The following is a 288,358-nucleotide window of genomic DNA, read 5'->3' on the forward strand; positions in this document are numbered from 1 at the left end:
CAATAAACACTATTGTTACTAGACAACTGTTTGCTTAAATTAATTGGTATGAAGTATGTGGAGAACCAAAAAGGAGTATGTTTCTATCAGAAATCGAACACAGCTATCCTCTGTCCCGCACAGTAAGAGTGTGCACCAAAAGGTAAAGGAACATTATTGGTGGCATGGATCAGGTAGAATAATTATAATTGCTTATTTATAATGCACGCTTAATCCTGGGGATTGAACCTGTGTACGTCATCTTGTTTCCAAGGCAAGCGCGTTGCCCCTGAGTTATCCTCCCAAGACAAATGTATATGACGGTTACTGGAACTGGAAGGGTATTTGTAGCATAAAACTATTCCTATACTCGCCAAGCAGTTGTATTGTATTACCATTTTCTCTGCAGCATAGTTCAGGACCACAAATTGACTTTTGCAATAGTCTTGTAAATGTATGTTTTATTGATACCCATCTATGTGGAGGAGGTGGAAAAGCAGGCGAGAAGGGATAAGGCAAGGACCCCACTTAAAATGTTGGGTGAGAAATGGGGACACTGGCAGAGATAAGGCAAGAGTCTTTTAAAAATACACAACCAAAAAAGTGTGTATTTAAAGCCATAATTATTAAAACTATTATACTTTTTTTTTAACAACTTTATTTATTTCGGTTACAGCATCAAACGCATATTAACCACACTGGAAAGACTCCCAGTACAATCGATATATGTGAAGCATGATCAGTCCCCCCTCTCAGCGGTTCCCCCCTATGTCCACCCCCAAGTCTGTGGTGCTCTGATGGGCTGGGGATCTGTCTGGGCTTCGCAGCCCTAGAAAGCTCGACACCAGGCGGGGTTGTAAAGTTAACGCTGGAAATCGGCTATGGTAGTCCAGCACTGGAGCCCAGCAGTCAGTGAAGCGGTGGAGAGCCCCCTCCATAGCTGCCGTGACTTTCTCCGCCACCAGAATCTCCCAAACCTTTATCCACCAGAGGGCCAATAGAGGGCCCTCCTGCGATTTCCACTTCCGTGCCACTGTGATCTTGGCTACTAGCAGCAGATGTGTAAGCAGTTTAGCAGAGCGTCCTTTTTAGGATAGCAGTCTAGCTTGTCACCCCCAGGAGGATTATCTCTGGGTCCATCAGCAGTTTGCGCTGGGTAATGTCCTCAATAATCCGTATGATCTCCCTCCAGAAGGACTGCACTGTCGGGCATCCCCACCACATGTGGAAAAAGGACCCCCTTTCGCCGCAGCACCTCCAGCAGCTCGGGTCTATAGATGTGTTGCAATGGTGCAGGCGAACTGGGGAATAGTACCAGCGGTGGAGGAGCTTTAGGGCGCACTCCTTGTTCGTAACGCATCTGGAGGTCCAGTTGATCCTAGTCCATATCTCCACCCATGGCTGGTCCTCGATGGGGTGTCCCAGGTCCGCTTCCCATCCGGACATATATGGGGGTCTGACTTTTAACATATCCTCCTGGTGGAGGCGATACAGTTTGGTGATCCGTCCCGGCATGTGCCTTCCCCCAGCGCATGTTCAAGGGGGTGGAGGTCCCGAGTGGCCCCTAGGCGGACCGCCGGCTGCGAGATCCAGTGGCGCAGTTGGGCGTATGTAAACCTCTCCATTTCCGTCAACTGAAAGCGATCTTTGCATTCCTCGAAGCTGAGTGGAGTGTTGCCCTCATAGAGTTGAGAGAGGGATCGGAGCCCCCTGCAGTCCATAGGCTTTTGCGTGCTGCCTCCATTCCTGGTGAGAAGTCAGGGATCCAAATGACCGAAGAGAGCGGACACAAGCCTTTGGGCAACTTCATCCTCCGCCGGGCCCATGACCACGCGTCTAGGGTTGCTTTGGTTGTCGATAGCATCTGTAGTCCATGGCTTCGGCGGGCCCCTGGGATATGTGGTAGGGAGTGTAGCTGTGGCCCACATCTAGTTTGCTCGATATGGGTCCATTTCGGGGGGGCTTCCAGGTCTACCCAGGCAGCTGCGCTCATCAGTTGGGCCGCCAATAAATAGTTCATAAGGTTGGGTAGCCCGAAGCCACCCCATTTTGCTGCCCCTGTCATGACTTTCATGGGTATTCTGCCCCTGCACCCCCAACAGACAAATTTTGCAAGCTTCCTGTGTAGTTGCTCCAAGGCCTGTTTCGGGGGATTGGGGGGGACGGGAGAGCAGAGCATAGGTATAGCAGTCAAGGAAGGAAGTGCGCCGAGTGTTCCAGGACTTGGTCTTCTCTGTCCCCGACCCTATGTTCCACCGCCTCAACGCGGTTGTCCAGGCCCTCTATCTTGGTCGTGACCTCTGCCATGCAATTGCGGAACTCTACTTTGATGTCAGCTAGGAGGGCCTGGATATCTTCTTTTGTAGCCCATTGTCCCTGGACCCTTGTGGGTGAGGAGGTTTGGGCCGAGGGGAGGACCGGCTGTTTGGATTTCTCCCTCAGCTGCAGTAGATTGGCTATGTCTGCTGATTTTGGACCCTTGTGCTTAGACATCTTGGTGTCTGGGTCGCCGTCTGCTCGGATGGGTGTTATCCGCGGGTTGTTGTTGGAGAGGGACCAATGTGGAGTGGGGGCAGGTGCCAGGTGGGCCTCCCACTTCGCCTTAGCTGGGTGCGCAGGTCTCCGTGAGGTATCCTGGTAGGCAACCCTACCTTGTCAATGGGGGCTGTCTGGTCACCGCTGGTGGAGAACGCAGTGTCCCCTGAGGCTGTCTGATGTGTGGGTCAGGCCCCCGCCGGCCAGATTGCTGTGTGGGCAGCGGGGTCTGGATTGTCTTCAGGGCCAGGCTGGCCGAGGCTGGAGCAGTGGGTTAGGCCCGGGGCTGCGCCACTGCAGGCTTCTGATGGTGTGTGCCGGGGAGAGGGACTCCCGAGGTGTCCTGCTGGGTCCGCGGGGACCGAGGTGAAGGGGGCCCTGAAGGGCGGTCACTGCGGGCAGAGGGATTCCAAGGTTGGGCTGCCTCAGGCTTCCCCGGCAGGTGCTGGGGCCTGCGGGCTCGCCGCAGGCAGAGAGGTGGGGTGCAGGCCAGAGGGAGGGCTGGCTCCGGCTGATGTTGGGCCAGCGGTGGAGGGCAGGCGGGCCGAGGACCCCCTGCGGCTCCTTGAGGCTCCAGAGACCACAGGCTGGAGCGGAGGGCCGGGGCCACGCCACTGCAGGCTTTGGTGGTGTGTGGCGGGGGAGGGGACTCCCAATGTGCCCTGTTTGGTCCGCGGGGACCGTGGTGAAGGGGGCCAGAGGGGCTGTCACTGCGGGTGTAGGGATTCCTCAGTCGGGCCATCTCGGGCCACCCCCGGCCAGGGTTGGGGCCGGCCGGCCCGCTGCTGGCAGAGAGGTGGTACGTGGGCAGGCCATAAGGAGGACAGGCTCCGTGTGATGTTGGGCCTGCGGTGGATGGCGGGTGGGCCGGGTGCCCCCCTCGGCACCCCGAGGTTCACAGGGCGAAGGAGCAGCATGAGGTCCCACACTGCTGGGCACCAGATCTGCGGGGGAGCCACAGCCCTCCGGCGCTTCTCCTCTTCAGGAGCGCCTCTCCCCACTGTCACCAGCTGTAGGATGATGGGCCGGGGTTAAGCACGGCGGCCCCTCCACTGATGTTGCCGCAGCTATCAGGGGCTCACCGCACCGCTGCTGTAGTCCGCGCTGGCAGGCTGAGTGGGAGGCTTAGCGTAGATTTGCTTGCGCCGCTGTGGCAATTCCGTCTCCCTGGGTCAGCGGCCCCCTGCGGCCACCATCTTGGGCAGTGTGTCCAGGTCCCGGGCCGGGTCTCCTCAACCAGCCAAGTGGGGGCTTCCGCGCTCCGATTCCCGCTCAGGGTCATACTGCAGCCTCCTGGGGTGTTCCGTTGCTTGCCAGACTTTCTCCACGCTGAGATTTAAGCTATCTGACGGGCATTTAGTGGCAGGAAAACCGGGCGTTCCATGGAGCTCTCAGTGAGGCGCCCGCATCGGCGCAGCCTCAAGCCACGCCCCCTATTATACATGTTTTATTTAAAAAACATATATTTTATTTTGCGTTTTTACTGCAATATGTTTTGATTTGCAGCAGCCATTTCATGCTTAAACTGATGGCGAGAGTCTGAGACCACAATCCATAAGGTGAACATTGGTTACTGATACAGTATTGGCTTAGTATTAATTTTACAATTTCAGGTGAACATTCGAAACAAATCAAATCTATTGTTTGCTTAAGCCAAGATTGTTAGCAAAACCCTGGGCCTCCAAACCTTACTGTTTGCTGAGTGACAGTAAATACTATGTTTCCTTCGCTTTCATAGACTACTTTAAATTAAGAGTCACTCGGAAATATATGTTTTGGGCTTTTGGTGTTCATATGCTTTTGAAAGCTGGGAGAGAGGAGTGGTGGGTCACGAGCCTGCTGGGTGCCTATGTTTTTCTTTGCATGCCCTGGGGCCGTACACATGGGTGCTGCTGGCGGACAAATGAAAGGACTGGAGATGCCAGGAGACGGGAGTGAGCTGCATCGCACCCTGCTGCGGGCTGCCTGGGCTGATGATCCCATCCATTTGGCAAAATGGAGGGCATAATCATCCCATGGCCGGCCAGGCAGCGTTTGGACAGGTACTGCAATTTGCATCATTTTGCAAAAGCGCCCAGGGCCCCCAGACCCAGACTATCTGGCGCTGAAACAAGGGCGGGAAGGCGGGGCTCAGGGGACATTTGCTACAGTAGCAAATGATCCATCTGCGCGCGCAGCCCAGAAACAAACCACTGCCTGCACGAGCCCATTGAGGATCACTCTGGCACCATGTCGGCCTGCCAATGTCCGTGCTGTGGTGATCCACGGTGTCCTGCCCGGCCTATGATGGAGTCCCGCCCGCATAGCAGGTGAGCCGGTGTCCCACAGGGCTGGGTGTTTGTTGCTCCTGGAGGACCTCTTTCTAGGTCTGTCCTGTGACCGCTTAACATGACAAGCCGCATGGAGCATAAGGTTCACAGGCCCTTAAGCTGGGGTAGTGAACCTGGACAGACTGTGGGTGGGGGACTGGCAGGGAAGCAGCCCACAGTAAGGTGCGCCACCCCCAAACAAAATCGCTTCACCTGCGGCGCCCTGCACCCTAACATGAAGGACCTCCAATGAACTTCCCCGGCCCGTGCTAAATTTAATTAGCAGCAGGGGACCAGGGGTCACTATCCGACTCGGCGCCACAGCGGCTGAGGCGATGAAACAACAACAAGCCGTCATGTTAGGAGTTAACTGCCCGTGGACCATGGTCGCAGGCCATGGAGTTCAGAGGACCAAGGCGATTATTAATGGAAGGCGCGTTTTGCAACTTCGTTTTCCTACCAGGTCTGAGGGAAGGTTCGGGAACACAGTCGGGGTAAGAGCCGAATGTGGCATGTGACACGTGCCAGTGACACGTGGCACTTCTACTACTAACACGTGCTACTGGCAGGTGTTACATGCCAGGCCAAAACATTTCATAAATGAGAAAAAAAACTCAGATGTGCATGTCGCTACATGCCAAACAATGCCATAAAAGAAAAAACAACCATCGATCTATCGTTTGAAAATAGATATGAAAATCCATTGCGGAGACTTGAGTTCCCAGACTCCTGCCTATTTCCGTAACCACTAAGCTACCACGTTGCTGTAGCAAAAGATCCGTCAGTTTCCTTAAAACCCACCTTCTTTGTGCATTGTCATGTGCTTCAACGCTATTCTTTTTTTCAGTTTTTAGGCACATCCTGTTCTATAATGATACAATTGGACATTTTAAGGATTTGACAGCAACAGATTTTGTATGAAACGGTTCTTTAAATGTAGAGTTTACATGTTTACCAAAAAAGTATGGTAACACTATTGTGTGTGTTTGTGTAGATTAATTCATACTTTCACACTTGACTATGAAGTGTGATACAGTACAACTACATCTGACTGATAAAATGTATTACTTATACGTTTTCATTTACAAATGTTGCTAAATGTTCAGATTTATGTAAAACAGCACTTACATATGATATTTATTGTTTGCTTCTTAGGCGCTTACACAGTCACCCTTCGCCCCCCAGATCCATCATTCACAGCTTGGAGGCTGCACCGGTGAAGAGGGCCGCCAACATGTACCCAAGCACCCCAGACACCGACAAAGCTCAGCTGAGCATGGGGCGTTCGGATTCGGCAACCGTATATGGTCAAGGTAAGCTGGCATTTTCTAGCTACGTAGTCGGCTCCACCATGCATATGGTCCTTAAAACTATCCACCTGTCCTGCTGGGATACTATCCCGATACCCCCTCCCACACTGTTCCTGCCGCAATGCATACCGGTGAGCACCCTCACTCACCTCCCTTTAAACATGCCGCAAGAACACCCCTTCCCCCAAAGGAATCTTATACACCATACAAACACTGCCTTAAAAGCTCCCGTTGATACCAGCACTTCAACCCCCTTCGTGGCTCTCCAGCTGAAACCTCACCCAATCCAACCCAGCAGACACCATACGGCCCCCCACTATCTCATTGGAATATGACTGCAACAAAAAACCCAACGTTCCTATGCCGTCAAACTATCCAACCTTAGAGACCCAACACCCCCATTGCCTCCAAACATGCAGGGCAGGTCAACTTTAAGCCTCCCTCAACGGCACTACAGATTAGCATCCAGAACGACCCACCCTCAGCCAGCATCCCGCCTCACACCTTTATGTCTAGAAACTGCCGCTTGGGGCAACAATCCCACCATGCCAAGCAAGTCCATCCTACACCGAACAATGCCCAATCCAAAGTCAGCCCCCCAGCTACCACACAGCCCTCGCAGAGTATCCCAACCCCAGGATAAGCCCACAGGCAGATACATGCCCTTGCAAACAGCCCATATACCTAACACCTCCAAAAGACCCACCCCCAACACTCCAGAAGTGCCCTCACTGTCCCTCAACCTGAACCCACAGCGCCAGCCCAACAAGGCCAACGACCCCACCACTCCACTAATGGGAGCCCTCATCAATGTCAGTCTATCACTGCTCATGCTCTCGACATTAACAACCTCATCTGCACGCACCCTCAACCTACACTTTCTTGCCATCTCTGAGACATGGCTACACCCAGCCTCTGGCCCTGCGCTCTTCCTGGCCATACCCACTGGCTATGTAATCTACCGAACAGACAGACTTGCCTCTAGACGAGGAGTAGCTCTAATCGCCAAAGAATCTATCCCTATCACCCGTACTACCATACCTATGACTGGAAACTGTGACCTACTCGCAGCCAGGATAACCCCCTCTCACACAGTCACCATGACCATATGTTTGGCTTACAGACCCCTGACCCCATACTCACATTTGAAGAGGATCTGTTGCAAGCAGTGGGCAACAACATCAAACCCTCTTCCAGAATAATCCTCCTTGGAGATCTGAACCCTGGCCTCAATGACCCGTCTGACGCCCATGCATCCGATATAGCCCATGCTCTCAATTCCTTAGGCTTCCAGCATTGCGTCCATAACCCCACTCATATCAACGGTCACACCCTAAATTGGATAGCTGTCCTCAACTGCCAGACAACCATCTTTAGCAAAACCTTTTGCCTCTGGTCAGATCACCACATACTATCTTTCGCCACCACGCCCACTGAACACACCACCTTCCCCTGGCCAGCACTACCCCCCGCTTGGACACGTAGCACTCGCAAACTCACCAAAGAGAGCATATCCCGCTCCTGCAAGCCCTTCAAGCCCAAAACCTACACACTAGTGATCCCTCCACTTTGGCTGACCTCTACAATAGCACCCTCTCAGCAGCAGTAGATGCAGTAGCGCCACTAGCCCCCAGAAAACCCCAAACACTCCAACTCCTGGTTCATCCCTGAACTCCTGGAACTACACAAATTAAAACGCCTAGCTGAAGCAAATTGGAGAAAAACACTCACAGACTCCAAAAACTCCAATTTACTGAGGCCGCCAAACAATATAGACTAGCGATCATAGCTGCCAAAACCACCACCTACAACCATAGAATTGATAAATCTTACAGGAACTAGAATCACTGCCAACCCCCCCTCCTAACCTATTGCATTAACTTTTGCATTCCCTTCCTCTCACCTCTCCCCCCTCAAATCCATCTATCACTCTCATCCGCTCCCTCTGCCTTCTCTCACCACACATCTCCATCTCCTTTTCTCTCAACTCACTAGGCTGTCTCTCATTTCATTCACAGCTCAAATTTAATTTCCTCTGTCTAGTCTTTAAATCCCTCTATGGCCTTGCCCCTCCCTACCTATCCTCCCTCCTCACTTTTTATACTCCTTCTCATTCACTCCGTTCTGCAGATCTTTTCCTTCTCTCCTCCTCCTCCACCCTGTGCCCCTTCCCGCTTCCGCTCCTTCCAACTTCTCGCTCCCTTCCATTGGAACCGCCTCCCAGTCTGCTCTATTACCTCCTACCCCTCATTCTGCACTTCTCTAAAATCCTATCTCTTCCACTAACCCCCTTAGCATTCTTTTACTTCCTCTCTCACTGCTGACTATCTCTACCTACTCCTCCTACCCTCTCTCTCACTTAGTCCCTCTCCATCAGCACCTTTCCTCATCAATAATGTAAATTGTCCCTTGTACTGTTTTCTGTTTCAGATTAATTTGTCATGTATTGCTTGTTGTATTATGCTTGTTCCTCTTGTAAAGCGCTTTGGATTAAAGCGCTATATAAATGAAAATAAATACAAATACAAAATACAAATTTTACAGACACTCATCAAGGGCTCGCCAAGTCTTTACGCCCATTCAAACAGTCAAGTAGATTTTATGAAATGCAAGAAGCGTTAGCAAGAGATGTTTGAAACATTTATCTAACATTTACTTTGCAGTAAATATCAAATACAAGTTTCAATGTGCAAGGCTGGCCCCTGGGAGGAAGGAGTGTGCCAAACATAAAGCGGGTTTGTAGTGACATGCACCATTTTACAGAAATCTCATTTTAAATGTGTTGTCCTCCGTTGCTATGGATCGAGTGCATTTCTCTTAGGTTGAGTAGGTAAACTAAGTTACCCAACCTGTAGGTCTAGCTGAATTTTAAAGTATTTGCAAGGCCTGACTAAGCTTACTAATGTCTTATTTCAGTGGTTCGCAAAACTGCTGTATTGTTGCTCATTTCATGTCTTGGGTACAAATAACTTCTGGTGACATTAACAATATTAGTACAAAATTGATAATCAAATGGGTCTGTTTGCTAATCAAATTTGTTTAAATTAGCAATCTCTGCTAATCAATTTTTGAAAACTAATTTGTGCCTTGCACAGGGGACGAAGAGGTCTCTGAAAAAGAGAAGCAGACTGAAGAGGATGGCTTACAAATGGAGGCACGTGAACGCGACAAAGGTAGACCTCCTCGAACCATCCGGAAGCCTCGGAGATGGATCGAGGAGATGGGGTAAGACAATGTTATTCTGGGGGGAGGTGTAACATTTGGCACCAGTCCCGGCACGGGTCAGGTGACTGGCATGCGGGACGCCAAGTGGGCACATCACCATTGTTAATGTATACGTGCAGGAGACACAAATAAATCAGTTCCCACTTTACTGCTGTCCTGTGTGGGTGTGTTCATTTGCACGCTGCTGCTCTGCGTCCCCACTGTGAGGGACATGACACATGGGTTTGGGGTTTGGAGTTTTAAGTGCAGGGTCTGAATTCTTAATTTAAAAAAAAAAATCATTTCTAATATCCCACAATGATTGGGAGGGTATTTTTCACTTGTTTAATGTCTTTGAAGTCATTTAAACAGTAATTTTTCAATCAGCCAGTCCAGAGATTGATGACATGCTGTGTCTTGTGAGCAAACACTCTGCGAGACATTCTCTCAGGCGCTGCCTTTACAGCTGATGAATAAGCAAAGGTGTCCCTGCCGCTGCATACAGCAGGACGAACGAGGCAAGGACAACTTTTGGAGGGGTTGAGCTGGCTTGACCCGCTGGCCTCCCAGTAGGAGCTGCTCAGGCTGGTACGGCGCCATACATACTCAGCGCTCATCGCTATGGTCAGAGCACGTCCGAGCCCACGCTCACTCCACAAACAGCCTCTTTTCGTTCGCTGCTTGTCGGCGAACAAAGCACACCGGCAATACCGGCCGCGAACAACAAAATATTAAACACTCGACTGAGGCGGCCATTCAGGGGTAGCAAGAAGAGGTGAGGACATAGAGCGCTTGCACAGTCTTGGGGTGGACAGAGACAGCAGAGCTGGCTGAGCACTCGCTGAGATAAGCTGCGTATGATCAGCAAGTCAGGTTCGAACTGCGGCAAAAGCCTACTCATCACCAAGTAGCGGCAGCAAGAGTGGAGTCTGAGCAGTGTACCGTGGCTGTTTCGTTTCTTCCACTATCACGCCAGCGATACAGCTGGGCCCTGATGAGCACCAGGAGAATAATAATGTTAAAGCGCGCAGGGCTGCTGGGAGCATACAACGCTCGCAAGGAGCAAGAGAACCAGAAGTAGGAGCAAAAGAGCATCCGTGTACAGCAGGCCAGGGGCCTTAAGCACAAGGAGCAGTGGGTGGCAGAAGTATCGGCAGCACCAGGGGTGTTGGAAACAGCTGATCGTGAGATAAAGGAAGAGCAGCGGTTCGCTGTGGAAAAGGAAGGCAAGTATCTGCATGGGTGAGTCATGGATTTGGGAGGTACAAAGCAGGGCAATTTAGACAGGCCAATAGCTGGCCGGTGAACGGGTGAGGTCTTTTTAGAACCAAAAAACATGTTAATGCACCTTGAGTAAGGAAGGATTTACGGGGGCATAGGTAGTTAAAAAAAATGACTTTATAATAAATTATGGTCATCTGGTAAAATCATCACACTCACTTTGCAATGCAGGCTTCATAGCGCAGCAAAGTTTGTGCACGTTTGACTTAGATTTATAAATCTTTGCAGGTGTAACAGAAGGGAGGATATGGGGGAATAACATCACCTATTGAGCAAGCAATGCATCGCACTTACACATACATGGCGTATGGTGCAGTTCCATGCCGCACACTGAGCACCTAGTTTATGAAGTGCACGGCGCAAGGGAGAACGGGTTGTTTCAGTACGCATATTTTAGAGTACATGGCATCATGGACGGAGTGGTCAGCAGTGAAAGGGGATCCCAACAGCTCAACAGCTGGAGCATGGCATGTGAAAGTGATGTGGAAGAGTGCGATATGAGGGAAATGTTAGAGTGAGGTACAAGTTAAATTTTACAGTTACCTGCCAAACAATGGAAACAAATTTTAATCCCATGACAGGATTCCATTGTAATATTCTCCTGTAAGCGTGGCCCCGTGGAGTAGGGCAGGGACACAGTTGCATTGACCTCTGCGTAGTGCAGACATATAGGAAAGGATAGAACCCTTATGTGTTGCATTTCGAGATTTGTACAACATTGGTATGTAGAAGTAAAGACACCCGAAAATGAGAATGCAGCACTTTTGCCATTATTCCCGATCCCTTATGTTTTAAACATCGCACAAGGGTGTCACAATTTTGATATATATAAGACACTGGAAGAGGAAATCTTAGCATATTGCCATTATTTATGAGCCATTATGCTCTGAATGTCAGATAAATGTGCCATAAGTGCAAGGTAGGGACTGGCATTAAAGGAGGGAGTAAATTTGCATAGCGGTGTTTTATCACTGCATCAATCCACCTGTGGGAGCAGAGGGAGCAGATAGTAGCACCGGCAGCGCCAGGGTCGAGCTAATATGTTTTGAGGTCGCAAGGAGGAGCTAAATTGGGAGCACCTCTAAGAAATCTCAAAGTTATACACATAGGGGACACATAGGGGATGCCAGGTGAAATAGAGAGGCGAAGGGAGACATAGGGACGGATAAGGTATGGGAAAAGAGAACTAGGTAGGGGCAAGCAGGGGCAGTCCACCAGATGGGCAGGTATATATACCTGCTGCTAGCAAGAAAAAGGCTGAAAGTGATCAGATGAAGGGAATAAAATAGGTAGGGAAGGATGGTAGGGGTTAGTGATAGGACTGCCTGGTGTAGGCACCGTCGTGATTGGGGGGTGCGCCTCCCGCCCATGGTTTGTCATCGGCTTTGAATGGCTTTGTCCCAGGCGCTAGATGGTTCAAGAAATATAAACTTCACAAGAGACTGGTTGAATGTGCTCCTGTGGGGGCAGTTGCAGCGTAGTTTAAGGGAAGGAATTCCTAGAGGAAAGAGGACGCAGCTACAGATCACTGCAGCACGCAAACTCATCCATTAACATCCAATTACATTAACCTCTCCCCCTGGTTGTTCAACCAATACCTGGCACTTCTTACCCACCGCATTGCCGCACTCTGCCCAAACTTTCAGTGATATGCGGACGACACTCAACTCATTTTCTGGCTCCCTTCCGCCACCTCTTCTCTTTCTCTCATCTCTGACTGTCCACCATCCAGGAGTGGTGTGCCGCCAATGATCTCTGCCTTAATACCAGTAAGACTGAGATTCTCCTCATCAGCACACCTGCACCCTCCTTTCCTTTCATTCTGTGGCTGGCCTCTCTTGGCCCTCTTCCTGCTTCCTGAGGCTAAAAACCTTGGGTCATCTTCGACTCCACACTTTCCTTCTCTCCTCACATCTCTGACGTTTCTAAGAAATCACACTACCAGCTGCACCTCCTCAGAGCTATTCTTCCTTTCCTCTCCTTCCCCCAGAAACTCACTGTCTCCAGAGCTCTGGTTCTCTCTACACTGGACTACTGCAACAGCCTCTTTCTAAATCTGCCTGCCTCTACTCTACGTCCTCTGCAACTCATCCAAAACAGGATTGCGAGGCTTGTCCATGGCCTGAAGCCCAGAGATCGTATCTCTCCAGGACTGAAATCTGGAAATCGATGGCGGCGAGGATTACGTTCAAAACCCTCTGCATTGTTCACAAGGCCTCCTGGAGCCGCGGACCTCAATACCTTCAACTCTCTCTTCCTAAATATCTTCCTTCTCGAGCTCTTCGCTCATCCGCCTCCAACTCCCTCAAGGTCAGTCGCTTCTCCAAGCAGCAAGTTGGTGGTAGATCTCTTTCTTCGGCTGGGGCCTCCCTCTTGAACCTCTCTAAAACGTGAGGAGAACCAACTCTGGTTCCGGAAGCACCTCAAGACCTTCCTCTTTGCTTCTGCTTTCTCTCCCCCTCTCTGCTGATCTCCTGGCTGAATCTGAAACTGCACTGGTTACCTGGCTACCCTCTGATCTCGGGCCCAGGTCCTCTCCCCGCCAGTTGCAAACCTGCACTGCCTCCCGGGGAACCCTTGCACTCAGGGACTGCTTCTGTATCCCTACAGCCCCTACTAGCACTTGACCCATGAGGTCTGCACTTACCCTTGCGCTTGCCACCAGATGGCTGCACTTCTATTGATAGTCTTTATTTATTTTATTGTTATCCTATGTACTGCACTGCCCCCTCCCCTGCACTTTCGTGATCTCAATGTCACCTGGCCTAGTAGGATCTTTGTCTGTCTTCCCTGTTTCCCCGCCTTTACCTTGTCGCGCCTTGAAACACTTGTGTATAGGCATGTTATAAATGCCATATCATATCATATTTCCGTAATGGATCAAGCTTGCAAGGAGGCAGCTGGTCCTGGATTGACGTTAATAGTGGTAAGGGAGCTTGGAAAAGGTGCAACATGCAAACTCATCCATAACGGATCAAGCTTGCAATAAAAGGGGGCAGTCCTGTATTAACGTTAAAAGGAGTAATGGAGCTTGGAGAAGGCGCAACACGCAAGCACATCCATCACAGATCAAGCTTGCAATAAAGGGGTGGTCCTGGAATAACATTAAAAGGGGTAATGATACTTGGAATGGGCGCATCAAGCAAACCCACGCATGACAAATCAAGCTTGCAATGAGGCAGCCGATCTTGAATTAATGTTATGAGGGGTAATACAGCTTGGAGAAGATGGCAGCATGGGTTATGGTCCTGCAATGGTTAAATATTGCTCGATAGAACGGATTATGGGAGCTGAAGAATGCACTCCATTGGGGGAATTATGGTGTTGCAATAGAAGAATTTTGTTGTGAGAATGAATAGCACACCAGACGGGTTGGCAGAGAAAGTGTGTTTTTATAAGGGAATAATTAAAAGAAAAATGAGAAACAAGGAGCTTTAGGATAGAGGAACAGAACACACCATTATCTCTGCTGGGTAAAAAAACAGGTACAGTCTTAATTGAAGGTTAGAAGCTTAGCACAGAGCTTCCGGCTGCACGTCCTGGGGGAGGTTTCGCCGGGCAATGGCAGGGATAAAAGATGCATTCCAGATGCCAAGTTTTAGCAAAACGAAAGGTTCAAAGTTACTTTTGGGGGGATCCTGGGTGGTCATAGCCCCACTCGGTGTGGCGGGACGGGTCAGAACAAGAGAAGACCCACAAGCAAGTATAGTGTGTCATTCAGAAAGAAAAAGATAGGGAAAGACTTTGGGGGCCAGGTCCCGCTTGTAAATGCAAAAGAAGATCGGCCGAAAGACTCGAAACCCTGGATAAATCAGAACAGAGCTCTGGGAAATGATGGACATTGGCTGGCTATAAGTGGGGCCACTCTTACCAACCCGCGGGGCCCAAAAACACCATGAGTGTTGTTTGGTTATGTAACTCTGATAAAGCCTACGGCCAAAAGGTTTTCCACCAACTTTATGCTTTCTTGGTTTTATTTCACAAGCCGCATTATGTCTTATTCCCTGTGGTTTATCTGCGGCGCAGAGCACCGCTGCAAGGTTTCATTTCTAATGAAACTTAGCAGCAGGGCCCGATGCCGCAGCAAGGTCCGATCCCCCTTGCATTTGCACATGCTTTAGGCTCATACCACAGCAGACACTACTTCAGTTGCTACTGCCGGAACTGTCTAGGATGATTACGTATATATTCCATGCTTTTCTTAATTACTATCCATGTGTCTGGTCATACATTTTGTATGCTTTGCTAAGGAAACTCACACTACAATGTCCACTCCCTATTATATGGCCCTTCTGTTATATCGTGTAATGGTAAAGTGTGCATGTTTTTATACAAATGCATGCATATTCACGGTGTACAAGTTCAGGTCATTTCGTTTGTGGTTTTGGGGGGCAAGGGCCAGCACTTTCATAACAAGTGTGCGCAAATAAACAATGAGATACAAATAACAACATGCCATGCTAATGTTTTACATGTGAAGAATTTAAAAATACTTTTTTTACAGAACGTGCAAATTACACATTTCTATGAAATAAAGGAACCGGAATAAAAGTTATTATACTTTATGTGTCTCGCACAAAAGTACTGATCAACTGTGGAATGATTATGGCATACCCCGGGCTCTCAAGCTTCCTGTAGTCATGAAGTTCTGGTATTGCTTGGAATTCTGGAACTTTTAGTTTCCTATATTAAAAAACGCAAAAGAAAAACTAAATTTCCCATAATCCAAACGAAAAAAATAAACACAGACCTGGATGGCTTTATCACGCATGGCCATGTGTAACGTGAGATTTTTACATACCTAAGCCCCCATGAAGGCTGTCCAAACGTTGAAAACAAACTGTCCTTCAAAAGATTTGCACAGCATGGTATTAAAGACCTAATTCCTCCTGCATGTTACGAACTCTATTCTGCTTGCACCTTTCCACTATGTCACGGTTTCCTCTGCCCCGGTACATCTCTACTTTCTATACTGTCTCCACTCAAGCTCCACCTTCTGTCTATTTGCCCATTCTACTTCTGTTCATTGGGTTCATAGTTTCCCCATTCATTGCTCACCTCCACTGGTTATTAAACCTAGCGACATGTTATGTAGTCATTCCGATACTGACCTGCAAAGTTTCATTTCGAATTAAACTTAGCAGCAGGGGTTGGCGCCACACCGCCAGTGAAGTCAAGTAAAGAAGCCAACAATGAGCCACGCAGAAGTTATCTCACTGCTGCAGCGCCAACCCCTGCTGCTAAATATATATAAGTGCTATATAAATCTAATGTACATTAAAAAAAATACTGCATGCATATTCTTTTGCACACAGCACACTGGGTCAACTGCTGTATTTTCTGGACACTGGAGTTTTTCTTGTGAGATGGTGTGATGCTGGAAATGCATTGGAGGGACAGGGCCTCCCTGTCCTTATCCTCTAGTCCCTTATCATCAGTGTTCTGTGTTATTTTCTGCACAGGAGTCCAGTTGGGACACCTGGCAGTGCAGCCCTTCCTCTTTTTGTTTGTGCTGAACAGATACCATTGGGATACCCTTATGGCTCCCGGTCTTATGATTCTCCTTTCGAAGGCTTTGCAGGGCTGAGTTGAAAAAGGCATGGGCTACTCCCTCCTCGTCGTGCTTTCAGGTCTCACCGCCTTTCTCCTTCGCTTGAACTGCCGGTCCAGAATAGCTGCTCTCTTGTTAGTTTGGCCTTGCTCAAAGTGTGCTTTCGTGCTTCGCTTTTTATACCTGTGGGGAAGAGAAAGGGCCGTCAGGTATGTGTAGTTGTCAATTGCCTGACTTTGCCTGACCCTTGTGTTCAGACATGTCAGGTAAACGGCTATGGTGTTAGTTCGTTGTTTGTCACAGTGTAGGAAAGTGTTCATGTTGGAAAAGGGGGGTGGTTAGAGTTTCTAGATAACCTGCGAGGTAGGATGGGAAAGAGGTGTTACAAAGGAGGGGGGTACCGCGTCTCGCCCGTCAGCGCCACTTCCTCAGCCTGAGGACCTCTCATTCAGGTGATCCTCCCCCACTGGTCCACCCGCAGGAACTGTATCCAATAGCGATGACCGCGTCCTGACCACCTGGATTACAGATCCCCGGGGACTAGCAAATGAGACACCTTTAGGTTTCTCACACCTGTCATATTGGCTGTAGAGTGACAGAACTTCTTTGGTTGGATAGCCATTTAGCCTAAATCTCATACTGACCTGCTTCATATCAATTAAGGCTAGATATATGTTTGTATGTTCTTTATATCCTTTCCACTTTAATAGGTTCAAGAGGAATAGAATCAGGTGGGTTCCTACACCCTTAATGAATCCTGATTGACGCTGATCTGTTCTGCTGACTAACTTCATCAATTTCTGGAGATTGAGCAGAATGACTGAGGCGTACAGTTTGCCCAACACATCCAGAAGGGCGACAGTTCGAAGGATCAGCCCTATTACCCCTCTTAAAAATGGATACTATTATAGCTGATTTCCAAGAAGCCGGAATCTCATATAGGTCGTTTACCTGAGTGAATAAAGCTGACACGAATGGTATCCACACCTCTTGGGCCCGCTCAATCATTGCAAAAGTGAGACCGTCAGGGCCGGGGGCTCCTGATGCCTTAGCCTTTTTAATAACGCCTTCCAAATCGTGAATGTCAAACGGGATCACCCACGGCCGTTGCGGTGTCAGTGGGGAGATGGACCCTTCTAGGGCGAAAAGCTCTCCATAGAATTTCACCCATTCTAATTCTGGTACCCCATTGATTAGTAGGGAGGATTGAGAGGAGATTTAAGCGTTAATCAGGCGCAAGATTTGTCTTGAGTCCTTGTTCTTAATTTCTTTTAACATATCTTCTGAATCGGTTTTATAGATTTGCACCCTATACTGAAGCAACCACATCTTGTATTTCTGTTTCCAATATTTGGAAAGATCAGATTTCTGCTCATTGCTGCACCGATTAATCGATCGAATGTCCCTCCTCAGCTTTTGTTTTTCTCGTGCTATATTTAGGTCGAATATGTACTTTGGGGTAAAATTCAGTATGGCCCTTTACGCATCTTTAACCTTAAAGTCCAATAGAAGGGGGGTATAGTCGATGGCTAAATGATCTTGTTGCAGCCTTTGAGCATGAATCGAGGGGCAGCTAGTCCGCTTTACACAGGGCTTTAAGCAGACGATTTCTGCCTGATGATAGTTCGGGCCTGAACTTCCAATTCTCTTGGTGAGTCCTCTGTCAAGCTGTGGATTAGCCTCCCGAACCTCCTCCTCACCTTGACCTTACGAGGAACTGTCCTTGGGGTCTATTGGCTTCTTCCTTCTTATCTTTCTTGTGTCTGGGTCTTTCTTATTTGGTTTCTTATTCTTCTTTTCGTGTAAATAGGTTCTGGCTCCCTCAGAGACCACCTTTTTTTTTTAAAACAATTTTTATTCTTTTTATTAACAACACTCCAAACATTACAAACATTGAGGACATTCGCATATGAGCTTCACATCGTTATATTCACATGTAGTGCATCACCGTCCTCCCCCCTCCCGCCCCCTTAACTCGAGCCCCTGCTTCAATGCCACCAGCTTACGTAGCTCCGGGCTTGTCTTCCTCATTAATCCCCCTCATATCGTCTTCACCAAGTTCGGCCTGGGAGGGTCCCACCATTGTGGCCACCAATTGTCTACACGCTATCAAGGGTACTGCTTCCTCCTCCCCTCACCTACTGATTGCTTCATACCAAGCTGTCGTTTCTGCATCTGCCCACTTCAGGAGGTCAGCCCACCACGTCTCTATTCTGGGTTGTTGGGCTGCCTTCCAGCCCATTGTAATTCTCCATTTGGCCAGGATGTAGGGCAGGTGTTTCATCTTACTGATGTGCTTCAGGTTGCGTGGTCTGGCAAAACCCCCCAGCATGCATGCCCAAACTGACTCCACCTCCAGTGTGATCCCTTTTTCGGCCAGGCGTAGCTTAACCTCTGTCCAGAATCTACCCACCTCCGGGCAAGCCCAAAACATGTGTATCATCCCAGCTTCCACCTCCCCGCACCTTGGGCATTTCTGTGTCACTGAACTTCCAAACCTGGAAATTTTGCTAGGGGTCATATATGCCCTATGGGTGACTTATAATTGGATCTGCTGTAGCCTCGTGTTTCAGGACACCTTCTTGTGGTACATTTGTGCCCTATCCCATTGTCCATCCAGCATAGGTTCTCCCACCTCCTCCTCCCAGTCCCGCCTCAGTTGGAGTAACTCTTTGCCCACCCTAGTCATCAATAGTTCATATAAGCGGCATATTTCATGCCCACCCTCCGAGATATCATACATCGTCTCAATGACCGTGTCAGGTTGCTCCGCTAGCACTGCCTCAGGCCACCTTTCTCGCACCCGTGTGATAATTCTTGTGCAGGTAATATATTGGCCTTTCTGCACTCCGGTGTCCTCCATTAATCTCTGGAAATCTGGTACCTCCCCCTCTTGCCATATGTCTCCGAGGGTCGCAAGGCCCATCGGTTCCCAGTATCTACGGATCCCTTTTATCATTTGCGAGTCCTCCCCACATAGCGCCACTAGCAACACCTGCAGGGAGCATGGGGTTGGGTTTCCCACTATTTGCCATACTTTGCTCCATATCTTCCAGCCCAGTTCCAGCAGTGCCGCCCTTCCTTGCAACTTTGATTTGGGCAGCCACACCTCTTCTCTTAGAAAAAGGGGGCGGTGTCCTTACACAACAGCCTGGCTTCAGCCGTCTCTTCTTCGGACAACCACCTGGCCACATACTGGAGCTGTCCCGCCAGGTAGTATATCTCAAAGTTCGGAAGGTTTATGCCCCCCCTGTCACACGAGTTTTGCAACTTCCACAGGGCCACCCTGTTCCTAGAGTTATGCCATATGAAGCCCCTGCATAAGCCGTGGAGTTTCACGAAAAAGTGTTTGGGGAGCATGTGCGGGATGTTCGTAAAAAAGTGTAGCAATCTCGGCAGGGCCACCATCTTAATCAAAGCCGCCCTACCCACCATGGCCAGGGGTAGCTTGGACCAGAACCCCATGCTATTCTTAATGCCTTCCACCTCCCTTTCCGTGTTGTATTTGTGTTCCTCCGCAGCCGTGTGGTATATATCAATTCCCAAGTATTGGAATGTCCTGGTCTGCCAGGGTATCGGCAAGACCGGTAGGTTCCTATGCGGGACCCACCTGTATCTACCCAAAGGGAACATGCTTGATTTCTTGGGGTTTACCGCTATGCCCGATAGGGTGGCGTAGCGTACCATCACCTCCAGGACATATTGTAGGTTTTCTTCTAGGAAGCGCAAGTATAGCAGTATGTCATCGGCGTACAATGATATCAGGTGCGATCCTCCCTTCGTGAGGATCCCTATCTCCCCATACTGTTGTCTGAGGCAGATTGCCAATGGTTCTAGAGCGAGGATGTACAGCATAGGCGACCAGGGGCAGCCCTGTCTAGTGCCCCTACTAAATTGCCATTTGTCTGAGATTATTGCGCCAGTTTTGACCCTGGCGATTGGGGAGCTATATACCATTTTGACCCACCTCAGGTACCCGGGCCCCATTCCATATTCTTTCGAAGCCACTAACAACCATGGCCACCTCACGGAGTCAAAGGCCTTAATGGCATCCAACGAAACAATTACCATTTCGCCGGGGTCCTTATCTGTCTGTTCAATAATGTGGTGGAGTCTCCTATTATTGTCTGTTATATTCCTACCTGGAACGTAGCCTGTTTGATCGGGGTGCATACGTTTGCCAGTAACTCGTTTGAGCCTGTTTGCCAGTGCTGCTGTGAGGATCTTGCTGTCTTGGTTGAGCATAGATAGGGGTCTGTATGACCTACCAACTCCGAGGCAACAAACATATAATCCAATCTCGTGTGCAGATTGTGTGGGGACGCGTAGTGTGAGTACTGCCTGTCTTCCGGGAGCAGCAGTCTGCAGATATCCTCTAGTCCAAAATCTCTCAGCAGGCCCTGAAATGCTTTTGCAGCTGGGGTGGGTCTATCTCGTTTACTATCTGACCTATCCATTTTGAGGTGTAACGTACAGTTAAAATCCCCTCCCTATAAAATCGCACCGCCCAGCAGGGGGCTAATTTTACCGTATAGGGCCCTAAAGTAGGCCGCTGTGTCTTGGTTGGGGGCGTATGAGTTTATAATGCTCAATTCTGTTTTCCAGCATCCCACGCACCACTATCATTCTATTATCTGGGTCTACTGTGGACTGAAGCAACTGAAATGGTACATGGGGCGCCACCCACGTGACCACCCCCCTTGCATAAGCAGAATATGTTGCTCCCGTGGTGGTCCCCCTCCACCTTTTCTTAACCACTTCTAGTTTCTCCTTGGTAAGGGGGGTTTCCTGCAGTAATGCTAAGTCCACTTTTAGCCTTCTCAGGTACATCATTACTTTATTCCTCTTCAGGTAACTGTTGAGGCCTCTCACGTTCCAGGTTAAAATTCTAAGGCTTCCCATTGCCATGCGTGGTTTGTCCCTCCTCGCCCCCTCCCGGGTTTCCTCTCCAGTCTAGTTTGGCATGAATTTGGGCTTGTATTCCTCCCTCTTTCAACATAAACTCCCCAACTAACCCCCTCCCCTCCTTTCCCAACTATTATACACAGCACACAAACCCTTCCCTCCCCCCTCCCTGCCTGTCCCCAACTGGAGCCCAGCTCCATCCCTGGATCTCAGGCTCCCCCGCATTTGGTCCTGCCTTGGGATGCCGAGATCAGGAACCCAGTAGGGTGTCACCGATCTACCGGTAACCTCACTAATTTACGGGGGTGTGAGAGCAGGTTCCTTTAGGCTCCTATACTTAGCACTATGTTCCCGTGCCCCAAGGATCATATTCATATGGCCTTTATTGCGCCTATCTCAGCAACACTAGCCCTATCTTATATTCAAGTCCCAATGTCTGAGTCTGCCGCACCATCGGCGCCGCAGACTTCCATCTACTTATCTGCGCCATCTCCCTTCTGGATTCCCGATTCCGGCGGACAGCCCTGTGTATCTAGCTACTCCGACGTTTCCTCCAGGGTGTCGAAGAACAGTGCCCTGTTTCTGTGGTACACCATCAATTTTATTGTATTGTATATCAACATGTATTTATAGCCTGCTTCCCGCAGTCTTCTTTTCACCGAGCCATAGTTCATGCGTCTTCTTTGTACCAGCAGTGTGTAATCCGGGTATGCCGTTATGTTTGCCAATGCCCTCTGTATCGTTCCTCCCTTCCGGAAGTGCTCTAGGATTTTCTCCCGGTCTCGTTAGTTCAGTATCTTGGCTATTATTGGCCTCGGGGGGGCTCCTGGTGGTGGCCTCCTTGTCAGGGCCCTATGCGCCCGTTCCACAGCGAATCCTTGGGTCAGCACCCCCCCCCCCCCAGTTATTTCCTGCATCAGCATTGTTTTGATGTATTCCGTGGGGTTTGTTCCCTCTGCTCCTTCTGGCAGTCCCATGATGTGGACATTATTCCTCCGGGCCCGTTTCTCCGCTTCCTCCACTCTGTTTTCCAAGTTGCTCACACACTGTTCAAGGATGTGGATCTCTGCTTTGTGGGACGCACTTACGGCTGTGTTTGGGGCTACTTCCTTTTCCAATTCACCTGTACGTTCTGCTAACGTCCTGACATCTTGTCTGAGGAGGTTCACCTCCTCCTGCACCGCACCTACTTTAAGTTCTAGTGCCACCTTCAATTCGACCATGGCCGATTCCCGTTTGGTCTCCCACGCCAGTTTCAGGTCCACTATTGCTGCCAGGATTTGCTGATCTGTGCTCGTAGCGTCAGGACCCGTGGTGGGGGACCTCTCCTTACTCCTTGCTCCTTCCGCTGTGACCGGCGTTCTGGCATACTCGTCCAGTGTGGGTTGTTTGCCCTTTGTTTTAACCTCTTTAGTGACCATCTTGATGTTGTTGTGCGTTCCTCCGCGGGCACACTGGTCTATGGCCCTCAACTCCTCAGGGTCACCCCGTAGTCAGCAGTGGCCCCCAGAGGAGGCCGCAGTATGGGTCCCCACGTCCTGTTAGTCCGCGTCTGGAGTGGGTTGTGTCCTCCCACGTGCATAGGCGCTATCACTTCTCGTTGTGCTTGTGCCCCGACCGCCAATCTTTCAGGTCACTGTCTGTGCCCCCGGGGGCCGGGGTCCTATTTGGGAGTTCATGCAACCCTGGCTGCCCTCAGCAGGAGGTTTCACCTGCACCGTTATGCTCCAGCGGGTCCCCCGCTTCGAGTTGTGCTCCGGGTTTTGCTCTCAGCGCCTCTTATGTGCGCGGGGTGGCTCTGCTGGTGTGCCAGCTTCCTATAGTGCAGTGTATAGGGGTTCCAGCTCCGTGTGATGGACTTCCACGTGCCCCTCTGCTAGATGTTGAGCCAATGGCCTGGTTCTGGTGTCAGGTGTCCTGGCGCTACTTTGCCCACATCAATGGGCTGTGGCCATTTCATGTCGCCAGCGCTTGTCTCCCATCACAGCATGCCATGTTACTGATCTATCTTGCATTGCTGTATATGACGATTCACTAGGAGTTTTGAATCGAGTATGGCAGTTTGCAACTGATTCTAATATTCAAGCTGTCTCAGGGCTTGGGTCAAATCTCCTCCATCTGGACCGTCAGTAATGAACAGCACACAGTGATTGCAGGGATATATCAGGGCTATTGCTTCCCAATAGAAAGGGCAATCTCCCTCACGTTTGCCAAAACAAAGAACTGATATCAGTCTCTGTGGGACTCCTTTTTAGTGCATTGTTTATATAGAATGCTCCCCCCTCCGCACACATTGGCAGGGAAGCGTTTATTTTCTTGTTTCTCACTCTGGGGTGCAGCTCCCCAGGCCTCTGATTCACAGCGTATATACCGCAAACAATATCCGGGCACCAGCGTGAGATCTCGAGTGAGGGAGTATTAATCAGCTCCCAGTCCGGGTCCGGGAGCAATGGGGTGAGAGTTCTGTAGGCAGCCAAAGTCTGCTACGCGGCAGGTTCTTCGCTCTTCCCACTCGCTTCCCCTATGCTACGTGGCACTGACCTGCCGTTCACTCGCGCTCCCGTCTGGGGCGGGCCAAGGCCACCGACACCAGAGCGGCGCAGCAGCTGCGTGTGCCGTCCCTCACTAGGGTCACTCCGTGCCAAAGGAAGTTCTCTGTCTGCGCAGTTTGCGCCGCAGGTGCTCGTTCCGGTAGGGCCGTCTCGCCATGTGCGAGGCAGTGCAAGCACAGGCTCCTCCAACTGCAGGCCGCAGGAGCCGCGGTCCCTCCTGAACCTTTCACCCACACTGCACGGAAGTCAGATATGGATTTGGGCTGTGCCCCACACTGGGCAATCCTCTGCCCACTCTTCTCTGGAGACCTGTTACGTCTCTCTCTGTTCAGCTCCTTTGTTGCCGGCCATCCGCCATTTTGTTTTATTTGTTCCCGGCCACCGCAGTCTTCGGGAAGCGCAGAGCCATGAAACCGCTGCGTTCTGCTGCACAAAACCTTTCCCAGTCCAGCTCAGTCGGATCCGCCGAAGCTCTCCCAGGAACACGTCTGCTCACATGGCCATTGTCGCCACGCCCCCCCCCCCCAGAGACCACCTTGACTGGATTAGGTACCAAATCTCAAGAGAACTCCGAGGAGCCAAACCCCCTAACCAGGGAAAAAGCCAATTGGCAACAAAAAACCCTGGTGGATGCAGTGGTAGTTCAAATCAGGGGATTTCAGATGTTGGCTGGGCAAGCAGATGGAATTATATCTCCAGGAAGCAACTTCTGTGATAGGGTACATGGAATCCAAACCATGTTATGCTGGGAGTTGAAGTCCTTCCTTCACAAGGAGAAAGTCAGCACAGAGTACCCAAGTTCCAAGAGAGTCCAAATGCTTCTCGGAAGAAAAGAAAGTGGCAACCGTAACCGCAATTGGGAAAAGGGTCAAGCTAACAGGAAGATACAACGGAAGTAATAGAAGCAGAATCAGATGGAACCGCTGACTCACAGAGCGAGGCAGAATGCTTGCGGCGATCAAAGAATGGCAGAGCCAGCACAAGTTCAGAAGGGCAGTGTGACTGCGAGGACGCGGAAAAAACAGTGACAGGTAAGCAAGACAAAGAACAGCAGAAGCTACGGTAATAATCCGAGCGAAGGGAAAGAAAAAGAAAAGGGTTAGCAGATCAATCAGAGTGGAATAATAAGAAGATAGAGAATACAGCGTACACAGGTACGCGAAAAGGGCTACAGAAGAGAGAACAAGGAAGCAGAATAATCCTTGTGGAGTGGAGCGGAAAGGCAAAAACCAAGTCCAAAGGCAATCCATAGAGAGCAGGAAATGAGGACTGTGAACACACAGCAGCGCTTTCCTAGAAGGAAGACTGATACAACGCACTGTTCCGGGGGAAGCAGTACGAAGATATACAGCTGGCAGCCATGTAGGGTGAGGACTAGACCGCGTCTCCTACTTCATGAGGAAAGGGACAAGTCTCTCCATCTCTGCCACAGCTTCCAAGGGTGAAGCCTGACATCCTCGTGCCCAGAATACACTCCAGCTTTAGAAGGGCATGATCACTACTACCCTTCTGCAATACTTCCATTCTTTGAACATTTTCTATCAGGTTGTATGATGCAAAAGAATAGTCCTCTAACCTCGATTGCACACCATTCGACCACGTTGAGGAGCTGGGTATATCCCAGGCAATTTGCCCATTCAGCATATGGAGGTCTCTAACTCGCTTGGCCTCGTGCCACAGGCGTGCCCTATGAAGGCCTTTGGAAAAGATCCTTACCTGGCATTTTGACCCATCAGTGATGTCCACACACAGTGAATTCAGGTCGCTGCATAGCAATATCAGATCATCACTGAACTGGACACGGTCTCCATCAATTGACTCTGTTACAGAGTCTATAAATTCTGCTGACATTGATTCCAGTACAGGTTCAAGATGAGAATCCTGGTCCTTACGTTGTTAATATCCGCTTCCGATTGTAATGGAAGGGTCTGCACAAAAGGGTTCGGGTTTCCTACTTCTACAACTTCCCACCCGTTCCGATCTTTCACCAACGTGAGTAAACCATAAGCTGGTCTTCCCCTAGGAACCTGATATGCCCCATTTAAAAACACACTGGGCCTCATTAGGAGTGCAGCGGTAAGGGGTTAACGGTGCCGGTAAGGATGCTGGTGCCGTTAACCCCTTACCGCCGCATTCCGAGGTCCCTTAGCGGGTCCTACTAAGGCCGGCTGGTAAAACCAGCTGTCCTTAGCGGGAGCCGCTAAGGGACCATGGAGCTAATAACGGGCCCGCTATTTATGGGCCTGTTATTAGCTCCCCCCATTCCCATTGAGCCCTCTGGGGGCTCGAATGGGGAAGGGTATTTTGAATGGGGACTTACTGGGTCCTCCAAGGTTGGAATGACCCGTTAAATCCCCATTCAGAGAACCCGGACAAGACTTTAGAGGCAGCCATGGTGGTAATAGCACCATGGCTACCTCCAAACTCGTAATGGCCCCAACTGTGTCCATCTGCTGATGGAGTTGCTTGTAGGCAGGTTTCCTGAAAGCAGAGGCCATTGAATTGCATCTGCTTCTATTGCTCATTTGCAAAAAGATGACAGAAGCTCTGAGTATTTCAGGAGCAGATGGACCAAAAGTCTTCCTTGCCACAGTCTAGTTGTTACTTATATTTATTTAGACAAATCTTTGATGCTGTTGAAGGATATGTCTGTTGAACCTCTCTGATCATTTGTGGTTGATCGTTGTCTTGGTAAAAAAGTCACCTTTAATGGGCAAAAATGCTTGCAGGGGTTGGCTGTCCGATTTCCCTCTGTTTCCCTTCTCTGCTGCTTCAAATGGTTAGGGCCGCGAAGAAGTGCCTCGTATTGAGGTTCGTCAGGGTTATTACCTGTATTTGGTCCAGTCAGGGTGTGGCATGTCATCACATCCCTCTTGCTGTTCAAGGAAGGATCGCTCAGTTCAGAACCCAGTGGCAACAATAAATGTGCCACTTCCAATAAAGATGACATAATTGTGATCGAATCCAAATGAAGGCACACTTTGTCCGATTGAGATTCCTTCAGACATTCTGTGATTTTTATATCGTTCGTACTAATGAATCTTAGGAGTGGACTATGGTGGAATAATCCCAATACATTAGTCTGGTTCAAAATCAACCCATCGTCAGCCACTAGTAGACGCTGCAAAAGCAGAAAAGAAGGACCTGCTTTTGTATTGTCTTACTACAAAATCCCTGTGGGGCAAAAAAGACAAGTTCTTGGACTCTTCCCCTGCCCACAGAGACAAATTGATAGAGGAATAACTCAATGGTAAAGAGACAATTTGATTCGTGGTTTAAGGAGCATTCGCATGAAATTTCGAATCTGCCAGTAATCTCTTATCTTCCAATGTTCTAAATACTATAGTCGGGGCATTTGGAGCATATTTTCTTATTTTAAATTCTGCCTTGAACAATCCGCTTATTGGGAAGCTGCACCTTTCTTCGGATGAACTCCACGTACTATTATCCAAATCTACTGGTCGAAGCACGTTCATCAGAGAGGTAAGTGTCAGATTTTAAGTCTGATGCCCTTGGCAGGCTTGGTGCTTTTTATAGCCGGCGCCGTGCTTTGTTTTTTCGATGGTGGAGAATCTTCCTCGTCATCATATTCTGACATATATGTAGAGCATGTAGAGCACTCCAGAACTCATCCCTCTCTTCAACGGGGGGAGACTGGGCTTTAGTCGACATGTTCGACTACCTCCTCTGGAATACCAAAGTCCATTTTACTACTCTCAGTACAAGTGGTAAAAGCTGATGGAGAGGATAAATTGCGGAAGAAGTTTTTGGCTTTGTTCGTTTTCCTATATTTCGATTGCAGTATATTTTTTGTTTTTTGTCAGAAATAATGAGGTCTTTGTTGCCCTATTGCCCAGCTTCCTTTTTTTAGTCCTCTGGAACATCGGGAATAGAATGTCTCAACCCATAGTCAGAAGCCCCATCAGGTCCTCGCTTGAGTTTTCCGAGGGCAACGCTTCATCACTCTTCCTCACTGTTTCATTTGCCATTATTTTTGTTCCATCTAACGGGTTCTCTATTATTTGTTTTCCATTAGCTTCAGTCACAGCTAGTGAGTTTCTTTTTTTTAACTCGGAGCGAATAGAGTGGCCAGTCAAATCAATAAAATCCATAGGCATCTCTGAAATTGCTTTCAAGCTGGAACAGACCATCTCAATGCCTGGCTCCATATTCAGTCTTTCCAAATTGATTACAATCCACAAAAATGGGATCTTTTGTCCGCAAGCTCTTTCTTTCCAGCAAGATCTTTAAAAGGGAGCCTAATAAGTTGGTTTTATCTGCTCGCTCTTCTTCAAGTGTATCTTGCATTTTCTTCTGGACATAGGAGTAGGTCGCTGCTTCGTTGTCCACTCTGGACTATGTAGGGAAGGCATGGTATCACACGTATTGACAATGACACAATGGATACAATTTGTAAAACCTTTATTGAAAATGTTGGGGTTGGAGAAACTACTATTATGCCATATTACTAAGATAAGAGTCTTGACTATCAAATGATAAACAAACCAGTCCTGGTGGAGTCTGTCAAATCAAAATGGCCAATGCTAATAAAAACCTAATGCCTGCCCTATCTCTAGTACAAAAAGTGTAAAAAGGAGAAAATGTATGCAAAAGGAAAAATCAGTGTTCAAATGATAATGTGGCTGAACCAGCTCTCTTCTCCATTGTTAGGCTTCACAGGGTAAGGCGATCCTTGTAGGCAGGTTGACATAGTCTGGCTTGGCTTCCAACACAGTTCAAAACCGTCGATCGAGGCCCGCCTGGCCTTCCAAAAAAGTTCCTTTCTTTGACTTTCAAAATAACGCTTCAACTAAAACGTTCACAAAGGTCACCCTCTGCCGGACTCAGACCTTTCACCACACAGTTCTTGTAGGTCCCCCCCTGCCGGGTTCAGACCTCTCACGATACAGTTCACACAAAGTTGCAAGGGTGCTCCCTTCCCCAAGCTAGTTATACTTCGGTTCTCCCTCAATCAGACTCGGACCGCTTTCGAACGTCGAAGTCTTTCGAATGTGTGTGGCTTTCGTTATACGCCACCGTAGGACCACTTTGACTCAACGTTCTCATTACTTTCACTGTTGCTGTTTATTCGCTCTTTAGCTTTAAACAATGCACCTTTCACAGGGACTTTCGAATGGGTTACTTCCTTTCACTGGACCACTCTGTTACTTAATATCGCTGATCTTGCAGCTCTATTTTACTTTAAAGTTCATTCACAGGTCTGCCTTTGATCGCATCTCATCCACATGCGTGTAGCCTTCACTTGTGATATGATGTTGCTACTTCATTCACTTTAACACACACCCGTCTCTCAGGTCGCTTGCCAAGTCACCGGCTTTGTGCGTTTCTTTCATGTTTTGTTTTTTGTGATTTTCGAGTCAAGGTTAGCACCACAGGCTTGACCTCGCCTCCCCAACTCTGCCGTTCATCCAAGAGGGTCGCTGGCATCCTTGAAACACAATGCAATCTACACTTGTGGGATCTGGCCTTCTCCATGTGTCTTGCCGTCTGACGGAAGCAGCGACCTCCAGTAGGCAAGCCTTGGGGTTTTCGGCCTGCTGCTCTCATCCCTTGGTCCGTTGCTCTGCTCTAGTAGGCGTGCTTTCTTCCCAGAAGTTCTGCTCATTCTTGTGTTTCTCCTTGCTCATAGTGTGTCTTTAAGTGTTGCCTTTTATTCGTGTGAGGAGAGCTAATTGGTATCAGGTATATGCACTTAGGGTAAAATTCCTGACTTTGCCTGACCTGAAAAACGGGACATGTCCAGTACGATGTGAGAGAGTTAGTCTGGTTACTCTCAGTCAGCCTCCTCCATAGGATGGGGTAGATGAACATAAAATGGGGGAATGCCGCGTCTCACCATCGGCTATCTCGCCCCCATTCCCGAACACCCCTCACTCAGGTGATCCTCCCACACTGGTCCACCACCAGGAACTGGATAGAAAAGCGATGACCATGTTGTGATGACCTGGAGACAAGTCCCCGAGGACTAGCTGGTGAGATACCCTTTGGTTTCTCACAACAGTTGTGATGAAATAAATGATTCCAAATAAATAATTTTAGTGTGAATCATAGCAAGGAGGGTCGCTTGATCCTTGAAAGATTCATTCATATACTTGTACAGTTTAACAAATGCTGTTAGAGCCATTGTCACTGCTGACATGACGGTGGCTTGAGAGTGCACTCCCACAAAGCGTGAATGGTGTGCCGGCCCTTGAAGTCATCCTCCAAGGACGATACCAATGAAGAGGCAGAGGAATTTTTATCTTTTATATGTACTGGAGGCGGGTCCAGTGAAAAGGAGATAAAACACTGCTGTGGATGATAGCTGAACTCAGCTGACTCCTCTTGCCCCAAGTGGGTAGATTTTCCCTATTCCTTGTGAATACTGTGGCCCTCATGAACGAGATTAAAAAGGCTAAATATTTAATTTATCCAGGCTTGATTGATACCATTGGCTTTTTGATCCAGATTCTTTTTAATCCCAACCATGTCTCTGGCCAAACGTGCCACCAGCACTGAAGGGGTAACCATTTTATCAGGCCATTCTCATTCCAAAAAGTTTGCTTTAGGAGAAGGCAAAAAAGAGATTACCCTGTTATCTGCTGAAGGAGTCGAAAGTTGAAGTGACTCTAGGCTACTGTGGCATGCCTGTTGAGAGGCTCTTGTTACAGCATTACCGCTCTTGCAGACAGGATTGGTATCATGTGGTTTGGTACATCCACCTTCTTCCTGACGAATCGCACATCCTTGGCCCCACGTTGGATAAAGATCTGTCTCTAAAATGTCTGCATCTGTTAAATCAGTAAGATTTTTCCTGGGAGATGTAGAGTCAATAACCAACAGGGAAGGCTTAACTGTCTTATCTGATTTCATAGATGTAGGTAAATTCATTATTCCAGCTTCTGGAGAAGCTCACACATAAATTGTGTTGAATTTCTTGGCTTTCATCAAAGTACTTAAGCCAACACATTCGATGCCCGTGTTTGGCATCTTTAGAGCCTATTTCCGACACGACCTGGCTAGTCGAAGAATGTGGTTTAGTTTGTTAAATTAGTTCTGGGGATTTGGCAGCTGCCCGACGTTCAGGCTTCCTGTTCAAAGCCAACCTTCCCTGTTTCAGAGAACAGGATTGTTGTCTCGTTCTAGGGGTGGGGGGGGTGCTTGACTGAATGCTTCGTCATGGTTCAGCGAGTCCCGGGCCCTCTCACGCCCTATGGCACAACCAAAATTACAGGAACAATTGAGAATTTTCCAAGACAAGATTTCAAAACGATATGAGGCGATTACTTACCGCTGAAGAAATGTGGGGGTTCCTAGGGCCCTGCCCTCGCCCCCCGAGAGTCCCTGAGAACATGGGAGAGAATCCCGGTACTTCATAGCAGCAAGGGCTCAGAGACAGTTTTTAAAGAGTTTAGCTCTGCCCAACAGAAAAAGCTGATCCAGCCACAATAAAGGGAGGAGGAAATGTTTAGGATATAAAGCACGTGGAGGGGAACCACTCACCAATGTACTGAAGTTGACAATGTGCTTCAAAAGACAGCCGGCTAGAACGCAAACGCCAAAACTCCAAACACACTGCTCACACCACGCGCGCTCTGCGCTTGATGTGGGTATTTTTACTGTTGGCACCTCCTTCTGGGACTGGAAAGCAAGGTCAGACTCTAAGCCAAACGATCTGGCCGACACTGCTGCTCCCAACACACTGCACACAAAGCATTGTTAATACAGAAGAATTGTGAAAGTGTTTTGTGTCTCAAGAAGTCGTTGTGTTGAACTATTTGCTATAAGTGGAGAGATAAAGACTTGTCGTATGGTTGAACTGTTGGTTAAAGTCCAAGTGAAAGACATTTGGAGCAAGAAGAACTTTATGATCAGAACTCGGCTACAAAAAGGAACTTGCTTATTTGACCTTTTTAGTGAAAATCCTGCTTAGAATCTTTGCAAGGGGAGCCAACTCCGGTTACAAGGATAGACAGTCATTAGGTTTATGCTGAACGTAACTGTTATTTCGGTTACATTTGAATTGTTATATATTCCCTTTATGAGTTTGAGTTTGATGTATGTGCAAGTGTAAGGGACAGATTCCTTTTGTTAGTGTTTTCCTTTAGTTTATTTGAATAGGCAGGGAAAATCCTTTTTAGGTTAGGGATAGTGAGGCGTTTTATCAAACCCTTGTGAGTTAAATAAAATGGCTTCTTGTGAAAAACATTTACCAAGTTGTCCGCCTCACGTTTCTGACCCCTCACAATACCCATAATGGATGTCGCTGGGTTTACGGACATGCAGCAAAACGTCTGCATCCAGTGAATTTGCATGCATCTGAACCGGGATCCAGACATGGCTTTCACCAAATTTCTTTTCTCATTTTTCGTCCCAGAGGCTCCATCATTGGTGCTTAAAAGTAAAGGTGACTGGTGGCAGCCCGGTCTTGTAACTCCTACTCATCTGACATCTAGAGAAAGAAACAGTTTGGGCCTCATTAGGAGGCTGGCGGCCGCAGAATGAACGGTGCTGGTACGGGACCGGCACTGTTCATTCCGGGCCGCCAGATTACGAGCTGTGCAGTGCAGCGGGTCCCGCTTTTCATGCCTGGTCAGACCAGACGTGAAAAGCGGGACCCACTAGCAGGCCAGGATGCTAACAACGGGCCCGTCATTAACAGGCCAGTTGTTAGCATCCTCCCCATTCCCATTTAGCCCTATTGGGGCTCAATGGGAATGGGGATGTACCGGGTCCCGCGAAAGGGATTTACCGGGCCCTCCAAGGTCAGAATGGCCCGGTAAGTCCCCTTTTGCCGGACCCGAGTTTGGAGGCAGCCATGCCTCCAAACTAGTAATGAGCCTCTTTGTCTTGAGTCTTGTCAGGGTCTCTGTGTATAGCGAAACCACCCATTTTCTTTTATTTTGTTTTGTAGCGAAGGCTAATTCATACGCTTTATAGAACGTTGAACATGTACTCCCAGTCTACCACTGAATGCTTTGTACGCATCCAATCTTAATGTTGCCCACCTCTGCTGATCAAATTGCATCTGCTCCATCTGTAATAACCTATGTATATTAGACATAGTGCTCCTCTTGGGCAGAAATCCCGATTGATCCCTATTCATATTTCTTTTTCCAAACAACTTTAAGTTAACATGTTGTGAGTACAGAAACAAGCTTAACTTCCAATACAGTATGATATGACCGATTTCGGGGAACGGCCCCTGGATACACAGGCTCACTAGACCACAATGCAATACAGGCACAAATTAAATACACTCAAGTCCAGCTATCCCCCCGCCCTCGCCTCCTCCATCCTTTCCCTCACACCTACGGAGGGCGGGCAGGATCACAGAGGAGAAAATTGTTGCAACATTGAGAGTTTAGCAACCATAGCAGGGTATTTCTCAGCAAAGTCAATAAATGGGGCCCACACTGAGACATACCTTGTGTAACGCCCCTCGCACAGTGCCATGATTTTGTCTGTCACCAATATGTCCCAGACCCTAACCCACCACATCTGAGCCACCAGGCCCTCGGTTGTCTTCCAAGTACGTGCAATGACCTGCTTTGCTGCCAGTAGGCGATGTCCGATTAAGGTAGCCAGTGGGCTGTAAGGGGGCACGCCCCACCACCCGTATCCCCCAAGATCACTATGGAAGGGCCAACCCTGTAATCTCCTTTATTCTCGCCAGCAGCTCCTTCCAGTAAAGACCCACCTTGGGACATACCCCCACCATGTGGAACAGGGAGCCGACTTCTTCGCAGCCCCGCCAGCAAGCGGTAGTGTATGATGTGATATTTTATTTGTATCACGCTCATACACAAGTTTTTCAGAGCGCGACGAGGCAAGGAAGGGGAACAAGGGAGGACAAAACAACGATCTTACTGGGCCCAGTGACAGTGAGAACGTGCAACTGCAGAGGAGAGGCAAGGGGGAAAGTGCAATGGTGAGGGGAGAAGTGGAAAGTGCTGAGCAAGGGATAAAAACAACAACAACTGGTAGTGCAGCCAGCAAGGTGGCAAGTGCAAGGTTAAAAGCGCAGACAAGTTGTGTCTGATAAGTGCAGGTAAGGGGACTGTAAGGTTACAGATACAGAGCCAAGTGCAAGGGTTGCCAGGGGGAAGTGTGGGTGTGTGGATGGGTGGGCAGGGACCTGGGCCCGAAATCAGAGTGTAATCAGGTGCACAGTGCCGAAGCAGACAGATTAGCAGGGGAGAGGAAGAGCGAAGGCAGAACTAAAGAGGAAGGTCTTGAGGTGATTCCAGGACCAGAGATGGTTCTCCTCAAGTTTCAGAGTGGCAGGGAGGCTGTTCCAGAGAGAAGCTCCAGCCGAGGAAAGAGATCTACCCCCAACTTGTTGCTTGGAGAAGCGACTGACCCTAAGGAAGTTGGAGGTGGAGGAGCAAAGAGCTCGAGTGGAAAGGTATTTACGGAGGGAGAGTTGAAGGTTTTTTGGACCCAGGCCCCAGAAAACCTTGTGGACAATGCAAAGGGTCTTGAATTTAATCCTTGCAGCCACTGGGAGCCAATGAAGAGATTTCAGGGCTGGAGAGATATGATCCCAGGCCTTGAGGCGAAGGACAATTCTCCCCATGTAATAGAGTGTACATTTAGTTGTCGCAAGCAAGGAGAAGCCCCACTCCTGCCCCAGGTGTTTCCCTTCTATATAAGGTAACCGAGGTAGGTCGACCAACGACTGGGCCTGTTCGATGAGTTTCCACTTTGGCGGTGAGGTGTGTCCTCCCCATGTGAAAGCGTGCGAGAGCTGAGCTGCGAGATAATAACGAAACACGTCTGGGACACCCAATCTTCCTACCCTCGCTGGCTCAAGCAAGACCCTCCTGGATATCCATAGCTTGTTTGTTCCCCCAAATGAAGCCGAGAATCCTCCCCTGTAGAGTACGAAGGTCTGAGTCTGGCATCCTCACTGCCAGTGCCGAACTCAGATAAAGCAAGCGTGGGATCAAATTCATTTTGACTGCTGCAATGTGGCCAAACCAGGAAATCTCTTGATGTCCCCACCTCCCAAGATCCCTGGTCAATTCTGCAAACAGCGGGGGGAAAGTTGGTTCGATATACCTCTGATACCTTACTCGGGATCTGAACCCCCAGGTACGGATAGAGTCCCGGGTCCACTGCATGGAGGCAAGCGCTCCTATAGACGCTCTGTCCCTGGGCCTGAGGGACACACCCCGGCCATGTGACTTGCCATAGTTCACCCTAAAACCTGAGGCCCGTCCAATCTCGTCCAGCTCACTCAGCACTGCTGCCAGGGAGGAGGCGGGATTGCTCAGCGGAAGCAGGATATTGTCTGTAAAGAGGGACATCTTATAATCTATGGCCCTCACCCTCACACCCTCAATTGCCCCTACAGATCTAATTTGACTGGCAAGTGGCTCCATGCATAAAGCAAAAATTAGCAGGGAAAGCGGCCAACCCTGCCTTGTGCCTCTAATGATGGTTAGGTTGGAAGATGTTCTCCCATTCACGCAGAGGTGTGTGGATTGATGTTGGTAGATCGCCATGACCCATCTAATGAAACCAGGCCTGAACCCGAAGCTTTCCAGGACCCTCCTCAGTAATCCCCAGTCTACTCTGTCAAAGGCTTTGTGGACATCCAGAGCTATTATCCCCAAATCCAGGCCCAACCTCACTCCCACCTCCAACAACCCCATTGTATGTCTCACGTTATCCTGTGCTCCCTGACCTGAGATGAATACCGTCTGGTCCCCATCTATGAGCCCGGGTAAGACCTCCATCATTCGACGTGCCAATATTTTGGAAAAAAGCTTTGAGACCACATTAGTAAGTGTAATAGGCCGATACGAGTCACACACGGTCGGGTCCTTCCCCGGTTTAGGGAGCAGAATGGTCGCTGAGGCGCCCATACACGGGGTGACCCTGACAGAGGTCATAAAGGAGTTCCTTACCAACGGGGAGACCAGAATACTGCTAAACTTCTCATAAAAGAGGGCTGTAAAGCCATCGGGCCCGGGCCCGTATTTTTCAGTGATTTTATAGCCCACTCCACTTCCCCAGGTGCTACTGGTGCCTCAAGGACCTCTCGATGTTCCCGCGCTAGACAAGGCAGATGTTCTTCCCTCAAGTAGCAGGCTTGGGCCTCCTCCAGCGGGAGCTCCCCCTTAAATACACCAGAGAAATGTGACTCAAGGATACCCATTTTGGCAGGCTCCTCCCGCTGCAGCACCCATTGTTCATCCCGTAGGGCCTGAATTGAGTTCTGAGCCTAGAGCGTGCGCAGCTTGGCCATTAGCAGCCGATTAGCCTGGTTCCCTTTCGCATAGTAAAATTACCTAGTTTTTATTATTGCTTGGGCTGTTCTATCTGCCAGGTGCGCTTCGAGCTACTTCCACGCCACTCTCAGCGCTCGCATTGTTCTACGTGACCCCGACATTTTGTGCTCCTGCTCAGCTTGGGTAACCTCCTTCTCTAGCCTCTCACGGATTAAGAGTCCACCAGCTTGTTCCGCAAGGGTCCACTGCATGGACCCTTGGGTCCACCAGCTTGTTCCCCAGGTGGGCTGTGTTGTGCGCACCCAGACGCCAAGAAGCCCCAGCCAGTGAGGGTGGCCCGTCCCCGAGAGAAAACACAGGGGCCACTGGGGTGCGGTGCTGTGGGCTAACCTTTAGATCACTTGTGGCCCCTGTAGACCGGGTCCCCTGTGTTACCCCGTAGCCTCTGAACACCTTGCACCTCTCACCACCATCAGGCTCCCTTAGCTCCACTGGTCAGGTGCAGTTATGCCGGTGGACTCATTGGCTGTGAGAGCATTCGATGCTTAGCTGATTAGATAAAGTGCCGTAGCTCAGGGAGGCTTCTGCTATTCAATTAGGGTTGCACATTCTCCGCGTGTTTCTCCCTCACAGGTCACCATCACATCACCCACAGCCTTCTTTGCGTGCCGTAATGTTCCCAGCGTGCAGTGCAGCTCTCCCGATGTGCCTGCCCCTCCAGCCTTCGACAAGGGCCAGCCGAGCAGAGCCCCGCCGCCAAGGCAGTCCGTCCGGAGGGGGCGGAGGGAGGAGGTGCGCCTCTCTCCCCACCCCACAAATGTACTTGCCGGTACCGGAGATGTTCTCGCCGGCACCTGCTCTTCGCTTCCGAGGGGGAACACCCCTCCACTGCTCACTCTCTCCTCGGTTCCCCTGCACCAGCACAGGTTGCCAGACTCCTTCCTCCCGCAGGTAGGAGACACTCGCCGGGTGCTGCGCCGATCCAGCGGCCCCTACGGGCCGTAGCAAGGCTCGCCCTGGTGCGGGGTGCAGTGCTCCACCTAACGCCTGGCAGGCACCACTCGACTGAGTCGCAGGTAGGGTGGCCAACTGTCCCGGATTTTGCGGGATTGTCCCGCAATTAGGGAGTCCATCCCGCCATTTGCCGAGTGGCTGTGCGGGACGCAGGTTGTTCCGACTTTCGTCAGGACAACCTGCATCCATCACAGCCACTCTGCGAATTGAAGTGTGCAGTTAAACAGCACGGTGCTGCCGCCTGCTGCTTTCTTTCTGCTCCGGCTCTGCAGCTCCGGCTCCTTTAGAGCCTGCAGGTCGAGCTGTAACGCTCGACACCTGGCTTCATTCAAATGCTAATGGTTGGCTCCTGGGTCATGATGGTCATGTTTGCAGTAAAAAAACATGACCATCACCTCCCAAGGCCAAACCATTTGCATTTCAATTAACCCTGGCGTCAGAGCGTTACAGCTCGACCTGCAGGCTCTAAAGAAGCCATTAACAAAATGCAAATTAAAAAGGGGCGGGCCAAACGGGAATGGCGTTGTGACGTCATCGCCGCCTTGTGGGCAAGTGTCCCCCGAAATACTTTCAAAGAGTTGGCCAGGTTGTATTGGGAGCTATTGGTGAAAAAAGAGGAGGAGGGCAGGTGAGAGAGAGAGGTGTTACGCGGATGGCGGATGCGTTTGGAAGTGGCGGGTAGTTGGCGGTGCTGGGGACGGGGTGTGAGTTGGTGGGGGGCGTTTGTTTGCGGTAGGGTAGCTGTTGGTGTGGATTGGTGGGGTGTGGTTGTTTGCGGTTGGGTGGCTGGTGGCGTGAATTGGGGGTGGTGGTTGTTTGTGGTTGGGTGGCTGGAGGTTCGTGTGGAAGTGTGGGTGTCGCTTGGGTTGGTCGCGGTGGGTGGGCGGCAGCGCGCGGTGCCTCGCCTGAAGCGCATGTGTAGGCGTACGGGCTGGGGTCTCGCAGGTCTGCGCGCCGGTCTCCGGGCTCGCTGGGTGGTGTGAGTTTGGGGTGTTGTGACTGTTGATGTGGATTGGTGGGGTGTGGTTGTTTGCGGTAGGGTGGTGTTGAATTGGGGTAGTGGTTGTTTGTGGTTTGGTGGCTGGAGGTTCGTGTGGAAGTGTGGGTGTCGCTTAGGTTGGTCGCGGTGGGTGGGTGGCGGCGCGCAGTGCCTCGCCTGAAGCGCATGTGTAGGCGTACGGGCCGGGGTCTTGCGGGTCTGCGCGCCGGTCTACGGGGCTCGCTGGGTGGTGTTTTGAGTGGTGGAGGGTGTGTGTTTGCGGTGGGGTGGCTGGTGGTGTTGGATTGGGGGGTGTGGTTGTTTGTGGTTGGGTAGCTGGTGGTTTGTGTGGAAGTGTGGCCTGTGTGTTGATTGGTGGGGTTGATGCACATCATCCTTTAGGATGGGGAAGCGCCTGCGTGGGTCCGCCCACGCATTCGATAATTAAGAAGAAGAAGAAGAGTTGGCCACCCTAGTCGCAGGGCGGCCCCAGCTTTTTCCTCACACTGCCGACCGGCATGAGGCTGCCATTTTCAGCCCGCCACACGTCTCCTCTGGGAAAGCCTGTAACTAGCGAATGCCGGCACCCTCAGAGCCAGGAACCTCAGCAGGGTGCATCGGCTAGTGTCTGGTGGCCCATTCCGCCATCCACTTCAGGGAACGGTTGCCACAACAGGCTGTTTTTCTCTTCCTCCGCCCTCTTGATGCCGGAGTCTCTCAGGTGGCCATCTTCTCGATGGCTTGCCAAGCCACGCCACACAACCTTCCCTATTAATTTGTTTATGACAAGTGATAACCTCCTGCCATAATCTTGCTCAGAATGTTTATCCACATTTATCATGCAAAGAGGTCGATATGCTCTGCAGCGGAGTGTGTCTTTACCTGGCTTGGGTAGCACCACTATGGTACGTATCATGGCAAGAGTCTGGACTTCATTTTATAGTTTCAGCAGTTTAGTTACTGTTAAATTCAATTGGAAGGATCCCCTCCCCCCAATCTGGTCGATGGCCCACTTGATTTCAGCTAGTTGTAATGGTGAGTTCAGTGTTTCCATCTCAAGCAGTCAAGGTATGGTAGACCAGAGCAGACACAGGATTTGTTTGAGGAAGCTTGAATAATTTATTGAGTAGGACCAAGCCTGATAGGCATACTGTCTTTCCCCTTTCTGTAATGGGTTGTCAGGTGAAGAACGATAGCCTGGAGGGTTGCCCAGAGCGATGCCAAAGGTTAAGAATAATTCTAAACCTTTCAGCTATCACCTCATTTTGTTTGCTTTAGTCAACCCGAGTGAGATGGGCATGCCCAGGCATGGGTCCCATACCTGCTGGGCCTAGAGAGCCAAGCTACTCCTCAGTGAGTCCGAAAGATGTCTAGGGATGCTTGTGGTCTCATGCAGCAGGGATGTGACCTAGCAGTTCAGACTGGACTGCCCCCTTTGGGGTGGGACCAAGCCTGATTTGTATGTGGTCTTTCACCTTTCTGTAATGGCTTGGCAGGCTAAGAACGATGGTCTGGAGGGTTGCTCAGCATGAGGTCAGAGATTAAGAATACTTCTAAACCCTATTTTGTTTTGCTAGTTTGAGTGTACAGACCTTCATAAAATGTTAAAAGTATGATTTATGCCCTCTTGGCTACCTAGCGCACTCCCTTCATCTTTAATTTCAGTTATTGTCCTGCACCCCTAATCCTTTTTAACCAGCCAGGCCAAAGTACTCTTGGCTGAATCTCACTCAATGTATTGTCTCAAGCTTACCAAACCGCTTATGAATGTCATATAGTTATTTCCCTCACTAGAACAATCTCCCTAAGCAAATCGGGAGCACATATTGCCCTTGTCAAAAATGTTCTTAGGTCCTTCTCCACCCCTTTGGCTTCATCACTAGTGTCTTCCTCACCCTGCAATTGGTTGCAATACATTTTCCTCTTATCGTGACCATCCCAAAGCTCTCCACTGACCAGTCACAAACTTCTTGCAAGGAAGCATAATTAAGCATTGCTGGTGAAATGTATCTATGACTTCTGTATGAATGTAATACTGATTCTACTGTAGTATTTATGTGTATCAGAGTGGAAAACAAACCCTCTAACTTGGGATGCAGATATCGCCATAATTCAACTAACCCACAATCCTGCATGGTACACAGGGAAGCATTTGAAGCAAAACCCAGCTTCCTCTTAGGGACTTTAGCAGTTTGTAAGTCCCTGCACCAAATGCTATTAAAGTCCTCTGCCCACACAATGCGATAGACCAAGAACTTAGCTATTTCAGTGAATAACACTGCATCATCAATATTAGGTTCATATGCACAAAGCAAAATCATGGGTTATGATATGATATGGCATTTATAATGCGCCTATACACAAGTGTTTCAAGGCGTGACGAGGCAAGGGAGGGGAACAGAGGGAAGACGGAGACAACGATCTTATTCGGTTAGGTGAAATTGAGATCGCGCAAGTGCAGGGGAGGTGGCAAAGGGGAAAAGTGCGACGGGGTGGGGGGTTGTCCTCTGCCGTGCCGTCGCCTCACCCACCTGCCATTCCGATCCTGTAACGCTTTCTCATTCTATAAAGGAATGCCATCTTTAATCCATATAAAGAATCCCATCCCCTCTATGATGATGACGTGAATGTGAAATATGTTTGTGCCGCTCTTTTTCTGCTAGACTTGCTATGTTCCCCTCGGTCACATGAGTCTCTTGTAAGAATATAACATCAGACCGCCTTCCACAAATATTGTAGCATATTCAGGCTCTTTTAATCACCCCACTCATCCCTTCCTCATTCCATGTGAGTTTAGTTATTTTAGTACTCCCAATCCTCCATTCCCTGTTCCTGAGTGTGCACCCAGTCGTAAGTATAAGGATGTACAATGCAATATATCACTTCGATCGTATCAATGTTATGTCTCTTCTAGTTCTGTGTTCTACATGCAATGATGGCATTCTCTTTCCCTTTGCCTGTGCACCTATCAGACAAACTTAGTAGTGTTTACCTGCATACATGACCATCCAGTCCAAGCTTAAACCAACAACAAAAACGATTCTCTCCCGAACCCCTGCAAGCATTATCACAGATTGTGTAAGTACCCAGGTTACCACAATAAAAATGTACTTCAAGAAGCCTAAGCATCTGCTTGTGGATCCGCTGCAACCACCCTGGGCACTTGACTCCTGTATCCGAAGGGAGAGGCCTAAGAGAAGAACTGCAACTCGCACCTTATGAGGGACCTTGAGCACTACAACCTAACCCACCTTGGGTACTCACATTCCTTAACAAATATTCTGCTGCAACGTAGCAGTATACCCATCTTAAGTTTGGTCATGTGTGTCTGCATATAAGTATTAAAATCACTCCTAATTTTAAACACAACCTGACCTAGTCCTCATCCTCCTCCTTCAAGACATAATTTCAGTATAATTTAGCACTGCCTTGGGATCCTATAATCATTTCCTCTTGCCATTGTGCTCGATTCTCAGTCTAGCTGTGGGACAACAAAGCATACATTATTCCTTGAGTGTGTAGCTGTTTCTTAAGTTCTTCAAAAGAGTTACTGAGTTTCCGTACCAAAATCGGGGTATAGCATACATTTATTTTCCCGCTGCGTTCCTTGTTTGCATGCCTCTGCCAACGGTTCACCCTATCCATAAACTGTAGTAGCCACAACAATTTGCCATAATGAGCTGGGTGTGTGTCTTTGGGTATGATATGATAGGTTATTTATAAGACGCTTAATACCCAGAAGTTTCTAAGTGCAGACCCGGGGATGGGGATCGAACCTGTGTTGTTCTGTGTTGTCTTGCTTCCAAGGCGGGCACGCTGCCCCTGAGCTACCCTCCGGGTAAGTGTTATTTGAGCACTGTACACTTGCATGTCTTGTAAATTCTCATTCTAGAACAGTGTAGATATATATTTTTTATTTTGTTGAGAACAACATCTAATAAAACGTGTGAACTCACATTAAACCAATGTGCAGCTAAAGTCTGCAGTTAACCAATTACTAACTTCTTTTTTTTTAAACAACTTTATTTATTGAATGTATTTTTTGAGACCGGGGAGACAGCACCATTAAGCATACACAGACAATGACGGATAACAAAGCAATGATGAGCGAAGCGAAGGCACAGTAATGGCGGGCTTGTAGGCACAGGATTATTATTCCAGAATAGTCCAACTGACGGCACATTGGCTCATTCCCACCCCTCAAAGCAGTGCTAAGTATTTGTAAAAATCGGGCTTTTAAGCCCCTTGGTAAGCTCCCCTGCGCTAGTCAATAAAGAGAAGCCAGGTGGCCACATAGGAGGCATATCGTCCTTCAGCCAAAGCTGTTATTTTCTCTGAGGACAGCATCTTGTTAGGAAAGATTTCCAATTTCATGTGTAATTGTCCATCGCGTTGTGTACCCCCAACATTTTGCTGCTGTTATACACCATAGTCTGACTTTGCCAGAACAGCACAGCCTTCTGCTGCACTCCCCTGGGCTTTTCGCTCACTTTATTATGGGGAAACTGTTTCCCTTAGTCCTTGTCAGTCTGTAAGAGCATGTCAAAGTCTCCCAGTACTGACTATGTTGCAACTTTTCTGCAACATGTTGCAAGGGCACAATGTACCTTCCAGTAACTATACCGAAGGTACATTACTAGCACTTGGGTCTTCCTGTCGTTTCTAAAGGCTCTACATATTGTTGATTTTTTTAGGAGAAGTGCAGGTGTGCCTTGGACAGGGCTGGTGGCAGCTTATCTTTTAATGTATTTTTAACCCTTTCCTGGCAGGTAAACTGTGTTGACTGCGTTTGGCACAAATAGGTGGCCTGGCTCCAAAATGGCCATGCCACGAGGTTCTTTGTCCTGTCCTTTGGCCATCTTGCCCCTTCAGCTTCCCCAGGTCAAGCCGACCCGGGTCAGTCCTTATTTGGGCTTGCATTCTACCGCAAAACACCAAGCTTTCGCGGGCTTCTGCATGCCTTGTGTGTGTGCTTCCAGGATGTGGGCTGAACTGTCTGTTTCCAATACACATCCTGGGTGCCAGAGAGTATGGTGTGCTGTGAATGCCTGGGACCACCGTGGTCCATGATTGGTCCACGTATGGTGTACCTGTATGTGAGCAGATCTCCCATTGGGTCCTCTTCGTTTTGGCGCGAAGGAGATTCTGGATAAGAGAGGGCTCCACACAACCATACCATGTTGATCTCTTGAGTTCTCACTGAGCGAAGGATAGGATCCAAGCATCCTGAAACTAAGAAGCTGAGTCGAGGAACCGCTGGTGACGCCCTGAAAGGTTTGGCACCCTGAGCCCGCTGTTGTCCCGCTGGACTCCTCTGCAAACTTTCTAGTTCGATCAGATGCAAAGACGCTTCAACCCATTGGAATAGTGGAACTAACTATTCTCTGCAGCTTCATCAAACCCTGCAAGTAAGCCTTCTCGGAAGTGTCCCTGGGCCAACCAGTGGGCTGACCAGCTTGTGCAGGATATTTGCTCTATCACCGCCGCCGTTTCGAGGAGGCCCTTGAAACTTGGTGCATCGCAAGCTCAGTGTTCACGGCACTCTCACATCGAATTTCGTACATTTGGCTTTCCCAGGTCTGAAGTAAAGAGAGAGCGCCTGAACCGGAGTATACCCGGTTACCGTGTCGCCCAGCCGTGGTGATGAACTTTGCACGTGCATTGCAGCTGTGACCCTCTGTGCCCTGAAGCCTGCTACAGTGAAACTGGCCTGATCCATCCACCAGGAGCGTAGAAATCGCCACTGTCTCGTTTGGGAATCAACGCTGCAACTTCACCGCTGAAAGCCGCAGAGCCACGAGAGTGCTCAGAGCCACGAGAGTGCCGCATTTGAACCTTCAACCCAATTGGACTCGACTGCCGAAGTTTGGTCTGGAGTGCGCCAGGGGTCAGTGAGTAATTGAAACCCTTACCGTGGTCCCTAGCGCATCCAACCCTTACGCATTAGTGGCGCCCCTGAGGAACCCTCTCCTTTCCACAGATAGCCTGAGCTATCAAACTATTCTCAGCTCCTGGAACCTATTCTGCCCTCACGGGGAGACCCTCCACGAATAGTGGGAACCTATTCTGCATCACCTTACCCACCTTCCTGAGCTGCTACAGACCCCGTTATCGCCCATCGGCACTACCGCGTGTGCCAGCATTGCAAGTACATTTGAGCAATAGGCTCCCCTCGTTTTAGGGACTGGACTGCCTTTCAGTTAGGACTGTGATTACTGCAGAACTGCCTAAAGACTCTTTGTACTACCTGCTTCCTACCCTTTTCTAGGTTGTGGACCCATTTCGTGAATTAACCCTTTAGGTCCTGTACAGGGGGTAGACCCCACCCCCTTAAGTGACTGTATAGGAGATAGACCCCACCCCTCAAACCGAATGCAGATAACTTGTCGGGTTGATGAATGACTAATACTGCGAAAATCAGAAATGTAGTGCCTTTCAGAAAAGCGGTTTAAAGGCTATCTAGTGAGTAGGGACTAAGCTATAACAAACATAGGTTGGTCAGGCATTTTGTAATTTGGTCAGCCATTTTTGTTAAGACAAGTCAGGCAACTCTAAAAATTGATGTTTTGGCATACAACATGGTCGATTTGTGTAAACTCATGTCAGTGGATAATTTGTCATAAAAGTTCATGAAGAGTCCACTGTTGTAGAATAAGCCAGATGAGACCTGTTCAAACTAGTTCTGAGTGGCATGTAGGCCAACTAATCAACAGCAGGAAAATGGGTAGTCTTCAAGTACCAAGGTCAATCAGGATGTTTTATATTGATCATTGCACAAAGCTGAGGGGATTTGGGAGTTGCAGATTTGTCTTCAATATGCTGTATTCTGTGTCCTGGTCTGTTGAAAAGAATAAACGGATGTCTTTTGAAATCCAGCCTGAGTGTCCTGATGTGTTTCAGCATGCCTTTCCTGATCCGGGGGTGCCAAGGCCCAGTGAGAGGGTGATGGGACCTTCTCTTCAGCCCCTTGGTTTTGCATATATGTATTTTAGTAGGATTGTGTTGGTATAAAAGTGTTACTGTTAATAACTATTGTGTTGAAACTCAAAGGCCTTGAATAAATGTATTTGTATTTTTAATATATATATACACCTGACTGGGAGTGATTTGTAAGTTTCCTTTACTCTGCGTGCTCATTGAGGTCTTATCAGTCACCCTCACCCCCTCCCGAGACCTAGTCTTGACCTCCGCCAATGCTACCTATATTGGTCTGGTTTGTCCAGAAGGTTACCCTTTTCCAAGAAACTAGGCTGGCCTTCAGAACCTCTGCCCACCAGGTCAGAGTTCAGAAATCCATCTTAACACATCTCCAGAGTTTCCCCCACCACATGCCCAACACTGGCCCTTCTGCAGCATTCCATTTGTGGGCTAGGGAGATCTTGGCTGTGTGGAGAAGGTGAGTGAGAAGCCTAGCTTTGCGGCCTGTGAGAAGACAGAGACCCTCCCCGCAATCCCCCAGCAAGATGATCAAGTAGTCGAAAGACAGATCGATTCCCAGCATGGGACTAATGTGTAAAAGGACCTCCTTCCAGTACGTTTGGGCCTCAGGGCATAGCCGCCACATGTAGTCTTTTCCTGCCAGCCTCTCCAACAGACCTCAGGATACGAGGGGGCCATGCAGTGAAGTCTGTCTGGGACATAACATCATTGATAAGGAGGGCCAACTTAAACTCTGTTATCAGTGGGGCATTGGGAGGCCTTGTGAGAGCATTCCCAGATGTGTTGCCATGAGTCCTTCCCTATGTCCACCACCAGGTCCCTCTCCCAGCCCAACATGTATGGCAAATGTTCCTGGGGATCAAAGCAGTCTAATAAATTGTAGAGACCTGAGATTCTACCCTTAGCTCTTCCCGCCAGGTAGGTAAGCTCCAAAGCACTAAGGACTCTGATGCCTCTCTGCTGGACCACAAGGACCCCCAGTGGCATAGGTGGAGGTAATGAAACCTTTCCCCTTCCTGTAGTGAGAATAGCTGCTTGCACTCTTCGAAGGTAAGAGGGGACTCATCCTTAAAAAGTTGTCGGAGTTCGCTTAGGCTCCCTGAGGTCCAAGCCGCGAATGTGGCTGTGTGTCTGCTTGGGGTGTACTGTGGGCTGCCGACCACAGGTGACATTTGGCCCAAGCCCGTGGGGGTACCCCATCTTTTGCCAGCTTCCAGCATGCAAGTGTGTGGAGAGTCGAGGAGAAAAGTGTAGACCTGACGGTGCAGCTGCTCAGTTTGATGAACGGCAGCCATTTCAGGGAGAATCAGGGACGCCGCTTGTTCTATCTGTAGCCATTGTGGGGTCTCCCCGGACTGTCCCCGTGTGAAAGTATGCAAGGGGTGAGAGGCCAGGTAGTATTGATAAGTGTCAGGGACTTACAGTCCACCCAGGTTATCCTTGTGTAGGAGGACTCTCTTGGCTACCCTAGGCTTGCAATATTTCCAAACGTAGGCCAGGATTTTCCCCTGTAGCCTGTGTAGCTTTTGAATTGGGATCACGGCGGGGAGGGCAGAAAAGTGGTAGAGGAGCCTTGGGATAATGGACATTTTGACTGCCATTACTCGTCCAAGCCACGAGGTTGTTTGCTTGTGCCACCATTTTAGGTCTGTCTCCACCTCTGCAAACAGCAAGGAGAAGTTGGCCGAGTCCAGCGATTTAGTGTAACTGGGATTGTTAACGCCCAAGTACTCTAAATTGTCTTTCCTCCATTTGATCATACGAGCTTCAGCAAGCCTTTCAAACTCCCTGGAGGGTAATTCGAGGGCTAGTCTTAGGGATTCACTATAATTGACAGCAAACCCGGATGTCTTACTGAATGCTTTGAGTTCTCCCATCAGGGCCAGGATTGACTGATGCAGCTCAGTCCGGGAGAGCAGAATGTCGTCCGTGCAGAGTGATATTCTATGCTCCTGACCACAATATGGGATACACCGAATGTCTCGACGGGAGCAAACACAGGCTGCCAGGGGTTCCGTAGAGAGTACGAGAAGGAGAGGGAACAAGGGTGTAACGCTCACCTGATATCCATGGGGACGCCACCCAGTCTGGCTGGACTGCTTCCGACTTTGGACCCACTCCCTTGGACTCTTGTTCGGCTGAGGACCAGGTCTGAAAACACAGGAGTTTGGGTTTAGCTTTATTGTCTGTTCTAGCCCGGAGCCCACCTCCCTTGTAGACCCAACGACCCCCTTAGTTCTCTCCTCACCTTGCTTTTTGGTATGGTGCGCTGTCCGTCCTGCTGTTCTGTGCAGGGGCGCATTGTGGATGGGTGCGTCGCAGCCTAGTTGCTTCACTGGTGCGGGCCCCTCAGAGTCCAGGCCTGCTGCGACTCTGTTCGTCAGGTAAATCTGCTGTTTTGAAACAGTTTGTCCTTTGTTTTGCAATTGCCCCTATTAATGTCTTTCCTTCTTTCTTAGGTGCAAAAGGAGTTCTGGTGATGCCGTGCTCCCTGGGGCTGTGCACGAGATGGTAAGCGAAAGCGCTATGTGCGGCGCTATGTGCCTTTCTTGTGCTGACCTGTTTGTTTTCCCTTTCTTGCAGGCCGCCGCGATGTCCCGGAATGTATGCTGCAGAGAAGATGGAGAGCGGTGAGTAAAGCATTGCACGTGCCGCCTTCTAGAACTTCTGTGTGTTAATCGGCCTTTTCTTTCTTCTTGAAGGTCGTTTAATGGCCCGGGATGGACGTTGGTTAAGGGCAAGTCAAATCTAGGTAAGCATGCGCCCTTTTGATCGTTTTTCAATGCTGAAGAATAAATGCTTACTAATGCTGCTTTTCCGTTCTATTTCTTCCCAGGTTGCGGCTTTCAAGATAGAGAGAGCATTTGCCGAGATGCTGGATGTTCGTGATTCAGGAGCGGAGGACAAAAGCAGGGCTCACTCGCAGGTAAGTGAATACTAACGGTGTTCTTGTTCTTGCAGGTAATCGGGTCAGGAATGCAGATGAGGATTCCAACAGACCATGGTGAGCGTCACGCTGCAACCAGCAGAGTAACGCGAAGCGTGTTCCCCAGCTTGGGCGTGGCTTATATAGCCTGCAGGTATCCCAGGTGCCCCCAGGCCTGACCACACCTAAAATGCTAGACCTCATAGCTCAGTTCTGGAACTGAGCTATGCAGGGACATCCATGTTGTGTAAAGGCTATTGTAAGTCCCAATTCTTTGACTTCCCATATGAGCCAAAGGCGTCAGGACTGACTCCAAGAGAGTCTTGGGGGACATGATGGGGCCCTTGGGCAGGGGTCATGACAAAGGGATACCTTATTAGTGGGGTGGACCTACCGTTTAGTAAGACCTGTGTTATTGGAGTAGAGTAGCAAGCCAGAATTGACTGTTCAAATCTCGGTCCAAAGTCCGACTTAGAGCAGACCGCTGTGAAGTAAGCCCAATCCAGCCGGTCAAAATCTTTGTGAGCATTGAGTGCTAGGAGTACAGCTTTAAACTTTGTTCTGTTCACTACCTGAGCTAGGTTAAGTGCTATTCTGATGTTGTCTTGTGTACATCGACCAGTGATAAAGTCAATCTGGTCCACGAGCACCAGGGTAGGCAGGACTGCCATCAGTCGTGTGTCGAGGACCTTGGAATACAATATAGCGTCTATGTTAATAAGGTATGGTAATGTTTATTTCTGATGCTTGTTAATCTCCTTAGAATCACATGCTGTACATATAGTCCAACATCCAGTGGTAACCGCAGAGTATTGCCTCTTGTCTTTCGGGGACCGAAAGGGGACGTCGGCATAGGCGTGTCTGTAACACTATCCCTAACGTGTCGTGTAGTGTACCTAAAATCCCTCAGACGCCGAGGTCCCTCAGATTGTTTTTTTCTGCCCAGATAACTGGTCGCCCTGTGTTAGGGAGAATTCTCATTCAATGGCTAATTTCCCTTACCTATTGAGTCCCCCAGCAGCTTTGCTGGATCTCTGAAGTTTATTTTTTCCACTTGGTAAGAGTGTACCCCTTTTTCCCACTCTTACATGTATTTTGCCATGTGTATTTCAGCTGTTTTGTGATTGTGGACTCTGGAGTACACCACTTCAGTAGCCCCCTTCTTTTGTGTGTTACACAGCACCTTCAGTGCAGTGACACAGGGTTGGCTTTTAGACTTCCCACCGACTCCATTTCTGAGGCTGACTACTGTCCCCCAGAAAAGGGTAAAGTTGCCATTAACTTTACTTAGTAATTTAACCACAGATCCAGTACACCCCATCTTACATGGAGTACTGGAAAGGGTTAATCCTTAGACCTTTTTATCTGTACCTCCCTGAGCATTGTTTCGCTCTTTTAACATTTAGACTTGGCTGGTGGCAGTGGTATCTACCCTAACTTTTCTATAGCGATTATACTATATAAACGTGGTATTGTTTTAGGCTATTATATTAGTCCCGAACTTAAACAGACTTGACCAAATACTTTTTCTTTTGGCTCCGGTCGGGTTTATTCGCCATTTCTTTTTGTTAAAGTCCTTCTTGTGTTTTACTTTGCGCGGCAAACCAGGTTTGCCTTCTTTGTTCACTGTCTTTTGGCGGGCTTCTGCCAAGAAGCCCTCCTCTAGGCGTCTGGGTGTCTAGGTGGGCTGAATGTGAGGGAGGGGTGTAGTCACCCCCTGCACAGGGTATCCTAGGAAACCCAAGTCGCACTTTGCCATGATTGGCTGAGGTGGTTGTCTGGGCCGGACAACCCCCCTGCTGTGTGATTGACAGCCAGGCTGTGTGAATGGGGGATTTTCGCATAAAAGGGAGGACTCTTGGGTTGGAAGTCAGAGTCACCACTGGAACTACAAGGAACCGAAGAGAAGCGGAGAAGAAGTCAACTGCTGCAACTATCCCGTCCCGGTGAAGCCCTGCTGCAGTCCTGAGCTATCTACCCTTCGACGACCAGAGAAGATCCAGTCCGGAGTCTTCTTCCCTTGAGCTCGGTGGGGATATCCAGCTCATCTTCTACAGCCAGAGGATCCTCTTCGTGGTAGAAATCGATGCACACTGCTGTAGTGGTCCGGATAGCCATCTGAAGAGCCTCTCCTGTTTTTAAGGCGCGCACCTTTTATTCACCGTCGCTGCTGCCGGCTTCATCCCTGTGTGGTGCAGACCCCTCCAGACGTCCTCCTTCGGTTCGAAGCTCCAGGAACCGAGAGTCTGCAGGAAACTACCAGGAACCACTGCCATGGCACCAGCTTCTTCCTTGAATAAGGTACTGTGTTCTGCTCGAGGAATTTGGGTGAATCCCTTTTCTTCGCCTCTAAGGCTTGCCCTTGTCTTCCCTCCTTCTTATAACTTTTGATTCCTCTGTTGACAATATCTAAGTACTCCTGGCTACGCTGAATAGTGAACTATCTGATTGTGTGATCCTCGACAACAGGAACCCGGTTCCACTTGACAATGGCTCCGGCCTATTGACTTTTGAATTTCTGTCTAAGAGTGTTCTCTGATCCTGTCTGCCTTGACAAAAGAATTGCCTATGATTTTTGCCCCCAACTCTCTCTGGGTGTCTCAGGTGCGAAGTGTGTTTTTACCCCGGTAACATTTCTTGCTGCGGATACGGGTTTCTTTAGTAAGACCAAACTGTCATTACTGTCAAAAAGTGATCGCAAGTGTATTCCCGGTAACGTCTTTTGTTTCATAACACCGGTCTGCTAAAACACAGGGTACTTACCTTAAAGTATACCGTACAAAGTGAATTGGTTAGTTGTAGTATATTTTAAGTGTAGTTTTTGAATTAATAGAAGTGTTGTGTTTATAACAAATGGTTTAAAAATAAATGTACTTATATTTTTTACCTGAAACCTTGAGTCAGTGTTTGCTTGAGTCACAGTAATTGTGGTCCCTTTGTGTAATCTCTGCTACTGCTCATATACTCTTGAGATAAGCCTGGCTGCTCCACTACTGCTACCACTTTAACATAGTAGTACAGGCTTGTACCAAAGGTAAAACTTGTATTGGCACCTGTAGTCTTAATTGTGTTTAGTGGTCCCTAAGGGTACTGCACAGGATTCTGCCTAACACCCTATAGCGGAGCTCTTTCAGAAGAGACATTGTTTATTTTATACCGACTTGTCCGTTATTCCCTGTTAAGTCACAAGAACATCTTCTATGAAGATTGCGGGGGATTTGTCTACGGCGGTGGATTTCGACGCCTAAGATCCGGCGGCCGGACTTTCCACGTGGTCGGGCCCTCTGGCTGACCTTTACAGTAGGGAGAGTGGGGTCGGGGTGGCCCTATTTTCGGTATGTCTTTCCTCCTTTCCCCTCTTTGCCCTTTTGGTCTGGTCCTCTTCCCCTTTGGCTATGGAAAGGACTACTTTTAGGTTGTGCCCTAAGTGTAGGGTCAGATATCCTTGGAAGGACAAACAAAGGACGTGCAACGCCTGTCTCCCCTTAGAGCATGACGAAAAGCGGTGTGCGGCCTGAAAACTCCTTCGGCCTAAGACCCTTAAGGAGCGCCGTGTAAAGTGGTGGGCCGCGTACGGTATGTCGCGGGTGGATCCCCCACCGCTAAAACCCGCTGAGAGTGACAGGGACACCTCACATGACCAAACATCCATTGCGGATGTAATAGACCTCGAGGCGGACACTTCTAGATCTGCCACTCCCATCCCCTACCCTTTAAGGCCTGGCTCTGGTCTCGCTGCAACACCCGGCGACAGGGGCGTACAAACGCATCACACTAAGCATACAACCCATAAACCGGTTTAGACGTCCTCTGATCGAAAAAGTTGAGAGCGCCAACAGGACCTCCAAAAATTTCGACAGTTTCCAAAGCCTTCCCCGCATCCGCAACAGCGTCTTGCGTCTGGGCAGTCTAAATCAAGTAAAGGCGCTACTCCAAAAACTTCACACGTCGAAGCGTGGAAATCCGACACTGCAACGGTCCCGAAGGCCGCGCTAGGCCCGAAAGCTACGACTAGGCCTCTAATCGAAAAACTGACTGCTAGGCCCTCTAACGCTGCAGAAGGTAAATTACCTACCGATAGACCATCGGAGCAATTATCTCACGCCAATTTGGCGGTTATCGAAGACAGCATCGAGAGGATTACGTCGGCGGTGGGATTTATCCCGGTTACGCCTAAAATCATGGGGCAAGCCGCGGAAAAATCTTCGGATGCGGTTTGGGGCCCCGATTCTCACGATACTTATGAAGATAGCCAAGAGCCTCTTTCCGATACCCTAAGAGACTCTTTTCGATGCCGTACGGGGAAGACAACGTTTTTCCTCCCGTAGGCCCGTCTGGGTCCTCCAAATGGACTAGAGAGAAATTCGAAGGGTGTTTGGACCGGCTGGAGAGAATTATCAGTTTTTCTGATCATCCATCCCCGAAAAGGTCTCGTGGAGAGCCTAACCTTCAATTTTCTTCTCACTATCAAGAAGATCAGCCTTCTGTCCCAGTCCAACATGAAGACATTGTCCACTTGGACACCTATAGGAACATTTACAATGAAGAGGAAGAAGCTTAATTTCTACAAAATTATGAGAAGGAACAGCAGGGTACCACAGACAATTGGGAAGAAACCCAGCAGGAGGGAACGGACCCATGGACACTGCTGCATCAAGTTTAGGACACTGATGTATTGTGTTTGGACTCCACTCCGGCTCGTCAGGCCTCGCCTGTAGATGACCAAATGGCCTTCAACTCTATGTTGAAAAAGGCAGCTGAACATTTTCAGATCTCTGCTCAAGAGGCGGTGCCTGAGCAGGATTTTGTAGAGGATATCCTTAAGAAAAAACCTCCATCTAGCCAAGCCATTCCCCTCCTTAATTCCATCAAGAGAAGGTTGCCCCCATCCTTGGTATCACCAGCTCAAATTCGGGCAGTGAACCCAAGAGTCAAAAAATAGTTTCGGCCGTCTCCTTCCGATCCTCTATACATTAAAGGGCACGCCATCCCCGACTCTCTGGTAGTAACTACCACCCGAAAAAGGGCAGGGGTAGCCCTTGCCACGGGGCAGGCACCTGTGGACAAGGAATCCAAGAGGCTGTATGCTCTAGGCAAACGAGTCACCTTGGGTGCCGCATACACTATGCAGATAGCAAATAATAGCACGCTATTGGCAAGCTATGCTGACGCTCAGTGGAACCTGCTCCAGGAAGGCCTCCAAGAGGTTCCAGAACCCGTCAAATCCAAGCTTCTTGCTATTATGGTCGAGGGAAGACAAGTGAACCAGAATGTGTTTAAAAACACCCTGGACACGGCTGAAACAGCAGGCAGGTCTCTGGCCCAAGGGACCCTTCTAAAGAGACACGCTTGGCTGTGTACTTCAAGGTTTAAACCCGAAATGCAGGCTTCTCTCATCAATAAGCCTATTGAAGAAGCTAACCTCTTCGGGAAAGCGGTTGATGAGGCCTTGGAAACAGCCAAGAAGGAGCATGAGACTCTTAAGTCTCTGCAACAAATCACACAAAAACCTTCCCCCCAGAGAGGTAATAACTCTCGGCGCGGTCCTTTCCAGGGGAATCCCGTGCAGGTCAAAGCAACTATGGCACGGGAAATTTCAACACAGGACAAACTTCAGGAAGCCCCGCATACTATCCTTCAAGGGTCAGCGACGTGGCAGAGGTAGAGGCCCCAATCCTAGAGGAGCCGCAGCCTCTGGGCAAAAATGACCACCAGATCCAGGTACTGTCAGGAATGGCACTCGGTCAAGAGTGGCACAGGGTACCCAGGTAGGGTTTGGGTGGCTGTGCTGAAGTAAGGTAGCAGATAAGCACACACAGCAGGAAGTTCAACAAGAAAGAAGAGTAGTAAACAGTAGCTGTGAGCCAAAAAGGGCAAAAGATACAAAGGTACAAACAAACTGGATTCCCTCTTGGGGTGTATGCTGAAATGGGAAAGAGTGTTCCACGAACCTTAGGAAACTCCAGCCTTCTGCACAGATTGCTATAACAGAGGCCCACGCTGTATGCTCATGGCTGGGAACAACAGCAGTGGGTGTCTGTAACACTGAAAACGCGACAAGGGAAGGGGCAGAGGTTGCCTGCCGGAAACCAACAGGCAACGTCTGTACAAAAGGATTACATAAGACACATGAGAAGACAAGAACAGAAATATCCAGCAAAAAGGAAGTCAATGAGCAATCTAGCAGAAGGAAATGAAGGAAAGGCAGTTAGACTGAAATATATAACCTAAGGTGGAGTACAGAGGACTCAAGGAAGAGAACAAGGGAGCAGCAGTCAGGAAAACAGAAGGGCTGCAAAGTAGGAAGCAGGTCTGCAGTCAAGAGTGGCACTAGATCCAGGCAAACTGTATTGGACTGCGGAGGACTGTAGTAGGCTGCAAGGCAGGGAGTCCAGAAGAACAGGACAGAGAGAGATTAGTAGTAGGCGACAGACAGAGAGCCCAAAAGAATAGGGCCGCGAGGTAGGGAGCCCAGAGGAGCAGGGCTGTAGGCAGCTAAGTGTAAAACAGGCTGTAAGGCATAGGAATATAGCAAGCCACAAGGCAGGGAGCCCAGAGGACAAGGGCTGTAGGCAGCGGAGGGAGACAGGCTGCAAGGAAGGAGCCCAGAGGACACGGGCTGGAGGCAGCGGAGGGAGCAGGCTGCAAGGAAGGAGCCCAGAGCACAAGGGCTGTAGGCAGCGAAGAGGTGCAGGCTGCAAGGTAGGGAGCCCAGGAAACAAGGGCTTGGAGACAGCAGAGGGCTGCAAGCTGCAAGGTAGGGAGCCCAGAGGACAATGGCTGTAGGCAGCCGGAGTGAGGCAGGCTGCAGGGCAAGGAGACCAGAGGAGCAGGGCAGCAAGGAGTGAGCCCAGAGGAGCAGGGCCGCTGACTGTAGAGGGCTGCAGAGGACTGTAATAGGCTGCAAGGCAGGAAGCCCAGAGGATAAGGGCTGTTGGTAGAAGGCAGCGGAGCGTGATCGGCTGCAAGGCAGGGAGCCCGGAAAGGGCACTGGAACAAAACAGGATAATGCAGCAACAGGAACAGCTTACAAAGTAAAGGGTCAAGGCAAACAGGAGCGGAGAGAACTCAAGATGCAAGACACTGTGCTCCTGCAGGCAGCTGCTTATATACAGCCCTGCCCTGCCCTGCCCTGAGGCAGGCTAATTGACAGCACCTGGAGCAGCACACCTGAAGACAATCTGCCTCCTCCCTCCCTGGTCCTGAGCAGGTGGAAGCAGCACTGGCCGCTAGGGCTTCTGGGGATTGTGGTCCCAATAGCGATGAATGAGAATAGCCAGAAATTGAGGACTGTAGCCAGGTGCATTATGGTAAATGTAGTTAATTGAATAAAATAAGAAAGAACCAAAGTTGAGCAAATGGAAATAAAAGACCAAGGCGTGAAAAGGAGTTGTTCAAGGAGTATTAGGAGGATAAATGAGTACCAAGTAGTCCATGATGGTTGCCAATGCGTGCGCCAGCGGCGTGGGCATGACAGTATGCCCCTCTCCATGCCCCTCTCCAGACCCCCTGAAGACTGACCAACAAGAAGAGCACGTCCAAGGCCTGTCACACCGCGAGAGAGTCTTATACCAAAAAGGCACATCATGAAGCACCAAAAACTGTTTAATGCTGCAAGGTGAGAGTCTTGAAGGGAGGAGACATTACCAATGTTTCGAACCTTTGAGGTAGAATTCAGAAAAGACAACCTCTTAGGGACCAAAATCCCAACAGTGCGTTCATGAACTGAGGAACTGTGGAGATGTGCTGCAGGCTCCATGGCATATATTGCTTTGAAAGAAGTGGTCTTCCTTAGGACTGGCAACGATACAGTGCTGAAAGGTGGAACCAGAGATTCAGCTGAATTGGTTGCTCTAGGACGGTCGTCCAAATAGTCAGAAGCAGCAATGGCAACATGAAGATTTGCGACAGACTTCAGGAGTAACAAATGTTGCAGGAACTCCATGAGTTGCAGGAAGATCAGGAATGGCAGTAGGAAGTTCAGATGCTGTAACAGCTGGAAGTATAGGTGTCACAGGAGCACCAGCCGACAGGGACGCAACTGAGACTGATGGCGTCGTGACTGGTAGTTTAGGTGCTGCAGAGGCACCAACAGGATCTACCGGAGCTGTAGCCTTAATAGGAGAACTTTTAACTGGCTTTGCAACAGGTACTGTCCTTGCAGGCAGAGAGGAAGGGGGTGCTTCGACTGCAGTAGGAGTGATTTGAGATGAGGCATCAGTAGCAGATTCAGGAGTACTAGCAGGGGGAGCAGCAGAGATTGGGCTTGCAGATATTGTAACAAGTAGCATGGTGGATGTAGGACCAGGAAAGGGTAAGCCTTCCGAAGGCTGGCCTGCAAAGTCTTGTGTGCCCAAGTTGATACATGGATCTGGGGTATTGACAGTAGGCAAAGTTGGATTCCAGACAGGTACTGGGTATGTTTTAGGATCTGACTCATGGTCAGGAGTGCCAATGTTCATAGAAGCAGAGTACATCTCAGATCTGGTCACTTCAGTAGAGGCTGTAAGTGGGAGTAAAGGACCGACATCAAGGGCAAGAACGGAACAATCCTTTGACTCAGCGGAATCTCCAGTCAGATGATTACACCTGATTTTTGGCGTAATGGCCGTGTGAGCGATCTGGCCCACTGGAGGAGTCAATTCTTCACCATCTGAACGACAGCCTGAGTTACTCTGGCTAGTAAGTGAATGAGCGGTGTCAAGCTTTAACTGGTATGTATATGCCAAGTTCAGGTCTTCCATCTGCTCTGTATAAGTCTGTATCCTCTTCTGTGTTACCAGTACAGGCCTTAATCTGTTAAATTCTAAAGACAGAATGTCGGGTGTTGGACATAGTGTCAGATCGTCTGGTAAATTGTGTCCCTTTGCTAGATTCTTATAATGCAGATGGACAAATTCATCATAGAGGTCTTGGGTTTGTCTTTTAAGGCGCAAGAGCTGTTCTTGAAACTGGTATGTTCCATTAGCCAGTTCTACAACTTCGGAATCTGGTGTAGCAGAAAAGCCAGGTGTTACCATCTGAAGACTGACCTTAGAGTTATCGTGGTTAGTAGTTACAGGGGAAGCATTAGGACAACCGATGGTCAGTATTGGTCTTTTGTACCCAGGACTAGCAGCTCTAACTTCAGGGTACTGAATGTCTTGTCCTGTTAAATGAGTGGTATCGGTAGTCTCGGGAGGTTGTGTAACTTGCCAAGCTGATCTTGAGGATGTCACTTTGGCAATAACGTACTCTGGTTGAGAGTTTGCCACAATGAGTGCAACATCTTTGGTTGAAGCAGTGTCAAAAGAAATGCCAGAAAGCGCATGAGTGTCTTCCACTGGTTGGGCTAACAAAATCTGCAAGAGTTCGTTATCTAGCTGTAGGTCTTCTACAGATAGAGACTGTGGATCATAGTTGCAAATGTCATAGTAGTTATACATAGAAGTGTCAGAGAGCCAGTGAGTGTAGTACTGTGCTTGTAAACCTTTGTTTACTAGGACGACTCTGCCTTTTAAACTATGGTTTTTGTTTGCTGTCCTTAGGAAAACTTTAGATCTTTGTAGAGGTTTCTTGAACCGAAAAGAAGGCATCTTTGGTCTGTGTGTGCTTTTCCTGCCTATGGAACAAGAATCTTTTGGGTCTTGCATTCTGTCAGAAATGGCACTCTGTCAAGAGTGGCACAAGGTACCCAGGTAGGGTTTGGGTGGCTGTGCTGAAGTAAGGTAGCAGATAAGCGCACACAGCAGGTAGTTCAACAAGAAAGAAGAGTAGGAAACAGTAGCTGTGAGCCAAAAAGGGCAAAAGATACAAAGGTACAAACATACTGGATTCCCTCTTGGGGTGTATGCTGAAATGGGAAAGAGTGTTCCACGAACCTTAGGAAACTCCAGCATTCTGCACAGATTGCTATAACAGAGGCCCACGCTGTATGCTCATGGCTGGGAACAACAGCAGTGGGTGTCTGTAACACTGAAAACGCGACAAGGGAAGGGGCAGAGGTTGCCTGCCGGAAACCAACAGGCAAGCTCTGTACAAAGGGATTACATAAGACACATGAGAAGACAAGAACAGAAATATCCAGCGAAAAGGAAGTCAATGAGCAATCTAGCAGAAGGAAATGAAGGAAAGGCAGTTAGACTGAAATAGATAACCTAAGGTGGAGTACAGAGGACTCAAGGAAGAGAACAAGGGAGCAGCAGTCAGGAAAACAGAAGGGCTGCAAAGTAGGAAGCAGGTCTGCAGTCAAGAGTGGCACTAGGTGAAGGCAAACTGTATTGGACTGCGGAGGACTGTAGTAGGCTGCAAGGCAGGGAGTCTAGAAGAACAGGACAGAGAGAGATTAGTAGTAGGCGACAGACAGAGAGCCCAAAAGAATAGGGCTGCGAGGTAGGGAGCCCAGAGGAGCAGGGCTGTAGGCAGCGGAGTGTGACAGGCTGCAAGGAAGGAGCCCAGAGGACACGGGCTGGAGGCAGCGGAGGGAGCAGGCTGCAAGGAAGGAGCCCAGAGGACAAGGTCTGTAGGCAGCAAAGAGGTGCAGGCTGCAAGGTAGGGAGCCCAGGAAACAAGGGCTTGGAGACAGCAGAGGGTTGCAAGCTGCAAGGTAGGGAGCCCAGAGGACAAGGGCTGTAGGCAGCCGGAGTGAGGCAGGCTGCAGGGCAGGGAGCCCAGAGGACAAGGACTGTAGGCAGTCGGAGTGAGGCAGGTTGCAGGGCAGGGAGCCCAGAAGACAAGGACTGTAGGCAGCCGGAGTGAGGCAGGCTGCAGGGCAAGGAGACCAGAGGAGCAGGGCAGCAAGGAGTGAGCCCAGAGGAGCAGGGCCGCTGACTGTAGAGGGCTGCAGAGGACTGTAATAGGCTGCAAGGCAGGAAGCCCAGAGGATAAGGGCTGTAGGTAGAAGGCAGCGGAGCGTGATCGGCTGCAAGGCAGGGAGCCCGGAAAGGGCACTGGAACAAAACAGGATAATGCAGCAACAGGAACAGCATACAAAGTAAAGGGTCAAGGCAAACAGGAGCGGTGAGAACTCAAGATGCAAGACACTGTGCTCCTGCAGGCAGCTGCTTATATACAGCCCTGCCCTGTTCTGAGGCAGGCTAATTGACAGCACCTGGAGCAGCACACCGGAAGACAATCTGCCTCCTCCCTCTCTGGTCCTGAGCAGGTGGAAGCAGCACTGGCCGCTAGGGCTTCTGGGGATTGTGGTCCCAATAACGATGAATGAGAATAGCCAGGAATTGAGGACTGTAGCCAGGTGCATTATGGTAAATGTAGTTAATTGAATAAAATAAGAAAGAACCAAAGTTGAGCAAATGGAAATAAAAGACCAAGGCGTGAAAAGGAGTTGTTCAAGGAGTATTAGGAGGATAAATGAGTACCAAGTAGTTCATGATGGTTGCCAATGCGTGCGCCAGCAGCGTGGGCATGACAGGTACCCTCCCATGTCATTCCGGTCGGGGGGTGATTAACATCGTTCCTCATGGCATGGGAGGGGATAACTTCAGACCAGTGGGTCAGTCGCCCACGGGTACTGCGTGGAATTCACCCGACCTCCACAATTCAGACTGCCACGCTCACGGCGCCTTTCACCGGACCATCGGGAGATCCTGAATCAAGAGGTGGAAGCGCTGCTGGGAAAGGACGCCATAGAAGCCGTCCCTATTCTTCATTCAGTGTACTTCCTTGTACCCAAAAAGGACCTCACCATGCGCCATGTTCTAGACCTGCGCCCAGCGAACTTGTCCATAAAACCCCAGAAATTTTGCATGGTAACACTACAGGAAGTGATCCCAATGCTGAAACAGGGGGACTACATGGCAACATTGGACATGAAAGATGCATACTTTCATATTTCAATGTTGCCAGCGCACAGGAAATATCTAAGGTTCATGATAGAGGACAGGCATTACCAATTCAAGGTACTCCTCTTCTGCATCGCCTCGGCGCCAAGGGTGTTTACCAAAGTCCTGGCAGTGGCTGCAGCACACCTGCGCAGACTATCCATCCCAGTTTACCCTTACCTCGACGACTGGCTCATCACAGGGGACTCTTACAGCACATGTCTTTCGAACACCCAAAAAACAGTAGATCTTCTTTTCAGTCTGGGTTTCTCAATCAACGAAAAGAAATCCAGTCTAGTCCCCAGTCAAACAAAATCATTTCTGGGAGCTCTAATTCGGACGGAAGGCGGTCTCGTCTTTCCCTCCAACGAGAGGGTTGAGAACATGCTTTTTCAGATTCCTCAATATGTAGCCAGTCGGGAGGTGACGGTGCGCAAGGCCATGCGCTTGCTATGAATGATGGCGTCATGCATATACTTGGTTCCCCACGCGCGGCTGCGCATGCGTCCCATGCAAGAGTGGCTCAACAGCCAGTGGTGTCAGGCCAGCGGACAATGGGAAGATCTGGTAGTTGTCTCGCCAGCCCTTGTTCTCTCTCTGCAGTGGTGGTCAAGAGAAAAACCTCTTGAAGGGGAAAACCTTCACCACCCCTGCAGTGGAAGCCACTCTCACAACAGACACATCTCTCACGGGGTGGGGGCTTACCTGCTTCAGCAGACAGCACATGGAGTGTGGTCCCCTCAATTAGCATCCAACCACATAAATTTACTGGAGCTATTGGCGGTGTTCAAAGCACTAAAGGCCTTTCAGATACAGCTGCAAGGGAAGACAGTGCTGATTCTAACAGACAGCACTACAGCCATGTATTACCTGAACAAACAGGGGGGCACCCACTCACCAGGGCTATCCAAGCTGTCCCAAAACATTTGGATATGGGCTCTCAGACACAAGATGTTTCTGTTGTCCCAACATGTTCCAGGGGAACTCAATCTTTTGGCAGACGTGCTCCGCAGAGATTTTCCTCTTCCCGAAGAATACGAATGGCGTCTGCACGAAGACATTGTGTCCAACGTCTTCGCAGAATGGGGCTTCCCAGAGATCGACCTGTTCGCAACTCAGGAGAACGCCCAATGCCAACACTACGCCTCCAGTTACCCCTAGAACCACTCCAAGTGGAACGGTCTCTGGATAACATGGTCAGGGAAATTTGTCTAAGCTTTTCCCTCGACACCTCTTCTCAATAAGATAGTGCACAAGATGCACCAAGAACCGGTTACCATGATACTGGTGGCCCCCATGTGGGCCCGCCAACCCTGGTTCGCACATCTGATGGAAATGCCCCTCTCCCCACCAGTGTAACTATCCTGCCCGTAGAACATGTTATCTCAGGACAGGGGGGAGACCCTACACCCATGCCCACAAACTCTGAGTTTAGCAGCTTGGCTCCTGAGGTCATAGAGTTTGGACACCTACAGCTCCCTCAGAGGTGCATGGACATACTCAGGGAAGCTAGGAAACTAACACTCGTTATTGCTATGCCAGCAAATGGAAACGTTTTGTCATCTGGTGTAATTCCAAGGGTGTCAATCCCATCTATTGCTCACCCACACACATTGTGATGTACCTAACACATCTGTTGGACACTGGGTTGGTCTTCAATTCCCTAAAGGTTCATCTGGCTGCACTGTCGGCCTACACCACAACACAACAAAAGGTGTTGTGGTGGAAGATACCGGTGATTAAGGCCTTTATGGAAAGGGTTAAGAGGATTTATCCTCCCATTTCTCACCCAGCTCCTGGGTGGGATCTAAATGTGGTTTTGACCAGGCTCATGGGAGCTTCCTTTGAGCCTATGCATAAAGCAAGTCCAAAGGACCTGACTTAATAAAAGGCCTTCCTGGTGGCTATCACTTCTATCAGAAGGGTTAGCAAACTACAGGCACTTTCTGTTCTAGACCCTTTTGTCACAGTCCACAGGTATAAGGTAATTCTGCGCACACCCCCCAGATTTGAGCCTAAATTCATATCGAAGTTTCATGTGAACCAGTCGATTGAACTGCCTACTTTTTTCTAGAATCCCACTAGCATGGCCGAAAGAAGCCTACACACACTAGATGTGCGCAGGGCAGTCATGTTCTACCTGGAGAGAACTAAACCACTGAGGAAAACAAAACAATTTTTCGCTTCAGTGACAGCTGGTAGGGAAGGAGATCCAGTCTCTAAATCAGCTATCTCAAGGTGGATTGTCAAATGCATCACACTGTGTTACACTCTTGCTAAGAGAGAACTGCCCTTCAAGCCTAGAGCACATTCTACTCGTGGCACTGGGGCACCCATGGCATTCATTGCAAATGTTCCCCTCGAGTCCAATTGCAAAGCGACAACCCGGAGTTCTGTACACATCTTTACAAAACACTATTGCCTAGACACTCATTCTAGGTCTGATTCTCAGGTGGGACAAGCAGTACTAAGACATCTTTTCTCTACTGTTCCTTCTCACAACCCACCTCCAACTCCGGGTACTGCTCGCTAGTCTATGCACAGCATGTGATTCTAAGCAGATTAACAAGCATCAGAAGACATGCATTACTTACTGTAATAGCATTTCTGATGATTGTATCTGCTTAGATTCACATGCGCCCTCCCTACCTCCCCGCTCGGGGTGGAAGGAACATAGACCTCTTACTACTTTCTCTCTTTATGTACTCACTCACTATAGCCTTGGGCTCCCTCGTGGCAGGAAAAAATACAATCGGATGGACCTCGGCGCATGAGGGATTTTGGGTACACTACACGTCACGTTAGGGATAGTGTTACAGACACGCCTATGTCGACGTCCTCTTTCGGTCCCCGAAAGAGAAGATGCAATACTCTGCGGTTACCACTGGATGTCGGACTATATGCACAGCATGTGAATCTAAGCAGATACAATCATCAGAAATGCTATTAGGGTAAGTAATGCATGTCTTATAAAGGGCCTATACACAAGGCAAGTGTTTCAAAGAGCTCAAGGATGGAGGGAGCAAGTGGAAAAAACAAGTCATTCAGAGCCCTTGAATTTCTGAACGATACAAGTCTGCACCACAAGATGGTTGGACGATCTTCAAAGGCATGGTACGTTCAGATCATGCCAACTGCACAGATGGTACAGGAAAGGGAGGGAAAACGTGCAGGGGGTGTCGAAGTACACCAGGTCAGTCAGAAACTGGGGTAAGTGCTGAGAGATGGCACTATCATGGGTCATTGACCAAGTGCAGTAGTGATGAGGCATGTGCAGGCCCGGAGGCAAGTGCAAGAGGACTAGCGAGGGTGCCAGGGAACTGTATGACTCTGAGGTACACAAAGAGTGGTTAGCAGGGTAGAGGGAGCGATAAGGAAGAGGAGAAAGGGAATGTCTTAAGGAGTTTCCGGAACTTAAGGAGATCAGGCTCAAGCCGGAGGGCGGCAGGAAGGCTATTCCAGAGGGAGGCCCCCGCTGAAGATAAAGATCTCCCTCCAAATCTCTGCTTGGAGAACCGGCTCACTCGCAGAAGGTTGGAGGTAGATGAGCTCGTGAAGGAGAGTATTTAGGTAAGCATCATTGTAGATGGGTAGCTCCCAGGTCCCAGAATGCCTTGTGGACAATGTAGAGGACCTTGAACTTAATCCTTGCAGCCAGGGGGAGCCAGTGGAGGGATTTCAGCACCAGAGAGATGCGGTCCCTGTGCTTGAGACCAAGGATGAGTCTTGCGATTCTGTTCTGAATGAGTTGCAGAGGGCGAAAAGCAGAGGCAGGGAGGTTGAGAAAGAGGCTGTTGCAGTAGTCCAGCCTTGAGAGAACTAGGGCTCTGGAGACAGAGAGCCGCTGGGGGAAGGTGAGAAAAGTAAGAGTACCTCTGAGGAGGTGCAGATGGTAGTTGGACTTTTTAGAAATGTCCGAAATGTGAGTGGAGAAGGAGAGAGTGGAGTCGAAGATGACCCCAAGGTTTTTTGCCTTGCAGGTGGGTGCAGGCGCCGGGCCAAGGGAGACCGGGCAGAGTGAGAGTGGGAAAGCTGGAGCAGGAGACCCAATGCGAACAATCTCAGTCTTTCTGTTGTTGAGGCAGAGGTCGTTTGCAGCACACCATGACTGAATTGCAGACAGACAGTCAGATATGATCGAGGTAGAGGAGGTGGCTGAGGGTAGCCTGAAGGAGAGTTGCGTGTCATCAGCATAACACTGGAAGTTGGGGGAGAGACTGAGATCAGAAGATTTTTCAGGTCAGTGAGGCTCAAGATCTTTTTTTCGGACAAAGATAATTCACTAGATGAAAGCGAAACAGGTCTGCATCCCCCTTCCACATTCACTCCGGAAGATAATACTATGCCTAATGAACTTCTCACATTTGAGAAATGTGTTTTAAGAGACCGTAAAAAATTACAAAAACAGCATAGGTCCACTCGCTATAATTTGTCACAATCAGAAAGACAAGCTTTGAAATCTCTTAGCAACAATCCGCATATTGTCATCAAACCTGCGGATAAGGGCGGGGGCATAGTAGTACTGAACCAGGCACAATACCACACTATGGTTTCAGACCTCCTTAATGTACTGGGCAGCTACCGCCCCCTCCGTAAAGACCATACTAAGGACATCCAGAAGTCCATTCTGGAAATTACAGAATATGCCCTGCAGCGCTCCTGGATTACCCCAAAAGAAGCGCAATTTCTCAATAAACCAAACTGCTCTATCCCTACATTTTACGCAATCCTAAAAATTCATAAAGATGCGGTTAAACCACCAGGTAGACCTATACTAGCAGGCTGCGGAACTATTCTTGAACCAGTGTGCCAATTTATTAACAAATATATTCAGCCCATCAGTCAACCAACAGTGTCATACCTTAGGGACAGCACCTCGGTTATTTCATTGTTCGAAGGCAAGTTCTTTGATCCTTCCACTAGCCTATTGGTTACGCTTGATATCATAGCGCTTTATACTAACATTCCGCATGATGAGGCTATGGAATCTTTGCGAGATAACCTTACTTGCTCCTCATTAAGCTACAAAGCTCCCGTTGAATTTATCATGGAACTGGTAGCCTTGGCACTTACCAAGAACTATTTTAAATATCAGGACCAGTTCTATGAACAAACCCAAGGAAGGCTATGGGGCAGCCTTTGCCCCTAGTTTGGCAATTATCTTTATGGCTGACTTTGAAACCTAATTCATCTTTTCAGATCCTAACCCTTTTCACCAACATATTGAGAATTGGAGGCGATATATAGATGATATCATTTTCATCTGGCATGGCACCACTGATGAACTCTACTCTTTTCTGTTATGGTTGAATGAATGCCACCATACTATTAAATTTACTCTTACCAAGAGTAATATGCAAATCCCTTTTCTTGATTTACTCATTAAGCATCATGCCAACCAACTAGTCTGCTCTCTCTTCACCAAGCCTACAGATCGAAATACTTTATTGCACTTTGACAGCTACCACCCACCGTTAAGATGGATTTCTGAACTCGTCCTGGAGGGGCAGAGGTTCAGAAGGCCAGCCTAGTTTATTGGAACAGGGTAACCTCTGGACAAGCCAAACCAATCAGGGTAGCGATGGCGGCGGTCAAGACTAGGTCTCAAGAGGGGTGAGGGTGACTGAAAGCCCGCAATGAGCACACAAAGCAAGGACGCTTACAAATTACTCCAAGCAGGTGTTATATTAAAAATATAGACACATTTATTACAGGGCCTTTGTAACATTGACCATAGTAAAGAATCACGGTAAAACTCAAGTAAACCAACACATCACAATCAGATACAATACATATAAAATTACCGAAGGCTCTAAAGAGTTAGAAGCACAAAATATGCAGACCACCTAGATGGGGAGGAAAACAGGCAGTGCAAGTAATCGTTAGACCCAGTTCGCCTTCAGAGGCCACTTAACTAGAAGGAAGTCCGAGCCCTACGAAGAGCGGAGCCTTGTGGTGAAAAGTACCTGCACACGCTCGTGCCAATGGGCCAAGGGGAGTCTCTTCAAGGAAATCAGGCAGTTCAGAGCGGTGAACAAAGGAGGGCGAACAGATCTCCACTACTCAAGCACGGCCTCCACTTGTGGGCAGAAGCAGAGCGCGAGTGCGAAAAAGGCGTGCCGTTTAACACAGCGAGGAAAAGCTACAGGCTACTGCAGGAGGGCGACCGGTTCCAAGTGTTTCTACTCACCGGTCCCCGATGCAGGCAGACCCAGGCTTCTCCGTGTCAGTTTCAGTGCTGGCAGGTTCAGATATGAGCAGGGGACGTCTCGGCGTCGTGTAGATTCCGCGGCAGCAGAAGTTAGTGTTGAGGATGTCCCAAACGCAGTGAACCCGCACAGATTGTTACCATAGCAGGGCAATGAAGCGGCTGTGTGTATTTTAGCCCAATGTACACTTCTCACTTCAGACCTGGGAATGCCAAGTGTACGAATCATGTGAGAGTGTCAAGGACTCGGAATACAGCAGCAACCTGACGGTGGTGACAGAGCAAGACTCCTAGGTAGGCTGGTCAGTCCACTTGATGGCCCAGAGAAGCTTCCGAAGGCTTACGTGCAGGAGATGATGAAGATGCCGAGAATAGTTCCCACTATTCCAAAGGGTCGAAGTAGCAGTACAGGCCTTCTCGTTCGATTAGAGGCAGAATGGTCTCACAGGGCGACAGCAGTGCAGAGGAGCAGTCCATCAGCGGGTCACCAGCGATTCCTCGGTTCAGCCTCTTAGTAGCAGGATACTTGGCTCGTGTATCCGTTGTTCGTGAGAACTCAGGAGATCGATATGGTAGTGGTGTTTCCAGCCTCCTCTTATCCAGGGTTCCCTTCGCGCCAAAACGGAGAGGACCCAATGGGAGATCTGCTCACAAAACACTCATTCCATACGTGGACCTATCACGGACCACGGTGGTCCCAGGCATTCAAGACACACTAGACTCTCTGGCACCCAGGATGTGTATTGGGACCAGACATCCCAGTCCACATCCTGGAGGCACACACAAGGCATGCAGAAGCCCGCAAAAGCATCTGTGTTTTGCGGGAAAGTACATGCCCGAATAAGGATGGCCCCGGGTCGGCTCGACCTGGGGAAGGTGAAGGGGCAAGGCGGTCAACGGACAGGACAAAGAACCTCGTGGCATGGCCATTTTGGAAGCCAGGCCACCCATTTTGGCCAAACGCGAGAAGCGCGGTTAACAGGGCAAAAGGGAGTTCAAAACACAAAGAAACGATCGCTGCCACCAGTCCCGTCCGTCACATACTTGCACAGTTCGTTATAAATCCATCGAGAGTTTCTAGGGCCTGTAGAATGACTAGAGACCCAAGAGCGCGGTAATGTAAGTTACGGTGCACTCTTGTGCCATGTTGCGCGAAAGCTGCAACATGAGAAAAGAACTACGGAAAGCAACATTTCCGGTACTGACTGTCTTAAGGGCATATCGGTTTCCCCGTAAGAATGGAGCGAAAGCCCAGAGGAGTGCGGCGGAAGGCTGCGCTTCTCTGGCAAAGTCTAGATCAGGGTGTAAAACAACAGCAAAAAGTTTGGGTGTTGCCACATGGAAGGAAAAATTACCTACAATATGAAATCTTTCCTAACACTCGCCCCTCCCAGACTAAGGACAGGGGGAACTAATTCACCCCTGGATGAGTATCTTGTTCAGGTCGGTTAAACATTCTGGACAACCCATCAGCATTGCTATGTTGGACACCTGGCCTATGCTCAATAGTGAAGTCAAAGCCTTGTAGACTTATGGACCACTGTTACACTTCAGGCTTCCCCGCGGGCCTCCTTGCAGAATACGACTTCTTTGCAGGCTCCTCTATGGTCCAGGTACAGGCTACCATGGCGTCTGTACAAACGTCGACGCACTTCGGGTCACCTGACACGTCTTGTACATGGAAGACGTACAGCAAGCCACGCCCCTCTTACGACTATAAAACCACCGTCTTCCAAGGGGCTCGTTGCAGCTAATTAGTGTTACAAGCTACACGCGGTTTCGTCCGTTTCCTCTTCGTGTCTCCTTACACGATTCCTCATCTGAACTCCTGGTTTTGACCTTTGCCTGACTTTTGGATTGCCTCGTCTCCTCCTTTGTTCCTGTCGTGCTCGTCTGGTTGTTGGACTCGGAACGCTACTGGATCCGGCTCTCTTCTGTCTCTTGCGGTACATTCCTGGTTGCCGCTCTGCACTTAGAACCAAATTGCTGTCTACTATCCGGATCATCTCTACAGCTACTCAGCTATACTCGTGTACTCAGGTACATATTTGATTGACTATCCCCATCTCTGCTATTGGTTACCTCCACAACTTGTTTGGATATTGGTCTTCTGTTGGATTCTGGGACATTGAGTGACTTTCCTGTGAAATTGCTCTTATCTGCATATAAACACTTTCCTGAACTGCACCAACCCGGCACTAGTGCGTCCCTCGTGCCGTTCGGGGCTACCTTCCTGTACTAACATCCCTGTTTGTTATTTTCTCCTGTCGTTGCCTTCAGAATCCTGGACTCCTTTTCCTCCATATATCCTTACACAGGTCAGTTGTTATCAATTCTATATCTATAGTTGGAACCGATATTGATTTAGACCATTTCCACTCATTTGTGTTATTCCTTGTAGATCACCCCGGGGAAGCTCTACTCCAATATCTATCTAGGTAGTTGCCCAATTAATTCAACTGTTCTAATCACTTGCAATAATCTCAACACTGTCTAATATCTTTGTATTCCTTTGCAGCATTGGTATTGGCGGTGTGTGTTCTCCCCGCTCTTTTATTCAATTGACACCTCTGTCTGTCCCAACTGAAACAGCAGGGAGGTACATTGTGGAAAAGAGCCCCTCTTTGAGGAAGCCTGAGTCTTGTACTCCGGGGAGCTGGGATGGAAGGCTGAATATCGATTCTTATACCACCAACATCTCCAAGGTCACTTCTCTGCATCTTCGGCCTATTTCGGAGTGGTGAGTAACAGAATTAGCTGCCGGAAAAAATGTCCACGGAGGCCAGTGATGCTTTGAATCAAATCGTGCAAATGGTCACGGATCTACGTACCGACTTGACCAATGCACAAGAAGCACTGCGCCAACCCATGGATGCCATTCAGGCTTTGGTTACCACACCAGCGACACAGATGGCTGGTGCTGGTGCTACAGCATCAGGTTCAGGGTTTCCACCTACACAGCAGGAATCAAACCCGATCATGCTTACAACCCAGTTCCCTCTAGCTCCTCCTGAACGCTTCCTAGGCGACCCTAAACAATATCGAACCTTCATTAACCAATGCAAATTACATTTTCTGTGTCGCCCCACTTCATTTCCCACCTCGACAACTATCCATTGTTGGAATCCAATAGTCATGTTCTCTACAATTGTGATGCCCTTCTTGCTATGATGAGTAAAGTATTTGATACACGTTATACTACTCAAGCTACTGACCTGGAACTCTTAAAGCATTGACAAGGGAACAATTCCTTATCGGTTTATTTGGCCCGGTTCAATCAGTTGGCAGCAGAAACTGACTGGCCTGAAGAAAAGAAGACAGCCATCTTCTATCAAGGCCTCTCAGATGAACTAATGGACATCCTCTCCACTGTTCCTGTAGTTCCCACGGCATTCGGGGAACTGCTAGACTTAGTCCTTCAGATTGATGCTCGTAAATCCGAAAGACGTGGTGAAAAGAAAACAGCATTGTTCAGCACGGTTTCAGCAGAAGCCTCGTCTTCACTTCCTGCGCCTGAACCTATGCAGATTGGTGTGGTTAGGGGACCACTTACCCCTGCTCAACGAGAATATCGTAGATCACACAATCTCTGCATGTACTGTGGGGCTTCTGATCACTTATTGCCTTAGTGTTCCAAAAAACCTAAAAGAGAGGTGGGAAACGCCAAATCCCGACAGTAGACAGAGTCCCTATGTCGGGAAACTCACCTTTGGACTCTACATTACAGAATCCAAGTCATTTAGTCCGCCTACCTGTTACATTTTCCTTAGATCACGGTGTTTCATTCCAGACAACAGCCGTGATTGATTCAGGTGCAACAGGTAATTATGTTGATCAATGCTTTGCCTCCATGTCAAGAATACCACTGGTTCGCAAAACTATACCTGAAACAGTGAATGCAGTGGACGGTTCAATTCTTGTCTCAGGAATGGTAACTCACCAAACAGTTCCACTGCATATGAGTACTGATGAAGGCCATACTGAAGACATATCATTCGATATCATTAAAGCACCAGCTTACAAAGTCATTCTGGGCATTCCATGGTTGAAACTTCATAATCCTGCCATCGACTGGTCGACATCTCAGATTCAGTTCCCTTCCAATATATGCAATACTCGATGTACTACATTACTCGGTATTACCCAGGATAGTCCAGTCAGGGCGCTAGTTTCTCCTATGCATATTGGAGCTGTCTCTAAAAATGTTCCCTTTGTGATACCTTCTCAATATGCAGATTACACAGATGTTTTTGACAAAGGGATGGCGGAGACTCTACCCCCACATAGAGCCTATGATTGCCCAATAGACCTAATACCGGGAGTAAAGATACCATCCAACAGGGTGTACTCCCTCACTCTCAAAGAAGATGAAGTCCTTAAAGATTACATAGATAAGGCTTTGACCATGGGATTCATTCGTCCTTCCAAATCACCAATTTCATCACCACTTTTCTTTGTTCCTAAGAAGGAAGGGGATCTACGTCCTTGTATTGATTATCGTGCTTTGAATGCAGCAACCATAAAAAAGAGTACCCTCTCCCTCTGATTTCTGTCCTCCTTGATCAATTGGGTTCTTCCAAAATATTCACTAAATATGCATTGTTCATACCTTGCTCTGGTTTGCCTGCAGCTCCAGAATTGGCGAGACTGTTTTTGACTAATGTGTTTCGTTTCTTTGGTTTACCCTCGGTTATTGTTTCCGATCGTGGCACACAATTTACGTCACGATTCTGGAAGGCTCTTACAGCTTCTCTGGGTATTGAGGACTGGTATTCCTCGGCTTACCATCCGCAAACGGATGGGCAGACTGAGAGAACTAATGCTACCATCGAACAGTACCTACGCTGTTTATGCCTTCAGTACCAACAGTCTTGGTTTACTGCTCTGCCTTATGCAGAATTTGCATACAACAACTGTATGCACACATCAACTGGAGTTTCTCCCTTTTTTGCCCTGTATGGTGGTCATCCTAGGGCACTCCCACTTGGTCCGGTATTACCGGCCATTAATCCTGCAGCAAAAGATTGCATGAGAGATCTCGATAAGATTAATCGGGATGTATGCTGTCATTTACTCCGAGCTCAAGATCGTGCCAAGAAGTATGCTGATGTGCATCGATCACCTGCTCCAGTCTATCGCAGTGGCATGAAGGTGTGGTTGTCGTCCCGCAATTTACGAATTGCAGGCAAAGGCTCGCTTCTGCCCAAATATGTGGGACCCTATGTCATTACTGATGTTATCAATCCTGCGGCAGTTAAGCTTTCTCTGCCGCGATCATGGCGCATACATCCAGTCTTTCACGTGTCCTTGATCAAGCCTTTCATCCACGGGACCCGTCTGCCTACTCGTCCTTTGCCGATCTTGGTGGATGGTGAGGAGGAATATGAGGTCTCGCGTATCCTGGACTGCAGGGTGTCTAGGGGTACGTTGTTTTACCTCGTGGATTGGAAGGGGTATGGGCCTGAGGACCGTACTTGGGAGCCTCTCTCCAATTTGCATTGTCCGGTTCTTCTGAGGAGCTTCCATTCCGCCAAGGGGTTGCCGGAGTCTTTGGGGGAGGATTCTGTTACACTTCAGGCTTCCCCGCGGGCCTCCTTGCAGAATATGACTTCTTTGCAGGCTCCTCTATGGTCCAGGTACAGGCTACCATGGCGTCTGTACAAACGTCGACGCACTCCGGGTCATCTGACACGTCTTGTACGTGGAAGACATACAGCAAGCCACGCCCCTCTTATGACTATAAAACCACTGTCTTCCAAGGGGCTCGTTGCTGCTAATAAGCGTTACAAGCTGCACGCGGTTTCATCCCTTTCCTCTTCGTGTCTCCCTACACGATTCCTCATCTGAACTCCTGGTTTTGACCTTTGCCTGACTTTTGGATTGCCTCGTCTCATCCTTTGTTCCTGTCGTGCTCGTCTGGTTGTTGGACTCGGAACGCTACTGGATCCGGCTCTCTTCTGTCTCTTGCGGTACTTTCCTGGTTGCCGCTCTGCACTTAGAACCAAATTGCTGTCTACTATCCGGATCATCTCTACAGCTACTCAGCTATACTCGTGTACTCAGGTACATATTTGATTGACTATCCCCATCTCTGCTATTGGTTACCTCCACAACTTGTTTGGATATTGGTCTTCTGTTGGATTCTGGGACATTGAGTGACTTTCCTGTGAAATTGGTCTTAACTGCATATAAACACTTTCCTGAACTGCACCAACCCGGCACTAGTGCGTCCCTCGTGCCGTTCGGGGCTACTTTCCTATACTAACAACCCTGTTTGTTATTTTCTCCTGTTGTTGCCTTCAGAATCCTCGACTCCTTTTCCTCCATATATCCTTACACAGGTCAGTTGTTATCAATTCTATATCTATAGTTGGAACCGATATTGATTTAGACCATTTCCACTCATTTGTGTTATTCCTTGTAGATCACCCCGGGGAAGCTCCACTCCAATATCTATCTAGGTAGTTGCCCAATTAATTCAACTGTTCTAATCACTTGCAATAATCTCAACACTGTCTAATATCTTTGTATTCCTTTGCAGCATTGGTATTGGCGGTGTGTGTTCTCCCCGCTCTTTTATTCAATTGACACCTCTGTCTGTCCCAACTGAAACAGCAGAGAGGTACATTGTGGAAAATAGCCCTTCTTTGAGGAAGCCTGAGTCTTGTACTCAGGGGAGCTGGGATGGAAGGCTGAATATCGATTCTTATACCACCAACATCTTCAAGGTCACTTCTCTGCATCTTCGGCCTATTTCGGAGTGGTGAGTAACAGAATTAGCAGCCGGAAAAATTGTCCACGGAGGCCAGTGATGCTTTGAATCAAATTGTGCAAATGGTCACGGATCTACGTACCGACTTGACCAATGCACAAGAAGCACTGCGCCAACGCATGAACGCCATTCAGGCTTTGGTTACCACACCAGCGTCACAGATGGCTGGTGCTGGTTCTACAGCATCAGGTTCAGGGTTTCCACCTACACAGCAGGAATCAAACCCGATCATGCTTACAACCCATTTCCCTCTAGCTCCTCCTGAACGCTTCCTAGGCGACCCTAAACAATATCGAACCTTCATTAACCAATGCAAATTACATTTTCTGTGTCGCCCCACTTCATTTCCCACCTCGACAACTAAAGCGTCTTTTGTTTTGTCTCATTTGGGAGGCACTGCAGCTGCATGGGCTAATCCATTGTTGGAATCTAATAGTCATGTTCCCTACAATTGTGATGCCCTTCTTGCTATGATGAGTAAAGTATTTGATACACATTATACTACTCAAGCTACTGACCTGGAACTCTTAAAGCATCGACAAGGGAACAATTCCTTATCGGTTTATTTGGCCCGGTTCAATCAGTTGGCAGCAGAAACTGACAGGCCTGAAGAAAAGAAGACAGCCGTCTTCTGTCAAGGCCTCTCCGATGAACTAATGGACATCCTCTCCACTGTTCCTGTAGTGACCACGGCATTCGGGGAACTGCTAGACTTAGATTAGTCCTTCAGATTGATGCTCGTAAATCCGAAAGACGTGGCGAAAAGAAAACAGCATTGTTCAGCACGGTTTCAGCAGAAGCCTCGTCTTCTTCACTTCCTGCACCTGAACCTATGCAGATTGGTGTGGTTAGGGGACCACTTACCCCTGCTCAACGAGAATATCGTAGATCATACAATCTCTGCATGTACTGTGGGGCTTCTGATCACTTATTGCCTGAGTGTTAAAAAAAAACCTAAAAGAAAGGCGGGAAACGCCAATTCTCCAGCATGGGGTTTGGCATGGATTCACATGCTCATGAATATTCCCCGTCTTCAGGCTGGGAATCCTCGGTAAAGAAAAAATCAGTATCAGTTTCGTTTCTGATCTGTCTTTCGTAGTAGTAACCAATCACTGATCTCTGCGTCATACTGACCACAGCCAATGACTGCCCTCTACCTAAGCCCCGCCTCTGGCAGCCATCTTCAGATTTTTACCGCACGTTCAAGTGTTGGGATCCTCGTGCTATTGCTCTCGAGCGTTAGTGCTATTTTTCACGTTTTTTCTCCAAAAAATTCCTTTTTTTCGGTCAAAGAGCCTCAAGCTCCACCGTTTCTTCATCCGATCAATGGGGACCCGTGTCGGATTCGTCTACGCCCCTCAAGGGTGAAGATTTCGTCGAGCCACGCTTTTGGAGGACTCCAGAAGTTTCTCAGGCCCATCTCGGACATGGCCCAGGAGAAGGGAAGCTCGACGCCCGGAAAGCTGTTCAGGGTCTGCCCTGGATGCCAGCTTCAGAATGTCTTTAAGGAGGACGAACACTCCCTTTGTCTTTACTGCCTACATGAGGACAAGACGCACGTGGAGAAGAACTGCGCGTTTTGCGGCAATATGTTGGAGCGGAGCATGAAGGACCGCCATCAACGTCTCGCCAAATGGCTGGAAGGAAAGAGCCCGTCAGGCGAGAAGAAGAAGAAGAAGTCCGAGCGGTCTTCTAAGACCTTTGAGGGCACCCCGGCGACGGGGGTCCAACAGAAGACCAAGCACCGCGAGTCCGCTGGCACCGGGAGCGCCGAACGGTCGGGCTCTACGGGCGCCAGGCAGGGCGCATCCTCCCCAGCGCCATCAACCACGAGCCAACGCTCTGGCTCGGGTAAGAGGAAGGCCGAGCACCCGGCGAAGCTCCTGGAGAGACCCCGGTCGAGCTCGAAGGCCCCATCGGAGGGGGAGCAAGGCGGTGACCCTCCCCCCAAGGAGAAGGCGGTGAGTGCACCTAAGGTGGTGAAAGCCTTAATCCATCCGGCCAAGGCCTCTATCGAGACAGTCGCGGCGGCCCTGGCTCAGCCTGTGAAGGCTACACCAGTGGTGGCGACCTCGGGGCCCTGAGTCTCCCTGCCACCGCGGAGGGAGTCCTCTTTCATGCCCATCGACAGGACCCCCGTGAAACCTCCGACGGAGAAGAAAAAGGGGGGCAGGAGGTCGTCGTGGATTCGGCCTCAACCTCTGAGGAAGAGCTGATCAAAGTCTTAAGCCACGGCGTTGGCGTGGAAGAAGACCAGCCCGTCGGGAAGGACCCCGATGTAGGAGACGACGAGAACGTCGAGGGTGCCGACGGAGCTGCTGACCGCCCGTCGGACTCCCCTCAACCAGTGCCGCAAGACAACTCGGCGGCCATTTTGCTGGCTATACAGTCCTTATGCTCGGAGATAAGGACGAGACTGCCATTACCACCAACGGAGGAACCGCTCCCGACGGGGGACCCGGAGCCAGGCCCTTCTGGGAGCCCTCCCCCTAAGAGAAGAAGGATTCATCCTCCACCACCTTTTCAGCCATCGCGCCCTGTTCAGCCCTCCTCCCCGTCCACGACACGTGGGGATGATGCAGGGACTGACACGGCCGCGACGGGTACAGACGACGAGGTTTACGACGAGGATCTCCCATCGTCACCTCCCACCCGGGCTTCCCCGCCCGACGAGATTGGATCGTTTCACTCCATGATCGCCAGGGCATCCAAGCTTTTCCAGCTCTGCCTGGAAGAGAAGAAGAAGGAAGGTTTCCTTTATCAACGGCGCGAGGCCAAGAGGAAGACGGTCCTCGCTGTACCTCTACTGGACGATATTTGGGATGAGGGCCTCGCCCTCCTCAAGAACCCATCCACGACGCCGGCTAGAAGGGATCGGTACGAGAAGAAGTACCGGGTCCCTGACGTGGCCCCCTTGTGCCTTCGGGAACAGCCGACCCCGGACTCGGTCGTCTCCGCGGTCGCCAGGAAGAAAGCGGGGGGGGCGCGGCCTCTACGTCTACCTCCCCGCCGGACGGCGAGGGAAAGAAATTAGACACGATGGGACGCAGAGTCATCTCGTCGGCAGCGACGACGTTTAAGGCGGCCAACGCCTTGGCTATCGTAGCCCGCTACGACAGGGAGTTGTGGTACAAACTGGCCCTCCTGCTGGACTTCCTACCAGACGACAAGAGGGCGGAAGCCCTAGAGATCTTGCAGGAAGGAGAGGTGGCGTCGGACCACGCCATTACGGTTGCGACGGACATCGCTGACACTGGATTTCGCCAGTTGGGCAACGGCGTGTGCCTTAGGCGGCGTGGATGGCTCAAGGCTACTGACTTCCTTCAGGACGTGCAGACCAGAGTCTTGGACATGCCGTTCGACGGAAACAACCTGCTTGGGAAAACAGTGGACGATTCCCTGCAACCCATCAAGGCGGAAACGGAGACGGCCCGGGCTCTTGGGGTTCTCCAGCAACGGCAGCCGCCCTTTCGGAGCGGCGGAGGCAAACAGGGTGCCTCCAAAGGTTCCAGCGGCGGATTTTCCACTTACCGTCAAGCGGCCCGTTCGTCGTCACAGGAAGCTTACAGGGGACGAGGCAAGTCAGGCGGACCCCGCCGTCGTCGCCAAGGAGGACAAGGCGGCAAAGCCTCGTCGAAGCAGGACTGAACCGGCCGTGGGGTCGGGCCCCCACCGAAGCACCCCGGTGGGAGGCCGGCTGGCGAGCTTCGTCAGCGTGTGGGAGTCCATCTCCACCGACCGTTGGGTGTGGGACGCCCTAGCTCAGGGTCACGCGCTCGAGTTTCTAAAGAGGTGCCCGTGTGTCCCCCCTGTGGCCAGGAAAGAACATCACGTCCCTCAACTTCTCTTGGAGGTAAAGGTGATGCTCAAGAAGGGCCCCATCGAGCTCGTCCCAAAGAGGCTTCGGGGCTCCGGAGTTTACTCAAGATACTTCCTCGTGAAGAAGAAGACGGGAGGATGGCGTCCCATCCTGGACCTACGACGACTGAACAAATTCATCAAGGCACAGAAGTTCCGGATGGTCACCCTCCAACACGTCCTGGGTCAACTGGAGGAGGGCGATTTCCTGTCGTCGTTGGATTTGGAGGATGCCTACTTCCATATTCCCATCCTAAAGGGACACCGAAAGTTTCTCAGGTTCGTGGTCCAAGGGCGTCACTACCAGTTCAGAGCCCTTCCCTTCGGATTGAGGTCGGCACCCAGGGTGTTCACCAAGTGCCTTGCACCGGTAGCGGCGCAGCTGCGCCGAGAGGGGATCCACGTCTACCCTTACCTGGACGACTGGCTCATCCGAGCAAAGACGAAGGAGCTCGCCGTGGAGCACACGGCAAGGACCGTCCAACTACTCAGGGACCTGGGATTCTCCATAAACTACGCCAAGTCCCACCTGGTGCCCGCGCAAGACGCACTGTTTCTGGGGGCTAAGCTCGACACAGTGTCGCTCCTGGCCTCTCCGTCGGAGGAAAGGACGAGGGCCATCTTGGGCAAGGTGCAGCGATGCTGGTTGCGGACGCGGCCAAGGTGAGGTCCATCAAGTCCCTCCTCGGAATGATGTCTTCTTGCATTTATCTCATCCGCCTTTGCAGGCTCCGGATGCGCCCGTTGCAGGAGTTCCTGGACGCGCGCTGGACCCAGACGACGGGCAGCTTCGAGGAGAGGATCACACTCGACGAGAGTTTCCGACGAGCGATCCGGTGGTGGGGCACCCGCGCGCATCTGACGGCGGGCATGGACCTCCAGACCCCCGGCCACCAGGAGACAGTGACCACGGATGCCTCCCTGGAAGGGTGGGGAGCGCACACCGAAAATCTGCCTGCGAGAGGCCTTTGGCTTCCGACGGAGAAGTCCCTCCATATAAACGTCCTGGAGCTCCGTGCAGTGTTTTGGGCCCTCAGGTCCTTTCTTCCGTTCCTCAAGGGCAAGGTGGTGAGGATCTTCACCGACAACACCACCACCATGTTCTACATCAGGAAGCAGGGCGGAACCAGGTCCCCAGCCCTGTCCAAGGAGGCGCAGGATTTGTGGCATTGGGCCGTCGCCCAAGGGATGTTTCTGGTGCCGTTTCATCTGGCAGGGATAAAAAACACCATCGCCGACTCGCTCAGCAGAGAGCTGCGCTCGTGCCACGAGTGGGAACTACGACAGGATCTAGTGGACCGCCTCTTCCGACGGTGGGGCACACCCCAGATCGATCTGTTCGCGACGGCGACGAACTCCAAGTGCCGGAGGTTCGCCAGCAGGTTTCCCCAGCCGAGGAGCATGGGCGATGCTTTCTCGTTCCCCTGGGAGGGCCTGTTTCTATACGCGTTCCCTCCATTGCCATTGCTGATCCGGCTCATCAACCAGCTCAAGAGGTCACGATGCAGGATGATCCTCGTCGCACCTGCGTGGCCGAGGCAGATATGGTTCCCGGACCTTCTGGACTTGTCAGCGTCCCCGTCAATCAAGCTGCCAGTGGATGCGGATCTTCTCTCCAGGGAAGGAGGCGCCATCCTCCATCACGACCCGAAGTCGCTGAACTTGCAGGCCTGGCTCCTGCAGCGTTAGAGTTTGGAGGATACGACATACCGGCCGACTGCAGAGAGGTTCTTGCAAAGGCCAGGGCGTCCTCAACTCTTAAATGCTATGGACACAAATGGAAGAGGTTCTCTGTCTGGTGCCACGCAGAGAAGATCAACCCTCTACGGATTACGGCTCCCCAGGTACTGCCGTACCTTCTGAAGCTGGCCAAGGCTGGACTGGCGCACGCGTCCATCAAGATTCATCTTGCTGCGATCTCCCGATACACCAGAACCACGGGGCGGACGTCTTTGTGGTCTCATCGTCTGGTGAAAGAATTCATGAAGGGACTGTTCACATCGTTCCCGCCGGTGAAGGCTCCGGCCCCGACGTGGGAGCTCAACGTGGTGCTGACCAAGCTCATGGGACCTCCGTTCGAGCCTCTGCACTCGGCTCCGTTGAAGTTCTTGTCGTGGAAAACAGCGTTTCTTGTGGCCATCACCTCCGCACGAAGGGTGGGAGAGATCCAGGCCCTTTCCTGCAAGCCCCCGTACTTGACTTTTCACGACACGAGGTTAGTGCTCAGGACGCATCCCTCCTTCATGCCCAAGGTGCCGTCGGACTTCCACCTCAACGAACCCTTGGTGTTGCCTGTTTTCTTCCCGTCGCCTTCGTCGCCGGCCGAAAGGACTTTGCACTCGCTGGATGTGGCTAGAGCGCTGAAGTTTTACGTGGACCGCACAAAGTGTTTTCGGAAGACGTCACAACTTTTTGTGAACTTTGGACCTGTCAATCAGGGGAAGTCTCTCTCAAAGGCCTCCATTTCCAGATGGCTCTCCGGCTGTATCATGTACTGTCATCGGTTGGCAAACCGACCGCTGCCTGGCCGTCCGAGAGCCCATTCCAGCAGAGCGATCGCAGCTACCACGGCGTTCCTATCTGGTGTGCCCTTGCTGGACATCTGCAGGGCTGCTACGTGGAGGTCGACGCACACCTTCACGAAATTCTACTGCGTCGGTCGGGATTCCAGGGAGGAGTCCAGGGTCGGCCAAGCAGTGCTGCGCAATCTGTTCGCCTAAGGTGAGCCTGGTGAGGAGGTAAGAATTGCTTAATGTTGAGTTTGATGTAATGCTTAATGTTGAGCCTTTGCCACCTCCCGTGGTTGTGCATGTGTGTACTGCTATGTATTCTTTATTCATGAGCATGTGAATCCATGCCAGACCCCATGCTGGAGAAGGAACAAGTTACTTACCTGTAACTGTTGTTCTCCAGCATGGGTCTGGCATGGATTCACATGCGAACCCTCCCGCCTACCCCTCTGCGGCTCTTCACTTGGTCATACTGCCACTTCACGTGCTACCAAATCTGAAGATGGCTGCTAGAGGCAGGGCTTAGGTAGAGGGCAGTCATTGGCTGTGGTCAGTATGATGCAGAGATCAGTGATTGGTTACTACTACGAAAGACAGATCAGAAACGAAACCAATACTGATTTTTTCTTTACCGAGGATTCCCAGCCTGACGACGGGGAATATTCATGAGCATGTGAATCCATGCCAGACCCATGCTGGAGAACAACAGTTACAGGTAAGTAACTTATTCCATCCCGACAGTAGACAGAGTCCCTATGTCGGGAAACTCACCTTTGGACTCTACATTACAGAATCCAAGTCATTTAGTCTGCCTACCTGTTACATTTTCCTTAGATCACAGTGTTTCATTCCAGACAACAGCCGTGATTGATTCAGGTGCAACAGGTAATTGTGTTGATCAATGCTTTGCCTCCATGTCAAGAATACCACTGGTTCGCAAAACTATACCTGAAACAGTGAATGCAGTGGACGGTTCAATTTTTGTCTCAGGAATGGTAACTCACCAAACAGTTCCACTGCATATGAGTACTGATGAAGGCCATACTGAAGACATATCATTCGATATCATTAAAGCACCAGTTTACAAAGTCATTCTGTGCATTCCATGGTTGAAACTTCATAATCCTGCCATCGACTGGTCGATATCGCAGATTCAGTTCCCTTCCAATATATGCAATACTCGATGTACTACATTACTCGGTATTACCCAGGATAGTCCAGTCAAGGTGCTAGTTTCTCCTACTATGCATATTGAAGCTGTCTCTAAAAATGTTCCCTTTGTGATACCTTTTTAATATGCAGATTACACAGATGTTTTTGACAAAGGGATGGCAGAGACTCTACCCCCACATAGAGCCTATGATTGCCCAATAGACCTAATACCGGGAGTAAAGATACCATCCGGCAGAGTGTACTCCCTCACTCTCAAAGAAGATGAAGTCCTTAAAGATTACATAGACAAGGCTTTGACCATGGGATTCATTCGTCCTTCCAAATCACCAATTTCATCACCACTTTTCTTTGTTCCTAAGAAGGAAGGGGATCTACGTCCTTGTATTGATTATCATGCTTTGAATGCAGCAACCATAAAAAAGAGTACCCTCTCCCTCTGATTTCTGTCCTCCTTGATCAATTGGGTTCTTCCAAAATATTCACTAAATATGCATTGTTCATACCTTGCTCTGGTTTGCCTGCAGCTCCAGAACTGGCGAGACTGTTCTTGACGAATGTGTTTCGTTTCTTTGGTTTACCCTCAGTTATTGTTTCTGATCGTGGCACACAATTTACGTCACGATTCTGTTAGGCTCTTACAGCTTCTCTGGGTATTGAGGACAGGTATTCCTCGGCTTACCATCCTCAAACGGATGGGCAGACTGAGAGAACTAATGCTACCATCGAACAGTACCTACGCTGTTTATGCCTTCAGTACCAACAGTCTTGGTTTACTTCTCTGCCTTATGCAGAATTTGCATACAACAACTCTATGCACACATCAACTGGAGTTTCTCCCCTTTTTGCCCTGTATGGTGGTCATCCTAGGGCACTCCCACTTGGTCCGGTATTACCGGCCATTAATCCTGCAGCAAAAGATTGCATGAGAGATCTCGATAAGATTAATCGGGATGTACGCTGTCATTTACTCCGAGCTCAAGATCGTGCCAAGAAGTATGCTGATGTGCATCGATCACCTGCTCCAGTCTATCGCAGTGGCATGAAGGTGTGGTTGTCGTCCCGCAATTTACGAATTGCAGGCAAACGCTCGCTTCTGCCCAAATATGTGGGACCCTATGTCATTACTGATGTTATCAATCCTGTGGCAGTTAAGCTTTCTCTGCCGCGATCATGGCGCATACATCCAGTCTTTCACGTGTCCTTGATCAAGCCTTTCATCCACGGGACCCGTCTGCCTACTCGTCCTTCGCCGATCTTGGTGGATGGTGAGGAGGAATATGAGGTCTCGCGTATCCTGGACTGCAGGGTGTCTAGGGGTACGTTGTTTTACCTCGTGGATTGGAAGGGGTATGGGCCTGAGGACCGTACTTGGGAGCCTCTCTCCAATTTGCATTGTCCGGTTCTTCTGAGGAGCTTCCATTCCGCCAAGGGGTTGCCGGAGTCTTTGAGGGAGGATGCTGTTACACTTCAGGCTTCCCCGCGGGCCTCCTTGCAGAATACGACTTCTTTGCAGGCTCCTCTATGGTCCAGGTACAGGCTACCATGGCGTCTGTACAAACGTCGATGCACTCCGGGTCACCTGACACATCTTGTACGTGGAAAACGTACAGCAAGCCACGCCCCTCTTACGACTATAAAACCACTGTCTTCCAAGGGGCTCGTTGCTGCTAATTAGCGTTACAAGCTGCACGTGGTTTCATCCGTTTCCTCTTCGTGTCTCCCTACACGATTCCTCATCTGAACTCCTGGTTTTGACCTTTGCCTGACTTTTGGATTGCCTCGTCTCCTCCTTTGTTCCTGTCGTGCTCGTCTGGTTGTTGGACTCGGAACGCTACGGAACTCTCTTCTGTCTCTTGCGGTACTTTCCTGGTTGCCGCTCTGCACTTAGAACCAAACTGCTGTCTACTATCCAGATCATCTCTACAGCTACTCAGCTATACTCGTGTACTCAGGTACATATTTGATTGACTATCCCCATCTCTGCTATTGGTTACCTCCACAACTTGTTTGGATATTGGTCTTCTGTTGGATTCTGGGACATTGAGTGACTTTCCTGTGAAATTGCTCTTAAGTGCATATAAACACTTTCCTGAACTGCACCAACCCGGCACTAGTGCATCCCTCGTACTGTTCGGGGCTACTTCCCTATACTAACATCCCTCTTTGTTATTTTCTCCTGTCGTTGCCTTCAGAATCCTGGACTCCTTTTCCTCCATATATCCTTACTCAGGTCAGTTGTTATCAATTATATATCTATACTTGGAGCCGATATTCATTTAGACCATTTCCACTCATTTGTGTTATTCCTTGTAGATCACCCCGGGGAAGCTCCACTCCAATATCTATCTAGGTAGTTGCCCAATTATTTCAACTGTTCTAATCACTTGCAATAATCTCAACACTGTCTAATATCTTTGTATTCCTTTGCAGCATTGGTATTGGAGGTGTGTGTTCTCCCCGCTCTTTTATTCAATTGACACCTCTGTCTGTCCCAACTGAAAAAGCAGAGAGGTACATTGTGGAAAAGAGCCCCTCTTTGAGGAAGCCTGAGTCTTGTACTCAGGGGAGCTGGGATGGAAGGCTGAATATCGATTCTTATACCACCAACATCTCCAAGGTCACTTCTCTGCATCTTCGGCCTATTTCGGAGTGGTGAGTAACAACCACCTAAGCAACTTTGGATTCTCTCCCTTCATGTTCATCAGCCACTTTAAGGGCTTATGGTCAGTTTGCACAGTGAAGTGGGTCCCATAGAGGTAGGGCCTCAGCTTCCGTAGGGCCCACACAACAGAGAAGCATTCTTTCTCTACTGTGGACCATCTGAGCTCTCTGTCCTTAAGCTGGCGACTAATGAAACCAATAGGGTGTTCCTTACCCTTCTCATCTACATGTGATAGTACAGCTCCTATCCCAGTTTCAGAGGCGTCTGTCTGCACAATAAAAGGTCTTTGATAATCAGGGGCCCTAAGGACGGGCCTGGCACAAGGAGTCTTTTAAGCCGTTGAAGGCCTTCTCACACTCGTCGGTCCAAGTTACCTTCTTGGGTTTCTTCGGAGTGGTGAGGGCAGTCAGAGGGGCAGCTATGGTGCCATAGTCTGCCATGAAGTTGCGGTAATACCCCGTGAGTCCTAAGAAGGCTCTCACTTGGGTCTGTGTAGTGGGGGTAGGCCAGTCTTGTACTGTGTGTACTTTACTAGGAAGAGGCTGTATCCTCCCTCCACCTACTTCATGTCCAAGGTAAGCCATTGCGCCTTGTCCAATCTGGCATTTACTAGCCTTTATGGTCAAGTGTGCTTTCTGAAGAGCCTGTAGCACAATCCCGAGGTGTTTCACATGGTCTTCCCAGGTGGCGCTGAAAATTGCTGTATCATCCAGATATGCAAGACAGAATTCGTCCAACCCATTCAACACATGATTCACAAGCCTCTGGAATGTGGCAGGTGCATTCTTGAACCCGAACGGCATTACCCTGAATTGGTAAAGACCGTCTGGAGTGGAAAACGCTGTCTTCTCCTTGGCATGTTCTGCTAAGGCTATTTGCCAATAGCCCGCAGTGAGGTCAAACATGCTGAGGTACTTGGAGGCATCCAAGGTATCCACCAGCTCATCTGTTCGAGGCAAGGGGTATGCATCTGTTTTGGTGACAGCATTCAGAGCCCTGTAATCCACGCAGAACCTCAATTCAGAAGTGCCTGCTTTTGGAACCAAAACCACAGGGCTGGACCAAGGACTACTAGAGGGTTCAATCACCCCAAGATCTAACATTTTGTTGACCTGTCTTAATGTAAGACTGTATTTTGTCTGACATCCTGTATCCTCTACTTTTGGTAGGAACGCTGTCTCCTGTGTCTATGTTATGTTTGCACCAAGGTGTCAAACCCGGGGACTGCGAAAACGGGAGACAATTGTCTAAGCAAACTTTTCACCTCAGCCTGCTGATCAGAAGTCAGGTGAGGGGCCACTCGGACACCCTCAAAGGAGCAATCTGAAGGACCGCTTTGGAACAGGTCGGGGAGAGATTCAGACTCCTCTTCCTCAACATCTGAAGCCAGTAGCAGTGCTGCGATTTCGACCCTTCAGCCTATTTACGTGGAACACTTTTGGAGCGTGTCCAGGCCTTCCAAGGTCCACTAAATCGTTAACCTCACCCAGGGGCTGCACCACTGAGTAAGGGCCTGACCATTTGTCCTGTAAAGCTCTAGGCCTTATGGGATTCATGATCAGGACTTGGTGACCAGGTGTAGAGTTGATGAGGGAAGGTTTCTGGTCGTACCAATGTTTCACCAGCGCTTGTCCTGCCTTCAACTTGTCACTAGCCAGACCCATCAGAAGTACCATCCGTTTTCTGAGCCCTAACACATAGTCGACTACGTTGGTAGTAATAGGGGGAGTGGGCATCTCCCATCCCTCCTTGATTATGGCTAAGGGTCCCCGCACAGGGTGACCAAGCAGAAGTTCGAAGGGGCAGAAGCCAACACCCTCCTGTGGTACCTCTCGGTAGGCAAACAGTAAGCATGGTAAAAGAAGATCCCATTTTCTTCTTTGAGGTTCTTCCAGAGCCCCAATCATACTCTTTAACGTTCTGTTGAACCATTCCACCAGGGGGTGGTATGCAGAAGAGAACTTGTAGGTGACCCCACATTCTTTCCACATAGCCTGCATATACTTGACAATAAAGTTGCTGCCTCAGTCAGACACAACTTCTTTAGGGAAGCCAACCCTAGTAAAGATGCCAAGTAACGCTTTTGCAACTGACTTGGCAGTTACAGTTTTCAATGGGATGGCCTCAGGATATCTGGTAGCATGGTCGACTAGCACCAGGATAAACCTATTGCCTGAGGATGTTTGCAGGTCAAGGGGACCAACAATGTCGATCCCTAACCTTTCGAATGGTATTCCCACAACTGGGAGTGGTACCAATGGAGCTTGGATTGTTGAGCCACTCTTACCAGATAGCTGGCAGGGGGCACAACTCCTGCAGTGACCTTCTACTTGCACCCCCATCTTGGGCCAGTAGAAGTGCATGGATAACCTTTGCTTGGTCCCCTTTGTCAGGGAGAATTCTCTGTTTAGGCTCAATTTCCTAACCTAGTGAGTCCCCCAGCAGCTTTGCTGGATTTCTTGGGTTTATTTCTTTTCTCCTGCCAAGAGTAAGACTCTTTTACCCTCACTCTTGGACATGATTTGAGTGTGTTTCCTTGACTCTAGATGTGTTTAATGGGCTATGGGGTCTTTTACTCCATAGGGCTTCATATGTTTTTGTGATATGTGTTACACAGCACCCTCAGTGCCGTAACACAGGGGTGTCCTAGAGACCCCCAAACATAGACTCCATACCCTGGGACTGACTACTGTCTCCCAGGGCATGTAAAGTCACCATTGACTTTACTAGTCTTAAATTCTCAACAGAACCAGTACAAACCATCTTATTGGGGACGTACTGGTCGGGGCAATTCGATTGCCCCGGGGTCTGTTGTTCGAGGGGGCACGTCTCCATCCCCCCTGATCGAGTTTTGGCTGGTGGCAGTGGATACTACTTGTTATATTCGACCGCGAATATTTCTCTATGGGATTTTCCCATTGTTCGAGGCTAATACTTTTTACCATAGCCTCGGACATACCGCCGGTTTATTTAATTAATATTAATTCTCCGGTTGGTAGTTTTTGCCGAAACTCGGTTCTAAAATGGCGTATGTGTTCGCTTCTGTGACTCTAACCCAAAGTTGAGCCCTTTGTTCCATTTTTGGCGGGCTCCTACACAGAAGCCCTCCAAAGTGGTGCCATTCCGTCTGGGTACCACAGGGGGGTCTGGGAGGGGGTTTTAGGCACCCTGGACTGAGTTGCCTTGCCAACTCATGTCGCACTCTGGTGTGATTGGCCCAAGTGGTGAGCCGCCCCGCTCACCACTTAGCATGTTTGAGTGACAGCTAGGCTGAATGAATGGGGGTTTGCTGCATAAAAGCAGGGTCTTTGGGACTGGTTCTTCAGAAGTCGCCACAGGACCTAAGAATCCGACGAGGGAGCTGCTGAGCCGACCTGCAACGACGACACCACCGGTGGAGCCCTGCTGAACCGACTCTCTTTGGGTTACCCACAGTTATCATCTCAGATAGGGGTCCCCAGTTCACTTCCCATTTCTGGCAAGCACTCACGGTCCTTCTAGGTATCGATTCCAGTTTCTCTTCCGCATATCATCTGGAGACGGACGGCCAGACTGAGAGGGTGAACCAAGCCATGGAGCAGTATTTGCGTTGTTTAGTGTTGCAACACCAGCAGTCCTGGCTGGGTTTGCTACACCTCGCTGAGTTCTCCTACAACAACGCCACGCATTCCTCCACTGGCTCTTCCCCCTTTTATGTTTTGTATGGTCAACACCCTCGCACCTTGCCTATCCCAGACCTTGCACCTTCTGATAATCCTGCTGCTGCTGCCTGTGCCCGCGACTTATCGGACGTTCAGGCTCGAACCCTTACTCACCTTCGGGAGGCCCAGGAGTCTACGAAAGCTGCAGCGGATCGGAGGAGGACAGTGGCATCTTCCTATGTTGTGGGAGACAGGGTTTGGCTCTCTTCTCGCCATCTCAGGCTTCCTGGTTGTCGCAAATTACTCCCTCGCTTTGTGGGCCCTTATAGGATTTCCGCTGTAATCAACCCTGTGGCCTATCGCCTCTCGGTCCCTGGCTCCTGGTGCATACACCCTGTTTTCCACACCTCTTTGTTGAAACCTTGCCTGGCCCCTACCCGTCTCCGGTCTACGCCTGGTCCTGTTTCAGTGGGTGACTCGATGGAATATGAGGTCTCGGGTATATTGGGTTCCCGTATGGTTCGGGGTGGTCTCCAGTACCTTGTGGATTGGGTGGGTTTTGGCCCCGAGGAGCGTTGTTGGGTCCCCGCGTGTGATGTCCATGCCCCAAGGCTTGTTTCACGTTTTCACCGGGATCATCCTTTCCTGCCCACGTGGTCGTGGACCATTGAGGGGGGGCTCTGTCATGCACAACAAATCAGTTACACAACCACGCACCATATTGCTTGACACCCCGACACACACTGCTAGACTCCCCGGGTCACAGTCTGCCTCCCAAGTCATCACTTCACCCATGGTGCGAGGGAGTCGTCATCACCGGCGAATTTGGGCCGTGCGCAGAGGCCGGCCCTTTTTGTTGCATCGTTTTCATTGGCAACTCCCATGGAGACTGCGTTCGGGCTTGAGCACCCGATCACGGTTACTTCCTGGTTTCGCGACGGTTTCCCGATCACGTGTTCAAATTTCCACTCACGTGACTGGGAGCCGACGCACGTAAAAGCCGGGAAGTTCGAGTTGCTCACCGCTTCACAGCTGTTTCACAACTCTGTTTGGCGCTTTCAGGATTTACGTTGTTTGCTTCATCGGATTTTGGACTCAGGCTCACGAACCACGGATTGGCTTTCTTGCTCCACGGATACTGTCACTCGGAACTCTGTACGGATTTTGATACTCTGGACTCGTTTGCTACGCTCAACGGATTGCTTTTGGATTTTCCCCTTCTGGCTTTTGATCTTCCGACCATAGACTTCGTGATCAGTTTCAAGTTCCCTTCGGCTACGGAAGGGCTACAGGCATCAGCCGGTACCTACCACCTGGGACACGGCTGTCCGGATCTTTGACGCTCCCTCGCATTTGACCCTAGGCACCCTAGCTCCATCCCGCTAGATTTAGGTAAGAAAGTTTTGCACAGTCTTTCATATCAAAGTACTGTGTTTGCCTGTGCTAACCCTAACTTTTTTTATTAACAGCCTCTGGGATCCTCGGCGTCATCAGATCCAGCGAATCATCAAACCACCTGTGGCCTCAAAGCTTGCACAGGGAGTTCCTTTACTCTCTCCCTGTGGGTGATTTGTGGACAGAGGCCCCTTTACTCTTCACTACACGGCAAGTCACGACAGACTGTGAAGCCGTTGCGTTGTGATGAATATGGAGCCTGCAGCTGAGGATCCCGTGGCTGCCTTGGTACAGGCACTCACATTGCTAAGGGCGGATATGGGTGCAGCCACTGCTGCGATACACCAGAGGCTAGATTTGATCCAAAGTACACAACACCCTATGCCTGCAGATGCTGAGTTCGGAGAGGCCGCTGCCGCGGCACAAACACCACCTGTTCAGCCTATTGTTCCTCAGCCTCCTATTGCCCCTACAACACCTCAGTTGCCAGTACTCATGCCCACGTCATTTCCCTTGGCCGCCCCAGAGAGGTTCCACGGTGACCCTAGAAAGTTTTGTACCTTTGTAAACCAGTGCAAACTACACTTCCTTTGCAGACCTCAGGCTTTCCCCGACGCCACCACCAAAGCGGCGTTCACTTTGTCTCATTTGGCCGGCACCGCGGCAGCATGGGCTAACCCTTTGTCGGAAAATGATAACCCTGTTCTATACGACTTTGAGCTGCTGATCACAGAAATGTCTCGTGTGTTCGATACACGCCACAAGCCCCAGTCCTTGGACCTCGAGCTGTTAGATCTGACTCAAGGAAAGGGATCCCTCATAGAATACATTGCTCGTTTCAATCAGCTAACCGCTGAAACGTCATGGCCTGAACAAAAAAAGGCAGTTGTCTTCTATAGAGGGCTCAACAACACCATGAAAGACGCTATGGCTGTCGTCCCTTCCTTGCCCACGACCCACACCGATTTAGTGGACCTCGCGTTACAAATCGACGCAAGGCGTTCCGAACGTCGGTTTGAAACAGGAGTCCCCAATACCAATTTGCCTTCCTTCTCCTCTGATACAGGCGTCGAGCCCATGCAGATAGGTGGTATTCGCAGCCCTATCACACAAGTAGAGAGAGACCGCAGAAGAACAGATCATGCTTGTTTCTATTGCGGCCTGAATGGCCATTTTGTAAAGTCATGTCCTAGATGCCCTAAGCTCAAAAATCCGGTTTTTCGGAATGCTCGACCCTAGATCCGGGGGCCGGCTCGAGCAATACTTCCATTTCCCCGGACAGGTACCCCAACTTTGGCAGGATTAGGCCAGTGTTAGTGCAGGCCACGATAAAACCAACACCCGATATTGTTCACACTGTCTCGATTTACTTAGACTCAGGCGCCACGGGCAACTATATTGACATTAAACTGGCTGGGTCCTTAAATTTACCTCTGATTACCAAGGAACGTCCAGAGCCGGTACAGGCGATGGATGGCACAGAACTGATTTCAGGCCCAATCAAACAACAGACTGCCCCGGTCACCCTAACTATCCAGAACACGCATCAGGAAGTTATCTCATTCGACCTGATTACAATGCCACAGTTTGGGATCATATTGGGTCTCCCTTGTTTGCATCAACACAACCCTTTGATTGATTGGAAGTCTGGGCAGGTTCATTTCGAATCCGAAACGTGTCAGAACTTTTGTCTCACCGCACCTGACGACACTGAATCACCCCCACGAGCCCTAGGGGCCATAGCGCAACTCACATTACACGAAAACACTCCTATGGCCATGGAGCCTCATGTGGTGGGGGCTGTTGCCACTGGTTTTCCTACAGAATACGGGGATTTTCATGAGGTCTTTGATAAGGGTTCCTCGGAGGTACTCCCGCCACATCGTTCCTACGACTGCCCCATCGATTTGATTCCTGACTCTGTGATTCCCTCAGGTCGCATCTATTCCTTGTCTCCCTCGGAAGAACAAGCATTAAAGGAGTACAAACAGGTAGCCTTGAAAGTCGGTCATATACGTCCCTCCACCTCACCGGCGGCTAGCCCCATCTTCTTTGTCCCCAAAAAAGTGGGCGATCTGCGTCCTTGTGTGGACTACCGCAGACTAAATTCTATTACCATCAAGAATAGATACCCGATTCCTTTGATTACCCCATTATTGGACAGGTTAAGCCATGCCACCATCTTCACAAAACTTGACCTCTGCGGGGCCTATAACCTGGTCAGAATCCGTTCCGGAGACGACTGGAAAACGGCCTTCTGCACTCGCTACGGATTGTTTGAATATGTGGTCATGCCCTTCGGGCTTTGTAACGCCCCTGCTACCTTTCAACGTTTCATGAATGAGATCTTTCACGACTTGTTGGATGTGTGTGTAGCAGTATACCTGGATGACATCTTGATATACTCACAGAACATGAAGGGCCACATATCACATGTCCGCGAAGTACTGTCCCGTCTCCGCCAACACTCACTCTATGTCAAACCTGAGAAATGTCAGTTCCACACTCAAAGTGTGGAATTTCTGGGTTTCCATATCACCCCTGGGGGTCTGGCAATGAACCAGTCCAAGGTCCGTGCGGCTTTGGACTGGCCGAAGCCCTGTAACATTAAGACCCTGCAATCATTCCTTGGGTTCTCGAATTTCTACAGGCGCTTCATCCAGGATTTCTCGTCCCTTGTAGCCCCTCTTACTGTCCTGACCAGTCCCAAGTACCTTTTGTCTGGCTGGATAAACACCAAGCTGCTTTTGACGCCCTGAAATTAGCGTTTACCACGGCCCCCGTCCTGAAGCACCCGGACCCAGAACTCCCGTTCATCGTGGAGGCTGTTGCTTCCTCCTTCGCCCTTGGTGCGGTCTTGTCCCAACGCTGTCCTTCTTCGGGTCAGTTACACCCGGTGGCGTTTCATTCTCGGAAGTTCTCTGCTACGGAGTTGCACTACACCGTCACGGAGAAGGAGCTGTTGGCCATCAAGGATGCCTTCCAGGTTTGGCGGCATCATCTGTTGGGGGCAAGGCACGCTGTCACTGTGTTCACCGACCACCGTAACCTCCAGGATTTGGCTTCACTAAAGTGTATTAACAGTCGGCAGGTGTGGTGGCGCTTGTTCTTCGCGGCCTTTGACATTCAGATCAAACATAGGTCCGGTTTGTCCCATGGGAAGGCGGACGCGTTGTCTCGCTCTCCGGGTGGGGTATCCTTGCCTGTTTTCCCGGAAAAACTGTTAGATCAGCATGTCATTTGTATTCGCACTCCTCCTCTGCCTTTGTTGGATTCCATTCGCAAATGGTTTTCACTAGATCCTGATCAGGTTACCGAGTGGGATCCGGTGTTTCATGACGGGCTACCGTATATCCAAAACAGATTGTGGTTACCAACGACCGACGCTCGCAATCTTGCTTTGGAATGGTCCCATGATAGCGCCATCAATGGCCATCCCGGACAAAAACGCACGTTGGACCTCCTCAGACGTTGGTGTTGGTGGCCCTCCATGAAACACGACGTAGAAGGATACGTTAACACCTGTGCAATATGCGCCCATTGTAAGCACCGCAGAGGGCGTCCGGTGGGGCTCTTGCTTCCTTTACCCATACCCCCCAGGCCCTGGCACACGGTATCCATGGATTTCGTAACAGACCTACCCAGAACCAAGGGATTCGATACCATTTGGGTGGTAGTCGACTCCTTTCCCAAAATGGCTCGTTTCATTCCCTGTTCCGGCATCCCTTCAGCCACGGCCTTGGCCGATCTTTTCTTCAAATCGGTCTTTTGTCTCTTTGGGTTACCCACAGTTATCATCTCAGATAGGGGTCCCCAGTTCACTTCCCGTTTCTGGCAAGCATTCACGGTCCTTCTAGGTATCGATTCCAGTTTCTCTTCTGCATATCATCTGGAGACGGATGGCCAGACTGAGAGGGTGAACCAAGCCATGGAGCAGTATTTGCGTTGTTTAGTGTTGCAACACCAGCAGTCCTGGCTGGGTTTGCTACACCTCGCTGAGTTCTCCTACAACAACGCCACGCATTCCTCCACTGGCTCTTCTCCCTTTTATGTTTTGTATGGTCAACACCCTTGCACCTTGCCTATCCCAGATCTTGCACCTTCTGATAATCCTGCTGCTGTTGCCTGTGCCCGCGACTTATCGGACGTTCAGGCTCGAACCCTTACTCACCTTCGGGAGGCCCAGGAGTCTACGAAAGCTGCAGCGGATCGGAGGAGGACAGTTGCATCTTCCTATGTTGTGGGAGACAGGGTTTGGCTCTCTTCTCGCCATCTCAGGCTTCCTGGTTGTCGCAAATTACTCCCTCGCTTTGTGGGTCCTTATAGGATTTCCGCTGTAATCAACCCTGTGGCCTATCGCCTCTCGGTCCCTGCCTCCTGGCGCATACACCCTGTTTTCCACACCTCTTTGTTGAAACCTTGCCTGGCCCCTACCCGTCTCCGGTCTACGCCTGGTCCTGTTTCAGTGGGTGACTCGATGGAATATGAGGTCTCGGGTATATTGGGTTCCCGTATGGTTCGGGGTGGTCTCCAGTACCTTGTGGATTGGGCGGGTTTTGGCCCCGAGGAGCGTTGTTGGGTCCCCGTGTGTGATGTCCATGCCCCATGGCTTGTTTCACGTTTTCACCGGGATCATCCTTTCCTGCCCACGTGGTCGTGGGCCATTGAGGGGGGGCTCTGTCATGCACAACAAATCAGTTACACAACCACGCACCATATTGCTTGACACCCCGACACACACTGCTAGACGCCCCGGGTCACAGTCTGCCTCCCAAGTCATCACTTCACCTATGGTGCGAGGGAGTCGTCATCACTGGCGAATTCGGGCCATGTGCAGAGGCCGGCCCGGTTTGTTGCATCGTTTTCATTGGCAACTCCTGTGGAGACTGCATTCGGGCTTAAGCACCCGATCACGGTTACTTCCTGGTTTCGCGACGGTTTCCCGATCACGTGTTCAAATTTCCACTCACGTGACTGGGAGCCGACGCACGTAAAAGCCAGGAAGTTTGAGTTGCTCAACGCTTCACAGCTGTTTCACAACTCTGTTTGGCGCTTTCAGGATTTACGTTGTTTGCTTCATCGGATTTTGGACTCAGGCTCACGAACCACGGATTGGCTTTCTTGCTCCACGGATACTGTCACTCGGAATTCTGTACGGATTTTGATACTCTGGACTCTTTTGCTACGCTCAACGGATTGCTTTTGGATTTTCCCCTTCTGGCTTTTGATCTTCCGACCATAGACTTCGTGATCAGTTTCAAGTTCCCTTCGGCTACGGAAGGGCTACAGGCATCAGCCGGTACCTACCATCTGGGACACGGCTGTCCGGATCTTTGACGCTCCCTCGCATCTGACCATAGGCATCCTAGCTCCATCTCGCTAGATTTAGGTAAGAAAGTTTTGCACACTCTTTCATATCAAAGTACTGTGTTTGCCTGTGCTAACCCTAACTTCCTTTTAATAGCCTCTGGGATCCTCGGCGTCATCAGATCCAGCGAATCATCAAACCACCTGTGGCCTCAAAGCTCGCGCAGGGAGTTCCTTTACTCTCTCCCTGTGGGTGATTTGTGGACAGAGGCCCCTTTACTCTTCACTACGCGGCAAGTCACGACATCACCTCTGTCTGGAAATAAGTGGTGTTAACTAAGACTTGTCTGATAGTACATGGTAATAGTAACAGTGTTTTTGAAGTGGTTTACAATATTAGTGCTGGAGTGTTTCTATAAGTGTGTCTTTTTAAATAAATAATTATATACCTTTTGATACCAAAGCTCTTGTCCGTGTTTGCTTGTGCTATTGTATCTGAGTGCCTATTGTGTATACTTTACATACTGCCTAACTCTTCTTGAGGGAAGTCTGACTGCTCAGCCACAGCTACCAACAGTGAATCTGTGTGGTGCAGACTGCTACCAAGTGGGTTTACTGCCAACACCTGTAGTCCTAAATCTTTTGCAGTGTTCCCAAAGGGAACTGCACAGGTTTCTGCCTAACACTCTTAATACCAAGGTGACCAGCCAGGGGCACTTCATGCGTCAGCTGCAGGAGGAAGGGTCTTAGAGCAAGGGGAACCACCAACCTCCTATGGTCTACTTTTGTAGACTCTGTGGGCTCACTATACAGGAGTCCACCTTCCAAATAAATCCGAAGCTTCCCAGGAGGTTCACCCTCAAGCTGGGAGCAGGCCTGTCTCCTTAGGCCTTCCAGAGATGGATACTCACGTTGGCCTCTACTGAATTCTTCCCTGTCAGGACCACCTTCTACTAACAAGTCTTTTAGTTCAGGATGGTCATTGGGGTCAAATACTTCAGGTATCCCCGCCTCCTCGTCAGGTCCGGGCGATTGACCAACTTCCTCCACGCAGTGGTAGGTGAGTTCGGGGAATATTTTCTTTCCCTCGTTTTGGTTTCTTTACTCCTTTTGCCTTGGGTTTCCCCTTTGGCTGGGGCAGTGCATTGGTCTTGGCTAATGCTGCCCGTGTTTGAGACCGTGTGCAGGGTCTGTCAGCAGTGTCTCCTACGAGCCCTAAAGCTCTGAGATTGTCGCCCAACAAGACCTTTCCTGGGACGTTTCTCTGAATGCTCACTGAAATCTTGACTGCTGTACCATTTAAAGTAAGATTTACAGGTATTACTGGAAACATGCTAGGTGGGCCATCAGCCAACTTAGTGGGCATCAGAGTAGCTCTGGCAACTTCCTCTGAGTCTACCAAGGTAGAATCCACTACAGTTCGACTGCACCCACTATCCCTAAGAGTTGGAGTATCGACTCCATTGATCAGCACACTTTCTTTAAAGTAGTGCTTGGTATTATCTGGAATCCTAGCATAAGCCTCTGCGACTTTAGGCTCCCAGGAACCCAGGGAAACTAAAACTACCTCATCTTCTATCCCACTGGGGAAGGAGTCTGAGGAGAAGGATGCTCCTGTAATCTCTTCTTCCTCGTAGGAGGAGAAGGCCAGATTAGCAGAGTGGACCCCCAAGGTTTTGACCTTACATCTGGGATCCCCCTTCACGTGGTAAGTTGCTCCACAAGCAAAACAAGATCTATTGGGTCTGTTTACATAGGGAGGCTTATTATAACCAGAGTTCTGTTTCGGAGGCTGACCTCCACTACCCTGTGAGTTCTCTTGTGTCTTACCCTTATTTGTCTTTTTGTGGTCCTTTTGAGAAGAAGATTTATCAGATTCTCCACCCTCCTTATCTTTGGACTGTTTCCCTTCCTCCTGCTTACCAGGATGAGTTTTGTCCTTATGGGACACTCGATGTGACAACCATAAATCTGCTGCAATGGCAAGCTTCTTAGGATCTGTCTCATTTGAATCTGCCAAATGCTGCTTAAGCTCAGGGGAAGAAGATGCAAAAATATGTTCCAGCATGACAAGACTTATCATGCCTTCAAAGGTAGAAACCTTATAACCTTCGACCCAGCCAGTCAAGTTTTTTAAGGATTCGGTTACATAAGATACCCAAGTACCACCTTCTTTTTTCTTATACTCTAGGAATCGTTTTAAATATTGGGCAGGAGTCTTTCCAAACTTTAAAATGAGAGTTTGATTCAACATTGCAAAATCTGCTCGCTCAGCCTTCGACATTTCCATAATGGCACTGCAGCCAGAATGGGTCAGTCTGCTGAGTAACCAGGCAATTTTATCAGCATTGTCAACTTGTTGAACTTCACATGCATACTCAAACGTATTCAGCCAATCCATAATGTCATTCTTTTCCTCATACACACTGAGCAGACCTTTTGGAAACCTTGGATCAGAGGAGGCCCCAGACCCATGTCCAGGACCCTTGGATCCATTTGCAACCTGAAGCTTGGCCAGTTCCAACTGGTGATCCCTGTCTTTCTGTTTTTCTGCCTGTTTGATTTTTAGTTTGGCCATACTGAAATCAAGCTCCTTCTGCCTAAACAGCAGCTCTTGCTTCTTGAATTCAAGCATGGCCTCCCCATCGACACTGGCAGAGGAAACATTAGACATCTCATCCTCCCTGTCCTCATGGTCGCGGTGGACCAGTGCAGCGGCAGAACTGTCAGTTCTACCAGTGAGAGCAGCCCCACCTCCTTCTGCTCTGTCCTCAGAAGCTATAGTGTCAAGCTGAACTTCTTGCCACGCCACGATTCTTTGGATCATATCCAATTTGGTGCCTTGAGAGGAGACACCTCTCTCAGCACACATCTTTTTCAATGTTTCGGATTTAGAAGCATTTAAAGTTAACAAGGTATTTGTTTACATACTGTTAGATAGGACTATGGCCTTTTAAAAGTTATACTACGACAATTCACTACGTGTCCTGGTAGACATAACTTGAAATGCCTTTGCTTGTGCGCAACACTGGATACCTTCAGTCGTATCCCACCGATGTACACCAATTTGTTAAGATGGATTACTGAATTCTGTCCTGGAGGGGCAGAGGTTCAGAAGGCCAGCCTAGAGACCCAAGAGCGCGGTAATGTAAGTTACGGTGCACTCTTGTGCCATGTTGCACGAAAGCTGCAAAATAAGAAAAGAACTACGGAAAACAACGTTTCCCTGTACTGACGTAAGGGCATGGAAGGCTGTGCTTCTCTGGCAAAGTCTAGATCAGGGTGTAAAACAACAGCAAAAAGTTTGGGGGTTGCCACATGGAAGGAAAAATTACCTACAATATGAAATCTTTCCTAACACCCACGCACACAAAAAGAAAATCTACCCTACTCTCAATTTTTGAGACTAAGAAGAAACTGCACCTTCATAGCAGATTATGACCACCATGCAGCAATTTTGACCACGGAATTTCGGCAACGTGGGTATCCCAAAAAGCTGATTACTAACTCTTACAAATGAGCAAGATTCACTCCCCGTGACACCCTACTACTACCTAAGGACGTTGTGCCACACGATAAACTAGTATGCGCTCTCACTTATAGTCCACATACTTTCCTTATCAAAAAATCGGTGTCTTTTGAGTCCCATGCAAGAGGGTAAGGGAAGACGAGAGAGGAGAGGCAAGGGGATAGTGTTAAGTATAACTGCATGACACCCATATAGGTAATAGGTGAATCCCAGCATCCCTAAGGGGATAAAACAAATTCATACCTAGAATGGTATTGAGGAAGCCTGCTGAACAGGAATGTCACGGTCAATGTGCTGCGACTAGATAGCCCAAATGAATGCTCGTCTTCCCTTACCCTCTTGCATGGGACTCAAGACACATTTTTTGCTACCTTTCTACTTTAACCTTTTTCTAGTGGCACTCATTATCACTTCCTCACGGTGATCCTGGGGTATTAATAGTACTCTTATGATACATAGGTATTAGCTGGTGGGGGCACCGTTTGCCAGCTTTAAAGGAGTGGCGGCCTGATGTTCTTTACCATGCATGGGTACCACCTTTCTTTCACCTTTCATATCAGAACCTCTCTTTGCATCTCAAAATGTTCTCTGAGACTACCACTTATGAAGGTATTACATTTGATTGCTTCTGTAGGGGGCTGAATTTTAAGATCAAATTACCTGAGGAAGGGGGTCTTCATCTATCCACACACCACCGAAACGCCAACTTTTTCCACGCCTTGACTGCAGGCGCATATGCACCTGCATCCAGTCGACGTGGCAACACACACTCATTAGCGGAAGGCATATTACATCATTTCAGCCTATGACATAACCTTCCAGGTTTTTGTCGAACTAAAAGCAATTGTGTGTATCATTTATATTCATCTGCGCAAATTCATTTGTGTTTTGTTGTTTATGATCTCTATTTTTTCTGCCTAAATTAGGCTCAATGTACAGTATTTTTTGCCTGGTGCATGGCTTTTTCATTTAAGCTGTTTTTTTTCAAAAAGACTACTTGTGATGTGTTGTCTTGGTTATAATTAAATCTACAAATTATACCCTCAAGATAGTAAGGGCTAGTCAGTTATAGTCTACCTTTTCGGCTAAACTGTTCTCTTGTTTTCAGTTTTTTTTGTTTTTTTGACAAACTACTGCATGGATTAACTAATTCCATTGTTTCTCGTGCAACTTGTATGGATAAACACCCTCAATAGAACAAATGTTTTTTTGCTTAACGCTTTATTTTTTGTTGCAATATTTCTCCCTTTCCTCTTTCATTTGTGTATGATTTTGTCCCCCTCTATTGTACAATTGAAAGAACTTTGTTCCTATTTGTAGTTTGGTTTATATATGTTTACTTATCTGTGTAATTACTGTTCATGTCTGTAGCCACCAATTGGCTAAATTGGTTGCTTTTATTACAAATAATAAAACACATTTTTTTTTCTTCATGTTTTTGTATATATTTTCTGAATGATGTTTTAGGTTCATCTGATTGGTGAGGTAAAAACACATGAATAATTGTATGATCTGTTCTGTTTAAGCTATTAGTTGAATATGTACTGACAACTATTTAAATAATATCACAACTTTAGTCTGTTCGGGAACACCCTTGTGTTATAGGAGAAAGTGGCAATGACATGTTCCAGGGCAGCCATGTAGAGATTGAAGGGTGATCGTTGGTATGAATCAAGGAGTTGGGGGGGTCTTTGTTAGGTTTCCGAATCAGAATTGTGGAGGTTTTGAGCATGGTAGGCATTATTGTACCGGCCTCCAGGAATGAGTTATTAAGGTGGGTCAGGTGGGGGGGAGATAATCTCACAGTAAGCTTTATAGAATTCAGAGGTGAAACCGTCCCGCCCCAGGGCTGTATTTTTCTGGGATTTAATGGCCGTCATGACCTCCGCCACTGAGATCAGTTGTTCGAGTTGTGTGATCTTGGTGGGAGCCAGTGCTGGGAAGGTGACCAATGCCAGGTAAACCTGCAAGGTATGTGTCCGTCCGGTGGAAGCCGCTGCCGCCCTCGTGTGGTATGCATGAACCCATTCCAATGTATCCTCTTCCGTAAAATGGAGTATCCCATCGTCATCAAGTAAGGCCTGAACATTATTACGGACTCTGTCTGGAAGCTGGCCAAAAACAAAGATATTAATAGCTTTGTCTCCTTGTGTAGTAGTGCTGTTTGGATTTAAGGAGGGTCTGAGATGTGTGTAATGCCAAGTGGGAGTTAAGGTTGGAACAAGCTACGTTTAGGAGGCGCCTCGCCATGAGACAAACCTGAGAGCTTGTGTGCGGTCTCCTGCTGCCGATCTTATGAGGCTCATGACCATGACCACTCATGACTACCACTCACCGTTTTCATTGCGCTTTCATTGCCTCCCACAATGTTGCTTGGGATATGTCATCCGTGAGTTAGTTTGTGAAATAGGGATTCGGTTGTTCGCAGAGAAATTGGAACATGTATCAACACGTGAGTATCGGATTGTAAAGGTTCCACAGCCTTCGGGTTGGGGGCGGAAAGGCCTGAGACCGAGCAGGAAAAGGAAACTGGAGCCTGGCCCGACAAGCAGACCACATGGATGGATCCCTTAGGGATGGAGGGGGCCAGGGAGGAGGATGCCAGCAACATGTCAATGCGGGTCAATCACTGGTCTCATAGGATTGTTCGCATAGGGCGGTTTCAACTTCCACCACTCTGTGTTGTGTGTCCCCCACGCGTTTGTCCATTGCTGCCACATTCCCCGACACATCATCCAGGCTGCTTTGAATGTCTTTCTGGATCTCAGTCAGCCACTGCAGCAGATCGTCCTTTGTGGTTAGTTGGGGGGGTTGGGTGTCCTTGCTGTGTCGCTACCCTGGACCTGGGCCACGGTCATGCACTCCTTCCTACCACAGTCCTGGATCTGGAGCAGGGATGCAATGTTCGTTGACTTAGAGGCTTTCCTTGATTTCGCCATTACAGGTAAATAACCCCCGCAGGCCTCGAGCTTGGGTTAAGCAACGAGGTAGGTCGGGCCCAGGATCAGCCCCCCGCTAAGACTCTTCATTGCGTTGTGTATCCGGTGGGCTGCCAAGCCCCTACTGAACAAGAGCCCAACCGGTGGAGGGTGGCAGGAGGGTGCGTCAGAGGCGATCAACAGCACCCGGTTAGGAGGCCAAGACCCCAGCGGGACCTCAGCACTGGCCTTTAGGTTGTGCAGGCTGGCTGGTGGGGGAAGCTCCTAGTAATAAAGGTAATTGTTTTCCTGGGATTTCAGCCTGTGTTTTTGGGGTTGTTGAAAGAGTTAAAAAACTCGAGCCATTCAGACTCTTTTAGGGGACTTGACCTCTGTAAGGCTTCTGTGATTTTTTTCCATAAGATAAATGTCTTTGGCTACTGCTACCCATTCTTTCCTGGTGGGGAGGGATGCCCTTTTCCAAGATCTGGCTCGGCAGGCTCTGGCTGCCAGGAGTAGGAAATGCGTCAATTGTTGGAGCTTGACCAACTGCTCTTCCCTTATTTCGAGACCAGATAGTACTAATAGTGGATCCAGTAGGGTGTGGGTTCCCCCTCACTCTTTGATCCAGCTCAGCACCTCTGTCCAGTATGCGCAAACCTTATGGCATGTCCACCACATATGCCAATAATTGGCTTTTTCTCCAGCATGGGGTCTGGCATGGATTCACATGCTCATGCTCATGCTCATGAATATTCCCCGTCGTCAGGCTGGGAATCCTCGGTAAAGAAAAAACCAGTATCAGTTTCGTTTCTGATCTGTCTTTCGTAGTAATAACCAATCACTGGTCTCTGCGTCATACTGACCACAGCCAATGACTGCCCTCTACCTAAGCACCGCCTCTGGCAGCCATCTTCAGATTTTTACCGCACGTTCATGTGTTGGGATCCTCGTGCTATTGCTCTCGAGCGTTAGTGCTATTTTTTCGCGCTTTTTCACAAAAACTTCGATTCTTTCGGTCAAAAGAGCCTCAAGCTCCACCGATCCTACATCCGATCAACGGGGACCCGTGTCGGATTCATCTGTGCCCCTCAAGGGTGAAGATTTCGTCGAGCTACACTTCGGAGGACTCCAGAAGCTTCTCAGGCCCGGACTCGGAGATGGCCCAGGAGAAGGGAAGCTCGACGCCCGGAAAGCTGTTCAGGGCCTGCCCTGGATGCCAGCTGCAGAACGTCTTCAAGGAGGACGAACACTCTTTCTGCCTTTACTGCCTTCATGGGGACAAGACGCACGTGGAGAAGGACTGTGCGTTTTGCGGCAACATGTCGGAACGGACCATGAAGGACCGCCATCAACGTCTCGCCAGCTGGCTGGAGGGTAAGAGCCCGTCTGGCGAGAAGAAGAAGAAATCTGAGCGGTCTTCTAAGACCTTTGAGGGCGCCCCGGCGACGGGGGCCCAACATAAGGCCAAGCACCGCGAGTCCGCTGGCACCGGGAGCGCCGAACGGTCGGGCTCTACGGGCGCCAGGCAGGGCGCACCCTCCCCGGCACCATCAACCACGAGCCAACGCTCTGGGTCGGGTAAGAGGAAGGCCGAGCACCCGGCGAAGCTCCTGGAGAGACCCCGGTCGAGCTCTAAGGCAGAGGAGGAGCGTGGCAGTGCCCCCTCCCTCAAGGATAAGGCGGTGAGCGCACCTAAGGTGGTGAAGGCCTTGATCCATTCGACCAAGCCCTCTATCGAAACGGTCGCGGCGGCCCTGGCCCAGCCTGTGGAGGCTGCACCAGTGGTGGCGGCCTCGGGGCCCAGAATCTCCCTGCCTCCTCGGAGGGAGTCTTCTTTCGTGCCCATCGATAGGACCCCCGTGAAACCCTCCGTGGGGAAGAAGGGGGGGCAGGGCGTCGTCGTAGATTCGGCCTCAACCTCAGAAGAGGAACTGATCGAGGTCTTAAGCCACGGCCTAGGCGTGGAACAAGACCAGCCCGTCGGAATGGGCCCCGACGCAGGTGACGACGACGACATCGTCGAGGATACCGACGGGGCCCCTGCTCGCCCGTCGGATTCCCCTCTGCCAGCGCCGCAAGACAACTCAGCGGCCATTTTGTTGGCTATACAGTCCTTATGCTCCGAGATAAGGACGAGACTACCGTTACCGACGGAGGAACCTCTCCCGTCGGGGGATCCAGAACCGGGACCTTCTGGTGTTCCCCCTACCAAGAAAAGAAGGATCCATCCACCGCCTCCTTTTCAACCGTCGCGCCCCGTCCAGCCCTCCTCCCCGTCCACCCGAGGGGATGATACGGGGACTGACACGGCAGCGACGGGTACGGACGACGAGGCATACGACGAGGATTTTCCGTCGTCGCCTCCCACCAGGGCTTCTCCGCCCGACGAGATTGGATCGTTCCACTCAATGATCGCCAGGGCATCCGAGCTTTTCCAACTCTGCCCTGAGGAGAAGAAAAAGGAAGGCTTCCTTTACCAACGGCGCGAGACCAAGAGGAAGACGGTCCTCGCAGTGCCTCTGTTGGACGACATTTGGGATGAGGGCCTTTCCCTCCTCAAGAACCCTTCCACGACGCCAGCGAAAAGAGACCGGTACGAGAAAAAGTACCGGGTCCCGGACTCGGCCCCCCTATGCCTCCGGGCGCAGCCTACCCCGGACTCCGTCGTCTCCGCGGCAGCCAGGAAGAAAGCGGGGGGGGTGCGGCCTCCACGTCGACTTCCCCGCCGGACGGCGAGGGAAAGAAATTGGATGCCATGGGACGCAGAGTCATCTCGTCGGCGGCGACGACGATTAAAGCGGCCAACGCCTTGGCTATCGTGGCCCGCTACGACAGGGAACTCTGGTACAAGATAGCTCCCCTGCTGGATTTTCTGCCGGACGACAAGAGGGCGGAGGCCCTTGAGATCCTGCAGGAAGGTGAGGTGGCCTCGGACCACGCCATCACCGTGGCGACGGACATCGCCGACACTGGGTTCCGCCAGATGGGCAACGGCGTTTGCCTTCGACGTCGCGGATGGCTCAAGGCTACGGACTTTCGGCAGGACGTCCAGACCAGGGTCCTGGACATGCCCTTCGACGGGAACAACCTGTTTGGGAAGACAGTGGACGATTCCCTTCAGGCCATCAAGGCGGATACTGAGACGGCCCGGGCCCTTGGAGTACTGCAGCAACGGCGGACGCCCTTTCGGAGCGGCGGAGGCAAGGGCGCCTCCAAAGGTTCCGGCGGCGGTTTCGCTTCCTACCGTCAAGCGGCCCGCTCGTCGTCGCAAGAGGCCTACAGAGGACGAGGCAAGTCTGGCGGCCCCCGCCGTCGTCGCCAAGGAGGCCAAGGCGGCAAGGCCGCGTCCAAGCAGGATTGAACCGGCCGTGGGGTCGGGCCCCCACCGAAGCACCCCGGTGGGAGGCCGGCTGGCGGGCTTCGTCAGCGTGTGGGAGTCCATCTCCACTGACCGTTGGGTGCTGGACGCCCTGGCCCGGGGCCACGCGCTCGAGTTTCAAAGAAGGTGCCCGCGCGTCCCCCCCGTGGCCAGGAAAGAACTTCACGCCCCTCAACTTCTCCTGGAGGTAAAGGCGATGCTCAGAAAGGGCGCCATCGAACTCGTCCCGAAGAGGCTTCGGGGCTCCGGAGTCTACTCGCGTTACTTCCTCGTGAAGAAGAAGACGGGAGGATGGCGCCCCATCCTGGACCTGCGACGCCTGAACAAGTTCATCAAGGCGCAGAAGTTCCGGATGGTCACCCTCCAGCACGTCCTGGGTCAGCTGGAGGAAGGAGACTTCCTATCGTCGTTGGATTTGGAGGATGCCTACTTCCACATTCCCATCCTAAAGGGGCACCGAAAATTCCTCAGATTCGTGGTCCAAGGGCGTCATTACCAGTTCAAAGCCCTTCCCTTCGGACTGCGGTCGGCTCCCAGGGTTTTCACCAAGTGCCTCGCACCGGTGGCGGCGCAGCTGCGCCGCGAGGGGATTCACGTCTACCCCTACCTGGACGACTGGCTCATCCGCGCCAAGACGAGGGAGCTCGCCGTGGTCCACACGGCAAGGACCGTCCAACTCCTCACGGACCTGGGATTCTCCGTGAACTACGCCAAATCCCACCTGGTGCCCGCGCAAGTCGCACTGTTTCTGGGAGCGAGGCTCGACACAGTGTCCCTTCTGGCCTCCCCGTCGGAGGAGAGGACCAGGACCATCTTGGGCAAGGTGCAACGGATGTTGGTGGCCGACGCGGCCAAGGTGAGGTCCATCAAGTCCCTCCTCGGGATGATGTCTTCCTGCATCTACCTCATTCCCATGTGCAGGCTCCGGATGCGCCCGTTGCAAGAGTTCCTGGAGGCGCGCTGGATCCAGACGACGGGCAGCTTCGAGGAAAGGATCAAGCTCGACGAGAGTTTCCGACGAGCGATACGGTGGTGGGGCACCCGCGCGCATCTGACGGCGGGCATGGACTTCCAGACCCCAGCCCACCAGGTGACGGTGACCACGGATGCCTCCCTAGAAGGGTGGGGAGCGCACACCGAAAATCTGCACGCAAGGGGACTCTGGCTCCCGAGGGAGAAGTCCCTGCATATCAACGTCCTGGAGCTCCGTGCAGTGTTTTGGGCCCTCAGGTCCTTCCTTCCGTCCCTCAAGGGCAAGGTGGGGAGGATCTTCACCGACAACACCACCACCATGTTTTACATCAGGAAACAGGGCGGAACCAGGTCCCCAGCGCTGTCCAAGGAGGCGCAGGACCTGTGGCATTGGGCCGTCGCCCAAGGGATTCTTCTGGTGCCGTTTCATCTGGCAGGGATAAAAAACACCATCGCCGACTCACTCAGCAGGGAGCTGCGCTCGTGCCACGAGTGGGAACTACGGCAGGATCTGGTGGATCGCCTCTTCCGACGGTGGGGCACACCCCAGATCGACCTGTTCGCGACGGCGACGAACACCAAGTGCCGGAGGTTCGCCAGCAGGTTTCCCCAGACGAGGAGCATGGGCGATGCTTTCTCGTTCCCCTGGGAGGGCCTGTTCCTCTACGCGTTCCCTCCCTTGCCTCTGCTAATCCGGCTCGTCAGCCAGCTCAAGAGGTCACGGTGCAGGATGATCCTCGTCGCACCTGCGTGGCCGAGGCAGATATGGTTCCCGGACCTTCTGGACTTGTCGGCGTCCCCGCCAATCAAGCTGCCGGCGGACGCGGATCTACTCTCCAGGGAAGGAGGCGCCATCCTCCACCACGACCCGAAGTCGCTGAACTTGCAGGCCTGGCTCCTGCAGCGCTAGAGTTTGGAGGATACGACATACCGGCCGATTGCAGAGAGGTTCTTGCAAAGGCCAGGGCGTCCTCGACTCTTAAATGCTACGGACACAAATGGAAGAGGTTCTCTGTCTGGTGCTACGCACAGAAGATTAACCCTCTACGGATTACGGCTCCCCAAGTGCTGCCGTACCTGCTGACGCTGGCCAAAGCTGGTCTGGCACACGCGTCCATCAAGATTCATCTTGCTGCGATCTCCCGATACACCAGAACCACGGGCCGGACGTCCTTGTGGTCTCATCGTCTGGTGAAAGAGTTCATGAAGGGACTGTTCAGATCGTTCCCGCCGGTGAAGGCTCCGGCCCCGGCGTGGGAGCTCAACGTGGTGCTGACCAAACTCATGGGACCTCCGTTCGAGCCTCTGCACTCGGCCCCGTTGAAGTTTCTATCGTGGAAAACAGCTTTTCTCGTGGCCATCACCTCCGCACGACGAGTGGGAGAGATCCAGGCCCTTTCCTGCAAGGCCCCGTACTTGACTTTCCACGACACGAGGGTAGTGCTCAGGACGCACCCCTCCTTCATGCCCAAGGTACCGTCGGACTTTCATCTCAACGAACCCTTGGTGTTACCTGTGTTCTTCCCGTCGCCTTCGTCGCCGGCTGAGAGGACTTTGCACTCGCTGGATGTAGCTAGAGCGCTGAAGTTCTACGTGGACCGCACGAAAGGTTTTCGGAAGACGTCACAACTCTTTGTGAACTTTGGACCTGTCAATCAGGGGAAGGCTCTCTCGAAGGCTTCCATCTCCAGATGGCTCTCCGGCTGTATCATGTACTGTCACCGGTTGGCAAACCGACCGCTGCCTGGCCGTCCGAGAGCCCATTCCACCAGAGCGATCGCAGCTACCACGGCGTTCCTATCTGGTGTGCCCCTGCTGGACATATGCAGGGCTGCTACGTGGAGGTCGACGCACACCTTCACGAAATTCTACTGCGTCGACCGGGATTCCAGGGAGGAGTCCAGGGTCGGCCAAGCAGTGCTGCGCAACCTGTTCGCCTGAGGTGAGCCTGGTGAGGAGGTAAGATGCTTAATGTTGAGTTGATGTGATGCTTAATGTTGAGCCTTTGCCACCTCCCGTGGTTGTGCATGTGTGTACTGCTATGTATTCTTTATTCATGAGCATGTGAATCCATGCCAGACCCCATGCTGGAGAAGGAACAAGTTACTTACCTGTAACTGTTGTTCTCCAGCATGGGTCTGGCATGGATTCACATGCGAACCCTCCCGCCTACCCCTCTGCGGCTCTTCACTTGGTCATACTGCCACTTCACGTGCTTCCAAATCTGAAGATGGCTGCCAGAGGCGGTGCTTAGGTAGAGGGCAGTCATTGGCTGTGGTCAGTATGACGCAGAGACCAGTGATTGGTTATTACTACGAAAGACAGATCAGAAACGAAACTGATACTGGTTTTTTCTTTACCGAGGATTCCCAGCCTGACGACGGGGAATATTCATGAGCATGAGCATGAGCATGTGAATCCATGCCAGACCCATGCTGGAGAACAACAGTTACAGGTAAGTAACTTGTTCCTTCCCCACATCCGTGCCAGCAGTGAAGGATCACCGCAGGAAAAATCATGGAGAGTACCGCCGGGTCATATTGCCACCTGTGAAGCAGTTTTATGGCGTGCATCTTATATTGACATGAAATCGAGGTCTTAAATGCCCTTCTACAGAGTCGCACCCATAAACTGTCCCCGATTTCACAGCCCAGATCCCGCTCCCATCTTGTTCTAAGAAACCAGGTTGCTCCTTCTCGGGGAGACAAAAGCACCCTATACAGGAGGAAGTTAAGGTCTTTCATATCTACTTGTGCATCCAAGATCTTCTCTACTGGGGTGAGTGGCCTCTGTAAATGCTGCTTCCATTTCTCTGCCATGAGTACCCCCTTAAGTCTCAGGTAGAGGAGTGGGGATAACCTGCCAATGCCCAACGCTTCCTCCAATTCCTGGATGCTGAGGAATGTATTTTCCTTTACCAACTGACCCACCCTGCAGAGCCCCGCATCGAACCAGGATTTATAATGTTCGTGGCCGGTACTTGCTTCCCTCACAGATGGGATGAAATGTGGCATAGCGGTGAGGGCCATGTAGTTACTTTGTCCTTCTTTCCTTTCCCCGCTAATGCTTTCCACATGGTCCCAAGGAATGGGTTCTCCCTGATCCGTCTTGGTAGTATACCCCATGGGACCCACAGCCACTCTCCCACCATTACTGGGAGCAGGTAGAAATTTTCAAGGTAGACCCATTGTTTGTTCGGGTCCTCTCTAAGGTGTGGGGCCAGAGCTCTTAATTGTGCCGCTCTATGATAAGTCGGCAGGTCTGGGAGCCCTACTCCACCTTTCTCTTTGGGGAGGGTGAGGGTTTCGCATCTCACTCTAGGTTTTTGGCCCAGCCAAAGGAATTTTGTTATGCGTTTCCTTGCCTCCTTCAAATAGTCTTCGGGGGCCTCCTGGGGGAGCATCTGGAAGATATATAGCATCTTGGGAGATTCATCTTGATGGCATTTACCCTCCCCATCCACGAAATCTGCCCCTTGCTCCACCCTTCCATTTCTTTGAATATCGTATTGAACAGGGGGGATAGTTTGCTCTGTTCAGGTCTTCATCAGGTCTAACAATGTTTATCCCCCGGTATTTCACCCCCTCTAGCTGGATCTGGAGGCCCAGGGGAGCCAGCTCTGAAATATTCCTGTCCGGGTCAGGGGCAAAGGGGAAGATTACTGACTTGCCCACATTCACCTTGAATCCTGAGAAACGTCCAAACTCCTCTATCACTCTCAGGGCCGCCGGGACCGATTGGGCTGGCTGCCTCAGATGAAGCATTATGTCATCTGCATAGAGGCCGAGTTTGAAAGTTCTGCCTCCCACCTCGAAACCCTTTACTTCGGGGGACCCTCTAAGATATTCTGCCAAAATCTCCATGGTCATTGCAAACACTAAGGGGGAGAGGGGGCAGCCCTGTCTGGTCCCTCGCTGCAGATTGAATTTATGCGATAGTCGCCCATTTACTGTGACTCTGGCTGACAGGTCCACGTACGTACAGAGCCTTAATCGCTCGTCAGAGCCCCTCACCCAAACCCAGTTTTTCCAGTACCCCATGTAGAAACCTCCAGTCCACTTGGTCAAAGGCCTTTTCGGCATCTATGGCCACCAAGACCGGGTTGCCCCCCCTGGGCGCTGCTTCCCTCATGAGGTGTAGGGTTTTCCTTAGGGTGTCGGCTCCTTTCCTCCCCTGTATGAAGCCCACCTGATCAGAATGGATGAGCCTCGATAGAAGTCCCTCCAGTATCAGTGCAATTATTCTAGTGAACAGCTTTGCGTCCACGTTCAGGAGGGAGATTGGTCTGTAAGATCGGCAGTCTGCTGGGTCTTTCCCTTCCTTGGGTGCTTCTCTCATGAGGTGAAGGGTTTTCCTGAGGATGTCAGCTCCTTTCCTCCCCTGTATGAAGCCCACCTGATCAGAATGGATGAGCCTCGGTAGAAGTCCCTCCAGTCTCATTGCAATTATTCTAGTGAACAGCTTTGCGTCCACGTTCAGGAGGGAGATTGGTCTATAAGATCGTCAGTCTCCTGGGTCTTTCCCTTCCTTGAGGGCTTCCATCATGAAGTGCAGGGTTTTCCTGAGGGTGTCAGCTCCTTTCTTCCCCTGGCTGAAGCCCACCTGATCAGAATGGATGAGCCTCGGTAGAAGTCCCTCCAGTCTCATTGCAATTATTCTAGTGAACAGCTTTGCGTCCACGTTCAGGAAGGCGATTGGTCTATAAGATCGGCAATCTGCTGGGTCTTTCCCTTCCTTGGGGGCTTCCCTCATGTGGTGTAGGGTTTTCCTGAGGGTTTCAGCTCCTTTCTTCCCCTGTTTGAAGCCCACCTGATCAGAATGGATGAGCCTTGGTCGAAGTCCCTCCAGTATCATGGCAATTATTCTAGTGAACAGCTTTGCGTCCACGTTCAGGAGGGAGATTGGTCTACAAGATCGTCAGTCTCCTGGGTCTTTCCCTTCCTTGGGGATAACCGTGATTAATGCCGTCCCAAAGGACGGGGCGCCCTCCCGGAGGACATGATGTTCGAAAACAGACCCGCCAGGAATCCCACTAGTTGGCCTGCAAATGCCTTGTAGAAGCCCGCCGTGAACCCGTCTTCCCCCGGGGCCTTCCCCAGCTTCAGACCAGATATCGCCCTGAGGACTTCTTCCGTTGTCGGAGCTTCTAGGATGGCGACTTCTCCGGGTCTTAGGGTCAGGAGAGTCACTCCCTGTAAATAGGAGTCCAGTGCCACCTCCCTATGTCTCCTTCCTTCCCGTATAGCCTCTCGTAGAAGCTGGCGAATTCTCCTGCTACTGCCTCTGGGTAGGTTCTTCCCCCCCCCCCCCTTCTCGCTCTTGATCTTTACCAGCTTTGCTACCAGCATGGCTCCCGCCTTATCATCTTTTTCATAAATTTTTTGTCTTAGGTGTTGGAGGCCTTCTACAATTTTACCCATCTCCATTTCTCTCAGTTCCTGCCGCTTGCTTCTGGCAATCCCCAGGTCCCTCTCCTTCTCTTCCTCCCCCATCCCTTCGACCCTCTCCAATAGGCGTATCTCAGATCTCAGTTTGTGGGCTACGAGGGTCTTAGTTCTCTTCTTGGCGGCCCCTTCACTAATCAGTCTACCCCGCCACGTAGCTTTAGCTGCCTCCGATACTGTCTCCAGTCGTACCTCCCCTGTGTTGTTTAACTCAAAATATTCTCTAATGGCTGCCACCATCTCTTCTCGAAAGACCGTATCCCTCAATAGGAGATTGTTGCATCCCCACAGTGATTCTTTTGATTTTAATTCTGACATAGAAAAGTCCGCCCAAGCCAGGTCATGGTCTGACCAGCTCACCGGACGGTCTGTGTGTCTGTGCTGCTCATATGCCGGTGTTCCAGGAATATGTAATCAATCTTGGTCCTGGAGCCATGGACCGCGGAATAGAATGTATAGCCCTTTGTGGCTGGGTGGGTCTCCCTCCAGAGATCCACCAACCCATAGTTCCACATTAAATCCGAAAACCCTTTATATGGCTGTGCCCCTCTGCTACCTGTGGGGATGAACTTCCCGCTATAGTCCAATCTCCGATCCGCCCACATGTTAAAGCCCCCACCCCCAAGAAGAGAAGTCCCTCTACCCTGTCCAGTACCTCGCCCAGCACTTCCTTAATGAATTGCATCTGGTTCACATTTGGGCTATATATGGCTGCTACAGTGATTCTAGAATTGTCCAGGTTTCCCGAGACCACAATCGCCCTCCCATCTGCTCTGCCCCAAACTGTCGGCTTGGTTAGCCTAAGGTTTCTATGGAATAAAATCCCCACGCCTCCCTTCTTGGTGGGGCCTGATGCCCAGTATGTCTGACCCATGTGGGACCCGGGGATGCGCATTTCTTCTCCTTTCACTGTTCTAGTTTCTTGCACTAAGAGTACGTCCAGCCCTGCATTCTTCATTTCCCTCCCCAGTAGTGAGCGCTTTGTTGGGGAGTTAAGGCCCTTTACATTAAGTGATCCTAGCCTAAGAGTTTCGAGTCGGCCCCTTTTCTCATTGTCTGTCATCAAATGACATTTTTGAGTTCACCCCGGCCATGTGGCGGCTGCTCCGCTCTTCTCTTGTGTCCGATCTGTGTTGTGCCTGATTCCCTGCATTCCCCACCCTTTCCCCTCTCCCCTCCTCTTTCCCCTCATTGTCCGAGACGCTTGCCATTGGGCAAACCACTTGGGGAAGATGTCTTTCCATCCCCCGCCGTTCTCCTCATCTCGTCACACCCGGCTGGGGTCCTTGAATTCTATTTTTTGTATTTCTGTCCTTCGGGTGTGGACCGGCTCTTCTAGTCCTCTTCTACGTTGTGTGTCGGAGTGTTTGGTTTTTAAAATGTTCTCTTTCCCTTCAACTTCTTCTTTATGTCCCATGGGCCCCTTCCGGTTCCCATCCGTGCTCCCGGGTTGTCAGCGTCTCCTCCTTCCTTTCCTCCGGGGGGATTCTCCTTTAAGTACCTGTAGAACCTGTATCGCCTCCTTGCTCCCCGTGACACGATAGTCCACTCCACCCCGTTCGAAGGAGAGGGCAAATGGGTACGACCACCTATACCGTATATCCTGTCCAGTGAGCTATTGTGTGAGGGGACGGCACTCCCTTCTGCAGGCAAGAGTGAGGGCAGAGAGGTCTTGAAAAATCCTAATTGTGTCTCCCTCAAAGGAGAAGCTCCCCAGTCTCTTTGCCTTTTCTAGTACCTCCATCTTTTCCCTGTAGTGGAGGAAGCGCACCACGATGGATCTTGGGCCTCTTCCTCCACCTCCCCTGTGAGCTCTCTCCAGCTGGACTTCCTTGCCCCCTTCCAGGGTGAAGAGTTGATTTATTAAGCCTTGGACTATCCTTCCAATGTCTGCTGCTGTCTCTCCCTTCTGTTGGGTCACCCCTAAAATATGCAAGTTATTTCGACGTTCCCTATTTTCTAGGTCGTCCATCTTTAGAAGCATGTCTTCTCTCATTCCAGGTCTGTCAGCCTCGCTTCATATTTCATATCAAACAGGTCCGTCTGGAGATGATTGTTCTTCATTCCTTCCATTTTTAATTCGAGAGTGTCAACTCTCCCTTTAAGGTCGACTATTGAGGTCTGTATGTCTGTCCTTATGGCCTTAATTTCCTGCCGAATGTCCTTCAGGTCATCCTTCATTAGTGGTGCTAGAGGGGGGGTGCTTCCTGCCGCCATAGTGTTGTGCGTATCGCCTAGTTCTATTCCCGGTGTTGATTGTGGCCTACGGAAATGCTGGAGGGATGCAATTGCGTAGGTGGGCGCTCGTTGCTCAGTGGTGTCTGCCCGTGGTTGCTCCAGGTTTTCAGTTCCCTGAATCCCTATAGCCTAGTCGGAACTTCTGGGGTATCCTGTCTGTCTCCCTCGGCACCTCGCCACAGGCTCTTTTGTTTAATCCTGTGTGCCTGAGGTCCGGATCTGGTTTAGCCCTGGCAGAGCCGCCCTGCCAACTCGGGGTCCTGTGGGGATTCCTCTGAGGGTGTCTGAGTCTGGTATCTTGGCGGGGCCCCTCATGTTGAGCCCTATTCCTCTGCACCTCTCTCCCTTCTCCACGTGGCCCACTCTCTTTGAATATGGCACTGGGCCCTCTCCGTGTTCTCCGCCCCCCCCTGGATGTGGAGGGGCGAGGTTGTGCGGTCCGGGGCTCCTAGGGGGACCGGGATGGCAGCGTTCCTACCACTTATTCGTTTAGCGTGATTGCTTTGGTGTCTGTTGTCTCCCGGAGAGGGGCGCCCGGGTCTCACGTAGGCGCGGGTCGGAGTCTCGTCTGCGTTCACCCAGGGGTTGCTACTGTTTCACTCGAGGCCTGCTCTTTTATCCCCCTCTTCTTCTCTGGGGTTCACTGGGCAGCCTTCCCTTCCAAGGTTGGGGCCCACGCTTTTATGGGAGGGGTCCAGCGCTCCAAGCCTGATGGACCGGGGGCGTGCTCACGGGTCCCGCTCCCACCAATCCGTCTTGGGACTTGTGTGTGGGAGGGGGGGGGGTGCGGATCGCACTCGGACACCCTCAGGGCCTCCCCGCTCCCCCGTGTCCTCACCTCTTTTCCTGGCGCCTTCCTGTGAGGAGTTGGGCCTTGCGCTGCGATCCTAGACGATGTGCAGGTTCCGCGCCTTTTTTTCGGCCCTGCGACTCCGGTAGGGCCTCGGGGAGGGCCTCTCTCTCCCTTCCAGTTATGGAGGGCGCCTCCGCTCAGAGGGTGCGCTCTCCCAGCCGCGATCGGGTCTCTCCATCGGGGCCCGCTTCTTCTTTAGCACTGGTGTGTGTACACCTCCAGGGATCTCCAGGCGACCACCTGGCCACAGCAGGACCCACTCGGGTCTTCTCACCTCCCAGTCTCAGCGTGTTTCGTCCCATGGGGCTCTCCATCTAGGCTGTGCTCCGCCCGCTCCTAGGCTCCGTCCCCTGTTCGCATGGGCATGGATTCACTAATCGGAAGATTATGCCTGCTTCTCAGGCGCAGCACAAGTCTGCCATCCATTGCTGTGTGGGCGAGGTGCACGGTCCCATGCGCAGGCCGGTGCGCTCTGATGTCTGTCCCGCTTCTTGCTCCAACGGCTCTGATCCTCTCATCTGGGGTGCCGTTCAGGTTGTCCGTCGGTTCCTTTCTCCCGGGGGGTTGTCACCGGCTCAAGTTCGGGGCTTCACTGCCCCTTCCGCTCTACTAACACCCCGCCGGGGTTGATGGTAGCTCTGTAGGCCTCTTGGTGTGGACGGAGAGCAGGCCTCACAAATCCGCCATGCCACGTGTCCCCTAGCGGCCTCCCCTCCTCTTTCTTTAAACAGGAGTTCTACACCGATTGAAGAGGAGCAAAGATGATAATCAGGGAGACAAAGAAGGGCAGAATAATAGAGGATACGAGATATAGTGAAAAGTTCCGTGACATGGAATGATGGGTAAGGCCGAGCATGACGCATACTGAGGATAGACGGATGCGCAGTGTACTAGAAATGTGCAAAGAAAAAGATAGTGAAGGTTTGAAGACCTCCTTGAGGTTACTAGCCAAGGAGGAAAATAGTACGAAAGGGTGAAAGCAATTGGCAGGTGAGGGGTAAATGAGTATGGAGAGTGGTGACACGGATGAAAAGGACCTCCGTTTTTGTAGGATTAAGATAGACGTATTAAGAGAGAATACAATGTTATATTGCTGAAAAGCAGCTAGAAATTGTAGCTTGAACAGTCAGTGAAAGAAGAAAAAGATTAAAAGATTTCAGTATCATCAGCATAATAATGACAGGAAAAGTTAAAGGATGCTATTATGGCCGAAAGAGGGGTAGTGCTGAGTGAGAATAGCGGAGAACCAAGCACCGAGCATGGGGAAACACCATAAAGATGACATGGTGAAGAGATATGTCCAGCCCAGGAAACAGAATACATGCTATCAGAAAGATGGGAACCAACCCTTTCAGGACAGAACATAAAGCAAGTGAGGAGACAAGAATAGTTTTTAACCGTGTCAAACTGCCGACAGATCAAAGAGAATGACAGTAAAATGAAGTTTAGCATGGCGGGAAGAAAGGAGAGCATTAGATATGTTGCTTTCAAGCTAACCAGGCTCCCCTTTGTTATAACCATGAGCTAAATAGCTCCCAGGTCCTGGCAATTTCGAACCTCGGAAATGTTGAGAAAAGTTAGTGAAGAGAGGCTGTGGATATATTTATGGGAGTAGGTTTTGAGTTGGCCCTACAGATAAGGGGCGTCTAAGCAAATACTCTCAAAAAATAAAAACAGGAAGTAAAAATACACCAACATAAATATAAGAAACACACATAGAACCTCGTGCTCCTCCTTTCACCCACAAAGCTCCATATGTTGGGACAAATAGTGCATGTAGTAGCACAGAAAGAAAGTACTATTATACCTGCCTGATAGGAATAAGTAAAAATGTATCTTTTAATGTGTATGAATAAATAGGTGCAAATAAATCATTATTACAAAAACATTTCCGTTTTCAAGTAAAAACATATTTTTACTCACTTATAAAACTGGCCTTAAATTTTTACTCCCTAAAAAATCATTTTACTCCTAATTCTAAAAAATAGGGAGTAAAATACTCTCACTTCCAAATCTTATCTGGAGCACCGGGTAGCGTGTCAAGAGGAGAGGTCGTATAATGAGGTCGAGTTAGGAGGGAGGAAGTATTAGAATTAGTAAAAAGACGAGACAGGAGGAGGCCACCAGGGGGCACACAGGCAATGGAAGCCTGAGTGCAGGGCTCCCTATCCACTGGGCATTATAGGACCATAGCCCCCCCCCAAGGGACCTCCCGTGAAGAAAGGGTCGACTCTCGAGCTTTTGGGCCCCCCGTAAAGTGTATATAGGGGTATGGTGGAAGTGCAGACTGGAAAGTAGGAGCCTCCTCCCGAGTTGTCTGGTGTACGCAGTGCCGAAAAGGGCCAGGCCGAGGCGGCGGTTGGCGTGAGGGGCACTGAGCCCTCTCACATCGGAGGACGCTGCAGTGGGCTCCCACAGTACTCCCCCTCCTCGTGAAGGCACTGAAGGGGGAAGAGGCAGAGGCAGGAAGACAGCATCCCGGGGAGGGACGTAACAGAAGAGCGGCAGCGTCCAGATGAGGGACAGAATAGAGGAAGGAACCTGGAATGGTGGAGGAGCGCTGCTGGACCGCCTGAGGTTGGTGACGGCCTCCTCCCCCTTTTGCGGCCCGCATCCACCTCCTGCGCCACCAACGACTTCAAGCCTGCGAATTGCGCGGGTGGGGGGGAGCAGTGTGTTAGCGGGCCGTGTGGTCTGGGAAAACATGTTTGCTGGGGGCGGTACGGTACGCCCCCCCAGAGCATCAGTGAACATGGCATGTAGAGAGGCCCGCGAGGGGAGGCAGAACTGCATATGATTAAGTAGACCGGATACGGTTTAGAATACACACACCTAGCCTTTCCTGCTACTGCCTGATGAGAAAACTCAGTGCTGCACATCTCCTCACCCAGGGCGCCCACGCTGTACCGTGAGGGACCTACATTAACAAACTGGACTGCAAGTGATTACTTGATTTCCAGTCCCTTGTCTAGCCATAGATACAGGGTCACCAAGTTTTGTGCGTGTAAAGTTTACTCCCTTCTTTTTGACCCAATAGGAGATGTCCAGCTTGTAGACAGGAGCCATCGGGGTTTGACAGCTGAATCCAGTGGGAAGTGAGTGCCCCCTCATCAGGGGCGTGTGTTCGCCTCCTTAGGCAGTCTGAGAGGGCCGGGAGATTGAGAGAGCTGTTCCAGTCTTGGCAGCCAAGCACACTGTGTCAAGCCCATCAGTAATTGGGGATCTGGAAGCATAAAGAATTGTGGGCATCTCTGCCAGACCCCCTCCTTCTCGAGGTGGGTGGGGTGAGCAGGGTGAGCTCCATAACACGTCCGTGCCCCTGTGCCCACACCTACACCCCGCCTACGTTGGGGGGATACTCAGCGGCCCTCGAGAAGAACCTTGGAACTGGACTACCCCCGGTAGTGGTCGCGAGCTATCTGAGAGGGGCGAGGGACCCCCTCGTCCTCCTGAAGGGGGAGAGGAATTACTGGGCCAGTCCCAGGTGGTGAGGGCCCCCGAACCCAGGACGTGTGCTTGCCTCCCAGACCACGGGCGGAGGGGACATCCCCTGAATAAGGAGAAAAGCCAACCAGATTAGCCGAGGAGTGGCAGTGGCGGCAGGTAGGGCTGGAGAGCTCGGGGAGGGACCCCGCCGGACGTAGGGGAAGTCCCCACAACTGATCCATGGACAAATGCAAACTGGGTGGGCTAGGCCTACCCCAGGCCACGATCTATCGCGGACCCGTGAGAAAACCAAGTGGCCACTGTATCTAATGGGGCCGGCTAGTGTGGGCAGTCCCCATATGGAGGTTGAGAGCCCCCCGCCCCATCCCGGACTGTGGGGTGACGGACAAAGGAATAGGGGACAGGGCCCCCAGGAGAAGTAGTGAAAGGTCCTGCAGGTGGCAGGCTAACCAACGGCAATGAGATAGGGGTCGAGTAGCCCCCAACAACGCTGGCGCTTTGGGATAACACTGGACTTGGTGGGGCTGAGAACACCATCCCCTTCCCCTCATGTGGAGTGAGGTGACCGCCCCCGGCCTACTCTCACAAAAGAAAGTTACCAACAATCTGCGGGACAAGCTTGAATGAGCTGGAGGGAGACCCTCCAGGAATTTTTGCTTCCGCGAGGTCACAAAGAGTCTGAGCGGGACAAACCCCAGCAGAATGACTGACCGAGCAGCGGACCAGTCAGAGGACTCCATGTCCACAAAGAAAAACATAGCAGCCATACTGCAGGAAATCAGAGACATGCGGGCAGACATTGGTCACAGGCTCGGCAAGATGGACCAGAGAGTGGACAAAATGGTAGATCGGCTGCAGGGCCTCGAGGCCAACCAATCGTTGGTTGACATTCTAGAAACACAGATCGACACTAGATTGACCGCCTTAGAGAAGAAGGACGAGGAAAGAACTCTACAAATGGACGATTTCAAGAACAGGGAAAGGAGAAATAATCTCTGGTTTTTCAGTCTTGCGGAGGGGGAGAGACGGAGAGGGACATATGCCGAGCTATCAAGGATGTGATCCGACTCCTGTTTGGAAACAAAGCAAACAACTGACCCCACTATTGACGGTGCACAGGGCGGGGGGGCCGAGCTGGGGGTCCTCGCTCTATACTGGTTTGCTTCCACTATCATGCCGCAAAGGTGAAAATCTTGGAGGAAGCCAGGAAAGCCTCTACCATCACATATAACAACGCAATAATTATGATTTTCCAAGACCTTTCTGCATTCACCCTGGCCAGACGGAGGATGTGCGGCCCACTGACACAATCCTGACTCAAAGCCTACGTCAGAAGGAGATCCGCTATCGTTGGGGTTACCCCTTCTCGTTATCATTTGAATATATGGGCCAACGATCTAGATTGGTCTCCGAAGAGGACATTAAAGGAGCAATCTGAGAAAATGTGGAAACTACAGAAGATCAGAGGCAACCCACCGGTGAAGCTGCAAAAGGGAAAGTGGGAGAGGGAGTATGAAAGACAGGAGAAGGATCTCATGATCGAGGAAATTTAAAAAGTTAAACACACCGCCTCACAACGATGGTCCAAGAGGCGCTGATGGGTGAGGTTTGGCCCAGGCCGGGCCTCAGCAACCATGATAGCGAACACGCCAGGACCTGGTCCTCCCCCCCCCCCCCCGTCGACAGTGAGTAGGGGGGATGTGATTTGCAAAATGATAAGTTGACCATGAGGGAATCAACTAGAGGGAACATAATGCGGGAGGGGGAAAGGGGGGGAAGAAGTCTTAAGAGCGTTGGGGAATGACCAGGGGGGCTCTACCCAAGAGGTATTTACAAAGATGGGCCCAGGGGAATCGGGCAAGCTGGTGGTCCAGTGAAGTACCAGGAATGGTTGAACTTTTTTGGCTGGGTGCCGGGGAAGGGGAGAGGGGGGATGCAAGGGTGGGGGGGAAGGGGCATGGTAAACAGAATGGGGGATCAGTTGGGGATAGGCTCTTCCCATGGGAGAGGGGGGTAGAATTACAGGGCTCAGGGGGTAAAGGGAGGAGTGGTGTTTGTGGCTTCGAGTACACAGAAAGCCCGGGTAACGGGGCAATGACAGGTTAAAGATACACCCGGTGACCCTTATGGGACACAGAACAAGGTCAGGGAAAGAGAGACGTCCAAACGACCAAATGGCTGAGCTACTGCCTGTCTTGGAGATAGGCTTTCTTAATGCCAGGGGAGTTAAATCACCCACAAAGATGCCCCTCCTAGTCAGAGAATTTAGGGAAGCCAAACTAGATTTCCTCTTTCTCCGGGAAACACACTGGGTGAGGGGAAAGGAACCGGCCATTCGGGGCGGAGGGATAGGGGAGGTGCACCATGCCTCCTACAGGACCAAAAAGAGGGGAGTGGCGATTGTTATGGCCAATGACCTGGGCTTCAGGATGAGGCATCGATTAAGGATCTGGAGGGCCGATATCAGTTCGTTAGAGGTGTATTACAGGGGACCCCCTCACACTGCGAGTGATCTATGGTCCGAACGAGGGTCAAATCCCTTTCTAGGAGAAGGTCAGGGATAAATCGAGACTATTTGTGGAGGGCATCCTTATAGTGGGAGGTGATTTTACCATGGTACTGGACCCTGCTAGAGATAGGTAAAGAATGTTGTCACAAAAAACCATGCTGTTAGATGACTCCACATTGCAGAATTTTCGTATGATCAACCATGACCTGTGCTTAGTGTATACGCTTCCTAGTACAATCCCAGGGAACCACCCCCTACACGTGTTACTCAAAAACCCACAATACATTTTCAAGGGTCGACGATATCCTGGTTGAGTGCTCCCTACTCGCTTATGTGCAAGACCTGCGGGTAGCCCTGGTCCCGTGGTTAGATCATGACCTGGTGTGGGTCACGGTGAGGGGGGGGTTCAGGGCGGAGGGGGAGGTGAAAATGCAACGTTGCCATTTTGAAGGATAAGGTAATAGCCCAAAGGGTACTGGAAAATATAGTAGAATACTTCGAACTGAACGATAATGGAGAGGTCGGTGCTCACACCCTGTGGGATGCATTTAAAGCCACTATTCGAGGCGTCCTGATAAAAATAGGGGCACAAAAAAAGGGAAAGCCATGAAGAGACCATACGGGAACAAATAGCACAGACACAACCGGACGGGTACCCGACAGTTCTATCTCCCCAGATCAGGCTGCAACCCTAGAACATTATAAAACCCAGGTTGGCGATCTGCTGCTGAGCAAGACCGAAAGGAATCTCCCGTTCCTTAAGCAAAAATATGAAAAAGGGGATAAGGCAGACTGGATACTGGCGTAGAAGCTAAGGGACGTCCAGAAAAGCAAAATGGTTAAAGCCATAAAAATGAGACACGACACCCCAAGTATAGGGCGGGGGGGCCTTTAACCAATACTATGAGCAATTATATGAATCAGAATTTAATGGAGAAGATGCCCTCATAGAAGAGTTCCTGGCACAGCTCCCTATACCGGGCTTGACGGGGGACATTGCCGAGGGACTGGAGGTCCCGGTGTCGGAGGAAGAAATTGTTCAAGCTAAAAGCAATGAAGGGAGGCACGATGCCGGGGGAGGTTGGGTTCTTGGTGAAGTTTAAGTTGTATCGATCCACCTTAGCCCCACATCTAGCACAGGTCTTTAACGCAGTCCTCAAGGGGGACACTGCCCGAGACAATGATGGGAGCCATTATAGTGGTATTGCCGAAAGAGGGTAAGAACCCGACAGAGTGCTCATCTTACTACCCAATCTCCTTGCTGAATACAGGCGTAAAGATCTTAGCGAATGCGCTTGGTAAGTGAATGGAGGGAATCATGCCAACCCTGATCCACAGAGATCAGGTTGGCTTTATTAAAGGGCGGCAGGGTCGGACAACATCCGGAAGACAATTAACCTAATGCACTATGCACGAGGGACTGACCTCAGTGCCTGTCTGCTTTCCCTTGACTCAGACAAGGCATTTCATAGGGTGGAATGGAGGTACATGGCAATTTTTTTACAGAAAATGGGATTTGGGGAAAATATGAGAAAGTGGGTGGGAGCGCTGTATAGGGCACCCACTGCGAGAGTTCAGGTGAATGGGGAACTTCAGATTAACAAGAGGTACGAGACAGGGATGTCCCTTATCCCCTCGTTATACGCCCTCACGATGGAACCACTGGCGATAGCAGTGAGGAACCACCAGAGAATACAGGGTATTCGAAGGGGACAGGTGGAATTTAAACTCTCCCTGTTCGCGGAAGATATCCTGGGATACCTTGTAGATGCCCCGTCCACACGTCCGGTCCTGTTCTCACTAATTGACGCCTTTGGGCCCTTCTCGGGCCTGCAAATTAATACGTCCAAATCTATGCTGCTGCCACTCTGAGCAGCTGACCCAGGCTTAGACCCAGTGAACCGTCTCTTCTCCAGCATGGGGTCTGGCATGGATTCACATGCTCATGAATATTCCCCGTCGTCAGGCTGGGAATCCTCGGTAAAGAAAAAACCAGTATCAGTTTCGTTTCTGATCTGTCTTTCGTAGTAATAACCAATCACTGGTCTCTGCGTCATACTGACCACAGCCAATGACTGCCCTCTACCTAAGCACCGCCTCTAGCAGCCATCTTCAGATTTTTACCGCACGTTCATGTATTGGGATCCTCGTGCGATTACTCTCGAGCGTTAGTGCTATTTTTTCGCGCTTTTTACAAAAAACTTCGATTCTTTCGGTCAAAAGAGCCTCAAGCTCCACCGATCCTACATCCGATCAACGGGGACCCGTGTCGGATTCATCTGTGCCCCTCAAGGGTGAAGATTTCGTCGAGCTACACTTCGGAGGACTCCAGAAGCTTCTCAGGCCCTGTCTCGGAGATGGCCCAGGAGAAGGGAAGCTCGACGCCCGGAAAGCTGTTCAGGGTCTGCCCTGGATGCCAGCTGCAGAACGTCTTCAAGGAGGACGAACACTCTTTCTGCCTTTACTGCCTTCATGAGGACAAGACGCACGTGGAGAAGGACTGTGCGTTTTGCGGCAACATGTCGGAACGGACCATGAAGGACCGCCATCAACGTCTCGCCAACTGGCTGGAGGGTAAGAGCCCGTCTGGCGAGAAGAAGAAGAAATCCGAGCGGTCTTCTAAGACCTTTGAGGGCGCCCCGGCGACGGGGGCCCAACATAAGGCCAAGCACCGCGAGTCCGCTGGCACCGGGAGCGCCGAACGGTCGGGCTCTACGGGTGCCAGGCAGGGCGCACCCTCCCCGGCACCATCAACCACGAGCCAACGCTCTGGGTCGGGTAAGAGGAAGGCCGAGCACCCGGCGAAGCTCCTGGAGAGGCCCCGGTCGAGCTCTAAGGCAGAGGAGGAGCGTGGCAGTGCCCCCTCCCTCAAGGATAAGGCGGTGAGCGCACCTAAGGTGGTGAAGGCCTTGATCCATCCGACCAAGCCCTCTATCGAAACGGTCGCGGCGGCCCTGGCTCAGCCTGTGGTGGCTGCACCAGTGGTGGCGACCTCAGGGCCCAGAATCTCCCTGCCTCCTCGGAGGGAGTCTTCCTTTGTGCCCATCGATAGGACCCCCGTGAAACCCTCCGTGGGGAAGAAGAAGGGGGGGCAGGGCGTCGTCGTAGAGTCGGCCTCAACCTCAGAAGAGGAGCTGATCGAGGTCTTAAGCCACGGCCTAGGCGTGGAAGAAGGCCAGCCCGTCGGAATGGACCCCGACGCAGGTGACGACGACGACATCGTCGAGGATACCGACGGGGCCCCTGCTCGCCCGTCGGATTCCCCTCTGCCAGCGCCGCAAGACAACTCGGCGGCCATTTTGTTGGCCATACAGTCCTTATGCTCCGAGATAAGGACGAGGCTACCGTTACCGACGGAGGAACCTCTCCCGTCGGGGGATCCAGAACCGGGACCTTCTGGTGTTCCCCCTACCAAGAAAAGAAGGATCCATCCACCACCTCCTTTTCAACCGTCGCGCCCCTTCCAGCCCTCCTCCCCGTCCACCCGAGGGGATGATACGGGGACTGACACGGCAGCGACGGGTACGGACGACGAGGCATACGACGAGGATTTTCCGTCGTCGCCTCCCACCAGGGCCTCTCCGCCCGACGAGATCGGATCTTTCCACTCCATGATCTCCAGGGCTTCCGAGCTTTTCCAACTCTGCCCTGAGGAGAAGAAAAAGGAAGGCTTCCTTTATCAGCGGCGCGAGGCCAAGAGGAAGACGGTCCTCGCAGTGCCTCTGTTGGACGACATTTGGGATGAGGGCCTTTCCCTCCTCAAGAACCCTTCCACGACGCCAGCTAGAAGAGACCGGTACGAGAAAAAGTACCGGGTCCCGGACACGGCCCCCCTATGCCTCCGGGCGCAGCCTACCCCGGACTCCGTCGTCTCTGCGGCAGCCAGGAAGAAAGCGCGGGGGGGTGCGGCCTCCACATCGACTTCCCCGCCGGACGGCGAGGGAAAGAAATTGGATACTATGGGGCGTAGAGTCATCTCGTCGGCAGCGACGACGATTAAAGCGGCCAACGCCTTGGCTATCGTGGCCCGCTACGACAGGGAGCTCTGGTACAAGATGGCTCCCCTGCTGGATTTTCTGCCGGACGACAAGAGGGCGGAGGCCCTTGAGATCCTGCAGGAAGGTGAGGTGGCCTCGGACCACGCCATCACCGTGGCGACGGACATCGCCGACACTGGATTCCGCCAGCTGGGCAACGGTGTTTGCCTTCGACGTCGTGGATGGCTCAAAGCTACGGACTTCCGGCAGGACGTCCAGACCAGAGTCCTGGACATGCCCTTCGACGGGAACAACCTGTTTGGGAAGACAGTGGACGATTCCCTTCAGGCCATCAAGGCGGATACTGAGACGGCCCGGGCCCTTGGAGTCCTGCAACGACGGACGCCCTTTCGGAGCGGCGGAGGCAAGGGCGCCTCCAAAGGTTCCGGCGGCGGTTTCGCTTCCTACCGTCAAGCGGCCCGCTCGTCGTCGCAAGAGGCCTACAGAGGACGAGGCAAGTCTAGCGGACCCCGCCGTCGTCGCCAAGGAGGTCAAGGCGGCAAGGCCGCGTCCAAGCAGGATTGAACCGGCCGTGGGGTCGGGCCCCCACCGAAGCACCCCGGTGGGAGGCCGGCTGGCGGGCTTCGTCAGCGTGTGGGAGTCCATCTCCACCGACCGTTGGGTGCTGGACGCCCTGGCCCGGGGCCACGCGCTCGAGTTTCAAAGAAGGTGCCCGCGCGTCCCCCCCGTGGCCAGGAAAGAACTTCACATCCCTCAACTTCTCCTGGAGGTAAAGGCGATGCTCAGAAAGGGCGCCATCGAACTCGTCCCAAAGAGGCTTCGGGGCTCCGGAGTCTACTCGAGATACTTCCTCGTGAAGAAGAAGACGGGAGGATGGCGCCCCATCCTGGACCTGCGACGTCTGAACAAGTTCATCAAGGCGCAGAAGTTCCGGATGGTCACCCTCCAGCACGTCCTGGGTCAGCTGGAGGAAGGAGACTTCCTATCGTCGTTGGATTTGGAGGATGCCTACTTCCACATTCCCATCCTAAAGGGGCACCGCAAATTCCTCAGATTCGTGGTCCAAGGGCGTCATTACCAGTTCAAAGCCCTTCCCTTCGGACTACGGTCGGCACCCAGGGTATTCACCAAGTGCCTTGCACCGGTGGCGGCGCAGCTGCGCCGCGAGGGGATCCACGTCTACCCCTACCTGGACGACTGGCTCATCCGCGCCAAGACGAGGGAGCTCGCCGTGGTCCACACGGCAAGGACCGTCCAACTCCTCACGGACCTGGGATTCTCCGTGAACTACGCCAAATCCCACCTGGTGCCCGCGCAAGTCGCACTGTTTCTGGGAGCGAGGCTCGACACAGTGTCCCCTCTGGCCTCCCCGTCGGAGGAGAGGACCAGGACCATCTTGGGCAAGGTGCAACGGATGTTGGTGGCCGACGCGGCCAAAGTGAGGTCCATCAAGTCCCTCCTCGGGATGATGTCTTCCTGCATCTACCTCATTCCCATGTGCAGGCTCCGGATGCGCCCGTTGCAAGAATTCCTGGATGCGCGCTGGATCCAGACGACGGGCAGCTTCGAGGAAAGGATCAAGCTCGACGAGAGTTTCCGACGAGCGATACGGTGGTGGGGCACCCGCGCGCATCTGACGGCGGGCATGGACTTCCAGACCCCAGCCCACCAGGAGACTGTGACCACGGATGCCTCCCTGGAAGGGTGGGGAGCGCACACCGAAAATCTGCACGCAAGGGGACTCTGGCTCCCGACGGAGAAGTCCCTACATATCAACGTCCTGGAGCTCCGTGCAGTGTTTTGGGCCCTCAGGTCCTTCCTTCCGTCCCTCAAGGGCAAGGTGGTGAGGATCTTCACCGACAACACCACCACCATGTTTTACATCAGGAAACAGGGCGGAACCAGGTCCCCAGCGCTGTCCAAGGAGGCGCAGGACCTGTGGCATTGGGCCGTCGCCCAAGGGATTTTTCTGGTGCCGTTTCATCTGGCAGGGATAAAAAACACCATCGCCGACTCACTCAGCAGGGAGCTGCGCTCGTGCCACGAGTGGGAACTACGGCAGGATCTGGTGGATCGCCTCTTCCGACGGTGGGGCACACCCCAGATCGACCTGTTCGCGACGGCGACGAACACCAAGTGCCGGAGGTTCGCCAGCAGGTTTCCCCAGACGAGGAGCATGGGCGATGCTTTCTCGTTCCCCTGGGAGGGCCTGTTCCTCTACACGTTCCCTCCCTTGCCTCTGCTAATCCGGCTCGTCAACCAGCTCAAGAGGTCACGGTGCAGGATGATCCTCGTCGCACCTGCGTGGCCGAGGCAGATATGGTTCCCGGACCTTCTGGACTTGTCAGCGTCCCCGCCGATCAAGCTGCCGGCGGACGCGGATCTACTCTCCAGGGAAGGAGGCGCCATCCTCCACCACGACCCGAAGTCGCTGAACTTGCAGGCCTGGCTCCTGCAGCACTAGAGTTTGGAGGATACGACATACCGGCCGATTGCAGAGAGGTTCTTGCAAAGGCCAGAGCGTCCTCGACTCTTAAATGCTACGGACACAAATGGAAGAGGTTCTCTGTCTGGTGCCACGCACAGAAGATTAACCCTCTACGGATTACGGCTCCCCAAGTACTGCCGTACCTGCTGACGCTGGCCAAAGCTGGTCTGGCACATGCGTCCATCAAGATTCATCTTGCTGCGATCTCCCGATACACCAGAACCACGGGCCGGACGTCCTTGTGGTCTCATCGTCTGGTGAAAGAGTTCATGAAGGGACTGTTCAGATCGTTCCCGCCGGTGAAGGCTCCGGCCCCGGCGTGGGAGCTCAACGTGGTGCTGACCAAGCTCATGGGACCTCCGTTCGAGCCTCTGCACTCGGCCCCGTTGAAGTTTCTATCGTGGAAAACAGCTTTTCTTGTGGCCATCACCTCCGCACGACGAGTGGGAGAGATCCAGGCCCTTTCCTGCAAGGCCCCGTACTTGACTTTCCACGACACGAGGGTAGTGCTCAGGACGCACCCCTCCTTCATGCCCAAGGTACCATCGGACTTCCATCTCAACGAACCCTTGGTGTTACCTGTGTTCTTCCCGTCGCCTTTGTCGCCGGCTGAGAGGACTTTGCACTCGCTGGATGTAGCTAGAGCGCTGAAGTTCTATGTGGACCGCACGAAGGGTTTTCGGAAGACGTCACAACTCTTTGTGAACTTTGGACCTGTCAATCAGGGGAAGGCTCTCTCGAAGGCTTCCATCTCCAGATGGCTCTCCGGCTGTATCATGTGCTGTCACCGGTTGGCAAACCGACCGCTGCCTGGCCGTCCGAGAGCCCATTCCACCAGAGCGATCGCAGCTACCACGGCGTTCCTATCTGGTGTGCCCCTGCTGGACATATGCAGGGCTGCTACGTGGAGGTCGACGCACACCTTCACGAAATTCTACTGCGTCGACCGGGATTCCAGGGAGGAGTCCAGGGTCGGCCAAGCAGTGCTGCGCAACCTGTTCGCCTGAGGTGAGCCTGGTGAGGAGGTAAGATGCTTAATGTTGAGTTGATGTGATGCTTAATGTTGAGCCTTTGCCACCTCCCGTGGTTGTGCATGTGTGTACTGCTATGTATTCTTTATTCATGAGCATGTGAATCCATGCCAGACCCCATGCTGGAGAAGGAACAAGTTACTTACCTGTAACTGTTGTTCTCCAGCATGGGTCTGGCATGGATTCACATGCGAACCCTCCCGCCTACCCCTCTGCGGCTCTTCACTTGGTCATACTGCCACTTCACGTGCTTCCAAATCTGAAGATGGCTGCCAGAGGCGGTGCTTAGGTAGAGGGCAGTCATTGGCTGTGGTCAGTATGACGCAGAGACCAGTGATTGGTTATTACTACGAAAGACAGATCAGAAACGAAACTGATACTGGTTTTTTCTTTACCGAGGATTCCCAGCCTGACGACGGGGAATATTCATGAGCATGTGAATCCATGCCAGACCCATGCTGGAGAACAACAGTTACAGGTAAGTAACTTGTTCCTTAGTGGTCCAAGTTGAATTAATAGCAATTAAATACTTGGGGGTGCAACTTAATAGAGACCTAGTGGCGCTGGCAACAGCTAACTTCGACTCGCTGATGACAGCCATCAAAGCGGATCTGAACCGATGGGGCAGCATAATTTTATTGTGGTACGGCCGGATGACAGCGGTAAAAATGAATGTTCTACCAAGGCTCTTGAACATGTTCACGGCCCTCCCAACAAGGTTTCCGGAGTCAATCTTTAAAGAGTCCCGGACTTCGGTGCAAACATTTGAATGGCAGGACAAGACCCCAAGGACCAAGCGATCCACTCTTATCCTCCGGAGGGAGGAGGGTCCTTTGGCCTCCCGGACTTCCAATTATACTGTACAGCGGTCCAACTCAGAGTGATCCTGGAACATATGCGGGATGATCTGGGAACTTACTGGACCTATCTTGAGGATATAGAGACACATCCAGTCAAAGTGAGGGACCTGCTATGGGCCCGCCGTCACGATATACCGAGCCGACTGCTCAGGCATCCAACCCTTGAAGTGCTGTGGTCCCTTTGGAGGGGGAGTAAATATACAGAGTGTCTGTTCACATGGCCCTCCCCGATGACCTCATTCTGGGGCCCTGATATAAGATTGGGAGATATGGGATTCTGTAACTCTCAAGAATGGTCGGATAAAGGGCTGGAGAGGGTGGGACAGTTGTTCCAAGAGGGAGAATTCTTGTTATGAGGCAGTGGCAGAGGTTCTGCAGGTCGGTAGGATCACTGTATTTGAGTACGTCTGACTGAAAGGACTCCTGACCGATCACAAATGGGGAGAGAAATTGAGGCGGGCGCTTACACCGTTCGAGAAAACACTAGACTCAGCTTATACGCAGAAAGGGATGGTGTCTAAACTTTACAAGGTTATGAACGTCAGTGATAGGAAGAATAGGTAGGGGTTTAAACAGTATTGGAATAAGCTAGCGGGGGAAGAACTCACAGAAGAGACATGGGGAAAGATATATAAGATAGTGTTCCTTGGGAATCTCTTCACGGCTGATATGGAGCACAATTTCAATATACTCCAGGGGTGGCATAGAGACCCACTCAAGATCTCTAGAATGTTTGCAGGGGCGTTGCTACTGTGCCCGAGGGGGCGCAGCCAGGTTGTTTCGAGAGAACACGTGTAGTGGTATTGCCCACAAATCCAAACTTATTTGAAGAACCTGCTGGGGTGGATGGTGGAAATCATAGGGGAGTCACTTCCGCTCGACCCTCTGCAAATGTTAGTGGGGATTCCAACGAGAGATTCAGAAACATACAGGTACCCTAGAATGTGGGAGACAATGCTGCGGGCGGGGAGTGTGACACTGACCCAGAAGTGGAAGAGCGTAACAATCCCAAATAAGATTGATTGGTTGAAAAATCTCAAAAATATGTTCCTGATGGACAAACTGATGGCAATGGTGAATGATTAGCTGGGCTCATTCAGGGCAGCCTTGGACGGGGTCAGACAGAAATGGGGATGGGATGTGCACTAGAGAAGGTGTGTTTTTGGACCTTTGCGCAGGATGGGAATGGAGAGGCAAAAAGATGGAAAGTGAAAGGAAGTTGGGTACCCTGTAAAAAGAAGGGTCCGGATTGATTGGACAGGTAAAGGCAAGCTGCGCTTGATGGGACCATAGCAATAATAGATCACCTCCCTGCAGGGCTGTATGCCATGTAAGAATGGGGAGACTAATTCGAAGAAGAGAGTCACTGAGCAAGCTGAAAAGTTGTACAAGAAACCACTAATGTTAGTTTGACGGGGAGGAGGGTAGGGGACTGTCTTTACTCTGTGGATTGATATTGCCTTAAAGTGACATGTAAACATGGTTTTTGTTATAAAATGTTGATTGTTAAAATGGCAATAAAAATGAAAGTAAAAAAAAAAATAGACGAGACAGAAAAGGAGATGGAGCAGTACAAGGGATGTGGGGGGGGGTAAAGGCTGAACGTAGAGAGGACACCTTGGAGTTAAAGTAGTCTGCTAAATTGGTTGAGGAAGGGCGGGAGATAAGTAATGTGTCAGGATGAAGGAGGATTGCTGGGAAATTGGAATAAACCACAAGGATGGTGAGAAAGCAAGATAGTAAGTTCAGAGAAGTAATGTTTCTTTGTTGCCAGTAGTGATGTATCATAAGAGTGAAGGGTGAAGAGAGTGGAAAGGTCAGTGTGAGAGTTCCGTTAAGCATAATTGAGCGAGGTCTGGAGGGATATTAGCTAGGGACATGGGCACGGTTGCAGAGGTTTGCGAGACGAACACAAGGAGTGAGTAAGACAGCAAGTTAAGCGTGATGAGAAGTGTGGTGTGAAGGGAAGAAGCAGCATGCTCAGAGGAGAGTGAGGAAAAAGTGCTGATTAGAGGAAGAGAGGAGAAACGAGTAGACAAGGGGGAAACATTAAATGAAAGTAGGTCACTTCACGGTTGTAGGAGGTTGTAGAATAGGATGAGAATGGAGAGGAAGACAAAGAGCGAGCAAGACTTGATCAGAAGAGTAGATTTGGGGTGGGAGTGGGGGGGTTACAGTAGAGGTAATTGGAAAGAACGATAAAATAAGTTCTGGGGATGACCCAGGCATATAAGACTGAAGCGAGGGGGCATGGGTTAGGTGATAAGAAACGGAAAGAGAAAGAAGAGGGGAAGTAGAATGTGTACTGGTGAGATGCAGATTAAAGTCTACAAGAAGAGGAGGAGAGACAGAAGGTAGAAGAGAGAGAGAGTCACGATCCTCATAAGTCAGAAAGCCAACCCGGTGGTAAATAGCATATAAGATATGCTGTGGACAGGGGTTTACAAAATTAGAGACAACTATATTCAAAAGAAGACCAGTGAGAGAGGAAAAAAGTAAATAAGTATCCTTATTTAAAAGAAAAATATATGCACTTAGGCCTCATTACGAGTGAGCCAGTCAGGTAACAACGCCGGAAAGAAGGCCGTTACGACAGGTTCTGGCATTGTTACCAGACCAGCTCATTCTAAGTTTGCCGGTAGAGGCAGTGAACTGCCAGCAGGCCTGACATGCCGGGAGTTCAGGCCCCTACCAGCAGATAAATCACTGAAGCACCAGCACCGTTAATAACGGTGCCGGTGCTTCAGTGTTTTCCATCCCCATGGTGTCTTATGGGACTCCATGGGAGTGGGAGCTTACCGTTACTCCACCACCCCTAATATTCCAGTAGTCCCGGGGTATCTGGCGGCAGAGACAGTAATGCAGCTTTCCCAGTATCGGGTTAGAATTGCTGACTGGATACCGGGAAAGCCGTAATGACCCCCTTAGTCTTCCTTTCCAGATGTGAAATGCGGTACTTGTTGGTGCAAAGTCTGCTTGAATGTATCGCACGCATCAGAGATTTATCTTCTTTTCCTGGCTAGACACAGAAACGTTGACGCTTTTGCCATAAGAGCTGGAAATTAGTCTGCAACCAAAAAACCATGACCAGTTTGACATTCCATATACCCTCTTACTCAGTTTGATAAGCCTTCCTCTGAAATGGTTATAAAATGGGCAGAATAGAAGTAGAAGGATTAAAGAACATTCTTTCGTAGCGCAGCAGTGACCAGACCGGCGCTGATTTTGTCTTCATGAATCTTGGTGCCATTTAGAGTGAAACAGTGTTTTAAAGGTGGAGCATAGAACATCTTTTTTTTGTCTTGAAGATCTAGCAAATCAAAGGTGGATTCTTGTGGATGATCCCTTCCTTCAATTGACCCATTCAACCAAATCTCTTCTGTCGTACTACGATTATCCTCTAACCTTTTTCTTTGGAGCTTCTTTTGTATATGCTCTAGGGATTTGCATAACTGTTTTATTAATGGCCCTCAATTCGTTATTGCTTTGCTTTTTGGGACCAGCAGCTAATGCGCTCTTGGCATTTCCCCTTGTTCTTCCCTGCTTGCGTGTCATCTTTTTTTTCTATCACTGTTGTGGTGCACTTTAGAAAAAGCCTTACCTGCATTGCCTAGATCTTATCTGAAATTGGAGCTTAAGTCAGACCAAGCTCCATGGTGGCAATTCACCACTGTCTGTGGGTATAAATTAATGCCTATGAAGATTTAAGGGTTGCTGCTATTACTCAAGGGGCCAATATACTAAGTGTTCAGATGCAGACCTAATCTAACAAAAGGGCAGATCGAAGTGGATTTCTAATTTTGGTCACCTTTCCCTACTCTTATATATGCATTCTATGGAATATATGTCTTTGCTGTTTTATGTCCCCTTGTGTTTTTCTGTATGTGTAATTGGCAGATGTGCTTGCACTGCGATTGATTTTTTCATTTGCATCTTTCTTCCCCATCCTTAGCCCTCTCCACTTTTTCTGTGTTTTAAAGCAGTTTGTGATGAAAATTGGTGCATCACAACTTCAAATAGAATAACTACAGCACCCAGATCACTTCAATCTTCCTTCAAGATTCTTCCTGGCACGTTTGTCACTCTGGCCATGGGTAGACTTTCCAGGCTTCTTGATGCAGTGGCTGCATAGCCTACTGCCAAGTGCCCTTTGAGTGCACCAGCCAGTATTTCTTCTGGTGAGGTCATTGTTGGACCATGTTTAACAGCCTGAGGTTTGCCCTCTGAGTGCCACGGTTGGAGCTACAGCACAAAGCACGTTTGCTTTCACTTGTCCCTTCTCTTTGATCTCCATCATTGTCTGAGATGTAGAACTCAGCAGGCTGCTGCTTTTCTTTATTTTGCTTCAGTGCTCGTAAGTCATGGGTCTAGAGAGCTGGCAGTCCATAATTGAAAAGTCTTTGCAGAAGTTTGGAAGTAGCAGATCCCCAAATAGGTGGATAGTCGCCCCATGATTTAGCATAATAACGAGCATCTGGGTCCATTTTTCAATCACTGAAACCAAGGATTCTAAGATAGAGGACTGCTGCTGGGTGTTGGCCCTACTTGAGTGGGAGTCACACATCCCATCACAAAGGTGGTGAGAGTAAGAACCCAAGTGGTTTCGTGCTCACACAGCTCCACATGTTGCCACTGAACTTGGCAGTGGTCTTCAACAGTAATGCTGAGTTTCTGAGTCTGATTATGGGAAAATAGATGTTGGCGGAACCCTGGGCCACCCAGGAGGTGGAATTTCTCACTGATTGTTCTTGTGCCGCTGCATCTGCGGTCCTCTGCTGTCAGCGGAAACACTACAGTTTCGCTTGACTCCGTTGTTGCATGAGGCTGTTGGGTAAGTACCGATCCACTTACAAAATCAATCCACAAGAGCCAATGAAAAATGAATGCACGAGATATGAAAAGAACAACTATGTATTAAACTGCCTTGGCAGGGAAACATCTAAACAGACATTCGATCACATTCTAAAACATATCCGATTTTATAGTGTGTTACAGATTGGAAAAGACAACAAATGTTACAATTCATTTACATTTTCCAGGCTTCTGATTCACCTGCATCATTTTCACTGTAAGCGTTTCCAAACATTCCTTACTTCTATTGGATTAATCTAGCCACATGACTATCTTTGATTATCAAAAAGGTCCACTCATTAGCATTGAACCCATCTCCTTTCTCAGGTGCTCTAATTGGCTTGCTCATTTTGAAACATGTATCAGATAAATACGGCTAACAACGGGTTGCCTCACAAGAAGTATGAGTGGTGTGAATGATTATGTATAGTTCGACCAATCCCGTATGTTAGATGTGACAGTGTGACCATACAATATTAACTTGATGCCCCTTTCCTATTGACCTAAGTAGTTTGGCACCATCTTGCGGTTCTCATCCTTTATGAACCATTTGTCACTTGTACATTTTGCTTTTCGTCGTTGGAAACATTTGCAGGCCAACCTTCCGTTTCTCATGAGTATAACTATCCTTTGTCTGACATTTCACGTTGGGACCTAGCTATGTGGTAGTTTCATTCTCTTACAGTGACAGGGATATGTCTATATATATATATTTATTTGCTTATATGTGCTTTCAGTTGCATGATTTGTGACTTCAAGAAGGTACCTTTATTTCCATTATGTAAATGCAGTGAGAGTCATGTGTGAGTTTCTGGAAACCTAATCAGCGATTCCTTATCAATCCTACTTCATGTGTAATGGTATTCTGCATGACTTCTTCCTTACCAAATGGAACTTTAATGGTGCGTGTTATCCTACAGAAGGCAGTGTTGTGCCTTAGTTCCTCTGTCTTGCAAGGCCTATCTTCCACCAGTTATTGTTTCCGCTCATACAGGCATATGACCTTTGTTGTAATACATTTTGACATGCTGTTCAGGAACACGATTTGTTATGTCTTTTGAATGCTTGCCTGGGAACTCAACTAGACCCATATACTTTGACCAAGCAGTATGCAATGTTCTGTCCTTCTAACACTGGGGTCTGCTATTTCTTTTGTTGCTCTTCTTATGATCTCACTACTGCATCTCAAGCCTGGAAAAGCTTCCCCTCCCTTGTCTTTTACTGTGTGCTCTGGAAAGTTGCAGTTGAGATGTGTGTATGCTTCCTTGCAAAGGTTTGGTTAATATCTTCTGCTGTGAGGGTTGAGGACTTTCATCCTTGTGGGGTGACTAATTAGATTTCGAGGCATGCATGTACTGTGTGCTCAGTTCAATCTAAGAGGCTACTGGCATTCATTATTATGATGACAATGTGCTATACTTCTCTACTAAATATTAAATACAGCCGTGATTACAACAGCATAGGAGAATACATCCAGTACCCTAAACGTGCATGCAAATACAAGCTGCAAAAGTCCTTATAACATGAGTATGCAGCATGGTAGCCAGCAGCCGCACAGACACATATCCAAAAAAGATTCCCTTATGAAGATCTAACAAAACACAAGCAGCCATGCTTTAGTGAACCATAGCATATTCACCCCATAGTTGTATATAACCCCATGCCATGCAATCACCCATGTCTGTGTACACCCCAACAAGGCGACAAAAACACTGCTGCCTCTGTGTTTGGGGGAGTGAGAATATTTTCTCGGATATGGGGGTCTTTGTGTTGATTATATAATAGTTTACTTTTGTCACAGGTGGGCGTTAGTTTAGGGAGTGGGGAGGGAGGCTGAGATCCTCTAGTGTTACTTAGTCAAATAGGGAGGATTGGCCTTCTGGGTGCAAAAAAACATAATTTCTTTCTCCTCCACCACCCCTCACTCATTCCCCCCAGCAAACATTTTAGAGCACAGCAATGTTGCCATTAATACAGGTGAACCAAGCACCTTCCCCTTTCATTCATGCACGTTTTTCCTGACCAGTTGGGGTGTTTTCATTAATGTTCTACATCTGCTGCACTAATAATTTGAAAAGTATGCCCCCTTTTGCCTCTCAAGGGTTTTTTAGTTTTTCCAATTAGGTGGTGCTAAAGCACCCCCATAAGATGAAACTATTGCATTAGAGTACTGCTAGCACTGATGGCATCCAATATGTCCCAAGTGATGTCATTTGTGTGCTTTGAGGCAGCCCATTGGGGGCCTCATAGTTAAGGTGGCATAGCTTCCAGCACCTGCCAAATTTCAGAGGTTTTGTGGTATTAAATTGGTACCTTAAAGTCACTTGAATTAGAGTTTTCCTAACTGAATTTCAATGGTTTTGTTATGTTATACTGCCCTCCACTTGTAATTCTTCCTTTTTTTAAATAACATTCATACCAAATGACATGACATCAGTTATATCTGTTTTTTCTGCTATGCAAAATGAGGTTTATTAAGTATTTCATCTTTTTTGCGTCCACTAGTTAAGAATGCATTACTAATGGTATAATGTGATGAGGAGGATTGAGGTGGGATAGTGCGGACAGAGAAAAGTAAGAGTGAGTTGGTGGTAGTGGGCTACTGTGAAGAGGAAGAGTGATGTGGGCAACTGTGACAAGGAAGAGTGAGGTGGTAGTGGTAGTGGAGGACTGTAACAAAATGAGGTTGGGTAGTGGTGTACTGCGACAGGGAAAAGTGATGTGATGGTAGTGGGGTACTGTGGTATTGGGGACTGTGGCTAGGAAAAGTGATGTAGGGGTCTGACGAGAAGGAGTGAGGTGGTGGTAGTGGGGTACTGTTATGAGGAAGAGAACTGGTCGTAGTGATTTACTGTGACGAGGAAGAGTGTGGTGGTGGTAGTGGGGTGCTGTGATGAGGAAGAGTGACGTGATCTTCGTGGGGGACTGACGTGGAAGAGGGTTTGTGATGGTAGTGGGGTACTGTGATGAGGAATGATATGGTGGTAGTGAGGGATTGATAGGGAAGAGTGACATGGTGTGGTGCTGTGATGAGGAAGAGTAAGGTGGGGGCTCTGAAAAAGAGAGAGTTGATTGGTGGGAGTGGAGTACTGTGATGAGAACGAGTGAGGTGGGGACTGAAGAAGAGTGAGTTGATTGGTGGAAATGGGGTACTATGATACGGAAGGGTGAGCTGGTAGTAGAGGGGGGACTAACGAGGAATAGTGAGTTGGTGGTAGTAGGGGGTCTGTAGAGTGAGAGTGATGTGCTAGTGGGGGGTTGTGAAGTGTCAAAGTGGGTGGTAGTGGAGTACTGTGATGAGGAAGAGTGACATGGTGGTAGTGGGGGGACTGGCGAGGCAGAGCGACGTGGTTGTGGGGTGTGGTGATGAAGAATGATGTGATGGTAGTGGGGGAAGTGATGGGGAAGAATGAGGTGGGGTAAAGGTAAGATTGCCATGTTGTACTGGGACAAGGAAGAGGTATGTAGGGGTTCAGGTAGGATTACTAAATGGGTACTGTGACGAAGAAGAGCAAGGTGTGATAATGAAGATCTCTTCCCTGCTGTCGTCCGGAGTGAATCGAGATCTTCACTTTTAAGCCACATTAAAAGCTTGTCCAATCATTAAAAAGGATATAGTAAACCAGTATCGGCTTCCCTTGGTCTTTAATTGTGCACTTTATTCAATGTAATGTAATAAAATATTTTTAAGCACTTCTAGCAGCCCCCAAACACTAATAGCCCCCTAATGTTCCCTTCCCTCACATTTTAAGTTCTTTTAGGAAGCAATCCCAGTAATTTTACTTTATATCTTAAAAACACAGATTGCTTCAAAAATTTACTAGTTAGGAGAAGTGGAGCATTTTAAGTTGTCAGGTATTGCCACATCCCAATATATTATAGTTTTGAAGTATATACTATTCTTTTTTGCCACTCAAAAATTACTCTAGACCTCAGAAAAGCATTTGAAAAAATAATAAAAATTAAAGCTACACTATCCACAAGCCCCAAAGCTTCACAAATCATCCTTTCTCGTCTTAATTTTCCCACATGCTTCATAGCCTCAAAATTACCCTACTTGCATCCCATATAATTTTAGGGCAGTTTCCAAAAAACAAATCTAGATTCGAATCGAGATTTCCATAATGATGGATTTTCAGAACTGAGAAACCTTGGCACTAGCAATGCATCATGGGTGATATAACCTTTTGGGTACAGGGACACCACGCTCTATGCCAAATTTAAAAAACAACTGGATGAATTTACACCAAATTAACAAAGGATTTCCTTTGGACGCTTTGTGGCTGACTTGTTTCTTATTTAACACAAATTCGTCCAGTGGTTTGGGCTGTGTATTTGAGCAAAAATTCCTTAATGGAAAATGAATGAAAAAGAGAAAAGTGAAAAACACATCCTTTTTTTTGACCCTTTATATCTATTGATCCACAACACGGATTTACACAAAACCTTTCAGTTCTGGGGTCTAAGCCCCCCATTACAAATGTAAAATATTGTGCTGATTGGTCCTACGCTCAAGTTATTAGCCATAGAATTACCCCTTAGATCGCCAACCGTAGCCACACCATACGCCTCCCATCTTGTTTCTATCATGGTCCGGTCACACTGTTCCCCACGACCGCTGCTATCGGTATCTGGGGGGAGAGTGGGTCAGCTATCCCCACAACCCTGCAGGCCCTCTGCCAAATTTGGATGCACAGTTTAATTATGTAACAGCTACCCGTCAGGCTCCCCTTAGGGTCCCAGACGAGGTCTCTCAGGAGACGTCGCCTTAGCATGGGCTGCAGTAGTCTTGTCTCTATCGTAGATTAATCCGCCATCCATTCAGTCCGATAGCACAGCGAGTAGAGCGCTCGCTTTGACATCTTTGCAGAGCCTGTTGACGCAGGTTCAAATCCCGGCAGGGCCAAACTCAGCCTTTCATCCTTCCGAGGTCGATAAATGAGCAGCGCCCACCGTGGGTAATAATAAGCTGCGCTCGGATACCTGAGGGTTCGTAGTGCTATATAAATGCTAAATTATTATTATTATTTCACCACGTGCTGCAGCTGGCACGCCAGAAAGTGCAACTCAAAATTCGGCACCCAGAGCCCTCCCTGATCATACAACATCTGCAATGTATTCAAAGCCACTCTATGCCGTCCTTCCTGCCACAGGAACCCTCTGCATAACTTCTCTAGGTCTCTGAAGAAGTGCCCCCTTACGTCATATGGGATTTTCCCAAAGCAGTGCATAAGTCACGGCAGTCCCACCATTTTTAATAGTGCTACCCTCCCCATCACCGACAAGGGCAGCTTAACCCAGAACCTCATAGAAGCAACTAGACCTGCCTTAGCACGCAATGTGTTATAAGCATGCTCTTGGTAGGGGTTCCGATGGATGTTGATACCCAGATATCTGAATGTAGTCCTACACCAGGGTAGAGGGAGAACTGGTAGCTTTTATTCCTCCAAGAGTGCAGTGGCTGCTATTGCAAAAAGGCACCATTTTTTCTTATTTACTTTAATACCTGTGAGCTTGCTAGAGTTACCCAGCACCTCCAGTATATACAGCAAGTTCTCTCCGGGGTCCCGAACATATAACAACATAGGGGTCCCGAACATATAACAACATATCATCTGCATAAAGCCTGGAGGCTTTTACTGACCTTGATCACTCAACGCTGCCTCAATCCATCTTTTTGCTGTACTACCACTATTAATCTGGATTGCTGCATCCCATCGTAGCTGTGCCCACAGTCATCTATTTGGACCCATTTCCCATGTTCATCTTGTATCCACGGCATCTCTAAACACGAGGATCTGCCATTTTAAGATGGCCGCCACCGCTTTCCTGAACGACGACTACATTCTCTGAGAGCTACAGACAGCTGATTGGCCCTCCTGTTTGCCTTTATACCCAATTGCGGGGCACCCGCAGGCGGAAGCCGGCCCCCGACAAAGGCAAACGAAAAAGGCTCCTCCTGAATGAGCCTGACCAAGCTTACCGTGCTGCGGGCTGCCCGGTACTTCTGTCCGTGCCTAGAGTCACCTACCTCATTTATAAAAACAGAACCGCTGCATCGTCCACACCTTAGCCTACTCTACTTTGTTGACTGGCCCACTTGGTAATTACAGTGAGTCGTTCTCAACTCCCACGTATTCCAGCATTGTACCACCTGATTAAGATCACTCGCTACCTCAACTGGCTTAACTGGACCCCTTCGCCAGTGCTACAAACTGTTTTCACTCCTGCAGTGTCTACCTTGTTGTGACTGCCTTCGAGTCCACCCGCTCCTTGCACTCATTGTAAACTTATATGCATCAGTTATGTACTACGCCCACAACCTGTCGTATTTGCGTGTTATTCTCCCTATCCTTCCTGGTGATATTGCCGCTTGAGAAGTATACCTTCCCCACCTAGCCACCAGCATTGTAACCTATTTGGATGTTCCCCTACTAAGGAGATATACTAGTGTTAGGGAGAATTCTCATTTATGGCTAATTTCCCTTACCTAGTGAGTCCCTCAGCAGCTTTGCTGGATTTTTGGGGTTTATTTTTTCCACCTGGTAAGAGTGTGAACCTTTTTTCCCACTCTTACATGTGTTTTGCCATGTGTATTTCTACTGTTTGTGTGATCTTGGGCTCTGGAGCCACACCACTCCATGAGCCCAACTTTTGTGTGTGTTACCCAGCACCCTCAGTGCAGTGACACAGGGTTGTCTCTAAGACTTCCCACTGACTCAATTTTTCTGGGACTGACTACTGTCCCCCAGAAACAGGTAAAGTTGCCATTTACTTTATGTAGTAATTTAAACTGTCGACCCAATACATCCCATCTTACATGGAGTACTGGAAGGGGTTAATTCCTACTCCTTTTTGTCTGCGCCTCTTGGAGCTTTGTTTTGCTCCCTTAACACTAAGGGCCTCATTACGACCCAGGCGGTAAGTTACCGCCTGGGTCGTACCCTTACCACCATGGTGTAAACTACGTTTACACCATGGTGGATGGCGGATTTACCGCCCCATTCCAAGGTGAGTGGGGCGGTAAATCCCCATTTCCCATTTTACCCTTCCCCATTCCCATTTTTGCCCCATAGGGCATAATAGGAATGGGGAAAGACGCTAATTACGCCACCGTAAATTACGGTGGCGTAATTAGCACCAAGGTCCCTTTGCGACATGGGTTTTAACACCTGCAAAAAGCAGGCATTAAAATCACCATCCCGCAAAGGGACCTTGGAATCAGGCGTTAAGGGTCGGCGCCGTTTACGGCGCCGTAAACCCCTTAACGCCTGGGTCCTAATGAGGGCCTAAGACTTGGCTGGTGGCAGTGGTATCTACCCTATCTTTTCTACTGCGATTATACTATATAAACGTGGTACTGCTTTAGGCTATTGTATTAGCCTCGAACTTAAACCCGCTTGACCAAATACTTTTTAATTTGGCTCCGGTCGAGTTTTATCGCCATTTCTTTTTGTTAAAATCCTTCTTGTGTTTTACTTTGCGCGGCAAACCAGGTTTGCCTTCTTTGTTCACCGACCTTTGGCGGGCTTCGGTCCAGAAGCCCTCCTTTGGCGTCTGGGTGTCTAGGTGGGCTGAATGTGAGGGAGGGGTTTAGTCACCCCCTGCACAGGGTCTCCTTGGAGACCCAAGTCGCACTTTGTGTCCATTGGATGGAGGGCTTGTCCGGGCTGGTCAACCCCCCTACTGTGTAATTGACAGCCAGGCTGTGTGAATGGGGGATTGTCACGTAAAAGTTAGGGAAATGGGAGCCCAAACCAAGCTCCATTATTGTTCCCCCAGTTTTAAAGTCTCTGACTCCCCCTGCTTCTGAGGAAGAGGTGGATAGACCAACTGGACCCCTCTCTAGGCCTAAGAGAACTGGTAATTCTCAGTGCTGGTGGAAAACCAGAAAAGAAAAGTCTAAGGCCAAAAACCTTCAGACTGTTGGACCTTCTACAGAAGACTCCAACCCAAATCCTAATGTTAGGAGAAAAATTCCTAACGTAGGTAAGGTTAGATCTAAGAGGAAGGAGAAGCATGTACCAGATGCCTGAGACCCAACCTGCTCCCTAAAGAGAGGTGGTTAGGAACCCTGGAGGCCCCTCTAGATCTAAGGGAATCCTTTATAAGGACCCCTTGTAAAAGCCTATCACAGGTTCAGGAGTTGTACCAACTTCGGAGGGACTGGTCAACCAGATCCCCTATAGATTCAAAAAGAAAGATGGCTCTCAAAGGGTGTGTAGGTCGTATAGCTTACAAAGGAAAACCTTTGATTGTACCATTGAGCACAGAGCAGTAAGTCACCACCAAAATGCTGATGGTCTCTCTAGGATGTTTATCACCGACTAGAGGTATGAGATCCATCCAGGAGTGGATTAAATCCTCCTGTCCCTTAGTCGGGGGGGAGGGGAGCGAGTGTTAGGGAGAATTCTCATTTATGGCTAATTTCCCTTACCTAGTGAGTCCCTCAGCAGCTTTGCTGGATTTCTGGGGTTTATTATTTCCACCTGGTAAGAGTGTGAACCTTTTTTCCCACTCTTACATGTGTTTTGCCATGTGTATTTCTACTGTTTGTGTGACCTTGGGCTCTGGAGCCACACCACAAGCCCAACTTTTGTGTGTGTTACCCAGCACCCTCAGTGCACTGACACAGGGTTGTCACTTCCCACTGACTCCATTTTTCTGGGGCTGACTACTGTCCCCCAGAAACAGGTAAAGTTGCCATTTACTTTATGTAGTCATTTAAACTGCAAACCCAATACACCCCATCTTACATGGAGTATTGGAAGGGGTTAATTCCTACTCCTTTTTGTCTGCGCCTCTTGGAGCTTTGTTTCGCTCCCTTAACACTAAGACTTGGCTGGTGGCAGTGGTATCTGCCCTATCTTTTCTACCGCGATTATACTATATAAACGTGGTACTGTTTTAGGCTATTTTATTAGCCTCGAACTTAAACCCGCTTGACCAAATACTTTTTAATTTGGCTCCGGTCATGTTTTATCCCCATTTCTTTTTGTTAAAATCCTTCTTGTGTTTTACACCTCCTTTGGCGTCTGGGTGTCTAGGTGGGCTGAATGTGGGGGAGGGGTTTAGTCACCCCGTGCACAGGGTCTCCTTGAGACCACAGTCGCACTTTGTGTCCATTGGCTGGAGGGGTTGTCCGGGCTGGACAACCCTGTGCTGTGTGATTGACAGCCAGGCTGTGTGAATGGGGGATTTTTGCATAAAAGGCAGGACTCTTGGGCTGGAAGTCAGAATCGCCACTGGAACTACAAGAACCGAAGAGAAGCGGAGAAGAAGACGGCTGCTGCAACTCACGAGTCCCGGTGAAGCCCTGCTGCAGTCCTGAGCTATCTACCCTTCAACGACAGAGAAGATCCAGTCCGGAGTCTTCTTCCCTTGAGCCTGGTGGGATCATCCAGCTCACATTCTACAGCCAGAGAATCCTCTTCTGGGTCGAAATCACTGCATGGAACTGTAGTGGTCCGGATAGCCATCAAAAGAGCCCTCTCCTCTTTTAAAGGAGTGCACCTTTTATTCACTGTTGCTTTGCTGCTGCTGGCCTCATCCCTGGGTGGTGCTGATCGCTCCAGACATCCTCCTTCTTGTCCCCACGAGTGAAGCTTCAGGAACCGTGAGTCTGTGTGAACTACCAGGAACAACTGCCGTGGCACCAGTTTTTCTTCATTTGAATAAGGTTCTTTGTCCAGTTGGTCGTTCTCTCCGTCCGACCTTGAGGAATCAGTGTGAACCCTTTTTCTTGCCGAAGGCTTGTCCTTTCTTCCTTCCCTCTTATAACTTTTGCCTCCCCTTTTTGACAATATCCAAGTACTCCTGGCAACGTCCATCTCGAACTGTTCCATCGTGTGATCATAGGCAACTGAGCCCTGCTTCATTTGACGATGGCACAAGCCTATTGACTTTATCCATATTTTAGAACAAGTCCTCTGATGCTAGTGCTTTGACAAAAGTATTGCCTATGATTTTTCTCCACTATTCCCTGTTTTTTTTCCCAATGTGCTAAGTGTGTTTGACTACGGTTACAATTCTTCCCGCGGGTACGCTTTTCTTTCCTGAGACCGAACTGTCATTACTGTCAAAAAGTGAGTGTTTCTTAACCCCCAGTTACGTCTTTTGTTTCACAACCCCAATCTGTCAAAACCTAATGTGCTTACCTTGAATTGACCTAAAGCAAAGGAATTGGTTGTGTGTAGTGTATTTTAGAGTGTGATTTTAATTAATAGAAGTAAAGTGTTTTGTGAACAGATGGTTTAAAAATAAATGTACATATATGTATTTTTTAACCAGAAACCTTGAGTCTGTGTTTGTTTGAGTCACAGTAATTGTAGTCCTTTGTGTAATCACTAGTACTGCTCATTTGCTCTTGAGATAAGTCTGGCTGCTCGGCTACTGCTACCACTATAACTGTTGAGTACAGGCTTGTACCAAAGGTGAAATTATACTGCCACTTGTAGACTTAATTGTCTGTAGTGGTTCCTAAGGGTACTGCAGAGGATTCGGCCTAACAACTCCCAAGGCGATTATGATTACTCTCTGCGCCAATATGATAGCCGCCCACGCTGTAACTTGTATCCTATCCTGATTTGTATGGTCGCTCTTTGTCCGAGTCCCGCCTTCACGGTCATTCCAAAATCACCCATACTAGTGGTGCACTACGCCGCCCTACAACCATTTGCATCTGCTCACTAACTATTTCTACCCTTTCTATTGATATTACCACTTTAGTAGTATACGTGCTCCAACCACGGGCACCAGCTCTGTAATTTGTATAACTTGTTATTTGTCTGTTACCTTTCCGCACTGGTATTGCTGTACACCCTGCACTAAATGCGACCGCCTGCGCTGTAAACGGTTTCCCAACGTGATCTGCCTACTCTGCTAATGATCGTAGCCACGCTAATGCCGTGTATTATGCATCACATGACCTTTTCTGTCCTGGCCTAACCCTCCTGGTGCTCCTTACAGCTAACTGTAATTTTAATTTTTAATGAACCACCTTCATTATAGCATAATTACCCGCTGTGACTACATTGTCCCCACTACCCATTCAGAGCCCACATACTACTAAGCTTATCCAGCAGATACAAATAGGCCAATGAGGACAAGTAGCTTAATTCGATACTAGCCATGCTGCCTCTACAACTAGTGCTCCTACCCATTATCTATGGCCTCAGCCACCATCTCTTGTCTAACCTAGTACTTCGGACTGGTTTCCCTCACCCAAAACAGATGGACGCCTGCCCAGTCCTTACCATACCCACCATTCACCTCTCCATGTCATCCAAACTTCCATTATTTAATGACATCCCGCCTTCGAAATTCTTAAAATCTTGCCTCAACTCTGCTATGTACTACCCTCAGAGGCTCCCTCCACTACTCCCATATCCGGACTACACCAACCTCCAACCCAAAATAGTACCGCCTCATCCTACTAAGGCTGAACTATATGCAACACTACCTCCTAATGTCCCCACATCACAGCATCCTTCTGACACCATAACCAAGACATGAAAACCAGTTGTATGCCCCCCCCCACACAGCCTGACTAAATCATGCCCTACACCACTGAGAAACCTCAGACTCGTCTTTTAAGAGTCTCAGTGTGTTGGCGTAAAAATCTTGTGGCAACAGTACAGCTACCACTTCCAATAACAATCCCACCCCAAGACACATGAAACCTGTTAACAACGATACTTCACAAATGGCAGTACCTTGTAGCCATGTTAACCTTATTAAAGCAGGACTCATTAGCGCCAGATCGCTCCAAGCACATGCTCTGGACATAGCTGACATCTTAACTCTCCACGACCTTGATTTCATTGCCATCACGGAAACCTGGCTTAATCCATCATCAGGCCCCTCCTTAGCATTGGCAATACCAGACAATTACACTATCTTACATTCTGATAGAGACGCCAATACCTCTAAGGGAGGAGGGATTGCCTTCATCCACAAAACAAAACTAGAGCTAAGAATAATTAATAAGCAGCATCTACCATCCGCTGAACTATCTATCAATCAAATTATCCACCTCTGCCACATCCACCATCACCATGCACCTGATCTACCGAGCCCCTGGCACTACCTCCACCTTTGAAAATGATGTATCTCACCTTTTGTCCGCCAATACCAAAAGTAATTCCCAAGTTATTATTCTGGGAGACTTTAATTTAGGCCTGCACGATCCTAAAGATTCTAAGGCCACTGCCCTTACGGATACCATAACAGAGCTAGGCTTCACTCAACGCATAAATAACCCGACCCGCAACAAAGGAAGAACGCTAGACTGGCTAGCAGACTTTAACTGTAGCATCAATGTACTTTCCAACACTCCATGCGCCTGGACCGACCATCATCTAATCATGTTCACCATTGACAAGACAGTACCCCTCACTCCACATACTCTAGCCCCATCTATGATGACGAGAAGTAAACGGAACCTCACCATTGAGAATCTATTACCTTTACTACGCCCAATTACTCACCCTGTCATTTTGCCTTCGGACCCTTCCAAACTGGTGAATTTATACAATGAAACTATCCTTAAGGCCATAAACACTATAGCACCCCTTAAAATGCAGAAATCCAAACCCCATGCCCACATCAACAAATGGTTCACGCATCACCTTAAGACCCTTGGGAAAGCAAAACGAACAGCGGAAACCACATGGAAAAACTCCCCCTCAGAGTCTAACAAAGATAACTTCACCATAGCCTCTCTCAATTACAAGTTGGCCATTATCCAGGCAAAAAATGACAACTTCAATGATCGCATAGCCAAAGCTAATTCCAACACTAAGGAATTAATATTCTAAGAACTCGAATCTCCTGCACCTATTCCGGACTCCTGTACTAAGGACACTTTATGGTGCACCAATATACAGAATGCTTTCCAAGATAAAATTACCTTGCTCTTAAACAAAATAGAAACCAAAAGAAATCTTATCGATAATGCCACCCCACAGAACCTGCCCTATCCCCCACCTAACATACCTCAATTCAATTTCAAGCCTCTTTCGATTAAAGAGGTAGAGATGATTATTCTTAAACTCAAACCTTCCAATTGTCAGGGCGACATCTGTCCTGCCAGGCTCATTAAAGAGGCAGCTCATGCAATCGGCCCCTTCATTACCTCATTCAATAATGCTTAATTTGACTCTAGTACCGTACCCACCAATATGAAAGACGCTTGGGTACTCCCAATTTAAAAAAATCCTTCTCTGGATCCTAAAAACCGTTCCAATTATAGACCCATCACAATTGTCCCTTTCTTGCTAAAAATTCTGGACCGTGAAGCCTACCTCCAGATACATCAGTACCTGGAAACCAACAATCTGCTAGGACTTAGTCAGGATTTAGACCGAGACATGGGACTGAAACGGCGCTCATTGACTTAAAGACACAAATCCAGATACTAAAAGACAAAGGCAAATCTGCCTTACTCCTACTACTTGACTTGTCGGCAGCATTTGACTTAGGTGTTTACATAGAATTTCATGATTCACTGTCATCTGCTGCTCACTTTTCAAACCAAGTTAACACATGGATTAAATTGTTCCTTAGCAACAGATCCATGAGGGTCTTTGCACGCTCGGCATCGTCCCCATCATCGCCAGTTACTTGTGGAGTCCCACAGGGATCCTGCGTGTCTCCAATTCTCTACAATGTGTTCACCAAACTACTATTTGATATACTTGACTATCTGGGTGTCGTTTACACCAAGTATGCGGATGATACCCAGATGCTCAGTCCTCTCACAGGTGACCACATTGCAGACAGTAAAACCTTTAATGACATCTACAGAACTATACAAATTTGGATGGCCAAGCATGGTTTATGTCTAAACGACGATAAAACCGAATTACTCCTCATTGGCTATCCAACTAAATTGAATAAGCTAGGAACCCTCTTCAAATCCTTCAACATTGACGGCAACATCATTAAGGTAGCCAATGATGTGAAAACCCTAGGAATTTACATAGATTCAGCCCTCTCACTTACAAGACAGACCAATGCCCTAGCATTGTCTACAGTGTATTATTGCAAGCTTATTACAGCCTGCCGCCCCTACCGGACCACAACCAACTGCATATCAGCAGGAAGAGCATTAGTCCTTTCTAAGCTTGATATTGTAATGCACTCTACTTGGGCACTTCTCAAAAAAATACAAATAAAATGCAAGTCATGCAAAACAATGCAATTAGATCAGCTTGTAACATCCCCAGGAAACAGCACATTACCACAATTAGACAGAATATAAACTGATTTAACATTAAGCAGAGAAAAGATCTAAAGGCACTTTCACTTACCCACAAGTGCCTTCACACCCAGGCGCCCTCTTATCTATGCGACACCTTCTCACGCCACACATCGACGCAATCTACTAGGACAGCACAAACGTACTGTGTTGTCATCCCACGATTCAACTAACAACATGCTGGTGAGGTTAGCTTCCTAGTCCTCGCTGCAAAGAAGTGGAATGCTCTTCCCATCTCCATAAGAGAGGAACCCTTCTTCTCAGTCTTCCACAGCAAGGTCAAAGCATGGTTCGCCGAGCAGGACCACAATCCTCTTGCTACTTAAATAATCTGCATAATCACCCCTCAAGTGCATAATCACCCCCTCAAGTGCCAGCTGTATATATGTCCTCAAAGTGTATATTTGCCTGTATTTTTGTACCACTTCTCTAAGAGTTTCTACTGCTTGTATATTATTGCTGTTGTGACATTGAAGATTGCTTGTATATTCATGCCTGTGTAACATGTAAGTCCAGCGCCCAGATGCGCCAGGGCTCGGCCGCGATTTACAAATAAATAAATACAAATACATCGATACCACATGTGTGCTCCCTTCAATATCTATGCCCTCATCCCTATATTCTTTTCTCAGGTATGCAGCCATGGGTTCTGCTGCCAGTGTGTATAACATGTTCATCCAGGAACTTCATAGCCTCATCAAGCAGTGTGAAGCAGTAAGTCTTGTCGTTCTACTTAATCCGCAGCTTGGGAGGGTACAGCACTGCATATTTCAGGTCACTGTCAAGGAGATGCGTCTTGACCGCCAGACATGTCCTCCGCTCCTGCTGCACTGCCACCGAAAAGTCAGGATACATATGCGCCGTATTGGAGCCCAGCATTAATTCTCTCCATGCCCAGGCAGCTCCAAGGATGGCGTCCCGGTCGCGATAGTTGCGAATACAGGGATAATCTGCCTTGGGGGAGTCCCAGGTTTAGGTGTGGGTGCAAGAGACCTCTGGGGCCGCTCAACAGCAAACTGCAGTAAAAGTGGTGGGTTGCCCTTTAGCAGAAGTAGGGTATGCTCTATACAATTTTTACGCAATGTTTCGGTATTACTCTCTGGGACTCCAATAATACGAATATTATTCCGGCGCGACCTTGACTCGAGGTGGTCATTCTTCTTTGCCACTGCGTGAACTTGTTTAGACAGGGCTGACACCTCAGCCTTCAGGGCGGTAACATCATCCTCGACCACACTCGCTCTTGCTTCTGCCTCTATCAAACGCATGTCTGTCTTTTCCATGCAAGACTTAATGGAGCTGACCATTGTGGTAATATCGCTCAACTTACTAAGTACCGCAGAGAATCCCTCCTGCATGCATGCTGGTAGAATGGATTTTTTTTGTGTACATTCTTTATTGAAATTTTACAATGAAAGACAGAAAAAAGAAAAAAAAGCGGTACAATATAACGATCAATAAATGAAAAAGGAATTATGCCAACAAGTTCTAACGTAGGTTTTGTACAGTATTTACAGTAAGCACAGTGCTCAGAAAATTGAGAGAGGATAGGATAGACAGAAACTAGGGGCGAAAGAGAAGCAAGGAAAAGAAGGAAAGTGTTAGGAGAGAAAGAGAGAAAGAAGAAGGGAAAAAAGGGGGGGTAGGGGACCTGAGGGATATCACAGATATAAGTAATTAAAGATATTCCAAATTGCAAGGTATCAATCTATTCTTTTCAACCATTCATAATTTGTCTTCTCTCTGCTCGATAGAATAGCCAGATCTTGTAGCCAGCCATCAATTGTTGGCCTGATGTCACTCTTCCAACACTTCAGAATCTGTTTTTTTGCTATCAGAAGCGCTCTATAAGACAGAAAAGTTTATCAACAGGTAATTGGATACCCACTGGGAATAATACTAACACACAGAGACAGGGGGAACGGGGAAGCAACTGATCCAGTACTAATTCCATTCGCCACAAGACCTCCTCCCAAAAGCTCACAACCTTTGTACAAAGCCAAAACATATGCAAGCATGTATCTACTTGCGTAAGCTTGCATTGCTTCATTCTTGAAGGTGCCAAATATATACTGTACACGATTCTCTGAGTGAACCTCAGGTTCAGGTCAACCTTATATCTAGATGGTCCTGCACAGATTCAGCTCCAATTCCTTTCTAGTATTTCAGAATCCAATTCCGAAGGAGTTTTGCTACGCGTTTGCATCAGCAGCTCATACATAGAAGAGGCCGAGAGTGGGGAGCTCTTGGAGAGGTGGATTAATGCAGGGATATCATGCCGTAAGGCATTCAAAGGTGCTAATGCGTTCACAACTACTTCACGAAGGACTTGATAGCGACCAGCCTCAGAGGCTTTCAAGCTTATATTTGAAGTTAAGAAAATCAAACAAGAACATAGAAGTACCATCATGCACTTGCCCCAGGCGCCAGATGCCAGCAGACCGCCAGGAAGACCATGATAGGGTGTGGTTATTAAGGCATAGCTCTGGGTTCCACCAAATTGGGGATGTGGAATTCAGTAGACAACTAATTCCATAATCAACGCAGCACTTTTTCCAATCTTTCCAGATGTGTTTGATGAATGGGGTAGACTTATCTAGCGCCATTGTCTTTTCTATACTGAGCAGACAGTCTAAGGGGATTGGCCAAAACACACCCTTCTCTATACTTACCAAATTCGCAGAGCCAGTATTATCTCCTCTCAACCAAAAGTGCAAGGTTCGTAAGGAGAATGCTCTGTGATAAGAAACAATGTCGGGGAAACCAAACCCACACAAGCGCACTGGTTTTATAAGTACATCCATTGGAATCCTAGCCTTCTAACGCCTCTCCCCACAGGACATTTTGTAGAACTCTGTTTATGTATCAAACCATATCTCCTGTCAAGGGTAAAGGTAACATACTAAAAACGGAGTAGTTTCAGAAGCGGGGTCATCTTAAAAACATGTATCTTTCCCCATAATGTAAGATTTAGGGCCTCTTTACTAGTGAGGCGGAACGGGTTAACGGGACCCGCTAAAGGAGGCGGACCCGTTAAACCCGTTCCGCCTCATTCGAATCTCCCCTCGCGGGACGCAGTAAGTAACGCCTGGTCAAACCAGGCGTGCTTACCGGGTCCCGCGAGGGGAAGAGGGAGCAAACAACGGCCCGCTCGTAATCGGCTTGTTGTTTAATCCCTCCCCCATTCCCATTCAGCCCTATGGGGGCTGAAATGGGAATGGGGAAGGTCCAGGCCCGGGTTCCTGGAGGGAGGAATTACCGGGCCCTCCGAACTCGTTATGGCCCGGTAATTCCCCATTCTGGGAACCCGGACCCGATTTCGGCGGCAGCCATGCCGCCAATAGGGGCATGGCTACCCCCAAAATCGTAATGAGGCAGTTAGTCTTTTACATTTTAAGCATAATGTTTTTATCTCTACAATCTTATTCTGAATATTAGTTGCTAGCAAACAATCTATGTGCCTAGATATTTGTATACCCAGGTACCGGAATTCATTATCTGCCCAACTCTCCCGTCCAACTTCAAAGAGGCCTCTCTGGCCTGAATTAGAAATCGGAAAGATTAACGTTTTGGGTACATTAATTTTGTAATCCAAAACTTTGCTGAAATTTGTTAAAGTCGAGATTAGTTCTTTGAAGGAGGATTCAAAATCTGAAATCAAAACAATGAGGTCGTCTGCATAAAAAAGAACCTTAGAAATGCTGTTACCTATTCGCACACCCATGATAGGAAGTGCATTCTCCACCCAAATGATATCCTTTCTGGTTTGACGGAGACAACCAGAAGATCGGCTGACCGGAATGCGGTGAAGCAGAGCCATGAGAGCACAGGCGCGATTGGACAGGACTAGTTTATGGATGAAGATATGATTGCATGAAAAGGTATCAAGGATAGTGTGGTTTTGTGTGCTGTTGCAGTTGCAGATGTGGTGTTTAAGGATCAGTTCAGAGCATCCAAAGAAGAGGTGGAGCAAAGGACAGGAGGTTTTATGGACTACGAAGAGGAGGTTGATGAAAGGGAAAGGTAATTTTAAAAAGAAAAAAAGAAAATTAGAAAGTTGAGATAATTTTCTGTTTATTTGTTGAAAGTGCTGAAGAGTAGAATTAAAGAGTTGAAGCATAATGCTTGGCTCCGTGTCTTTAATAGAATCAAGGCTCATTGCTCAGTATGCAGGGGTAATCTTCATTGTTGTTTCAGCTAATTGTCTGTTACCGTAATGGTGACATTTGTCAATACTTATCAGTGCAAGATCACGCCTTTATCAAAAAACAAGTGGGTAGACACCAGTTCTCCATTAGAATAGATATATTTCAGTGATGGAAGCGCATATAGAAAACCTGTGTACTGGGGAGACCCCCGGCCGGCCCATAGAGTCGGAGTTTGCTCCGAAGTACTTTAAGACGAGATAGCTGCACCTTGAGATAGATGGGGATGCAGATGTATTACTCCAACACCAATCAATAAGGACAACTCAATGGTTTGGCAAAGGGAGTCCGTTTAATTAAAAGTAAAAAAACGGTGAGTCATGGAAATCAGCATTGATGCAATCGTCCGTCTCGCTTCAACTCCAACGAACTTCATACAAGTTGTAACATTTATACTCAAAACTCGTCATAATTGATGTATAACACTCAAAAGTTAACATGCAATTCTATTGATTAGGAAAAGGTAACTTTAATATAGGTGCTATATCTGTCTATGGTAACAGAGTGAGGGGATTGGGTAAGACACTGTCAGGTGGGCATCTACGCCCTTCCTTCATAATGACTACTTTGGACGTCACTAAAAGTATGACGTCCCATTGGTTCTACTAACTATAGGACCCTAGATTATTTGGTCCCTTGTGATTAGGTTGGCATCAACCCCATGCATAAATTTCCACTTTGCTTAGCAGCACGCAGAATGGTCCGCCAGGTGCAGGGTGCCCCCGGGTTCACCCGGCCTTCCATCAATCAATCATTACTTGAGTGGCTATGTGTCAGTTAGTACACTGTGGTTGGCCTCGAAACTGTATCTTCTGTCTGGAAAAGTTCTGATATCTCTTCTTGGGCGGATGCCAAGCATAGGTGTGAACCCGTGCCTCTTCTCGCTCGGCTGGTCACGTGCTACCTGCACCGTGAATTTGTCTCGTTTCTCTCAATTTGTGCATTTAATTCTTATTCAGCTTGCCACCTGCCTACGCCTTCTTATCTCCACCTTTCAAAGACAGGATATTTTGTTCTTAAATTTCAATTATGTGAGGCTACTGTTCGTTCCTTCTATTGGTCTGACCATGGCTCTACTGGCACGAGTTGCATCTGCCGAGTTTCGATTCAGCCGTCTCTTCTTGTTTTGTGAGAATATGAATCTTGTCTTATGGCCTCTAGTAAACTGAGTTGATTCTGCTTTTCGTGCAAAGTGGAATCACACTTATAATACTGTGCTTCGTTTTGAGGTAGATTATGTATAATGGCGCTTGCCGCGCTATTCTTCTACTTAGCATAGCAAGGCATACTTTTTTCTTAGCTTTCTTGCGGTTTCAAGCATATGTACAGGCATTAGCTGGTTTAATATCTTCATCCTGCTTGCAGCTTAATCTTTATATTTCAACATTGTTCTCTTCTTCTAGGTTCACAATATCCTTATTCATGTCTTTTCGTCTCTTTGTGTCGTTCTTTGGTTGTCATTTCTTCTATATGCACGTCAGTTCGGGCCCTCGTGATGTCACCATTCGTCTTCTATTAAGGCCTTTTTGGTTTCTTCCGGGACGGTACTTAGGCAATCTTAATTTCATCTCATTTGCTGGTAGGGTTTTCTCAATGGATACCTTACTGTCAATGGTTTTCTGGGTATTGGAACTTCAATACGTGTTGTTTTTCTGATAGGTACTGGGCAGAGCCCTACTGCGGCTCTCTGCTGATTTATTTGCTAATCATACGTCACATATCTCGGTGTGAACGTTCCTGGTACTTCAAAATGGGCTATTAGCACCATGGCTGCCTCCAAAGTCGTGTCCGGGTAGTCGGAATAGGGATTTACCGGGTCATTCGACCTTGGAGGACACAGTAAGTCCCCATTCTGAAAGCCATTCCCCATTCCCATTCGAGCCCCCATAGGGCTCAATGGGAATGGGGAATGAGCTAATAACGGGCCCGCAAATAGTGGGCCCGTTATTAGCTCCATGGTCCCTTAACGGCTCCCACTCAGGGAGGCTGGTAAAAACAGCCGGCCTCAGTGGGACCCGCTAAGGGACCTCGGATTGCGGCGGTAGGGGGTTAACGGCACCGGCATCCTTACCGGTGCCGTTAACCCCCTACCGCTGTACTCGTAATGAGGCCCCATATCTTTATTACTCCCTTAAGGCTTCCTGCTGTCCTTACATGTTCGTCTTTATTCCATGTCATGAGTTGACATTGTCCAATTGGGCTACAATAAACCCATCTTCCTACATAGTTTCTGTGTTTCCTGGGATAGAGAAACTTTGTGCCTTCTGGTACGTGAATGCTGGCCTTCACAAAGTCTCTTATGTCTTCGTCAGACAGGCCTTTGGGCTTCCATCCTGGCTTAACATCAATCATGATCTTCATCCCTATGGCAGAATCCTGTGCAGTTCCCTTAGGAAGCACTACAGAAGATTAAGTCTACAGGTATATGCAAGCAAATCCCCTTTGGTCTGTACCACAAAGATTTAGTTGGTAGCTGTGGCTGAGCAGTCAGACTTATCTTCAGAGGGAGATGAGCAGTATTCAGGGTTTACACATTAGGACTACAGTACTAGGGTACAAGGAAACACTGAACAAAGCTTTGTATCAAAAATAATATATATATTTATTTTACACACTTCTAGTTCAACACATAAATCACAATTATCAAAGCAAGTTAAAACAAGTTAAAACAGTCAAGAAAAGTATACACAACTCCCTATTTAAATTATAGACAAGTTTGAGCCAGAGTGAAAACTGAGCAAAATGGCATGGGGTCAACCAAGCAAAAATGGCACTCTAGTAATTTCTTAAAAGGGAGGGAAAGGACAAGCTATACAGATTTAGGGCCTCATTACACGGTAGGCGGTAAGGGTTTACCGGTACCGGTATTCTACCGGTACCGGTAAACCCTTACCGCCTTACTACGCGGTCCCTTTGCGGGTTGGTGAATTTAACGCCTGCTTTTTGCAGGCGTTAAAAACCAACCCGCAAAGGGACCAGGGAGCTAATTACGGTACCGCAATTTGCGGCACCGTAATTAGCGCCTTCCCTATTCCCATAGAGCCCTATGGGGCAAAAATGGGAATGGGGAAGGGCAATGGGGGAAAGGGGAATTACCGCCCCGCCAACCTTGGAATAGGGCGGTAATTCCTCTTTCCACCAAGGCGGTGCCGGTATTTTACCGGCATGGACCAAGGTGCTAATAGCACCTTGGCCCACCACCATCCGTGTAATGAGGCCCTTAACCTCTTAAACACACAAGCAACACTTCCCAAGCGGATTGTGAACCAGTTAGGCAAGGTAGCACTTTAGCAATAGTCATACATAGGTGAAAACCGAGCAAAATGGCACTTCAGCAATACTTAAGAGGGAAGGAAGGGTGGTTATAAGAGTTCTTGGTGCACCAACACAGATGAGGGTGAAAAGCAATCTAGTGAAGGCAGTTGTAACAGATTTAGCCAAAGTCAATAGGCCTGTGCCAGAGTTAGTGGTACAGGGCAATGTGCCCAGGATCAAACGTTCTAGTAGCTGCAGTCATGTCTTTGATTTAACGATTCAAAAGGAGGGTGCAGAAGGTAAAAGATAATGCTAGTCGATAGTGGTGGCCAACCCAGGAGGTAGGTAAAGGATTTCAAACACCTTTAGCAGTACCCCTCGAAACGGGAGGCCTGGCGGAACAATGTACCTGAAAAAGTGGAAGCGGCTCCTGCGCTGGCAGTGGTTCCTGGCAGTTCCTGCAGTCCGTGTTGTCCAGCAGAGGAAGAGAGGCTCTCGTTGTGGAGGAAGGTTCGAGTTACTGCACTGTCCAGGGAAGAAGCTAGCCGCGGTGATGCCGAAACTGATTAAAAGGTACGCTCCTTTAAATCGCGGTCGTGGTGGATGGGTGCCTGGCTATCCGGTCTCCGAGTGAAGGGCACTGGCGATTCGACCAAGGCAGGTCCTGGAAGGCGATCAGTGAACTGGTTGGCCCCACCAGCTCAAGGGAAGAAGACTCTTGCAAGCGAAGATCTTCTCGAGTCGTTGGAGAAAAGTGGTGAGGATCTGCAGCAGGGCTTCACCTGTGATTCAGTCGTTGCAGATGTCTTCAGCTTCTCTCCTCTTCGGTTTCCTAGTTCCAGTGGCGACGTCTTGCTCTTCCAGTCCTCAGGTCCCTGCTTTTATGCAGAAAATCCCCCATTCATACAGCCTAGCTGTCACTCACACAGTGGAGTGGTCATCCTGGCGGGAGACCCTCCAGCCTATCAGGGCAAAGTGCGACTTGGGTTACTTAGGCAACCCTGTCCAGGGTGCCTACTCCCCCTCCCACACAATGGGTCTACCCCAGACTCAGTGGCGCCGAGAGGAGGGCTTCTTGGCAGAAGCCCGCCAAAAGGACGAACAAAGGATCCCCGACCTGGGTTAGGATCTCAGCAGAAGACACGAGAAAGAAATATTATTAAAGTTCTGGCAAAAAAAACCAACCAGATTAAAGTTAATAAAAATATAAACCGCCGGTTCGTTAGAGGCTGTCAGTAAAAGTGGTAGCCTCGAACAATGGGAAAATCCCATAGTAAAATATTTGCGGTTGAATATTTACGGTAGTAACCACTGACACCAGCCAGAAACTTTTGAGAGAGGGACTGTACTGTACCCTCTCGAAAATGAACACAAGGGAAAATGTATTAACCCTTCTCAGTACTTCCATTGTAAGATGGTTTGTACTGGTTTAGCTCATAACTATTGACTAGTAAAGTCAATGGGGACTTTACATGCCCTGGGAGAGAGTAGTCAGTCCCAGGGTATGGAGTCTATGTTTGGGGGTCACTATGACACCCCTGTGTTACTGCACTGAGGGTGCTGTGTAACACACATGTATACCGATGGTTCCTATGAGGGTGAGAAAAACCCCATAGACATTAAACACAAAAATGGCCTAAAACACACACCAGCAATCTGTCTAAGAGTGGGAAAAAGATTCTCACTCTTAGCAGGAGAAAAGAAACAAACCTATTCAAGTCCAGCAAAGCTGCTGGGGGACTCTATAGGTAAGGGAAATTAGCCATAGAATGAGAATTCTCCCTAACATGGCTTTCTTCTCAGTTTTCTGGCATTGCGAGATTATTATCTTATTAACACAAAATCCTAGTAATATCCAGGTAGTCGTTTCAGCTCGTCATCTCCATGCATGCTTCTCTTGATAGGTTTTCATTTAGTTTGCTATTACTACATCTCTGAATGCATCTGTATGGCTCTTTCGTGCTGGAGGATTCTTAGGTATCCTGGTGCATGGTGCAGGCCTCCTCATCTGCACCATTTGAGTGGGCAGATGTCTGGAAGTTCTTTCCCTCTCTTCGTACATTCTTCTCATGCTGGTTACAAATGCCCATTCCAACCAGCCTGACGCTGGTCCGGTATATGGCTCTACTGTGGAGCTGGTACTTGTCCCTTGTGTGGGAACATATATGCTTTGAAATACAGTCTCTGCGGTTTTGTTCTTCAGTTCCTCTTGCAGTTTCCTCGGCCTGGCTAAGTGTGGAAGTAGTTATGCTTTACATGGCAGACCCAAAGCACACGTTACCCAGAATAATCAAGGAACTGCAGAAATTCGAAAAAACATCGGGGTTCACAATAAATTACGCAAAATCCAAAGCATTGCATGTAACCGAGGGTAGAGAGAATATAACCTACCTAGAGGAACGCTACCCCCTGCAGTGGGAAAAACGGTCCATGGAATACCTAGGAATCCAAATCACTAGATCCACAAAAAACCTGCTCAAAGCGAATATCACTCCTCTATGGAAGCGCCTGCAAGGAGACTTGCAGAGATGGGACGTCCAGGAATTAGCATGGTTTGCTAGGATAGCGGCTATAAAAATGACCTTGTTACCCAGACTATTGTATGTGGTGAGTTCCACCCCGGTGGTTATCCTCCCGGCAATGATCCAGCAACTCCAAAAAGCAGTGTTTAAATTCATCTGGGGGAATAGGAAGCTGAGAATCTAAAAAAAGATAATGATGCGCCCAACACTAATGGGGGGGTTAGGCGTGCCGGATATAGGGAGATATGTATTAGCAGCCCAATTGGCACCAGCACTGAAATGGGCAGGTAGGGACCCCCTCCCAGGGTGGGGGGAAATAGAACAGTCGCGACGGACACCCCACTTTGTATGCTACCATTCCTCAAGCCAAAAGCACGAGAGAGAGGAGGTATCCTATTGGAAGCGACAAAAACGACACTTCACACCTGGGACACGGCGATCCACGGCAAGGGGATCAAACTAGGCCTGGGTCCAATGTCCCCTATAGTACATAATCCTGATTTTACGCCTGGGCTTCAACAAAGTTTCTGGGACGGTTGGCAGGGAGCAGATGCAGTGTCCTTAAGAGACTTGTACCAGGCTGATGCCCCACTCTCCTTTGAACTATGCAAACAAAGAAACAAATCACACAGGAAGAATGGAGTCAAATTTGGAGAAGGGCTCACAAACTATCCAAATCCACAGCAATCAAAGAATCAGCATATAAGATATGCTACCGATGGTATCTGCCCCCATGTAGAATACATAAAATGAACCCCACGTATCCTTCAGACTGTTGGCGCCAGTGTGGAGAAAGAGGTGACCTATTCCATATGTGGTGGTCGTGCCCAAGGATAAAAGTGTATTGGAAAGAAATACTGAGTCTAATCAAAGACATAACAGGCGCAGACCTACCATAATCCCCTAAGGTCATTCTGTTGGGGGCAGTATCAGAAGGAATATACACAGCTTCGGGGAACAGAGCGGCTCTCATCACCCACCTACTGTCTGCAGCAAGGATGACAGTGGCCCAATGATGGAAGACAGTGGAAGGTCCTACAACCCCATGGTGGTGGATGAAAGTGTGGGGAGTTATGGCGATGGAGAACATTTGCGCCACAAAATCAGGGACCTACCTGAAATTCTTAGCCATATGGGACCCACTGCAAGACTATGTGGGGGAAAGGGAGGCTCAATTCTATAAACCCAGGACTCTAAGGAACATTCATATCAGATAGAGACTGCAGTAGACGGAGGAGCGGTGAGCTCAGGAAACAGCTTTGCTTTGGTTATAACCTTGATTTAGTTCGGTTCAGATAACACTAAGGGAAAGGGGTGGGACGGGTCGGCGAGGGTGGGGATACTCGGGGGGGGGGGGGAGTTGGAAGACAATAATAGTCTCGATACCAAAGTTCAAGCAGGTTAAATAATTTGTTTTCACAGATGATAATGGTTGTAATATTGCTGTAACCAAAGGCTAACTGTTGTATTCCTTTTAAAAGAAGAACAAAATGAAAATAAAGTTGGTTAAAAAAAAGTGTGGAAGTAGTGAGTCTACTATCAGTTGTGTCCGTGCAGAGGGTTTCTCTTTCTCTGAGGTGGCCTTCTTGAGGGTTTCTGATAGGACTGCTTCTGTTGGTTTTCCTCTTAACTATTCTTCTTTTCTCACAACCTCCTCTGTGAAGTTTCTTATGGCAAGCAGTTTTCTTTTCCCTACTGGTTCGGCTTGTGGTTCTGCAGTTATCGACACTAGGCCTGTTGTGTGTGCATTCAGTGTTGCATGTGTGCGGTTGTCAAACATCTTTTTTCATTCACTCCTTGCCGACCCAGTCTCTGGCTTTTCTGTTTGTTTGTTACCACAAGTGTGTGTGTATCATTGCTAAGCATGTTCCTTTCAAGTTCATTCACTCCACCGTCAGATCTTCTAGGGACTGGAATGACTATATAAGGTCTGGGTGCTTTTGTGGGTTTCATGCGTGCATCATTAGGTGAGTGCACTGGAATTGGAACGCTTTGTGCACCAATAAAGACTGCAGTTCTGATCGTTAGTGACAGTTAAACAATAATGAATATGATATATAAATACATTATGCCTCTGTATGTTAGGCGGCAGCATTTTCTTCCAGAGAAGCGGAGGTGCCTCTCTTCTTGTGGGAGGACCAGATTGCTGCTCTTGACCCCCATCTCGATCATTCGCCAAATGTCAATGTTATTATTCCCTTAAGTAATATCGTCTTTCGAGTTCTGTGTTTAAGAGTGTCTGGTGCTCCAAAAGTGTCCCCCACTCTCGTGCGTGACAAATTTGTCTCTTATTTCAGGATACAGGTCCTCTGCTAGACTATGGGAAAAATCAAATAAAATAACACTTCAGTGGGTCCCCTTATTGTGCATGTTCAAAGTAAGTAAGCTCCCAATCCACTCCTCGAATTTGCTTCAGTCCTGAAGACATATTGTACTTTGATCAGTATGAAGGAATAAGGATAAAACAATAACAACGTGGTAGGTGAAATTCTTGACACTGCTTCCTCGATCTGTCCTTCGGCGGAAAGCTTTTAGAATCTACTCAGATAGTTCTGTTGATGGTTCGAGAGCTCTATTTGTAACACGATTCCATGCAAGAGCATGCCCATCTGTGCAACATTAGCTGGATCTCTGATGAATGTGAGGACGTCAGCATCGATTTGTCCCCCCTCTAGCTCTGGAAAGTCAGTGACAAGACAAAAAAGGACATTGTGAGCCAGTCTGCTGTCTTCTAGTGACTGGGACATTTGTCCTGTCTTGCTGAGGTTCTTTAGGATTGTATGCTCTCTTTAATGTAGGCAATGTTTGCACTTCCCGTTTGCGTGGAGTGCAACTAGAAATACTATGTTATTTATGAGATGGCTTAGGTGCTCTGTATTTGCTGGATCTCGAAGAAATGTAAGTGTGTGTCGTTCTTCCGACAATAGTTGGACAGTCTTCGATTATGCGAAAGAACAAGGTGTTAATAAACTCATCTATTTCCGCCTGTGTTTGGGACATTTAGTTCCTTTTCACTGTACTCAGGTAGTAGGAGAAATTGTTCGGCTATAACAGTGAGCAGTTGCCTTATTGTCTTTTAGTTTTCAGGATCTTGAAGAAAGTCAGTGACACTGGTGAGTCTTCCCACCACTGACGGGTATGATCTTAGCACTAGATGAAAATTTGTGACCACATCCTTGGTGATATCGTTACTGCGGGACCCCATAAGTGATTCCGAATCGTGTCTCTGTGTGGAACGAGTCGGGATACTGTATTTGCTTCCAATGTAAGTGTCCTTGGTTAAATTTCGGCATATTCTTTTCTCATCAAGGCTTAAGTGTGCTTCAGTCCAAAGTTCAAAGTTGTGGCTTATGTGTGCAATTCTTCTTCTTCAAACTGCAACTAGGAAGCACAGAGTATCTGTTTTTTATGTCCTTATCCCCTTTTTTGCTTAGAGGAAGTGTCCAATTTAAGCCACAACTTGCAAAAAGTCTTTTGTCTTTGTTTGGCTGGTCATGCGTCCTTCTTCTTCATCATGGATCTTATCTGCACGTGCTGTGGTTCTTCCCCGTCGCTTGTGGACTCCTCTCGTTGGGGTGCAGGCAGGGGGCCTTCTCCGATGTAGGGTTTGATATCGCCGAGAAAAGTCCACGCTCTCCTGCCTTGTAGTTTCACTGCGGATGGAGTACAGTCTTCCACCGTGAAGGGACCATTAAACCTCGGCTCGTCCCACTTTTTCCTTGTGTGATTCATCACAAGGACGGCATCTCCGGGGAAGACGGCTGGAACACGTGAACCTGAACTTGGTCTGTTGTAGTATCTCCTTCTGTGTTCTGTGCTGCTCTGCACCCTTTTCGTCGTGGCTGCAGCTTGTCTGAAATTACAGTAAGGCAAGATGTTATGCAGTTCAGATAGTTTTGCATTTCAGACCCTAACATTTCTCCTTTTGACTGGGCATCACAACCAGCTCTATCTCGGGGTGTCAAAGGAGTCCTCATTCTTCTTCCTGTGGCTATCTCGTGTGGCGTAGGATGATGGTCGGAACCGGGTTGGTTCAGAAGTGCATACAGTGCCAGTGGAAGGCAGTGCAACCATCCCTTCCTTAGATTAAGCTTCAACTTTGCTATCCTTTCCTTTAATAAGCCGTTAAGCTTCTCACAGATCTCGTTACCTTGTGGATGATATGCCGACAAGTACTTGTGCTTTATACCAAGCAGCAAGCTAATCTGTTCAAATATTGCATTGACAAAATGAGGGCCATTATCTGATCTCATGACTTCGCATACCCCCCACCTGGGGAACACTTCCCTCACAAAAAATTTGGGCGCACAGGTAGAGTCTGCGTGTGTACATGGACCTGCCTCAATCCACCTATAGAATGGACACAACAGAACAATTAAGTACCTGTACCCGTTACATACTTGAATCATGTCAACGTAATCGACATGCAAGTACAGAAAAGGCCCATTTGGCCTGGGGATGACTCCTCTCATTACTTTTAATGTGTGCCCAGCTGTAAATTGTTGGCAAATTATGCAGTTCACTATAAAGAATGCAACGTGCTCAGCTAAATTTGGTATGAACCAGTCTTCAGCGAGTGTTGCTGCTAGATTCTCTTTAGTCATGTGTGTTGGGTAATGCAACTGCTCTAGCGCTATTTTCAATAGGGCCACAGGCATTACTGGTTTACCAGTGCTGTCTTGTCGCCACAAGCTGTCAGAGGGGTTTAAAGAACACCCTTGATGTTTCCACGCATTCTTCTCTTCCTTGGAGTTCCATTAGCTGTGTTTGCCCCAAATTACTGTAACCTTCAGGTGCATTTCGTGTAACCATAATTCGCTCGTTGGCATGGATAACTTCCACTTCCATGATCGTCTCACTTTTGAATGCCATACGCTTGGCTTCCGTGTCTGCTGCTTGGTTTCCGCGTGAGATCAAATCTGTCCCTTTCATGTGGGCAGCGCATTTCACGACCGCTATGCCCACTGGGAGCTGTAGTGCCTTAATCAGCCTGTCCAATAAGGCTGCATGCTGCACTGGCGTGCCTTCTGCTCGGAGATAGCCCCTCCTTTTCCAGCACGCTTAACCTGCATGCTCTGTCGACGTCACATAGGCAGAGTCACTGTACACCGTTACTTCCTGGTCTTCGTGATTCTCAATGGCGAGTATCAACGCCAATAATTCTACAGCCTGTGCTGAATAGTGAGGTGGTATTCGTGCACTAAGATGCACTCGAAACTCTCCCTTCGCTGTGTGCTTCATCACAGCAACGCCTGTATATCTTTGCCCATCACTTTGGTCGATCCTTGAAGACCCGTCAATAAAGACGATCTCTCCCCCTGCCAAGGCATTTTCTTTCACCCTGGGGATTTCATCATAGAATTCTTCATAATTTGCACAGTCATGTATCGGCTCTCCTTCAGTGACTGGCTCTGCTGTAAACATAGCTGGGTTTACTATCTTATATCGGACTATCTTAATCGATGGATTTGATATCACTTCATAAGCAGAAGCTCTCTGAGATGTGAATGTGCCCTTTGGTTTCTCTAGAATTCTAGAGACACATTGTGTATAGGCGCTATATAAATAAACAATCATATCATATCATAGAATGGCAATAGCGAGTGCTCGACGTACAACGTCATGGAGCATCCCATCACAATGGTTGTAGCCTTCTCCATGGTGAATGCTGCGGCAGCTAAAGTTTGTTCGCAAGGGAAATGACCTCTCATTACTGGGTCCAAATTCCCACTGTAGTATGCCAGGGGCTTGTACCCCAACGTGGTTCTCTGTGTGAGTACTGCTGTTATAACGCTGCCATTCGTGGGTGAAAACAGGTAAAATTCTTCTGCATAATTGGGAATCCCGAGAACTAGATCTGTACAAATAGCTCTTTTGAGTTCAGCAAACCCTTTCTCCATGTTTTTAGACCATTCAATCTTTTCTTTCGTCACTTGGGCCTTCTTTAGGGCCTGAAGTAAAGGCTTAGTGTAAGAGCTGTAGTCGAAGCCCCATGCCCTGACATAGTTGCATAGGCCTAAAAAGCTCTGCATCTGCTTTATCGTGTGTGGCTTAGCCGTGTTCAGTATGGCTTCAGCCCTTTCTGGGGTCACTTTCTTTCCCTCATGTGAGATTAGTTGGCCTATGTACAGCACTTCTTGTTGACAATATTGTTACTTTTCTTTGTCAACCGTATATCCTTTCTCAACCAGTATGGTCAATAGCTGGACAGGATCGTGCCTGCATTGCTCTTCTGTCGTGCTGCAAATTAAGATGTCATCCACGTATTGCAGGACAGCATTTTCTAGTGCGATATTGCTCAAGTCCATCTGCAGGACTCTGTTAAAAATAAAAGGAGACTCACAGTACCCCTGTGGCAGCCTCATGCTTTTCAGGTGCATTTGTCTGAACGTGAATGACGTCAGATCTTGTGAGTCATGGTGCAACGGGATTGAGAAAAATGCATTTTTCAAGTCAAATCACCGTGGAATATTTTGCCTCAACAGGTATATTACATAGGATTGTAGATGGGTTAGGGACTAGAGGGTATTCGGCCTCAACAATATCGTTTATTGGGCGTAAATCCTTGATTAGCCTCCAAGGCCCCCCTTTACTTTTTTTCACAGCGTACATTGACGTATTGCATGACGACTCTGACATCACTAAGATGCATTGCTCCACCATAGCCTAAATTGTCTTAAAAATCCCTTCATCTGCTTCTCTGGACATGGGATATTGCCATACCCTTGGGAGGATTGCTCCTGGCTTCAGTTTAATCTTCACTTCTCCAACCCCCTTCAAGAGGCCTACGTCATAGGGTCGTGTAGTCCATACTGAGACAGGAACCTTGGCTATGTCGTCATCAAAATATTCAGGACAGTTCTGTGTCAACATCATTCTCTGAGGCACTTCTCTTTTGATCATTTTTACTCAAAAGGTGAGACTTACTTCCACCATTGTCTCTCCCATATCTGCTTGTTCTTCAAACAGATCATCATCGGTGACGTCAGTCACTCGATATCCTTCTTCAATTGCAATTATTGCGCACCATTGTCGGCCCTCGTCATCATAACCGTCAATCAAGGCCACCTTCCCTCGTATTGCAGCTGTGTGTATCATCAAGGGAAATACTTTTCCCTCCTCCTCGTGCATGGGTATTCTCGGTCTAAATAGGAACTCATCTGTCTGCAAGGCATGACAATCCTGCCATAAGCACACATACCATATGTGAACATTTCAGGCTCTAATGGAACAGCCCTCATCGCTGTGTGTCCTGCGTATGCTCTAATCATTTCGCATACATCTGAATAGTGCATTCCTGGAGTTGAACATACTATGCCATCCTGCGTGAACGAGATTGTCATGTTTAACTTCATCATTAAATCTCTCCCCAAAATGTTTAATGGTGTCTGATGTGAATATAGTAAAGGCACATTTATTTCACATTCTCAGTGGAGACTGGTAATGCATTTGTGAAGGGAACATGACTGGTAGCTCCTGTAAAACTCGGGAGTATTTATGGCTTCGCCCGACAAGGAAAACTTGCCTTCACGTATGCACAAACGTGTTGCACCCATGTCAACTAAGAAGGAATATTCTTTATCCCCCATAACGACATCTACCCTAGGTTCCCTGTGAGGATCTGGTGTCACTGATAGGATAGAACTCATCAGGGTTCCCAGTGAGCTGCCCTAGTCCATATACACATTTGGCCCATTGTGTGCTTGTGGACTTCGCCCATTCCCATTGTTACTTCCCATTCCAGGGTTCATGGTCTGCCCTGTGCTCATTGTCTGTGACAGTTGCTTCGGTGCCTGTTGGGATTGTCTTTGTGGAAAATTCCCCCTATTCTGAGGTTGCACGCCTTGTTGCACTCCTGGCATTTGTTGTTGCACCGTGTGATTCTGTGCAACACCCTGTTGTAAAACTGCAGGTGGATTCGCCATGCCTGCTCCTGTCCCTTGGCCGTTCTGCATCATGCCTTGGTTTCTTTATGTGCGCGCCAAGTGCCCTGTCATTCCACACAGCCAACATATTGGCTTTGGTCAGATCATTTGCCCGTTGGACATATCTTGTTTGCCATTTTGCATATTCTGGAACCCTCCTTGATTATTTTGGAAACCTCCCTGATTGCTCTGCCATCCTCTTCCCCGTGGGTAAAATCCTGTATTGCCCTGATTATTCTGCTGTGGATTAGCCACTTGCTGCATGCTCGATTCAGCTGTGCTAGTTATCATGGCTCCCTCAAGAGCGTACTTTGACAATTTCTTCTGCACCAATTTCGCTTCCTCACCCTTTCGAGCAGCTTCCTTTTTGCGATTCTTTTCTTGCAGCAGTCTACAATAGTGTGTGATGGTCAGCTGTATTTCTGCCCAAGGCTTAGCCTCAATTCCTACCAATTTCTTGAGTTGTTTCTGCACTGGCTCTGGCAGCCCTTGGCACAATATATGGTAAAACACAGGTATAGATTTCGTCCAAGATTCATGAGTTTCGAGCACCCATGCGTCTTATCAGAAGTATCTGGATACAGCACTCGAAGCGCTTTCCATACTGCAGCTCTGCAATTGTTAAATGGAGCTCCTTAATGCGCAGTATTGATTGTGGTTACACCAGGGTAGCCTGCTCGTGCTCACACATCGTCTGCTCTATCACCAAGTATGGCCCCTATAGCTAACGTGTTGACTCCTGTCATTTTTTCTAACTCATGTATCCACTTTCTGGCTCCCGATGTCAGCATTGGAAGCTTGTTTTTCAAATTTCCTCGATCCATTTGTGCCCTCTCTCTCTTCTCTCATTGTTCTCCTGTCTAGTGCAGGGGTAATATTCCTGCATCGCCGTATGCCAGGCAATGTCCTGAGCCTGTCTACATAGGGCGGCGAAGACACCCCCCTCTGGCCGTGAGATACTTATTCTTGTCGGTCAGACTGCGTGGCTGACTCTGATGCCCTTGGTGCAGATTCGCTAGTATCTGACCATCTTATTCCTTTTTCCCTTGGGAGTCGTCTTTCGCTCCGTCTCTCTTGCTCATTTTCCTTGCGCTCCTCCCTTTCTGAGTCGCACATTGTCTGTCCCCAATTCCCGCAACTTCTCGTGTCCTCTTTATTCCTATTTATTGCTAGTCTATCCAGGGATAGCTCTCTATTCCCACTACTTTGGGAGACGTCCTCAGTGTCGTACAACTGAGTGCTCTCCAGGCGCTCGTCTTCCCCCTCCCCTTGGGGTGTTTTTTCTAGCCCCATTTCATCATATATCCTATCGATCGTTTCTTTGATGCTTCTGGTATTGAAGTCATATTTGCACTAGACGTGCCTGGTACTGAATCGTATGCAGGAAAGAATTTTTCTATATCTTCCTAATCTACTACTGGACCAGGTTTATTAACCTCTCTCCCCAGATATTCAAGATCGTGTGCTCTCTGTCTCCTCTTACTTTCTATGTCGTCATCAAATTCTCTGCGCTTTCTCACCTCTTCTCTGACCCTATCTTCTTCCTTTCTCTTTTCATTTCTACGTTCATCTGCCCTTCGGATTTCCTCATCTCTTCATCTCTTTATTATCTTTCCTTTTGTTTCGCGTCATCAATGGCTTTGCCATCAAGTTTCAGTAAAATGTACCCTCCTATCCATTTGTTTTTTGTGAATGCTCTCTCATCAGTTTTATCCTCATTTCCTTTCCATCTTTTGCCTTCTGTCTCCTTATTGAGAGATGCACTTGTCTGTGCCTGATCCCTTATTTTGTCATCACGTCTCCCCTTGTTCCGTAGAGGTAATATCCTTATCCTTATCTTTCCCTTGATTTTCGTCACTACTTTGAGTATGTGACTCATATGCCGGGTTGCTGTACCCCGTGGCTGCTTTAAGCTCTCTCAGCGGGTATAAACCCTCGTCCTTACTTTCTTCGATTTTTGTTTCGGGTGGGGTGGGTGGCGCGGTAGGCATCTCACCCCCTCTCTGCATACATTAAGTATCCAATCTGTTGGCGGCTCCTCTTCCTTTCCCTGTTCATACATCTTCCAAAGCTCAAGAACACTGAGGCGTTTTTCTAGCTTTTTGCCCGTGTATGTGGCATGCAAATATGCCGTCATATGTTGCAAGACGGCTTTAGATAAGGACCCACCTTGTGGCCATGGCATAAACATTTTGTGGGCGGTCCCTTTAACCAACTCTGTGCTATATTTCTTCAGTTTGGGTGCGTGATTCGGCAACTGTTATGTCCTCCATGCTTGAATCTGTTCCCTTTCCTCTTATATAACACTGGTCAATACTTTCGTGTGCCTTAAACAGTTCCAACAATATGAGCGAGCACCAAAAACTGCAAGCTCCAATCCCGTTTTTTCATAAAATGTTATACCCTCTAATTTACTCAAAAACATCAATTCATATGTGATTTTATCTTAGCTATTAAATCGCGTACTTTTTAAATCAGTTTTCTCGAAGAAAATTTTAGACATATGACGTCACAACAAAAAACATGTCAGACAGACGTTTCACAGACTAGATGAACACCAGCTGGTTACAGTTATCTCTGCCTCTAATCATTACCCCTTCACTGAGTCTAAACGTACCCCTTTCACAACGTCTCTAACCGTCATGGTAGTCTAATCGTTCCCCTTTTAGCTGGGACTCTGGGTACATGTTTCTTCTAGCCGCTTGTATTAAAAGCGTAGGAATAAGGCGGATCCTCTCACTTCTCGGGTGTCTCCCCCAGTCAGTGCTCCAGATAAGATTTTGAGGTGGGAGTATTTTACTCTCTATTTCTAAACTTTGAGAGTAAATGTGATTTTAAGAGAGTAAAAATGACTTTTCCCCTTCGCAAGAGAGTAAAATGTATGCGACATCCAGCCGACGTGTGAAAAACTATTGAAATCATTACTATGCAGCAACTTTCTGCATTGTGACAGATTACACCTTTCATTATTTCTGGCCATTTGATCTCTTCTGTATATATTTAAATGTTGAAATCACAAAAACCTAGCCAATTATATAGTAAAGCATACATGAATTTGTATGGTGTGTTTTGAGATTCGATAACAGAATTGGCTTTTGAAGTTTAATGAAAGTCCTAATTTCCTGGAGCTATTCCTACCTAATGGTAGGCCAATGTTATGATACAACAGTGCAGAGAGGCAAGGACTCCATGCTAAATTCTATATCTAATCTAGTGGTTAAATAGTTATTTATATAGCACTTTTGGCAAAACGCTGTACATAGAACATATTTATCACAATTACCACCAAACCAAAGTCGGTACTCCTTTATCGACCTCGAAAGGATGAAAGGCTGAGTTGGACTTGCCAGGATTCGAACCTGCAACCCACAGATCACACTGAGATTGCAGCAACAAGTGCTCAACCATCTGAGCTATCTTATTGGCTAACATCCTTCAGAGGTTGGTTAACTGAGTATCGACTGAGGTATAATGATCACAGTACCTAGATGTATGACGAACCATTGATGAAGCGCTACATAAAGTTAAATACCTATCTGGATTATCACAGGGACAGGTTTTGCTGAGTTTCTATTTCAATTACCAATGTAACTTTCATTTGTTGGTTTTTGAAAAGCGCTTTCACTTTCTTGAGAGTCAGGTTTTGGATGTTTTATTTGTAGTCTTGAAGATTTGAGAGGCTAGAACACCTGTGATCAGTGTAATGACAATTACTCACCCTTGAGCAAAGACTCTGCTGCCACTGACCATTTATAGTAATGTACCCCATTGACTGCAAGTTTGAATGGATGTAAACTAGACTGTGCATAGTCATCATTTTACACACTGTTTTTATAATTAGACTGTATATTAAATTAGAAGTGTAAACATGATCTGCCTCTGCATGATTATGCACACAGCACCGGAACTCTGAAAAATACAATTGTGCAATACTGGTTTGCTTTCACTTGAAAAAAGCATAACTTGTTAAAAATAAAATCTCAATTGCAACTTAGTTTTCCATCTTATTAATTATACAATCCTAAAATTCTAGGAAACATACACAGTGCTTCTGAAGCTGAATGGAAATGAAACCATTCCTATTATTTTATCAGTGTGCAGTTTATTTTTTTCAAAGGCTTTAGAGAAATGCATTCTGTTTCAGAGGTGCCTTGCAATTACATCCATGTAGATAAAAATCCCAAGAAGCCTTCTGGTTTCTGTGAAGTGACCTGACCTTTGCACTGCCCTCTGCTCTAAACCTGTGTGTAAATGTTCCCAGGAAAATAATAAAGCAGGTGTATTTACAAGCTTTTCATGCATAAAAAGGCCTAGTACTCGCTTTATCTGGAGCCCTGCCCCAAGTAACCTCTCTTCTCGTGTGTCCTTCCCGGTAACCTTTGTTTATTTAATTTTCTCAAGTCATTATCCCCTTATATATATACAGTCTTCTCTACTTCTAACTATATTTTGTTTTCTCCCGCCTCTCTCTGTTACCTTTTCCCGTTACTTGTTCTAAAGCCTGCACTTTTGCCAGAACATTTAGTCTTTTCCACTCACCGTTCGCATGGTTCCTCTCTGGACCCTTGGGATCACCGCCTTTGTTACTGCCTCCTTCAGTTTTTCACCCGCTCAGCTGCCCGTAGGAATGGAAATGGATACGTGGGGAACACGGGTGCCTTCAGACCTAGTCTGCAGTTTGTGTTACACTACCACTGTCTACGGGGAGCTTCACGGTCTACTCAGCCAAATGGCAAAGGTCTCGTGATATTGCCGAAGACCTAGAGTTACTTTATGTCGACGGTCAATAGGTGTCTTATTCTAATCAATAATCGATAATCGATAAACCATCAATCTCTGCTACCAAGTGTACTGGGGAGACCCCCCGGCCGGCCCATAGAGTCGGGGTTTGCTCCGAAGTACTTTAAGACGAGATAGCTGCACCTTGAGATAGATGGGGGTGCAGATGTATTACTCCAACACTAATCAATAAGGACAACTCAATGGTTTGGCAAAGGGAGTCCGTTTAATTACAAGTACAAAAAATGGGGAGTCATGGAAATCAGCAGTGATGCGATCGTCCGTCTCGCTTCAACTCCAACGAACTTCATACAAGTTGTAACATTTATACTCAAAACTCGCCATAATTGACGTATAACACTCAAAAGTTAACATGCAATTCTATTGGTTAGAAAAAGGTAACTTTAATATAGGTGCTATATCTGTATATGGTAACGGAGTGAGGGGATTGAGTAAAACACTGTCAGGAGGGTATCTACACCCTTCCTTCATAATGACTACTGTAGATGTTACTAAAAGTACAACGTCCCATTCATTCTACTAACTATAGGACCCTAGATTATTTGGTCCTTGTGATTGGGTTGGCATCAAACCCATGCATAAATTTCCACTTTGCTTAGCAGCACGCAGAATGGTCAGCCAGGTGCAGGGTGCCCCCGAGTTCACCCCGCCTTCCTTCAATCAGTCATTACTTTAGTGGCTATGTGTCAATTAGTTCACTGTGGTTGGCCTCGAAACTGTATCTTCTGTCTGGAAAAGTTCTGATATCTCTTCTTGGGCGGATGCCACGCGCAGGTGTGAACCCGTGCCTCTTCTCGCTCATCTGGTCACGTGCTGCCTGTACCGTAAATTTGTCTCGTTTCTCTCAATTTGTGCATTTAATTCTTATTCAGCTTGCCACCTGCCTATGCCTTCTTATCTTGACCTTTCAAAGACAGGATATTCTGTTCTTCAGTTTCAATTATGTGAGGCTACTGTTCTTTCCTTCTATTGGTCTTACCGTGGCTCTACTGGCATGGGTTGCATCTGCCGAGTTTCGATTCAGCCGTCTCTTCTCGTTTTGTGAGAATAGGAATCTTGTTTTATGGCCTCTAGTAACCTGAGTTGATTCTGCTTTTCGTGCAAAGTGGAATCGCTCTTATAATACTGTGCTTCGTTTTGAGGTAGATTATGTATAATGGCGCTTGCCGCACTATTTTTCTACTTAGCATAGCAAGTCGTACTGTTTTCTTAGCTTTGTTGCGGTTTCAAGCATATGTACAAGTGTTAGCTGGTTGAATATCTTCATCCTGCTTGCAGCTTAATCTTCTTTGTATTTCAACATCGTTCTCTTTTTCTAGGTTCACAATATCCTTATTCATGTCTTTTCGTCTCTTTGTGTCATTCTTTGGTTGTCATTTCTTCTATCTGCACGCCAGTACGGGCCCTCGTGACGTCACCATTCGTCTTCTATTAAGGCCTTTTTGGTTTCTTCCGGGACGGTACTTAGGCAATCTTCATTTCGTCTCATTTGCTGGTAGGGTTTTCTCAATGGATACCTTACTGTCCATGGTTTTCTGGGTATTGGGACTTCAATAGGTGTTGTTTTTCTGATAGGTACTGGGCAGAGCCCTACTGCAGCTCTCTGCTGATTTATTTGCTAATCATACGTCACATATCTCGGTGTGAACGTTCCTGGTACTTCAAAATGGGTGACTGGAGTGCAGGCTTTATTTGGGACCTCCTCTACACTTGCTGTCCAATTCAGGAGTTAAATCTGATCATTGTTTTCAATCAAGTGATATTTGGTTAGGAGCTGCATAAAAGTATCAAGAAAATTGCCCTGGTTAGCGTTCAGAATGACTCAAATTCAGTACGTACTATTGGGAATTAATTGAAAATTGTAATGACTAAAGTGATTGTAGTAAAATTGGACCACCTGCATATATATGTTGTTTTCTTCTTTCTTCATCTCTTGAGTTGGTCTCTATTTAGAGAACGTTCTTGTATCACTATTTCAATTGGCTTGTATGTTTTTGTTTGCATGTGTGATATTTTTTCTTTTTGTTTTTATTTGGCTTGAGTTTTGTATCTTTGTTAAAAAATTAAGACGTTCCAAACATTGGGTGGTAAAATATGTAGTGTACATTTTTGGAGAAAGAACTCAAGAGTCCAAGGTAAGTATCTGATGGTGCTCTGGCACCTCAGTTAAATTAGTATTATAACTGGAAAGCCAGATTTTGCACAGTAGATCTAATGAGGAGACAGTGTGCACTAGGACTATCATTGTCAGAACAGAACGGATTGCACTAAAGTAGGTAACGCTTATCAAACCTAGTCGGTAAAAGGTTTTCTTTTTGTGAGTAGGTGATTGGAGCATTTAGTGGGCTATATTAATAGCAGTTCTGCAGTGGTCCACTGAGTGATTTCTCTAGAATCAACAATGCTCCATTTGCAGCCTTTTGACCCTGATCTTGTGGAATCTGGCTGTATTGAAGATGTTCCCAATTTTTGTAAACAATTGACAGATCTTGTTTTTTCAAACCTTATTTGCAAGGGATTAGGGGTTGAGGAGTCACACACATGTGAGACAGGACACTTAGGTATAAGTTTGTCACAAGTCACCATTTTTTTAAATGATAAAGGGGTGAGACAAACGCCTATCTTTCCCTAGCCTAGCAGAGGTTTCCCTACCGAACAAACTAAAGCTAAAAGAAATTGACCCAATGTCCAAAATATCTGTCCCTCACACTAATACACATACAATTATACAAGAATCATTTGGCGATTTAACTTCACAAGAATAACATTTAAATTCAAACACAAATGTTATAACCACAAATCCTCGTGACCAGGGTTGGATCCCCTTCCCCTGGATTAATTCAGGATGTTTCCAATTAAAGTTGTTTTAGAAAAGTTCCTTTCATAAGCCAAGTTTTGTTCCAAGTAGATATAAAAGTTCTTTTCATTCAATATATTCTTCACTTGGCAAAGCGACTTTACTTTCTCTTCACACTTCCAGTCAAAACAACTGTTCTGTTAAGATCAAACAATATTTCCTCCTTAGAAACAGCTTCTCAGTCAGGATGGTTATTACACAGTTCATCAAACATCTTCTTCCCGGTCCGCAAGCCTGCCAGGACTACCATTAATTGTCCCTCTCCTGGTCTGCTCTCCTGCCAGGATAAATAAAACTCCTACTTCTACAACTTGTATTCTGTGGTAAGGCTTGTTAACACAATTGGTATACAGTTTCTTTCTCCAACATGCTACACAAAAGGACAACAGTTTTCACATTGATTTGTTTGCCATACACAGTGCAGGTTATACTTCTCTCCCTGTTCCTTGTTGAAAGAAGGGCTTTTCTCCTGCTGTATCAGACTTTCTTTAACACAACTTCTTGGCTTTTGAATATGTGGTTTACAACTCCCTCCCTCGAGGTATCTTGATATGGGATTATTGAATTCAACTTGCCTTGATGTTACTCTCAGTTTGGTTTGACTCTGGCAATGTTTGTTACAATGTCCCCTTTTTAGATATCTCTCTTCAGGGAAGTTGTATCTCCTTTGGTTTATTATTGCCTCTCTTTTGCTTGGGCAGTGCAGTTTTAAATATTCCTTTACTGGATATTACCCAGTTTGGCTTTGGCAATGCGGGTTACAATTATCTCAAATCTGACATCTCATAACAGTTGCACCCAATTTGCTTACATGCAACTGTTCAGTATACAAAAGCATTCACTGGTCTCCCACTGAGTGTCCCGGGGTCACCTGCATTAGGCCAACTCACCGGTCTTTCCCGGCGTCTCCTTCTGACAAGCTGACTCCACTTTCTTGTTTTCCCGGGACTTCTGCAGAGTTTAACAGCACTCGCCAGCATACCATGGCTTGCGCTGACCGTCACAAGAGTCTGCATAACCCTGAATGCGCACTGGTTAACACTGTACACCAGAGCAGTTTGTAGGGTGGGGGGCTTCTCCCTCCCTTGGGGTCACCTCCACCAATACCACTTCCCGCTCTGTGTCCTCTCCTGCATTCATTAAGGATTCCAACCTCTTTCAGGCTCTCTGCACTGCGTCCGGCTGTCACTACAGCGACAGCCTCAGTCCCTGCTTCATACTGCTGCTTCCCCTGCTGTCTCCTCTTGACCTGCAACTGACATGCCTATAAATGTTTAAAGGTCCCGCTCAGGTGTGGGTTCATATGACAACTAGACCGCACCTCCCACTTTGGGAACTCTTGATCCCTCTTCCTCGTCTCAGTACTAGGAGCATTATGGGACATGAAGTCCTTAATGTTCACATGTGTTTTAACTTCCTTTAATCCACAATTCCTAGGGGATTTATAGCACATATGTTTAAGAGAGGATTTTAAAGGACGTACAGATTTTCTCTTAGGTCTGTAACCTGAATCCCATGAAGAATCATTACTACTAAAAGTAGTAAAATCGACTCCCTGTCTCTCATATACATTAATTCCATATTTACAAAGAGAGTTCATATTCTTGATACCATGGAAATGTTCGGGAGGGGAGGCCTTACTGCGACAACATGCCATTAAATATTCAGGCACTATGGGAACCCCGTCCTAAAAATAGGAGGAATACAGTTTCTCTCCTGGCGGAGTCACCACATTAACATGATAACCATCTCCCATGTGATCATCCCTCCTAACACCATCCTCTGGGTGGGGATCAGGTAGTAGATTCCTTTCCCTGGCCACATGGGAGGAGACTCTAGGCTGGGATTCTATGATCACTCCGCAGGATTTATCATAGGGGGCACTGGCAGTCCACAATGTGATGGGAAACGTGTCACCCTGAAGAAGGCTTGATAAACTTTGTAGAAAAAATAATATCCTGAGTGATCAACTTTGCCAGACAACTTTTTACCCTAGCACTTCTCAGCCACTTACCCTCCCTGTGCCTTACCCTCCATCAAGAGGGTTTAATATTGGTGACAAAAAGACTAACATATTTGCAAATATAATTTTGCACAATTACCACACGGCTGCGTGTCTCAAGATGTACTGGTTAACTTTTTATCTATTACTTATAACTTCTGTTAACTTCTGTTTAAAGTAGTTATTCCGTTTTAATATTGAGCATTTCAAATATTTACATTTTGGAGTCTAGACTGGCAAGTGAATCTTGCCTGCAGCGTTCATTTGGCACTACATTTCTGAACTTCACTGTCCCTAAATTTAGTTAACTATGCCATGCCCATTCAAAGGCCATAGAAGGGGGGTATATCTTGGGCTTTAAGGGTGTGGTATGCATGCTACTTTCTTGGCCTAAATAAAAATCTTCCCATACAGAATGCTATGCCCTGTGTAGTCGCATTGAGGCAATAGATAGCTCACTATCATGACCATACTGATCAATGAACCAAGAGTAAAGTGATGACTCCGGTGAGTAAAGTGTAACTTTTGTAGCGCTGTGTTGTGAACCTGTTTTTGAGAATCAAATATATAATACATGTTTCTATAATGAATAGATTTTGGAATGTTTTCTAACATAAACCTAGCTTAATGTAACATTTACACCAGAAAAATATTTTTGAAAAACTGTTCTTGTGAAACTCAGTGATCAAACCAGATTTAAGATTATTCAGCAGCTAAATCCAGAGCATCTACTAACGGTACGACAGTTTACTTGTCTGACGCCAATCATTTGGTTTGTGAAACACGCAAAGTTGTGGCTTTTAAATTGAGGTCTGCACAAAGAGAAATAAAGATATGTTTCTTGAAGGCCATCTTTGCTTTTCGTACCAGACAGGATACCTGTAGCCTTGTGCTGTGATGTTGTGGTAGGGTTGGCATTTCATGCATACTGCTCTGTGGGCATATTAATACGTGGGAGATATGAACTGCACCTACTGTATGTCGATATGGAGTTCTTTGAAACGGTTAAACACTCCATTTTACCCCTACAGGTACAAAAGCAACCAAGAACAGTTCATCACTGAAAGTAGAACCACGGTTGAGCAAAAAACATACAGTGCAGTAAGACGGTCTTCAAACATCCGCAAAGCACAGGCAAATGCTACTGATGCCACTGTGCACGCACTGAAAATCAGTTTGACTAATTCAGTGTCTGTTCTGGAAAAGCGTACGCATTGTAGCAGTATCTTATCGACCCATTCAGAACACTCTGCCAATCCAGTTTATGGAAGCTCTGCCTTGTACCAGACTCGGAACAAGAGCACAGAGTATGTCCCTGAGGAAGTAAACAGGCAAACACAACACGAGGAGTCTCCTGTGACCGAAGTTGCCGAGGATGATTACTCCACAGGGACTTTGAGTGAGTGTTCTGAAGAAAATTCAAGTTCAGGTGAATTTGAACCACAACATTCAGAAGTTGGCAGCAAAGATGGAAATATCTTAAGTCTTGAAAAAGAGCTCTGTAATAAGTGCTGCAAGCTGTACCAGAAAATCTCAAAAGATCCATCTTCATCGATAAAAGAACCTGATATTGTAGGCAAGTATACTTTTATGCAAGCTGCATATACAAAACTGAAGCCGTTACTTAATTTTAAGTTGTATGCCTGTCTGTTTTAATGAGTAAATGTTGTCCCATCAGTTGGCTGTGGGTGACTTGGATTTTTGTTAGTATTGCTTTTCCTATTATTTTGGTCAAATACTTTCCATTTTTTTAAATGTGTATACAAAACCCTTTGCCGGTCTGGCTGGAGGGATCTTTGCTTGCTTGCTACCAACTATAGAAGATGCATACACGAGAGGTGCCCTGCTAGTGAGCTGCACCGTCATGCATAATGCATGCATTCTGGAGAAAACTGACAGCAGTGTCCATTTTGTTGTAAGGGTCAATGGAACAGTTTTAGTTGGTGAAAGATTTGCTGAATATTGCGCGGTAAGGATTACGTGTTTACTGGCTGCTTGGTACAGTGATGGCCATCCTTTGTTCTGCAAAGCATTGTCCTATTTATTTTGCTTTTTTGTATGCTTGCAGACATAAACAAATGCTAGACAACAGACTTCCATTTGCTGCCTCTCTGTTTGTGTGAAACTTTAATAAGAATTCTGTTCCCAATCCATAATGGCTGAGCAAATTCTGCAGTCATTTCAAGCATGCTACTTATTGAGACTCTGAACAGATGTCAAGCAGGTGTTGTGACCAGACCCTGGAAAGAGGTGCTGCAGGGTTGTCACTTTTTTTTCCTTTTTCTTTTGTTGCCCCCTGCCGTATTGGCATTGCGCGCCACTCACCCCACTCCTCTGTTCTGTAACAAAGCCTCCCCACATTGTGCATCCTCCATAGAAAAAAGCGTTTGTGTGTGCATGCAGGAGTTTCAGGTAAGTGAATCTGAGTGAGGATGTGTTTGTGGATTGTGGGAGGCGTGCATATGTTTATTTAAAACAAAGCTACGCTTGATTTTTTGGGGTTCTGTAATATGAAGTTGTAATCCCACCAGCTGTGCTTCACATGTTATCCCCATATGCTAGCCAAATCAACTTCATAAAACGGGAAGTTCCCCATTTCTGACCAACGGTTGATATTTATTACTGTAACATTACCCATCAAAGGCCACCCTTGCTCTAGAAGAAGCCTTTCCTCTGCATTGAAGGATGCTTTAAAACTGGTTTCTCTGTGCACTATGTGGAATAACGCACCCCGGAGTGCAACCACGAGTGCTGTTCTGCTGTTCAGCAGAGCAGCAAGCAGCTTGCACTTAAATATCTATTATTTATACCCAGAGTTGGTCCCGCTAATTGTATTGTCGAAGTTAGTGTGAAAAATATTTGAAAGTACCACATTTTCATACAAGTGCACAAGGTTGGGACGACCTCCATCTATTATATCGCCAAGTTTTGTCATTTTATATTGTGCAGATTGAATGTACACGTGAGCTGTTAAACTTAGAGTTGATAATTCTTAATTTTGTCGTATGCCTATACATTAAAATCAACAATGCCAGAAAGGGAACTGCAGGCCAGGAGCGGGCACTGTAGGGCAAATGCTTCTGTGTCGAATATGCAAAATAACAGGAAACAGTTACTCTCACAGCTTAAAGCAGAGCTATTAGAGCCCCAGATTAAATCTCTGATCTCCGACATTAGAGGCTATTGGCCCAAAGTGAGGGAAGAAAGACAACTACCTTGTCCGTAGTTACTCCCTCATACCTCTCCCCAGTCTCCTTTAATTGTTGGAGATGAAGAGGTTCTTTTTATACATTTTGAAGAAATTCTCGACTCATCCTTGGTAGCGGAAGCAAGCCCAATGGACCCTACTGAACATGAGATTCGAAAGAGTAGGGGGAGAGAAACACTGCTAAGAGACATCATTCCGGGGAATGAGGAGGTTAGGTGTGAATCGCACACGCTAGCAATCACAGAAGTCCAGGTTTGTTAAGGATTTCTGAACTCTGTCCTGGAGGAGCAGAGGTTCAGAAGGCCAGCCTAGTTTCTTGGAACAGGGTAACCTCTGGATAAGCCAGACCAATCAGGGTAGCGATGGCGGCGGTCAAGACTAGGTCTCAAGAGGGGTGAGGGTGACTGAAAGCCCACAATGAGCACACAAAGCAAGGACGCTTGCAAATTACTCCAGGCAGGTGTTATATTAAAAATATAGACACATTTATTACAAGGCCTTTGTAACATCAACCATAGTAAAGAATCACGATAAAACTCAAGTAAACCAACACATCACAATTAATACAATATATATACAATTACCAAAGGGTCTAAAGAGTTGGAAGCATGAAATATGCAGACCACCTAGATGGGGAGAAAAACAGACAGTGCAAGTAATCGTTAGACCCAGTTCGTCTTCAGAGGACACCTAACTAGAAGGAAGTCCGAGCCCTACGAAGAGTGGAGCCTTGTGCTCAAAAGTACCTGCACACGCTGGTGCCAACGGGCCAAGGGGAGTCTCTTCAAGGAAATCAGGCAGTTCAGACCGGTGAACAAAGGAGGACGAACACATCTCCGCTACTCAAGCGCGGCCTCCACCTGTGGGCAGAAGCAAAGCACGAGTGCGAAAAAAGGCGTGCTGTTTAACACAGCGAGGAAAAGCTACAGGCTACTGCAGGTGGCCGACCGGTTCCTAGCGTTGCTACTCACCGGTCCCCGATGCAGGCAGACCCAGGCTTCTCCGCGTCAGTTTCAGTGCTGGCAGGTTCAGATACGAGCAGGGGACATCTCGGCATCGTGTAGATTCCGCAGCAGCAAAAGTTAGAGTTGAGGATGTCCCAAACGCAGTGAACCCGCACAGATTGTTACCACAGAAGGGCAATGCAGCAGCCGTGTGTATTTCAGCCTAATGCACACTTCTCACTTCAGACCTGGGAATGCCAAGTGTATGAATCGTGTGAGAGTGCCAAGAATACAACAGCAACCTGATGGCGGTGACAGAGTAAGGCTCCTGGGTAGGCTGGTCAGTCCACTGGATTGCCCAGGGATGCTTCCCAAGGCTTACGTGCAGGAGATGATGAAGATGCAGAGAATAGGTGTTCCCACTATTCCAAAGGGTCGAAGTACCAGTACAGGCCTTCTCGTTCGATCAGAGGCAGAATGGTCTCAGAGGGCGACAGCAGTGCAGAGGAGCAGTCCTTCAGCGGGTCACCAGCGATTCCTCGGTTCAGCCTCTTAGTTGCAGGATACTTGGCTCCTTTATCCGTCGTTCGTGAAAACTCAGGAGATCCACATGGTAGTGGTGTTTCCAGCCTCCTCTTATCCAGAGTTCCCTTCGCGCCAAAACGGAGAGGTCCCAATGGGAGATCTGCTCACAAAACACTCACACCATACGTGGACCTATCACGGACCACGGTGGTCCCAGGCATTCAAGACACACTAGACTCTCTGGCACCCAGGATGTGTATTGGGACCAGACATTCCAGCCCACATCCTGGAGGCTCACACAAGGCATGCAGAAGTCCGCGAAAGCATCTGTGTTTCGCGGGAAAGTACATGCCCAACTAAGGATGGCCCCGGGTCGGCTCGACCTGGGGAAGGTGAAGGGGCAAGACGGTCAGTGGACAGGACAAAGAACCTTGTGGCATGGCCATTTTGGAAGCCAGGCCACCCATTTTGGCCAAACGCGAGAAGCGCGGTTAACTGGGCAAAAGGGAGTTCAAAACACAAAGAAACGATCTCTGCCACCAGTCCCGTCCGTGACATACTTGCACAGTTCGTTATAAATCCATTGAGAGTTTCTAGGGCCTGTAGAATGACTAGAGACCCAAGAGTGCAGTAACTTAGCTTACAGTGCCCTCTTGTGCCATGTTGCGTGAAAGCTGCAACATGAGAAAAGAACTACGGAAAACACGTTTCCCGGTACTGACTGTTTTAAGGGCATGTCAGTTTCCCCGTAAGAATGGAGCGAAAGCCCAGAGGAGTGCGGCGGAAGGCTGCACTTCTCTGGCAAAGTCTAGATCAGGGTGTAAAACAACAGCAAAAGGTTTGGGGGTTGCCACATGGAAGGAAAATTACCTACAATATGAAATCTTTCCTAACACATTTCAGAGACAACAATGAGATGGTTATGTTACATGCTAAAGATTCAATTGTTAGACCAAAATCTGCTATCAGGGAGCAAATAACTGAGAAGATACCAATTGCTCAGGACTTGTATTTACTCTCCCCGATAGTCCCTCAACTATCACCCTCTTTGTTAGAACGTGTTTAGGCGCAAGAAATTCAACCAATGGAGAGGGCAATGGTGCACCCATTAAATCTATCGGGATTGCCTATATAATATCCAGAGACCTTAAGTTCCACCCCAAATTCCTCAACAAACTCCTCCATATCTTTTGTTAAACCCATCCAAGACGGTCAGTTGGCCTGAATCCAGTGATTAACCCGTTACTGTAAGTAACATTAACAGCTATGAATAACAGGATTTTGACATTAACAAAATTATTTGAAACTATAGAAAAGTAATAGGATGCTCAGACAATTCTACTGACTACACTGTTGGAAAAATAACCCAACTTGATGTTCATAACATAAGGCATGCCTCCTGTGGGATAGACCATCATGAGGAAAACATATGTACATTGAATCAGTTTATATCAGTAGGGATTCAGACCAGATCCGCGATTGAGGAGGTGGTGCCTGTGGAAGACGACATTCCTTCATTGATTTAGAATGCCACTATTATTATTGAGGAAGGAAATCACTCCAGGCAGCAAGCTAGGTCACAAGACATTTGCAACAATATGGTATAACTACAGGAGCCTCTATTAAAAATGTTTATAACTCTAGAGGGGATTCAAATTCTGTCCAGGGTTTAAATAATAAGAACCAGGCTTCGTTATTAAAATTAACAAAGTTTGGTTCAAGAAAGTTCATAAGAGCATCAACTACTCCTCTTCACGTCCAAGCTTATTCTAAAAGGAAGAATAAAACTGGCAAATAAGTCAGACAACAAAAGCAAAAAGAAGTTGCTAGAAATGTTGAACGAGGGGTTAAGTAACAACTCTTAAAGCAATCAGAGTAAAATGGAGATTTCATTTCAGGAGGTTGATATATTAAATCTTACTACTCATTCAAACTCCAGTGATTTAATTAATGAGGACCCTATTATTTATGCTCATCAAGAACCGGTTTTGGAATTTCAGCTTGGAAATTGTCAAACAGGGAAATCTAAGAAGGATAACAAGAAATATATAGGAAAGTTCTATACACTAAAACAAAGAAGACAGCACATAATCCATGATCAGATAGAGGATAGGGATTATAAGGGAGATGCTGATATGATACGATAGATTATTTATAACGCGCTTAATACCCAGAGGTTTCTAGGCGCGGACCCGGGGATCGAACTTGTGTTGCTGCTTGTCGTCTTGCTTCCAAGGCGAGCACGTTGCCCCTGAGCTTTCCTCCCGAGATCCTGGTCCTCGGGGTTCAGATGTGCTTTGGATAAAAATGCATGGGATAGAAAAAGAAGAGACTCCTCAAGGGAAGGAGATAGGGATTTGTATCAACACAAGAAAAGAAGGGTTGATTTAACCTCCTCAAATAAAACACATGGTTAAAGCAAGGCCCGTCAGCCAGAAATTAATGAAAATCATTGCTTATACCTGTATAAGGAAGTATGGCAGCGAGATGGAACAATATTGAATGGAATGAACATTTTATGTCTTTCTTTTCAAAAGTAATGCACTAACTACCTGGGACACCAGTACAATGAGAGGTGACCTGAGCACAACATTCAGAGGGTTTTGCAGCCAAAGCAGCTGCTGCGACAGACCACAAGCAAGGCAATAGTCAAGCTGTGACTGGATCCAATGTAGTCCAATAAATCAGTCACTGCTTGCCACTGTTTTTGTAACTGCACTGCTTGCGTGCATTTCTACTTTTCATGGCAGTATAAAACAAATGTTTTTTTGTAATCTGGCAACCCAAAAGCAGGGAGCACTAGCAAGTGTCAATTTTACTTGTAGCAATTACTTTTCCACCACTGGTGTCTATACTAAATTCTCTGGTGTATGCAAATGTGTTTTCTCTTGTAAGAGACTTACAGTAGTAGCATATCCCATTATCCATTGCTTTAAGTAGTCAGTTGCCCACAGGAAAGACCACATTTTGGTGATGGGTGTAGTTTTGGGCAACTGTGCAATGGTTTAAATACAGGAATCGGTCCTTCGTGTGCCAGCTGAAATGTTGTGCTCAAAATAATACACCTTATTCTATCATAGCTGCCATTTTTGTTGGGTCCTTCATGTGAAATCTTTGGTGAGTTCTGTTAAGAGTACATGCGTTTTGTTTACACGCCTCATATGAGGATGATTCTACCACTAGGCGATCTGCATACTGGACCCGTACCGGGCCCACTGGAAATTCCATGCTTATTTTTGGGGGGCAATTTAGGAAAAGTGGGTCGGTCTTTCTGTTTAACCCTGTGGAAAAGTAGTAGTTCATGAATACTGCACACCTGAATGAGTAAAATCAAACAAATACTGACTATTTGGATACATTGAGATGTAAAGAAAGCAGAACATAAATTGACAACAGGAAAGTGTGTAGCTGTATGCAGAATGCAAGCAAGTATGGTCGCTGGATTTGGAACAAGTTGGGAATGAAGGTAAAACCACAGAATTTGCAGCTTGCAAATCTTGTATAAAACAGTAGGCATTTCTGCTTAGCTTTTACAAGGGTAACATTTGGGTATTGCATGAGTAAGGACTAGGAACAATAATTCCTTCCTTTAGTAATAACTATCACTATGGAAATACCCTTTTCTGCTTCCTATTTTAGCAGGTATTGGGGTTTTCGTAGTAAGGGCTCATTGGGTTAACCAGAATGTGTACCAGTTCACCATTTTCTTTTAAGCCCTCTTTTACATGCTAAGGCCACAACTTATTAAATACTTTAGGTAACCATGCATTGAAATGTGAATTGAAGCCCTCATTAGCTTGCAGTTGTTTCAATTCTCTTTGCAACATTTTATAATGGAGCACAATGAAAAAAGTGATGATGGAGATGAGCTTTTCCAGACTTTCACGACCTCGGCGGTAACGCTAACTCTATTAGCGCGGGGGCTATTAGCGTGACCGCCATAGCCCCCGGCGCTAATAGCGCGGGATCACGAGTTGGGCGAACTTGGAGGTCCCCATTCCACATTGAGCCCATTTGGAAATGCCCCATTCCCCATTGGGCTCAATGGGGAAAATTTGCGCTCTTACCGCCGGCGGATTTCACGCCGGCGGTAATAGCGCGAATTATCGGCGGATTTCCCCCCAGCCAAGAGCTGGGGCGAAATCCGCCGAAGCCCTGATTCGACGGACCCTTAAATCTGGCGGTAATAGCGCTACCGCCGGATTTAAGGGTTACCGCCGAGGTCGTGATCAGGCCCTGAATTATATCATCCGCGTAGAAGGTGGGTTTTGGCTCAGACAGAAGAGTGTATAAAGACTCAGTTGAGTGCTCAAAGTGGTCCAACGTGGTATATTACGATGGGATAGTGTCGGGCCCGCAGGGGTATTCACACCCCCTCCCTAACCACAGAAGCCGAATGAAGTAGGATCCTCCCACCTTGGTTGGCACAGGTCCCTGTTTTCGTACCTACAGGTCATCGCGACACCGGAAAGAGGGTTAGGGTAAAATAAATGAATAGTTAGGGGAAATACAGGGAAAATCTTGCAATGTTTCACACTCAAATGAATTGAGGAAGTAAAGCCCAGCACTTCCTTAATTAGTGCCTGAAGCAATACTGAACTTGTATTCCCTGACCAATCTCCTACACATACACTCTTAATTGGATGTACTCCTCAATACCCACCCCTTCCTCCTGCACTGGCCTTCACAATGACTCATTTCAAACACATTTCAAAATTGTTCCTGCTAGCTTGACTCGCATCCTGAAAGTGCCCCCTGAGATATTACTGTGATTCGCATCCTGAAAGTGCCCACTGAGATATTACTGTGATTCGCATCCTGAAAGTGCCCACTGAGATATTACTGTGATTTGCATCTGGAAAGTGTCCACTGAGATATCACTGTGATTCATCTGTACCACGCGCTTACAAAAGTGTCCTTATTATATTGATTCACAACTAGAAAGGGCCCACTGAGAAAGTACTGTAATTTTGCCTGTCCCGCCCACTTAGAACTTGTTCCTGTTGGCCTGATTCACACCCAGAAGGTCCCCACTGAAATATCTCTGTCATTTAGTTACCTACGTGGATTACACTGAGAGACTGTTCTTGCTGCATTGATGCACTTCTGGAAGGTGCACACTGTGATATTTCTGTGACTTAGTTGCCTCTGCCGCTTACCGGGGGGTCGTTCCTGTTACATCGATTCTGTTTGAATCATCCCGGTTACATCCACTGTGACTTGAACTGGTTCATGTTAGACCGACTCAGACCTAGAAAGTTACATTGACCCTTACCTAGAAGGTGCCCACTGAGATGGTGCTGTGATTTACTTACCTGTTCCGCTCACTTAGCAATTGTTCCTGATAGATTGATTCACATCTAGAAAGCTGCATTGATTCACATCGTGAAGTACCCCTGAGATGCCACTGTGACTTGCCTGTCTACGCTGCACAGTTAGAATTGCTCTCGCTGGTCCGATTCTCACCTAGAAATTGATGTCTGAGATTGTACTGTACATTTTGCACAATTAGAATTGCTCTCACTGGTCCGATTCACACCTAGAAATTGACGTCTAAGGTTGTACTGTGATTAGTTGTACCACACACTGTATTGTAGATTGTATCAATTTCTAGGTACTGCTTTGACCTTTAAGCTGGGAGATGGAGAGCCCAGCTCATCTCATACCCCTGCTCTGACCCGCCATGATCCCTAGCCGCCCGCACCACACATCGCCCCCATCGCTCACCCCTCGCAGCACATGGCCCGCGCTCTAGGACCAAATTTTGCGACCCCCCCTTTATTCGCCACCTGATCGCAAACCATGACCCATCTCCCCTTACATCAATATTCCCAGACGCCACCCGCCCACTCTCCTACCATCCAACTCTAAGATCAGAGGAGCATCTGAGGAGGCAGGTGTTTGGCACGCCAAACGTTTATCCCTCTTCCCCCGTCCCACCCTATCACATCAACTTCCACTCTCTTACATCAATTGAGAACACCCTGATACCGCCCGCCTATACACCACACTCTTTATTGAACTCCCAAGTCAGGGGAGCCCTCTGGCACTCCAAACAGCGCAAATCAATTTCCTCTCCACCCTCGTGTCCTCTGAGGAACTCCCCTCCTTCTCCTCCGACATTCGATGCCGCCCACTCCCTACCCCTCAGCCCACTGTGGAACTCACCACCCTCTCAACCAACCTCCCTTGCCAACCCCCCTTCACCCCTACTTGACCCCCGCCAACAAAGCACCCTCTTCATATCCCTTTCCCTCTCTAAAGGTAGCATGCCTCGCCCTTGCTAGAACGGTAGCCTCATCTCCCCCCTAATCTCCCCCACCCTCTCTCACCCCCCCCCATGGCACCTAAACCCACGAAAATCAGAAAACGTGACTGGTCCTCTCCCTCGACCCTCCACTCCTCTCCGCTTCTGGTTCAGCCCAAACTCCCAGCCTTTCCCTCCCCTACCCCGATTCACTCCCCTCTCCCTTCCCCCAGCTTCTAGCCCCTATCTCTTGACTTCTCACCCTGTACACCTAATCCCCCAGTGCCCTCCAGACCCATTCCAAAATTTACTCAAGGACTCAATGGGAATGGGGAAGTGGGATGGTGCCAGTGTTTCCACGTCCGCCTGGGTTTACCGCCACCATTATTTCCATACCGGGTGACTCGTAATGAGGCCTAATGAGTTGATGTCTCGCTTTAGGTAGTAGGATAAATTGGTAGGAGCAACAATGAGGTGGAAGATATGACGTTATACATGAGTGGGAGCCTGAATACGTCAAAGGAATTTAGAATATCTGAACATGTAACTGAAGTGGGAGCAAAGCTTCCAGAGTTTGGATGATTAAAATTACCCAGTAACACAGTTAGAGGGTGACTCAGCAATGCCTGCAACCAAAAATAATCTTAAGAATTTCCAAGCAGATCCAGGGGGACGAGTAGATGGAGAATAATATGTTATGTTATGTTATTTGGCATTTATATAACGCCCTATATATCATTGATATGATCTCAAGGCGTTTGTGGGTTGAACGACCTTGGAGACCGTAGTACAGGTCAGCCGAGAGAGTAGTGTAGCATACAGTGCTTGGGTGCACTCATTATGTGTGCAGCCAGTGTGATTTGCGTGATGGTGACTGCATCCTAAAATTAAGTGCAGTGTTAGTGAGAGATCAGTTGAATGTGTGCAGTCAGGTGGTTGGTCTCCGAGACTGCATTCTGGCAGCATTAGGCCTGTGAAGGGCGTTTATGTGGGTGGGCAGCTAGGCCAATTTTTCGTGGGGTATAGCTGCATTCTAACAGGTTGTTGAGGTGTTCATGTACAATTGTTTGTATGTGTGCAGCTAGGCCGAAATTGATTGAGGTGTATAGCTCCGCTCTATTGTTTGTTGTTGTAAAGTGGAGAGTGAACATAGTGGTAGGAGAGGTGAGTGTCTGGAGTGGACTATTTACTCTTAGGAGCCCGCAGTTCTTTGTTGCTATGGGCCCGGATGAGATGGTAGTTTGTAATTGCCCTCATGTTTCTTGGTAGCGGTACTCTGAGGTAGATTCACAGGTTGGACTGGAGTAATTTCATTATTCTTAGGCTCAGCACTATGTGTCAGGGAGCCTGTCATCCTTGTCCCTAGCTGTTTGTTAATTGTTGGTGGGTTACAGGTAGGTCTAGGTGCCAGGATACTGGTTGTAGGTCAGGAACTACCTTCCAATGTAATGTTGTTGAACTCATGATTCAAGAATTATGGTGGATTTCTGCGGCCTTAGATGGTCAAATCGCGGTTTATGGAAAAAAGCCAGGTTTTTAGAGCTTTACGGGAGGCCATGTCGTCTTGGGTGTGTCGAATGTGAGGAGGGAGTGAGTTCCACAGAGTTGGAGCCAAAGTTGAGTAGGCGGACCCTCCAATGCTGGTTGAATTGGAGGTTGGAATCACTAGTAAGAGGGCAGTGCTTGACCTCTTACTAGTGTGCGTGATGGGTGGTAGGGTGTAATCTTTTCTTGTAGATATGCTGAGCGTGTCTTGTGCACTGCCTGGTGGGTAATGCATAGGATTTTGAAAGTGGCCCTTCGTCCAAGAGGGAGCCAGTGAAGGGTGCGTAGAGCGGGGGAGATGTGATCCCTGTGCCCTAGTGCAAGAAGGAGTCTGGCTGCAGCATTTTGGGATCTTTGCAGTTTAAATTGGTATGCCGGTGTACCCAGATATGTCGAGACTCGACTATGCCAACTCCTTATAACAGTGGACATTATAGCTACCCAGATATGTCGGGACTCGACTATGCCAACTCCTTATAACAGGGGACATTATAGCGGCGAGTCTGTTGGGGAAGGTGAGGTAAGGGAAAATGCATCTTAGGAGCTTGCGGTGGTAGCGACAAGATTTTGATACATTACTGATCTGATGGGAAAGGGTTAAGCCCGATCATTGTGCAGCCAAGGTTTTTGACTATTTCGGATGTATGGGGGTGGGGGAGCCAAGGGTGGAGGGCCATGGGAATGGTTGCGGGAGAAGGGCAGTGTTTCCGCTTAGCATCATCTCAGTTTTATCTGGGTTCAGAAGGAAGTGGTTTCTTGTCATCCATTGGTCAATGTCTCTTAGGCAAGCTTCAAGGTCAGGTCGTGGGTTGGAGCTTGTTTTAAGGGATTCTTAGGATAATTTGGGTATCATCGGCGTAGTTGTAGCAGGTGAGGTTGTGCACGCGGATGATCCCTGGTAGGGGGATAATCTTGCTGGGATCATGATGCCTGGGCTACGGCAGCCCTCCCACCGCCTACAACAACATCCTGGAGACAGCACGCTCTGATGGAGGGTAAGCCCTGCATTTGGGAGTGTACCTCGCGCTGTGCATGATTTTGACAATCTCTGACTTAAATTAAGAACTCCAATTGTATTCATGGCGGGCTGCTGATAGCTTGAAAAGCTATGCTTTTACATTTTTCACCCTCCGTGACTTCTGCCTATGTGTTCCTTTCCTACTGTTTGTCGGCCCTTCCAGGATGGCCATTTCTCTGTTTGGTGGGCTTTGTGTTTCTTCCTGGCCTGCACTCCCTCCCCCCATTGGTTGGTTGGGCATTGATAGGCCAATCGCAACAACCGGGAGGCGGGAGCCGGCAGAACATCTAAGGCCATAACGAGGCCCTGCTCAATTAACTTTCACTGCCTCATCTTGCTGGGATCATGCTGCCTGGGCTACGGCAGCTCTCCCATGGCCTACAACAACAACCTGGAGACAGCACGCTCTGATGGAGGGTAAGCCCTGCATTTTGGAGTGTACCTCGCGCTGTGCGTGATTTTGACAATCTCTGACTTTCAAAAAATTAAGAACTCCAATTGCATTCATGGTGGGCTGCTGAAAAGCTATCCTTTTACATTTTTAACCCTCCGTGACTTCTGCCTATGTGTTCCTTTCCTACTGTTTGTCGGCCCTTCCAAAATGGCCGTTTCTCTGTTTGGTGGGCTTTGTGTTTCTTCCTGGCCTGCACTCCCTCCCCCCATTGGTTGGCTGGGCCTTGATTGGCCAATCAGCACAACCGGGAGGCGGAAGCCGGCACAACATCTAAGGCCACCACGAGGCCCTGTCTACCCCTGTCCACCATGGTACGGCGGATCGCCGCCCCCCGTAAGTGTCTGTTTGCCCTCTTGCCCCCCTGAGTGTTTGTTTGCCCCCTTGCCCCCGTGAGTGTCTGTTTGCCCCTTTGCCACCGTGAGTGTCGTAAATCTCCCCCGTCTCACCTGGGATCGCTTCTTGCTCTGTTCCGCGGGAGGATTCCTCTTGTGGACAGATCGGGTCTTGTATAGACTCGCTTGAGTCTCGTCCGGCTGCAGAGCGCGTTCAGAGTTCCGGGAAGGCCGTGTTCCAGGATGTCCAGGAAAGTAGGTAGCGGTCGCTAAGAATGGGGATTGCAGGAGCAGATTAGAGGGAAGGGGTGAAGGAAGAAGGAACCAGGATAGTGGATTCGCCGAACAGGACACACACGTCAAGTCACTACCTAATGATATTGGTGAGACGCGCGGGGCCGCAGGGGCGTGGCCAATTTATAGACCGTGCCGTGTGCGACGTGGAAGCTGGTGCGAGGCAAGTCGCTTGTTGCGGCCATGTTGGGAGTAACAAAGAATACAAGCCCCGGCGCGATAAGGACCAGGAAGTCCAGAAGGGGCAAGTTCTATGGGTCATGACAGTGAGTGTCTGTTCGCCCCCTTGCCCCCCTTGAGTGTCTGTTTGCCACCTTGCCCCCCGTGAGTGTCTGTTTGCCTCCTTGCCCCCCTTGAGTGTCTGTTTGCCCCTTGGCCCCCGTGAGTGTCTGTTTGCCCCCTTGCCCCCCTTGAGTGTCTGTTTGCCTACTTGCCCCACTATGAGTGTCTGTTTGCCCCCTTACCCCTCTTGAGTGTCTGTTTATCCCCTTGCCCCCCGTGAGTGTCTGTTTGCCCCCTTGCCCCCCCTGGGAGTGTCTGCTTGCTCCCTTGCCTCCCCTTGAGTGTTTGTTTGCCCCCTTGCCCCCGTGAGTGTCTGTTTGCCCCTTGCCCCCCGTGAGTGTCTGTTTGCCCCCTTGCCCCCCTGTGAGTGTCTGTTTGCCCCCTTGCCCCCGTGAGTGTTTGTTTGCCCCCTTGCCCCCCTGTGAGTGTCTGTTTGCCCCTTGCCCCCGTGAGTGTCTATTTGCCCCCATGCCCCCTGTGAGTGTCTGTTTGCCCCGTTGCCCCCCTTGATCTGCCTTCTGCCCCCTCCCCCCTCCACTATCTCTCTTCTTTGGCCACCTTCCTACTCCTCACCCCATTATATTTCTCCCTCCTCTCATACCCCCCCCCCACTTAGCACCTACTCTTATCATTTCTTCCTGTGACTTTTGATAGCAGCTTGTCTGTCTCTCCTCCTCCCCTCCTTGTCTTCTCCATTCTCCCCCCGCCCCATCTCTATTAATTTGTCGCTGGCAAATTTGCACAGTAGTGTGTCTTGTTCATCTGCTTCTCCCCACTCTTATCCCTTCCGTCCCCCTCCCACCCCTACTCTTGTATACCTCTTGCACTACATCATTTGTCTTCAGGCATAGTAATGTTACTGCTTGTTTTTTTCTCCTTCTTTTCCCTTCCCTCTTTGCCTTATTTGTTCTATGCACTTGCACTATCCGAAATGTCGACAGGCCTATTACGATAGTTATTTTTCACATTCTGTATTGTTTCAAGGACTTTAACTGAATGTAACTGTATTTTCCTATGTTCCCTCCCTCCTTGAAGCGCTTTGAAACACATTGTGTATAGGCGCTATATAAATAAACAATCAATGAATCAATGAAAGGGTGGTCAGATAGACTTTGAAAAGGAGAGCAGAGAGGCAGGCGCCTTGAGGTACTCCAGTGTTCACGGAGCATGCGGTTGAGAGAAAGGGGGAGAGGAGAGTGATTTGTTTCCTATTGTTGAGTAATGAGGCAATCCACTTGAGTGCCGAGCCTCGGATTCCTAGGGAGTGGAGTCGGTCAAGGAGGATAGCATGGTTAACGGTGTCAAAGGCGGCTGACAAATCAAGGAGGACCAGCGCTGTGCAGCCCTCAAGTCCGCTGAGACCTTCAGGTCATCCCAGATCGAGATCAGAGTGATTTCTGTTCCATATGGCAACAAAAGACCCTGCAAAGACCCGAAACATCTCACATTGCTGCAATCATTGCACCACTCTACCAAGCAGGCCCTTGGCCTCCAAACCTTTTTTTACAACAGTCCACCTTCGGCCCCAAAAATTATACAACTGGTAGCATTGTCTATTAAAAGCAGCCATGGCCCTCCTTTGCGTGTGCCTCATGTCCCCTCCCCCTGACATCCTCTTGGACCACCTGCCACACAGACCTATGTGTTTCCAGGCTTTGAACTGGGTCCATCCGAGCGCACAAGCATGACTGTGCTCTTACAGAATGTGTGCGTGACATTATATTCTTAATAACCTTCAAAGGCCAATCAATGCTATTGACACTTTGCTGCACCTTTCATTATCACATGTGCCAAAAAGAGCAGGGAGAAGTACCATGTCAGAGTGGGTACCCAATGTTGTTTCCCTGTGTCCCCTTAAAAAGCAGAGTGGGGGCACCCAAGAAATCCGGCTACACTGCCATCGGAGCCGTTATGGAATCATGGCAAGAAAGACACACGTGTGTCATAACACACGAGGAACATGGCACATGGACATCAAGTTGACATGGGTCATCAAGGAGAATTATTTCTGAACTTTAATGAAAAATGCATGCATGCAAGGTGTGTTGCAAGGAGCCAAAGCGGGCATAGAGAAGACTCCTCCAATACAAGGAATACATGCACATACATGACACAGCATGCCCTGGACACCAAAGCTGACATAAAGACTGCATCCCTGTCATACAGTGAATACGTGTTCATAAATGACACTGTGTGCCCTGAGCACCAAAGCTGGCATACACAGGCTATCTCTACAATACATTGATGACATGCACATGCATGACACAGCGTGCCGTGGACACCAAAGCTGGCATACAGAGGACATCCCTACAATACAATGAATATGTGTACATACAGGAGACGGCGTGCCCTGGGTACCAAAGCTGGCATACACATGACATACGCTGCGGACGCCTGGTGAAACCCAATCGGACAGAGAGAAATCCTCTGATACAGTGCATACATGGCATACTGGGCCCTGGGTTCAAAAGTTAGCATACAGAGAATATCCCTACAATACAGTGAATAAATGCGCATGCATGACACTGTGTGCACTTGGCACCAAGGCTGGCATACAGGGGTCATCCCTACAATACAGTTAATATGTGCACACACATGATCTGGGCACCAAATGCTGGCATACAGAGGACATCCTTAAAATAAAGTGAATGTGTGGTCATGCATGACCCGGCGTACCATTGGCAGCAAAGCTGGCATACAGAGGACATCTTTGCAATACAGTGAATACGTGTACATACATGACACGGCGTGCCCTGGGTACCAAAGCTGACATGCAGATGATATCCCTACAATACAGTGAATACATGCACATAAATGAAGTGCATGCCATGGCCACCAAAGCTGGCATACAGTGGGTCATCCCTACAATACAGTGAATATGTGCACACACATGACCCTGTTGACCCCGGCCACCAACGCTGGCATACAGAGGACACACCTACAATACAATGAATACGTGTACATACATGACACAGTGTGCCCTGGGCACCAAAGCTGGCATCCATACGACATATGCTGGGTACACCCTAATTCAGCGACTGTTCAAGGGGTGCTCTGAGCCCCCCACTCTCCTTTGCTGCACTGATCGCATGCTCACGCATTACAAACTCCGAGAAACCCACAGTCAAATTAGGAGGAAGAGGGACACTACCCACTAGGGGTGGAGGGCACCTCCCAGACACCTTCAGCACAGTGACAACAGCTATGAATGGATCAAAACAAGGGTCAGCGCGGCCGGCGGGAGAAATGGCGTAGGCTCCATCATATGGGCGCTCATTGCGATGCATAAAACACTGCAACCACATTTACAAACAAACCGGCATGACTCATCACCAAGCACATGGAACACAGCGCAAGGCCGCCGAGCCAATAGGAGGAGAGGGGCACACTTCTAAATTCACCTAGCAACAGGGTGCCCAGGGGTGCATGCAAACTATTCTGCAGAAATGCCGGTCCCAGTAGGAAGGTCAGAGTTGTTATAGAATAGCCAAAAACTCCACCAAAAGCGACCCCGCTCATGTGTGCCTTCACTCTCCGCCCCCATCCAAGGGGTCACCTTCAGCACACGCTTCATTGCATGTGTGTGTGTGTGTGTGGGGTAGGGGGGGTTATCGATTGCTAAACTCTAGACGATTAGCTGTGTAATATTAATTGATGATTGACCGACGAACCAGTGATCCTGCTGGACTCTGCCCAGATTACAGGACGCGCACCCTCACACTGGCCAGTCTGCTCATCTATCCTCCAAACAATGGGAAACATGGGACTGGGAACCTGCATTAACCTGGAGGGGTGGGGAAGTAAACATCAGGGGGGAACGGTTAAGAGAAAGGGAATGCGAGCATAAGAGCACTGCCCACATTACAGCACTGGCACTGCGCAGTATACCTGGCTATTCTCCAAACAATGAGGAGCAACGTGGGACTAAGAACACAGCAAAAACCAGGAGGTGCTGGGGGTGCAGATATCCAACAGGGGAGCAATGTCACGAAAAAGGGAAGGAGCGAGAGGCATTCGAGCAGGTGAAGGGCAGTGCATGGGGGGTCGAGAATCATGGCAAAGCAGCCAGGAGTGGCAGGATTGCTGGTGAGAGATGAGGAGGGTGAGGGTGGTCCGGATGTAAAAGAGCTCACAATACAGAGATCTCTGACACAGTGCATGTCTGTGGCTATGCGAGAAATTGTGCATCTAGGATTCCGGTCTTCGGAGGTTGCAAGTGATATCTGTTCTATATTAGAGGTGCTCGCAGTCTACGTGTCTACGGCAGTCTCCTGTTCGCTGCAGTCTGCTCTCCATTGCTGTGGTGGGAGGAGTGACCCACACAGCCTTCTTAACCTCATTCGAGTCGCGGAGCGGCCGCAGAGCTGCTCGCTGTCTACGGCAGTCCGCGGCCGCTCCGCGGTCCGCTTGCCTCAGAGATGCTAGTCAGTGAAACGGGCAGTGAGGGGCACTGGCTTCGGAGCCAGCAAACCCTGAGCGAGGACAGTGACCTGGAGCGGCAGAGTCCTTTGAAGCCAGTGAGCCGCGCCAGAAAACTGCCCTCCACGAAGTCAATTACAGCTCAACAAAACCCCAAACCACTTGAAGCTTTGGTGATGCGGGACTCTAGCAAACACCAAGAAGACTACACTAAAGCCTTAACCAGCTTGGAAGATGTTCCTCCAGTTTCAACACCACCGGAACGGCATAGTCACATGGAGGGGAGTGACCGCCCGCAATGGCAGCGGTGGCGGTGGAAGCCTTCAAACATGCCCCGCTGTTTGACAACAAGACCTTACCCCACCACCCCCTCCCTCCTGAAAACAGTACATTGGGCTCTACTAGCCCTCAAGACCTGCAAGCGGAGGAGCCAGCAATTTACCCTGCCGATTACGCTGTCACCGAGGTGGAAGTCTCTGAGGCCGAAATTGCAGACAAGGCGCACTGTTCCTTCCCCTTGGATCCGCGAGTCTCGCCCGTCCGAAATCCTTCTCCTCTCGAACTGAACGCTGCCGCCGGCCGGAAGCCCGCCACGGAGGCGACGAGTTTCACTGCCGACGAGACGCGAACGGTGGAGAGTGAGCTGGAAAACACAGGGCGGAGTGGCGGCTCAGTCTCGGAGACTCTGCCGACCATGCAGCCCTTGCGGAACTCGGATGAACTGCGAAGCTCAGAGGCTCAGCCCACTTCAACGTCAGGTCGGGGTAATCCTCAGAACCCAACTTTGCCAGAAAACCTAAAACTGGGTCTTGCTCCTCCAGAAAATCAGGAGACCCAAATAACGAACGAGCCACCTGCATCGGGGGTCCACCAATCAGCTGTTACCCCCCTAAAAGTGCCAAGTATGCCTAAGCCTTTGGTAATTACCAACTTGTCAGCCAAATTAGCCGACCTTCAGAACAAAGATGAAACCAAAGTGGAAATTCATCAACCACTCAAAATGAGGACCTACCCAGTCCCCCAAAAAACAGGGCTATTGGCAAGAGCACTGAGGACTGCTCGTACTCTACAATTGAGTACTTTGAAGACGAACTGGATGTCTCGGGGGACGCCACAAAACCTCCAACCATCCCCCAAAGACTCAATTCCTCTGAGCCACACTCCACGCCGACTGAAACAGTATTCACAAGTCGCCTCAATACTATGTTAGCAACCAACATTAAGTGCCAGTCACAAGAATGTACAACGTCTTTTCCCAAGTTTACTAAGCAGCAGCCGAGTAAAAAACCACTGATGAAAGACAAAACACCATCACGCCCTTGCAAGGCTCAAAAAACACCAACAACGGGATCCATAGTCGATTTCTTTGCGACAAAAAAAAAATATCTGCAGGAGGAAGACAAAGCTGAGTTATCGGACGCCGAACTCTTGGAAGGAACTCATCAAGACCTGAATCACGAAAGCGATAAAGACTCTTTGCGCAAACTTGCGTTCCTGAAAAGATGGCACCTCAAAGTGGAGAATACATGCCTAGGAACCAACGCACCGGAATCCAAACCGACACAAAAGGATACCAAACCCTTCACTGACCAAGCGCAAATTAACTGTGTCCCTGTCACAGGTAAGACAGTCGAGGATCCTGTGCTAAAATGTTCTGTAATTCCAACGAAGAGTCAATGCCAGATCGAACTCCCGGGCAAAGACTTGATAAATTCGACCAACCAGGAAGTGAGGAAAAGAAACGCTGCTCCTTGTAGTTCCACCCAAGAGAACTCTTCAAGTGAGAGGCTCAATAATTTACGTCAACCCTCACCGGAAAGATATGAGCCTAACTCTACCCCTGACTCTAGAGCTGCTCCTGGCTCACCCACCAAATCTCCAAAAAGAAAAACAGACCTCTTTGCCATCATGTCATCCCTGACTATAGCACTAGCTCCTTTCACCAAGCTGTGTGAAGCGCTCAACGACTCAGCAAAAGACCAGGTAACTTTATTGGCCCACATGCAAACGCGACTTTCCTTCAACGAAGGCTACATTACAGCAAAGGAAATCAATAAACCTCCTACGGGAGAAGTTTCTCTGCAACCTGGATATCCTGCCGTTGGCACAAAGTTTTCGTGGGTCCACTCTAACGGATGACCAATCATCAAAACCTTCCAATTTACAGGAACATCGGCAAAAGAAGCCACGATAGCCATTACCACTCAAGCAATAAGCGAGCCATCTGGTCGGAAGGCAGCGACGAAAGCTGAAGTTCCTCCGGCAAGTTCAACTACACTGAAATCAAAAGAAGAAAACAAATCTTTGAACACTAAGACTTTGCGGTCGTCTCCAACTAACCTGAAGAAAATCAATCTGAAAACTGTAACCAATCCTCAACTGAAAAATGGATGTGCAATCTGGTCCTCTGACCAATCCATCCAAAAAGACGGTGCTAAACTGAGTGGGAACTCCAAGGCAACGACGAGCAGGCCCTCAGCCAGACTCAAAATCGATGACGACAGTCTGGCATCTTCATTAAAACAATCCTGCCTACCTTTTGAGCCCAAACCTAATGATCCTACGCTTCTTCCTCAACCAAAGATTTCACGTACCTACACCAAAGGAAAGCAGGATACATACGATACCACCTTGTCAATCACGGAAAGTGAGTTGATGGAGGCGGCCCTGAATGAGACAGAAACCTGGGAGGACTGGGACGAGGTCGATCGGAAGCCACCACAAAAAAAGGAAAAGAAATGTAAATAGTAAATCTCCTGCGTCAAGTACCGAGGACATTGTCCAAAAACAAAAACAAGAAAAAAAAATGCTCTCTCCGGAGCAAACAAGTCCAATCTTTTTAACACTGGAGAAGAAACTAAACCTCCTGGCAAAAAATAAAGGCACTAGAATGTTTCAATACCCACCGGCCAAGAAAACGGAAAAGTCTCCTGTGCGGGCTAGGTCCAGGCCCCGTTCATCTAACAGGAAACTATCAATGAGAGGTGATTCACAAAAACCAAAATACGAACGGCCGACAGAAAATTCAACTCATTGGCGCTCTAGAGTTCATAGAAGTCTCCACAGGGATGAGCGTTCAACTTCAAGAAATTGGAGCACAAAAAGGCAACCAAAATCAGAGCATGCAGCCAGACACTCGTTTACACCAAGAAAACATCGAACTTCAAATTCCAGAGGGCCCCGAAAATCAAAGCACGCGACAACACCCAGAGAAAAAAGCAAAGAACGCCGAGCAAAAAGAGAACTCATAAGACGTTCTGCTAGGTCTACTAAGACCCGCTCTTTCATCCTGAAAAGCATCTGGAAAGAAGATTCCTCTTTCATTTTCAACAGGAAAACCATTCTAAAAATCTTGCACTTGGTTCCAGCACTAAAAAATCTATCGACAGAAGATCTTACGATTGTGGAGTTTCAAGACAAAAAGCGAGTTGACAGTGTTTACTTACACATACAGTCTGAAACAATAAAGTCTCTCTTAACCAAGGCAAAAAATAAATTAAGAGCTTTAGGATAAGATCTCATAGATTACACGATCAATGAAGGTCACAAACACAAAGAGCATTCAACAGATCGTTTGGAAAGACGCTCGAGACCCAGAAAGACGAGCGACCAACGTACTAACGGGACGTCTCACCGGTATGAGCGAGTTTCGTCATCTTCAAACAGGCGTAACCCAAGGTCAGCTCTGCAGAAACAGAACAAGGGCCATCGTCCAAGCTCTCTAGAATTGGAAAGAGTCCTGTCAGGTCCCCAGAAAAACTGGAACATTACCATCGAACAAGACATCTCAACTAAAGGAAAAGAGAAGTCATCTGGCGACCGGAACCAAATTAGTGTCAAAGAAGATCCAAACCGTTGGGCCTGGCTGCCCAAAGCCCTGTCAACAAAATAAGGATACTAGCAATCAAACATAAGAGAGATAAACAAGGATTCCTCTGGTCAGTCATCAAACATGGAATCCATTACCGGCCTAACCTTGGGTTCCTGGAACACACAAGGCTTCACCCACCTGACAAACTCCTCAGATGTAAACTTGGGATCATCTGACATTTGGTGTCTCCAAGAAACATGGATCCAAAACAAACCAACGATAGAGGGCTATGTAACCATCTTTTCTCCAGCCCTGAGAGGAGCCACAGGTCGACCAAGGGCCGGATTACTGACTGCTCTGCGCATCGGATCCAACCTCCAGTTTCTTAACGTTTTCAACGAGGCGCCAGCCAACAAGGATCAAGTAAACAAAAGAAAACTACTTACTTACTAGTAAACTTGTACTGGAACCCTAAAGAATGTGCAACAGAGCACTTCTTATCAAACATCGAAAACATTTTGAAAGATGCTCTATCAAACAACTCAATCGACAGTATAATCATCTGTGGTGATTTAAATGTCAAGATCATGCAAAAAAGAGTCGGAAATGTGAAAATAAAAGCCAACATCTTAACATTGCCAGAAAACTCCCTACAAAGAGGAAAGAAATGGGCGAACTTGATGGACACTTTCGATCTTCACAACGCCCACTTCTTGGGCAAAGCATCCCACCCAGTCCTCCCAACCTGGGAGTTAGCAGGAAGACACGCTACCCTAGACTGTGTCTTTCTCTCCAGAAACCTTCTGACACAGGTCACAGGCTTTGAGGTTATCAGAACACTCAACAGCGACCACAACCTTTTGAAAATGACGTGGGCAGCTTCCCGCCTACACGTCCATGAGAGCTTGTGTGTCCTGAGATCGGCCAACATTGAGACCCACGCCAACTCCACACGTCTGAGGTTGAAAGGCTCAGCCATTACGACACTAACCACAAATTATTGTCAAGCAAAAGCACTGGACATTTTAAGAGAGGCAGGTAGCCTCACAGACTACTGTCCCCTACTACAGCCATACCAGATTAAAAAAACTGGTAGCCGAAGCAAAGTGAAGATCCACCACTATAACAATTTGATATTTAGAGAAAAAAGGCTGATAATGAGACGAGCCACAAGAAAGGCAAGACGTTTCCCTTCCACTATTAATAGAGAAGCAGCTCGGACCGCTACCAATGTTTATAAGAACTGGTTAAAAGGCTTCAAACTCAAGCTTTATCAAGAGGATTCCAAGCAAAGGCTGTGAGTACTTAGTGGCAAGCAAACAAAGGCTTTCTGGTCATTGATTACTTCAAAAGCTCATCAAGTGAGGACGCTATCATCCAGCGTCCCAGAAGAAGCCTGGATTGCCCACTTTTCAGCTTTCTCCGTCCTACCCGAGAAGGGGATAGAATCTTTGAAACATCGAAGTACCCATTGGGACATCGAACTTGACCCAACTTGCATTGAATCTAAAATTAAGAAACTAAAATCATCACGAGCACCCGGACCTGGCGGTCTGTCAAACATGGACTTAAAATCCAACCCGGCAAGCTGGTCTATCCTGATAGCGGAAATCTTTGAATCGTGCATGGCAACAAGATCTATTCCGACGTCCTGGAAGACAGCAAACGTTGTGCCTATTTCCAAATCAGGAGACAGAGGCGACCCGAACAACTATCGCCCCATCGCACTCCTCGACTGCATCGGAAAAGTCTTCGGATCCTTCCTACTTGACAACTTCAAGATCTGGGTGTCTTCTTCAGAAGGGTGGGACAATTTCCAAACTGGCTTTAGGAAAAACCTAAGCACCATGGCAAACATATTTACTATCAACATTCTCAAGGCCAGAGTCCAGGAAGGGGCCCTGTGCCTGGCTTTTATCGACTTGTCCAAAGCATTCGACAAAGTAAACAGAGAGAAGCTATGGACAAAACTTACCAACTGGAACGGTCCCCCTGCCTTGTTGGATCCTATACAAGAACTTTACTCCGAAACATCTATGAGAGTTCGACTCAATGGTACAGGTCTACTCTCCTCACCAATTGGTACAAACTGCGGGGTAAAGCAAGGATGGCCCTTGGCACCGGCACTTTACAACGCCTACACTGGCGACTACCAACATGCCGAAAGATAGGTAAAAGCTTTTCCCCCTTCTCTGGGCTCTGAAAAGATCAGTAGGCTGCTTTGCGCAGATGATATAATTCTAATTGACCAAACGAAGATAGGGCTCCAGCGAAAACTGGACAATTTGAATGAATATCTGAAAACCAACGATCTGGAAAGCAACGCCCTGAAAACTAAAGTGATGCGCCTGATAAAAGTAGCCAAACGAAAAGCATCAGAGGCATGGTTCTTCAACAACGCCCGCCTCGAGGAGGTGGAATCTTTCAGATACCTGGGCACCATGTTCAGCAATAAGATGAATGAGCAACCAATGCTAGACCTCTTGATCCATAAAAACAAAACCTTGACTAATCAACTGATCATCATGGACAAAAAATGAGGTTGCTTTTCAGTCAAGGCGGCAATCAACTTTTACAGGATGAAAGTGGTTCCAGCGCTTACCTACTGTGTGGCAGCCATGCCAAGTATTCCAGACTCAATTTGGCCCAAACTGGAAGGCTTCCTCTGGAAAAAAATCCTCCGACTGCCTATCTCTACGTCAGTAACTCTTATAAGAAGAGAACTCAGCCTTATCTCACTCGAAGGCACGGTATCCCTTCACAGCTTGATGTTCTACAGGGAAGTGAGATCATCTAAGGAGAAAATCTACACACTAATCCAAGAAGAAATTAAGAAAGGCTCAAACAAAATGCTCAACAGCCTGGATACATAAAAACCAAACTCTCCTAAAAACAATAGGAAGTTCAGAGGACAAGCTTTTGGTTAATCCAACAAAGACAGCAAAAAAATGGAACGTGTTTGACTGGTGTGACACACAGCTGAAAGCTCTGAATTACAAATATGCGACCCACCTGCCTCTTTTTTCCCAAAAAATAAATGAGCCTATCGGCTATTTACTGAAGTTCCCGAACAAGATCTTTGGTCCGACTGTCTTGAGAGCAAGACTAAACATTTAAAAACAAACGAGGTCTTGAGAACTTGAGGCAAATCGTTGACCGACTCTTGCCGTTTTTGTCTGAATCAGGACTCAAAGGAGAGCCTAAAACACTTGATTCTCCATTGCCCGGGTACCACTGGCAACAGGGAAACCCACCTAGGTCACCTCTATTCTGAATTTTCAAGACTGGACGAGGACTATTGGTGGTCTTTCTTGATGAATGGGCTAAGTCGAAGACCAGTCATCGCTGTTGTAAACTTTCTGCATAGTTTGAACTTGGACGCTACCTGTCAATGACCAGAAAAACCTTGAAGGACTTAGCCCTTCGATAAGCAACTGGACAAGCAATTTGAAGAAACAAAATGTGAAAACATACAAAAGTTTTTGAGGAAATAGGATTTTCTTTTGTAAAAACTGTTAATTCAGTTAACACAATAAAAAAAAAAGCTGGAGTGGAGGTGGGGGGGCATGGGTGGACGTGTGTCTAGCGGGAGCTGTGGTGGCAATAAAGCACATTAGTGTGAGCCTAGGGGGTGGGGGGTTGTCAGGCCTGGGTCTAGGGCAGGTGGGAGGCAAGAGTCCAGGCTGGGAGGAGAAAATGAAGCAGGTGAGGATAGGGGGGGGTGCGTTGGAGAGCAGGAGGGGGACCGCCAGGGGCTCTTTCAGTGAGAGGGGGCGGCAGGTCTCTTGCTGCCCTACCCTCTCTTCGGCCGCTTTCACCTGCTCTGCTGCAGTCCTGGGAGACACTCCCCATCCTGCAGGGTTCCCCAAGTCCACCGTTCTCGGTTCCTGCAGCTCCTCCCTTACTTGTGCCTCCGGACACAGGACTTTTTTAAAGCATAATTGTAGTATGTTGATCATAGTGTCGCAGGTCAGACAAATCGATTCTATACAGATAGGCCGAACTTCATAACTGTTCTCCAAATTTATTGGAAGAAGAACCAGGTCAATTTTTTCTTTGCTTATTGGTAAGCATCATAAATATATTTTCTACGACATTAAGCCCACTATGATCAACATACTACAATTATGCTTTAAAAAAAAAGTCCTGTAGAAATAGGACAATTGAGATTATTGATGTTATAGGATAGCCTTTGGTAAAACTGGTAGATACCTTGTGTACAAAGATCTCAATCCTAGGAATTCGACAAAATGTAAATGCTATTGAGGAATCTTAACTCTGATTTTAAATATTTGTTTGAAATGTATCTTTAGTGTATAATTTAAATGTTTCCTTTTTTCATACAAATGTATGTGAAAATGAATTTATGCCCCCGATGAAGACTCATAGAAACTCGAAACGCGTTGGGCCAACTTGCATTACTTGTGTAAATAAAAAACTGTATATTGTAAATTTATCTCAAAGTTGTGAAGCATAATTTAATGGCGAGATTTGCCGTGAAGCTAATATGTTAGAAATGCCTGAAAAAAATGTATTACATGATTAAAAATAGAAGGCTGTAACCTGTTTGGATGTCACCCCCAATGGGAGTACTGAATAGTTAATTATCCTTTTAATTCTCAAACATCATTTAGGCTCAGGCCTCATTGACAGTGTGCAGGGGACTTAGTTTTCCTATTTAGGAAATCAATTTCTTTTTGACTTACCTTCCAGCCTAGATACCAAGGCTGAGCACCTCTCCCCCGCACCTTTATTTACCTTAACATTAGACCTAATTACCTTATATTTTCTTCGGTAACCAAAACAAATAATATTGTCCACAAAACGGTGTGCTTGGTGTGTTGCCCACTTTTTCTTTTACATGTTCTCCTATTGTCCACCCTTCAATGGAGGGGTTTGTCCCAAACTCAGAAGTGACATAACAGTGCATTCTTTACTGGATAACGTTCTTTCTTATGGCAAGGATTTGACAAATGGCCTGCCATCCCCAGACCCAGGAGCACAGGAAACCTATTTTTCTCCAGAGTCTGGGGGGTAGAGGAGAGGTTTATTTTATTTATTTATTATTTCATTTGTTGGATGTTTGTTCTCAGAAAGTGGTTCAACAAAGTTGTTCCTTGTTCCCTGGCCTTCCCCCTGAACCAGGGGGACTAATTTGAGTTCAATGTCTCTGAGGTCTTACCAAGAAAAGAGTTCTCCTGTTGGAAGTCCAGTTGGAAGGGGATTGTCCAACCAGTTACCCTTCTGGAGCATGGCACAGGTGTCTTTTCTTCTGTCCTTTTTGATGTTTTTCATTCTCATTACCAAGCAACCTGTTTCCAGACCATTATAGCTCTACAAAGGTTAAACTGTTGGTGTGATTCCTCCGGAATCATACCAGTACTGCAACCTCATAAGGTTGCTTGGTACTAAAACTGCGCATTTGCGCATAACAGAAATGCCGACCCCCATTACTGCGACTAAGGGCAGCAGGGGTTGCGGGGGTGTCCCCTGCTCCTCTTAGTCGTAGCAATGGGGGTTGGGGGTTGCAGTGGTGTCCTCCGCTTCCATTAAATGGAAGGACCCTGCGGTGCCAGCGCTGACCCACGCAAGTGGGTGGGAACTGACACTACATGGATCGAGGGAAGTCGCAGCACACTTCCAAATGTGCTGCCGTTAAGGTAAGTGGCCAGGGGGGAGTCGGGTGGGGGATGCGGGCTACAGTGGTCTATCTGATCACTGCGCCGCGACTTAATGGTCGTGTACATTTTCGTCGAAATTGATAGACTTGGAAGATGCCTACTTCCCTAGTCTTGTCTCACATGCTTATCAGAGATACCTCTGATTTGCCACACCGTAGGGCAAGTATCAGTTCAGGGCCACTATGTTTGGTTTAGTCTGCGTCCCTGGTCCTCAAAAAAATAACTAGCTCCATTGGCAGGCATTTATCATTCAGGTGGAGATCCTCCTTGAGAACTGGCTTATACTTTACCATCCCTTCTCCAGACAGGAGCAGACTTGATGAGGGATTGCATATGTTTTTGGGAATGTCTGTTTTCTTAATTTTGAAAAAAGTCACCCTGATCAGTTCTGGTAGACTTCATTGGTGCCCTCTTCAACCTGAAAGTAGGGAAACGTTTTTCCTGCTGTTTACCCTGGCCTCCAAATTACAAAATTAGTCTAATAGCTGTCTTCACTCCTTCTCTATAGTTTCTACAGCCACAGAGAAACATGAATTCTTAGCTTAGCCTTTGTAGTGCTGTGGGCAAAATCTAACCCGAAGCCCACTGTGATCCATGTCCTGGGTTGTTTGGGGCTAGCCTAGGGATTTCTCCCTTATGTTATGTTAGCTTGCATTTGTATAGCGCTTCCTGCCATAGTTTGTTGATCATTGTATTTAGCGCAATTCACTGCTTTCTCCTTCAATGGATGTCCACTCTAAATCTATCCCCAGAGAACATTATGACACTCCAGATCCACTGGCTGTGATAAGAGATGCTAGGTGTTTGGAGCGGCCTTTGAGTTTCCCAGCTCCAGTGCATATGGTCCAGGGAAGAATCTTTCTAATGTTTCAGTTTTGAGGAACTTTCATAGTTTGAGAGCTTTGTGGTCCTTTGAGAGATCATTCATCCCTGATGGGTACAGCCGACAGACGGTGATGGGGGAGATCCAGATACCTGTTTCAATAGCCAGTTTTGATGGCCAGAGAACGACATTTGCTCCACCAGGGCATCATTCGGGAGCGGTCAATGCTCCTGTATACACATTTAAGCAGAGTGTTTTTCTCTTCCATGTTATACGCTCTCTGCCTTGGTTCGCAGACATTTCCATAAGGTTCATGTTAGGTGAGATTTTCATAGCAATGATACCTGTGTCAATCCCAGAACTTTTTGCTTTACTGGTGGATTATTTTTCTCTATATATTTGTTGGTGTGGAAAAAGGTTCCCACTCACTGAGTCTTTTACTCTTTTTATGGGTGTCATTTTTAAGACTCTCCATAGTGTCTTTTTAATTTTATCCTCTTTGGCACAACCTTTGGCACATACTGCCTATTGTTGCTGGATTGCCCTTGGGGGCTCCCCTTTTAGCTTTCTCTGGCTAATCTTGTGAGAATTACAGTTCCCAAGGGTAGAAAAGATCTTTGGATCCATTTTACATTTTATTAGGTGAGCCCGGCACCCCTACCTTATGTGGAGTGCTGTGGAGAGACTGAGAATTACCTTTCTCATTCTTAATGTAACATTTATGTTACAAAGACAAACTTAGCTTTAATGGCTGGTGGCAGTGAACCTTTTTATTAATTTGGTGCACCTTTACCGCAGGCTGTTTCCACAGCCCCGTTAAAGGCACCCATGGCTGCTCATTTAGCAAAATGGCCCACATCTTCTTTTTTAGCCATTTCAGTGTTCTTTTTCCTTTCTTGTTCCTTCCCCTGACATCCAAAGCAGGAAAATCCTTTGTGTTAACTTTCTCATAGGTGGGAATCCGGTGGATTCCCCGCCCATGCTCCAGAGTGTTTGTGATGGCAGTAAGCGAGGGGGGAGTCCAAAACTCTGCCGCCTTTTGTCTTCCAGCCTGACTGCGAGAATCCAGTTCAAACTGGCAGGCTGGCTGTCCTGAAAGCACTGCCAGTCCCCTAAATTTGAATGTTGAATGGCTGTTTGATTGGCTGGGTTCCTGCATAAAGGTCCGATGCGGGAAGTTGAATAGGTATTCGACCACTGGAACCAAAACAGAAGAGGAAGATGAAGAAAACTCAGATGAGATGATTTCCAGCGACCAGAGAGTCTGCTGTGTAACCAGGGCCAGCTGTTACCCTTCCTTCCAATCGACTTGGGGATCCCGAAACAGATGACCCCGAACCAGAGCCTGGTAAGATCCACTAGACTCAAGAAGAACTGCATTTTGAGCCGTCCCACGTTGTGCTGCAACCTTTCAGGGCTGCAGTACCCCAATACCCTGGGACCTCGAGCCATTGTGCGGCGCACCGTCTTCCGAATTCAGAATCTTGCTAAAACTTTGTGGGCATCCTGCTGGACCTTGAGGAACGTGAATCGATTCCAAAAAGACGCGCTGCACCTTGCAAACAACGAGAATCCCTCCAGCTATATTCTATCTTCTTCTGCGCTCCTGAAAAAGGCGCCAAATCCACAGAGCTGTGTCCAGCCCTGAGGAAACCCTTGCCTGAAGACTTCTGTGTCAATCTCTGCTGAAAAAGCCCATCCAGGGTCCTGTCGTCTGTCCTCCTGACAAGGAATGCAGCGCATGGGTTTTTGACTATAGATCCTGAAGTCCTCCTGCTGCAAAATCTTCTTCTGTGCTAAGGTACAGTGATGGCTTGGGTATTTACTTACCTTAAGTCTTTTTCGATTCCTGCATAGTTTTGGGGTGCGATTTGGGAGGTCTCTCGTCCAGTTCATCCAGGTCCACTGCTGAATCCTCCTAGGGTGTCTTCTCTGAAGTTCCTGCATCCTCAACTAACTCTAAAGTGAAATACTTGTTTGAACAGTCTTCTTCATGAGGACTTTGCCTGCAACTGAGCCCTATCTCACCCTACCTACAGCTGGCTCCTAGACCACTAGGGGCCCTCTCCTGCCTCTGAGAGAACTCATGTTCTAGAATTGGGAAGGGTTGGATACTTTAAGGGGTCTGCCCTGAAATGTAAAACAAGTGTTGAAAAGTTGACCTACTTGTAATTGGGCCTCATTACGACCTAGGCGGTAAGTTACCGCCTGGGCCGTCACTTTACCACCATGGCGTAAACTACGTTTACGCCATGGTGGTTGGCGGACTTACCGCCCCATTCCGAGGTTGGCGGGGCGGTAAGTCCCCAATCCCCATTTACCCTTCCCCATTCCCATTTTTGCCCCATAGGGCATAATGGGAGTGGGGAAGGCGTTAATTACGCCACCGTAAATTACGGTGGCGTAATTAACTCCATGGTCCCTTAGCGCCATGGATTTTAACACCCGTTAAAAGCGGGTGTTAAAAGCTCCATGGCGCTAAGGGACCTCGTAATTGGCGGTAAGGGGTCGGCGCAGCTAACGCTGGCGTAAACCCCTTACCGCCAGGGTCGTAATGAGGCCCATTGAGTTAGTTGGTAACTTTAAACTCTCAGTGAATAGTTACGAAAAGTTATTACTTTTCCTTAGATATATTTTGCCATTCTAAAAAGTATATCTAGGATTTTCTTACCTTGAATAAGCTGTGTGCCTTCTTAAATAAGTATTTTCAAAGTCTTACTTTCCTTAGCAACTGCCTCGCCATTCTAACAAAGTAGAATGAAGGTCAACTTACCTGTGAATTGGGGTCCCCTCTTCCCAAAAATAGTGCTGTTGGTTTCACGCTGTTATTCCTGTTAGGATAATTGTATGAGTGTGCCCATTTGGGTCTTGCTTCCCCTGACTTGACTTACTATTAGCCTGTCCAGAATAACTCTGCCTAGGTCATACTTACCTTTTAGGTTGCTGGTAGTAGCTCCTTACAAAAGTATATAGGTTTTACTTCCCTTGTATAGCTGTGTGCCATCCAAAAATAAGTTAACAAGTTATTGCTTCCCTTAGTCTGTGAACTGACAAGCAACTGTAATTTAATATTGCATCAAAAGGGTTTACTTACCTTGAGTATAACTGTTTTATCCTAAAATAAGTTAGAGTTGTTGCTTACCTTAGCCAGTGTTCCACTGAACTGAAAAGTCACAGTAATTATATAATGCACAAAAAGGATCTTACTAACCTGGTATAACTGTGTTATCCAAAACGTAGTTAAAGGTTGCTACTGTTCCTAGAATCTGTGTTTCACTAGATCAGGAAAGTATATTGTCAAGTTTAATTACTATGGCCCTCATTACGACCCTGGCGGAAAGTAACTGACCTGACCGCCATAGCGTAAATAGCGTTTCCGCCATTGCACGATGGAGTAAAGTGCGGCTAATTCTGACTCATCGGGCACGAGCATTACGCCATGGCGGAAGTGCAAAGTCCGCGATGGCGGAAATGTCCCCAAAACGCCCCTCACCGCCGTCGTACGGCGCCCTAGGTGCAATTCCGCCACCCATCATAGCGGTCACCGTAATGAGCGGTAATCGCAAAATACGGTGACCGTAAATATACGGAAACGGAAGTAAAAACATGGGTCCGGAACGGGAAACAGCACGCCGTACACCTATAAAATCAGAATCACAACACAACCATTAAAAATCCGACCCTGAGACACATCCCAACCCGTCATCCACCCTAACTCTCTTCTTAACTATAAGAAACATTTGTTTGGGCAAGGGCGAAGGCATGGTATATAAGGATGCAAGGGTACAAACACTACAGGCAGGATCACCAATTGTTGAGAGGACGCTGAGATAGGACTGATTAAAACGTTGAAAACAAATGTCAATGTCAAGCGTTATTAAAGTCTTAAATTGAGTTAGATAAAACGATTCCAAACATGCTGGGGTGTGGCTGCCAGTGTTGCAATATTGTGGGATATAATGGAACCCCAGTCTCAAGGATCGAATGCTAATCCATTGGCAGACAATAAGTAACAGATTCGTTTTAGCATCTGTAGTATTTCTGTTTACTTTACGTATACTTTACCTCCTGGCCAGTAAATAGACTTTTTATGAGTATCGTTTTGACTACAAATGCTACAAATTGAGGAAAGTTTGAATGCGGCTCATCACTTGCAAGGAGATTGCTTTATGTGAGCCTGACGGAGTTGCAGACGACGCTGTCTCCTGCTGTCTACTGCCAGCCCTGTTGCCGGTGCTGCCTGGGTCAAGGACATGTCCCCTATCATCGAGGGAGGAAGCGGGGTGAACACCTCCTCCTGTGTGCCCTTGCGGAGTGAGCCCGACAGAGTTGAGGGCGACTCTTTCTCCTGCTGTCTGTGCTGGTCGTGCTGGCATGTAGCAGAGTACACAAAGGGACTCTTTTTGCGTATTGTTTAATGATATTGAGAGCATAAGTACATTTTTGTATTCGCGCTCTCATATCGTCCGGTATCGAGAGAGGCATAGAGCTCTGACTTACCGATTAATGACCCACGAACTTTGAACCATGAACTGTTGTTGAGCGCCGGAGCTTTGTAAACATATTGCTGACCTGGAATTGCTCAAAGCGGGTACAACATCTATATAACTCACCTCTGTGGACTCCGGGGGGGCAGTGGGGGGGTGGAGGATACAGCAGCTCCTTAAACTGTTGGGTGTTCCCTGCCTCCCGGATTGCAACGGATTGTGAAACTTGTCTCCCACAGAGAGCAAATGCTCAACCTAACAGAGGAAGTGAAGTGGAGAGGTGTAGCATTTGTCTTTGGTGCCCCCAGTTTTGTTACTACGTTGATTAATCTGCCACTGGGGGCTCCTGGGGGCTGCGAGCGTGCTCTCCCTGAGTGTGGCTGGCTGGTGGCCAAACGGGCATTGTGACCTGGTGATTGGGGCAAATCCCTGCGGACCCGAGACCGGGCTTCTTGATGCGCTGTTCCCTTTACCCATATAGAGGAACCTAACACTGAAGAATCTAACCAGTTCCTGTCAACTTAGGCTGGCAACCCGACAGAACTATTTTGTAAACTAATTGGTTGACGCCTTTTTGTTTTTAAATCATTTTTATCGATTGTATCTCATCATTCTATTTTAATATCATCTTTACACACATCTATTTTAATCCATTTTGATTCACTTTTTAACAACTGAACTAAACATATTAATTAATATGAATAGAATTTTCTCTTAATTACATTCAAACTGATTATTAGTCTCACTCCATTACCCCCTCCTTACCCTGTGGTAAATCAAGGTGACCTTAAGAGTGACAAAGCAGGGATTCCAAGATGGTCGCCGGAGTATAGACAGCACGACCTCCTGCATCCACAGACTGGCTTTTGGAGATCAACGAAGCGGATAAGCCCTCCCCAGGTACCGCACCATAGCCAAGTGAACGCGGACCCCAGGCGGAGGCAAGGGACGCGACTCCATAGCCGAAGACCTGCTAAAACCGCGAGGGACGGACTTAGCGGGGCGCTGCGGCCTACACGCCCGCCCAAGGCTCCACACAGGTAAAGAACACCAGCAGGCGACATGGCCGCCAAAGACTCCGCATTGCCTCCAGACTGCATACTCAACCGGTGCCACTGCTCCAACCGGAGTCGCCAGTCGTGGAGTCATGAAGGCCCCTCCACAGGCCCTTACCCGGACCGTGCCATCACTGTGACGCAATCACTGGAGACCTCTCCGCCCTGCCAGCAGAGACAGGTCCCCCTCCCTGGCTGGAGAGGGGCTGCCGCATACACCACGAGTCTGTTGCCGCCACTCGCAATGCGGCATCCAACGCACGGGGTGACCCCCAGGCTCACGAAATGGACAAGAACTGAGGTGCCCCCTGAGTCACCTCCTCAGCCACTGACCCACACCAAAAGGCCGATAGGGCCACCACCGGAGGCCTCACACACAGACCGGACAACAGAGGCTAAAGATAATCAGCCCAAGAGTAGCTCTGGGGTCTTTCTGCAGCTGAACTCACCTGCTATCCAGCACAGGTCCTGCGGAATTCCACGTGCGAGGGGGAGCCCATCGGCCTAATAGCTCGCCAGGAGCCCATATCCCGGTGTAAAGGGAGCAGTGGGCTCTCCTCAGTGCACAATTTGGGCTGGGCCCACTGCCCGCCCTAGAGATGTCAAGGAACAAGAACAGGGACATCCCGGCCCCCTCTAAAACATCAAAGAGAACCCAGGAGGGCATCCTGGCGCAGATATAGGCCAGAGACACAGAGACAACGGGGGCCCAATTCAACACTGCTTGGGGGGAGGACGCCTCTGCGGACAACACGGAGGGCCATCAAAAGGGCCTGGTAACTTACTCCGCTCTCAAAGACCTACTGGGGGACCTGGTTGAAAAACTCACCAACGCGGGCCAAAAACAAATGGAGTCACTGAGAGAGGATTTGGCCGAGGGAATTCAAGACATCCAAAGAGACATCAATAAAATAGAAGAAAGAGGGGACACTAACGAAAGGGCTATCCAAGAAATGACAGAGGATGCTTGTAAAGCAGATGCCTTGCTGGAAACCCTGGCCGTTGCCACCCATAATTTGGAGCTACAAGCCGAGGATTTGAAAACCTGCTCTCGGCGCTCCAACATACGAGTAACATTTTTGCCAGAAAACATCCCAGACCAGACCAGATCCACCTTCAGTAACCTGCTAGACGATGACCAAGGTATCGACATCCGCTTCGATAGGATCCACAGGGTGTGCCCCGAAACCCAGGACCCGGGGGCAAGACCTAGGGACGTCCTAATCGCCTTCCACAGATATACCCTAAAATAACAGATCCTGGCAAAGGCACGTTCCACCAACCAATTCACATATAACGGAACAGAGATACAGCTCTATCAGGACCTGTCCCAAACCACATTAAACAGAAGCAGCGCATGGCCCCGGTCCTGACCCACTTGAGATCCTAACAAGTACGATACAGATGGCAGCACCCATTCGCACTAAGCTTCACATGACAAGGAAAACCACATAAAGTGACAACGTGCGAGGAAGGTGCAAACATATTGGGAATCGAGGAGGGTGATCACACAGCCCGTCCCTCACAGCCCAGTCAAAAACCCACTCAGAAAACCTGGGAGTGGACAACGATAGAACCCAAGAGAAACAAGAAAGGGGCCCGGCAACCCCGACATGATGGCCCATCCTCTTGCGCAGACCACGGCAAACCAGGTCAAACAGAATCACAAGTCGAATGAGTTACTTCAGAGGGCCCGGACTCTATCAGCTACAGAACCCTGGGGACGGCACACAACAATAACGCACTTCGTAAGCCAGCGCCACAAAGAACTATAGGAATACAAGGGCACGGAAGACTAGGGAGGGAACAGTGTTTGGAATGGGAAAGAAAATTCCTGCGTGTGGAAACGCTGGGCGGAAATTAGGATCCAGCTCTCGGGAACACACGAGGGGGGCTATGTGCCAGCTGGATTCACCCAGCGAAGGGGAGGGTGAAGGGAGAACAGGGGGAGGGGACGGAGCAGCACTTACGATTTGAGGGAGACAAAACAGGAGAGGGAACACCTGGAAGAAGAATGAACGCAGTGCTGCGCATACTAAAGGGGTGCGGTCTCCCTTCATAAACTACCGGGGCTTGGGACACCAAACATGGCCATAGCTAACCGTCTGAAAATTCTATGGCTTAACATTAACAGCCCCAACTCCCCGCTCAAGAGGAAGAAGGTGGAGAGATACCTTAGGAGAGAAGGCCCTCACATCGTAGCCCTGCAAGAAACACACATACGAACACAAGACACCCACAGGGTCATATTCTGGAGATACAGGCTAATCTTTCAAGCTACACAACCCAGCAAAAAGGGGGGGGGGCTCATGGCTCTAAGAGACGGGCTAGACCTAAAGGTAACAAGTTCAGATAAAGACAACCAAGGCAGATATCTCGCAATAACAGTGGAAGGAAGGTGGGAGGCATACACAATGGCATCACTATTTGCCCCATAACACGGGCCAGGACCAGTACATCCAACGTGCGCTCAACGTGCGCTTAGCAAGCTATGCGAAATTCCCCATCATCCTCACAGGGGATTTCTACATTGCCTGGGACCCCACCAGAGACAGGAGCATCCAAACCCAAGGCCCCCAGGGGATGCCCTCCGGGGACCTCAAAGGGAAGCTACACCAATTAGGCCTAGTAGATGCTTGGAGAACCAAACAGGGGGAGAGAGAGGGGTATACTTTCTACTCCCACGCCCACAGATCACACTCCAGGATCGACTACGTCTGGCTAGCTGCTCCCCTAATGGGCAAGGTAGTCGAGATAGAGCTGGGGGCTATCTCCCTCTCTGACCACGCGCCCAGGGCCTTAGAACTAGCCAGGAAAAAGGGCCCTCTGGGTCTATGGAAGTGGAGATACCCGGAGCACCTCTTCAAGGATATAACCCTGGTAAAGGAGGTCTCGGAAGAAATCAACAGATATGTAGACACCAACAAAGAGGGGGACACTAATTGGCAAAACTGGTGGGATGCGCTTAAAGCGACCCTCATGGCAAGATCATAGCGATTAAAGCCAGGCGCATGCAGGAGCTGAGACTCGAAGAAGACAATCTAGAGGCCAAACTAAAAGAGCTCATGCCTAAAATGGGCCCGAAGCAGACCCCGCCGCTAAAAGGGAATTCAGTGCTATCAGGGGGCAACTAGACATACTTCAGACCAGAGCAGCGGAGCACAATCTGCTCCGCCTTAGACAGAGGCTGTATGTCAAAGCCAACAACTCTTGACCGTCTGCTAGCCAAAATGCTCAGGAAAGAAGAGAGGGATAGAACCATATTGAAAATAAAACAGCAGGGGGGCCGGACAAGTACCAACACAGAGGATATACAACAGGAATTTGTTAATTTCTCCAGCATGGGGTCTGGCATGGATTCACATGCTCATGAATATTCCCCGTCGTCAGGCTGGGAATCCTCGGTAAAGAAAAAACCAGTATCAGTTTCGTTTCTGATCTGTCTTTCGTAGTAATAACCAATCACTGGTCTCTGCGTCATACTGACCACAGCCAATGACTGCCCTCTACCTAAGCACCGCCTCTGGCAGCCATCTTCAGATTTTTACCGCACGTTCATGTGTTGGGATCCTCGTGCTATTGCTCTCGAGCGTTAGTGCTATTTTTTCGCGCTTTTTACAAAAAACTTCGATTCTTTCGGTCAAAAGAGCCTCAAGCTCCACCGATCCTACATCCGATCAACGGGGACCCGTGTCGGATTCATCTGTGCCCCTCAAGGGTGAAGATTTCGTCGAGCTACACTTCGGAGGACTCCAGAAGCTTCTCAGGCCCTGTCTCGGAGATGGCCCAGGAGAAGGGAAGCTCGACTCCCGGAAAGCTGTTCAGGGTCTGCCCTGGATGCCAGCTGCAGAACGTCTTCAAGGAGGACGAACACTCTTTCTGCCTTTACTGCCTTCATGAGGACAAGACGCACGTGGAGAAGGACTGTGCGTTTTGCGGCAACATGTCGGAACGGACCATGAAGGACCGCCATCAACGTCTCGCCAACTGGCTGGAGGGTAAGAGCCCGTCTGGCGAGAAGAAGAAGAAATCCGAGCGGTCTTCTAAGACCTTTGAGGGCGCCCCGGCGACGGGGGCCCAACATAAGGCCAAGCACCGCGAGTCCGCTGGCACCGGGAGCGCCGAACGGTCGGGCTCTACGGGCGCCAGGCAGGGCGCACCCTCCCCGGCACCATCAACCACGAGCCAACGCTCTGGGTCGGGTAAGAGGAAGGCCGAGCACCCGGCGAAGCTCCTGGAGAGGCCCCGGTCGAGCTCTAAGGCAGAGGAGGAGCGTGGCAGTGCCCCCTCCCTCAAGGATAAGGCGGTGAGCGCACCTAAGGTGGTGAAGGCCTTGATCCATCCGACCAAGCCCTCTATCGAAACGGTCGCGGCGGCCCTGGCTCAGCCTGTGGTGGCTGCACCAGTGGTGGCGACCTCAGGGCCCAGAATCTCCCTGCCTCCTCGGAGGGAGTCTTCCTTTGTGCCCATCGATAGGACCCCCGTGAAACCCTCCGTGGGGAAGAAGAAGGGGGGGCAGGGCGTCGTCGTAGAGTCGGCCTCAACCTCAGAAGAGGAGCTGATCGAGGTCTTAAGCCACGGCCTAGGCGTGGAAGAAGGCCAGCCCGTCGGAATGGACCCCGACGCAGGTGACGACGACGACATCGTCGAGGATACCGACGGGGCCCCTGCTCGCCCGTCGGATTCCCCTCTACCAGCGCCGCAAGACAACTCGGCGGCCATTTTGTTGGCCATACAGTCCTTATGCTCCGAGATAAGGACGAGGCTACCGTTACCGACGGAGGAACCTCTCCCGTCGGGGGATCCAGAACCGGGACCTTCTGGTGTTCCCCCTACCAAGAAAAGAAGGATCCATCCACCACCTCCTTTTCAACCGTCGCGCCCCTTCCAGCCCTCCTCCCCGTCCACCCGAGGGGATGATACGGGGACTGACACGGCAGCGACGGGTACGGACGACGAGGCATACGACGAGGATTTTCCGTCGTCGCCTCCCACCAGGGCCTCTCCGCCCGACGAGATCGGATCTTTCCACTCCATGATCTCCAGGACTTCCGAGCTTTTCCAACTCTGCCCTGAGGAGAAGAAAAAGGAAGGCTTCCTTTATCAGCGGCGCGAGGCCAAGAGGAAGACGGTCCTCGCAGTGCCTCTGTTGGACGACATTTGGGATGAGGGCCTTTCCCTCCTCAAGAACCCTTCCACGACGCCAGCTAGAAGAGACCGGTACGAGAAAAAGTACCGGGTCCCGGACACGGCCCCCCTATGCCTCCGGGCGCAGCCTACCCCGGACTCCGTCGTCTCCGCGGCAGCCAGGAAGAAAGCGGGGGGGGTGCGGCCTCCACATCGACTTCCCCGCCGGACGGCGAGGGAAAGAAATTGGATACTATGGGGCGTAGAGTCATCTCGTCGGCAGCGACCACGATTAAAGCGGCCAACGCCTTGGCTATCGTGGCCCGCTACGACAGGGAGCTCTGGTACAAGATGGCTCCCCTGCTGGATTTTCTGCCGGACGACAAGAGGGCGGAGGCCCTTGAGATCCTGCAGGAAGGTGAGGTGGCCTCGGACCACGCCATCACCGTGGCGACGGACATCGCCGACACTGGGTTCCGCCAGCTGGGCAACGGTGTTTGCCTTCGACGTCGTGGATGGCTCAAAGCTACGGACTTCCGGCAGGACGTCCAGACCAGAGTCCTGGACATGCCCTTCGACGGGAACAACCTGTTTGGGAAGACAGTGGACGATTCCCTTCAGGCCATCAAGGCGGATACTGAGACGGCCCGGGCCCTTGGAGTCCTGCAACGACGGACGCCCTTTCGGAGCGGCGGAGGCAAGGGCGCCTCCAAAGGTTCCGGCGGCGGTTTCGCTTCCTACCGTCAAGCGGCCCGCTCGTCGTCGCAAGAGGCCTACAGAGGACGAGGCAAGTCTAGCGGACCCCGCCGTCGTCGCCAAGGAGGTCAAGGCGGCAAGGCCGCGTCCAAGCAGGATTGAACCGGCCGTGGGGTCGGGCCCCCACCGAAGCACTCCGGTGGGAGGCCGGCTGGCGGGCTTTGTCAGCGTGTGGGAGTCCATCTCCACCGACCGTTGGGTGCTGGACGCCCTGGCCCGGGGCCACGCGCTCGAGTTTCAAAGAAGGTGCCCGCGCGTCCCCCCCGTGGCCAGGAAAGAACTTCACGTCCCTCAACTTCTCCTGGAGGTAAAGGCGATGCTAAGAAAGGGCGCCATCGAACTCGTCCCAAAGAGGCTTCGGGGCTCCGGAGTCTACTCGAGATACTTCCTCGTAAGAAGAAGACGGGAGGATGGCGCCCCATCCTGGACCTGCGACGTCTGAACAAGTTCATCAAGGCGCAGAAGTTCCGGATGGTCACCCTCCAGCACGTCCTGGGTCAGCTGGAGGAAGGAGACTTCCTATCATCGTTGGATTTGGAGGATGCCTACTTCCACATTCCCATCCTAAAGGGGCACCGCAAATTCCTCAGATTCGTGGTCCAAGGGCGTCATTACCAGTTCAAAGCCCTTCCCTTCGGACTACGGTCGGCACCCAGGGTATTCACCAAGTGCCTTGCACCGGTGGCGGCGCAGCTGCGCCGCGAGGGGATCCACGTCTACCCCTACCTGGACGACTGGCTCATCCGCGCCAAGACGAGGGAGCTCGCCGTGGTCCACACGGCAAGGACCGTCCAACTCCTCACGGACCTGGGATTCTCCGTGAACTACGCCAAATCCCACCTGGTGCCCGCGCAAGTCGCACTGTTTCTGGGAGCGAGGCTCGACACAGTGTCCCTTCTGGCCTCCCCGTCGGAGGAGAGGACCAGGACCATCTTGGGCAAGGTGCAACGGATGTTGGTGGCCGACGCGGCCAAAGTGAGGTCCATCAAGTCCCTCCTCGGGATGATGTCTTCCTGCATCTACCTCATTCCCATGTGCAGGCTCCGGATGCGCCCGTTGCAAGAATTCCTGGATGCGCGCTGGATCCAGACGACGGGCAGCTTCGAGGAAAGGATCAAGCTCGACGAGTTTCCGACGAGCGATACGGTGGTGGGGCACCCGCGCGCATCTGACGGCGGGCATGGACTTCCAGACCCCAGCCCACCAGGAGACTGTGACCACGGATGCCTCCCTGGAAGGGTGGGGAGCGCACACCGAAAATCTGCACGCAAGGGGACTCTGGCTCCCGACGGAGAAGTCCCTACATATCAACGTCCTGGAGCTCCGTGCAGTGTTTTGGGCCCTCAGGTCCTTCCTTCCGTCCCTCAAGGACAAGGTGGTGAGGATCTTCACCGACAACACCACCACCATGTTTTACATCAGGAAACAGGGCGGAACCAGGTCCCCAGCGCTGTCCAAGGAGGCGCAGGACCTGTGGCATTGGGCCGTCGCCCAAGGGATTTTTCTGGTGCCGTTTCATCTGGCAGGGATAAAAAACACCATCGCCGACTCACTCAGCAGGGAGCTGCGCTCGTGCCACGAGTGGGAACTACGGCAGGATCTGGCGGATCGCCTCTTCCGACGGTGGGGCACACCCCAGATCGACCTGTTCGCGACGGCGACGAACACCAAGTGCCGGAGGTTCGCCAGCAGGTTTCCCCAGACGAGGAGCATGGGCGATGCTTTCTCGTTCCCCTGGGAGGGCCTGTTCCTCTACGCGTTCCCTCCCTTGCCTCTGCTAATCCGGCTCGTCAACCAGCTCAAGAGGTCACGGTGCAGGATGATCCTCGTCGCACCTGCGTGGCCGAGGCGGATATGGTTCCCGGACCTTCTGGACTTGTCAGCGTCCCCGCCGATCAAGCTGCCGGCGGACGCGGATCTACTCTCCAGGGAAGGAGGCGCCATCCTCCACCACGACCCGAAGTCGCTGAACTTGCAGGCCTGGCTCCTGCAGCGCAAGAGTTTGGAGGATACGACATACCGGCCGATTGCAGAGAGGTTCTTGCAAAGGCCAGGGCGTCCTCGACTCTTAAATGCTACGGACACAAATGGAAGAGGTTCTCTGTCTGGTGCCACGCACAGAAGATTAACCCTCTACGGATTACGGCTCCCCAAGTACTGCCGTACCTGCTGACGCTGGCCAAAGCTGGTCTGGCACATGCGTCCATCAAGATTCATCTTGCTGCGATCTCCCGATACACCAGAACCACGGGCCGGACGTCCTTGTGGTCTCATCGTCTGGTGAAAGAGTTCATGAAGGGACTGTTCAGATCGTTCCCGCCGGTGAAGGCTCCGGCTCCGGCGTGGGAGCTCAACGTGGTGCTGACCAAGCTCATGGGACCTCCGTTCGAGCCTCTGCACTCGGCCCCGTTGAAGTTTCTATCGTGGAAAACAGCTTTTCTGGTGGCCATCACCTCCGCACGACGAGTGGGAGAGATCCAGGCCCTTTCCTGCAAGGCCCCGTACTTGACTTTCCACGACACGAGGGTAGTGCTCAGGACGCACCCCTCCTTCATGCCCAAGGTACCGTCGGACTTCCATCTCAACGAACCCTTGGTGTTACCTGTGTTCTTCCCGTCGCCTTCGTCGCCGGCTGAGAGGACTTTGCACTCGCTGGATGTAGCTAGAGCGCTGAAGTTCTACGTGGACCGCACGAAGGGTTTCGGAAGACGTCACAACTCTTTGTGAACTTTGGACCTGTCAATCAGGGGAAGGCTCTCTCGAAGGCTTCCATCTCCAGATGGCTCTCCGGCTGTATCATGTGCTGTCACCGGTTGGCAAACCGACCGCTGCCTGGCCGTCCGAGAGCCCATTCCACCAGAGCGATCGCAGCTACCACGGCGTTCCTATCTGGTGTGCCCCTGCTGGACATATGCAGGGCTGCTACGTGGAGGTCGACGCACACCTTCACGAAATTCTACTGCGTCGACCGGGATTCCAGGGAGGAGTCCAGGGTCGGCCAAGCAGTGCTGCGCAACCTGTTCGCCTGAGGTGAGCCTGGTGAGGAGGTAAGATGCTTAATGTTGAGTTGATGTGATGCTTAATGTTGAGCCTTTGCCACCTCCCGTGGTTGTGCATGTGTGTACTGCTATGTATTCTTTATTCATGAGCATGTGAATCCATGCCAGACCCCATGCTGGAGAAGGAACAAGTTACTTACCTGTAACTGTTGTTCTCCAGCATGGGTCTGTCATGGATTCACATGCGAACCCTCCCGCCTACCCCTCTGCGGCTCTTCACTTGGTCATACTGCCACTTCACGTGCTTCCAAATCTGAAGATGGCTGCCAGAGGCGGTGCTTAGGTAGAGGGCAGTCATTGGCTGTGGTCAGTATGACGCAGAGACCAGTGATTGGTTATTACTACGAAAGACAGATCAGAAACGAAACTGATACTGGTTTTTTCTTTACCGAGGATTCCCAGCCTGACGACGGGGAATATTCATGAGCATGTGAATCCATGCCAGACCCATGCTGGAGAACAACAGTTACAGGTAAGTAACTTGTTCCTTCTACTCTACCCTAAACAGCACCGGACACCCGGCCCTAGAAAAACAGGAAGAATACCTGAGGGAAACCCATTTGAACCAACTAACCAGGGAAGAAAGGGATATGCTGGAAGGTGACATCACAAAAGATGAAGTAAGGGCAGCCATTAACTCACTCCCTATCAACAAATCTCTGAGCTCCGACGGATATGGTTCAGAGTTTTATAAACTCCACAAAGAAGATCTAATCCCTCACCTCACCACTTTATATAATCATATAGGGGCATCCAAAACATTACCGAAAACTATGGAAGAGGCAAAAGTTATATTAATACACAAGGGAAAAGATGCGACCGAGTGCGGATCATACCTCCCTATTGCATTAATAAACGTAGACGCCAAAATCCACACCAAAATACTGGCAAATAGGCTTGAGCTTATCCTCCCGAGGCTAAGGCTGTATAATTACCAGATTAAGCTGCCGATATTCCTGACTCAGCTTGGCAGTGTTCCAGGGTCATCCGCAGCTGCGGTCGCTTGGAGCCTCACAGCTCTGCTAAAGATGGCAACCCAGGAGAGAAACAGCTTCAGCCAGCTTGTAATCAGCCCTCTGCCTCCTTTTCAGCCAGTGCAAGTATCGGAATTGCCTCTCTACTCTGCCTCAAAACCCTTTTCTATGAAATCCCCTGTCAATCTAGAAAAACACCTCCCCTTGACCAGATCCACCCTCATCACACTGTTTTCCTCATTGTGCTAACAACATGAAATATTTCTCTTGCACTTCCTGCTCCAAAACAATGCCATGTTTTTAGTAGAATGGATCTTCACATTTTTCAGCTTACCGCAAAGCGCAGATTCAGCCTGCACGTTTAAAGTTTATGTTTCTTTCCCATTTCCGAGCATAATGCCTTTTCATCACTCTGCATCCAGCTTATTTCATGAGATAACTTGCACTAAATGTTATTGTCAGAGTCTTTTACATGTTAAAAGGGGTTGGGTTAATTAGTATGTTAGATTTAGGTTAGTATTAGATTTAGTGCAGTTCAGTTAATTGAAATAGCATGATGAAGCAAAGTGATCAATTTCTAGCATGTGCTCTGTGCATTGGCATCTATTTAATTCTACCTGAGACTCTCACACTATTGAGTCCAGCAATGAGTTTCACACCCTTGTCCCAAGTTGAAGTTCAAACCCTCGCTAAATAGTAAATGCTGAAATGAGGAGTCTAAATGTTGAAATGCGGAGCCCATACTCCTACACTCCCTCCTTTTTTTTCCTGCTGGGATATAATCCGAAATCACTGCTGGAAAAAAAAACATACATGCTCTAAACCCAATAAACCACATCTTAATAGTCGAAAATAACATGCAAATGGTAATATAAAACGGTGCCATTGGCTTCAGTCAAATGTAAAAACCAGTAAAAAATCAGTTCATGATCAAAATCAGTTTGATAAAAATTAAAAAAATAGTCTGTGACAAAAATAGTCTTTGTAAATAATTAAAAAAAAAATATTGCACAGGAAACTGTTCTTGGTTGAATGAACATCCCATCCAGGACTTCATGGGACTTCTTTCGGATCATCATCTACATATTTTTCTGTGTCATCAACTCCATGTCTTTCGGGTCATCATCTTCACCCCCTTCGATCCAGGGGGCTTTCCAGGGGACTCCAGTCCAGTGGTATCCTCCATGGACTGGTGCTTCAAGAATCCAGCACTGATGGGGAAAACAATTTTTCCAGAGTAAAAAGAAAAAACAACTTAAGTATCAAGCACATCAAACACTTTACTTTTGCTTTCTCACTGGGGTATCTGAAAACAAATTCAGTTATGCATACAAATGCAAATCATACCAAACAACATGCCATGCAGCCAAGACACCTCCTTAATAACATCAATTAAGCACACTAACATCACATGGTATATTTCAGATAACAGTCTCAGACACAACACTCCTTTCTCTCAGTTGCTCACTTGCTTTTTTGTTCACTAACTTGATATATTTTTCCCTCTTTTTTTAACCTCTTTAAATTTCCTTTTGACACCTTCGCACTATTTACACCTATCCACTTGCTATGGCAATTCTATTTAATAGCTAATCGTTTTACTTTCTCTCTCCCCGTTAGTTTCTACTCGCTCTAGCCTTTTCACTTGATGTTTTGGGTGAAAGGGCTTAATTTGATAAACATGGACAAACTGTTCCACTGTTAATTCTCCCTCCTTTTTAGCAATTGTGTAGCCCACAGTTGAAACCTTATTTACAATTATATATGGCACTTGCCATGCTGCAAGGAATTTAGTTTTTATGTTTCCCCTTCCCGAACTTGTATACCTGGTCTCCTATTTAATACTCTCTCACAGATGCCTTCCTAACATAATGTCTTTACACCATCAGCAGCCTTTTCCAAATTTCGCTGCAGAAATGCAAACGCATATTGTGTGTTCTCAATTCTTCCACATACTCATGAATTGTGGATGCATTTATAAGCACCTGTTCATTTGTTCTGTAAAGTAAGTGTGTGGCAGGACCATATTCCTTCCTGTCACTATTTCATGGGCGCTAAGATTTGTTGATTTAGAGACATTAGACAAGTTACTGTCAACATGTACCTGTTTCCTCTTGCTGATTTCCTCACAGCCCTGACATAGTCGACTTGTAAATCAGACCATGGAAGTGTCAAGCCCCTTTTCATCAACGGTGCTCTATGAGCTGGTGAAGTAGGTTGAAACTGCACACACTAAACACCCTCTGGTGTAGAGCTCAACTTCTTGGGACATGTGTAGCCAATAGGCATAATATTTTAAAATGTTCAAAGTTTTCTGTGAACCTCTGTGACCTGCAGTTATGGCATCGTGGGCATGATGCAACATCAATCCCCGAAATGACAAAACACTACCCATTAGATTCGGCCTGTCACAGATTCTCTAATCATCAATCCATCCTGTATTCCAATTCTCTTTTTGTTTTTTAATTATATTCTCAATTCTTCTTTCCCGTTTGCAGTCTTCTTCAGTCAGAGGATTTCGTTCGGCATCTAGCAAATGGTTGTAAAATAGGGCTAGAATAAGATCATTCTTTTGTGCTTTGATCAAGTTGTGATTTACAGTATCAAAACTCCATTGTGCCACAGGCTGTTCAACTGTTTTTGGAGTTTTGGAACGTGTTATTGCAGCAACCTGTATTTCACCAATCAGGTAGTCAATAATAAATAACTCCCCCATTACAGCTCCAATTTTGGCTAATTGATCTGCCTTATAATTTCCCTCCTTATTCTCACCTGGTGTTTTCAAATAACCACGTATTTTCCTCCAATGGATTATGTGATCATTTTCGCACACAAGTTTGCCTATAGCTTGAGTCATCTTGCCATGTTTAAGTGACTTCTTGTTATAGGTGAGCATGCCTTTCACTTTCCAGCCAGGTAAATACTCCACAAAACTATTTAGTGCATAATCACAATCAGTCAATAGAACTATTTCTTTGAGTTTATTTTCTACTGTTGTAGATATTGTCCTATAAAAAGCAGCCAGTTCTGCCTCTTGACTGCTTTTGGGGCCTATCCTCATGCTACTCTTGGAATGTTGTTTCATTTAAACCATGTTTCCTATTCATTTTTCTGGAACATTTTCTACATGGTATGCACATCAATCTACATACACAGTGGTAAATCCGTACATCTCTCTTCGTTAAATGCCTTGTGTGGGGATTGCTTAAATTCATTCAAACTGGTCTCTAACTCTGTTTCATCAGGCACACAGACAGCCGCACAATCATGCAACTCTGCTAGTCCTTGAGCAACTGGGCTCTTTTTATTCGTCTATATTTCACTTCTGCAGGAAATTCCTGAAGTGCTAATGTCCAGGAAGTAATTCTTGACTGGGCCAAATTCCCTGATCTAAGTCTCTTACTTTGCAGAAATTGCAGAGGCAGGTGATTTGTTTCAACAATTACCCGCTCCCCCTGAATTATGGGATGGAAATGTTGTAATGCCCAAACATTGGTCAGAAGTGCTTTTTCGCATTCACTGAATTTGGTCCCTACCTGTGACAATGCTTTGCTAGCATATGCAATAGTTTTATTATTAGCAGTATTATATCAAAAACATAATGCAGACCTGCATTGATCTGTAAATCCGATTTCTACAAAGAAATCCTGGTTTTTCACTGGATATGCCAAACATGGCGCTTTCATCAGACACTCTTTTAGCATGGCCATTGCCTCATTTTGTTCCTATTCCCATTTCCAGGGTACGCCCTGATTCAGTAATCTCGTTAAAGGTTGTGTAATCTCTACATAATTTTCAATACATTTCCTGTTGTAACTTGTCATTCATAACAAGCTCTTTAAACTTTTCAAATTAGTGGGATCCTTTAGTTTATGAATCGCCTCCACCTTTTTCTTTTGTGGATTTACCCCATGCAGTGTCACTTCATGACCTAGGAAGTGAGTTTACCTCTTTTCTGCACCACTGTGCTTTCTGTAAATATACTTTTACCCCAGCCTTCTGTAGCTCACTGAGCACATGTCTAATCTCATTGAAGTGGCTTTTCAGATATTCATTTTTCATTAGCACATCATCCACGTAGACTATTGTCCCTCTTTCATGATTTGGGATGGAACTGTGGGGTTACTCAAATGTTGGTGAGGTCCAGACTCTGGAGAACCAATTCCTCAAGAACTTGTGGGGGTTACCTGCCTCAGCCCCAAAATTTCGGAGTACACATGGAGCTGGGCTGCACACCAATTTAGGATACAAATTCTCTCCAACCAGTATTGCTTTGGCTCAGGTTATGCGGTACCGGTAAAGCTTCAACTTCATAACGCATGAATTGATTATCTCTCTGTTAGACAAGTATCCGGGAGATAGGATTCCATGGCTGCTCCATATTAAGAAACAGCTGAGGGGGATCAATATTATGCACTTGTACCCTCCGAGCAGTATACTTTCCCGGAGAGAGAGAAATCGATAGACGGTATGTCTGTATGAATCTGTGAGATTGGACAGAGAAAGCTCAGTACCCATGAAACCTTAGATTCGTGGCCTGATGACCATAATGTCTCTGGGTGTTCAGCGTTACTTGCCTTGGGCAGAATTCCCTGCTGATCGTGTCCTCATATCTAGGGTAAGGTTTAACTGCATCCACCTAAGGGCTGTGGTGGCAGCCCGGTATGTGATGTACTCTTACGTCCCGTCCCCTTTCCTCCATACTGTATGGGCGTCCCTTCCAAGGGACGGGAGACGGAACCTTTTTCACCAGAAAAAACCTTCTTCCCCTTTAAATTTAGAGGCGTGCGGGGGTGCGGCCCAGGGAGCATGCACTGCCCTGACTCCGCCCTCCGGCGCCGCACCCCAGTCCCCTTTTCCGTGTCGACAGGAAGGGGCCGAATTCACCAGTGCTCCTGGGTTTGGCTTCGGCCATGTAATTCCACGCGCGGATACTTCTTCTATTTGTCTTCTTTTTTGTCTTTTTTATCATTCAGGTACTCGGTCCTCAGGCGTCACGCTCCTCCCCGGCGCATGCCGACTTCTACAGGATTCAGCAGGTGTCCATCCTGCAACGGGCAATTCCCTACTTCAGACCCCCACACCCTCTGCTTATGTTGCCTTGGCCCAGACCACAGTTGGCAAGCTTGTTTCAGCGTGTGATTTGATGTCTTCAAAAGCGCTGAAGAACAGACTAGCCAGGTGGAGGGAGCTCTTTCAGAAGTCGCCTCCAGAGGACTTCAAGAATGTAGGGCCGATATTCTCCATCGCATCCCGCAAGGGAGACTCCTTCCCAGGGACTCTTCCTGTGCGGGAGGGACCGCTAAAATCCTTCTACCAGCACGTGCACCGAGGCTGCTGCAGCTACCAGCCCCTGGACCGAAAGGTTCTTTTACCGGGTGTTCACCCGAGGGGCTCTGCCCTTATACCAGCACCATGGCCGAGGTGCTATGCCCTAAGACCGGCAATACATCAGAGGGGGTGCCTAAACGCAGCTCTACCAACTCCTGGATTGAGGGTGTCACACCTACCGGGCCTAGGCCCGAGGGGCAGTGTAGGCCTCGTGATCCACATGCAAGAGTCAGGAGGAGGCTGGGCTCAGCGGGCCGAGCAACACGTGGCAGGCACGTGGCAGGCAGCCCGACAAAATGGCTCCCGTGCCAGAAAGTGGCACCTGTCCAACGCCATTCCAGGAATTCGGCAAAGAACGAGTGTCAAGGTGGGACTGGCATCACCCAGTAGGTGGCCTACAGTCTATCCCTCATTTGCACAGGGCAGCTTTCCTTTCCGTCCATATGGACAGGGTATGCAGCGGCTCCAGCAGTTTCCCGCTACCCCGTCAGCACCCCCTGCCACCTCTTCAGTCAGTGAGGAGGTTTTCTTTGAGAGGTTCCTCGGCCTCAGGAAGTTACTTCGGATGGGCGTTTTCCATGATGCCGTCTTTGAAGATGTCATTCTCGCAATGCTAGCAGCACCACAGACGCCTCCGTCGGCGCCCCAGGCCCCGGGGCAGCCGCCTCCAGCTCCCTAGCCTACTTCTCAGCCTCTGCCACCACCTCAGCCTCCGGCCGCGGTCCCTATACCCCAGCCTCTGGCGCCAACTACTCCTCCGCCTCCACAGGATCCCCCAGATGCCATGCTGGCTGCCGCCAACCAAACATTATGGTGGGAAATTGCGCACTTCCTCCCGGAACATCCCACCCAGAGCCAATCATGTTTTAAGGTGGGGCTAGCTGACGCCAAGCTGGTGGCACATGACCTTATGGAATCCACAGTGGCCCATATTGACACCTCTGGCCGTGCCATCTGTATTGCCACGGACCTGAGAAGAACAGCCTGGCTCTGGGCAACAAAATTCAAACTGGTCGTCTAGGAACGCATACTAGATCTACCGTTCGAGGGGGGGGGGGCTCGGTCTGTAGAGGAGTGAAAAAGAGCTGGACAAGAAGAAAAACAGCTCACAAACAGCTAAGTCTTTATCCATCCTTACAAAGGCCACGCCCAAATCGTACACTCAATCTCAGCAGCGCTCAGAAAGGGGTTGTACGTACGGAGGGTTCCACGGCTTCCATGAACGTAGATCCCAGCAGCTGGACCGATCCCCGTGTCAGAACTGGCGCAAGCAACAAAAAAGGGGGGGCCAGTAAGGACTTTTTCCAGTCCCCCTCCTCTGCGACAGCCTCAGAGGGAAAGAAGGCATGACTTGCCCCTTCTGTTGGATGTGTCTCCGGTGGGGGGCAGGCTTGCTCTCCATGTACATTTCTGGCGCCAGAATCTTGCGGACCCCTGGATCCTCTCCGTAGTATCCACGGGGTACCGCTTCCCTATCTCAGCCTCTCCTCCCCTCCGCTCCCACAGGTTGGGACAGCAACTCTTTTGGCAGAGATCCAGTCGCTCGTAGAGAGCCAGGCAGTGGAGGAAGTCCCAGCCTCCCAGCAAGGCTTTGGCTTTTACTCCAGGATTTTTGCTATTCAGAAGAAGAACCAGGTGGGCCTGAGAGTAGTGCTGGACCTTTCCACCCTCAAACTCTCCTTACGCCTGCAAAAATTCAAGATGGTTACGCCAGCGTTTAGAGCAGAGACATTGGACAAGGGAGACTGGATGTGCTCCCTGGATCTGAAAGACGCGTACCTACACGTCCCGATTTGGCAGCCCCATCGTTCTTTCCTACGGTTCAGGATAATGAGCTACCATTTTCAATACAAGATCCTTCCTTTGGCCCCCAGGGTCTTTACCAGGCTCATGAATGCAGCGGCGGCCCTTGTCAGAGCGCAGGGCCTCAACATCTACCCATACCTCAACAACTGGCTCTTCAGGGCTACATCTCCGGAAGCGGTTCACCACTCTTCCCATGCCCTTATAAACAAACTCCGCGATCTTGGCTTTTTGCTCAGTCTCAAGAAGTCACATCTGCAGCCTACACAGACTCTGACATTCTTGGGCCTCATCTGGTACACGTGCTCCAAAAAGGTATTTCCGTCGGAGGACAAATTCTCAGCCATCAAGAGGGCCTCTGCCCACTTCCTCAGCAGAGAAGTGACCTCGGCATGGTGGTACCAACATCTCCGGGGTCTACTGGCAGCGGTCCTATTATCCATCCCGCACACGAGACTAAGGATGAGGAGGATTCAGCTGCACTTCGCGGCCTCATGGAACCAGGAGCGGGGCTCTCAATCCGAGATGATAAACGTTCCTCCATCTCTCCACCCGGACCTGACTTGGTGGCCCCGAGACTGCAACCTACGGACGGGCAAGCCCTTCCGGCATCCCACTCCGCATGCCATCATCACCACACACTCATCGCTCGAGGGCTGGGGAGCCACCCTGGACGATCTCTCGGTCCACGGCACCTGGATTCGACAGGAGCAGGAATACCACATCAATTGGCTAGAGCTGAACGCCACCTGGATGGCCCTCAGGGCATTCCTACCACTTCTCAGGGGCAAGGTTGTCCTCATCCAGACGGACAACTCGACCAGCATGTACTACGTCAACAAGCAGTGAGGCACCAGACCCCCTCCTCTGTGCAGACTGGCGATCAGCATGTGGGAGTGGGCCCTGGAAAACGACATTTACCTCACAGCAGTCCACCTCTCGGGGGAATCCAACCTGGAAGCGGACAGGCTCAGCAGGCTGGAAGCAGACAATTACGAGTTGCAGCTAAACGACCTTGTTAGTCAGGAGATTTTCAACAGGTGGGGTCACCCCCAGGCACAACAATAAGTGTCCCCATTTCGCATCCTGGCAATGTCAGGGCCCCGGTTCTCTGGGCGATGCATTTCACCTCCAGTTGACCAGCATGAAAGCCTACGCCTTTCCGCCCACTCCCCTGATTCACAGGGTAATTTGCTAAATCAAGGAGTCTCGCCAACTCCTCATCATTTCATCATTCTAATAGGTCCATGGTGGCCGACCAGGCCATGGTTTTCGGAGTTCTGCTTTCCACTTGAACGAGGAAATAGTCCTTCCTACGTTTTTTCCCGATCCCAAGGACGAAGCACAGAGAGTAGCACTGCCTGGATGTCAGCCGTGCCCTGAAATTCTACTTGGACAGGACCAAGGGCTTCCGCAAATCGGACGCCCTGTTTGTCACTTTCTGAGGCTCAAGACCAGGCTATCAGGCATTTAAGGCTTCCATATCCTGCTGGATGGTCTCTGCCATCAAAGAAGCGTATGACGGCCAGCACAAGCCGCTCCCGGCCAACATGCATGCCCACGCAGTCAGGGCCAAGGCAACGACCATCGCATTCCAGCGCCATGTCCCCTGGCAAGTCATAAGCAGGCCGGCCATTTGGCCTCTCGCTCGGCTTTCTGCAAACATTAATGTTTGGATGCCGGCTCTAGATCTGATGCAGCTTTTGGACAGGCGGTTCTCAGGAACCCATTTGCATAAGGAGGGTCTCCTCTCCACCCTGGGGCTACAATCAGTTGTAATCGCCTATACAGTATGGAGGAAAGGGGACAGGACGTAACGTACTCTTAGTCCGTAGTCCCCTTTCCTCCATACGTCCCACCAACCTCCCCGCTAATAATACTGGTGTCATCAGGCAATGTTAAATATATTATTGACGCGTCAATGGGGACTGAAGTGTGGCGATGGAGGGGCGGAGTCAGGGCAGCACATGCTCCCTGGGCCGCATCCCCGCGCGCCTCTAAATTTAAAGGCAAAGAATGTTTTTTCTTGTGAAAAAGGTCCCGTCTCCCGTCCCTTGGAAGGGACGCCCATACAGTATGGAGGAAAGGGGACTATGGTCTAAGAGTACGTTAGTCACTACGGTGCGTAACTTATAATCTCCTTACGAGGACCTAGCACACTTGATCTTTTTTTGCCCTGTTTACGCACCAGCCAAAAGATGGCTCATGCGACCCTTATTGCAGGAACAGGGCTTTGTACAGTGTCGTCCTGCGCTAATATATTTGTTGTCGGTGGACTCTCCACACGTGTGGGCTGTTCCCTACTCTCATATCTGAAAACAGCATTGCACCAAAGTAAACGTTTGTTGATTCTATTGCCTGGAAAATGAGCTCACATACACCATCCAATCAATTGTACTTGTATTCATAAAAACCGCAGCAAAAAATAGCAGCTAAATAAGATTACATGTCTTATTGAGTTTTAATTGTTCGATATGTTTTGTATTTTGCACTGTTTTTATGAATTGTTCATGCATATCCGGAATAAACATGATGATGTAATTATATTTCAGAATAATTGGGCTGGTCTGCAACAGAAGGTCTTTGCTTTGCCTAGTTAGGAAATGTCCTTCGGGTATGCAAGAGGGTAACCCTGCAGACAAAACAGACACCACAGATTTAGTGTCTTCTAGCATTAGTTGGGCTGAGGTCAAGTCAACTGGTAAAGATCTGTAGATTTAACACTACAAGCTATTATGCTGAGGGACTACAGGAATTCCCAGTATGGGGATAGCCAGCGCTTTCCCTTGTTCTGCATGGATCTCAATCACCAAATTGTATGTGGGTACTGAGTGTGTTATGCCCCACCCTCACCAGCAACATCCAGCGAACATTTTAAAGCCATCTTTGGCACCAGGTTCATTGGGACCCTCTGTCGGGTAGTGGTTATAATGTTTTTGAACCAAGATTGTATTAGTTCTGCATTGTGTGGCAATCAGCAGGACAAAGAAATATGTTGTAAGAACTGATACAATTGTTTATTTTGGATGCAATCTGTTTTAGATCCCAATCACTGGTCCTGTAACTACTGGATGATGAGCATTCCTGTGCGAAAACGAAATGATTTTGGCCTTCTGAAAAGGTATGCAGAATTAAACTTTTTAATTTTTGGATTACACATCTAACTTTACACAGCACATATCCTCCAGAATATGAGCTTTCTTGAATTCATGAATTTTCACAAACATGTTGCTGTTCGGATGACCCTTAATGTTTTGTCAAAGCAGATTGTGCCATTCAAACTTGGAGCTTTGGAAATTGCAGGAGGTCGAAACCCATGGACAGTGGCACCCAAAAAATACAGTGGGCATGGCTATGGACCGTGGTGCTCAGAAATATACAGGGGGCACAGCCGAAAGCCGCGCCCACTGCCAGAGGCCATGCATAACGGTGCCGAAAAATATACAGTGGAACGGGCAAAGGCTGCAGCGCCGAAAAAAACAGATGGTGTAACTTGAAATTTAAGGAAAAAAACCTAAACCCTAAACTAAAACCTTAGTTTAAGTGCAATTAAGGTAACTAAACTTAACACAACAAAACCTTTGAAATTCAGCACATTGGCAAACTCAGGACCGGCTTAACTCATATAACAGCATATTTATTTGAACATTTTCCCTCAGGTTATTTTTCTGATGTTCATGACTTTTATTTTTTAAAGTCCAGTGCTATTTTGTCTGCACACTTTCTTCAAAGGGGAAAGTCAATTGTATTACATTTGTATATTTCACTTTAAGATATATATTCAGTTACTGTGCGTATCTTCATGGATGCCAGCTTTTGATTTTCGCTATGGGGCAAGAGTACCTGGGTATATGTTACTCTCTCAGCCGGTAATTTTTTCGCCCTTTTCCGTGCAGTTTAAATATAGTTTGCTGTGGTAGTGCGATGTATCACAACAGACACCAAGAGACCAGCCATAAAACAAGGGGCTAGTAGCACACTGCTTAACAAAAGTGTGTGGTCATTCCCAGATAATTGTTTCCACTGTATATTCTCCTATGTCCCGTCGCCTTTCCTCCATCCTGTATGGGCATCCGTCGCGAGGGACGGGAACTGAACCTCTTTTTCACCAGAAATAACATGTTCCCTTTAAATGTGTAGGCATGCAGGGGCGTAACCCCGGGAGCGCAGGCTCCCTTAACCCCGCCCACCGGCTCCACACCTCAGTCCTCTTTTCCACATCGATGGGAACGGACCGATTTCACCAGCGCTCCTAGGTGAGAGCTTGCCTCGTATTTCCACACACTCTTTCCCTAATCATTACAGATTTTTCTTATTTTCAGAAATTGGGAACACCGTCCTCTGGTGCCCTAGCCTGTCCCCGGCGCATGTCAGCTCTGACCGGCTTCAGCAGCTGCCCGTCTTGGGACAGTTCCTTCCCCACGTCAGATCTGCATGCGCTCTGCCTCCGGTGCCTTGGTGAAGACCACAGATGGTAAGGCTGCTCCGCGTGCAACGTTCTCATGCCCCGGTCCCTCAAAAACCATCTCATGCAGTGGAGGGATTTGTTCTCCAGGACACCACCAGAGAGTATCAAAGAATACATTCTTTTCTTGAAAGCACCCCGTAGAGGTGACTCCTTTCTGGGGAAGTCTTCTGGCAGGAGGGGTCAGTGGGACCCTCGCACTGGCGCAAATGACACCAAGTCTCTCGCAGCTACCGGCCTAACAGCTGTGGGTTCTCTGGGCCCTACCGGGTCCACCGTTCAGGCTCTGGTACCGGGTCTTGGCCCGAGGGGCTTAGCTCCACTACCTGACACTCGTCCGAGGGGGGGTGCCTACATGCAGCGGACATAGTACTACCGGCTCCATGACCGAGGGCCGACTACCTAACAGGCATATGCCTAAGGTGCAAGGCAGGGCAGAGCGATGCGACCAGGCATGCAGGCCGGCCCCAGGCCTGCGTCAAATACGGGTCCACGTGTGGAAGGAACAGACAAGATTGCAGGGTGCGCAGACAAAATGGCGGCCAGGCCAGACCCCCAAAGGCGGGAAAGCACTCCAGCCAGGGCAGACTCCCACCAATCTGTAGAACCACAGAGGCGCGAATCTTCCGTCAGGAAGACTGGGTTCCAATTACTCCAATCACCTGGACCACGTCGTACCTGACCTTCACTGGAGCTCGGTACTCTAAGGACCTGTGTACTCACGGGGAGGGGGTGGAGAGACAACAGGCGTGTTTGCCTCCGGCGGCTTCCATCGTGCAATCTCAGCCTACCTCTGAAGACCGCTTCTGTTCCTCTTGAAGTCTCTGCAGATGGGAAACATCCCGAGGGGCATAATACATGACAAGCTGCCTCCCAAACAGCCACTTCTGCCTATGCCGCCTACTCCACCACCACCGCCCCTTCCACCACCCCCTCCTGTTATAACACCAGCCTCGACACCGGTACCAATTATCTCAGCGCCGACAGAGACTTTCCCTACGGATGCAGGGGTCCCAGATACTGCAGGGGATCAGCAGGACACGGATGAGGAGGAGCAGGATACACCTTCCTCAGCCAAGACTTTCCATGACAGGATAGCAGGCCTGTCAGAACACCTGGACATTCCTCAGCCCCAAAAGGAGCATCCGGAATCAGGGGTATTTGCAGAGGTGCTCAACATCAGAGCAGAGGTCAGGTCTGGCATCCCTCAACAGACAGATGTCGAAGCACTGACGAAAAAAAGTTGTCTCAAAGCACACTCCACACAGCCATTAAACAAAAGGCTGGATGCAAAGTTCAGGCATGTGGAGGGCAAAACTATACTCTTGTTGGTACACCCTATTAGGGAGAATTCTGTTTAGGCTGAATTTCCTAACCTAGTGAGTCCCCCAGCAGCTTTGCTGAATTTTTTGGGGTTTATTTGTTTTCTCCTGCCAAGAGTGAGGCTCTTTTACCCTCACTCTTGGGCATGATTTGAGTGTGTTTCTTTGAATCTAGATGTGTTTAATGGGCTATGGGGTCTTTTACCCCATAGGGCTTCATGTGTTTTTGTGATGTGTGTTACACAGCACCCTCAGTGCAGTAACACAGGGGTGTCATAGTGACCCCCCAGTATAGACTCCATACCCTGGGACTGACTACTGTCTCCCAGGGCATGTAAAGTCACCATTGACTTTACTAGTCTTAAATTCTGAACAGAACCAGTACAAACCATCATATTGTGGACGTACTGGCTGGGGCAAATCAATTGCCCCAGGGTCTGTTAGTCGAGGGGGCACGTCTCCGTTCCCCCTGATCGAGTTTTGGCTGGTGGCAGTGGATACTACTTTTTATATTCAACCGCGAATATTTTCCTATGGGATTTCCCATTGTTTTAGGCTACTATCTTTATTTAATTATTTACGGTAGCCTCGAACATACCGCCGGTTTATTTATCTCCGGTTGGTATTTTTTGCCAAAACTTGATTCTAAAATGGCGTTTGTGTTCTCTTCTGTGACTCCAACCCAAGTCGAGCCCTTTGTTCCACTTTTTAGCAGGCTTCTCCACAGAAGCCCTCCAAAGTGGTGCCACTCTGTCTGGGGTACTTAGGAGGGGTGGAGGGGGATTTAGGCACCCTGGACTGAGTTGCCTAGGCAACTCAAGTCGCACTCCGTCCTGATTAGCCCAAGTGGTGAGCCGGCCGGCTCACCACTTAGCATGTTTGAGTGACAGCTAGGCTGAGTGAATGGGGGTTTTCTGCATAAAAGCAGGGCTTTGGGGACTGGAACTTCAGAATTCGCCACAGGACCTAAGAATCCAACGAGGGAGAAGCTGAGCCGACCTGCCACGACGCCTCCACCGGTGGAGCCCTGCTGGACCATCTCGCCACTTTTCCCAACGACAGAGGAGATCTCCCGCCAGAGAGTCTTCTTCCTTTGACTGGTGGGGATAACCAGTTTCACTGTCTTTTCGCCTTCCCGACGTACCTCGTGGCCGCCTTGGCTGTGCCAAGCACCCCGGCAACCGGGATACCACGTTTTACCATGACCGCGAAACAAAGGTACCACCTTTAACCGGAAAACTCTGCGGCTGGTTTCTTCCCTGGCAGTGCAACGACCTTCATCTTTCCTCGAAGTCGAGATCTTCTCTTCCCCTGGACGACGACGCGACTTGCACCCACTGCCAGGAACAATTGCCACCGCTGGAGGATCCTTCCCACTTAAGGTACTGTGTCCCGCCTGGCTTCCCTTGCCACCGACTGTACGGGGTAGATTTAGCCCCCGGCTTTCGAACCTGGGTTGGCCTGGGACACCCTGGCTAAACTTTCCTGAGCCTCTCTAAACTCTTTTTGAACTCTCTGCAAGACTGTCTAAGCCTAGTGTAACTGTGTGATCTTGGGCGCATTTGTGCTCTGCTCTCTCTAAGAGTGGGCCCAGCCTTTGGACTTTGGCTCACCAGTGACTTTTGCTCTTCTGCCTTGCTAACAGTGTTCCTGAATCTTAGAGTGGTGTACCTTTCCCTATTCTGTCTTTTTCCCTCCCTTTCTCACAAACATATTGGAGTGCCATCTAGTTAAGCGCTCACCTCTGTATGAAAATAAGTGGGGTTTTACTAAGACTTATCTGATAAGGAAAAAGGGGTGTATATATTACAATAGTAACTGTGTTTAGAATATTTTACAACAAGAATGCTGGAGTGTTTCAAACAGTGTGTTTTTAAATAAATAATTATATACTTTGATACCAAAGCTCTGGTCAGTGTTTGCTTGTATTGGTGTGTCTGAGTGCCTATTGTGTATACTTTGCATACTGCCTAACTCTTCTTGAGGGAAGTCTGACTGCTCAGCCACAGCTACCAGGTAAATCTGGGTGGTACAGACTGCTACCAAGTGGGTTTACTGCTAACACCTGTAGTCCTAAATCTTTTGCAGTGTTCCCTAAGGGAACTGCACAGGGTTCTGCCTAACACTGGTGTACAGCAGTGGGATTTGTATTGAGTATACATTTTAGAGTGCTTTAGGATACCCTAGTACAACTAACCACAAAGCTTAGCACTGAAAAAGTAATCTTTCTAACATGTCAACTATGGAAAATTATAGTCAAGAGTCCCTTGCTACAAAAACTGCTGATTGTTTAAGAGTTCTCTGTAAGCATAAGAACCTCCTAACTAAAGGCAAGAAAATGGAATTGATAGAAAGGTTGTTAGCTAACCAAAGTCTGGATGATGGTTCAGAGGAACCTACCATGCCAGAAACTGTAGATAACAGTATAGAGATTGATGTTGATCAAAATGTTGATAATCTTGAGGAAGAGTCAGAAGAGGAGGGTGAGGCTGCTGTGACTGTCCCCCCTAGGCCTCTGTCTGCTCTACCTGCTGTACCTACTGGGCCTTTGCCAGGTCCCACACTTAGTCCTCAATATCTTGAATCAGAGAAAATGAAACTTGAACTAGAGTTCAAGAGACTGAATACTCAGGCTGAACAGAGACACCAGGAACTGAATCAAGAACTAAGGCTAAGGGAAATGGAGCTCAAGCATGAGCTAGAAATGAACAAATTATCTGTTGAAAATGCTTCTCTCTCTGGCTCCTCTAGAAGTTCCAGTCCTAAAAGACCCCGGATGCCTAAAGAATTGGTTGGTATGTATGAGCCTAAGTTGGATGTGTTGGATGGGTTGTCTCTGTTTGAATATAATCATGGGCTCCAGAACATCACAGGAAATGACTTACTCACCTGGTTGTTCTCTAGGCTTCCCCCTGTTGCAACTGTGGGGGAGGAGGATAGGAAAGAGTATGAATGTGTGAAACTAGCTCTGATAGCTAGATTTGGGAAGACCCCTTCCCAGTATCTTAAGAGGTTTAGAACCCTCAAAAAGCATGATGGTACCCCTTGGGCTACCTGGGTGAGTGAGTGTTTGAAAAACTTAGAGGGATGGATTAAGGGTTACAAGGTGAACACTTATGAAGGTATGAACAATCTTTTTATGTTGGAGTCAATTTATGATGCCTGCTCTCCTGAGCTCAGACAGCACTTGGCTGATTCAAAGGAATTAGATTCCAGACGACTAGCTAAGGATGCTGACTTGTGGGTTGCCAACAGGGCCACTCACAAGGATTCAGGGGTCACTCAGAAAAAGGATGAGGGAAAGCAGCCACCTAAAGTGAATCCAGAGAATTCTAATACCTCCCATACCAAAGAGGGCCACAAACAACAAAACAACCAGGGTAAGCCCCAGGGTAAACCGGATCAGGCTAGTGTACCTTCTGGTCAACAACCAGAAGGAGGTCAGAAAAAGCCACCCTTTCAGAGAGCATTTGGACAATGCTATATCTGTAAGGCTACTGACCATATCAAAGGGGATCCCAGATGCAAGGGTAAACCTGCAGGGATCAGCACAGTCTCCTTAGCCTTCACTCCTGTGGATGAAGTACAGATGGCTAGTGCCCACTTTGAACTCTTTGCTGAAGAACCCTTGGGTCTTCAAGCAACTGTAAACTTAGAGCCTATGGGTCTGATTAGTCCCCAGAATATTGTTGTGTATAACTCCCTACCTGTTAACTCTAAGGTGTATTATGTGGACAGTGTTGTCAATGGCCAGGATACTCCTGCCAGGAGAGACACTGGGGCCAGCAGAACAGTAGTGGATGAAAGCTTCTTTCAACCTGAGGATGTGGCAAAAGCCCCCAAAGGTCCCACTAAGATGTCTGGAGGCCCTGTCAAAATGGCTCCTATTCTACCAGCCCTCATTCAGTGCAACAACATGACAGTGAGGATCCCTGTCAGTGTTCAGACTGAGGTGCCTGGGAAGGTCCTGTTGGGGAATGACCTGAGAACTCTAGGAGTAGTGTCACATACCCCCAGGCCTCCCAGTATGGGGAACCAGAACCTAACCAAATTGGCTAGAGAGGCCACCTTAAGGGACCACTCTAAGCCTGTGGGAACCTCTACTGAGATCCCCACTACAAGCCCTGGTGTTAGTAAGTTGACCTCTAACCCAGGCACATTTCAGGCTAGTACATTAGGGAAATGGGAGCCCCAACCAAGCTCCATCATTGTCCCCCCAGTTTCAGAGTCTGTGACCCCCCCCCTGCTTCTGAGGAAGAGGAGGATAGACCTACTGGACCCTTACCTAGGCCTGAGAGAACTGGTAATTCTCAATGCTGGTTGAAAACCAGGAAAGAAAAGTCTAAGGCCAAAACCCTTCAGACTGTTGGACCTTCTACTGAAGACCCCAACTCAAATCCTAGTATTAGGGGGGAAACTCCTAAAGTATGTAAGGTTAGATCTAAGAGGAAGGGGAAGCAGGTACATTGCCTAACCCCAACCCCTCCAACCAAGAGGCCTAAGACCCAACCTGCTCCCACAAGAGAGGTGGGGAGGAACCTTAAAGGCCCCTCTAGATCTAAGGGAATCCTTTATAAGGACCCCTTGAAAAATCCTAACACAGGTTCAGAAGTTGTACCAACTTCTGGGGGACTGGTCAACAAGATCCCCTATAACTTTAATAAGACTGATGTTCCTCAAAGGGTTTGTAGGTCATATAGCTTACAAAGGAAAACCTTTGATTCGACCATAGAACACAGGTCAAGGTGTCACCATCAAAATGCTGATGGACTCTCTAGGATGTATGTCATCGACTAGAGGTATGAGGTTCATCCAGGAGTGGATTAAATACTCCTGTCCCTTAGTCTGGGGGGGGGGGGGCGAGTGTTAGGGAGAATTCTCTGTTTGGGCTGAATTTCCTAACCTAGTGAGTCCCCCAGCAGCTTTGCTGGATTTTTTGGGGTTTATTTTTTTTCTCCTGCCAAGAGTGAGACTCTTTTACCCTCACTCTTGGGCATGATTTGAGTGTGTTTCTTTGAATCTAGATGTGTTTAATGGGCTATGGGGTCTTTTACCCCATAGGGCTTCATGTGTTTTTGTGATGTGTGTTACACAGCACCCTCAGTGCAGTAACACAGGGGTGTCATAGTGACCCCCAAGTATAGACTCCATACCCTGGGACTGACTACTGTCTCCCAGGGCATGTAAAGTCACCATTGACTTTACTAGTCTTAAATTCTGAACAGAACCAGTACAAACCATCATATTGTGGACGTACTGGCTGGGGCAAATCAATTGCCCCCGGGTCTGTTAGTCGAGGGGGCACGTCTCCGTTCCCCCTGATCGAGTTTTGGCTGGTGGCAGTGGATACTACTTTTTATATTCAACTGCAAATATTTTCCTATGGGATTTCCCATTGTTTTAGGCTACTATCTTTATTTAATTATTTACGGTAGCCTCGAACATACCGCCGGTTTATTTATCTCCGGTTGGTATTTTTTGCCAAAACTTGATTCTAAAATGGCGTTTGTGTTCTCTTCTGTGACTCCAACCCAAGTCGAGCCCTTTGTTCCACTTTTTGGCGGGCTTCTCCACAGAATCCCTCCAAAGTGGTGCCACTCTGTCTGGGTTACTTAGGAGGGGTGGAGGGGGATTTAGGCACCCTGGACTGAGTTGCCTAGACAACTCAAGTCGCACTCCGTCCTGATTGGCCCAAGTGGTGAGCCGGCCGGCTCACCACTTAGCATGTTTGAGGGACAGCTAGGCTGAGTGAATGGAGGTTTTCGGCATAAAAGCAGGGCTTTGGGGACTGGAACTTCAGAAGTCGCCACAGGACCTAAGAATCCGACGAGGGAGAAGCTGAGCCGACCTGCCACGACGCCACCACCGGTGGAGCCCTGCTGGACCGTCTCACCACTTTTCCCAACAAAAGAGGAGATCTCCCGCCGGAGAGTCTTCTTCCTTTGACTGGTGGGGATAACCAGTTTCACCGTCTTTTCGCCTTCCCGACGTACCTCGTGGCCGCCTTGCCTGTGCCAAGCACCCCGGCAACCGGGATACCACGTTTTACCACGACCGTGCAACAAAGGTACCACCTATAACCGGAAAACTCCACGGCTGGTTTCTTCCCTGGCAGTGCAACGACCTTCATCTTTCCTCCAAGTCGAGATCTTCTCTTCCGCTGGACGACGACGCGACTTGCACCCACTGCCAGGAACAACTGCCACCGCTGGAGGATCCTTCCCACTTAAGGTACCGTGTCCCGCCTGGCTTCCCTTGCCACCGACTGTACGGGGTAGATTTACCCCCCGGCTTTCGAACCTGGGTTGGCCTGGGAGACCCTGGCTAAACTTTCCTGAGCCTCTCTAAACTCTTTTTGAACTCTCTGCAAGACTGTCTAAGCCTAGTGTAACTGTGTGATCTAGGGCGCATTTCTGCTCTGCTCTCTCTAAGAGTGGGCCCAGCGTTTGGACTTTGGCTCACCAGTGACTTTTGCTCTTCTGCCTTGCTAACGGTGTTCCTGAATCTTAGAGTGGTGTACCTTTCCCTATTCTGTCTTTTTCCCTCCCTTTCTCACAAACCTATTGGAGTGCCATCTAGTTAAGCGCTCACCTCTGTATGAAAATAAGTGGGGTTTTACTAAGACTTATCTGATGAGGAAAAAGGGGTGTATATATTACAATAGTAACTGTGTTTAGAATATTTTACAACAAGAATGCTGGAGTGTTTCAAACAGTGTGTTTTTAAATAAATAATTATACACTTTGATACCAAAGCTCTGGTCAGTGTTTGCTTGTATTGCTGTGTCTGAGTGCCTATTGTGTATACTTTGCATACTGCCTAACTCTTCTTGAGGGAAGTCTGACTGCTCAGCCACAGCTACCAGGTAAATCTGGGTGGTACAGACTGCTACCAAGTGGGTTTACTGCTAACACCTGTAGTCCTAAATCTTTTGCAGTGTTCCCTAAGGGAACTGCACAGGTTTCTGCCTAACACTGGTGTACAGCGGTGGGATTTGTATTGAGTATACATTTTAGAGTGCTTTCGGATACCCTAGTACAACTAACCACAAAACTTAGCACTGAAAAAGTAATCTTTGTAACATGTCAACTATGGAAAATTATAGTCAAGAGTCCCTTGCTACAAAAACTGCTGATTGTTTAAGAGTTCTCTGTAAGCATAAGAACCTCCTAACTAAAGGCAAGACAATGGAATTGATAGAAAGGTTGTTAGCTAACCAAAGTCTGGATGATGGTTCAGAGGAACCTACCATGCCAGAAACTGTAGATAACAGTATAGAGATTGATGTTGATCAAAATGTTGATAATCTTGAGGAAGAGTCAGAAGAGGAGGGTGAGGCTGCTGTGACTGTCCCCCCTAGGCCTCTGTCTGCTCTACCTGCTGTACCTACTGGGCCTTTGCCAGGTCCCACACTTAGTCCTCAATATCTTGAATTAGAGAAAATGAAACTTGAACTAGAGTTCAAGAGACTAAATACTCAGGCTGAACAGAGACACCAGGAACTGAATCAAGAACTAAGGCTAAGGGAAATGGAGCTCAAGCATGAGCTAGAAATGAAGAAATGATCTGTTGAAAATGCTTCTCTCTCTGGCTCCTCTAGAAGTTCCAGTCCTAAAAGACCCTGGATGCCTAAAGAATTGGTTGGTATGTATGAGCCTAAGTTGGATGTGTTGGATTGGTTGTCTCTGTTTGAATATAATCATGGGCTCCAGAACATCACAGGAAATGACTTACTCGCCTGGTTGTTCTCTAGGCTTCCCCCTGTTGCAACTGTGGGGGAGGAGGATAGGAAAGAGTATGAATGTGTGAAACTAGCTCTGATAGCTAGATTTGGGAAGACCCCTTCCCAGTATCTTAAGAGGTTTAGAACCCTCAAAAAGCATGATGGTACCCCTTGGGCTACCTGGGTGAGTGAGTGTTTGAAAAACTTAGAGGGATGGATTAAGGGTTACAAGGTGAACACTTATGAAGGTATGAAAAATCTTTTTATGTTGGAGTCAATTTATGATGCCTGCTCTCCTGAGCTCAGACAGCACTTGGCTGATTCAAAGGAATTAGATTCCAGAAGACTAGCTAAGGCTGCTGACTTGTGGGTTGCCAACAGGGCCACTCACCAGGATTCAGGGGTCACTCAGAAAAATGATGAGGGAAAGCAGCCACCTAAAGTGAATCCAGAGAATTCTAATACCTCCCATACCAAAGAGGGCCACAAACAACAAAACAACCAGGGTTAGCCCCAGGGTAAACCGGATCAGGCTAGTGTACCTTCTGGTCAACAACCAGAAGGAGGTCAGAACAAGCCACCCTTTCAGAGAGCATTTGGACAATGCTATATCTGTAAGGCTACTGACCATATCAAAGGGGATCCCAGATGCAAGGGTAAACCTGCAGGGATCAGCACAGTCTCCTTAGCTTTCACTCCTGAGGATGAAGTACAGATGGCTAGTGCCCACTTTGAACTTTTTGCTGAAGAACCCTTGGGTCTTCAAGCAACTGTAAACTTAGAGCCTATGGGTCTGATTAGTCCCCAGAATAGGGTTGTGTATAACTCCCTACCTGTTAACTCTAAGGTGTATTATGTGGACAGTGTTCTTGTCAATGGCCAGGATACTCTTGCCAGGAGAGACACTGGGGCCAGCAGAACAGTAGTGGATGAAAGCTTCTTTCAACCTGAGGATGTGGCAAAAGCCCCCAAAGGTCCCACTAAGATGTCTGGAGGCCCTGTCCAAATGGTTCCTATTCTACCAGCCCTCATTCAGTGCAACAACATGACAGTGAGGATCCCTGTCAGTGTTCAGACTGAGGTGCCTGGGAAGGTCCTGTTGGGAAATGACCTTAGAACTCTAGGAGTAGTGTCACAGACCCCCAGGCCTCCCAGTATGGAGAACCAGAACCTAACCAAATTGGCTAGAGAGGCCTCCTTAAGGGACCACTCTAAGCCTGTGGGAACCTCTACTGAGATCCCCACTACAAGCCCTGGTGTTAGTAAGTTGACCTCTAACCCAGGCACATTTCAGGCTGGTACATTAGGGAAATGGGAGCCCCAACCAAGCTCCAACATTGTTCCCCCAGTTTCAGAGTCTGTGACCCCCCCCTGCTTCTGAGGAAGAGGAGGATAGACCTACTGGACCCTTACCTAGGCCTGAGAGAACTGGTAATTCTCAATGCTGGTTGAAAACCAGGAAAGAAAAGTCTAAGGCCAAAACCCTTCAGACTGTTGGACCTTCTACTGAAGACCCCAACTCAAATCCTAGTATTAGGGGGGAAACTCCTAAAGTAGGTAAGGTTAGATGTAAGAGGAAGGGGAAGCAGGTACCTTGCCTAACCCCAACCCCTCCAACCAAGAGGCCTAAGACCCAACCTGCTCCCACAAGAGAGGTGGGGAGGAACCTTGGAGGCCCCTCTAGATCTAAGGGAATCCTTTATAAGGACCCCTTGAAAAATCCTAACACTTGTTCAGAAGTTGTACCAACTTCTGGGGGACTGGTCAACCAGATCCCCTATAACTTTAAAAAGACTGATGTTCCTCAAAGGTTTTGTAGGTCATATAGCTTACAAAGGAAAACCTTTGATTCGACCATAGAACACAGGTCAAGGTGTCACCATCAAAATGCCGATGGACTCTCTAGGATGTATGTCATTGACTAGAGGTATGAGGTTCATCCAGGAGTGGATTAAATACTCCTGTCCCTTAGTCTGGGGGTCGGGGGGGGGGCGAGTGTTAGGGAGAATTCTCTGTTTAGGCTGAATTTCCTAACCTAGTGAGTCCCCCAGCAGCTTTGCTGGATTTTTTGGGGTTTATTTTTTTTCTCCTGCCAAGAGTGAGACTCTTTTACCCTCACTCTTGGGCATGATTTGAGTGTGTTTCTTTGAATCTAGATGTGTTTAATGGGCTATGGGGTCTTTTACCCCATAGGGCTTCATGTGTTTTTGTGATGTGTGTTACACAGCACCCTCAGTGCAGTAACACAGGGGTGTCATAGTGACCCCCCCAGTATAGACTCCATACCCTGGGACTGACTACTGTCTCCCAGGGCATGTAAAGTCACCATTGACTTTACTAGTCTTAAATTCTGAACAGAACCAGTACAAACCATCATATTGTGGACGTACTGGCTGGGGCAAATCAATTGCCCCAGGGTCTGTTAGTCGAGGGGGCACATCTCTGTCCCCCCTGATCGAGTTTTGGCTGGTGGCAGTGGATACTACTTTTTATATTCCAACGCGAATATTTTCCTATGGGATTTCCCATTGTTTTAGGCTACTATCTTTATTTAATTATTTACGGTAGCCTCGAACATACCGCCGGTTTATTTATCTCCGGTTGGTATTTTTTGCCAAAACTTGATTCTAAAATGGCGTTTGTGTTCTCTTCTGTGACTCCAACCCAAGTCGAGCCCTTTGTTCCACTTTTTGGCAGGCTTCTCCACAGAATCCCTCCAAAGTGGTGCCACTCTGTCTGGGGTACTTAGGAGGGGTGGAGGGGGATTTAGGCACCCTGGACTGAGTTGCCTAGGCAACTCAAGTCGCACTCCGTCCTGATTGGCCCAAGTGGTGAGCCGGCCGGCTCACCACTTAGCATGTTTGAGGGACAGCTAGGCTGAGTGAATGGGGATTTTTCTGCATAAAAGCAGGGCTTTGGGGACTGGAACTTCAGAAGTCGCCACAGGACCTAAGAATCCGACGAGGGAGAAGCTGAGCCGACCTGCCATGATGCCACCACCGGTGGAGCCCTGCTGGACCGACCCACCATTTTTCCCAACGACAGAGGAGATCTCCCGCCGGAGAGTCTTCTTCCTTTGACTGGTGGGGATAACCAGTTTCACCGTCTTTTCGCCTTCCCGACTTACCTCGTGGCCGCCTTGCCTGTGCCAAGCACCCCGGCAACCGGGATACCACGTTTTACCACGACCGTGCAACAAAGATACCACCTATAACCGGAAAACTCCACGGCTGGTTTCTTCCCTGGCAGTGCAACGACCTTCATCTTTCCTCCAAGTCGAGATCTTCTCTTCCGCTGGACGACGACGCGACTTGCACCCACTGCAAGGAACAACTGCCACCGCTGGAGGATCCTTCCCACTTAAGGTACCGTGTCCCGCCTGGCTTCCCTTGCTACCGACTGTACGGGGTAGATTTACCCCCCGGCTTTCGAACCTGGGTTGGCCTGGGACACCCTGGCTAAACTTTCCTGAGCTTCTCTAAACTCTTTTTGAACTCTCTGCAAGACTGTCTAAGCCTAGTGTAACTGTGTGAACTTGGGCGCATTTGTGCTCTGCTCTCTCTAAGAGTGGGCCCAGCCTTTGGACTTTGGCTCACCAGTGACTTTTGCTCTTCTGCCTTGCTAACGGTGTTCCTGAATCTTAGAGTGGTGTACCTTTCCCTATTCTGTCTTTTTCCCTCCCTTTCTCACAAACTTATTGGAGTGCCATCTAGTTAAGCGCTCACCTCTGTATGAAAATAAGTGGGGTTTTACTTAGACTTATCTGATAAGGAAAAAGGGGTGTATATATTACAATAGTAACTGTGTTTAGAATATTTTAAAACAAGAATGCTGGAGTGTTTCAAACAGTGTGTTTTTAAATAAATAATTATACACTTTGATACCAAAGCTCTGGTCAGTGTTTGCTTGTATTGCTGTGTCTGAGTGCCTATTGTGTATACTTTGCATACTGCCTAACTCTTCTTGAGGGAAGTCTGACTGCTCAGCCACAGCTACCAGGTAAATCTGGGTGGTGCAGACTGCTACCAAGTGGGTTTACTGCTAACACCTGTAGTCCTAAATCTTTTGCAGTGTTCCCTAAGGGAACTGCACAGGTTTCTGCCTAACACTGGTGTACAGCGGTGGGATTTGTATTGAGTATACATTTTAGAGTGCTTTAGGATACCCTAGTACAACTAACCACAAAGCTTAGCACTGAAAAAGTAATCTTTCTAACATGTCAACTATGGAAAATTATAGTCAAGAGTCCCTTGCTACAAAAACTGCTGATTGTTTAAGAGTTCTCTGTAAGCATAAGAACCTCCTAACTAAAGGCAAGACAATGGAATTGATAGAAAGGTTGTTAGCTAACCAAAGTCTGGATGATGGTTCAGAGGAACCTACCATGCCAGAAACTGTAGATAACAGTATAGAGATTGATGTTGATCAAAATGTTGATAATCTTGAGGAAGAGTCAGAAGGCTGCTGTGACTGTCCCCCCTAGGCCTCTGTCTGCTCTACCTGCTGTACCTACTGGGCCTTTGCCAGGTCCCACACTTAGTCCTCAATATCTTGAATTAGAGAAAATGAAACTTGAACTAGAGTTCAAGAGACTGAATACTCAGGCTGAACAGAGACACCAGGAACTGAATCAAGAACTAAGGCTAAGGGAAATGGAGCTCAAGCATGAGCTAGAAATGAAGGAATTATCTGTTGAAAATGCTTCTCTCTCTGGCTCCTCTAGAAGTTCCAGTCCTAAAAGACCCCGGATGCCTAAAGAATTGGTTGGTATGTATGAGCCTAAGTTGGATGTGTTGGATTGGTTGTCTCTGTTTGAATATAATCATGGGCTCCAGAACATCACAGGAAATGACTTACTCACCTGGTTGTTCTCTAGGCTTCCCCCTGTTGCAACTGTGGGGGAGGAGGATAGGAAAGAGTATGAATGTGTGAAACTAGCTCTGATAGCTAGATTTGGGAAGACCCCTTCCCAGTATCTTAAGAGGTTTAGAACCCTCAAAAAGCATGATGGTACCCCTTGGGCTACCTGGGTGAGTGAGTGTTTGAAAAACTTAGGGGGATGGATTAAGGGTTACAAGGTGAACACTTATGAAGGTATGAAAAATCTTTTTATGTTGGAGTCAATTTATGATGCCTGCTCTCCTGAGCTCAGACAGCTCATGGCTGATTCAAAGGAATTAGATTCCAGAAGACTAGCTAAGGCTGCTGACTTGTGGGTTGCCAACAGGGCCACTCACCAGGATTCAGGGGTCACTCAGAAAAAGGATGAGGGAAAGCAGCCACCTAAAGTGAATCCAGAGAATTCTAATACCTCCCATACCAAAGAGGGCCACAAACAACAAAACAACCAGGGTTAGCCCCAGGGTAAACCGGATCAGGCTAGTGTACCTTCTGGTCAACAACCAGAAGGAGGTCAGAACAAGCCACCCTTTCAGAGAGCATTTGGACAATGCTATATATGTAAGGCTACTGACCATATCAAAGGGGATCCCAGATGCAAGGGTAAACCTGCAGGGATCAGCACAGTCTCCTTAGCTTTCACTCCTGAGGATGAAGTACAGATGGCTAGTGCCCACTTTGAACTCTTTGCTGAAGAACCCTTGGGTCTTCAAGCAACTGTAAACTTAGAGCCTATAGGTCTGATTAGTCCCCAGAATAGGGTTGTGTATAACTCCCTACCTGTTAACTCTAAGGTGTATTATGTGGACAGTGTTCTTGTCAATGGCCAGGATACTCCTGCCAGGAGAGACACTGGGGCCAGCAGAAAAGTAGTGGATGAAAGCTTCTTTCAACCTGAGGATGTGGCAAAAGCCCCCAAAGGTCCCACTAAGATGTCTGGAGGCCCTGTCCGAATGGTTCCTATTCTACCAGCCCTCATTCAGTGCAACAACATGACAGTGAGGATCCCTGTCAGTGTTCAGACTGAGGTGCCTGGGAAGGTCCTGTTGGGGAATGACCTGAGAACTCTAGGAGTAGTGTCACATACCCCCAGGCCTCCCAGTATGGAGAACCAGAACCTAACCAAATTGGCTAGAGAGGCCACCTTAAGGGACCACTCTAAGCCTGTGGGAACCTCTACTGAGATCCCCACTACAAGCCCTGGTGTTAGTAAGTTGACCTCTAACCCAGGCACATTTCAGGCTAGTACATTAGGGAAATGGGAGCCCCAACCAAGCTCCATCATTGTTCCCCCAGTTTCAGAGTCTGTGACCCCCCCTGCTTCTGAGGAAGAGGAGGATAGACCTACTGGACCCTTACCTAGGCCTGAGAGAACTGGTAATTCTCAATGCTGGTTGAAAACCAGGAAAGAAAAGTCTAAGGCCAAAACCCTTCAGACTGTTGGACCTTCTACTGAAGACCCCATCTCAAATCCTAGTATTAGGGGGGAAACTCCTAAAGTAGGTAAGGTTAGATCTAAGAGGAAGGGGAAGCAGGTACATTGCCTAACCCCAACCCCTCCAACCAAGAGGCCTAAGACCCAACCTGCTCCCACAAGAGAGGTGGGGAGGAACCTTGGAGGCCCTTCTAGATCTAAGGGAATCCTTTATAAGGACCCCTTGAAAAATCCTAACACAGGTTCAGAAGTTGTACCAACTTCTGGGGGACTGGTCAACCAGATCCCCTATAACTTTAAAAAGACTGATGTTCCTCAAAGGGTTTGTAGGTCATATAGCTTACAAAGGAAAACCTTTGATTCGACCATAGAACACAGGTCAAGGTGTCACCATCAAAATGCTGATGGACTCTCTAGGATGTATGTCATCGACTAGAGGTATGAGGTTCATCCAGGAGTGGATTAAATACTCCTGTCCCTTAGTCTGGGGGTGGGGGTGGCGAGTGTTAGGGAGAATTCTCTGTTCAGGCTGAATTTCCTAACCTAGTGAGTCCCCCAGTAGCTTTGCTGGATTTTTTGGGGTTTATTTTTTTTCTCCTGCCAAGAGTGAGACTTTTACCCTCACTCTTGGGCATGATTTGAGTGTGTTTCTTTGAATCTAGATGTGTTTAATGGGCTATGGGGTCTTTTACCCCATAGGGCTTCATGTGTTTTTGTGATGTGTGTTACACAGCACCCTCAGTGCAGTAACACAGGGGTGTCATAGTGACCCCCCAGTATAGACTCCATACCCTGGGACTGACTACTGTCTCCCAGGGCATGTAAAGTCACCATTGACTTTACTAGTCTTAAATTCTGAACAGAACCAGTACAAACCATCATATTGTGGACGCACTGGCTGGGGCAAATCAATTACCCCAGGGTCTGTTAGTCGAGGGGGTACATCTCTGTCCCCCCTGATCAAGTTTTGGCTGGTGGCAGAGGATACTACTTTTTATATTCAAACGTGAATATTTTCCTATGGGATTTCCCATTGTTTTAGGCTACTATCTTTATTTAATTATTTACGGTAGCCTCGAACATACCGCCGGTTTATTTATCTCCGGTTGGTATTTTTTGCCAAAACTTGATTCTAAAATGGCGTTTGTGTTCTCTTCTGTGACTCCAACCCAAGTCGAGCCCTTTGTTCCACTTTTTGGCGGGCTTCTCCACAGAATCCCTCAAAAGTGGTGCCACTCTGTCTGGGGTACTTAGGAGGGGTGGAGGGGGATTTAGGCACCCTGGACTGAGTTGCCTAGGCAACTCAAGTCGCACTCCATCCTGATTGGCCCAAGTGGTGAGCCGGCCGGCTCACCACTTAGCATGTTTGAGGGACAGCTAGGCTGAGTGAATGGGGGTTTTCTGCATAAAAGCAGGGGTTTGGGGACTGGAACTTCAGAAGTCGCCACAGGACCTAAGAATCCGACGAGGGAGAAGCTGAGCCGACCTACCACGACGCCACCACCGGTGGAGCCCTGCTGGACCGTCTCACCACTTTTCCCAACGACAGAGGAGATCTCCCGCCGGAGAGTCTTTTTCCTTTGACTGATGGGGATAACCAGTTTCACCGTCTTTTCGCTTTCCCGACGTACCTCGTGGCCGCCTTGCCTGTGCCAAGCACCCCGGCAACCGGGATACCACGTTTTACCACGACCGTGCAACAAAGATACCACCTATAACCGGAAAACTCCACGGCTGGTTTCTTCCCTGGCAGTGCAACGACCTTCATCTTTCCTCCAAGTCGAGATCTTCTCTTCCGCTGGACGACGACGCGACTTGCACCCACTGCCAGGAACAACTGCCACCGCTGGAGGATCCTTCCCACTTAAGGTACCGTGTCCCGCCTGGCTTCCCTTGCCACCGACTGTACGGGGTAGATTTACCCCCCGGCTTTCGAACCTGGGTTGGCCTGGGAGACCCTGGCTAAACTTTCCTGAGCCTCTCTAAACTCTTTTTGAACTCTCTGCAAGACTGTCTAAGCCTAGTGTAACTGTGTGATCTAGGGCGCATTTGTGCTCTGCTCTCTCTAAGAGTGGGCCCAGCGTTTGGACTTTGGCTCACCAGTGACTTTTGCTCTTCTGCCTTGCTAACGGTGTTCCTGAATCTTAGAGTGGTGTACCTTTCCCTATTCTGTCTTTTTCCCTCCCTTTCTCACAAACCTATTGGAGTGCCATCTAGTTAAGCGCTCACCTCTGTATGAAAATAAGTGGGGTTTTACTAAGACTTATCTGATGAGGAAAAAGGGGTGTATATATTACAATAGTAACTGTGTTTAGAATATTTTACAACAAGAATGCTGGAGTGTTTCAAACAGTGTGTTTTTAAATAAATAATTATACACTTTGATACCAAAGCTCTGGTCAGTGTTTGCTTGTATTGCTGTGTCTGAGTGCCTATTGTGTATACTTTGCATACTGCCTAACTCTTCTTGAGGGAAGTCTGACTGCTCAGCCACAGCTACCAGGTAAATCTGGGTGGTACAGACTGCTACCAAGTGGGTTTACTGCTAACACCTGTAGTCCTAAATCTTTTGCAGTGTTCCCTAAGGGAACTGCACAGGTTTCTGCCTAACACTGGTGTACAGCGGTGGGATTTGTATTGAGTATACATTTTAGAGTGCTTTCGGATACCCTAGTACAACTAACCACAAAACTTAGCACTGAAAAAGTAATCTTTCTAACATGTCAACTATGGAAAATTATAGTCAAGAGTCCCTTGCTACAAAAACTGCTGATTGTTTAAGAGTTCTCTGTAAGCATAAGAACCTCCTAACTAAAGGCAAGACAATGGAATTGATAGAAAGGTTGTTAGCTAACCAAAGTCTGGATGATGGTTCAGAGGAACCTACCATGCCAGAAACTGTAGATAACAGTATAGAGATTGATGTTGATCAAAATGTTGATAATCTTGAGGAAGAGTCAGAAGAGGAGGGTGAGGCTGCTGTGACTGTCCCCCCTAGGCCTCTGTCTGCTCTACCTGCTGTACCTACTGGGCCTTTGCCAGGTCCCACACTTAGTCCTCAATATCTTGAATTAGAGAAAATGAAACTTGAACTAGAGTTCAAGAGACTGAATACTCAGGCTGAACAGAGACACCAGGAACTGAATCAAGAACTAAGGCTAAGGGAAATGGAGCTCAAGCATGAGCTAGAAATGAAGAAATGATCTGTTGAAAATGCTTCTCTCTCTGGCTCCTCTAGAAGTTCCAGTCCTAAAAGACCCTGGATGCCTAAAGAATTGGTTGGTATGTATGAGCCTAAGTTGGATGTGTTGGATTGGTTGTCTCTGTTTGAATATAATCATGGGCTCCAGAACATCACAGGAAATGACTTACTCGCCTGGTTGTTCTCTAGGCTTCCCCCGTTGCAACTGTGGGGGAGGAGGATAGGAAAGAGTATGAATGTGTGAAACTAGCTCTGATAGCTAGATTTGGGAAGACCCCTTCCCAGTATCTTAAGAGGTTTAGAACCCTCAAAAAGCATGATGGTACCCCTTGGGCTACCTGGGTGAGTGAGTGTTTGAAAAACTTAGAGGGATGGATTAAGGGTTACAAGGTGAACACTTATGAAGGTATGAAAAATCTTTTTATGTTGGGGTCAATTTATGATGCCTGCTCTCCTGAGCTCAGACAGCACTTGGCTGATTCAAAGGAATTAGATTCCAGAAGACTAGCTAAGGCTGCTGACTTGTGGGTTGCCAACAGGGCCACTCACCAGGATTCAGGGGTCACTCAGAAAAATGATGAGGGAAAGCAGCCACCTAAAGTGAATCCAGAGAATTCTAATACCTCCCATACCAAAGAGGGCCACAAACAACAAAACAACCAGGGTTAGCCCCAGGGTAAACCGGATCAGGCTAGTGTACCTTCTGGTCAACAACCAGAAGGAGGTCAGAACAAGCCACCCTTTCAGAGAGCATTTGGACAATGCTATATCTGTAAGGCTACTGACCATATCAAAGGGGATCCCAGATGCAAGGGTAAACCTGCAGGGATCAGCACAGTCTCCTTAGCTTTCACTCCTGAGGATGAAGTACAGATGGCTAGTGCCCACTTTGAACTTTTTGCTGAAGAACCCTTGGGTCTTCAAGCAACTGTAAACTTAGAGCCTATGGGTCTGATTAGTCCCCAGAATAGGGTTCTGTATAACTCCCTACCTGTTAACTCTAAGGTGTATTATGTGGACAGTGTTCTTGTCAATGGCCAGGATACTCTTGCCAGGAGAGACACTGGGGCCAGCAGAACAGTAGTGGATGAAAGCTTCTTTCAACCTGAGGATGTGGCAAAAGCCCCCAAAGGTCCCACTAAGATGTCTGGAGGCCCTGTCCAAATGGTTCCTATTCTACCAGCCCTCATTCAGTGCAACAACATGACAGTGAGGATCCCTGTCAGTGTTCAGACTGAGGTGCCTGGGAAGGTCCTGTTGGGAAATGACCTGAGAACTCTAGGAGTAGTGTCACAGACCCCCAGGCCTCCCAGTATGGAGAACCAGAACCTAACCAAATTGGCTAGAGAGGCCTCCTTAAGGGACCACTCTAAGCCTGTGGGAACCTCTACTGAGATCCCCACTACAAGCCCTGGTGTTAGTAAGTTGACCTCTAACCCAGGCACATTTCAGGCTGGTACATTAGGGAAATGGGAGCCCCAACCAAGCTCCAACATTGTTCCCCCAGTTTCAGAGTCTGTGACCCCCCCCCTGCTTCTGAGGAAGAGGAGGATAGACCTACTGGACCCTTACCTAGGCCTGAGAGAACTGGTAATTCTCAATGCTGGTTGAAAACCAGGAAAGAAAAGTCTAAGGCCAAAACCCTTCAGACTGTTGGACCTTCTACTGAAGACCCCAACTCAAATCCTAGTATTAGGGGGGAAACTCCTAAAGTAGGTAAGGTTAGATCTAAAAGGAAGGGGAAGCAGGTACCTTGCCTAACCCCAACCCCTCCAACCAAGAGGCCTAAGACCCAACCTGCTCCCACAAGAGAGGTGGGGAGGAACCTTGGAGGCCCCTCTAGATCTAAGGGAATCCTTTATAAGGACCCCTTGAAAAATCCTAACACTTGTTCAGAAGTTGTACCAACTTCTGGGGGACTGGTCAACCAGATCCCCTATAACTTTAAAAAGACTGATGTTCCTCAAAGGTTTTGTAGGTCATATAGCTTACAAAGGAAAACCTTTGATTCGACCATAGAACACAGGTCAAGGTGTCACCATCAAAATGCCGATGGACTCTCTAGGATGTATGTCATTGACTAGAGGTATGAGGTTCATCCAGGAGTGGATTAAATACTCCTGTCCCTTAGTCTGGGGGTCGGGGGGGGGGCGAGTGTTAGGGAGAATTCTCTGTTTAGGCTGAATTTCCTAACCTAGTGAGTCCCCCAGCAGCTTTGCTGGATTTTTTGGGGTTTATTTTTTTTCTCCTGCCAAGAGTGAGACTCTTTTACCCTCACTCTTGGGCATGATTTGAGTGTGTTTCTTTGAATCTAGATGTGTTTAATGGGCTATGGGGTCTTTTACCCCATAGGGCTTCATGTGTTTTTGTGATGTGTGTTACACAGCACCCTCAGTGCAGTAACACAGGGGTGTCATAGTGACCCCCCAGTATAGACTCCATACCCTGGGACTGACTACTGTCCCAGGGCATGTAAAGTCACCATTGACTTTACTAGTCTTAAATTCTGAACAGAACCAGTACAAACCATCATATTGTGGACGTACTGGCTGGGGCAAATCAATTGCCCCAGGGTCTGTTAGTCGAGGGGGCACATCTCTGTCCCCCCTGATCGAGTTTTGCCTGGTGGCAGTGGATACTACTTTTTATATTCAAACGCGAATATTTTCCTATGGGATTTCCCATTGTTTTAGGCTACTATCTTTATTTAATTATTTACGGTAGCCTCGAACATACCGCCGGTTTATTTATCTCCGGTTGGTATTTTTTGCCAAAACTTGATTCTAAAATGGCGTTTGTGTTCTCTTCTGTGACTCCAACCCAAGTCGAGCCCTTTGTTCCACTTTTTGGCAGGCTTCTCCACAGAATCCCTCCAAAGTGGTGCCACTCTGTCTGGGGTACTTAGGAGGGGTGGAGGGGGATTTAGGCACCCTGGACTGAGTTGCCTAGGCAACTCAAGTCGCACTCCGTCCTGATTGGCCCAAGTGGTGAGCCGGCCGGCTCACCACTTAGCATGTTTGAGGGACAGCTAGGCTGAGTGAATGGGGATTTTCTGCATAAAAGCAGGGCTTTGGGGACTGGAACTTCAGAAGTCGCCACAGGACCTAAGAATCCGACGAGGGAGAAGCTGATCCGACCTGCCACGATGCCACCACCGGTGGAGCCCTGCTGGACCGTCTCACCACTTTTCCCAACGACAGAGGAGATCTCCCGCCGGAGAGTCTTCTTCCTTTGACTGGTGGGGATAACCAGTTTCACCGTCTTTTCGCCTTCCCGACGTACCTCGTGGCCGCCTTGCCTGTGCCAAGCACCCCGGCAACCGGGATACCACGTTTTACCACGACCGTGCAACAAAGATACCACCTATAACCGGAAAACTCCACGGCTGGTTTCTTCCCTGGCAGTGCAACGACCTTCATCTTTCCTCCAAGTCGAGATCTTCTCTTCCGCTGGACGACGACGCGACTTGAACCCACTGCAAGGAACAACTGCCACCGCTGGAGGATCCTTCCCACTTAAGGTACCGTGTCCCGCCTGGCTTCCCTTGCTACCGACTGTACGGGGTAGATTTACCCCCCGGCTTTCGAACCTGGGTTGGCCTGGGACACCCTGGCTAAACTTTCCTGAGCTTCTCTAAACTCTTTTTGAACTCTCTGCAAGACTGTCTAAGCCTAGTGTAACTGTGTGAACTTGGGCGCATTTGTGCTCTGCTCTCTCTAAGAGTGGGCCCAGCCTTTGGACTTTGGCTCACCAGTGACTTTTGCTCTTCTGCCTTGCTAACGGTGTTCCTGAATCTTAGAGTGGTGTACCTTTCCCTATTCTGTCTTTTTCCCTCCCTTTCTCACAAACTTATTGGAGTGCCATCTAGTTAAGCGCTCACCTCTGTATGAAAATAAGTGGGGTTTTACTTAGACTTATCTGATAAGGAAAAAGGGGTGTATATATTACAATAGTAACTGTGTTTAGAATATTTTAAAACAAGAATGCTGGAGTGTTTCAAACAGTGTGTTTTTAAATAAATAATTATACACTTTGATACCAAAGCTCTGGTCAGTGTTTGCTTGTATTGCTGTGTCTGAGTGCCTATTGTGTATACTTTGCATACTGCCTAACTCTTCTTGAGGGAAGTCTGACTGCTCAGCCACAGCTACCAGGTAAATCTGGGTGGTGCAGACTGCTACCAAGTGGGTTTACTGCTAACACCTGTAGTCCTAAATCTTTTGCAGTGTTCCCTAAGGGAACTGCACAGGTTTCTGCCTAACACTGGTGTACAGCGGTGGGATTTGTATTGAGTATACATTTTAGAGTGCTTTAGGATACCCTAGTACAACTAACCACAAAGCTTAGCACTGAAAAAGTAATCTTTCTAACATGTCAACTATGGAAAATTATAGTCAAGAGTCCCTTGCTACAAAAACTGCTGATTGTTTAAGAGTTCTCTGTAAGCATAAGAACCTCCTAACTAAAGGCAAGACAATGGAATTGATAGAAAGGTTGTTAGCTAACCAAAGTCTGGATGATGGTTCAGAGGAACCTACCATGCCAGAAACTGTAGATAACAGTATAGAGATTGATGTTGATCAAAATGTTGATAATCTTGAGGAAGAGTCAGAAGGCTGCTGTGACTGTCCCCCCTAGGCCTCTGTCTGCTCTACCTGCTGTACCTACTGGGCCTTTGCCAGGTCCCACACTTAGTCCTCAATATCTTGAATTGGAGAAAATGAAACTTGAACTAGAGTTCAAGAGACTGAATACTCAGGCTGAACAGAGACACCAGGAACTGAATCAAGAACTAAGGCTAAGGGAAATGGAGCTCAAGCATGAGCTAGAAATGAAGAAATTATCTGTTGAAAATGCTTCTCTCTCTGGCTCCTCTAGAAGTTCCAGTCCTAAAAGACCCCGGATGCCTAAAGAATTGGTTGGTATGTATGAGCCTAAGTTGGATGTGTTGGATTGGTTGTCTCTGTTTGAATATAATCATGGGCTCCAGAACATCACAGGAAATGACTTACTCACCTGGTTGTTCTCTAGGCTTCCCCCTGTTGCAACTGTGGGGGAGGAGGATAGGAAAGAGTATGAATGTGTGAAACTAGCTCTGATAGCTAGATTTGGGAAGACCCCTTCCCAGTATCTTAAGAGGTTTAGAACCCTCAAAAAGCATGATGGTACCCCTTAGGCTACCTGGGTGAGTGAGTGTTTGAAAAACTTAGAGGGATGGATTAAGGGTTACAAGGTGAACACTTATGAAGGTATGAAAAATCTTTTTATGTTGGAGTCAATTTATGATGCCTGCTCTCCTGAGCTCAGACAGCTCTTGGCTGATTCAAAGGAATTAGATTCCAGAAGACTAGCTAAGGCTGCTGACTTGTGGGTTGCCAACAGGGCCACTCACCAGGATTCAGGGGTCACTCAGAAAAAGGATGAGGGAAAGCAGCCACCTAAAGTGAATCCAGAGAATTCTAATACCTCCCATACCAAAGAGGGCCACAAACAACAAAACAACCAGGGTTAGCCCCAGGGTAAACCGGATCAGGCTAGTGTACCTTCCGGTCAACAACCAGAAGGAGGTCAGAACAAGCCACCCTTTCAGAGAGCATTTGGACAATGCTATATATGTAAGGCTACTGACCATATCAAAGGGGATCCCAGATGCAAGGGTAAACCTGCAGGGATCAGCACAGTCTCCTTAGCTTTCACTCCTGAGGATGAAGTACAGATGGCTAGTGCCCACTTTGAACTCTTTGCTGAAGAACCCTTGGGTCTTCAAGCAACTGTAAACTTAGAGCCTATAGGTCTGATTAGTCCCCAGAATAGGGTTGTGTATAACTCCCTACCTGTTAACTCTAAGGTGTATTATGTGGACAGTGTTCTTGTCAATGGCCAGGATACTCCTGCCAGGAGAGACACTGGGGCCAGCAGAAAAGTAGTGGATGAAAGCTTCTTTCAACCTGAGGATGTGGCAAAAGCCCCCAAAGGTCCCACTAAGATGTCTGGAGGCCCTGTCCGAATGGTTCCTATTCTACCAGCCCTCATTCAGTGCAACAACATGACAGTGAGGATCCCTGTCAGTGTTCAGACTGAGGTGCCTGGGAAGGTCCTGTTGGGGAATGACCTCAGAACTCTAGGAGTAGTGTCACATACCCCTAGGCCTCCCAGTATGGAGAACCAGAACCTAACCAAATTGGCTAGAGAGGCCACCTTAAGGGACCACTCTAAGCCTGTGGGAACCTCTACTGAGATCCCCACTACAAGCCCTGGTGTTAGTAAGTTGACCTCTAACCCAGGCACATTTCAGGCTAGTACATTAGGGAAATGGGAGCCCCAACCAAGCTCCATCATTGTTCCCCCAGTTTCAGAGTCTGTGACCCCCCCTGCTTCTGAGGAAGAGGAGGATAGACCTACTGGACCCTTACCTAGGCCTGAGAGAACTGGTAATTCTCAATGCTGGTTGAAAACCAGGAAAGAAAAGTCTAAGGCCAAAACCCTTCAGACTGTTGGACCTTCTACTGAAGACCCCAACTCAAATCCTAGTATTAGGGGGGAAACTCCTAAAGTAGGTAAGGTTAGATCTAAGAGGAAGGGGAAGCAGGTACATTGCCTAACCCCAACCCCTCCAACCAAGAGGCCTAAGACCCAACCTGCTCCCACAAGAGAGGTGGGGAGGAACCTTGGAGGCCCCTCTAGATCTAAGGGAATCCTTTATAAGGACCCCTTGAAAAATCCTAACACAGGTTCAGAGGTTGTACCAACTTCTGGGGGACTGGTCAACCAGATCCCCTATAACTTTAAAAAGACTGATGTTCCTCAAAGGGTTTGTAGGTCATATAGCTTACAAAGGAAAACCTTTGATTCGACCATAGAACACAGGTCAAGGTGTCACCATCAAAATGCTGATGGACTCTCTAGGATGTATGTCATCGACTAGAGGTATGAGGTTCATCCAGGAGTGGATTAAATACTCCTGTCCCTTAGTCTGGGGGTGGGGATGGCGAGTGTTAGGGAGAATTCTCTGTTCAGGCTGAATTTCCTAACCTAGTGAGTCCCCCAGTAGCTTTGCTGGATTTTTTGGGGTTTATTTTTTTTCTCCTGCCAAGAGTGAGACTTTTACCCTCACTCTTGGGCATGATTTGAGTGTGTTTCTTTGAATCTAGATGTGTTTAATGGGCTATGGGGTCTTTTACCCCATAGGGCTTCATGTGTTTTTGTGATGTGTGTTACACAGCACCCTCAGTGCAGTAACACAGGGGTGTCATAGTGACCCCCTAGTATAGACTCCATACCCTGGGACTGACTACTGTCTCCCAGGGCATGTAAAGTCACCATTGACTTTACTAGTCTTAAATTCTGAACAGAACCAGTACAAACCATCATATTGTGGACGCACTGGCTGGGGCAAATCAATTACCCCAGGGTCTGTTAGTCGAGGGGGCACATCTCTGTCCCCCCTGATCAAGTTTTGGCTGGTGGCAGAGGATACTACTTTTTATATTCAAACGTGAATATTTTCCTATGGGATTTCCCATTGTTTTAGGCTACTATCTTTATTTAATTATTTACGGTAGCCTCGAACATACCGCCGGTTTATTTATCTCCGGTTGGTATTTTTTGCCAAAACTTGATTCTAAAATGGTGTTTGTGTTCTCTTCTGTGACTCCAACCCAAGTCGAGCCCTTTGTTCCACTTTTTGGCGGGCTTCTCCACAGAATCCCTCCAAAGTGGTGCCACTCTGTCTGGGGTACTTAGGAGGGGTGGAGGGGGATTTAGGCACCCTGGACTGAGTTGCCTAGGCAACTCAAGTCGCACTCCATCCTGATTGGCCCAAGTGGTGAGCCGGCCGGCTCACCACTTAGCATGTTTGAGGGACAGCTAGGCTGAGTGAATGGGGGTTTTCTGCATAAAAGCAGGGCTTTGGGGACTGGAACTTCAGAAGTCGCCACAGGACCTAAGAATCCGACGAGGGAGAAGCTGAGCCGACCTACCACGACGCCACCACCGGTGGAGCCCTGCTGGACCGTCTCACCACTTTTCCCAACGACAGAGGAGATCTCCCGCCGAAGAATCTTCTTCCTTTGACTGGTGGGGATAACCAGTTTCACCGTCTTTTCGCCTTCCCGACGTACCTCGTGGCCGCCTTGCCTGTGCCAAGCACCCCGGCAACCGGGATACCACGTTTTACCACGACCGTGCAACAAAGATACCACCTATAACCGGAAAACTCCACGGCTGGTTTCTTCCCTGGCAGTGCAACGACCTTCATCTTTCCTCCAAGTCGAGATCTTCTCTTCCGCTGGACGACGACGCGACTTGCACCCACTGCCAGGAACAACTGCCACCGCTGGAGGATCCTTCCCACTTAAGGTACCGTGTCCCGCCTGGCTTCCCTTGCCACCGACTGTACGGGGTAGATTTACCCCCCGGCTTTCGAACCTGGGTTGGCCTGGGAGACCCTGGCTAAACTTTCCTGAGCCTCTCTAAACTCTTTTTGAACTCTCTGCAAGACTGTCTAAGCCTAGTGTAACTGTGTGATCTAGGGCGCATTTGTGCTCTGCTCTCTCTAAGAGTGGGCCCAGCGTTTGGACTTTGGCTCACCAGTGACTTTTGCTCTTCTGCCTTGCTAACGGTGTTCCTGAATCTTAGAGTGGTGTACCTTTCCCTATTCTGTCTTTTTCCCTCCCTTTCTCACAAACCTATTGGAGTGCCATCTAGTTAAGCGCTCACCTCTGTATGAAAATAAGTGGGGTTTTACTAAGACTTATCTGATGAGGAAAAAGGGGTGTATATATTACAATAGTAACTGTGTTTAGAATATTTTACAACAAGAATGCTGGAGTGTTTCAAACAGTGTGTTTTTAAATAAATAATTATACACTTTGATACCAAAGCTCTGGTCAGTGTTTGCTTGTATTGCTGTGTCTGAGTGCCTATTGTGTATACTTTGCATACTGCCTAACTCTTCTTGAGGGAAGTCTGACTGCTCAGCCACAGCTACCAAGTGGGTTTACTGCTAACACCTGTAGTCCTAAATCTTTTGCAGTGTTCCCTAAGGGAACTGCACAGGTTTCTGCCTAACACTGGTGTACAGCGGTGGGATTTGTATTGAGTATACATTTTAGAGTGCTTTAGGATACCCTAGTACAACTAACCACAAAACTTAGCACTGAAAAAGTAATCTTTCTAACATGTCAACTATGGAAAATTATAGTCAAGAGTCCCTTGCTACAAAAACTGCTGATTGTTTAAGAGTTCTCTGTAAGCATAAGAACCTCCTAACTAAAGGCAAGACAATGGAATTGATAGAAAGGTTGTTAGCTAACCAAAGTCTGGATGATGGTTCAGAGGAACCTACCATGCCAGAAACTGTAGATAACAGTATAGAGATTGATGTTGATCAAAATGTTGATAATCTTGAGGAAGAGTCAGAAGAGGAGGGTGAGGCTGCTGTGACTGTCCCCCCTAGGCCTCTGTCTGCTCTACCTGCTGTACCTACTGGGCCTTTGCCAGGTCCCACACTTAGTCCTCAATATCTTGAATTAGAGAAAATGAAACTTGAACTAGAGTTCAAGAGACTGAATACTCAGGCTGAACAGAGACACCAGGAACTGAATCAAGAACTAAGGCTAAGGGAAATGGAGCTCAAGCATGAGCTAGAAATGAAGAAATGATCTGTTGAAAATGCTTCTCTCTCTGGCTCCTCTAGAAGTTCCAGTCCTAAAAGACCCTGGATGCCTAAAGAATTGGTTGGTATGTATGAGCCTAAGTTGGATGTGTTGGATTGGTTGTCTCTGTTTGAATATAATCATGGGCTCCAGAACATCACAGGAAATGACTTACTCGCCTGGTTGTTCTCTAGGCTTCCCCCTGTTGCAACTGTGGGGGAGGAGGATAGGAAAGAGTATGAATGTGTGAAACTAGCTCTGATAGCTAGATTTGGGAAGACCCCTTCCCAGTATCTTAAGAGGTTTAGAACCCTCAAAAAGCATGATGGTACCCCTTGGGCTACCTGGGTGAGTGAGTGTTTGAAAAACTTAGAGGGATGGATTAAGGGTTACAAGGTGAACACTTATGAAGGTATGAAAAATCTTTTTATGTTGGAGTCAATTTATGATGCCTGCTCTCCTGAGCTCAGACAGCACTTGGCTGATTCAAAGGAATTAGATTCCAGAAGACTAGCTAAGGCTGCTGACTTGTGGGTTGCCAACAGGGCCACTCACCAGGATTCAGGGGTCACTCAGAAAAATGATGAGGGAAAGCAGCCACCTAAAGTGAATCCAGAGAATTCTAATACCTCCCATACCAAAGAGGGCCACAAACAACAAAACAACCAGGGTTAGCCCCAGGGTAAACCGGATCAGGCTAGTGTACCTTCTGGTCAACAACCAGAAGGAGGTCAGAACAAGCCACCCTTTCAGAGAGCATTTTGACAATGCTATATCTGTAAGGCTACTGACCATATCAAAGGGGATCCCAGATGCAAGGGTAAACCTGCAGGGATCAGCACAGTCTCCTTAGCTTTCACTCCTGAGGATGAAGTACAGATGGCTAGTGCCCACTTTGAACTTTTTGCTGAAGAACCCTTGGGTCTTCAAGCAACTGTAAACTTAGAGCCTATGGGTCTGATTAGTCCCCAGAATAGGGTTGTGTATAACTCCCTACCTGTTAACTCTAAGGTGTATTATGTGGACAGTGTTCTTGTCAATGGCCAGGATACTCTTGCCAGGAGAGACACTGGGCAAACAAAGAAAGAGGGGGGGGGATTTACCCCATGAGCAGAAAAGGAGGGGACAAAAGACCAAAATAACAACAAAGAAGAACCTATTTTAAAAAATAACTTTTTTCTGTTTCTTATAAAAAGAATAATTGATTGTTTTCTGTTCTTTAAACAAAATTGTGAATTACAACTGTGAGTGTTTTAACAATTTCTGTTATACTTTTTTGTTATTACAACCTTTATGCTCATCAGGATTTTCTTTGTCTAAATAATAAATAAATATTATAAATATTTCAAATAACTTTCTAGAAATTTGCCCTTTTTGTTTTCAGAGAATTTCATAAAAATGCATGATACCAGAGTTTGGTACTTTTTTGAACAATTTAATCATGTTGATTTTGATACATAGCAGTAAGGGATCTACGGTGTTATTTAGGAGAGACACTGGGGCCAGCAGAACAGTAGTGGATGAAAGCTTCATTCAACCTGAGGATGTGGCAAAAGCCCCCAAAGGTCCCACTAAGATGTCTGGAGGCCCTGTCCAAATGGTTCCTATTCTACCAGCCCTCATTCAGTGCAACAACATGACAGTGAGGATCCCTGTCAGTGTTCAGACTGAGGTGCCTGGGAAGGTCCTGTTGGGGAATGACCTGAGAACTCTAGGAGTAGTGTCACAGACCCCCAGGCCTCCCAGTATGGAGAACCAGAACCTAACCAAATTGGCTAGAGAGGCCTCCTTAAGGGACCACTCTAAGCCTGTGGGAACCTCTACTGAGATCCCCACTACAAGCCCTGGTGTTAGTAAGTTGACCTCTAACCCAGGCACATTTCAGGCTGGTACATTAGGGAAATGGGAGCCCCAACCAAGCTCCAACATTGTTCCCCCAGTTTTCAGAGTCTGTGACCCCCCCCTGCTTCTGAGGAAGAGGAGGATAGACCTACTGGACCCTTACCTAGGCCTGAGAGAACTGGTAATTCTCAATGCTGGTTGAAAACCAGGAAAGAAAAGTCTAAGGCCAAAACCCTTCAGACTGTTGGACCTTCTACTGAAGACCCCAACTCAAATCCTAGTATTAGGGGGGAAACTCCTAAAGTAGGTAAGGTTAGATCTAAGAGGAAGGGGAAGCAGGTACCTTGCCTAACCCCAACCCCTCCAACCAAGAGGCCTAAGACCCAACCTGCTCCCACAAGAGAGGTGGGGAGGAACCTTGGAGGCCCCTCTAGATCTAAGGGAATCCTTTATAAGGACCCCTTGAAAAATCCTAACACTTGTTCAGAAGTTGTACCAACTTCTGGGGGACTGGTCAACCAGATCCCCTATAATTTTAAAAAGACTGATGTTCCTCAAAGGGTTTGTAGGTCATATAGCTTACAAAGGAAAACCTTTGATTCGACCATAGAACACAGGTCAAGGTGTCACCATCAAAATGCCGATGGACTCTCTAGAATGTATGTCATTGACTAGAGGTATGAGGTTCATCCAGGAGTGGATTAAATACTCCTGTCCCTTAGTCTGGGGGTGGGGGGGGGGGGGCGAGTGTTAGGGAGAATTCTCTGTTTAGGCTGAATTTCCTAACCTAGTGAGTCCCCCAGCAGCTTTGCTGGATTTTTTGGGGTTTATTTTGTTTCTCCTGCCAAGAGTGAGACTCTTTTACCCTCACTATTGGGCATGATTTGAGTGTGTTTCTTTGAATCTAGATGTGTTTAATGGGCTATGGGGTCTTTTACCCCATAGGGCTTCATGTGTTTTTGTGATGTGTGTTACACAGCACCCTCAGTGCAGTAACACAGGGGTGTCATAGTGACCCCCCAGTATAGACTCCATACCCTGGGACTGACTACTGTCTCCCAGGGCATGTAAAGTCACCATTGACTTTACTAGTCTTAAATTCTGAACAGAACCAGTACAAACCATCATATTGTGGACGTACTGGCTGGGGCAAATCAATTGCCCCAGGGTCTGTTAGTCGAGGGGGCACATCTCTGTCCCCCCTGATCGAGTTTTGGCTGGTGGCAGTGGATACTACTTTTTATATTCAAACGCGAATATTTTCCTATGGGATTTCCCATTGTTTTAGGCTACTATCTTTATTTAATTATTTACGGTAGCCTCGAACATACCGCCGGTTTATTTATCTCCGGTTGGTATTTTTTGCCAAAACTTGATTCTAAAATGGCGTTTGTGTTCTCTTCTGTGACTCCAACCCAAGTCGAGCCCTTTGTTCCACTTTTTGGCAGCCTTCTCCACAGAATCCCTCCAAAGTGGTGCCACTCTGTCTGGGGTACTTAGGAGGGGTGGAGGGGGATTTAGGCACCCTGGACTGAGTTGCCTAGGCAACTCAAGTCGCACTCCGTCCTGATTGGCCCAAGTGGTGAGCCGGCCGGCTCACCACTTAGCATGTTTGAGGGACAGCTAGGCTGAGTGAATGGGGATTTTCTGCATAAAAGCAGGGCTTTGGGGACTGGAACTTCAGAAGTCTCCACAGGACCTAAGAATCCGAGGAGGGAGAAGCTGAGCCGACCTGCCACGATGCCACCACCGGTGGAGCCCTGCTGGACCGTCTCACCACTTTTCCCAACGACAGAGGAGATCTCCCGCTGGAGAGTCTTCTTCCTTTGACTGGTGGGGATAACCAGTTTCACCGTCTTTTCGCCTTCCCGACGTACCTCGTGGCCGCCTTGCCTGTGCCAAGCACCCCGGCAACCGGGATACTACGTTTTACCACGACCGTGCAACAAAGATACCACCTATAACCGGAAAACTCCACGGCTGGTTTCTTCCCTGGCAGTGCAACGACCTTCATCTTTCCTCCAAGTCGAGATCTTCTCTTCCGCTGGACGACGACGCGACTTGCACCAACTACCAGGAACAACTGCCACCGCTGGAGGATCCTTCCCACTTAAGGTACCGTGTCCCGCCTGGCTTCCCTTGCTACAGACTGTACGGGGTAGATTTACCCCCCGGCTTTCGAACCTGGGTTGGCCTGGGACACCCTGGCTAAACTTTCCTGAGCTTCTCTAAACTCTTTTTGAACTCTCTGCAAGACTGTCTAAGCCTAGTGTAACTGTGTGATCTTGGGCGCATTTGTGCTCTGCTCTCTCTAAGAGTGGGCCCAGCCTTTGGACTTTGGCTCACCAGTGACTTTTGCTCTTCTGCCTTGCTAACGGTGTTCCTGAATCTTAGAGTGGTGTACCTTTCCCTATTCTGTCTTTTTCCCTCCCTTTCTCACAAACTTATTGGAGTGCCATCTAGTTAAGCGCTCACCTCTGTATGAAAATAAGTGGGGTTTTACTTAGACTTATCTGATAAGGAAAAAGGGGTGTATATATTACAATAGTAACTGTGTTTAGAATATTTTAAAACAAGAATGCTGGAGTGTTTCAAACAGTGTGTTTTTAAATAAATAATTATACACTTTGGTACCAAAGCTCTGGTCAGTGTTTGCTTGTATTGCTGTGTCTGAGTGCCTATTGTGTATACTTTGCATACTGCCTAACTCTTTTTGAGGGAAGTCTGACTGCTCAGCCACAGCTACCAGGTAAATCTGGGTGGTACAGACTGCTACCAAGTGGGTTTACTGCTAACACCTGTAGTCCTAAATCTTTTGCAGTGTTCCCTAAGGGAACTGCACAGGTTTCTGCCTAACACTGGTGTACAGCGGTGGGATTTGTATTGAGTATACATTTTAGAGTGCTTTAGGATACCCTAGTACAACTAACCACAAAGCTTAGCACTGAAAAAGTAATCTTTCTAACATGTCAACTATGGAAAATTATAGTCAAGAGTCCCTTGCTACAAAAACTGCTGATTGTTTAAGAGTTCTCTGTAAGCATAAGAACCTCCTAACTAAAGGCAAGACAATGGAATTGATAGAAAGGTTGTTAGCTAACCAAAGTCTGGATGATGGTTCAGAGGAACCTACCATGCCAGAAACTGTAGATAACAGTATAGAGATTGATGTTGATCAAAATGTTGATAATCTTGAGGAAGAGTCAGAAGAGGAGGGTGAGGCTGCTGTGACTGTCCCCCCTAGGCCTCTGTCTGCTCTACCTGCTGTACCTACTGGGCCTTTGCCAGGTCCCACACTTAGTCCTCAATATCTTGAATTAGAGAAAATGAAACTTGAACTAGAGTTCAAGAGACTGAATACTCAGGCTGAACAGAGACACCAGGAACTGAATCAAGAACTAAGGCTAAGGGAAATGGAGCTCAAGCATGAGCTAGAAATGAAGAAATGATCTGTTGAAAATGCTTCTCTCTCTGGCTCCTCTAGAAGTTCCAGTCCTAAAAGACCCTGGATGCCTAAAGAATTGGTTGGTATGTATGAGCCTAAGTTGGATGTGTTGGATTGGTTGTCTCTGTTTGAATATAATCATGGGCTCCAGAACATCACAGGAAATGACTTACTCGCCTGGTTGTTCTCTAGGCTTCCCCCTGTTGCAACTGTGGGGGAGGAGGATAGGAAAGAGTATGAATGTGTGAAACTAGCTCTGATAGCTAGATTTGGGAAGACCCCTTCCCAGTATCTTAAGAGGTTTAGAACCCTCAAAAAGCATGATGGTACCCCTTGGGCTACCTGGGTGAGTGAGTGTTTGAAAAACTTAGAGGGATGGATTAAGGGTTACAAGGTGAACACTTATGAAGGTATGAAAAACTTTTTATGTTGGAGTCAATTTATGATGCCTGCTCTCCTGAGCTCAGACAGCACTTGGCTGATTCAAAGGAATTAGATTCCAGAAGACTAGCTAAGGCTGCTGACTTGTGGGTTGCCAACAGGGCCAATCACCAGGATTCAGGGGTCACTCAGAAAAATGATGAGGGAAAGCAGCCACCTAAAGTGAATCCAGAGAATTCTAATACCTCCCATACCAAAGAGGGCCACAAACAACAAAACAACCAGGGTTAGCCCCAGGGTAAACAGGATCAGGCTAGTGTACCTTCTGGTCAACAACCAGAAGGAGGTCAGAACAAGCCACCCTTTCAGAGAGCATTTGGACAATGCTATATCTGTAAGGCTACTGACCATATCAAAGGGGATCCCAGATGCAAGGGTAAACCTGCAGGGATCAGCACAGTCTCCTTAGCTTTCACTCCTGAGGATGAAGTACAGATGGCTAGTGCCCACTTTGAACTTTTTGCTGAAGAACCCTTGGGTCTTCAAGCAACTGTAAACTTAGAGCCTATGGGTCTGATTAGTCCCCAGAATAGGGTTGTGTATAACTCCCTACCTGTTAACTCTAAGGTGTATTATGTGGACAGTGTTCTTGTCAATGGCCAGGATACTCTTGCCAGGAGAGACACTGGGGCCAGCAGAACAGTAGTGGATGAAAGCTTCTTTCAACCTGAGGATGTGGCAAAAGCCCCCAAAGGTCCCACTAAGATGTCTGGAGGCCCTGTCCAAATGGTTCCTATTCTACCAGCCCTCATTCAGTGCAACAACATGACAGTGAGGATCCCTGTCAGTGTTCAGACTGAGGTGCCTGGGAAGGTCCTGTTGGGGAATGACCTGAGAACTCTAGGAGTAGTGTCACAGACCCCCAGGCCTCCCAGTATGGAGAACCAGAACCTAACCAAATTGGCTAGAGAGGCCTCCTTAAGGGACCACTCTAAGCCTGTGGGAACCTCTACTGAGATCCCCACTACAAGCCCTGGTGTTAGTAAGTTGACCTCTAACCCAGGCACATTTCAGGCTGGTACATTAGGGAAATGGGAGCCCCAACCAAGCTCCAACATTGTTCCCCCAGTTTCAGAGTCTGTGACCCCCCCCTGCTTCTGAGGAAGAGGAGGATAGACCTACTGGACCCTTACCTAGGCCTGAGAGAACTGGTAATTCTCAATGCTGGTTGAAAACCAGGAAAGAAAAGTCTAAGGCCAAAACCCTTCAGACTGTTGGACCTTCTACTGAAGACCCCAACTCAAATCCTAGTATTAGGGGGGAAACTCCTAAAGTAGGTAAGGTTAGATCTAAGAGGAAGGGGAAGCAGGTACCTTGCCTAACCCCAACCCCTCCAACCAAGAGGCCTAAGACCCAACCTGCTCCCACAAGAGAGGTGGGGAGGAACCTTGGAGGCCCCTCTAGATCTAAGGGAATCCTTTATAAGGACCCCTTGAAAAATCCTAACACTTGTTCAGAAGTTGTACCAACTTCTGGGGGACTGGTCAACCAGATCCCCTATAACTTTAAAAAGACTGATGTTCCTCAAAGGGTTTGTAGGTCATATAGCTTACAAAGGAAAACCTTTGATTCGACCATAGAACACAGGTCAAGGTGTCACCATCAAAATGCCGATGGACTCTCTAGGATGTATGTCATTGACTAGAGGTATGAGGTTCATCGAGGAGTGGATTAAACTCCTGTCCCTTAGTCTGGGGGTGGGGGGGGGCGAGTGTTAGGGAGAATTCTCTGTTTAGGCTGAATTTCCTAACCTAGTGAGTCCCCCAGCAGCTTTGCTGGATTTTTTGGGGTTTATTTTTTTCTCCTGCCAAGAGTGAGACTCTTTTACCCTCACTCTTGGGCATGATTTGAGTGTGTTTCTTTGAATCTAGATGTGTTTAATGGGCTATGGGGTCTTTTACCCCATAGGGCTTCATGTGTTTTTGTGATGTGTGTTACACAGCACCCTCAGTGCAGTAACACAGGGGTGTCATAGTGACCCCCCAGTATAGACTCCATACCCTGGGACTGACTACTGTCTCCCAGGGCATGTAAAGTCACCATTGACTTTACTAGTCTTAAATTCTGAACAGAACCAGTACAAACCATCATATTGTGGACGTACTGGCTGGGGCAAATCAATTGCCCCAGGGTCTGTTAGTCGAGGGGGCACATCTCTGTCCCCCCTGATCGAGTTTTGGCTGGTGGCAGTGGATACTACTTTTTATATTCAAACGCAAATATTTTCCTATGGGATTTCCCATTGTTTTAGGCTACTATCTTTATTTAATTATTTACGGTAGCCTCGAACATACCGCCGGTTTATTTATCTCCGGTTGGTATTTTTTGCCAAAACTTGATTCTAAAATGGCGTTTGTGTTCTCTTCTGTGACTCCAACCCAAGTCGAGCCCTTTGTTCCACTTTTTGGCAGGCTTCTCCACAGAATCCCTCCAAAGTGGTGCCACTCTGTCTGGGGTACTTAGGAGGGGTGGAGGGGGATTTAGGCACCCTGGACTGAGTTGCCTAGGCAACTCAAGTCGCACTCCGTCCTGATTGGCCCAAGTGGTGAGCCGGCCGGCTCACCACTTAGCATGTTTGAGGGACAGCTAGGCTGAGTGAATGGGGATTTTCTGCATAAAAGCAGGGCTTTGGGGACTGGAACTTCAGAAGTCGCCACAGGACCTAAGAATCCGACGAGGGAGAAGCTGAGCCGACCTTCCACGATGCCACCACCGGTGGAGCCCTGCTGGACCGTCTCACCACTTTTCCCAACGACAGAGGAGATCTCCCGCCGGAGAGTCTTCTTCCTTTGACTGGTGGGGATAACCAGTTTCACCGTCTTTTCGCCTTCCCGACGTACCTCGTGGCCGCCTTGCCTGTGCCAAGCACCCCGGCAACCGGGATACCACGTTTTACCACGACCGTGCAACAAAGATACCACCTATAACCGGAAAACTCCACGGCTGGTTTCTTCCCTGGCAGTGCAACGACCTTCATCTTTCCTCCAAGTCGAGATCTTCTCTTCCGCTGGACGACGACGCGACTTGCACCCACTGCCAGGAACAACTGCCACCGCTGGAGGATCCTTCCCACTTAAGGTACCGTGTCCCGCCTGGCTTCCCTTGCTACCGACTGTACGGGGTAGATTTACCCCCCGGCTTTCGAACCTGGGTTGGCCTGGGACACCCTGGCTAAACTTTCCTGAGCTTCTCTAAACTCTTTTTGAACTCTCTGCAAGACTGTCTAAGCCTAGTGTAACTGTGTGAACTTGGGCGCATTTGTGCTCTGCTCTCTCTAAGAGTGGACCCAGCCTTTGGACTTTGGCTCACCAGTGACTTTTGCTCTTCTGCCTTGCTAACGGTGTTCCTGAATCTTAGAGTGGTGTACCTTTCCCTATTCTGTCTTTTTCCCTCCCTTTCTCACAAACTTATTGGAGTGCCATCTAGTTAAGCACTCACCTCTGTATGAAAATAAGTGGGGTTTTACTTAGACTTATCTGATAAGGAAAAAGGGGTGTATATATTACAATAGTAACTGTGTTTAGAATATTTTAAAACAAGAATGCTGGAGTGTTTCAAACAGTGTGTTTTTAAATAAATAATTATACACTTTGATACCAAAGCTCTGGTCAGTGTTTGCTTGTATTGCTGTGTCTGAGTGCCTATTGTGTATACTTTGCATACTGCCTAACTCTTCTTGAGGGAAGTCTGACTGCTCAGCCACAGCTACCAGGTAAATCTGGGTGGTACAGACTGCTACCAAGTGGGTTTACTGCTAACACCTGTAGTCCTAAATCTTTTGCAGTGTTCCCTAAGGGAACTGCACAGGTTTCTGCCTAACACTGGTGTACAGCGGTGGGATTTGTATTGAGTATACATTTTAGAGTGCTTTAGGATACCCTAGTACAACTAACCACAAAGCTTAGCACTGAAAAAGTAATCTTTCTAACATGTCAACTATGGAAAATTATAGTCAAGAGTCCCTTGCTACAAAAACTGCTGATTGTTTAAGAGTTCTCTGTAAGCATAAGAACCTCCTAACTAAAGGCAAGACAATGGAATTGATAGAAAGGTTGTTAGCTAACCAAAGTCTGGATGATGGTTCAGAGGAACCTACCATGCCAGAAACTGTAGATAACAGTATAGAGATTGATGTTGATCAAAATGTTGATAATCTTGAGGAAGAGTCAGAAGAGGAGGGTGAGGCTGCTGTGACTGTCCCCCCTAGGCCTCTGTCTGCTCTACCTGCTGTACCTACTGGGCCTTTGCCAGGTCCCACACTTAGTCCTCAATATCTTGAATTAGAGAAAATGAAACTTGAACTAGAGTTCAAGAGACTGAATACTCAGGCTGAACAGAGACACCAGGAACTGAATCAAGAACTAAGGCTAAGGGAAATGGAGCTCAAGCATGAGCTAGAAATGAAGAAATGATCTGTTGAAAATGCTTCTCTCTCTGGCTCCTCTAGAAGTTCCAGTCCTAAAAGACCCTGGATGCCTAAAGAATTGGTTGGTATGTATGAGCCTAAGTTGGATGTGTTGGATTGGTTGTCTCTGTTTGAATATAATCATGGGCTCCAGAACATCACAGGAAATGACTTACTCGCCTGGTTGTTCTCTAGGCTTCCCCCTGTTGCAACTGTGGGGGAGGAGGATAGGAAAGAGTATGAATGTGTGAAACTAGCTCTGATAGCTAGATTTGGGAAGACCCCTTCCCAGTATCTTAAGAGGTTTAGAACCCTCAAAAAGCATGATGGTACCCCTTGGGCTACCTGGGTGAGTGAGTGTTTGAAAAACTTAGAGGGATGGATTAAGGGTTACAAGGTGAACACTTATGAAGGTATGAAAAACTTTTTATGTTGGAGTCAATTTATGATGCCTGCTCTCCTGAGCTCAGACAGCACTTGGCTGATTCAAAGGAATTAGATTCCAGAAGACTAGCTAAGGCTGCTGACTTGTGGGTTGCCAACAGGGCCAATCACCAGGATTCAGGGGTCACTCAGAAAAATGATGAGGGAAAGCAGCCACCTAAAGTGAATCCAGAGAATTCTAATACCTCCCATACCAAAGAGGGCCACAAACAACAAAACAACCAGGGTTAGCCCCAGGGTAAACAGGATCAGGCTAGTGTACCTTCTGGTCAACAACCAGAAGGAGGTCAGAACAAGCCACCCTTTCAGAGAGCATTTGGACAATGCTATATCTGTAAGGCTACTGACCATATCAAAGGGGATCCCAGATGCAAGGGTAAACCTGCAGGGATCAGCACAGTCTCCTTAGCTTTCACTCCTGAGGATGAAGTACAGATGGCTAGTGCCCACTTTGAACTTTTTGCTGAAGAACCCTTGGGTCTTCAAGCAACTGTAAACTTAGAGCCTATGGGTCTGATTAGTCCCCAGAATAGGGTTGTGTATAACTCCCTACCTGTTAACTCTAAGGTGTATTATGTGGACAGTGTTCTTGTCAATGGCCAGGATACTCTTGCCAGGAGAGACACTGGGGCCAGCAGAACAGTAGTGGATGAAAGCTTCTTTCAACCTGAGGATGTGGCAAAAGCCCCCAAAGGTCCCACTAAGATGTCTGGAGGCCCTGTCCAAATGGTTCCTATTCTACCAGCCCTCATTCAGTGCAACAACATGACAGTGAGGATCCCTGTCAGTGTTCAGACTGAGGTGCCTGGGAAGGTCCTGTTGGGGAATGACCTGAGAACTCTAGGAGTAGTGTCACAGACCCCCAGGCCTCCCAGTATGGAGAACCAGAACCTAACCAAATTGGCTAGAGAGGCCTCCTTAAGGGACCACTCTAAGCCTGTGGGAACCTCTACTGAGATCCCCACTACAAGCCCTGGTGTTAGTAAGTTGACCTCTAACCCAGGCACATTTCAGGCTGGTACATTAGGGAAATGGGAGCCCCAACCAAGCTCCAACATTGTTCCCCCAGTTTCAGAGTCTGTGACCCCCCCTGCTTCTGAGGAAGAGGAGGATAGACCTACTGGACCCTTACCTAGGCCTGAGAGAACTGGTAATTCTCAATGCTGGTTGAAAACCAGGAAAGAAAAGTCTAAGGCCAAAACCCTTCAGACTGTTGGACCTTCTACTGAAGACCCCAACTCAAATCCTAGTATTAGGGGGGAAACTCCTAAAGTAGGTAAGGTTAGATCTAAGAGGAAGGGGAAGCAGGTACCTTGCCTAACCCCAACCCCTCCAACCAAGAGGCCTAAGTCCCAACCTGCTCCCACAAGAGAGGTGGGGAGGAACCTTGGAGGCCCCTCTAGATCTAAGGGAATCCTTTATAAGGACCCCTTGAAAAATCCTAACACTTGTTCAGAAGTTGTACCAACTTCTGGGGGACTGGTCAACCAGATCCCCTATAACTTTAAAAAGACTGATGTTCCTCAAAGGGTTTGTAGGTCATATAGCTTACAAAGGAAAACCTTTGATTCGACCATAGAACACAGGTCAAGGTGTCACCATCAAAATGCCGATGGACTCTCTAGGATGTATGTCATTGACTAGAGGTATGAGGTTCATCGCGGAGTGGATTAAACTCCTGTCCCTTAGTCTGGGGGTGGGGGGGGGCGAGTGTTAGGGAGAATTCTCTGTTTAGGCTGAATTTCCTAACCTAGTGAGTCCCCCAGCAGCTTTGCTGGATTTTTTGGGGTTTATTTTTTTCTCCTGCCAAGAGTGAGACTCTTTTACCCTCACTCTTGGGCATGATTTGAGTGTGTTTCTTTGAATCTAGATGTGTTTAATGGGCTATGGGGTCTTTTACCCCATAGGGCTTCATGTGTTTTTGTGATGTGTGTTACACAGCACCCTCAGTGCAGTAACACAGGGGTGTCATAGTGACCCCCCAGTATAGACTCCATACCCTGGGACTGACTACTGTCTCCCAGGGCATGTAAAGTCACCATTGACTTTACTAGTCTTAAATTCTGAACAGAACCAGTACAAACCATCATATTGTGGACGTACTGGCTGGGGCAAATCAATTGCCCCAGGGTCTGTTAGTCGAGGGGGCACATCTCTGTCCCCCCTGATCGAGTTTTGGCTGGTGGCAGTGGATACTACTTTTTATATTCAAACGCAAATATTTTCCTATGGGATTTCCCATTGTTTTAGGCTACTATCTTTATTTAATTATTTACGGTAGCCTCGAACATACCGCCGGTTTATTTATCTCCGGTTGGTATTTTTTGCCAAAACTTGATTCTAAAATGGCGTTTGTGTTCTCTTCTGTGACTCCAACCCAAGTCGAGCCCTTTGTTCCACTTTTTGGCAGGCTTCTCCACAGAATCCCTCCAAAGTGGTGCCACTCTGTCTGGGGTACTTAGGAGGGGTGGAGGGGGATTTAGGCACCCTGGACTGAGTTGCCTAGGCAACTCAAGTCGCACTCCGTCCTGATTGGCCCAAGTGGTGAGCCGGCCGGCTCACCACTTAGCATGTTTGAGGGACAGCTAGGCTGAGTGAATGGGGATTTTCTGCATAAAAGCAGGGCTTTGGGGACTGGAACTTCAGAAGTCGCCACAGGACCTAAGAATCCGACGAGGGAGAAGCTGAGCCGACCTGCCACGATGCCACCACCGGTGGAGCCCTGCTGGACCGTCTCACCACTTTTCCCAACGACAGAGGAGATCTCCCGCCGGAGAGTCTTCTTCCTTTGACTGGTGGGGATAACCAGTTTCACCGTCTTTTCGCCTTCCCGACGTACCTCGTGGCCGCCTTGCCTGTGCCAAGCACCCCGGCAATCGGGATACCACGTTTTACCACGACCGTGCAACAAAGATACCACCTATAACCGGAAAACTCCACGGCTGGTTTCTTCCCTGGCAGTGCAACGACCTTCATCTTTCCTCCAAGTCGAGATCTTCTCTTCCGCTGGACGACGACGCGACTTGCACCCACTGCCAGGAACAACTGCCACCGCTGGAGGATCCTTCCCACTTAAGGTACCGTGTCCCGCCTGGCTTCCCTTGCTACCGACTGTACGGGGTAGATTTACCCCCCGGCTTTCGAACCTGGGTTGGCCTGGGACACCCTGGCTAAACTTTCCTGAGCTTCTCTAAACTCTTTTTGAACTCTCTGCAAGACTGTCTAAGCCTAGTGTAACTGTGTGAACTTGGGCGCATTTGTGCTCTGCTCTCTCTAAGAGTGGACCCAGCCTTTGGACTTTGGCTCACCAGTGACTTTTGCTCTTCTGCCTTGCTAACGGTGTTCCTGAATCTTAGAGTGGTGTACCTTTCCCTATTCTGTCTTTTTCCCTCCCTTTCTCACAAACTTATTGGAGTGCCATCTAGTTAAGCACTCACCTCTGTATGAAAATAAGTGGGGTTTTACTTAGACTTATCTGATAAGGAAAAAGGGGTGTATATATTACAATAGTAACTGTGTTTAGAATATTTTAAAACAAGAATGCTGGAGTGTTTCAAACAGTGTGTTTTTAAATAAATAATTATACACTTTGATACCAAAGCTCTGGTCAGTGTTTGCTTGTATTGCTGTGTCTGAGTGCCTATTGTGTATACTTTGCATACTGCCTAACTCTTCTTGAGGGAAGTCTGACTGCTCAGCCACAGCTACCAGGTAAATCTGGGTGGTACAGACTGCTACCAAGTGGGTTTACTGCTAACACCTGTAGTCCTAAATCTTTTGCAGTGTTCCCTAAGGGAACTGCACAGGTTTCTGCCTAACACTGGTGTACAGCGGTGGGATTTGTATTGAGTATACATTTTAGAGTGCTTTAGGATACCCTAGTACAACTAACCACAAAGCTTAGCACTGAAAAAGTAATCTTTCTAACATGTCAACTATGGAAAATTATAGTCAAGAGTCCCTTGCTACAAAAACTGCTGATTGTTTAAGAGTTCTCTGTAAGCATAAGAACCTCCTAACTAAAGGCAAGACAATGGAATTGATAGAAAGGTTGTTAGCTAACCAAAGTCTGGATGATGGTTCAGAGGAACCTACCATGCCAGAAACTGTAGATAACAGTATAGAGATTGATGTTGATCAAAATGTTGATAATCTTGAGGAAGAGTCAGAAGAGGAGGGTGAGGCTGCTGTGACTGTCCCCCCTAGGCCTCTGTCTGCTCTACCTGCTGTACCTACTGGGCCTTTGCCAGGTCCCACACTTAGTCCTCAATATCTTGAATTAGAGAAAATGAAACTTGAACTAGAGTTCAAGAGACTGAATACTCAGGCTGAACAGAGACACCAGGAACTGAATCAAGAACTAAGGCTAAGGGAAATGGAGCTCAAGCATGAGCTAGAAATGAAGAAATGATCTGTTGAAAATGCTTCTCTCTCTGGCTCCTCTAGAAGTTCCAGTCCTAAAAGACCCTGGATGCCTAAAGAATTGGTTGGTATGTATGAGCCTAAGTTGGATGTGTTGGATTGGTTGTCTCTGTTTGAATATAATCATGGGCTCCAGAACATCACAGGAAATGACTTACTCGCCTGGTTGTTCTCTAGGCTTCCCCCTGTTGCAACTGTGGGGGAGGAGGATAGGAAAGAGTATGAATGTGTGAAACTAGCTCTGATAGCTAGATTTGGGAAGACCCCTTCCCAGTATCTTAAGAGGTTTAGAACCCTCAAAAAGCATGATGGTACCCCTTGGGCTACCTGGGTGAGTGAGTGTTTGAAAAACTTAGAGGGATGGATTAAGGGTTACAAGGTGAACACTTATGAAGGTATGAAAAATCTTTTTATGTTGGAGTCAATTTATGATGCCTGCTCTCCTGAGCTCAGACAGCACTTGGCTGATTCAAAGGAATTAGATTCCAGAAGACTAGCTAAGGCTGCTGACTTGTGGGTTGCCAACAGGGCCACTCACCAGGATTCAGGGGTCACTCAGAAAAATGATGAGGGAAAGCAGCCACCTAAAGTGAATCCAGAGAATTCTAATACCTCCCATACCAAAGAGGGCCACAAACAACAAAACAACCAGGGTTAGCCCCAGGGTAAACCGGATCAGGCTAGTGTACCTTCTGGTCAACAACCAGAAGGAGGTCAGAACAAGCCACCCTTTCAGAGAGCATTTGGACAATGCTATATCTGTAAGGCTACTGACCATATCAAAGGGGATCCCAGATGCAAGGGTAAACCTGCAGGGATCAGCACAGTCTCCTTAGCTTTCACTCCTGAGGATGAAGTACAGATGGCTAGTGCCCACTTTGAACTTTTTGCTGAAGAACCCTTGGGTCTTCAAGCAACTGTAAACTTAGAGCCTATGGGTCTGATTAGTCCCCAGAATAGGGTTGTGTATAACTCCCTACCTGTTAACTCTAAGGTGTATTATGTGGACAGTGTTCTTGTCAATGGCCAGGATACTCTTGCCAGGAGAGACACTGGGGCCAGCAGAACAGTAGTGGATGAAAGCTTCTTTCAACCTGAGGATGTGGCAAAAGCCCCCAAAGGTCCCACTAAGATGTCTGGAGGCCCTGTCCAAATGGTTCCTATTCTACCAGCCCTCATTCAGTGCAACAACATGACAGTGAGGATCCCTGTCAGTGTTCAGACTGAGGTGCCTGGGAAGGTCCTGTTGGGGAATGACCTGAGAACTCTAGGAGTAGTGTCACAGACCCCCAGGCCTCCCAGTATGGAGAACCAGAACCTAACCAAATTGGCTAGAGAGGCCTCCTTAAGGGACCACTCTAAGCCTGTGGGAACCTCTACTGAGATCCCCACTACAAGCCCTGGTGTTAGTAAGTTGACCTCTAACCCAGGCACATTTCAGGCTGGTACATTAGGGAAATGGGAGCCCCAACCAAGCTCCAACATTGTTCCCCCAGTTTCAGAGTCTGTGACCCCCCCTGCTTCTGAGGAAGAGGAGGATAGACCTACTGGACCCTTACCTAGGCCTGAGAGAACTGGTAATTCTCAATGCTGGTTGAAAACCAGGAAAGAAAAGTCTAAGGCCAAAACCCTTCAGACTGTTGGACCTTCTACTGAAGACCCCAACTCAAATCCTAGTATTAGGGGGGAAACTCCTAAAGTAGGTAAGGTTAGATCTAAGAGGAAGGGGAAGCAGTGTAACGCTCACCTGATTATCGCAGAGGCGCCGGTCTTGACTGGGCGACTACCGTATCTTCAAAGGTGATGTGTAGCACCCGGTTGGCTCTTTGGGCTGGACCCCTGTGCACTGTATGCCTGACGTGTAGAGTAAGATGTCTGCAGATAGAAAAGATGGGGTTAATGAACTGGGGTTATTGGGGTGTCCCTATCTCTTTCCTCTTCTCCTCTCCTGTAGACCCCCAAAGGTTAACGCTCTCACCTTAGGTAAGTGAATGCCGAGCTCTCCATCTGCCTCGGGGCAGGGTGCTGTAACCAGTTTCTTCACTGGATAGGTAGCGCAGGTCTCTTGACTTCAGAGGACTGCTGTCCGTTGTTTACTGCACGAACGGTAAGTTTCGAGTCATTCAAATGTCTTTAAAGTCTTTAGTAATGATGTCCCTTGTTTTGCAGGGTTCCGGCGATGGCGGATGACGGGCTGAAGTGAGTTGAAGATGGAGCCCGTGTGATGAATAGAAGCGCCTGGAAGCACGTAAGTAAGCGCTTGTTGCCTGCTTCACTATGCGCTCTAACTGTCTTTTTATTTTGCAGGTACGAGTTCGGAGCGGCTGCAGGGTGCCGGAATACCCACTGGATTAGATGTGGAAAGGAGTAATGGCACGTGAGTATTAAAGTTCCCCAATGTCTTTAAACGCACCTTGTTTTGTCTTTCAGATGCGGGATGCAGCGCCGAAGGCCTCCGGAGCGTGCGAAGAGTTGGTAAACTTTTGTCTTTCAGATGCCGGAATGCAGTGTGAAGACCTCCGGAGCGCACGAAGAGTAGGTAAGCCTTTGCCTTTCAGATGCCGGAATGCTAACCTGTTCTTTCTTGTCTTTATAGGTGTTGCTGAAGACTGGATTCAGGATGGTAAGCCTTTTTCCTTAGGCCCAGGACCGGATGCAGAAGACACGATGAGCGTTCTGCTGCAGAGGTTGCAGAATAACGCAAAGCAAGATTCATCCACCGGGTGTGGTTTAAATAGCCTCCTGTAGTGCTTAGGTGTCTCCTTCCACAGCCACGCCTAAGTAAGAAAAGAGTTCCTGGTAAGAAAAGAGTTCCTGCCTTCCAGAAGAGTTCCAGTGTTCTGAATCTAGGGAGTGGCTCCAGCCCCACCCAACAGGAAAAGTAGTTCCAAACAGAAGAGGATCAGAGGCTCAACTGGCAGGCAAGTAAGCAGCATGGTCTGCTGAAGGTAAGTCCACCCAAGCATTATGAGCCCGGCGCTTCCAGCGCTGGGACTGGGCATATTTATGAGCCTGGTGCCACTGGCGCCAGGACTGGGTCCAAAAGGTCCCAATTGGGACTGGTTGGCGCTCGGAACCTGGGTTATGGATCTGCTTCCAAGGGAGTTGGGAAAACCCTGACCTTTTGGAAGCAGAGATCATGACAAGCAGGTACCTTGCCTAACCCCAACCCCTCCAACCAAGAGGCCTAAGACCCAACCTGCTCCCACAAGAGAGGTGGGGAGGAACCTTGGAGGCCCCTCTAGATCTAAGGGAATCCTTTATAAGGACCCCTTGAAAAATCCTAACACTTGTTCAGAAGTTGTACCAACTTCTGGGGGACTGGTCAACCAGATCCCCTATAACTTTAAAAAGACTGATGTTCCTCAAAGGGTTTGTAGGTCATATAGCTTACAAAGGAAAACCTTTGATTCGACCATAGAACACAGGTCAAGGTGTCACCATCAAAATGCCGATGGACTCTCTAGGATGTATGTCATTGACTAGAGGTATGAGGTTCATCCAGGAGTGGATTAAATACTCCTGTCCCTTAGTCTGGGGGTGGGGGGGGGCGAGTGTTAGGGAGAATTCTCTGTTTAGGCTGAATTTCCTAACCTAGTGAGTCCCCCAGCAGCTTTGCTGGATTTTTTGGGGTTTATTTTGTTTCTCCTGCCAAGAGTGAGACTCTTTTACCCTCACTCTTGGGCATGATTTGAGTGTGTTTCTTTGAATCTAGATGTGTTTAATGGGCTATGGGGTCTTTTACCCCATAGGGCTTCAGGTGTTTTTGTGATGTGTGTTACACAGCACCCTCAGTGCAGTAACACAGGGGTGTCATAGTGGCCCCCCAGTATAGACTCCATACCCTGGGACTGACTACTGTCTCCCAGGGCATGTAAAGTCACCATTGACTTTACTAGTCTTAAATTCTGAACAGAACCAGTACAAACCATCATATTGTGGACGTACTGGCTGGGGCAAATCAATTGCCCCAGGGTCTGTTAGTCGAGGGGGCACATCTCTGTCCCCCCTGATCGAGTTTTGGCTGGTGGCAGTGGATACTACTTTTTATATTCAAACGCGAATATTTTCCTATGGGATTTCCCATTGTTTTAGGCTACTATCTTTATTTAATTATTTACGGTAGCCTCGAACATACCGCCGGTTTATTTATCTCCGGTTGGTATTTTTTGCCAAAACTTGATTCTAAAATGGCGTTTGTGTTCTCTTCTGTGACTCCAACACAAGTCGAGCCCTTTGTTCCACTTTTTGGCAGGCTTCTCCACAGAATCCCTCCAAAGTGGTGCCACTCTGTCTGGGGTACTTAGGTGGGGTGGAGGGGGATTTAGGCACCCTGGACTGAGTTGCCTAGGCAACTCAAGTCGCACTCCGTCCTGATTGGCCCAAGTGGTGAGCCGGCCGGCTCACCACTTAGCATGTTTGAGGGACAGCTAGGCTGAGTGAATGGGGATTTTCTGCATAAAAGCAGGGCTTTGGGGACTGGAACTTCAGAAGTCTCCACAGGACCTAAGAATCCGACGAGGGAGAAGCTGAGCCGACCTGCCACGATGCCACCACCGGTGGAGCCCTGCTGGACTGTCTCACCACTTTTCCCAACGACAGAGGAGATCTCCCGCCGGAGAGTCTTCTTCCTTTGACTGGTGGGGATAACCAGTTTCACCGTCTTTTCGCCTTCCCGACGTACCTCGTGGCCGCCTTGCCTGTGCCAAGCACCCCGGCAACCGGGATACCACGTTTTACCACGACCGTGCAACAAAGATACCACCTATAACCGGAAAACTCCACGGCTGGTTTCTTCCCTGGCAGTGCAACGACCTTCATCTTTCCTCCAAGTCGAGATCTTCTCTTCCGCTGGACGACGACGCGACTTGCACCAACTACCAGGAACAACTGCCACCGCTGGAGGATCCTTCCCACTTAAGGTACCGTGTCCCGCCTGGCTTCCCTTGCTACCGACTGTACGGGGTAGATTTACCCCCCGGCTTTCGAACCTGGGTTGGCCTGGGACACCCTAGCTAAACTTTCCTGAGCTTCTCTAAACTCTTTTTGAACTCTCTGCAAGACTGTCTAAGCCTAGTGTAACTGTGTGATCTTGGGCGCATTTGTGCTCTGCTCTCTCTAAGAGTGGGCCCAGCCTTTGGACTTTGGCTCACCAGTGACTTTTGCTCTTCTGCCTTGCTAACGGTGTTCCTGAATCTTAGAGTGGTGTACCTTTCCCTATTCTGTCTTTTTCCCTCCCTTTCTCACAAACTTATTGGAGTGCCATCTAGTTAAGCGCTCACCTCTGTATGAAAATAAGTGGGGTTTTACATAGACTTATCTGATAAGGAAAAAGGGGTGTATATATTACAATAGTAACTGTGTTTAGAATATTTTAAAACAAGAATGCTGGAGTGTTTCAAACAGTGTGTTTTTAAATAAATAATTATACACTTTGATACCAAAGCTCTGGTCAGTGTTTGCTTGTATTGCTGTGTCTGAGTGCCTATTGTGTATACTTTGCATACTGCCTAACTCTTCTTGAGGGAAGTCTGACTGCTCAGCCACAGCTACCAGGTAAATCTGGGTGGTACAGACTGCTACCAAGTGGGTTTACTGCTAACACCTGTAGTCCTAAATCTTTTGCAGTGTTCCCTAAGGGAACTGCACAGGTTTCTGCCTAACACTGGTGTACAGCGGTGGGATTTGTATTGAGTATACATTTTAGAGTGCTTTAGGATACCCTAGTACAACTAACCACAAAGCTTAGCACTGAAAAAGTAATCTTTCTAACATGTCAACTATGGAAAATTATAGTCAAGAGTCCCTTGCTACAAAAACTGCTGATTGTTTAAGAGTTCTCTGTAAGCATAAGAACCTCCTAACTAAAGGCAAGACAATGGAATTGATAGAAAGGTTGTTAGCTAACCAAAGTCTGGATGATGGTTCAGAGGAACCTACCATGCCAGAAACTGTAGATGACAGTATAGAGATTGATGTTGATCAAAATGTTGATAATCTTGAGGAAGAGTCAGAAGAGGAGGGTGAGGCTGCTGTGACTGTCCCCCCTAGGCCTCTGTCTGCTCTACCTGCTGTACCTACTGGGCCTTTGCCAGGTCCCACACTTAGTCCTCAATATCTTGAATTAGAGAAAATGAAACTTGAACTAGAGTTCAAGAGACTGAATACTCAGGCTGAACAGAGACACCAGGAACTGAATCAAGAACTAAGGCTAAGGGAAATGGAGCTCAAGCATGAGCTAGAAATGAAGAAATGATCTGTTGAAAATGCTTCTCTCTCTGGCTCCTCTAGAAGTTCCAGTCCTAAAAGACCCTGGATGCCTAAAGAATTGGTTGGTATGTATGAGCCTAAGTTGGATGTGTTGGATTGGTTGTCTCTGTTTGAATATAATCATGGGCTCCAGAACATCACAGGAAATGACTTACTCGCCTGGTTGTTCTCTAGGCTTCCCCCTGTTGCAACTGTGGGGGAGGAGGATAGGAAAGAGTATGAATGTGTGAAACTAGCTCTGATAGCTAGATTTGGGAAGACCCCTTCCCAGTATCTTAAGAGGTTTAGAACCCTCAAAAAGCATGATGGTACCCCTTGGGCTACCTGGGTGAGTGAGTGTTTGAAAAACTTAGAGGGATGGATTAAGGGTTACAAGGTGAACACTTATGAAGGTATGAAACATCTTTTTATGTTGGAGTCAATTTATGATGCCTGCTCTCCTGAGCTCAGACAGCACTTGGCTGATTCAAAGGAATTAGATTCCAGAAGACTAGCTAAGGCTGCTGACTTGTGGGTTGCCAACAGGGCCACTCACCAGGATTCAGGGGTCACTCAGAAAAATGATGAGGGAAAGCAGCCACCTAAAGTGAATCCAGAGAATTCTAATACCTCCCATACCAAAGAGGGCCACAAACAACAAAACAACCAGGGTTAGCCCCAGGGTAAACAGGATCAGGCTAGTGTACCTTCTGGTCAACAACCAGAAGGAGGTCAGAACAAGCCACCTTTTCAGAGAGCATTTGGACAATGCTATATCTGTAAGGCTACTGACCATATCAAAGGGGATCCCAGATGCAAGGGTAAACCTGCAGGGATCAGCACAGTCTCCTTAGCTTTCACTCCTGAGGATGAAGTACAGATGGCTAGTGCCCACTTTGAACTTTTTGCTGAAGAACCCTTGGGTCTTCAAGCAACTGTAAACTTAGAGCCTATGGGTCTGATTAGTCCCCAGAATAGGGTTGTGTATAACTCCCTACCTGTTAACTCTAAGGTGTATTATGTGGACAGTGTTCTTGTCAATGGCCAGGATACTCTTGCCAGGAGAGACACTGGGGCCAGCAGAACAGTAGTGGATGAAAGCTTCTTTCAACCTGAGGATGTGGCAAAAGCCCCCAAAGGTCCCACTAAGATGTCTGGAGGCCCTGTCCAAATGGTTCCTATTCTACCAGCCCTCATTCAGTGCAACAACATGACAGTGAGGATCCCTGTCAGTGTTCAGACTGAGGTGCCTGGGAAGGTCCTGTTGGGGAATGACCTGAGAACTCTAGGAGTAGTGTCACAGACCCCCAGGCCTCCCAGTATGGAGAACCAGAACCTAACCAAATTGGCTAGAGAGGCCTCCTTAAGGGACCACTCTAAGCCTGTGGGAACCTCTACTGAGATCCCCACTACAAGCCCTGGTGTTAGTAAGTTGACCTCTAACCCAGGCACATTTCAGGCTGGTACATTAGGGAAATGGGAGCCCCAACCAAGCTCCAACATTGTTCCCCCAGTTTCAGAGTCTGTGACCCCCCCTGCTTCTGAGGAAGAGGAGGATAGACCTACTGGACCCTTACCTAGGCCTGAGAGAACTGGTAATTCTCAATGCTGGTTGAAAACCAGGAAAGAAAAGTCTAAGGCCAAAACCCTTCAGACTGTTGGACCTTCTACTGAAGACCCCAACTCAAATCCTAGTATTAGGGGGGAAACTCCTAAAGTAGGTAAGGTTAGATCTAAGAGGAAGGGGAAGCAGGTACCTTGCCTAACCCCAACCCCTCCAACCAAGAGGCCTAAGACCCAACCTGCTCCCACAAGAGAGGTGGGGAGGAACCTTGGAGGCCCCTCTAGATCTAAGGGAATCCTTTATAAGGACCCCTTGAAAAATCCTAACACTTGTTCAGAAGTTGTACCAACTTCTGGGGGACTGGTCAACCAGATCCCCTATAACTTTAAAAAGACTGATGTTCCTCAAAGGGTTTGTAGGTCATATAGCTTACAAAGGAAAACCTTTGATTCGACCATAGAACACAAGTCAAGGTGTCACCATCAAAATGCCGATGGACTCTCTAGGATGTATGTCATTGACTAGAGGTATGAGGTTCATCCAGGAGTGGATTAAATACTCCTGTCCCTTAGTCTGGGGGTGGGGGGGGGCGAGTGTTAGGGAGAATTCTCTGTTTAGGCTGAATTTCCTAACCTAGTGAGTCCCCCAGCAGCTTTGCTGGATTTTTTGGGGTTTATTTTTTTTCTCCTGCCAAGAGTGAGACTCTTTTACCCTCACTCTTGGGCATGATTTGAGTGTGTTTCTTTGAATCTAGATGTGTTTAATGGGCTATGGGGTCTTTTACCCCATAGGGCTTCATGTGTTTTTGTGATGTGTGTTACACAGCACCCTCAGTGCAGTAACACAGGGGTGTCATAGTGACCCCCCAGTATAGACTCCATACCCTGGGACTGACTACTGTCTCCCAGGGCATGTAAAGTCACCATTGACTTTACTAGTCTTAAATTCTGAACAGAACCAGTACAAACCATCATATTGTGGACGTACTGGCTGGGGCAAATCAATTGCCCCAGGGTCTGTTAGTCGAGGGGGCACATCTCTGTCCCCCCTGATCGAGTTTTGGCTGGTGGCAGTGGATACTACTTTTTATATTCAAACGCGAATATTTTCCTATGGGATTTCCCATTGTTTTAGGCTACTATCTTTATTTAATTATTTACGGTAGCCTCGAACATACCGCCGGTTTATTTATCTCCGGTTGGTATTTTTTGCCAAAACTTGATTCTAAAATGGCGTTTGTGTTCTCTTCTGTGACTCCAACCCAAGTCGAGCCCTTTGTTCCCCTTTTTGGCAGGCTTCTCCACAGAATCCCTCCAAAGTGGTGCCACTCTGTCTGGGGTACTTAGGAGGGGTGGAGGGGGATTTAGGCACCCTGGACTGAGTTGCCTAGGCAACTCAAGTCGCACTCCGTCCTGATTGGCCCAAGTGGTGAGCCGGCCGGCTCACCACTTAGCATGTTTGAGGGACAGCTAGGCTGAGTGAATGGGGATTTTCTGCATAAAAGCAGGGCTTTGGGGACTGGAACTTCAGAAGTCGCCACAGGACCTAAGAATCCGACGAGGGAGAAGCTGAGCCGACCTGCCACGATGCCACCACCGGTGGAGCCCTGCTGGACCGTCTCACCACTTTTCCCAACGACAGAGGAGATCTCCCGCCGGAGAGTCTTCTTCCTTTGACTGGTGGGGATAACCAGTTTCACCGTCTTTTCGCCTTCCCGACGTACCTCGTGGCCGCCTTGCCTGTGCCAAGCACCCCGGCAACCGGGATACCACGTTTTACCACGACCGTGCAACAAAGATACCACCTATAACCGGAAAACTCCACGGCTGGTTTCTTCCCTGGCAGTGCAACGACCTTCATCTTTCCTCCAAGTCGAGATCTTCTCTTCCGCTGGACGACGACGCGACTTGCACCAACTACCAGGAACAACTGCCACCGCTGGAGGATCCTTCCCACTTAAGGTACCGTGTCCCGCCTGGCTTCCCTTGCTACCGACTGTACGGGGTAGATTTACCCCCCGGCTTTCGAACCTGGGTTGGCCTGGGACACCCTAGCTAAACTTTCCTGAGCTTCTCTAAACTCTTTTTGAACTCTCTGCAAGACTGTCTAAGCCTAGTGTAACTGTGTGATCTTGGGCGCATTTGTGCTCTGCTCTCTCTAAGAGTGGGCCCAGCCTTTGGACTTTGGCTCACCAGTGACTTTTGCTCTTCTGCCTTGCTAACGGTGTTCCTGAATCTTAGAGTGGTGTACCTTTCCCTATTCTGTCTTTTTCCCTCCCTTTCTCACAAACTTATTGGAGTGCCATCTAGTTAAGCGCTCACCTCTGTATGAAAATAAGTGGGGTTTTACATAGACTTATCTGATAAGGAAAAAGGGGTGTATATATTACAATAGTAACTGTGTTTAGAATATTTTAAAACAAGAATGCTGGAGTGTTTCAAACAGTGTGTTTTTAAATAAATAATTATACACTTTGATACCAAAGCTCTGGTCAGTGTTTGCTTGTATTGCTGTGTCTGAGTGCCTATTGTGTATACTTTGCATACTGCCTAACTCTTCTTGAGGGAAGTCTGACTGCTCAGCCACAGCTACCAGGTAAATCTGGGTGGTACAGACTGCTACCAAGTGGGTTTACTGCTAACACCTGTAGTCCTAAATCTTTTGCAGTGTTCCCTAAGGGAACTGCACAGGTTTCTGCCTAACACTGGTGTACAGCGGTGGGATTTGTATTGAGTATACATTTTAGAGTGCTTTAGGATACCCTAGTACAACTAACCACAAAGCTTAGCACTGAAAAAGTAATCTTTCTAACATGTCAACTATGGAAAATTATAGTCAAGAGTCCCTTGCTACAAAAACTGCTGATTGTTTAAGAGTTCTCTGTAAGCATAAGAACCTCCTAACTAAAGGCAAGACAATGGAATTGATAGAAAGGTTGTTAGCTAACCAAAGTCTGGATGATGGTTCAGAGGAACCTACCATGCCAGAAACTGTAGATGACAGTATAGAGATTGATGTTGATCAAAATGTTGATAATCTTGAGGAAGAGTCAGAAGAGGAGGGTGAGGCTGCTGTGACTGTCCCCCCTAGGCCTCTGTCTGCTCTACCTGCTGTACCTACTGGGCCTTTGCCAGGTCCCACACTTAGTCCTCAATATCTTGAATTAGAGAAAATGAAACTTGAACTAGAGTTCAAGAGACTGAATACTCAGGCTGAACAGAGACACCAGGAACTGAATCAAGAACTAAGGCTAAGGGAAATGGAGCTCAAGCATGAGCTAGAAATGAAGAAATGATCTGTTGAAAATGCTTCTCTCTCTGGCTCCTCTAGAAGTTCCAGTCCTAAAAGACCCTGGATGCCTAAAGAATTGGTTGGTATGTATGAGCCTAAGTTGGATGTGTTGGATTGGTTGTCTCTGTTTGAATATAATCATGGGCTCCAGAACATCACAGGAAATGACTTACTCGCCTGGTTGTTCTCTAGGCTTCCCCCTGTTGCAACTGTGGGGGAGGAGGATAGGAAAGAGTATGAATGTGTGAAACTAGCTCTGATAGCTAGATTTGGGAAGACCCCTTCCCAGTATCTTAAGAGGTTTAGAACCCTCAAAAAGCATGATGGTACCCCTTGGGCTACCTGGGTGAGTGAGTGTTTGAAAAACTTAGAGGGATGGATTAAGGGTTACAAGGTGAACACTTATGAAGGTATGAAACATCTTTTTATGTTGGAGTCAATTTATGATGCCTGCTCTCCTGAGCTCAGACAGCACTTGGCTGATTCAAAGGAATTAGATTCCAGAAGACTAGCTAAGGCTGCTGACTTGTGGGTTGCCAACAGGGCCACTCACCAGGATTCAGGGGTCACTCAGAAAAATGATGAGGGAAAGCAGCCACCTAAAGTGAATCCAGAGAATTCTAATACCTCCCATACCAAAGAGGGCCACAAACAACAAAACAACCAGGGTTAGCCCCAGGGTAAACAGGATCAGGCTAGTGTACCTTCTGGTCAACAACCAGAAGGAGGTCAGAACAAGCCACCCTTTCAGAGAGCATTTGGACAATGCTATATCTGTAAGGCTACTGACCATATCAAAGGGGATCCCAGATGCAAGGGTAAACCTGCAGGGATCAGCACAGTCTCCTTAGCTTTCACTCCTGAGGATGAAGTACAGATGGCTAGTGCCCACTTTGAACTTTTTGCTGAAGAACCCTTGGGTCTTCAAGCAACTGTAAACTTAGAGCCTATGGGTCTGATTAGTCCCCAGAATAGGGTTGTGTATAACTCCCTACCTGTTAACTCTAAGGTGTATTATGTGGACAGTGTTCTTGTCAATGGCCAGGATACTCTTGCCAGGAGAGACACTGGGGCCAGCAGAACAGTAGTGGATGAAAGCTTCTTTCAACCTGAGGATGTGGCAAAAGCCCCCAAAGGTCCCACTAAGATGTCTGGAGGCCCTGTCCAAATGGTTCCTATTCTACCAGCCCTCATTCAGTGCAACAACATGACAGTGAGGATCCCTGTCAGTGTTCAGACTGAGGTGCCTGGGAAGGTCCTGTTGGGGAATGACCTGAGAACTCTAGGAGTAGTGTCACAGACCCCCAGGCCTCCCAGTATGGAGAACCAGAACCTAACCAAATTGGCTAGAGAGGCCTCCTTAAGGGACCACTCTAAGCCTGTGGGAACCTCTACTGAGATCCCCACTACAAGCCCTGGTGTTAGTAAGTTGACCTCTAACCCAGGCACATTTCAGGCTGGTACATTAGGGAAATGGGAGCCCCAACCAAGCTCCAACATTGTTCCCCCAGTTTCAGAGTCTGTGACCCCCCCTGCTTCTGAGGAAGAGGAGGATAGACCTACTGGACCCTTACCTAGGCCTGAGAGAACTGGTAATTCTCAATGCTGGTTGAAAACCAGGAAAGAAAAGTCTAAGGCCAAAACCCTTCAGACTGTTGGACCTTCTACTGAAGACCCCAACTCAAATCCTAGTATTAGGGGGGAAACTCCTAAAGTAGGTAAGGTTAGATCTAAGAGGAAGGGGAAGCAGGTACCTTGCCTAACCCCAACCCCTCCAACCAAGAGGCCTAAGACCCAACCTGCTCCCACAAGAGAGGTGGGGAGGAACCTTGGAGGCCCCTCTAGATCTAAGGGAATCCTTTATAAGGACCCCTTGAAAAATCCTAACACTTGTTCAGAAGTTGTACCAACTTCTGGGGGACTGGTCAACCAGATCCCCTATAACTTTAAAAAGACTGATGTTCCTCAAAGGGTTTGTAGGTCATATAGCTTACAAAGGAAAACCTTTGATTCGACCATAGAACACAAGTCAAGGTGTCACCATCAAAATGCCGATGGACTCTCTAGGATGTATGTCATTGACTAGAGGTATGAGGTTCATCCAGGAGTGGATTAAATACTCCTGTCCCTTAGTCTGGGGGTGGGGGGGGGCGAGTGTTAGGGAGAATTCTCTGTTTAGGCTGAATTTCCTAACCTAGTGAGTCCCCCAGCAGCTTTGCTGGATTTTTTGGGGTTTATTTTTTTTCTCCTGCCAAGAGTGAGACTCTTTTACCCTCACTCTTGGGCATGATTTGAGTGTGTTTCTTTGAATCTAGATGTGTTTAATGGGCTATGGGGTCTTTTACCCCATAGGGCTTCATGTGTTTTTGTGATGTGTGTTACACAGCACCCTCAGTGCAGTAACACAGGGGTGTCATAGTGACCCCCCAGTATAGACTCCATACCCTGGGACTGACTACTGTCTCCCAGGGCATGTAAAGTCACCATTGACTTTACTAGTCTTAAATTCTGAACAGAACCAGTACAAACCATCATATTGTGGACGTACTGGCTGGGGCAAATCAATTGCCCCAGGGTCTGTTAGTCGAGGGGGCACATCTCTGTCCCCCCTGATCGAGTTTTGGCTGGTGGCAGTGGATACTACTTTTTATATTCAAACGCGAATATTTTCCTATGGGATTTCCCATTGTTTTAGGCTACTATCTTTATTTAATTATTTACGGTAGCCTCGAACATACCGCCGGTTTATTTATCTCCGGTTGGTATTTTTTGCCAAAACTTGATTCTAAAATGGCGTTTGTGTTCTCTTCTGTGACTCCAACCCAAGTCGAGCCCTTTGTTCCCCTTTTTGGCAGGCTTCTCCACAGAATCCCTCCAAAGTGGTGCCACTCTGTCTGGGGTACTTAGGAGGGGTGGAGGGGGATTTAGGCACCCTGGACTGAGTTGCCTAGGCAACTCAAGTCGCACTCCGTCCTGATTGGCCCAAGTGGTGAGCCGGCCGGCTCACCACTTAGCATGTTTGAGGGACAGCTAGGCTGAGTGAATGGGGATTTTCTGCATAAAAGCAGGGCTTTGGGGACTGGAACTTCAGAAGTCGCCACAGGACCTAAGAATCCGACGAGGGAGAAGCTGAGCCGACCTGCCACGATGCCACCACCGGTGGAGCCCTGCTGGACCGTCTCACCACTTTTCCCAACGACAGAGGAGATCTCCCGCCGGAGAGTCTTCTTCCTTTGACTGGTGGGGATAACCAGTTTCACCGTCTTTTCGCCTTCCCGACGTACCTCGTGGCCGCCTTGCCTGTGCCAAGCACCCCGGCAACCGGGATACCACGTTTTACCACGACCGTGCAACAAAGATACCACCTATAACCGGAAAACTCCACGGCTGGTTTCTTCCCTGGCAGTGCAACGACCTTCATCTTTCCTCCAAGTCGAGATCTTCTCTTCCGCTGGACGACGACGCGACTTGCACCCACTGCCAGGAACAACTGCCACCGCTGGAGGATCCTTCCCACTTAAGGTACCGTGTCCCGCCTGGCTTCCCTTGCTACCGACTGTACGGGGTAGATTTACCCCCCGGCTTTCGAACCTGGGTTGGCCTGGGACACCCTGGCTAAACTTTCCTGAGCTTCTCTAAACTCTTTTTGAACTCTCTGCAAGACTGTCTAAACCTAGTGTAACTGTGTGATCTTGGGCGCATTTGTGCTCTGCTCTCTCTAAGAGTGGGCCCAGCCTTTGGACTTTGGCTCACCAGTGACTTTTGCTCCTCTGCCTTGCTAACGGTGTTCCTGAATCTTAGAGTGGTGTACCTTTCCCTATTCTGTCTTTTTCCCTCCCTTTCTCACAAACTTATTGGAGTGCCATCTAGTTAAGCGCTCACCTCTGTATGAAAATAAGTGGGGTTTTACTTAGACTTATCTGATAAGGAAAAAGGGGTGTATATATTACAATAGTAACTGTGT

General features: G+C 48.5%; 1 protein-coding gene across 1 annotated transcript; it reads left to right on the forward strand.

The window, feature by feature from the left end:
- Nucleotides 1-4,721: 4,721 nt before the first annotated feature.
- LOC138580011 (uncharacterized) lies at nucleotides 4,722-175,070 on the forward strand. The gene is made up of 4 exons (XM_069650242.1): nucleotides 4,722-4,823; nucleotides 5,979-6,136; nucleotides 9,229-9,358; nucleotides 174,446-175,070. Exons 1-4 carry the CDS (start codon nucleotides 4,744-4,746, stop codon nucleotides 175,068-175,070), a joined length of 993 nt encoding a protein of 330 aa, XP_069506343.1. The 5' UTR covers nucleotides 4,722-4,743.
- Nucleotides 175,071-288,358: the final 113,288 nt, after the last annotated feature.

This window comes from Ambystoma mexicanum, chromosome 3p, assembly GCF_040938575.1.
Source record: "Ambystoma mexicanum isolate Mex_15411 chromosome 3p, UKY_AmexF1_1, whole genome shotgun sequence".
Classification (NCBI taxonomy): domain Eukaryota; kingdom Metazoa; phylum Chordata; class Amphibia; order Caudata; family Ambystomatidae; genus Ambystoma; species Ambystoma mexicanum.

Bases quoted from the DNA above. Each gene is read 5' to 3' on its own strand.
- LOC138580011 (XM_069650242.1), top strand. From the start codon at position 4,744: ATGTCGGCCTGCCAATGTCCGTGCTGTGGTGATCCACGGTGTCCTGCC. The intron at 4,824-5,978 runs GTGAGCCGGTGT...TTTGCTTCTTAG, and splicing joins GAGTCCCGCCCGCATAGCAG to GCGCTTACACAGTCACCCTT. The intron at 9,359-174,445 runs GTAAGACAATGT...TTACCCCTACAG, and splicing joins AGATGGATCGAGGAGATGGG to GTACAAAAGCAACCAAGAAC.